A 227,839-nucleotide genomic window follows, 5' to 3' on the forward strand; every position below is an offset into this window, starting at 1 on the left:
ACCTTCACTATTTCGTCAACAGTCGCTTCGATGTTCTCCTTAACGACCGAAAGTTGCCCGTTCACAACTGTCAAGGTCGAATCAAAGTCCAAAGAGACTCCGCTGATGTCACGCGTCAACGGGGCTGTCAAAGGCTCTTTGACAACTGCCAACTTACCATTACTCACCTCCAATGAATCATCAAAATTCAATTTAAGCCCTTCATCGTCTCTTGACAAGGGTTCTTGAAGATCTTCTAGATCCGTTGGGGGAAAGTTAACAGTCAAACCTTCGTCGCTCACTGAAAGGGTCTGATCGTGGAACAAATTGAGACCGTTTTCATTTACTCCAAGAGGCAGGTTTGTTACAAGGGAAACAGTTCTGCTTTCATCGTTCCTTTCGAGCGGAAATTCCATGTTGTAAGGGATTACTTCAACAGATGCAATTCCGTTGGTCTTGTAAATAATAGCATCTTCGCTGTCAACAAGGTCGTTGATTTTTAATTCACCATTTTGGTTGTAGAGCGTCTTCACCTCGGCTGAATGAAATCCGGAGAGTTTTGTGTCTCCACTAAGGGCTTTCATATTTCCGGAAACATACGGGCTGTTCAACAGCGTATCGTTTAAATTTCGCAAACCGCTCGAATTTCTGCTGTTTAATCCAGACATTCTGTTATATTCAATGCATTACAAAATAAGATGTTGAACATTATTGGAGGCGTCATTTATTTTTTCACTTTTTTTTCCAACCGAAAATTCGTGTTCTCCGCAAGGTGACAACATGTAAAAGTTGTATAACTAATTTCACTTTGTCACCCGTCGGAGAACGACGAATGTTTTTTTAATTAAAGCATTATATAAGGACTTAATCGCAATTCAAGATATCGAACTCTTCGAATGATAGCAACGCTTCTGCTATCTTACCAAGTAACAATCCATTTGTGTCCCATGTGTACCGTTTCTTATTCTTACGTTTCTCTTTCGTTTTAACAATAATTGGTGCACAAAAATAAGCATTGATGATCTTTGCGTATAGGTCCATTCTGTACGTTTTCGGTCGGTGAAACATTTTAAAAGATCTTTGTATGTCTCCAAAAGGTGAGTTACAGACATGCTCTGGTCTGATTTCCCCTTCGATTGTTAGATTATTGTCCTTGTAAAACTTGTGGACTATTGGGGCGCATTTTATGTCGTGATACAGTTCTTGACCTCGTTCTAACCTGCCAAAGTTATTTACTGCGTAGACGGTATCCCTGTACGTGTCCCAGTAGATTTCAACAAGGTTTTCAGTAACCACACTTCTAAATAGATTTCTGAATCTGAATTTTTTAACTTGAAGAATCTGATCGACATCTGCTTGGAGGGCTTCGATCAATCTTTCAAGTCTCTCACACTCTTCTCCTGAGATATCCTTAATGTTATGCCATGAGAACATATTGAATCGACTGTCGAAACAGGCGCTTATTAAATGACGTGCATCCTTTTCCAATGCAAAGCATGTTTTGCTGCATAGTTTGATGTTACATAGATCTGCATACAATTTGAACAGATCCTGTGCCGATTTGTGATGTTTATCCGCGAAACTCTCTGAATCCATATGCGCGGCTAAGGTACGAAATCCATCGGATTGTGAAACAATCAGTCGATCCTGCTTTACTGCCTTCATGAAAGGTTCCGTAAACAGAATCCATATCTCATTCGAAAGTGGCCTCCGAATTCTTGCCAGTAATTGGAAAAAGTCCCGGTACGATATACAAGCCGGATTGAAAATGCCAAAAACCCGGTCAAACGGGCGCATCCCTTCTTTTACATCATAATTCACGCCCACCGCTAAAGCAGCGTTTCCAACCACCACTCGCACAGCCGGATTTCCCCATACCTCCTCAATATTTCTCAGATTCTCCTTGTCTTTTTTGCGATCCGCGTGGATACCAATTATTTCTGTTCCACGTTTCCATTTGTATTTTGCCATTAGCGTCGAAACAATGTTTTCCACCCCATCAAATGCGGAATGAACCTTTCGGGAACCTTTTGCTCCCGATGCGATAAAGATCTTTTCCCCTTTATCCAGACTGTTGAACATTTTCGCATAAAGATCTTCTATTTCTTTGCAATACTTGATCTCTCGTTGCGGAGGAGGAACACTCGATCCAATAATGAAACTTTCACCTCCAATGTCTCGAATCAAATCGGTTGTCGCTCTAGTAAGAAACCCGTCCATCCAAATTACCTTCTTTGCTGACGCCAACAGGCGCATGAAATTCTTCCAATGTTGAGATGGGTTACCATGGCATTTTGCATCGTCCGCAAAACTTCGCAATAACGTTTCGCACTCATCAATGACAATTATATCGTAAACTCCCCTTGCTAAGTAGATCGACTGAATGGAACATACGAGATAGGGATGATGCACTGGATTTTGTTTCTCATCGGGTCTGTAATCCAGATAATATTTCCATTGGGTGATGCCTGTTTTTTCCATTCTTCCTCTTTGTTCATTTGTCAACGCAATTCTACATGTTGTCCAAAGCGCTGTCAATTCTTTGTCCCCCTCCAATAATTCTTTGAGATAATCAATGGTACTTCCACTTTTGTTACCGCCGAGCGAAACATGCAATACAATGTGTTTATAATTGTCACCCAAGTGAAGATCCGCTGAGGATAACCATCTTGAGTCAATGCGATGATTGAACTCTTTGTTTATCGCATTTTCCATTACTTTGTATGGCGTCGACTTTAGAATGTTTCCGTTATAAACAGCAACCAAACACGCTTTCATGAAGTTCTCCGAAATGGGCTTCGACTGTACATCCACCCGATTCCAAAAGTCTATATATTTTGCTTTGCGTTGCGGAGTGCTATCCTTTTTCGAATTCCACTCCCAAAACGACGCAAAGGTGATACCTGCCATCTTACACCAACGACCGATCTCACTGCATAACCAGTTGGACAATTCAAACGTATCCCCACGTTTAGGGTTTGGCATGTGCGCTAGAAAATGCAGCGGATCCCCTCTATAGATATCTAGGGTTTCCGGAGGTTCCAAGTTCATTCTCGGTATTTGACCCGGATAGTAGCGACCTTTTCTCGCTTGTACCGAGCCCTCGTCATTTTCTCGTGTTCTCTTCCGGAGCGCTGGAGCCCCGGTCGATAGAAAGTTTTGAAGTTCGGAAACATTCTTTACGTGGATGCTGTCCTTTGGAATACCATGCATGATCGTGTGATCCAAAATGTTATCAGAACCTTCTATTATCTCCTGGACTCGTCCGTCACCTTTGGATTGGTTTACATATTTCATCAAGCCGTTCGCTCTGTAGATATTCATGTCAAATCCAAGTTCCTTATACATGGCACAAAACTGCTTAATCGGGTCAAGTTCGCCCACATTCAGAACGTGGTAGTTATTCACAACAATGTGATATGAGAATTTCAGAGTATCGCCCTTTTCCCCCACACTTCCCGAAATATTCATGGAAGCATTCGGAAGAATCGATCGAATCCTTTTTTTTACCTTCTTAATAGGATCATTCCAAAGATTTCCCGTATAATCAATATCAAACATTAGTTTCATCATTCTATCAGGATGCATAACTTCAAATAGTCCTTTGTCATCTTTCAGCAAATCCTCCAGTTTAGAGCATTCTACGATCGCATATTGGCAGTACTTTTTCTTCACCATCTCACCTTCCTTTTTTCCCTTTGCTTCATAATCTCAAACATGGGCAACGAGGCATTGCTCAGGCCCACATCTCTCCATCAACGTTTCCATAACCTTTTTCGCTGTGTTCCTATTGGTGTAGAATGATAGACCATACTTATTGATTTTGGTGTAATTTGCAATATCCATTGTGTGTGAATTGGATGTTTAACAGATACATAATTTTTCTGCTTAAATAAACTTTACCTGTCTACATCCATTCGACAATCAAATATCATTTCTGACGTTCTCCATCTCAATCGAATAGTTACTGTCGTAATAGTTTCAATTTCAAGGATCGAGTTGTTCTCCGATTGGTGACAAAGTGAAATAAGTTATACGACTTTTACACGTTGTCACCAATCGGAGAACAAGAATGTTCAGTTTGGAAAAAAACGGAAAAATAAATGACGCCTCCCTACACCGCACCATTAGATTTTCGGTTTGGCTGTCAATACGACTATATGGAGTCCAAATGGGAGGCGTCATTTATTTTTCCTTTTTTTTCCAACGAGAAACGTGTGAGAAGCATTGTTCTCCGCAAGGTGACAAAGTGTAAAAGTCGTATAACTTATTTCACTTTGTCACCAATCGGAGAACGATTGGGGCTCGCGGTTAAATGGCGTAAAACACTTTATCTCACAACAATAAATGGACGAATTCTACAGAAAACACAATATAAACGAAGAGGAGGTTTCGGCCGAACTTTTCAAGAAGGAGATAATGGATGAGATTCTTGAAAAATTTGATAAAGGTGAATTGACATACAAAGGGAAAGGGGGTGTAGAATTACAAGTGACTTCTTCTAAACAAGCGTACGCAATGGCATGTACGATATCAGATAAAAGGTGGAAAAGGAGGAAGAACAATCAAGAATCAGTGGGGAGTTACTTTCGGAAGATTGCTTAGTCGCTATCAGCATCCAACTTGAAATCGACCGGTTCCTTTTTCTTCAAATAACATTCATAACAATACGGTCGGTGTTTGATGAACGGAATCGTGGTTGTGCAATTATCCATTTTACACTTACGAGTTCCCAGCGGATATATGATTTGACCTGCGGGGTTTCTTTTCGGATAGTACGGACGCATCGTTTCTTTGCTTTTCATTGCAATTAGACCATCAGAAACGTATCTATTTAAGTTGCATTTTAGCAATCCCGTTTATGACAACTTGAAACGCGTTATGTCACTGAATGTAAATCCATAAATTCAGTCAATTCTGACCTTTTTGACAGGTCGAGTGGGCATTTGTTGCGTTTTTGTAGGGCGTTTTCGGATGCTTACAGTAGGTTCAACATCCGCGACGGTAAATGTTGGAGGTATCGCATAATCGATTCTTTCCTTTCCGCGTAGATTTGCGATAGGACGCAAGAATGAGGCTTTTTCTTGTTTCTTAACACGGGAAGCCACTGGATCAACAATGGTCTCAACTCCAACATTTGCTTGAACTATTCGATGCATTCTAGATCGTTCCAAAACTTTTGGATCTATTAATTGAATTTCGTCTGCATCATCAATCTTTCGTCGCTTTGATGACGGTTCCTTTCTTAGAGAAACCTCCGCTTTTCGTTTAACAGCGGGATTAATGGCTAACTCATCAGTGCGAGCACCGATTCGGGCTTGGGGTCTTGGTGATGGGATTGTGTTATCTTTAGCGAGTGCGGACAATCTCCGTCTTGCTGCGCCATCATCGTGTACCTCAATGTTAATTCCATCAGAAAATCCTACCAATTCCTGCTTGTTAAGTGTGGATTGCAATAGTGAGTCTTCTAATCTGTTCTTTATTCTTCGTTTGGTCGGATCAAAACGACGATCTTTCCTCACATTTCCAATAGGCGTCTTTCCAGGGGTTCGAACGAGATTACTCGTAACTTGTGTTTTTGATAAGAGTTCCTCAACCTTATTCGGGTCGCTGATGGTGGTCAAAGCGATTTCTGGTTTGTTTTCTGCTCTTTCATTCCCAATATTGATCTCCGGAGGTATGTTATTTTCAATTTTAACTTCATCTTTTCCGATCATATTAGGAAACGATCCGGGCATCATTGGCTCTTGATAATCAAGAGAATTGCTTACAACAGGTGCTTTAAGAACAGATGAACTTCCGGTTTTGACTTGGGCTGCTCCAGTAAGGTTATCAACAACGATCTCTTTTTCGTGCGTGATTATAACTGGGTGGACACGTTGACCGGACACATTCTTTGGCAAATCTGGGACTTCATGTAGGTTAGCCGGTGCTTCAAACATCAAGCCGGTTTGCGCAGTTGTTTGCGCATCATAGTTATACACCCTACCTTCCGTGTCGGGGACGGGAAGGCCACTCGTCGATGTGCTTGTCCCAATTGTGACGGTCTTGTTTCGCCGAGATGGTGTGATGCTATCCAGATAGCGTTCTTTAGCGCGATAGTCCTTCTCGGCTTTGATATATTCTAGACCATCTTTGTATGCTTGGGTATAGTGCTGTTTTGCAGATAACCGGAGGATTTCGGCGCTGGAAACACGCTCTTCATAAACTGGTTTGACATAATGTGTTTTGGTTGCAAGATCTTTGTCGTGGATGTTTCTATTCCAAGAATAAATGACATCTGGCCTTCCATTCTCATCTAGATTATTATAGTCAAGGGCTCGTCCGATTTGGTGACGCTGGAGATTCGGGATTCCTTTTGACCTGTTGATCCCTTGGAATTCCAGCACGTTTGCTTTATAGAATGCCATTTACCTAAAGGCATCAAATTTAATTCTGTGCCTATGTACAATAACAGACATGGCAAATTTCTTGAACAATCTGAAAAAAAAAGCGAATACTTTTATAACCAATGCTCCAAGTTATTATCACAAGGCGCGTTCATTTGCAAACAACGCTGTGAAGGTGGGACATAAAAGCGCAAAATTCATCACAAATGTTAACAATGCTGTGCAAGAATCTCCACTCTTCAACGAGAAGATCAAAGAAACTTCGCGTCGAGTGGATTCCACTGCAACAAAGGGGATTCACAGACTCGATGAGATTAATAGACAAGGTCAGGATTTCTTAGACAAAGTACAAGGTGGGACGATCGAATGAAGTGTTAGGGGATGTGCTTTAGGATGTACTCGATTGTAGGTACGTTCATAGCGTTTCCAAGTAATCGCTTTCTACTTTTATCAGGGACAAATGCGGTGTATCCCACGGGAAACCCTTGTAACTTCTCGCGTTCCGAGCAGGTCAAAAGCCTGAATACTCCATTTGCAGCGATAGCCAATTCATAACACTCGGTCGCTATGATGGTGTTACTTTTTCCATCGTCCCGAAATTTCACTGTTTGCTCCACCGTGTCCTTGTTGAACGCGGCAATGAGATCTGGGGGAGGAGGTTGTTTGAAGCATTTCCAATGGAGCGACTTTCCGGAATGATTGGGTTCTACTATACTGTCAATTGTCGGCGAAGGCACATCCAAAGGTTCCGGAACAAAGAAATTTGTCCAGTATAAACGGATTCGATTTTGTGCACAAAACGACGCGGCATTGAGTTTTTGCACCGTCGTAGACAAAAGTCCTTTCGAGATCTCCGCAATGCTTGCTGAATCCATAGGAACGTTTTCCATAATCACATATTGGGGTTGACAGTCGTTGCGGATTCTGACGAATTGTGTATACAAATCCGCCCGAGGATCGGTGAATTTAGTTTTTCCCGGATTGGCAAGCGAAAAAGGTTGACACGGAGGACCTCCGATTAACAGGTCAAAATCCGGTATGGTATTTGTTTTGATTTTGGTGATGTCTCCAAAGTTTTTATGTCGAGGATGATGCTCAACATAAACTTTTAAAGCGTCTTTATCTGTCTCGCAAAAGCCAACGCAAATGGCTTCGGGAAAGATTTTTCTTAATGCCATTTCGGCACCACCGATTCCAGCAAAGGCAGAAAAGTACCGCAATGGTCTTTTCTCGGAAATCTCCAGAATCCTTGGTATGCGCGTATTTAATCCGGGAATAAATCCATGGGTTCGAAAGACCTCGATGAATTTATCTGTATGTGGATAATCTGCATCCGAGTCAATATACACGATCGTGCGTGAATAGACATCGTTCGAGATATGTGAATTCTTTGCCGAAAATCGCATGTCGTCCATTCGAACCTTTGCAGCGGCCGTTTTATCCCACGGGACTTTTCTCGTAAGGTGGCAACAAAGTCCCCGTGCGAGGGCGAACCTGCACCATTTCCGGTATGGACAATTCGGAATGATTGCAATGATCCGTTTGATGTTTCCCTTTTTCATTTCCAACATTGTCTTTTCCCAAAAGTCGTTATGGAGGTAAGGTCTTTTCGCAGAAGTTTTCGGACCATGTTGTAGAGCGTCGATTGCAGCACCAGGTGCATTAAGATAAACCCAATTGCTTTTTGTCCAATCAGACAACGTCAAAGCGTTGACAAATGTTCCGTCGACTTGTTCACCGTATACGGTTTTTGCAATGATCTTTGACTCGGGATTCCAGCACGGATCAAGATCAATTTCGCCACAAAATTTGGTGATCAGATTCACCAGATATTGGGGCGTAATATACTCGTTTTCGGATCTTCCAAATCCAGTAGATATCGGAATATTCGGTCGTTTGGTAGTCTCCGAATCATCTTCGTCTGAGGTGTCTTGAGTAACCTCTTTTCGCTTTCTTAATCGGGAACTCCAATCTACTTCGTTCGTATCCCTTTCATTTTCGATCACATCTTCAATCTCTGTATCTTCATCTATCTCTTCATCTATCTCTGTGCGAGTGGTATCGTCCAACTGGAGACCGGGTTCGCCCGAAAGGTCAATGGCGGAATCGGGTGGTAGGTCTTCAAATATTTCATCCATTTTGACCGCAATGACCATTTGACGAGAGCCAAAGTATTGAACCGCCTTTCTCCATATCTCAACATGAGTCAAATTTCGCTCTTTGTGAAGTTTATCCAACATGAGATAAAGCCCGATAGCGCAGGGCATTTTGTCCCGACCGAGTGTTTTCCCCATTTGAATAATAATTCGTCCGGCGCGGGAAAAGTTGTAACCGGCCGCTCTCGAAAGTTTCCATCTCGCTTTCAAATAATCGTCCGCTGCAGGATACGAAACCTTGTATAATTTCGCATCCAGTATGTGATGCAAAGCAATGCAGGTCTTGAGAAACCCGTCTCCGACATCAGGATTGATAATGAAATAAGTTGGGTCGATGTTTGCTTCATGAATGGCGAGAGCCATTTTGTTGAAGAGTTTTTATGTTTGGACATTCTTGTGGAAATCGGTGGTTCCAAAGGAATGTAGTTGGCGATATTACGTAAACGCGCTTTGACAGGGGGGAGGCGTCATTTATTTTTCCGTCTTTTTCCAAACTGAACATTCTTGTTCTCCGATTGGTGACAACGTGTAAAAGTCGTATAACTTATTTCACGTTGTCACCAATCGGAGAACAACCAGGTGCCATTTGAATCGTTGAAACAAGTCGGGATTTGCTTGATAGAGATGGAGGTTATGCTAATTATACCACACTGACTACATCCCCGATCGCGAGTGTGACATTTTCAAAGTAAGTGCTGAGAAGTCTGCATCGTTGACTAGGTGCGGGCGACGCATGTACGGTGTGTACTCGAAGTATGGAGTCGGTTCCGGTGAATGACAAAGCAGCACCGCTGCCTTCGGATTTGTCTTCAAAACCGTAAGAAAACGAGAAATTTGCGGTATCATAGTCTTTGAATGAGATGTCCATATCAGCAAGTTGCTCAAAGTCGTTGTTGCTCAGTTGGGAAACAAGAAGCGTTTGACGATCATAAGGCCCGTGAGTAAAACCAGTTAGACCGCTTGGAATTGTCGCATTTGGTCCTAATTGGAGCCGCCATTCTCTTAGATTTTGAGACGAGAATGATTGTGACTTGTCCTTAGTTTGATCTGCAAGCACATCATCGTCTATAAATGACATTTCCAATCCGATAAGGGATCTAACGCCTGACATATGTAGGTTGAACGTATTTCTCAAGCCGCCGCTTGCGGCATTTTCTGTTTGAGTGGCGCGGACATAATCATAGTAGATACTTTTACCATCAGCGATTGCTCTTGTAGCATTAACAACTATAGATGGAGGTGGGGTAACGTACGGAATCAAACAGCGGATGTTGCTGATTTGAAGTTCATCAACTACTCCAGCACTTGTAAAAACCGTATTGGGATCCGCAAGTACCAACTCGATGGTCATGGCCTGATTCGGAAGTGCCCACACGGGCAAAAATTGATCGTTAGTTGGGTGAAAAAATCCCAACCATGGGTGCATGCTAACGCTGGCTGTAGCAGTTCCGCTGAACATATCAGTGGAACCATAACCGGTCAGATTTCCAAGTAGTTGTTTATGGCCTTTACTCATATTTCTGTATGCTGTACAAGGTACGCAGGATAATTCGGGATCTGAACAACTGTTTCGTTACCTGCTTTGACTGTGAGCGATTGTATGATAGATTCGATACCAAGTTTAGTATTAACGATTCCAGACCCAGATACAGGACTGTTATTCTTCAAAGCCGTGACGTCCATCGAAAGAATCAACTTTTGTAAAATGAACGAGACAGAATTGGAATCGCATTGGATTCTAATAGGTGTCAACTGACGCGTTTTCGTAGAATACACATTTTGACCCGAAGGCGAAAAAGTTGCAACCCCTTCGCCACGAGGATCGCTGTACGGGCGGGAGAAAGTTTTCGTAGCAAACAGCCAGTTGTTAGGTACAGACATGTTTACTAATAAGTACAAAAAAAAAACTAGCCATAAATTCCACCGTAATAATCGTAGCCATCATCGTCGTCGTAGTCGGTGTCAAACTCAACATATTCAGTTTCTTGACTTGGTTTTGACCGAATTGCAGTCGGTTCATTAGGTGGAACTTTGATTGAACGTGCCCGTTTAGCGGTTTGTAATGTTTGCGGCTTTAATTTAGCCTTTTCCTCTTTTGCCAATTTCTTTGCGAGTTTCTCCTTTTCAAGAAGTTTTTTCGCTTCTTGGATCTTTCTATCTTCGTTTTCCTTTTTCTTCATAGCGGACAATTCTTGCAAGTTTTTTTTCCGTGTGGCGACGGCTTTCTTTAAAGCCGCTTCCTGTGCGGGTGTTCTTTGTTTTTTAGGTTTTAACTCTGGCTTTGGTGAAGGTGGTCGAATCTCCGGTATTGAATCTTGTACAGATTCTTGTACCGTTTCAGTATTGGCAGGAGAATCGGCAGAGGCACTCGAATGATTTGGATCTTCGCTCATTTAACACGAGTTTTTATAAAGAAAACAAAATATTTAAGAGGAACATAGGTGCGGTCAGAGATCGTCTACATCGTCTAGAATGGCGAATCTGACACTTAAAGGAGAATTCAATGATACTTCTGTTCCGGTAAGGGAATTGATAAGATGAAACTCGACTTGAGATATGGTCTGTCCAACGGGAAGAAACTCGCCTGAATTTTCATATTGTACAATGTCCCCAAAACTATCAGGTACGATACTGCAACAGATTGATTGAGCGCTGTCGTTATAATCTAACAAGATACTGGGTGCCTTTGCATTGAATGTTGGAAGTCAAAATGACAGGATATGAACCGCTTAAATTGACTAGGATTCTTCATCTCGTGAGAGGAACCGAATCCAATATCAGCTCGACGGGACATTCCCATAAGAATATAGGCTGTTGACCCACGATTGCCAGGAAAGTATCTTGAAAGAAACAGAGTTGCTATTTACCGTTAACTTGCGTCTAACACCATCGAATGTAGCAGAGTATACATTAGAGCCAGCCGCGCTATTCATAGCGGTGGAAACAGCGTTTGGGAAGTCAACGATCGAGTAATTACCATTTGGGATCTTTGCGTACAAGATGGTATCCGAACCTTGTTGGGCAAATGCAATAGTGTCATTCACGTTACTTTCAACCAGGTCCCAATCTTGAAGGAAAGAGACGCTCAGTATTTTGAAAGCCTCAATCCGTCTAGGTTGGATGTTGTATGTACGTTGGGAGACACTAGAGTATAAAATTTCTGAATACATTTAGTAATAAGGTAAGAGAATTAATGTCTTACAAACCGAAACCGATCTTCCCAAAGAAAAACGAGGTTCGAAACAAAATCATTCCGATCGACATTCAGGCTCCTCCCATATGTAGTACACTTATCGCACCGCGCAAAAGTGGGAAATCCGCTCTTGTATGTGGATTGATCGAAGACGTTTATGCAAAAGTGTTTGACAGAGTGATAATAATGTCAGATACAGTCTTGTACGATAAGAGTATAAAACAATTGGCACAGAGCACTAAGCACAGGAACATCTTTTTCACAGACGAAGTGAATAATACAATGATAGCCGAGATTCTGGAAGATCAAAAGTTGCTGGCGGAAAGTGGGAAATCTTTGCTGTTGTATATTGACGACGCTGGAGACAATGCTCAAGGGAAGGAGTTAAACAAAGAGTTATCTAAACTTTATACGAAAGGACGACACTTTCTCTGCTCCACCATGGTGTGCATCCAGTCCGTGAGCGGTCAACTGACTCGAAAGATGAAGAACAACACAACAGAGTTCATAATCTTTAAAAATAATTCGGAGGATATGGAATCTTTGGCGAAATTATTGACAAGTGCGTTTAAAACAAAAAAGAAGTTCTATCGTATCTTACGGAAAGCACAAGGAGCCGTATTCGTTTGCATATGTGAATTTGGCAGCGGATGATGCGCGAACGATGTACCGGTATTGCGACAAAGACGGGTTTCACGACTTTTTTTAAATTGTTGGTTTTTGAATAGAAATGTTCTATATACCAGAAATTGTAACAAAGGAAACGTATGACACCGTATTAGCAGCGCTTTCGCAAGATCGCCTTTGGTTAGACGTTAACGAAAACTCCAGAAAAGAAATACTCGAATCCTTACAGAAGGAAATGGCAGAAGCATTGGTACAGAAGATTTTAGACGACCAGGTAAAACCAAAAGTCACTAGGCGGAAAAAGACCGCTTGAAGATTTCCGTCCCGAATATGACGAAAAACTATTCTACGAGTTGAGCAACAAAGACTTCCGCGCGACCAAACTCCTGAGCCATTTTATTATTTTGGGTTGTGCATTTTCAGGCTTTTTCGAATCTTTGCCTATATAGCATGACCTCTTTACTGAGCGCTCATGCCCGAGAAAAAGATTCAGGTGTTTTATCAATTTTTACCGAACAATGACAAAAATGACCAGAAACTGATTAAATTTCTGGTCAATAAGCAAAGATCAATGACTCCGCCGTTAACCCCGGAGCAAGAAGGGAAACTGAAAGCATTATTCTATGAAGGACGAAACTTCTATGGACGCGATCGTCTATATTTCATGTTGCGGAAAGATCCGCAAAATAACATATCTCGAAGACAAGTAATGAACTGGCTATCGAGACAACCGATAGCACAGAAATTCAGGAGACCCGTTCGAGCGACTGGTGTACGTGCAATAGTTTCTACCTCATTAGGATCATTTCAATGTGATACAATGGATATGTCAAGCGATTCTTACAGAGGGTTTAGTGCGGTTTTCAGTATGATTGACACATTTTCAAGAAAACTCTACGGAAAAGCGATAAAGGGAAGACAGCAGCGGAATGCACAAGGGCACTACGCGAGATTATAAGGGAGAATCCCAATATGACATTCACGCGTTTAGTAAGTGACAATGGGGGCGAATTTGCAAACGTGTTTGACCAGTACTTAGAAAGTATCAATGTTCCACATTTTACAACACGTCCACATCAGCCATGGTCGAATGGAATAATCGAGCGATCTAATGCATCTGTTCGTAAACAGATCTCCATATTCATGGAAACAACAGGGAACAAGGACTGGGTAACGGCACTGCCCGGATTGATAGATTCGTTGAATTCCACTTTCAATTCAACTACGCGCAAATCACCGGATGAAATAGAGGAATCTGCTCCAGATTCTGCGACTCATTCAGAAGCGGGTGGTAATATTTTGCGTCGTGCGGCAAAAAGTGTGAATGTTCGTGGAGCAACAACTTTGAAGGTTGGAGAAACGGTGAGAAAGGTGTTTCCATATTCTGGAACAAACATTAAGAAACCAAGCAGGACAGGATACTTTGCACCGGAACTATACACAATCGCAGGTGTGGTGGCATCACCATATGAAAATCAATTACCATCCTACAAACTTAAAAGTCAAGATGGGACGATCGAGAAAGGACTTTTTGCAAGATCGCAATTATTGCTTGTACCTACACCTGACCAGCGTATCGAACGCCCACGGACTGTAGAGAATCTTGAACCACCGGATGATGGACAGGGTGAAGAGGACGAGGAAGAGGAAGCGATTCAACCCCCTCCCAGGCGGTCGGGGAGATTAAACAAAGACGTAGAATATGAAGTGGAATATATTGCAGATAAACGAACAAGAAAAGTAGGCAAAAGGACTATAGTCGAATATTTAGTAAAATATCGTAATTATCCATTAAGTCAATCGACATGGGAGCCAAGATCTAATATCAATGCTCCGGGTCTCCTGCGGGAGTTTGAGAGGAACCGGCGGTAGGTTTCGGAACAGCATCACTGCAGTAGTTCAGATTTTCCTCCTCATTGTGGTGGCAATTGTCTGCTAGGAAAATGGAAGAGGCTCGCGAGATACCATTTTTACGGAGATGGGTGATCTGTACCTTGCGACAAAGACGAATCCCATGTTTTTGACCGCATGCCTTTTCCATAATCGCTTGAATGTGCTCTCGAAATGTATCCATCTTGAACTCCTTGCCTTTTGCATCCAGGAAGATCAGATTCCCTTCTTTGCGGAACTTTTGAATAAATCGAAGTAAAATGTCACAGACGTATTTAGGATCCACATCCACAATATCGCTGTGCGGCGGAGCGGTAAAGAACTGCAAATACGACCCGTTCAGATCTTTATCCTCGACTCCGTCAATTTTCGCAAGTTTTCTTTTCTTGATGCGATCAGCCTTTCGATCATTCCATAAGATTGACGCATTTCCTTCCTTTTTCGGGTCCCTTTGATCAAAGATGAAAATATTGTCTTTATTCCAATCTACGCCATCCCGATTGAATATTTTCAAGTTTGCAAAGTTCGCGCGAACATTGTAAAAATAACAAACGAAAAGCCCAATGATTCCATCTTGCAAGGACTGAATCTGGTAAAGACTCGGAGTGTTCATATCGAAGATTTCCATAAGATTATCTTCATAATACTTCTTCATTGCCTTCATAACGGATTGCCAGTCTTCAATCCAAATTTCGGGTTGAATTCCTTGACGTCTCCTCGCATTATATTCGTTGTTCAATCTGTGAGATTCGTCCGCCAAAGGCTTTCTCGTCTTATCGAATAACTCGGGGCTTATATTCAATCTTTCATATCCCGCGTTTTTGAAGATCCGGTGGACTTTACCTATGGCATCGGACATGGATTTATTCGAGATCCCGTTCGGAGTGCGAGCAGAGATTTTGGATTTATTGATCAGACTTTTAACTTCATTCAAAGCGGATAATCGTTCAATCGAGTCAAATACTCCATGTTGCTGAAATCGTTTAACTTCTCTAGAAGTATTCGCAAAATCAGCCTTATTACGATCCAGAAATTGAGACAAATCGGCGGTTTTCAATAGAAATTCGGACATCTTTAATAGGTTTCCTTTTGAAATAAGGAAAGAATAAATTTAGGAACCTATAGTGCGGTCGCTTTTATGTAAATTAAGTTAATATCGATAATGAAAATCCGATGATGTCAGGAGTTATTATCGAGTGTAAGTTGTTATCGGATTTGGTCCTGGTCCCGCACCAAGATTTGTTTCGAGATGGATGACCGCTGCTCATGTGGTATCATTTCTTGACAGTTATCTCGAATGCAAGTTGTTATCGGATTTGGTTCCGGCACTAATATTTGTTTCGAGATGGATGACCGCTAATCATGTGTTCTATCGAGAAGACCGGATTTCCTTGGCATTGCCTTTCCTTATGCAAGAAAGAGATCGGGATTTTGCCGTCTATAAATAGAGTCGCATGGAAAGAGGAATGTCGCATTGGAAGTTCCATTTAGAGTGCAATTCCTTTTATATCACACAACACAAACGCAAAACATGCCTCGGACACCCAAACAGAAAAACAAGCGTCCAAACTGCAGATCTAAAAACCCGGTTGATAAACGCCAGTATCACATCAACGCAATACGTTACAATATCTCGCAAAGGCTATTTTCAAAAAGGACTCAGAAGTTTTATCTCGGCGAGGATAGATGCAAACTCCGCTACGTCTTCTCAAAGGTCGCTTATCATGTGGATGGATTGAAGGAATTCACAAAATTCTGCATCTATCCAGTTAAATGCAATGATAGCATGCGTGAAGAAGGTTGCCAGTGTATGGGATTTGTACGCATCTTGATCCTTCAAGTCAAACAGTTTTTGGAAATTGCCAACATTGACAACGATGAGACAGTGCAGGAAGAGTTGCTCCGGTGGCGGGAAGAGATAGAAGACATTTGCTCTCATCTGAACTCTGATGAGTAATCCGTTAGATCTTGTAAATAGTGTTTTGAATAAGATATGGTCTTCATTGGATTGATGAAGGTGCGGGTGGGGAGGCGTCATTTAATTTCCCTCTTTTTTCCAAGAGGAACGGAGAGAAACGTGTGAGAGCATTGTTGTTCTCCGAAAGGTGACAACGTGTAAAAGTCGTATGACTTATTTCACTTTGTCACCTTGCGGAGAACAACTGGGTAGAATGTGACTGTAGCAGAAACGAAAGAGTGAATGGAGGGGTGGGTGGGGAGGCGTCATTTATTTTCCCTCTTTTTTCCAAGAGGAACGGAGAGAAACGTGTGAGAAGCATTCTTGTTCTCCGAAAGGTGACAACGTGTAAAAGTCGTATAACTTATTTCACTTTGTCACCAATCGGAGAACAACTAGGTAGATTTGACGTTAACAAAAACGAATAAGTGAATGAAGAGGTGGATATAGAGGGACGATGTGAAGAAAGTGTCTACGGCTGTGGACGGAGGCGAAGGTTAAGTTAAAGAGGTTTGAGAGGAATGGCGGCGGTCATGAGCGGAATGGAGGGAACGCGTGACGGATTGACGGTTGACAGGACAGCGGCGGAATGACAGAAGATGACGCAATGTGACTCGAAATGAATGGAGAGAAGTCATGTGCCGTCACGTGATTCGATGTCGTGAAGGGAGATGTTTAAATGTTGAATAAGGTGATATGTGACAATTCTTTTACTATGGGATCCGGCAGAGCAGTTTCGAACTATGGGTCAGTCCATTCTCTACTATGGGAGTCTTCTTTTTTACTATAGGATCTGTCACAGTCCACCCTATGGTATATACCATAGGGTGGACTGTGACATGCAGTAACGCACGCGAATCAAACATTGCAAACACAACTCCGATCTCAGGAAGAGCAACTTGGAAGAATGACAACAGCCACAATGTCTACGTTCAAGAGAATGTTAGAATCGGTAGGTTTTAAAAATGTTCCTTCGACAATGACGCCGGACGAGATGGAACGACTTCTCAGCCAAGTGCAAAGCGTCACACCTATCGCATTAAGTGAAGTAGGAGCGATGCAGCGATTGATAGAAACTTTAAGAAAGGAAAAGATTACGGAAAACAAAGATGTAGGGACACAATATTCTCTTGGAGATGTGCCACGGGTTGCTAGACCACGCCCACCACCCATAATTACGAATTTCTCACCAACAATAAGTTATCCATCTGCCAGTTCAGCAGTCACTCAAAGCGACATTTTCCCGAATAGGAGTCCAAAATCTACCCTTTCAACTGGAACGGTAGGACCCCCTATGGATCTCTCCACACCAATTGAACAGTTTGTTACCACCGAACCGATTACTCAAGTTATTTCCCCAAATGAGGATTCTGCAACACCAACACAGAGAGATATCTTCACCGATTCCCCAGCAGTGAGGGCTCCAGAAAATACACCCATTGCGCCAATAAGGAAAAAGAAAAGTACACGAACAAGTTTACCTCCCGAGAGATTATCTTATGAACACGGCTGGGAACAATCTTCAAAACGGGCACGAAAAGTATAAGATAAAAAGATCATAATTGTATAGAAGATTATAATTGTAATATTTGAGAATCATAGGATTCTGAAATGTACAAAAGCGCATAAGTTTTAAACGATCTTCTTCCCGGCTCGTCGAGAAAGGATAAATGGAAGCAGTTGTGGAGGGATTACACCTTTTTTCGGTTTTCCGGATTTAGTTCTAGCAGGGATGCGAACTGGTTTCAAAACCTTTTGTTTTCTCGGCATTGGTTTCTACTATATGATTAGAAGATTTTTATACGATATCGACGGTTGCCCCCACAAGGATGGTGCGTTGTGAATAGACGGTTGTTTGCAATGAAACGGCGGTACTCGGGGAGGGTAAATTATGTGTCGTAATTAGATGTACGTTTCCGGAGCCTCCGAGTAGGTTCAAAGCGCTACTGGAATCTTCATCTGCGCTTTGCCACGAATAACGCATCACAAACTGTTTGTTGTAAAAGTTATCGAGGTCCAGGTCTTCAGAGGCGTATGATGTGTTGTCGTTCATGGAGAGGTTGCCTATCATAACCGTATCTTCTACCTGGAAATCTTCGGTTAAAGGTAATCTATATTGTCCTATCTGGTAACGCCATGACTTTAAGTTGGCTGTATCATAAATCAAACTTTTGTCCCCTGATGTAGTGGCGTATTTATCATCAGATCGAAATCTGTGCGTTAAACCGACGATCCGACCGTTTGTGAGTGGGAGGATGAAGTTGTTCTGTGACGCACCACTACATACATTGGAGAGTTGTTGAACACCTACTACATCCATTTCGAGATACTTCCCTGCCCAAATTCCGGACCACAATGCGGACATATAAGCGGCACTCGGGGTCACAAGTTGTGCTACATAACGAAGATTTGAAACTTCAAAGTATACTCCGGAACCTACATTGGTGAAGGCCTGCTGCGGTGTGTTTAAAGTGAATGTTAATTCCACCGATTGATTCGGCAAAATCGCTAGTGGAATCGGGTTTCCGTTCAAATTTCTCATGGACCCTGCTAACAAATGGTGTTTGAATGTGAAAGTTCCGTTGGGATTTTTGAACGCATCCGGGTTACCTGCTCCTTCGTTATATTTTAGGTATTTTCGTTTCTCTGCCTCCACAAACTGGAGAGTGTCTGCAACAAAACTTGGCATATCTTCAATTTCGTCAACAACTTTTCCGCCAAACTTCACATTCATCGTTCGGAAGCAAGCCATTGCACCAATTTCAGAAATCTGCGCATCCGTGACGGGGCTGCCATCAGCGTTTTTCACAGTAATTGTTCCCCATAGATACGAACGTTGAGGTCTCAAAAAGGAACTATTGGAATCAATTACGATTTTTATAGCATTTCCAGGTGATTTTGAACTAAACGTCTCCTTGATTGGGCGATAAATCGCAATATTTTCGCTGAGAGCGTCTGAATGCATCGAAAATTGTCTAGAACTATAGATCCAGTTTGAAGGAACAACGGGATTTGTTGACATTATTTTAAGTTATAATGGTTTAACATATCTCTTAGAAAAAAATAATCAATGTCCATCAACGTCCGCCAAAGATTCCCATATACGGATCATCATCTGCTTCGGGAGGATCAAATTCTACAAACGTGTTTTCCTCCACAGAGTCGTCTTTGTACGCAGCAGGTTGAAGCGCGTTAGGCATTCGATTGATTTTCGCTATACGCTCTTGTCGCTTTTGTTCAGCAATTTTCTTTTTTTCCGCTTCATATTTCTCAATTATCTTTCTTGCTTCGTCCTGTTTAGATTCTTTTGCCCTTTTCTCTTGCTCCTTTTTCTGTTCTGTATCTGCTTTCTCTTTGAGTTCCTTCATCTTCTTCAAGTTCTCGGTACGTTTCTCTTGCGCTCGACGCATCGCTTCGATCTGTTTTTCAGATCGCGGCTTTTTGACCTTCACCTTTTCAATAACAGCCTCGGTGATCGGGTCGTCAACAATTGGTTTTTCTTCCTGTACAGAAGGGTTTTCAGTAGATGCGCTTTCGTTTTCTGACATTTTGTTCAATGTTTTACTGTACAGAAGAGAAAAAAAATTCGTTATACAACGAGGTCAATAGGGTCATCATAGATTCCCAAATGAATTGTTATTGGAGCGGATGTTCTCACAACTTGCAACGATGCACTATCTACAATTTGGATATCAATTTGATTGAGTGTAAGATCTTCGGCTCGATGAAAGTTGTCACTCGGGTTGACCCATGTCAAGATATCTCCATACGAATCAGGATTTATCGCTGCTAGACAATTGATGTCCGAGTCAATACCAGCCGGATAAAGAATCGCTCCATTTGTCTGTAGAGTCCTTGAAGTTATTAGAATTGGTTGTGACGCGGATAGATTGAGTGTGTTTGGAAATGTTATACTTGATCCATATCCGGTTTCATTCACCTTATCGATACCAAGGTGCAGAAAAGCGCTTGAACCACGGGACCCTCCAAGGATCTTGAACGTTTTACTTCCAGAAGTTGAAACAGTCAGTCTTCGAGTCACTCCATCGTAAGACACACTGTACGGTTGAGACCCCGCTGCAGTCATTGCGCTTCCAAGAGCACTCAAAATGTTTGTTGAGTCGTACGTCCCTTCGGGCAAAGTCGCTTTTCTTAAAGTCGTAGATCCTGACTCGGCAAAAACAACCGCGTTGTTAAAATCGGATGTCGCACTCCATGACTGCAGTAGAGATACCGAAATAAGTCTCCATGCGTAACACGGGACGGTATTTTGAAGACGAAATGTACAATTATTCATATCTGGTAACGTACCAGAATTGAGGATAATCTCTCGAAACATCGATTTCTTATCTTTTGTATAATGTAAAGAGATTAATTTTACGAGTGCGCTAAATATGAGAATTGCTAAACCAAAAATTCCTTCCGAATATCAGATACACATAAAGGACAAGACGCCCGATGACTATCCGAAGAAATTCTTCACTTTGACTCTAGTCGGGAGTTCAAGAGCAGGGAAGACCACCTGTATTATCAATCTCATCCAGAATTGTGCAAAAGCGTATGAAAATGTTGTGGTTTTCTCTCCAAGCGCTGACTCGCCGGAATGGACAAGTTTGAAGAAATGCGATAACGTGTACATGTCCAGCATAGTATCGAATCACGTACTGAACAACCTTTTCGAGAAGCAGAAACTACTTTATAAACAAGATAAATCCAAAAATCATATGCTGTTAATTTTGGATGATTTTGGTATCCTTGCGAAAGAAAACGGCCCCGGTATTGGAAAGGAACCTAAAGAACCCGAACTGATATCGAGCGGTATAAGACAGATGTTAGACTTACTGTACTCCAGGGCGAGACATAATGGGATGTCGGTTCTCTGTTCTCTTCATGACACGAAACAACTCACACCGTTACAAAGAGTGAATTCCACCCATTGGATTTTGTACAGATTGAACCAAAAGCAATACGAAAAGATTGCGGGTGAGATTCGCTGTCATTTGTCCGAGTCGGAGTTTGTAAATTTAGCAGAGAAATACACTGTCAATCCTTACCACGCGCTATATGTTGATTTAAAGTCAGAGACAAACGAAGGAGTCTTTAAACAATTACAACCAGAAACGCATTAAAGAAAAAATTGTGGACTTAAAGTATAAGATGTTTGATAACATTTTCTATTTGCCAAATTCGCTAACCAAAGAATCGTTTGACAAACTTCTAGAAGAACTATCACAGGATAGGCTTTGGTTAGACATGCCGGAGGACGTAAGGACGAGAACTTTACAGCAATGTAAGGAAGAAATAGTTGTGAATATCGTTCAGTCGCATTTGGACAAGCAAGTTCCAGTTAAAACTCCAAGAAGAAAAAAGGCCGCCTGAAGATTTCCCAGTTTTTTCGTCCCAAATATGACGTAAAACTATTTTCCTGCAAGTTAAGCAACAAAGACATCTTCCGCGCGACCAAACTCCTGAACAATTAGTGCCATTTTACTATTTGGGTTGTGCTTTTTCAGGTTGATTCGGGCTTTACCTATACAGTTTGACTTCTTAATTGACTGCATCAAGCCCAAGAAACAGGCCCAGGTGTTTTTATCAATTTCACCCAAAAATGACAAAAATTGACCATAACATTAATTTGTGGTCAATTGATAAACAAAGATGGACTCCGACAACACAGGAACCTCCTCTCTCAGATATGAGCCCATCACTCCGGAGGATCTCCGGAACCTCACCAAGTTTTACTATCAGAATCAAAACTTTCTAGGACGAGACAAATTGTGGTATGCGTATAGAAAAGCATTTCCAAATAGCAGGATTTCACAAAGAACTCTTCTCAACGATTTTCTGAAGAAGCAAGAGATTTGGCAGAGATCTACAAAAGTTATGGGATCCCGAGGCTCGATAAAACCGATTTTGGCCGGAAAAGAAGGAAATTACCAGATCGATTGTATAAATTTGACATCGATAGCATACAATGGATATAAGTATTCGGTCAACGCTTCAGACATCCTCACTAAAAAGGTGTATAGTATGGCGATGAAGTCACAAGATCAAGCCACTGTTGTCAAGTTTCTAGGAACAATGAAACGGGATGGCGCTGTGCTAGTAAGTTTTACATCCGATGTAGGTACGGAATTTCAAGGTCAGGTGCAAGAGTGGGCCGACTCGAATAACGTGGAGTGGAAGTTCGGACAACCCGGTGTCCCCCAAGGACAAGGACAGATTGAATCCGTTAACAAAAATATAAAAAATCTGATCTATTCCTCGATACGTTTCGGAAAACGGGATTGGCCAAATTATCTTCAAAAACTCATAGATAATTTAAACAACACGAAAACGTATGCGACAGGGAAGGCTTCAAACGAAATCTTACAAGATGAACATGAAGCCATTTTCGATCGCATACGGAACAAGAAATTGAAAGGGGTGAAATCAACAGTTTTGAACGAATTTAAAGTGGGAGATGTTGTAAGAAAGATAATACCGTTACCAAGTGGTATTAAAAGGCGCGCAAAAGTTGGATATTTCTCGTCACAAACTTATAAAATTGCAGGGAAAGTGCAAAGTAACTATGCAGGTTATGTTTCATCGTATAAATTAAACAGAATGGATGGAACAAGACTTCCTGGTTTAACATCTGCTAACGACCTTCGGCTAGTTCCATCAGGAACCGTCAACGTACCGAACATCGCTTCCCAGCCAGATCCCAATGAAAACGATGAATGCGAAATCGATTCAATCCTTGATAGTAGAGTAGTACGTAGAGGCAACAGAAGGATAAAGCAGTACAAGGTTCTATGGAGTGGTTATGATGCGTCCCAATCAACTTGGGAAGATGAAGGGAATCTCGAAAATGCACGGGAGGCCATAGCCCAGTATGAAGAGCAAAATGGATAATAGGTTTTCAAAACTTGTCATCTAGATTTAAATCGTCATTAAGATCGTCGATATCCATCGCATCATCATTAGATGAGCCTTCGTTCTCCCTGTGAAGGTTATAATACACTTGTCGTGTTGCATAGGAATGACCATGCTTTTTCGCAAACTCTTTTTGGACCCGAGGATCTCCGTTATCCAATTTGATCGAGTCAATGACTACAATTTTTCAAAGTTCATTGACTCCAAGTTCTTCTCCGATATGTTGTTTACAAGCGATCTTCATAGCCCTTCCAAAACCTCCGCCTTCATAGGGTTTACTTGCGTTGCGCGCTTTTTCAAACAATTTACTTTGACCTTTAGCCTTACGAATATCAACCAGATTATCAATGTGCCTTTTGACAATGTCATCGATAATTGTAATAAGAACATCGGTGTCTCCCTTATTTTTATTACATGCTTTTATCAGAAAGGTATGGGTTTCCGTATCAAATGTGACATTATCCGCTTCGGAAATGAGCATAAACTTTGCTTCGCCAATGTCCGCTCTTCGAATGACATCTGAACCGACAAAACAAGCCGCTGCTATGAGCAACCCATACTTATATGGGTCTTTAACGGCCTTTTCTTTACGTTCATCCAATTTCTCGTAAAGAGCATTGATTAAAGCGTCCTTTTCGATGAAGCGGTTCGTTTCATATTCTTTATCCATTACGAGATCCCGGGCTTGTATCTCTTTGCAACGATCGCCGTTGATCTTGAGATAGAAATGTCCCATTTCGTCAATATGCGTAAGTTTGTCCATTGTGCACGCATCTAGGAATCGTTTCTTTGCAGTTTCACCATAGAGGCTAGACGAAAGCCAATCATACAATCCTATTTTTTCCTCGTTTGTCATAATTTTGAACAGAGCGGACAACACCTTTGTACAATTCGCTCCATCGTCTTTAGGGTAATTTTTTTTCAAGATTTTCATGACATCGGTTGGAGATGATAGGACATTCGGATCAAGAATCCCGTATGCTTCAAGTCCATTACAAGCCGACAGATATACCTTTCGGCTACTCGGAGCCAATCCTATCTTTCCATTCTTTTGTTGGACGGTATCGGCATATCGGTTGATAAGTTTCTTTGCTATTTCAATATTCATTGCTGTGTCGTTCTTTGGTTGTGCATAAACCATTACTCGTTTTTACTCTTTAAATAAGAAATTTAATAACATTGGTAATATCGATATTAAACGCATGTTTACGTCATCGCGCGCGAATACTTACAGGTGGAACTCCGATTTCATCAGGATTCAAGAAAACACCCACCCCCAAACAAAACTTTAATCAGTACAGAACCACCCCCACTTCCCCGAGTATGATCATGCAGAATCGCCCACACCTGCGCCGTCTATTCAGCCGAAACCACCCCCGCGGCAAGGTTACTAAAATTAAGCATTCACCCACATGCGGAGTGAGTAAAAATGGTACAGAAACAAATCACCCCCTAGAGGGGGTGATTTGACTCTTCTCGAAACAAAATACGGGGGGTGTTTCCATTCCATAACTGAGCAATGCAAGCGGGGGTGTTTTCTACCTCCCGTTTTCCAATGCCCGCGGGGGCGTTTCCTGTCGGTTACCACCCGGGTACTGTTTCTACATGTTGATATCATTTACTTTACAGTTAGGTGAGGTTGCGGATGTTGTTCTTTCCCGTTTGCGGAAAGGAAAACTGCCACGAAAAAATATATAAGGGTAAAAAAATGTTTGTTTCCCCTCAAAAAATTTCAAACAGTTCCTCACTCTTAACAACTATTGCACACAACCGCTTTCGCCATAACTTTCAACAAACGCACGTTCTCAACATGCAAAAACGCCAAAACACCATGGAATTGGCTCCGAAGCGCATCAAAATAGCCAAACGTACCGTCCAAAGGGCTGAACCGGGCTCTTTGGATGTGATCAATAACGAAGTGAATCGCAATGAAGACCATATCGATCTCTCAGTTGCGTTGGACTTGGACAATATATTCGATATCGATCCTATGAATTTGAGCATCGAGCCATTGGATTCTCATTCGACTCAAAACACTCCGACGATCAACAAGCCCGATCTCGTTGGCTTGCAGATGGATGTCAATCAAAATGAAAACGTCATGATTGACAACCAAACCGATGTCAATAACGATCATCCCCAGGAACGTCTGGAAGATGTGCCTGACCGAATCCTTCCGGGCACTCAAACGGTTATAATTGACGACATTCAGATCGATAACCCCAAGGAACTTGCAGAAAATATGCAGACGGAAGAAGTTCCGGGTTTGAACATTGAAGACATCAAACCTGAAGCAATTACTGTTACCAGCACCGCAGTTGTTGTTCATAAAGAAAATCCGGATTCTTCGAATCATGATATATCCTTGTGTGATTGTAGAGGATGTACCAAATGTCGATTATACGCGAATTTCGCTTACGCTTTGAGAGTATACAAGGAGCCGAAATCCGGGGATCAATGGATAACCCATGCTGCGGACTTCTTCGAATTTGATTATGGACATCTCATCCGCTTGGGCGACAAAAAGGGCTTCTTGCGATGTAATCCCTCGACGCGAACGAATATATGCTTGAACAAAATCGCCTTCACAGCCTACGTCGCCCAAGAATTGTTCGATATGTTCAATGCGGTCGATCAGAATGCAACCCCGGGAGCGAAGAACGAGATTACCCAAAAATGCAAGAAAGTGGTTGACATCCTATACGGCCGGATGCAGTTAAAGAAGGCTGAGGATCCAGTACCTCCTGTAGACAATAGCCATCTGATCGCTTTCAGAAACGGCTATGTCTACGACCGAAATATTGGTGAATCTCGAAAGCGCATTGATGAGGATGGTGAAATTGAAACGTTCAACTACGATCTTGTCGAGTGGGATACCGAGAAATATCCCACACAGCGGTACTTGTGGGATGCCATATGCAAAATATGGCCTGAGAATTCCGATCGCTATTATGCGCTCACCAGTCTCAGTACATTCTTGGGAAGCAGACGCGGTATCCGTGAATTGCTTATATTTCACGGGGAAAGTTCCAATGGCAAAAGTTTGATTGGAGGATTGATGAAACTTATAACATGTCATCGCTTTCTGGGAGCAACCGCGCAGACGTTACAAAGGAAACCTGGGAACGGAAATGAACCATCTGAGATTCACTGGAAAATGGGCCAAAAATCAACACTCGTCACTTGGTTTTCTGAAGGGGATGAGAAAGATTTATATTACGGTTCAGCAATCAAAATCGCTGTCGGAGGCGATTCTACTTCTGTCCGGAGGGGTCATAACAAATGTGAGCAGGTTACGGTAGAGGGATTGGTGATTCTCGCTACGAATCATTACCCTTATTTGGATTGCGGACTGTATGATAAGGATCACAAGGACATCACAGCCAAATTGGTGGTGATACCTTGCAAATCGACGTTCGTCGATGCAGATGAACATTTTGACCCGAGTCAAAATATATATTTGAAGGACTTCGAACTCGACCGTCTCATCCAAAACGCAAGTCCGGACTTGGCGAGTGCCATGATGGCACTAATGATTTCGTTTCACAACGATCATCTGCTAGAGAAAGAATATCCGATACTGAGAAAACCCGCATCAGTGGTTTCAGCGACTGAGGAATTAATCACGAGAGTACACCCGTATCGCACGTTCCTGAAGGAAATGTGTGTCATTGAAGAAGGCGCGAAAATGTCGCAATGCGTGGCAATTCAAACTCTACGAACATGGATGAAGGAGCATCCGGTATGGTACAAATCCGTACCTCGGACCCAGGATTTCAAGGGTTTTCTGCTACACGCATACGATAAGACAGTTACTTTCGGCCAAAACATACGAATAAACGGAGTACAGACAACCGGATATCACGGGGTCAGATTGAAGAACGAGGATAATGATGGAGGTTATAATAAGTTTCTGTTTGGCAGTATCGACATCCTTGCGAGAGGCATTGAAGAGTAGTTCCAGATATTTGCGTTACAATTGTAAATAAGTAAATAGTTCCTTGTACATATCAATTTGAATAAATTTCAAAGAAACAATGCGTCCTTGGTATCCAAAGCGGTCTCCTTCGGGCAAAATTATTAACCCGAAAGGAACTCGACAATGCAAGACCGCTGAATGCCAATCAGAACCTATTCCCTACATCAAAAATCGGCTATACTGCTACGATTGTTGGGTCAAGTCAAAGGAACCTAAAGGCTTCAAGATAGAATTCGATTTGGATTGATCCAGATCATCTGATTTCGAACTCAAAGGCTCCTTCAATGTCCTTTTGATGGTGATGTGTCTCCGCGTCCTGCATGATTCTACATTACCCAAAATTCGCGCAACAGTGGATGCGGCAATATCTAGTTTTCTAGCAAGATCACGGACGCTCCGGCCTGTGACAGTCTTGATTTCTCCATCCTCAAAGAGTGATGCAATATAGTTGTAAGGAATGTACATCTTTGTAGCAATAACGATGCTTCTTTATTGGTACATATATGTTTATTTTTGTTACTTGCGTTTAAATGCCATTTAAACTTCTAAGTGTATTCTTAGTAAAGCACCATGTCTTCCAAATTTGCTGCTCACGTTGAATCCAAACCTATCAGAGACATCTACCATTTCAAGGAATCTTACTTCGGAGGTGTTCCCGAGTTCAATTGGACACTCGAAGAATACGAAAAGAAACATATGGAACACAAGTGGCTTACCGAAAACTTTACAAAATTGGGCGCCAATGACAAGATCAAATTGTTTGTCGATTTCGATATGAGATTTGAGGAAGAATCCGATCTGCCCTCTGAAGAAGTTGAGACTGAAATCCGTAAAGGTGTTGATAAAGTATTTACCTCCTTGTATTTAAATGAGGATATTACTTTTCATTCTGCATTCCGTACAATGGGATACGCTCCTAAGCACACCAAGGACAAAAATGGTAAATACGTCGAAACCGGTGGTGGATATAAAGTCTCTTATCGCCTATGGGCAGATGGTATGTATACGACCCGGAATGAAATGAAGAAGAAACTCAAGAAATTCATCCCAGATTTGTCCGACTTCCCGGATGTTGTTCGAGACTACAATTTCAAGGATGGAGTTTTTGATCTTTCTGTCTATGACAACAATCGGTCCATGGTGATGGTGGACAAAGTCAAAAATCGTTGGGATAACCGACTTCTCATCAAAAGCGAACCAGATGCACCAATCTCTTCATATATCATTCAATATGTAGAGGCGGACTGGACCCCGGTTGAATGGACAATTCAATCTGATAGTAGAAAGCGTCCTGCCAATGATGAATTTGTCCTGGTTCCGGACTCGGACCTTGAAGACCAACCGCAACCAAAGAAGAAAAAGGCAAAATATCCTATTGACAACGATGCTAATACGGAGGTAATCAGCACTATTTACGATTCAGTTACCAAACTCTGTGGAAAAACGGAATATTTGGAAAGAGATTTTGGGGCCGTACAAAAATATGAGGATGCGATTGTGGTATTTTTGAGAACCACATACTGCATGTTGCACCATGCAGAACACGATGTCTCCGTTCCCAAAATATTTTTCATAGTGGATCGAAAGAAATTCACGTTCAAATGTCAGCACTGTGAACGCTCAAAAACCTATGGTCATAAAAGCAAAAAGATCTTGGACTTGTTCCCGCCGCCCATTACTGAACCCGCAAAAACGAGTGAAGAAAAGGATACTGTTGTAACTTGTGAAGATTTGGAAGGTCTAACAGGTTGGGAGAAGTTTGATTTCCGCCGAATTTTGAATATTAGCCACAAGAATACCGCCGAATGGTTCATTGAAGAGCGAGGTGAGACTTTATTGAAACATTCAAGCGGCTTGATGTTTGTTCTAGGCAAAGATAATATCTGGCGAAAGTATGAGGGCAGGGTCCGAAATAGCGACTTGAATCTTCAGATTGCAGACACGTTGATTAGCAGTTTTGAGAAACTACTAGATGATTTTGACTCACAAAGAAGTGATCACGGTAAGTATCTGAAACTGCGATGGATTTACGAAAAGTTTCGAATGCTGATCGAGGAGACTACGTACTCCATCAATGTAGCACAGAACGTGGAACGGCTCTGTACCGCGAACGACACTTGCATCGAACTTTTTCTTTCAAAACCTCACCTATTTGCTTTTAACGATAAAGTGTACGACCTGATTGAAGGAGAGGCAAGATCCATCAAATGGGATGATTACATACTATTCACATGTGGTTACAACTATCCGACGACGCGAAGCCCTGAGATGCGTGAGAAGATTGAAAACTTTTACCAATCTATATTCCGAACTGAAGAATTGATGACTTACCGACTTTGCAATGTTGCGAGGTGTCTCTACGGAGAACTAGTTGAGGAAATCTTCACGATCCTCAAGGGGCCGGGTCGGAACGGAAAGGGTGTGGAAGGTACTCTCCTTGCTGTTACGTTTGGAAATTACTTCTATACCTTGGACAAGAAAAACTTTACCCGGGAGCAGCAAGATGTTGACAAAGCAAACTCGCAACTATACAATTGCTTCGGAAAGAGGTATTTGATGACAAGCGAAACAAATAAGAATGATCGATTTTTATCCGAAATGTTCAAGAAAGTGTCTGGGAATGATAAGATAACAGTGAGAACACTTAACGGTAAACCCATCAGTTTTCCGATCACTGGGCAAACCAATGTTCAGACAAATGAAGACCCGGTCTTTGATAAAATAGACCTCGCATTGTGCAATCGGGTGCGAATGCAAGAGTTTCCATACAGTTTCACTCTCAATGGCTCTGAACCGATCAAGGAAGAGGGAGATGGAATTCAGGAGGAACAACTTCAAAAAGAAGGTGATATGAAATTGAAAGGATACTTCAAAACAAATGCATGCCGGGACGAGTTCATTTTGCTTCTCATTGGCATATTCCGCAAACGTTTTGTGAAGGAAGATAAAACCCTCAATATGAGCATTGAAGTCCCTGCAGAGGTACGAGCCTTCACCCAAAAGAACTTAGCGAACAGTTTGGCAGCAGCGAAATGGTTGAAGTTCCACTACGATATCACAGGAAGCGATGATGACCGGGTGACCAGATCTGATTTATACAAGGAGTATTCCGTTACGGTTCTCGATCAATCAAGGCGCGTCGGAAAGCAGCAATTCTTCAAAGAACTAACAACCATTCAAATCAAGGAACGAAAAATAAGAGGGAACATATGGTTCCTCGGACTGAAAAAGGCGACCAGAGAAGGAGAGATGTATATAGAATAAGCGGGGGGCATTTTGAGAAGTGGGGCAAAGTGAAAATGCCCCCCTAGAGGAATGTAGAGAAGTGGAAAGAAAAGAGAGAGTGAGGACGGGATAATAGATGTAGGGGGGCATTTTGGCAGTTTCAAAACCTATGAGAGAATATATAAAAAGTATTTGAGAAGCAATAATGAGAAAAGAAGTGTGATTTGTGTGGGAGAGGGTGGGTTTGAAAATTGCCTTTTTGCCCCCCTACATGAAATATGGTATGGGCGAATAGATAGGAAGGGTAGTTTGGCTAGACGCATGTAGGGGGGCATTTTGTTTTGCCCCCCTTTTTCAAAAATGCCCCCGCAGACGGGAAAAAGATACAGGGGGGCCATTTTGGCAGTTTCTAAACCTATGAGAGGATATATGAAAAGTTTTGAAAAGAAGAATGAGAAAAGGATGTCTCTTTTTGGTGGTGAGAGTTGGTTCGAAAATTGCCTTTTTGCCCCCCTACATGGAACACGGAATGGGGAAGTATAGAAAGGTTGGTTGGACTCGACGCATGTAGGGGGGAATTTTGACTTTGCCCCCTTTCCCAAATTGCGGAAGGATGGTTAATGGCTGAAAGGCTTGTGCGGTTAATGCATAACACCAAAGGTGTAGGGTACATTGTTAATACATTACACCATACACCCGCCAGTACGGTTAATGCATTACACTTTCAGCAGCCGTTACGGTTAATGCACAGTGTTGAGTGGAGTCAGTACGGTTAATGCACAGTGCAATTGTATAGTGGATCAGTGCATAGCATAAACCATTGGTTTATGCTATGCACTGATCCACACGCCGAACTCAATCTGGTGCTGGAGCAGGCAGGGGTAGGGACGACCGAAACTACTCCTGCCTTGCTCCTGGAGGAGTCTGCGTTGTTTGCGGGGCTTGGACGTCCGCTGCGTGGCGAACAGACATTGTGAACAACGTCAAGACAGCCAGGGCGGCCTGCAATAAGTGTGGGCGCGCGCAGGCATATCTGGACGCCATCGCTGCCCTCCCGGGCAAACCCGTCGTCCCCTCAACCACCCTCCCCGCACCCGCCCCAGCCACCACGCACCTCACCCACCAGCCCCCCGTCTCCGCCCACCATCCCCCCGTCTCCACCATCCCAACCCCCATCACCACCGCCCAGCCCCCCGTCTCTGCTGCCGCTCCCCCTGTCTCCGCCCCCCAGCCGCCCGTCGCCGCTGCCGCTCCCACCGCCCCTATCCCCAACCCCCTTGCATTCACCAGCCTCCTCAACCCCGCCCCAATCCCCAACCCCATCCCAATCTCCGCCCTTCTCAACCCTGCCCCCATCCCCACCTGCCCCACCCGCGCTGCCGCCATAGCAGGGGTCGCAGCCGCAGCAGCAGCAGCAGCAGCGCCCACCCCGACGACCGGTGACGAGGAGGAGGGGTATGACGAGATGGCGCAGGAGGAGCTGGCCGCGATTGAAGAGGAGGAGGGGCACTGGAGGGCGTTGGGAAAGCTAGTGAGGGAGACGTGCGGTTCAACAATACGCCAGGCGATGAAGGCCCACACCACGCCCCTCTTTGACGCACACCGAGCGCGCCTGGCCGCTGCAAAGCAGAAGGCCGAGGAAGTGCAGGCTTTTACCCCCGCCTCCGACGACGCCGATGATGATGACGAGGAGTATACGTCGGTGGAGAGCAGCCTCCCACACTCGTAGTCCGTGTCGTCATACGGATCTACATCTGGTGGCAACAAGACAGCGGGCTCCGAGTTGTGGGAGGAGGAGGATTATGCATTTGCGTGAGGGTGAGTTCATCATTGTCTCCGAGACAACTGTCTCCGCCATCTCCACTGCTCCTGACACACGCTCTCTCATAGAGCAAATCGCGAGGCTGCCCCTATTCCGGGCTGTCTCCATCGATCGCGGGAGTTGAGAGCGGAACGTTCCATGAGATCGGAATGCAGAGCAACTACGACGGCGACGGCGACGGCGACTGAATTTCATCTGCAGTCTGAGAGGGAGTGTTTATAAACAACCCATTTCAGCAGGAATAAAACGAAAAGGACCGTGAGGCAGAGGAAAAATGGTCGTGGCTCGAGCTGTTTGAGAGTGGGTAAGGTTGCTTTCTGTTGCGATACATAGTACGTACGGTAGTTGTGCTGTTCAGTTAACACCCACAAAGCGCCGAGCGCGACAGTAGTTACCACACCGCGCCTAGCGCAACAGGGGTCATAGTCTGAACAAGAAGTTGTCTGGGAATGGGAATTGAACTCGCTACCTGCACGTCTGCAGGGAGAGCAAGATTCAACTGTGCCAAAGCGCCAGTGTTATCAGAGTGCAATTACAGTAGGTGGCCAAAAGAGCGCGTTCCATCACGTGGGTTTCATCACGTGAGCGTTGCGCAGGCTTTAATAAGTCTGATGACTGATCCATGCACCCCTCAGCTCCCGAGACCCGTAAAATTCCCAGTATCGCCTGCAATCTATCCCTCTCAATACGTCGGCCCTCACAACACATTCTCGACAGCGCTATCGCTAGAACTACCCTCCAAAGTTCACCCGAAGTAGACTTTGAAGCGAACTTCTCTGAAGTCTCTTGTACGTGGGCCAGCGTATCGTGTGGTTTGAGAACACCAACCTTTCCCCCACCCAAGCCCTTTCCTTTCTTTTCTCCCCACGGACAACCAAAAAGCACAAGCAATAACGCCGTGCTCAAATCTGTTGGCGTTTTCGCTCGGTATATTATACGCCTTACTAAACGATCGGCAGCTGGAGATTTCGCTTCTGCTGCATCCGCAAGGGTATGGTACTTGCGGGTTGGAATGTATTCAAAGGGAATGTTAACGGCACCCACCCCGAGATTGTTGTCCGTACCCATACCTCGACGTCTATATATGAACGGCCGACATGACATGGAATGGTCAAAGTTATGTACGCTTTAGGGAGACAGCCCAAAGAGGTGTGCGAGCAAAGCAAGCGCAAGGAGCGAGTCTATAACGTCTCCTTGAGGTAGTGCTGAGGAAGCGAGAGATATCTCGGCGAGCAAAGCGAGCGCTCCCGGTTAATCTATAGATGAACGGCCGACATGTCGCTCGAGGAGGATGACCCGACAGCTCATGGAGGTGGGCGAGCAAAGGGAGCGCATCTAATACCGCACCGTCTTGCAGCTAGCAAAAGCGAGCGCTCCGTGCTAGTCTTCTTCAAAGGACAGGTGCTGCTGTATTTATTGGTAGAGAAGATCATATTGCAGAACCCAGAGTGGCCCCAGCTTCTGAACTACCTGCCGTATTTGCCGCTAACCTACGCTTGTTTACATCTATGAGCACCTCCAGCGCTTCAATCTTTTCCGTAATCTCGGCCGTCTCTTCAAAGAGACTTCTCAGTTCTACTTCTAGATCTGCATACTGTTCGCGTTGTAGTTTCAACGCTTCCTCGTGCTCCTGTACCAGTTCATCCTGACGCTGTAGAGCAGACAGCATTAGGGGGATTCATCAGCAAGTGCAAAGCGACCGGCAATTCTAGGATCGTTACCTTTGCAGCTGGAGTGGTAGCCGCCTTATGCTGTGTAAGCAGGGATAAAGTTTCCTTCTCCACTATCGATTTGTACTTTTCCTGCTATTGAAATGAATGAAAATGATAAGCTCGCAAAAACGCTTCCTCGGCCATCCGAATCTATCGCCAGTCTTAGCTTACGTCTCGTTCTATTTTCTCGAGCAGCTCGCGAAGGACAACGTCATGTAGGGAATATTCAGTCATCCATTTTAGCACCGTGGACCAACCTTCCTTATGCCGTAAGAGATGTCGTTGTCGATCGGATTGCTGTGTCCCTGGCGGACTCTCTACGCATTTGTGTGCGAGGCGCAGAAGAAACTGTGTGTCTTCCTCCTCTAAATTCTCGCGAAGTCTGGAGGGGCAGGTGGGTTAAAGCGAACAGATACCCGCTATCCCATCCGAGAGCAAGCGTACCGGTCGTTTTCCTTCTCAATGAGCTGATTCCAAAGTGTCTGCTTCACCAGAGTCGATCGCAAGTCATCCGCTTGCTGCTCACTACCAATCTCGCACAGTAGCGTTTGAATCTTTGTGCGAAGATAGGCTTTCTCGGCTTTCTGACTGATATGCGCCGCTATGACCAGATCATACTCCCTCTGGTTCCATAAAGTAAGTCGATAGTAGAACGTCTGGGCCGCGTATAGACTGCAATTTTCTTCTGCACCTTGATCTCCCTGAGCAGAGGTGCGAATGTGACTGTGTATTCGTTGATTGTGGTTTCAAACACATTCTGTAAACTCTCCACACGCAAAGGGTCTAAAGCTTCAGCGGCCGTGCCATATTGCTTCAGCGTAGCGAGCTTCTACACCCCAGGAGCGTCAAACTTGTACACGGTTACCTCAGCTCCTGAGTGATTGCGCACTTACCTGCGCGATATCTGCTTTTGACTGGTTGAACAATCCTTCATAGTGCGGATGCCGTATTCGGAAACAAGAACTACTTGACTGGACTCTTGTCATGTCTTTTGTCCCCATAAGCACACTCTAATTGTGGTCAACGAGGTGACGCTGAAGATGGGCAGGAGATGGAGCTTGGACGGGGGATCTTCCAAGGTTCATTGGGCGCTGGAACTTGATTCTGCATTGAGACCATGATTTTCGACAATCAACCGCGCGCTGTCGAATTCTTGTATAATATATAATGCTAGCGGAATGCCGTTCAATACGAATATAGGAAGCTCAAATTCACAATCTGTGTCGTATCAAGAATCTAAGAAAGAACCACTCTCAAATGCCTTCTACAACCAACACACCAATCACCATCGCTACTTCACCAGCCAAGTCGGCGATCTCGGAGAAGTTTCCATGGGAGGGCCGCAACTCGCTTGGGGTAAGCCACTTGCACAATACAAGGATACGTAAGGGAAACACAATAACGGACAGCAAGATTGACTCACTTTTGAACTTGCGCTAGTATATGAACGATAAGCCGACAGATAAATGGCGCAAATATATTGGCAGGGAGGAACGCAAGCAGCTTAGGAAGTACGAATCCAGGTGGAAAATCCCTGACTCGCACGCTGTACATATACACTGACAATGACATTCATCCAGAGGCACAGATCTCCTGACAACGTCCACCGCACTTGTGTCCGATTCATCGCAGTGGGCTACTAGCATCGCTGTGGTGGAGGTATGTGTGTCCCTAGGGCCGTGATGGCCGGCAGAGTGAAGTAGGAGAGAACTCATCTTAGCTTGGCTGTACGATCAACAGGAATCTTCCTTCATAGCAGTCGGATCTGCTTCGGAGACACTGTTCATACTAGAAAATGTTGACAAGCGTACACAGGATCTAACGGTACGCTCCCTTTCTCACCCACTAATCGGTCGTTTCCTTCACCGTTCCTGCGGACCCTCGCTGACGCCAGTGATTTGCAGCTTCGATCAGCCATCACCGTTCCAGATGCTGTGTACTCTCTTGCCATCTCGGGCACCAAGCTCCTGACTGGCGGACACAATGGCCGCGTGCAGGTGTTCAATCTGGACCAGTTCGTGCTGGACACGAAGAATAAGGGTGTCGATCATGTGGATGAGCTCAGAGTTATCCCAGCTGATCTAGTAGGTGCGAAGGGTGTTTCGGAGTGCCTTCCATAAGGGTTAATGTGTTCTCTTACGACGTCAGAAGCTAAAGGCACGGGATTAACAAGGCCCACTAACTCTTCTGATCTTGACAGAGAGCGCCTATCGCGCCGCCCCAAAGAATGGCGGGCAGCCTTCGAGTAAACGTAGTGGACTTCGAGAGGCTAGAGGGTGGAGACGAGCCTGCAGCGAGTCCTACATTTTTGGCAACCGTTGGGAAGCATCTTTATATTGGAGACCTTCAAACCGGCAAAACAACCGCATCCGAAGCTGTACGTAGACTGCGTTGCGTAAGTCGTTCCTTCATGGTCGCCGCAAGCTGAAAAAACCCTCACATTTGCCAGGTTGGCATGGACACCCTTCTCTCCGCCTCATTCACGCCACATCCCGGCGTGCGCCTAATCGCTGCGGCCGGAGTAGACCGGTCCATCAATATCCTGGACAGCAGGCAAATAGGCAGCGGGTCCGCCTCGAATGTAAGCCCTGAGGATACGCCTGGCCAAATGATGAATGTATACTCAATTCTACGACGACAGATTTGGAAAGTGCCCGAAGCGCATGGCCTTGCTGTGAATGAAGTCAAATTCAACCCGTTGATCCCGTACTGGCTCGCTAGTGTCGGTGAGTCCAGGCCCCCTTAGCTGCAAGCTGCAAGCTGCAGAGCGCTGGAATAGGGGTTGACCAGAATGATTCTGAGGGCAGGCGAGGACTCGGTGGTGAAACTGTGGGATATGCGTTTCCTGCACTACCCAGTTGGAAGGATAGATGCTCACTATCATAGCATCCGCTCGGTAAGACAGATAGTACACCGGGGATGTGGAGTATAGTAGAGTTTCGCTGAGTCGACTCCCATCAGCTTGCTTGGTCACCATCCCGCGCCGAACTCCTCACCACAGTCTCAAGCGACCGCTCCTGGCGCGCCTGGTCCTTCAACGCCTCACTTGCCACCACCCGCGAAACATGCCCTTCATCAGCCTTCATCGACAGTCCCGGAACGGAATGGGGCACCTCGCCACATACTGAAATGTCAGATCGCGCGGTCGTTGGGGCTTATTTGGTGGCCGAGTGCACGGATTATACGAGCCCGCCGATCAAAGTCGTGGCTGGGAGGGATCGGAATGATGCGTTCTATAGTGTTACGGGTACCGGACAGGTATGCTGTCATGTGGTGAGCGGGGATGTTTTCGAGATTGTCAATCCGCACAGGTGGGTGTAGGCGCTTCCGGTTCTTCTCTATCTGAATGCCTCACTGATATCCCGGACAGGTTCACTTCCGCACAAAATTCCACGGCCTTTTCCATCGAGCAATCCGTCCAAACCCGCGATTTAGCCACTGCGTACACCGACATTATCGCGCACTGCAGAGCCGCCCGTGCCGAAAACAAGTTGCTCGCCTCCCACGAGGTGGACCTAATCAAATTATGCACCTCAACACCGCCAGTCGGCGCAGAGGAGTGGAACTTACCCAAGTTGGAGATGGTGGAGCGTGTGGCTGACCGAGAGGCTGTGGAGAACATCCGGGAGGAGCTTCGGAGATGGACATATTGGCTGCCTCCCGGATTCGGTGGGCATCTGAGAGATGTTGGAATGGTAAGAGATCTTTCCGAATGCGTCCCGTCTTGAACAAGATATCCGGCATCGACGAATCAACTGCAGATAAGGAAGAAACTACAGCAAGAGTTCGATATCATGGTCGTTCGGTGCGATCTCGTTGGAAAAGCGTTGGAAGGGGATGGTGATGCCATTCTAAAGGAGGAAACAGCGTTTTCCCGAGGATTGGAGGTTGATCCGCTGTACATCAATGGGGCGACGCTCAGAGTAAGCCCGCATTTGCAACACTTCTCCTTTAGGTGCATCCTTCGAATCCTCTGACCCCACCTTTGCTAGGTCTTATCTCAAGCAATCATTCAGCACGACTACACCAAAGCTCTCACCTTCGGTCTGAAACTCGCCCAAACCGTCGAAGACACGCCTGGGCGCACGCTTGCAGATTGCACCGAAGCCTTCGGCGTTCTGCTATTCCCGACCGTTTTTGACAAGTCAAAATGGCAGCCGACCTTCGATTATCAGCCGCTAGGAGCAGATAAACCCGCCGCTGATCTACTCGCGACCCAGAGCGGGAGAGATGTGAACGATGCTGCAAAGTACGCACGCTATGCGACTGTGGCGGCGGAGTACGCTGCATTGCTGCAGCGGAGGGATAAGGAGGTTTTAGGGCTTGCTGAAGCGGTCTCGCCGTCACTGGCAGACCATTCCGGGGATGAAAACGACGGACGCTCTACCGTAGACGGAACCCTTCCGCCTAGTCAGCAAGCAGCGGACGACATGAAGAACCAGGCGTTGAGGACCCTCATCGCGAACGGCGGAAATGTGCTTTCGATGTTGCGGTTGCAAATGTACATGTACAACCCACACCCCAATCCAGTCCAATCGCATCATCAAAGACTCACGAAGGATCTACTTCTCTCTGCAATATAGTAAACTCACAAAAATCATGGCATCCCCACCGGCGGACACTTTCTACAACGACATCCTTCGTGTTTTCGACAATATGAACACGGAGGAGATGCAGGAAAGCGGTAGCACGCAGAAACGGCCTTTCGTAGAACGCACGATCTCGTCGTACGCGATTGTCCTTTACCTCGATGCCTTGTTGCATCATAATCGGTTTGAGGACTATTGGGGAACGTGCTTCGAGCTGGTTAATGTGAGTTCTATTAGAGTCTGAGAATCCAGGAGAGGCGCTGCTTTTTATTTCTCGGAGAGATCCGCTGACCATGGATCCCGTCTTCAAACCAGCAATACGCATCATACGCACTCCCCACAACCCTGTTAGCCCACGCCTTGAAAATCGCCACGCCCGACTTCAATGCTCAAATCGGGCTCATCTACGAAGCAGCAACGCACAAGCTGGCCCAAGCACTCGATACCAGCGGGAGCAATCGCGCGCTCGACTCGGTTCTCCTTCAAGCCATCGACAAAATCAAAGAAGGCATGGTGCTTGTGGTTAGCTGTGGGGTCTGTTTGGGGAGGTTGGGTTCGGGGAGTGCGGGCGGACAGAGGGAGAGCGTGGAGAAAATTAGAGGGGATCTGTTTTTGAGATGGCTGGGGTAGGTTCAATTTTGCGTCGGAGTCATTGGTGCTGGGGGTAACCGTGATACATATATCGCAGGACACTGCAATCATCCCTTCTTCGGGCATTGGATCTGGTCGACACAACGATGGGCGCCGGTAGCATGAGGTGCGTAGTTTTGCAGATAGCATGAATAGCAGAGGTCGATTACAGTGCTTAACATCGACACGAAACAGAGAAGCGGCGCAGAAAATCCAAGCCTCCATACGGGATTCGCTACAACCGGCCAGCAGTGGCGGACGTGCACGAGCAGCGCAGACTGCTCTGGCCATTGGAAAAGACGCCAAAGACAATCCCAACCCCGTCGTCAAGTTCATAGCTGAGATCAACAGCGTGATTGAACAGCTTGGCAAAGTCGGTAGGACGGAAGTCGCTGGGCCGGCGGCTGCGGGGAGTATTGCTGGCACTCTGCCTAAGCCAGCCGCTTCGATTCGAGAGTCGTTGGATACTTGAAACAGAGTTTTCATTCCTCAGATAGTGAGACCTGCAGTCGCCAGTGCTCAGGGCTTGTGGGCGTTTTTTCAAATGGTATGAGGAGCCCTCTTACCAGCCGAGGTGTACAAAAGGAATGCGAAATATCAGTGTCTGAATGATGGGGTCCGGATTTGGCTTCTCCCCAAAATCTTGTAGTTCAAAGAATTATCTCTCGCAGGGCAAACAAATATTCTGATTTGCCCACCTACTAGTGCCTGCTCTCCACAAAATACCGCGATAGCCAACTCCGCCCCCAACCACTACCCTCAACGTAAACAACCCATTCGCCGACACTTTTCCAACATCAATCAAGCACAACTATTCTTCATAACAAGACGGTTTCTGCGTTTGACAACGTTCGGAATGGATATGCGGAGAGAAGGTATGTTACCACTTTGCATTGTTATCTGGTCAGAACGTGCGCATACCAACCGTCGATTGATTCATGAAAGCCGTACCAAAAACAATCAAAGCACAACTTTCGGAACGAGCAGGTATGTAGAAATTTCGCAACTATTCCTGGTCAAAACGCCCGCATACCAAATGGTGCTTCAAATGCTACTGTACTTCTTCACCGTTTTGCCGCGCCAGCTAATGTCCATACCTTTCTCCCCCTATGCCACATCAGGAACCAAACCGACAAGCATGTGCAAACAGGATTTGCATCTCTCCGCGATTTTCAAGCCCGGCTTTGAGGCATATGTCGAGCAATGCCCCGGTCCGTGGCAGATATCGGACCAGCCCGGCTTCGAGGCATATGTCGAGCTTGTGTCGAGCAATGCCCCGGTCCGTGGCAGACATCGGAGCAGCGGGGCGTTGTAGTAGTGCGCTTCGAACTGCGCTTCTGCCGGCCACCACCACATTTACTCGAGGCATATGTCGAGCATGCCCCGGTCCGTGGCAGATATCGGACCAGCCCGGCGTCGAGGCATATGTTGAGCGTGTTCCGTTGCAGTTGAGAGTTCCCCGCTCTACCGGAAATCAGCGTTTAGCCGTGCGTCGATATATCGAGCAGCCCTGCATCGAGGCATATGTCGAGCAGCCCTTTCTAGAGGCATATGTCTAGTAGCAGCCGTGCATCGAGGCATATGTCGAGCAGCCGTGCGTCGAGGCATATGTCGAGCAGCCGTCCTTCGAGGCATATGTCGAAGACGCTGATGGTAGCGCGGGGTGGAACTGTCAAGAAATATGAATTGAGGTAGGCGTTGAGTGTTATGTGGGCAGATCGTTGAGGTGTAACAATCTCAAAGTTCTTCTTTCAGATTCTCTGAATCCACATAGCTTGCTTGGTAATGTAAGAACACCCCGCTCACCTCAGGATCGTATTCAGAGGCTTTGTTCTGAATGACACAGGTTAATCTGTCGCACATGTAGAAAGCCGAAAATGTAGTTCACAAACGACAAACAAGTGGCACGCACTTTGCGCGACCGTCAAGGGATTGTCGATAGAAACTACGTCCGAGCGGTACGTGGTGTCCCCCCGTTCGAAGTTCGAGGACAAACAAACTCACAATTTCTTTCCGTCAGGCGTCCAACCCCTCAAATGGCATTTGGGACACCTCACCAAAGTACACACTCCAAGCATCTAGCTTGGGCAGAACTCTCCCCGGTACCCCACACGCAAAATCATAGATAGGTTGAGTGACTTTTTGGGACCCCATTCAGGCCTGGGCTAGGCGGAACTATTATAATAATGTGTGTGCAAAACTTAATCTGGTGGGTGCATGGGGCAGGAGGTGATGATAGATATTGGCGTAATGTTCCACCATCACCGAGAGCCTTCAGCTGCTGGCAAGGGAGGGGTATTGTTTGCGAGCTCAAGGAGCTAGAGACTTAAACCAACCCAACCTAGAACGATGGGAACATTGTGATCCCTCTCCCACCCATCTCAGTTCGTTTCCCGTAGGAGCTCGGTATATGTCCTTGCCGTACGGGACCCTGCGGCATCATTCCGGGTCCACTGCTGCGAAGAAATCACTTCAGAAGGAAATCAAAACCGGAATGCGATTGAAGGCGGAGGTCGCAGCCGTGCTCATCTCAGCGCTCACTTTTCTCGCCAACTTCGTTGCATCTCATCCCAGCGCCACGTAGGACTTCCTGGCCAATCGTAATAGATACACTTACACGTATCACAGGCAATCCAGCTGTCTGGAGACGCTGGCAAAGCCCTCGACACACTTACAAATAGAAGCAGATTTCTGGACGATCTTCAACCTCAGAGCCTTCGGTGAAGTAGGATGTCGCAACTAATTTCGAAGAGAACCGCCTTCCGCGGAATCTACGCCCTTGAGTTTTTGGCTACTCGAAGAGCAGCGTCTGCCGCTCCAGCGTTCTGTCACTGCCACCGCCCTCTTACGAGATCGATTCACATAACACCCATTGCGAAGGATGATCAGGTACGGACGTTTCTTGTCCGCTGTAGACCGTTCGTTCAACTTTGAGACTGACCGTCCTTGCGTTATAGCCGATAGTTGGAAGCCCGCCGGTCCCGTTGGAGCCCGTCTCAGCATTTCCCAACAGTCCACCACCGGCACCTATCAAAGGAACTTTATGGTTTGACAACGTCTTCCCGCGACGTAAGTACCATGAGCGCCTCTGAGCACAAAACCTACAATGCAGCTCACTCCTTCGCATAGATTACGTCAAGTATGACATCCGCTGGCCGTGGCTAGCGAGCTACAGCAAGCGGATCGTTGAAACCGCAAAGGAGCGATTCATCCCGAAGAATCTGCCCGCTGATTTTGAGTACCTGGGCGCAACCCCGAATATGAAGGAGGGAGGGCTTTTTGTCCATTTCAAATACAACGGCGAGTCTGCACAGGAGGTCGTTGACCGGGTCAATAAGTACATGGAAGAGCAGCATCTGAGGTCCTGGGTCAATCTCAACAAAATCCGAGCCTACTACGTGAAGGGCGAGCCGTGGGTAGACGATATGGTTGGCCGGCTTCCTTCGAGACAGCTTCGTGTCGAGTTCGCTGGGCCAGATGTTTCTGTGGAGAAGCTCTACCGAGACTTCCGACCGTATGGGAGAATCAACAACATCACCCTCCTACCACCGAATGTGAAGGATCTTCCGCGATACGCTGTCGTCGAGTTCATTCGCGTGCGGTCGGCTACGAGCGCAAGGAACTGTTTGAACGGCGAGCTCATTGATGGGACTCGCATCAGCATCAACTACGAGGGCCAGAAGCAGACATTTGCCAAAGTATGGAACTGGATGACTTCCCATCCTCGCATCGTCATACCACTTCTGCTCGCTATGTTCGCAGGGCTATCTTACGCCGTCTTTGACCCAATTCGCGTGTTCTTTATCGAGAACCAGTTGACCGGAAGGTTCAGTCTGAAGGCATACAAGGGCGCCGCTGAGGAATGGTGGTACTCCACAGCGTCTAGTGTCTTCGGACGCAAGTTGCACGATTCTACAGTGGCACAGGAAACGTGGACTGAGCGACAGGAAGATTTTGCACGGTTGCAGCACCACTTGAAGCAGACACCAGACACGCTGGTGCTGGTTAGTGGACCAAAGGGCTCTGGGAAGAGCGCTCTCGTTAAGAAGGTGCTTGAGCATGCGAAGTATAAGATCGTCATTCACTGCGATGAGCTTGCAGGGCAGCCCAATCATATCATGCTCAAGCGGCTGGCGAGCCAAATCAACTTCAAGCCAATGTTCAATGGGTAAGGCCTTCATCGCTTTGGGTTGTGTGTTTGCGTTGTTACATCGACCTGACCGCGTTTGTCTGCAGACTTGTACAGATGTCCTCGCTTCTCGACGCGATGATCACTGGTAAGGCCACAAGACCACAGCAAGTTCGTGATCGCCGACTTGAACGCTAAGACGCATTTTCTTTCACAGCTACGACAGGAGCGAAAGCAGGTCTGTCCACCACCGACGAGGGCCAAATAAAGCAAATGTTCGAACTGCTCTCCGCTGCTGTGGCGCGCGTGGCGGAGGAGCAGAGAGAGACCAGGAAGAAGGCTTTGTTGAAACAAGCTCGACATGCTGAGAAAGGCACAGGGCCCGATGCCGTCGCGGCGGATGCGAAGACGGACAAGATTTTGGAGGATATTGAGTACCCCGTTGTGGTGGTGGAAGGTTTTTTGGCCAGCGAGGTCTCTAAGAGCTCGGTGATCTATGACATGATTCTGGAGGTATGTCATGCGGCGATCTGGAAAGTCTCTCTCCTCGTTTGCTCAACCACATCTTCTCAAATCATAGTGGGGTGCTTCCGCCGCTGAGAACCATTTAGTATGTGTGCGACGAGGGACGACAAGAGGTGTGAATTCATCTCCTGGAAGCCACCACTAACACTCACACGCTTAGGCCCACGTTGTCTACATATCGGACAACCCCATTGCCCTGAAGACCATCAGCAAAGGTAAGTCCTTTTGTTCTGCTGTCTGACATTTGACGCCCATCCATTCATCCGGCGTTCACGATAGCTCTCCCGAATAAAACCATCGAGCTGTATGCCCTCTCGGACGCAACCCCGGAAAACGCTCTCGCACTTGTAAAGAAACGCCTTGAGGAACCCGTGGATGACAACCAGCTGCGCGAGTTCGTTAATGGGCTTGGCGGTCGTTTGACGGATTTGGAGATGCTGATTCAGAAGATTCGTGCGGGGATGACTATCGATGGTATGCGAAAGGCCTTTAGTGGTTAAACCTGACGATTTGGTTTCACTCAATCTCGATATTCCTCAGATGCATACAAAGAGATCGTCTTCCGCGCCGTCAACGAAGTCCGCAAGGTCGGCCTTGGCGAAGACGCCACCACAACCGACACGTCCCACAAGATCCGTTGGTCACCCGTCCAGTTCTGGAAAGTCGTACAAATCCTCAGCAAAGCCGAAGAAGTCTCCTACGACGGCCTCCGCTTCAACGCACACTTCAAAGGCGACGAAGGGCCCATCCAGGCCATGGAACGCGCCGGCTTGATCGGCATTACCTATGATAACGGTCGGCCTTACGGCATTCGCGCCAGTCGACCCGTGTTCCGCACCGCGTTCCAGCATATGCTTATGGACCAGCGTCTGTCAGCTACCATGGGCATCCTGACGACAAAGCAGCAGATGGCGGACGAGGAAGCCAATATTAAGGGCATCACGGCGGAGATGAACACGTTAGATGCGCTGTCGAATAACGGTACTGTGAAGCGGCCTGTGAAGGAACGGTTGGATGATTTGAGGAAAGGGTTTGAGGGGAGTTTGGACAGGCTGCGGAGGCTGGGAGCGGAGCAAGGAGAGTACAAGAAAGTTATCAGTTTGCCGGAGTGAGACCGACGTGCTGCCGGAGGACCCCTATTTGCTTTGAGCGGAAGCCTGTTGCTGCCGGGATCCACATGGTTGTGGTACCCGATCAATTTCAAGCAATCTCATTAACATGGTGATTCCTCACCTTAGCAAGTTCAAATTTTGGTGTTTCGTGTTCACAAATTTTATCTCATAATGATAGCTAGTTCCTTCTAGTGCTATGTTCGACGTATCCAGAATCGAATCACTCCTTACACGGTCCACGACCTTAAATGCAGCGCAAAAGATCTCATTTATATACAGCTACTACGAAGAAAATCTACATCTTGAAATACAACGAAACCTCAGGACGCATTTGGAGAAATATGTACACAACTGCACAAAAGCAATAGAGATGTCAGGGTATATCGGAAGGGTGACAGGGGACTGAGAAAACTTATGTACAAGGGAGGAGTCCCAACGAAGTAAATGATACAGAATAGCCTGACCATTCCTAAGACACAAAATGTGAGCAAAGGGCACGGCACTTTTCAAGGCGTTCCTGGGTTGCGTCGACTTCATAGATCCGCCGTTGCTATTTCGTAAAAGAAGACGGGAGAAGCGGGAGATTAGGTTCGAGCAAAGCACTTCACTTGTAGCTTTGCTGGCATTTACCTCTTCAACACCAAGGAACGTCTCTAAAATCCCTTCCAAGTTGAGCACCTCCATGTAGAGCTCCAACACCTTGCATCCGAGCATAGCAACCTGACCATCGCCGAGTTCCCGAGCCGATTCGCCCACTACATGTCGATACGACAAGTACTCTTTGATGAGCACATTCATCGCGTCAACATGTTGCTGCCGATCCACAATGAAGGCTAGGAGGTACGCCGGTTCGTCCTGTTGGATCTGAAGCAGTTGTTCAGACAACGTGTGCAGGTCGCTATCGATGGGCGGCGGTGTGTATGCCGAGGGACCGGTGAACAGCTCTTCCACGAGGGCAATGATCTCGGCCATCGCATCCGGAGGGGTGGGTCCGGAGCCCTCGGGGTCCTGGAGACAATCGGTGGCAAAGTCAATCCAGTCCTGAACGAGCTGCATGGAAAGCTCGAATGACGCCGGGAAGATTCGGAACAGTTCCACACCATCTTCTAGAGAGATCGGCTTTTCTAATGTAAGCGCGACTTGGTTTGGAGCTTTTTGCGCCTCGACATTCTGTGGTGATAGCGAGCTCATCGGCGATGGTGGTCGGAAATCATCATTGGCAGTGAAGGATGCTTCCTGTGGTTGCGCGCGTGAGTCCTGAGCGGTGATTTGGTCCTTTAGCCCTTCAGGTAGATATGGTACGGTCAATCCCATAAATGCTGCAAAGGAAATGAGTCTCCAGTTTTTGAAACGAGAAAAGTCGGCTTTTCGGAATGCACTCACATAAGAAAAGATCTGGTTTGAACTCTCGATCCAGACTCCAAGTAACAACACCCTCGGACAACTTCTTGCCCTGGTTGGACTCCGGCTCGGGTGTCCCCAACAACTCGGCAAGCAACTCGATGTAAGCGGCGCTCTCCGTCGGTTCAGCGGCTGTGATCGTCACTGTGATCAAAACCGTGGCGCCTGTTCCGCTCTCCTCCGGTTCCACTTTCTCAAGAAAAACGCGGTTCGTTTCAACCTCCAAGGCATTGGCAAGATCTTCACACAGCCAATGCCCAAACTCTGGATCTTGCACTAGCTCCTGGTATTGCCTTTTCAGACGGAAAGTCAAGAAAGGTGTTGCCCCGGCGTGCATGAGAAGTCTTTTGGCAGGGGTAACAGTCGTTTGTTTCGGAATGTCCTGTTTGCCTGACGCGGAATCTGGGATCTTGGACTTCGACCTGGCGGATGTCATACCAAATATGTGCTGGGGAAGGTTATCGTCCAGCCCAGTAGTCCCACCCAAGATTCCATTGACAAAAATCGACGATAGAGAAACATCTCGTGTGAGCACTGGTCGTTCGGGATGATGGAAGACTTCGCCCGCTGAGGCTTCAGGGTATTCCTTGCCCTCCTGCTTGGTCATATTTTCCTGTGAGAACGAGTTTTCTAGGTTGCCCACCTCGTCAAGGTTCGAGTCGTCAGAGGTTGTGACGGTGTGGGAATCGATAGCCAGACTTTTTTGGCCATATTCAGCCTCGTGCTCGTCATCTCGACCAAAGAAAGCATCCAGGTCGTCCAGCGTATTGAGCAAGTTTCCATCTAAGTCGTCGATCTCCCATCCGGTGAACAAGGTTCCGGTAGAACTTGTTGTCTTGTCCGTACCGAGCGGAGGCGCTTTCCAGTCCCTCGAAGTACCTCCGACAAGGACGTTGCTTGTGGGACGAAGGCTTGAGAAGTGACTCGCTGTGTCATTTTCAGCGCCTGATCTGCCGACCGTGGAATGCTGTCTTCCGCTCTCCCGTGCCCCACCGCATGTAGAAGCGACGCCTGTCATATTATAGCGGGCAATTTTTGCGAAGGCAGCAAAATCCTTGACCCACCATCCGCTATGTTCGCCGGCTTCACCTCTGGGTGTTGACCCTGGTGCCAAAAGCTCCGGACCGTTTCCAGCTTCTCGAGCAATCTTGTAGATACTCTTTCCGCCGAACACTAGTCTGAGATTTGCTTCCCCTGAAGGTATACTCCCACTCAAGATTTCGTCCAGAACTTCTAGCGCTTCAGAAGCCAGTTCGGTATGTAAGATGCTCAACAGTGGAGCAATGAAATCTTCGTCCATTTCCGTCATGGCCACCGGAGGCATGCTTCCCGTCCTCGTTAAGATGTCCCTTGAGGGTATAGCAGACAGAAGCCCTTTGATGATTGAAAGAACAGCTGCTTTCGTTGACAAGCGGGGATTGGAGAGCAGCCCCATCAGAAACTGCCACACCTCGCCTTCCCTCTGCGGAAAGTATTCTTCCTGGATCAGTGATATCAGTTGCTTAAGGAAATCCTCCCGAGTGCGGATCTTCCTTTTGGCAAATGAGGACAGCAGTCGCGAGAGTGCGTCGTGCTCACTCAAGTCGGCCAGCGTCTGCGCTGTCCTCATCCATTCTCTCCGCGACCCTTCTGCGTCTTTATCGGCACCGCGAGTTCCCTCAAAGCATTGTAACCAGCGCGGAAGGTTTGCGAGCATAGCAAAGAGAAGTCTTCCGCCAGCGCTATCCACCAGGGTACTGTTCGTCAAAGAAGCTAATGTGTTGATCACGCGGAGACAATCATCATCGGTTGACGACGAAGACAGCCCCCTCAAGAGGAGCGGCTGAAGGCCCGTGAATTGGCCCTTCCATTTTGTAGGCAAGTTTATAAGGAGGATGTTCCTGCAACTGGGTTCTTCGACACCTAGTTTCGCTAGGATTTTCTCGAGCAGCGCAAGTCCTTCGGCGTATTCCCATTCGTGTGGCGAATGGAGGCATGCGACCGCTGCCCAGAACAGCTGTGGAAAGAGTATGAGCCGAGACCCGTCCAGGCTGTTGACCATGGAGTTGAGCGTCATCACTATCTCTAGAGCAAATCCTTGAATCTCCAAAGTAGGATCTGCGAGTGTGTTTGCCAATCTCTGGAGCAGCTCCCCCAACATGCGCTGACTGAAGGCAGGCATCAGCGTTCGGAATATTTGCAGTGAACGGCAGGCCGCGTGCCGCACTGGGCAGGTTGTGCCCCACATGAGAGCGGTCTCGCCCCAACTCTGAGCGATGTTTGGATCGACGACGAAGAAGAGCTCCAGAACGTCCATTACAAGAGCGCCTAACTGATGCTGAGATTCGATGTCCTGTTCCTTCGGTGTGATGTCTTCAAACGCCCATAGTCGTTTCCCCTCCTTTAGACTCAGCGCGGCGTGCACAGTGTCGATATGCTTGCCTGCAACGTCTCGTGGAATAGTGGATTGGATGATGTTTATAAGGAGCAGTCGATTCTGCTCGCAAATTAGCGTAATGAAATGATCCAGTTGAACGAAAATGACATGTAGAAGAAGCGGAAGATGGGCCCGTAATGCTGAGCCCAGCTCGACCGCCAAATCGACGAGTAGCACGCATGCGAGTTGACCTTTCGAAAATGCGGGTCTCTTGGGCATATCTACCAAAACTTGTTCCAGGTTGGCTTCATGATACGTCGCATTCGGCTGAAGTCCCTCCCCGATCATCTCAGGCTTCACACGTCCCCGATTGTCGGGAGCAAGCCCGGACTCCTCCAATCCGGTTGGGATCATACTCTTGGGGTTGATTCTCCCAATCAAGGCGTCAACCAAATGGGAGCAAACCACGGTTCGAGCGAGGTAGACAATCACCTTCTTGGCATGTGTTACGAACTTGGGGTTCCGTTTCTGAACCCCGATATCGAGCAGGAAATCGATGATCATATTTGTGTGCTGACTCAAGGTATTGGAGTTGCTCCTATCCTGAGATGGAGGTGCAAAGCCTTCCAGGCCGCCTTGCTTTCCGGCATTTCCCGTTGGTTCGACTAGCTGCATCCAGATATTCTCCAATTCCGCGACATGCTCATCACCGTACTTGACGGTCAGGTAGAAAAGATTCATCAAAACTGTGTGCGATGGGGAGCCAATCCGTACTTTCTGAGATGAGTCCGAGGGATCCGGGCCATCAGCGGAGAGCTGCACGTTGCGCACCCAAGGTACCATCAACACGAGGATATCATGCACTCCTTGGGGATACCCTGAATTGACGCCGTTGCCCATTGCGACGATTTCCAAGGTGTAAACCATTTCCGAGAGCATCTTCAAGAAACTCGCCTTAGAGCAGAGTACACGGGATTACAAAAGGAAAACTGTCATTACCTCGTGAGTCATATCTGCCCTTTCATTGGCCAATCTCGCGGATATCATTGCTTGTGCATATTTATATACAATCGGTAGTTGACTTGCAATAGCAGCAGCTTCGTATGTCGCGTGTTCTTCGTCGATCAATGCCATAGCCGCCATCATAGCAGCTTCGTCATCAAGGCGTTCGTGCATATCGCCTTGATCTATCTCACGGTCGAGCATGTGAGCGTCGAGATCCGCGAGTCGCGATGGAGGTCCGAAGAAATCCTTGGCGAGGGATATTACAGCACTGTATTTGGACTTATCCGTCATTGGATCTTCCCAGAATCTCGCTTCTATCGCACGTAACAGCCTGATGGCTCCTCTTCGAATATGCAGATTTGGATCACCCGCTTTGTAGAGAGAGAGCGCACACATGCGAGCCGGAGAGCACGGGTATCCGTCCTCGCGGGTGAAAATGTCTACTAGCGCCATAAAGTATCCCATCGTCACGTTGCTGTCAACATCTCCTACGTAGCATTGCTTGACCACGTCGATGAGGAGTTGCTCGCTACGGCGATTGTGGGTGAGCAATGCCTCGAGAGCTGCTCTCGCGATGACGTGGAACTTTTCATCCGGTGAAGCGAAGATGGAGTTGATCCACGTAACCAGGGCTCCAAAATCAAATGATTGAGAGGGATCCCGAGGGTTCACGACCGGTCCTTTGCACAATGCTGCCATAGCCTTCAAAGATGCGGTTTCCAAGGCTTTCCGTTGCTCTTCCATCGTTGAAGTCAGCGCTCCCCGTTCTCGAATGTCTTTGACTTGATCAAGAACGGACAACATCATCTTCGCTTCTCTATCGCGCGTGCGAGCACTGAACTGCCCGTAACCACACCACTTTTCGAACAGCCGGAAGAGGCCTAAACGAAGGTCGAAGGGAATGTGGCGCTCTAAGCTCTCTTCACCGAGATCCGGCGAACCTGCTTCGTTGCTATCCGAGTCCCCGACCGCGGCGACAAGGTAGTCGTACAAGCGCTCGATAAAACCACTGAAGTAGTACCGAAGCATCTGGTGATCCCATTCGTATTGAACTTCATTGTCCGAGAGAAACCTGGCCAGTTCGCGCACATATGTCATCATGTTCGCCATGAAGTTGGCGTTCCGCCTATGTTGAACGTATCCAACAAAGTCTGCTAGGAGCGACATGACATGCGTGAGCTCCATTCGTAGGCGTTCAGATCGTTTCGCTTGAGCACTGTGAGCGAGAGCTTGGCTGGATCCCGGCTTTCTGGTCGATTCCTTGATATCCCCACGCATAACTGCCGCACGCGTTCGTAAATCATCTACTACTGATCGCATCAGAGGCTGAACGTCTTCCAAGAACGTATGATAACTCTGACTGTTGATGGATGAGAGCGCAGAAACGGCAGCTTTACGTATCGATGCCTTCTCACTGTGAAGCAATGGGAAGACCATTTGCAGAAGATCATGGGCGGAACTGATTGTGTGCAGCATAAGTTCTCTGGCTGATTTATTCGCGGTTGGGTCAGGCCGTGATCGATCGGATTGATGAGCTTTGGTGTGATTGTACGTCGTGGATGAAGCATCGGTGGTCATACTTCCATATATCTCGATGCATGCGCAAGCGTAGACCATGTAGACCCGCCACTGATCTACCATTTCGTCAGTCAGCGGAATGACGGAAGCGGAAGCGGTCTTGTGCGTATTAGCGTTGCCACGATCATTTCCCCACTTGACGGTACCCGGTATCGTGGTTGTGCCTTTCCCACCAGTTGTATTGGAGGCTTCAGAGGCCGCTATGATGCTCGACTGAAGAGCAGAAAGCCGTGCGCAAATGTCGCGCAAGCACATTTGCAAGGTTCTAGGGTTGGCGTACTGGAAGCACCACTTGATGAGATCTGGGAAGCACCGAGCCCATATGACCGTGTCTTGCTGACTTTCCGATCCGATAACTTGGATCAATGTAATCCCTTGTGCAGGCCTGCAGGCCTGCTGCTGCGATTTCTGATGTTCACTGCGTGTCGAGAACGCGAGGACGGGATCGAGAAGGAACCGACGAACCAAGTCCGGCCCGCATTTTTCCAGGATGTCACGGATGCGGGTTTGATGAGATCTCATATCGGGATGGTGCAGTTTGCGGTGGAGCGTGTACCAGCGACGTAAATCGTGACGGGATTGTCGGCGTAAGGTCTCCCGGCGCACTTCATCTTTAGAAAGCCCAGCAAATGATGCATCTAGCCCATGTGGATCTGTGCCCTTCATCGCACTTTCAAGGTCTACAGCCATCTGAAGGATGACTAGCGCCTGCCGCCGCACGGCAGGAATCTGGGAACAGAGTAGCAGCAGGCCACGGCTCTCAACTTCCTCAACTACCCAATCCACTTCCATCGCGTCCCATGTCTTCAATGACTTCTTGATGTCTTGTAGCCACGTCTCGAGCAAGCTAATGTAATTTGCCGCAAAGGCATGGGTTGCGCCTTGCGTCCCATCGAAGGGGAGGTTGGTAAAGATGTCGAGAACCCGGTCGTTAAGCAGCGATGTTCCTGTATCAGCCGCGATGCGAACAATGTCCCTCATGAGAGGATGTTCCTCCCCGAAATGCCAATACTTAGGAGCGGGGTGTCCTTTTCCTAATGCAATCGAGCTGATTCTTTGCAGTGCGTCGCCAGCCGAGCGCCGCACACCGTCGTCAGAATGAAGTACATAGCGACTGAGCATGTCGACTAGTGCCACCGCGCTTATGCCAGACGGAACAATTCTGGGCAAACAATCGATATAGGTGTGCATTAGGTCATACAATAGCTGACGGTCTTTGGATACGACATCCAGTACGCTGCTTCTCCCATCCTTCTCAGTTCCACCGCCTGAGCCGTTACTGTTGGCCGTATCGGAAACACTTCCACGACGCAGGCCAGCAGCTGCGGACCCGAGAGCGTTCATGGTCGCAAGCATCAGTCCAGTTTCCGTCAGCATAGACCAGCCACACGTATTGTCGAGTGATGACGCAACTTTGCCCAGAGCATCATTGAATCGTTCTATCGAATCCTTCATACTCGTCCCCATTCGATTCAGCACGCTCTCGGACAGAAGCTCGCGGATGTTGCTTTGCCGCGAGTCGGAGGTTCCTCTTTCGCGCATTTTCACCAATTCAGCTATACCGACGTATTCGGGATTTGGCGTTGCCTCCCAACGCGGAAACGGTGGACTTGGCAGATTGATCTTCCCTTCAACAACAACTTTGCCGCCCCCTAAGCTTCCGTTGACAGCTGAGACGGTTCCTGCGGTGAGGCCAGAGCTATCTTTATGACCTCCTCCAAGTGCATCCTCCATGTCGGCCAGCAACAAGAGGAATGCCCTGAGCGCGATGATGAGCCTTTCCGGATTTGTCAAGGTTTCGCCAAGGGGTACCGTCGACATTGAAGACGACGACCCCAGTGTTGATAGAATTGTATTGCCGGACCACTCATCTGAGGATGACACGGTAATCCCATTGACAGAACTTCCGTAGTCTTTCACACCGGTCAAGACACTGGAGGTGCTGATCAGGGAAGCCGAAGATCCGGACGTTCCGCCTCCAGAAACGGAGACTGTGGGTGCATGATGTTCAATGCCTAGCAGGTTGGTAAGCAAGTTGTCGATGCCGTACTCGGGGAAGCGCACGCACACATAATACACATATTGCGTGAGCGATTGCCAGTTCGTATCCGGTGGCAGAACACTACGTCGCGACGAGGGGAACAGAACACGTGTGACAAAGTCTATCCGTCGGTGCATGTTGCTCGTCGATGTCTCACTGCAGCGGAATAAATAGACCCAGGCCAGCCGGACCAGCGAGCATAAGGCAATGACGCGGAGTTGTTTGTCACGGAGGTGCTTCAGACATAGGTCCGTAAAATCCCCCCAATGTTTATGAAAGAAGTCCTTCCGAGAAACGCTCAGGAGCGTGCTGATCAGTGGAAGAGCAGCGGCTAAGTGTCGTGGTTTCCCAAGCATTTTGTTAGCTTTGGGAAAAATCAACTCGACGGTTTTCATCCATGCCGGCAGATTGACCTCAGCGGTTGCGACAGCCGCAATTGGCTCGAGCAGCTGAACAAAGACCTCTGCGTACGCGTGTTTGATCCGCGTGGTGTGCGCATTCTGAAAGAGCTCCGCGCTGGTCTGCAAAAAGTCGGCCGTATCTTCCAGTGCATCCATGGGAAATATCTTCAGTTTCAGGAAACGCATCGATCGAATGATCAAATCCAGCTTTCCCTCCTTGAGTGCCACGGTCTTTGACAGCTCATTGATAAAGCGGCCACTGACACTAGCGAACCGGATGCTCGATAATGATCCAACAAGCTCCGCAAAAAGATCGATGTTCGCCTGGCGGTTAACGGACCGAACCGTCATATCTGGATCGGCGTTCCGGAGCTGACCGAACACCATGTCCTCCAGTTTCTCTTCGAGATCGTCCGGCAAGGTCTCTCGCGTCAAGCGTTGTATGATGGCGATGAGCACCCGACATAGAATAAAGTTTGACACCAGCGACTTCCGTTCTTTCACAATGTGCTCCAGATCTTTCCCTTTTAGGTTTGGGACGTTGGGCACATTCCGGCTTCCCTCGCTGTTGGCGTTCTCGCTCTTCGACTTTCGCCAGACCATGATACTGTCGATCATCAGCTTCGGACAGTGTTTCGAAACAGATCCTACAGATTCCAAGAGGGCATCGAATGCAGGGTCTGCCCCAGCACAGAAAGGATTGAACAGATCCACCTCACGGTCCTGCATCAGATGTAACATCAGCGAATACTCACACGACACGAAACGCATATGCGTTATCACGCACCAGAGGTTGAGTGTAAATGAGCGTATTCACTTTCAACTCAGCAGCCCGCACAAAGCGACCGAATACATTTTGCAGGACAATTTGTGCAGGATTCTTCTTACTTTGGACGTTCCTCGAGTTTGCGGTGCTTACGCTCGGCCTTCGTTTCGGAGCCTGGGATAATGACATCTCGAGTGGCATTGAAGCATCCCCAATTCGCCCTTCCGGAACGACGCCCGCTAGTCTCTGCGGTTCATAATCGAGTTCCCCACCTGCGGAGCTCATAACCACAGACAGCGGAGCAGTCGGTCTAGTTCTGTCCCGTTCTTCTCCACCCCTCTCCAAGGTCTACGAAGCGCCTTTCGGGTGGCTATGGTCCTCCGCTGGGTTTTTGCTGATAGGCCTTTCTGCTCGCGTTCGTGATATCTGACCCAAGAGTGGGTCAACACTTTCGCCGAGTTCCTTCCTGCCCAGATGCCTTCCGGAAGTCAGCGAGGAAGGAGACTTCTCGCGTCGAATCGATACTTAAAATTCCCGGGCGACACCGCTTTCACTGATCTTCTAAGTGACTGGGAATCGTCGCAACCTGCGCGCATGTCATAGCGCGCCGACGAGACTTTCTGGATTGACAGAACACAACCAGCAAGACCAGCTCGAACGGCAGAAAGTGGAGCCAACGGTCCAGCAAACATCGACAAGATGAACAGACGACACGGTTCGCAAAGTGTTATGAGAGGTATGATTATGATCATACATATATTGAACAGTGTAATTCAAAAGACAAATAAAGAAGAATGGAACAGACGATGAAGTCTACTAAACTGGACCATTGGCTTCGCTGGCAAGCCAGTTACCACAACAGGAACCACCACGGGAAGGCTGTCCAGAAGGCTCCCACGAAAAAGCACTGCGTACTCGCCCGTAAGCTTCCAACAGTGCCCGTTGCGTACTCGCCCGTATGTAAGCTTCTCAACAGCCGCCACTACTGCCGTACTCGTCCGTAAGCTTCCAAACAGTGGTGACCCGATCGTCGATATCTTGGAAATTGCCACTGCGTACTCGCCCGGTAATCTTCCAACAATCATCCCCTGCGTACTCGCCCGTAAGCTTCCAGCTCTGCCGTAGTCGCCCGTAAGCTTCCAAACAACAGTGGTCTTCCGGATATCGTCGCTGAATTAGCCACCATGAAGGAAAAGTGAGAGGGGCATGCGGCCCGAGGGTTCTCTTTCATACACCGCCCAGCGAGCGAGTTGCAGCCGTTGCGGACCGTTGCAGAGCCGCTTGAGAAGCTTGAGACCAGCGTTTCCCCAGGGCCAGGGCAATCACGCGTTCCATGATGTGTAACCCAGTCATGAAGCGTCATAACAGCTTCGTTCGCGTGCTTTTGAAGTTTAAACGCTTTACTGGCCCCTACCGCAATCTCCGTTGCGCGAGACCAAGGTTGAAGACTTAAACATCGTTGAGCTCAGCACTCGTTATAGGAGCGCTTGCACTGGCCGGTGGACAACCGCTAATACATTTCCTATGTCTCTTCAGTTCCGACGTCCTTGAGGCAGTGGCGTGCACACTGCACAGGACACACGCATACTCATTGCGGCTGCAGCATGGGTTCCGGGTGATAGTATCTATGTACACGTTTCTGAAGCTGTTCTGCACTCGATGAACATTGCTCAGCCCTGAGCCCAACTGCAAAGGGCGAGCGGTCAGTTTCCAGTTGGCTCAGCGTCGGTTACCATGATAGTCCTGATTGCCGATGTGCGGAAACCGCGTAACTTCGGGACAGCATTCAAATTGCGTCGCGAGTCCATCCTACGCTGGGCGGTGGTTAGTGACAGGCCGTTCAGCTGTCGCTCCGTTCATCTGTCCGCCGCAGGCTTGGTCGTCGATGTACTCTGGGCGGCTTACATACGTACACGATATGCCCCCTCGCATATACAGGCGCGGCGGATTCCGTTGATTATGTCGGATGTAATTCATGATGCTGTTTGCGCCGTGATGGATACGGGGCTACGGGATGGAGTACCCTTTGCTGCACGCTCTTGATGAGATGTAAAAGGCTGCGAGCGAGCATGAATGTTTGCGTCCCTAAGATCCCCGTTGTTGGAGAGGGTCACGCCGTAACAGCCTGTTGGGCGAACAGACGAGGGCGTAAAATAAATAGTACAAGGGATTTCATGAACAGTTTGACGGAGAACGCCAAAAGATGACCTTCAGAACCCTCGTCCTCTGTTCTTTTGGCCGAATCAGGTCACTCCAATGAAGACAAATGTAAAGCCAAAAAACTAAAAGGAGATCGGTGGTATGCAAACATTACGCCTGCTGGAAGGAAAAGGAGAAAAAGGGAAGATGACCCCAGCACCGCTCAGCACTCAACATTGACCGTTCCTTTCGCTTTTCGTGGGCAACTACAGTATCTATCCCACATCGTTCACAGCCCGTCGATATGCATATGGATGTGCAGCAGCGCATGGATGGTGATTGTGCATGTGGTATGGGTCTCTGGGTCTGCGCTCCTGTCTGGATCTCTGGACGAGCTGGACGAAGCATCGGACGCATCCGTCACACTTCCCGTAACAGCCCGTAACAGAGAGATTGCAAGGTCGGTTGAGTATCAGAAAGACGGTAAGTTGCGCTCGCTTGCTCTCTCACTTGCCAGGAATCCTCCCGTCTCAGGCGTATTTACGTAGAAGGGTGGCATCGGTCTACCCCCTCGGCTTTTCAACCTTGAACTCACAACACCTACACAGCAATCGCACCTCAACTCCGAGAAAAAGTCAGAGGCGGAACCCCAATTGAGTCAATGAAATCGCACGTCGGGAGCAGACTATCAATACACTTTTCACCCGACTCCCGTACAGCAACGACGCACAGTCCCTCATGCTCGACGGCAGTTGTCCAAGCATTTAATCGTCAGCCTAGGCGCACAATATCAGACAGAGATCACGAGGTGCGTTATTCTTTGTAGCCCCTTGGAAATATCTGTGAATCAGCAGGAACATCGCGGCGGCGGATATCGTATGGTGATGTCACGACGGCTTGAGCGGTCGCAACTGTAACCTGCCAGATCACGACCAAGAGTCTCGGATCGACAGTGCTTTGGCCTTGAGAAACAAAGTCCAAACTTGGACAACGATGTACGATATGCAGATTGCTTGTTCTGATTATTATTAAATACGACGAGGAGAAATGTATTCGGTGAAGAGAGCGTGCGGGAACGTGGAGTAGTGATCGATTGAGGGCCTCCGTCGAAGTTTTTGATGAGGGGAATATGAGGAACTAGTGCTTGAGGTTGGCAATGACGGCGTCCGTGAATGCGCTGTTGGTGGCCTTTCCTCCCAAGTCCCCCGTGCGTGCCTATAGAATTTACGTGTGTTATGAGATGGTTCGCGGAGGCGCACAAGCGGCTTCTCGGTGCATCACAAGTCAACTTACGTTTCCGTCCGCGATGGTTTTCAGCACAGCCCGTTGAATGTTGTCGGCGTGGCTCTCCATCTTCATATGCCTCAACATCATGACACCAGACAGAAGCAAAGCGGTCGGGTTGGCAAGATCCTTCCCAGCAATGTCGGGAGCGGTACCGTGGACAGATTCGAAGATACTGGCCTTTTGGCCAATGTTACCGGAGGGTGTCAGGCCGAGTCCTCCAATGAGACCGGCTCCCAGGTCAGACAAGATGTCTCCGTACAAGTTGGGCATGACCATGACGGTCTCGTTCCATCCCTTTGTAGGGTCTTGCACGATCTGCAGGCACACACGGTCGAGAAGCATGTCGTCAAGCTTGATGTCTGGGTAGTCCTTGGCGACTTCCTGGGCAGCAGACAAAAAGAGACCGTCGGACAGTTTCCTACGCGCACATGCGGTTAGCATGGGTGTCGAATGTTAGGGTATGTTGCTTAAGTTCAAACCTACTGGATGTTAGCCTTGTGAACAACAGTAACGCGATTGCGGCCGATAGCGCGAGCGTACTCGAAAGCGTAGGTGATACAACGCTTGCAGGCGTCCTCGGTGATCAGCTTGATGGATTGGACAACACCGTCCACAACGACGTGCTCAATTCCAGAGTACTCTCCCTCAGTGTTTTCACGGATAAGAACGGTATCAACATTGTCGAAGGGGGTTTTGTAACCGACAATAGACTTGCAAGGGCGGACGTTGGCGTAAAGATCGAAAGTCCTGGATGGAACGAGTTGGACGTAAGTCGCTGCGTCAGCATGAGGACGTTGACTATGGTGCCCACCTACGAAGAGTCAAGTTCATAGAGACGTGACCCTTTCCAATAGGGGTCTCAAGAGGACCCTTCAGCGCGACCTTGTTCTTGTTAATAGAGATAAGCGAGTCCTCAGGTATGGTGGTCTTTCCATCCTTCAGAATCGGATACACATCAACAGTTTCCCACACGACAGGTACCTAAACAAAGCCGTGGTGCTGAATAAGAGAGGGACCATAGGGAAGGCACTGGCATTCATTTGTTGCAAGGTACTCACACCGTCAGCTTCAAAGATCTTCACGACGGACTTGGAAATCTCGGGACCGATTCCATCCCCTGGGATCATAGTGACGATGCGCTTCCCCTCCTGTATTCGAGGAATTGTCAGCTCCAGCCCTCCCGCAGCCTGAAACCATGCCGGTTGCGGCGGAACTTACCTCATTGTATACTCCCTCGCCAGCGGTGGCGAATCCACGGCGGGCGAGCGGTGTCGCCTGCAATGGGACATCTTGGTGAGAAAAAACGAGCCCCTTCCTGCCACAGGGCGGTTTTCTTCGGACAATAAACAGAGTACGGTACCTGACGAGCAGCACGAGCGACGGCGTTTCTGAACATGGCTGTTTGTGTGGTGCTGAGGTGCTGAGGGAAGATTGTAGCTAACCGGCAGTTTGAAGGGCTTTAGTTCAGTTTCCGACGACCAACCTGAGGATCTTTGGGCGTCGCCTGGCAAACGCTTGTGGCGCAAGGAATCAAGGAATCAAAAAGAGGAGGGAAAATTGATGCCGACGCGCGTCCCTATCGCTCGACTTCCTTTGCACGCGCGTCGAAGGAAATGGACGGGAACAAAATATTCTCCATTTGCATGATATCGACACGCCATAGCAGATGTTAATCGTTTCCGCGTGGACACGAACCAAGTCTATACCCCAGCCTGAATGAGCTGAAAAGCTCGTCTGGACTGGTCGCCCCCTTCCGCATACGGACTGCCCAACCCCTTGAAATACGCCGTCGTTCCTTGCTCCTACAATTGTTGCAGCACAAGCGCCCCTCCATCGCCGACACCCGCCAGAAGGTTGACTCCAGCATGGATGTCAATGGAGTTGAATGGAAGCGGATGTCTTCGAGACTAGAACAGGGAAGAAGATCAGTAACAGGCATCCCACGCGTCCCTTGCCATAGCTCACGCAGCCATTCTGTTTACCTGATACCGGAGAACATCTGCCCTGTCGTTTGTTATCGAATTGGCATCTATGCCATCTGGACTCCATCGGGCCAAGCTAGGTGACAGATAGCTGATAAGAACTCCCGTCGGCGGCCTAAGGCGACAGGAAACCATACCATATGCTACCATCTTCTCCACAGCTGACGATCTCTCCAGGTGAATCGGGGTGGAACTTCACACCCCAGACTGAGGTAGCGCACTTTCTGTCAACCATTTGCTCAAACGAAACATCAGGACCGCCTTGACGAACTCTTACCATCTTGCCCGTTGTGCATCCTCAGAGTCTCCACAGCTGCTTCATCCATCTTTCGTAGATCCCAGACGCCTACCAGACCGGTGGTATCACCCGTTGCAATCTTGTCATGCTGTGTCAAGAGTCGGATAACCGTCGGGTGTGAGGCATAGCTAGGGAAGGACGATGACAGGGGGCACACCCACCAAAACAGGATGCACATCCAGACAGTTTATCGATAGAGACGGATTATGTTGGCTAGCACGGAGGGAGGCGTTGAGTTGTAGCGCATAATGAAAGCGGATGTTATCACAGCTGTCGTACTCTGTAAGTTGTCTGCCAGGCCCATCCTCCCTGATGTCGTATAATGTTATCCGTCCTGCTGAACTCGAAGTCACCTGAGACAACGCAGCCGCGTTAACCTAAGATCTTTTGCGAAGAAGCGCAGTGCGCGATAACGAGTTCTGGAAGTATCAACATACTAATTCGTGTGCTCCTTTCCATTGCAACCCCGTGATCTCGCTTGTCTCCCTGCCAATGTCTTGCTTCGCATATCCATCAATGTTCACCAAAGCAATCTGTCCCTTGGAGCCGACTTTCGAATCAACGCATCAGCAAAGACAATTTCATATGCCGCAAACAGAAACACGTCGCACTCACCGCAAGCGATATCAGCGTCCCTAAAAGCAACCTTCGTCACCCCAACCCCCTTCTCGAATGGTGCCAGCGCAATTACATCCTGTACCCCCTCTTCGCGTAACTTGATCGCCCTCAGCTCCGTTCGCCCTCCTACAAAGAGCAATTCGGGCCCAGCCCAACACAGGGCCTCAGATACTTCCGGTAACGCGACGGCGTAGGTGATCTTGGCCTCGATGGTGTCGGCATTCGTGGTTGTTTCCGAGAAAGCGTCTGGGTTTTGGATTTCGTGGATTACGAGTGTGGGCTTTTCGGTGTGAAGGGTTGCTAGATGGATGGTTTCGGGGTTCGGTGAGAAGCAGGTCACGACTGGATTGGAGTGGGGAAAGAAGTGACTGTGGGATGTGAGAAGAACAGTAAGAAATTTGACTGTAGGTTCGGAAACAATACTGGTGACTTCACTCGGCCAGCATACCCGCACAAGCGGCGCCTACCAATAATCGAAGTTTGTGCTTCCTGTGCCGTTCATCTTGAGGGTGTTTCGAGTCTGATTTCCGCGGAACGTTGGAAGGTGTTGAGCTTCAAATTGAGCCAGACCCAAAAAGCCCAAAACTGTCATTTTCCGGCTGATCTCTGACGCCCACGTCTCAACACATTCTCAAGACATGGCACTCCGCTTTCCGCACAAGGTCCTCCACAGAACCCCTTAAACGGGCCTCATATCTCCCACCCACACCTTCTCCTCTGTCAAAGTTGTCGAGAGCCCCTCCACCGTACTGCTATCGCTTTCACATACGGTGTACCACTTTGGAGGTGTGCCCGCTCCAACCACCACCTCGAGAACAACTCGTCATCCCGCTCAGCAGCTGAGGGGTGAATCTTATTACTGTTAAACCTACATGAGAACGTCCTGGGCAAGACGAAGTCATTGGAGTCTCCGCTAAACATCTGCCAAGTTGAATGCCAGCTCAAGCTGAGCCCTCGATCCTCCGAAGGACTCTCGATCGCCTCTGGGCGCCATTGGCAAAAAGACCTTCGATCCACGAACAACATATCGGCGATGAAGACCCGGAGGGAAGCGGTGACGAGCTCTCAGAGGGCGACCTCGAATCAGGTCCTTCGCAAAGCGCTCCGCTTCTAAGCGACTACAAAGGCAACTCTCGATACGACCTCGATTCTCAACCCCATGCCCGAGCGCCACGGCGAACGATTACCGCTGAAGGAGTAGCAATCATAATATACCCTTATCGCACAGGACCGCCTGCGTTCTCTCTCGATTTGCCGCCAAGTTTGGACGACGCCGCTTTCCCGTCAACACTGTACCGCTCGCATGTAGCGGAACTGAATGTTCTCTACAGGAATGTTCATACCGAGAGGCAACGGCAGTGGAAAATACTGTGGGGTCTAAATATGGCCATTGGGGTGCTGTGTCTGTTCAGCGCATTGTGGACATTGTTCAAGCAGCGACGATATACCCTTTCGCTTTTATGGTCTCTCACATTTTTGGCCTTGATCTTGTTTTACCCAACGCTGGCGCGTTGGTGGTTCGCAGATCTGTCCGACGCATTCGAGGTATGTCTTCTGAGCGATCCCTCGCAAAGGAGGTTCCGGAATACTCACCTCAGGATCCTTCTTTACGCGCGCGAGTAGACACAGATTACGCGAAGCCTCTTCGAATGGAACACTCGGGCACCTAAGAATGTCAGATTCCGCATAATAGGCACCGCCGCCATCGCCAGTCATCCTCGCTACGGTCGGCGAGATTCGCATTCAGCACACTCTGACAACTTCCACTACCACGCCAGCACTACGAGGCGCAATATCCCTTCATACAGAAGGAGGAACGTCGACACTTCGACTTTGGAGCTGACACGGGATGATGAGGATGAGGGTGCTCGGTTAATTGTCGAGTTGCTTGATCCGGGAAGAGTTGACGGCGAGAGGGATATGTCCTTCGAACGTGGGGAGGTGCTCATAACACCCGATGGCGACGGCATGATGTTGGCGGTCAAGGTCGTGCCTAGAGCCGCGCGGTTACAAGGCGGGTGACAAACTGTTGATGTGGAGTTTTTTGGGTTTGGGATTTCTCTGCGGGTTCTTCCGCATTTGTAAATAGCGTTTTGGTTGTCTCTCCTTTTGCGTGCGCAATATATTGGTGCGCTCCATTTGCCGAGTTTTGGTCAAAACCTACATGCTTCATGTTCCGGGGTTGCACGCGAGGAAGGTTTCTTACTGTAAACGTGCTTCGCGAAGGAGGCCCCTGGGAGGCCCTCCTCAGTTACGGCAGGTGAGAGTCACACAGCCACTTTTGTTCCCCCTACGCCGCGTGAGCCTCAAACAACCGCGCCATTAGTTAATTATGCGAGCGATTCGGCAGCGTCCGTTTGACGACTTAGCTCTGCATTCGTTGTGGTATCCGGTGGTAGCATAGCAGCTTAGCAGTGCGGAACAGCATCTCGCGTTGGGCTTAGGTGGTGCTTTTGAACGACGGCGAGGATTTTTTTGAAACGCACTGGGAAGTCGATTGGACCCGAATTTCGACTCCCGCCGAGGAAAGGACCGCAGCAAAGATGCCAGCCCCTCCATCACCTGCAGACCAGCGGATAGTCTCCCTGTTTGAGCACACAACGCTGGACGTTGACGTAGACGACGAACACGTAAGGAAACGATGCTCTCCCCGTTTGGACTTATTTCCCACCCAATGTTTGCGTCTAATAATACCATTTTCTTGTCTTCTCCACATAGAGTGTTTTCGAGTTCATGTCGGCTGCAGAAACGTCCCGGGAAGTTGCAATCCGGTTCCTGTCCTGCGTTGGGTACGAGGTGGACGCGGCTGTGGGTCGGTATCAGAGGTACCAGGTAGGGATAGGGACTTCAACCTTACTTCTTTGCGCGCAAAGAAGCTAACATCCTCGATGTCTAGGCATTAGCGAAACAGAACAGCCTCAAACCCGTCCCTGATCCGACAGCCCTGTTGGTACATTACCTTAACGTGCCATTGTTCTCGTTACCCGGGACGTCGGATAAGAATGGCTCGACTCTGATTATCTTCAATGCGAGATACTGGGTTGCTGATGCTGCTGGGACGAGGAGGATGCTGAAGGTGGGATTTTGATGCAACTCCATTGCTGGAGTATTGGCTGACAAGTTGCATTGTTGAGTTCCGTAGCTTCTTCAATACATATGTCATAAAGCGTCGGCCAGGTGGGTACACCCGACCCGCTCAGACTTCTCGAGCGTTGGACGCCATACTGAACCACTTCAACAGCGCACAAACAAGACAAAACGGGATCACACTCATCTCCAATCTCGACAAACTCGATGGACGGTCTCAGGTGGTGGAGGTGCACCGATGGCTCATGCAGATGTTGGAGGTATGTGTTGGAAGCCAAACTTCATCACCATCCCGGAACACGGTTACTCATTCATTTACGTGTATAGTACTATATGCCCGTACATCTCAACCGCGTACTGGTATGGCAAGCTCCATACTGGAATCAAATGTTTCCGTACGCGTGGCAGCCGGGGGCATGTCCGGATGGGCCTTTGAGCGCCGAGGTGAGATGAGGTTTGTGCAGTGGAACGTGATGTATCGATATTTACGTGTTTGCCATGCATCTAGATGGTGACTTGCAAAGACCTGACGACATATGTGGATGCCTCACAATTACCGAAAGAGCTTGGAGGGGACCTTTCCTTCAAGTACAAGGAATGGGTGGCAGATCAGCTGGTAAGGCCTGACATAAATCGACAATGAAAAAGGCAAGCGCTCTGAAAGCCTCCATCTACCCTCCTCAGCGCCTAGAACAATGTGCCCACGACGTATTGGTAGATGTGGATCTCGGAGGCTCCAACGCCGTTCCTTCCTCAAATACCGACGACCTCACCGCTTCCATCACATCCTCAACCACCATGTCCTCCGTAGTCGCATCAGAACAACCCTCCGTACGATCAAGCGCACCCTCCTCCCCAGCAGCAACTGACTCGCAAAGCCTCAAATCCAGCAGCACAGGAACACTAAAAGGATTATTCGCGCAGTCCCCACTATCCTCCTTCCTCCGCGAAAAGTCGTCTGACTACTTTGGACACAAGCAACCTGCGCCGCACATGGATGTCAAGACGGGAGATCGGTATCTGAATGCGAAGAATAATGGGAAATCGGGCGGCGCGCTGTTTCCCGTAACGCCGCCGCTTACGGCTTCGACGCCGACGTTGTCGGATACGGACGAGCCGGTCATTGATATGATTGAGCCGAATGATGATTTAGCTTGAGGGGAAAGGATGCGAGCGTACATCGGTCAAGCTCCTTCCGGAAGGCGAGAAGTTTTTTCTACAGTACATATGACTCATTTTTGGCAGTAACTTAGGCGTTGTATATCCAGCATTTATCTGATTCATGAAAACACGTATGCAAAACTCGAATCCAAAACACATTTCTACAATCCGTGGTTTGATTCGACGAATCTATTGATACTCGGAGCGATGGGCCTTTTGGACTGAGTAATGGACGGAGATATTAGGTTCGAGCGATGATGGGACGGTTTTCGCTGAACCTCAGGTTCCTGATGCGTCAGTGACCTCGGTTGTTATTACTCGTTACACGTCAAGCGCCAACATGCTCGCCTTCCTCTCCAACACTCCGGCAGACCCGGGCACACTCAAGATATGTCCCCTTGCGACGATATTTTCCGTATGGTATCATCCCGTGCGAAGTGTGCGCCGGTTGTGTGATGGACGTGGCTACGTCTTCCGAATGGGCTCCAGTAAGGTTCTCGGAGGCAACTGCCACGCCGAATGACAGTGGTGCTCAAAAGATGCTATTTCCGGGTCTCGCCGTTTTGGAGAATGCCTTTGAGCGTAGTATCAGATCCCTAATTCAGCTACACCGTATCTTCGGGGATTCCAAGAAGGAGGGTTCAGAGATACACTCCGCCGTCGTCATCTGGCCCCACTCCATTGTTCTGCTCCCCGGCGTTTTCATTCTCACGAGACTCGCTACCATCGACCACCTCATCAGCGCGTCCCGCTGACCCCGTCGCTCGCGCTTCCACTTCGGTTGAGACCCCGCCTTCTGGGTTTCCCGTCGCGGGTACTGCGGTCTCTACCACCGTCGTGTTTGCTAAGTGTCCAAGCTCCTGTCGACATGGCCCTCCGCTCTTGGCGCCTGGTGTCCCTAGAAGTTCTGCACGTTGTTGTTCCAACGCCGCAATCTGCCGGATACGGCGGGATATCACGCCTGTGTTTTCTTCGATTGCCTGCGCAGAGTTCAACCACTTAAGTACTGCGAACACGGAGTAAACGGCCGCACGAGTGGAGACGTACCTCAATGAAGTCCGGGTCTGTGGGATCAGCCATCCTCAGCTCCCTATTGCTTTCCAGGAGTACCTCCACAGACCGCCTCAGGCGGGTGATTTCCTCTAGTAGCACATCCGCATTTGAGTAGTCGAAGGCAGCAGCGGGCGGAGCAGTCGTATGTGCGTGGGAGTGTGGGCTTGAGAGATAGACGCCCGGCAAGACTTCAGTTTCGCCTGGATATGAGCCTGTTGTTTTTGGCGAGAGTGGGACGGTCATGTCTTCCGTTGTCTTTTGCTCTTGCTCTTTGCTTTGGAGGACTGGGCTTTGGGCAGCAGCTTTGGGCAGAGTTGTTTCGACGCGTTACGCGGTTCCATCGTCTTGCCGCTCGGGTCCAAAAATCTTCCACCATCAGGACCTCTTTGTGGCAGCTCTCCTCCCATCTTTCCAGTCCATGAAAAAGTCCAGCACACGTCGTCCATGCCGCCTACCCGATCTCCATCCCAACTCCCCGCCCAAAAAACAACCTAACCACAACTCAACCCAAAAATGGCAGACTACAACGACTTCGAAAGTTTTCGGTAAACCCCATCCCCACTCTCTCCCAACCCCAAACCCCATCTCATCAGATCCTTTCTCAACCTTCACATTAGAGCAACAATGACCCGCGAAGAAATCAGTGAGTGGTTCCAACGCCGCTTCAACCGCCCCATGGAAGCATACGACGTGTACAAGGTCGCAAAGGAGTTTTACCAGCTGGGCGCGTATTCGAGGGCGTTGGTTTGTTTGCAGATTTATGTGAGTTGGCGGATTTGGGGGAATGTATTGCCCTCTCCTCTCTTTCGAGAGGAATTTGATTGCTGATATATGCCAAATGGTAGATTACACTCCCTGGCGCAACCACACCAGGCCGACATCTCCTCGCATACTGTCTCCTCCATCTTGGCGAGACCGAGCGATCGTTACGGGAGTTCAAGAAATGCGTTAAAGGTAAGGATTCTCAATATCACATCCTTGCTTTGTGATTTTAGTGCGTATCTCACGACCCATCCCTTTCTAGAGGGCTATCATGACGATTGGCAGCTCGTTGTAGAACTCACCATTGAACTCGAGCTTGCGCGCCGTGCTGCTGCGGCACGGGAGCGGGAAGCTGGGCTGGGTGGTGGATTAGGAGTTCCGGCTACAACTCACTTTAGTGGCAGGGCACAGGCGTTTGGCATATATGGGGCGTAGGAATTTGATGCTCGATGGACAAGTGCTGATGCACAGTGTACAGTACATAGATCGAAGTGTGACTGCGTCCACGCCGTCTCCCAGGGTGATGTCACAAGATACTGTCAATCCACGCGTTCTCAGGTTCTCTCCCCCCCCCCCCCCCCCCCACCAGAAGGCCGCGTACGGGTTAACCGATCCTCCTGCTCCTCCTCGAACTTGGACAATAACCAATGGCATCGCTCTTGAATAACGATATCAACACCCTCATTACGCTGCCCCCAAGCGTTTTCGAGCAAATTGCCAAACACCTCTCTCCCACCGATTTGGTACATCTGCGGCAGACATGCCATGCACTTTCCTTTGACGAGATTGCCCCTACAGCGGCATATCATCTCGCTCACCTCCATTTCATTCCTCAAGCCGGACTCTTATTTTGTCTCGCCACGGGCCTGTTCACCGTTGCACCCATTGACGTGCACACTCAGATTGTGCGGTATAGCGTAGCTGCGGGCGGAATCGATTCCAGACGTCGCGCACTCGGCTTATATTGGAGTTTGTTCGCAGTCGCGCGGGTAGGCTTGCCGGCTCTCGACACAGCCAGGCGCTACAAGGATGTTTATTATGCCTTGAAAAGCGGAATCCTCTACTCGCCGCCGTCGAACAGGTGGATTGAGGTTTTGGCAAACGGTGACCGACCCGTTTGTCTCACGACACCGGACAAATACCCTAGCATGGACGTCTTGAAGGCGTTCGGGACAAGGCGGTTGGCCGTGGCTCAAAGCCTGGTGCGGGCCATTCAGTCAATTCCAGGGCTGGATCTCGACATATCCAAATTCAAGACGTACGCCCTGATGGTGGGCGAGGCCTGTTTTGTTGGCGACGAGGATCTGGTGCAACTCTTTCTGGAGACATTCGGACGGCCAACCCGAGGGCCAAAGGTAGCTATGGAATCGGCTGAGTTTCCGGATCCAAATTTCAGACCCGCAATCCTTGCGTTGCTGGAACAATTCAACGTTCCAGCCGTCTTTACGCGGTGGTCTTGAGAATGGTACCGTCACCCTGATCCATCCATATTGCATTGAACGCTCTCCTAGATCTGTTCGTTTCGCGGCTGTAGTCTGCTCGTATACCCAGTTAAGACATCTTTCAGTGTTTCTACTTTCGTCTGTATTTTGTAGAGCATTATGTAGCGTCTACGGTGAAATTGTCTGCATGCAACATCATACATGGCGTCTAGGTTGTCTTCTTCAGGCGTATCTACCTACGCCAGGTCTCCATATCTGTGATATAGCTGGAAGAATCGCAGGTCGTCTGCGGAGCCCGCTTGAAAGTCTGGACGGCGAGGTCGAAACGACCATCGTGGGTAGGACGACCCTCTTGGTCTCCTTCGTCTTGCACCTCAATGGCATAGCCTGTCGTCTGTAGCATCGTCGGTAAGCCGACGACTCCAGCCTCTATGTATATTGTCAAAAATAAATGACAAATCAGAAAGTCCTTACTCTCTTCAGATGCATGCCGTAGACATGTCGGGAAGCTGGTAAGTACCTAAAGAACAGTGTCAAATGGCTTCATTTGTCGTTGTCACCTCGATGATATCAGAGCCTCGTTTTCCGGGCTCGCGAACGTCCACCTCCATGGGCGGAGTGCGAGTGCCAAGTGTGTCCCGACTTACGTTCCGATGCTTGCTCACTTGGTGATGCTAACGACGCTACCCGGCACGCCGAGAACCCGGGACACATGTAGCAGCTATGCGCTTCCATCCACATCCGCCGGAAACGGTACCGATATGCGTTTTGCCGGCTGAAAATTCCGTCAGAAAGACGCCTGGCTACTCCGTTCACAATGTGCCTGCGGAATAGTGATAATAATGGCGGCGCGACCATTAATTGGATGGAAATAGTAGGTCACTGGTCGATCGTCGAGTTTGCCGTTACTCGTAAAAGCTTAGATTGCGCCCAGTTGTGACGGCTTCACTCTCCTTGTCAATAACCAGTCAAAACTCTGTCAATTGGAGCTCCATGAAAACTCTACCACAAGGAAAACCTTGTTGAGCGCGGTCATATCTGATGTATGTTACGGATGCGGCGGGTGTATCGTAATGACTGAGAAAGAGACGACGCATCGGAATCGTCGGATACGCACGTTATCAAAGGGAATATTGAATGTGAACTGGCGCACAGTTCTTTCAATCGCAATGCAGATGTAGATGCGATTGCAAACATTGCTGAACGGAATAGAGGTCGCCGAAGCCCATGGAACGGCAGTTGGACTGCAGCCTGGTCTGACATGCGTGGTAGTGCTGCCTCCGCTTCTGGGTGCTCTTCTCATCGTGCAGCCCTCCTTCCACTCTGTTTCGTGATATCATATTTGCAATATGTGAAATACAGGGGAATATGCTAAAGAACTAGGATGTGCACCCGTGGACTTGCCGGTAAGCCGACTCCAATACATCCAGACGGGTAGTTGCAACCACAGTAGCTACCAGTAAAAGGTAGACCGAAACGGAAAGGGGGCGTTGCGCACAGGCTTGAGTCGTAGGTTTTCCCACGGTGCACCTAAGCGACGATGTGCATACAGCAAGGTACTATAGCAGCTGCACCCCATCTACTTCCTTGCCCTCTTCTTGGGGCTCGCAGCTTGAGGCTCAACCTCCTCCTCGTCGTCGGCCTTAGCGGCACGGGTAGTGCGCGTACGTTTCGCCGGGGCAGTCTTCGCCGGAGCAGGCTTGTCTTTCGCTGCCGCGCCGCGTTTAGCTTTGGGCTTCGCTTCTTCCTCAGGCTCGGAGCCGGCGTCGCCGTGGTCTTCCTCCTCAGTAGCCTTCTTGCCTCGAGGTGCAGCTTTGGCCTTTGGAGCGGCCGCCTTGCGAGTTGCCTTTTCTTTCGGTTTGGGTTTCTCCGCCTCCTCCTCTTCCTCGACTTCGCTTTCGGCTTCTTTGAGGGTAGCCGCTTTCTTCGGGGCGGCAGCTTTCTTGCCCGCGGAAGATTTGCGGGACGTGACAGGCATTTCGTTCTTTTCCACATCATCTGTCACATCTTCACCGTTTTCTTCCTTCGGGGCGGCTTTGGCCTTCTTTGCCGCCGCCGCCGTCTTTCGTGGAGCAGCCTTGGCTTTTCCTTTTCCTTTGGGCTTCTCGTCTTCTTCTGTTTCGTCTCCGGCTGCCTCTTCTTCGTCGCTTCCAGCTTTAGCTCCTTTCTTCTTGGGCGCAGCTTTCGCTTTCGAGGATGTGGACTTTGCCGCAGGTTTTTTGCTTTCGGCTTTGGCGGTGGTACCATTTTCCTCATCGCTCGCATCTCCCTTCGCTTCCTTAGGTGGCTAAAGAGAGCAAAGAGAAGATCAATGAGCCACCCGTGCACAGTCAGGTGCGATGCCAAACAACAGCCTTCGCGAACAGAAGATTTGCGTATATACCATCTCGCCGGCCTCCCATGCACTTCGGACCATCTCCTGATCTTCTTCGGTTAACGAGTCGAAACCATTCAAGGCTTCCACATCATCGACTTTGGCTTTGAGATTTTGCAAAACTTTCGTAGTAACACAACCCCTATTGGGTGATACGTCGTAGACAAAAAGGTTAGTTGCTACCCCGATTTCTGCCGGTTGTAGATAAGTCCCATACCAGTGTCTGAAGGTGTTCATGGGTGTCCCGTTCTTCGCTTCGAACGACGTTCCTACACGAAGCTCCCCTTTCTGCAATAGTACTGCTATTAGATATCTTCAGACGTGGGGCCACTCCTTGGAAAACATTTCAAGTTACTTTGATGGTGGGTTCGGTGCAGGACTTGCCTGCCTTGCACTTTGCCCTTCCTGAAGACGCATACTGTAGAAACGGCGCGCGAGTTAGAAACGGCCTCTTGGGAACAGCACGGCCGGTCTCGCACGTAGCCAGAGCTGCCGAAACGCCGTCCACTGCCACTCACCTCGATAAGGTATTCCGTGTTGTCGGCCATGCTCCGAGATAGGCCCCGAGGTAGCGATGTGAACGAAGGTTTCAGGTCTACTACGTATCCAAGTGAGTGTGCGGTCCTCCACAGTCAAGTCACGCAAAGCCCAGAGTCCCCACCAGATTATCCCACGAGGGACTGACTGTTGGGGGTGACGCGTCTCTCCAACAGCCTTCTCCCACTGCACCACAAGGTGGTCGGTCGGCCACAGCGCAGAAGGACGTATCACAGAATTGTATCGTGTGCAGCACCGAAGGACGTGGGTCTTCCACTAGACTTCCCCGTTTCCCATGTGGAAGTGAAATTCCGAAGGCAAAGCCAAATCCCGAGGAGAATGCCATATCGCACAGACTACGACCCACCACAACCTTCGCACGTCGGCGGCCGGGTTCCGCCATTCTTCTCGGTACATACTCTGAAGGCGTATGGCCTCTCACTTGCAACCCAGGATAAACGTGTATCGTTCGCGGTTCTGTTTGTGACAGTGTTACTTGGCTACCTCGCCACAGTCGCCGTCTTCAACATATTGAGGGGAACACTTATGGCCGCTTGGAGGGGGGTTAAAATCGCTCTGATTGTCACTTGTGCGCTGTATGTCTTCATTCAGTATGAGAGCTGGAAAAGCGGCAGGAACCGTGGAACGCGAGGATGAAGCGGCCTACGAACATTGTCTGAGGACACCGAACGACTGCATGTCCCGTCAAGGGGTCCAGCTCTCATCATGGAAGAAGAATTTGGAGCAGTCAGCCCATCAACGTAGGAGGGCTCAGTGAATCCGCGGGCCCGATGCCGCTCGCTCCTAGAAAGGTAGCAAAGTGAAGGGTCCATGGAAGCATGAGAGCACATCTTGCAAGCAGGAACACGGGTATATTATCCAGGGCTGGCTCGATCGGCTGCTGAGATTACGACCGCATATAAATACCTTATAGAACCTCCATTTTTGTCAGGACGTTAGATGGAAGGATGTGGATTTGTTTGCGGAAGGCCGGGGTGTCATAGATTGTATAGAATTCAAAATTATATGTAAAGGTTACAAGTTCATCAACACAGCCCCTCCTGCGGGACCGTTTCCCATCCCCGAAAAGTCTAATCAATTGAGCCGCCGGGCTGAATCTAAAGATATATGGAACGAAAGCCCAATTTAGTAGGTGCGGTGCTATTCGCCACGGAACGGCGAAACAGTGGGAAAACAGAGGATTAAGCAAAGAGGATTAAGCAAAGAGAAGTCAACTCACAGTCGCAGGTATCTTCCTGCTCTCCTACCGGTCTCGACCATCACTGCCGCCGGTGGGAGAGCAGGAAGAGGCAGTAGTGGAAGTCTGTTGGCAACAACGGCCACTAAAGCATGGAACAAAATGACATCGTGATAAGTGATTCCTCAAGGAAGGGTGGGACGCTTTTGAGCCTCGAGGTATATACAGTACGTCGGTCAAGAAGGAGAGCCAACATTGCCCCCATCTACCATGAACGACAGCGTCTTGCTCTCTGCGGTTTGCACGCCTTGAACAACGCGCTACAGGGCCAGTATTTCACCCAAACCACCATGACGGCTTTTGCTCAGGAATTGGACGCGGCGGAGGCGTCCCTTACAGGCACTGTTCCTGCCGATCCCAGCCACAACTGGGCTGCTCAGGGAGATTTTTCCGTGCAAGTCTTGGACCGTGCGGTGAGGTCTCTTGGCTTGCAGATGAACCGCTGGCAGCATCAGAGTGGGACGGACCCTGTCCACGACTCGGGTGCGATAGTAGTACATTCAAGGGCCCATTGGATGGCATTCAGGAGGATCAATGGGTCGTGGTTCAATCTCGATTCCCTGCTACCGCAGCCAGTTAGTATGACTAATGGCGATTTGGTAAGTGGAATGATGCCGTTCCCTCCCGTTGGACAGGCTCCTCATCTCCTTCTCTGTTCCAGAGCGCATACCTTGCTCAACTGGTTGCTCCACCCGCCACTTACAACATATACACTATCAGCGCGGGTACCGTGGCCTTACCTCCTTCACCCGCTGACAATGTTGCTGTTGCTGGTCCGATTGCCGCGGGTCCGAGTACCGCAGGTCCCAGTACTGCTGGTCCGAGTACGGCTGGTCCGAGTGGTGCCGGCAGAGGATCTCGCGGCGCCGTTAGAGCTAGAGGATCTCGCGGGGCTGGTCGAGGAGCTCGCGGCGCAAGAGGATCGCGCGGTGCTGGTTGAGGAGCTTGCCCGTATTACATGTACAGCAACACAACACAACACGACATAGGCGCGGCGCGAAAGTGTACGCTGTTGGTTTGCCGCCTTTCCCCTGGCCTGATTGGCTTAGGAACGTCGCCGTGGCGGCTTTGACTTCGACACTGGTGGCTTTGACTTCGACACTGTCATGGTGATTTGCCTGGGGAATGGAGTGTACGTGAGTTAGTTGGGGGCAAAGTACGGTAGGTAGGTCGTCACGGGGGCATGGGAGCGGGTTTTCGAGGTAGAATGGCAAACGAATCGCGAGACTGCCTCTATTGGCTGCCTCAAGCGATCGCGAGTTGATAGCGCTGTGGACGAGTGTCGCTGCATCTAATTCTCACCATGGTGTTGCGGACCGTCCCGTTCCTTCCAAGTAGATGCGCGGCGTGGAGGTATGCCCGAGGTTACCTGAGCGCAAGAGAGAGAGAGAGAGAGAGAGAGAGAGAGAGAGAGAGAGAGAGAGAGAGAGAGAGAGAGAGAGAGAGAGAGAGAGAGAGAGAGAGAGAGAGACAGAGAGAGAGAGAGTGAGTGAGTGGGTGAGTGAGTGGGTGAGTAGGGATCGGGGGCGAGAATGGCGCTCCCATTGTACCTTGAAGAGGACGGTTATGATTGCAGCGGCATGTCGACACCGGCTCGCCTGCTTTTCGTTCGAAAGGACCCTGAAGAAAAAGTCCACTTTGGAAAGTCACGCCTGCATCTCCTGCATGGTACGTACCCCGCAGTCTGCCCCGCAATGCAAAGCTGGAGGGACTGTACCAAACAACCCTCTAACCTCTAACTGACCTATACCTTACTTTATCAGCCAACTACTATACCCCCCGGCGTCAACCTACAAAGCCGCTGCCCATGCCTGCCGATGTTCACCTTCGCTGTATGGTGCCGCCGTACAGCCAGATGCTTCTCGATCGCTCCCGCCCGTGACATTACGGTCAGTCCACTCGAACATTATCTCCAACCACATTCCATAACTCCAACTTCGATACCCGGCTCTCTGCCAGCAACGATACCCCGCGAACCCGGCCTATATACTCTATTGCTCTTGCAAGCCCATACCGCGTACCTCAGCAAGGCAATGTCGTTCTTCAGTAAACGAACGCACACGAGGAGCAACCCCGACGTGAGGCTCCTCTCGATCGTAACGGGAATCTACGCGGATAACAACGGGCCGGACGAAGCGGTCCGGTTTTTGGAAACTTTCAGCGGCAGAAGCGGCACGCGGCCCGACACACACTGCTACAACCAGATCTTAGCCCACTGCGCGCGGACAAAGAACGTAGCAGCATTCCATGGAGTGGTGCAGCGCATGCATCACGCCGGCATGAACCCGAATGTATTCACGTACCTACACACGATGCAGATTTATGTCGAGACCGGGGACGGCGCGAAAGCAATGGAGGTGTGGGATCAAGCGAGGCGGATGGGATTGACGCCGCGGCGGCAGATGGACCGGTTGCTTGTGTCGGCGTACTTCTTGGAAGGGGATGTGAAGGGCGCAAGGAGGGTGTTGCGGGAGGCTGCCCCATCTCAGCGGATGTACACGGTGGTGATACAGGGGCTTTTGCGCTCTGGACTGGATGAGGAGGCGTTCGAGGTCTATGATCAGATGATCGAACACGGATTCGAGCCCAACGCGGTCACGTACACGATGCTGATGGATATCTACGCCAAACGCGGCGATGAGGACATGGTCACAAAGTACTTTGACGAGATGGTCACCAGCGGACACCAGCCCGACGCCCATACCTACGGCGTGCTGATATGGACGGCGTTAAGGGTGCAGAGGTCGTATGATGTCGTTCTCCAACATCTCCGCGCGATGCATGCAGCCGACATTCCCCTCAACAAAGTCATCATGGCCACCATCATCGACGGCCTCTGCAGGCTGGGAATGACCGACGAAGCCCATACCCTCCTCCACGCAATGGACCCCCACCTCAAATCCCCCTTGGCAACCACATCCTACATCCACGCAACCCTCAAATCCTACCACCTCACACCTACCGAAATCCGCCACCTCATTTCCACCCTCCCGGACACACCCACAACCCTACAAATGGACGTCGTAACCTATACAGTCCTCATCACCGCCCACACCCGAACCCGTCAACACCTCCCCTTTGCAACCGTCCTCCTCAACGAAATGCTCGCACGGAACATTCAGCCGGACGCAGCAATATTCAACGCCCTCATCGCCGCCCACGCACGGCACGGCACCACCGAATCCACCCTCGCCGTGCTTACGCAGATGGAAGAATACGCCGTCCGACCCACCGTGGAGACGTTCACGACCCTCGTGTGGATGTACAACCGCAACGCCTGGTCTACACCCACCGATCTCACCAACCTCGACACGGCACTCACCAACATCCGCACCTGCCTAACCTCCCACTCCCCGCGCGTCTCACCCGACCTCCGCCTCTTCACGACCCTCGCCCGCGCCTACGCCCGCCGCAAAGACGGCCCCACCCTCCGGCGGCTCATCGGTGAGATGACACATCTGGGGATAGAGGCGGATGAGGGGATGTGGAGGTTGTTGCTTGTGGCGTGTGAGGGGGATGAGGGGGCTGTGGGGAGTGTGGCGCGGGAGATGGTGGGGAGGGGGGTGAGGATTGGGGAAGGGGGCTTGCGAGTGTTGGGGAAGTGGGGGATGAGGGTTAGGATGGTTGAGGGGGTTGTGAGGGTGGTGGGGAGGGATGGGGGGGTTGTGGGGGGTGGTTGATGGCGAAGAGTGGAGTACGATTTAGGTCCGTTCTGGATACCGAGACTCGATTGTGGACATTTGCATCATCGCCTGGTGGAGTACGACCTGGTTTTCAAGATACTCGGCTGTGGACGTTATCGCGGGAATGCATTCACACATTCATCAGCGGGTCACGCCGGATCGTGCCTCAACCCTCACGTCACACTCGAAAACCCCATTTCGTACCCAGTAAGTCTATTGGATTATCGCATTGGCGGATCGCACTTTCTGAGCAACCAAACCCCTAATCAATGATCTCTCGTTTCACCAGTCGCCCAACCGGGATCCGAGTCGGTATAAGACCACGCCCCCAGATGTCCTGTAGATAGACCGCGCCTCAGATCCCCTCCACCCCCCGAATCCGCAACCATGGCGTCCCCGTTCATCTCCCGCCCCCCGACATCGGCCGCTTCCCATCACCCCCAGTCGAACACAAACCACCGACCGAGCGATGGCGAGATACATCCCCCGCCTCCTGCGATATCCGTATATGTGCATGTATAATGTATATGGCCTGGCGAAACGCGGTGGGAAAGTGAGATTGGGTTGTTGGGAGTTTCGGCAGGAACTGGGGGGTTTTTTGTGAAGTGGGAAAGCTGGGATTTTGGCAGATCTGCGGGGATGATCAGGCTTGAGTGGGATCTCGAGGTTGGGGAGCTGGGGATTTTGCAAAAGTCAAAGACAGCAAACATGTCTCTTCTCTACCCAGTTCGGAACGTCCACACTCAAACGTTCGAACGTCTCGATGCCCAAAAACGTGGTTATATTCTCGATCTATGTACATTCCGGAAAACGGTGAGAGAGCTGTATCTCCTGCTGCTGTATCTACTGTATCTCAGCCCCTAATACAGGTGATACCTAAACCTGCGGGTAGACGCCGTAACTACCCTCATCAAGCGGTTCCAAAAACCCCGTCGCTGGTCGGGTAATCTGTCTACGAACGTGTGCATAGGCTGCTGCCTATTATCGTCTCCTCCCCTGAATTTGGCAGTGTGTTGCGTTGAGCGGGTATTTGCGTCTATCGACGTTTTGTCTGCCGGCCGCTTCGACCGAGGAGGCGAGAACTGGCCGCGGGGAAATCTGGCAGAGACGCGAGTCCTAGCTCCGGTTGAAGAGCGAGGATTGCTTCCCGAAGTCGTCGGCAGCCCGCCAGATGCACAACCGGTGCTTCGACCGGTCGTCGATGGAGGAAGTCTTGATTCGCACCCGGCGGTGCCGAACCCCTTTCCGCGTGCGGAGGGCCCCTTCCTTATCGGATTCGGGTGAATGAAGCGGTCGTTTCCCTCTGCGGATGTCCGTCCGTCGCGGGATTCCTGTTCGACGATCGCCAGATTCCTGGCCAACAGCATCATGTGAAGGTCCGGTGAATTTTCTTCTCGGTCCTCGCGTCAGATCGACCAAGTTCGGGTCCGCCCTTCATCTTCCGCTCACCCCGCTGACGCCATCCCAGAGCTTTACCCGTCTCAGAGAGTACCAGCAAGCATTGCGCCCGTTCGGAACAGGGATCTGCCAGCCACCACAACCCCGCGCGCCGTCCTCTTTGTTTGCCATCCAAAGGTGCTTTGGAAACGCTGGGAGTGTTCAGCGCCGATTGGACGCACCGCGGCGAAAGCTTTAGGGAAGAGGATCATCGATGCCGCATTCGCTCATCGCTGGATCTTTGTCGACTCGGGAGTTTCTAACAACACCAGAATAACCACCCATCCAAGCTACTCAGCAAATGCACGGTGCTGGTCTTCACGCGCAATCAAGCCCCCGCCTCCCGGACCCTCCGTGCTGAACGCCGTGGAAGAAGATGGGTCAGTTGATAGGTTGAAGCCCTAATGCGAGGCATCATCGGCACCATCATCAAGACCAACATGCCGAAGCGGAAGCGAACGCTCGTCCCACCCCTGGTGCTGGGCCAGCTTACCTATTCCCGTGAGTCTTTGCTGTCTTGAATTCGCCTTTTATCTTGCGTTGAACAACGGTTTCTAGGCTACTGGCAAGACATCCCACCCGCCCAATATGATCCAATCACGTATGCCAGGTTTAGAATCGGAACAGAACCGTACAAAGTTCACACGGAGCGATCAATTGTACAAAGCTTTAAGAGAAACGTGGGAATATTGTCTCGTGGACTGGGAGCCTTTTCCCATCGGAAAAGTGCGGAGAAAATCCTCAACAAATCCAACTTAAGTAGAAATCCTTTCTGGTCCGGCTGTCACCTGTTTTTCTGGAACGAAACACCCTCCACCCCACATGCAGGCCACTCGGGCTCATGCAGGTCCCCGTGCTGGCCACTCGGGCACGCGGGGACCATTGGGAATAGTGGGCAGGACCTGCCTAGTGAGTCTCCGCGGAGTCTCACGGTCCTGTTTAGGGTCCTTCATGCATGTTATCAGTCTGGCTCCAGGCCCAGGAACTGCGTGGGCCACTCGGGCTCATGTAGGTCCCTGTGCTGGCCCTCAGGCACGCAGGGATCACCGGTTCTGTTCAAAGGCCAGGAAGCATGACAGATTGCGTGCACGGAGGTCGTTCCTTCTTTTATACATCGTGCTAACCCGCTAGTCTCTTGTTAAAGGCAAGCGATTACTTCGGCGCTTTGTCTACATGGCTTGGGAGCCCGGAAGCAACTACATTGCAAACACTAGCGAAAGTGCAATCATCCGCCGAGCTGATCTCGGCAAAGGTAATAGCAGCTTCAGCATTTTCAATTTTCATGCGCATGTATTTTAACACGTCGCGATCAGACTGCCGAAACACATAGTGCCCTGGTTGCATAGCAAACATGGACCGGCTGTCTGGAAACAATGCAGAGCGAGGTAGGTGCTTGTACAGACACCCAGTCTTTTCATACGGGCCGAAATAACCTACTCCTGCTGCCGCATAGGATGAGGAAGAGCAACCCCCGTTTCCAAAGAAGCAACGGCAATTAACTCCACTTTCCTCAAGCTCCGATGAACATGAGCCTTTCTTTGACGTGACTCCATTGACTGACCTTCGGCCCAGCGCTGTTAGTGATTTGCGTCAAAGTCAACATATTGAGTCGCCCGACAACTGCCACCAAACTTCACATGCACCGTACATTGATCAGTTATGGAAACTCGCTGAAATTCTGGGAACAAATCACAACTTTTACCAGCGACAACGGGGCCGACATGCCTTAGCAAAACTGGATTGGAGCTGCGTACCGGAAGAATTGTACAAACAGGCGGGACTTCCCGAATTGCCAACCGAAGAAAGGCCTGCGAAGCTCCTACCAATGATAGACCTCAACACGGTTTCGCACATTCTCAACGAGAACTCAACAACGGCGCCAATCATCCCGGTACTGGTCGGGTTGCCAGTTGTAGGGAGGAGTCTGTTAGCTCGTCTGATTCCTGGCCTGTACCGCGCCCACTATTACATCGATTCCCTGACAATAATCTCAATAGTTTCAACAATGGTCACGTATTGCCCAACGCCGGCGAGAGGACCTGGAGCCAGGCCGTCGGAAGCACAAGTCCGCCAATTTTGGGCGAAAATCTTTGGCAAGGCCGTTTCATGTCATACAGCAACGGTCAAGTTAGTGATGGAATTCCAACATCAGCTGCCTGGACATTCCGGGGAAGGCTCCGCCAGGGGGGACATTGCGTTAATTGCATCTGGCTACGACGGTGCCTTCTTCGCGGGATTGATTGCGGAAGTGCAAGTCAACGGGACCGAACGCCACAAAGACAGTGTCGTGGTCGTTTCCGAGGCCGTATTCGAACTACCCGTGCCAAAGGTCTCGTATCATACTCGACCCGGTACTTCCCGCGCTGCGTGAAGCCGGGCACTCTCTTCCAGTGGCGCGACTGGAAGAGAGTGGCGCGACTGCGGGCGAGTATGATACGAGACCTTGGCACGAGTAGGACGCATACTAGCAAACGCGCGGGGGATAACAACTTCCGAAGTCAACAGCATCAAACTGTATGTCGTGCTCATTAATGGCTTACATGTGACGTTCTCCACCATACGCCCTATCTATAATGAAGCCGACCGGAGCCTTATCTATCTACAAGACGCCGCGGTACGCACATTCGAGCTCGGACCAGCAGCGGAAAGGATCCAAGATGCTCTGGATCTGATTGTCTTCCTGCGCACTACAATTATACCCAACAATGATCTTAGAAAGCGGCTTGTATCGCGGGAAGGTGCAGCGTATAATGCAGAGCTCATTTCTGCTTTGCCGCAACTTCCGGTCCAAGTCGCGGCTTCACGTACAGCTTCCGCAGTGTTCACTCCAGTGAAGAAATGTGGTTAAGCCATATGTATAAATGTTATAAATGTATTTATGTACAATGAAGTAAATTGCGAAGCCAATTTGAGAAAATGTGCCCTAGCTACCTTGCAACCATCAACCAAATTCTCTCGCGCGTGCTTCCATTCCACACCAATACACCCTGAATTCTCCCCGGCCGAGAATTCTTCGTACCGGTACTGCGTGAGATGAGTGTCCTTGGGGAGCGCCAAGATGTAATCACACTTCTTTGGACCAGGATCCGATTTGCAGGTGCTGCTGAGCGTTTCCGAGTTCCGCACAGGAGCCAAGGCACTAGGCCGTTACATGTTCCTTATACTGTATGTCCCAGTCAAATCCTTCCCTTTCTGCCTTCCCTTCACACTTCTCACTGATACCGGATCTTCCACCTTTTAGTCCGGCCTGTCCTACCGTAGCCATGAGGCCCCATGAGGCCCCATGAGTGGTTGACGTACTTCTCTCGGTGTTCGTTTTCAGTCAGTAGTGTTGCGTCGCCTATTATCCCCTCCCCTCCTCTCATATTTGTCGTCATGTAGTCGAGTTTGGGAATTGTTCATACCTCGTAGATTTGATCCTACTTTTACTCCACCTGCTTCACCCTTCGACTCGGTTTGAGAAATGTTTATGGCTCAAGAAAAAAGACACATAGAACAGACAGAGAATCAACAGATTGTAGAAACCTCTAAACCTGTCTGTTCGGCTTCACGCTCTGTCGAGGTCAGTCTTGTCGACCATGTCAGATTCGAGACACTCGAGAATATGAGCCACTTAGACCCAACTTCGTGTGAGCACGGGTCGCACCGTCCCATTTTCGATTTTGCACGATCGCTACTGTCGAGGAGGGAGTCTCGCCGTTATGGTAGTAGATATAGAAGCTATGGGGTTTTGGCCTATGGGTATGCGTAAATGATCCCAGGTTTACCGTTGATGTGGAAGGGCTGGCAATCCTCCAATTAGCTCAGCGTGAACGTCGAAACGAGACCCGCCACTACTTTCTGGAGCTGTTTTCCATCTGCGCGACATACACCTGAAGGCTCCTCAGGATACCGGAAGCAGGGCTTCCTAGCAACGTTTAACTGACACTCGCCAGGATTTTTTGATGTGCGACCTGGACCATGCGACACCTGAGTTAAGCACGGCTTACTGGCCATTGATAGCTTCGAAAACCAGGCAGTCGAATAGCACGTCGATTCACCCACCATGTATCGACCGCACTCACAATCGACGGCCCAGCTCTACCACGTAAGTCACTGGACTGATGCATGGACACCGCCATCTTATTGGATCTTCTGGTACATGGCCGCTGAATGGCGCCCATCGTTGATGTGGTTCGTCGGAGAGACGATCCGGCGTCGGACACCCTCGCTTTCATCTTCGATGTGCGACGGCGGCCGATTGACGGCATCTGTTCGCAGTGTGGGATTGCAGCTCGAATCTGTTGCACCGGTGATCGTATTCAGTGCAGGCAAAAAGGATGTATTCGGCCTCAATTTCAAAATATGTACATAAAATGCGCTCGCAAAACAGATATCAAGCCAAGACGCCGCCCCTTTCGCAACCCACATCTACATCTTACTCTTCACACCCCCAACCCCACTCCCCGCGCTCCCCCACTCATCCCGATGCATGGGGTCCTCCTCGGTAACCAATTTCGGGTGCTGATTGTTCTGCACCGCCTGCCTCCCCGTCGCCGCAGCGGCCTCGTCGGCGGATTTGGGAACGATGCCGCCGTCGATTTCGGTGCGGCCTTTGAGTTTGGTGAGGTCGGCGGCGGTGGTGGAGGACGGGGATGACGAGGGAGAGTGGGTTGCAGGCTCGGCGCCCGCGGCGTTGGGGCGGGAGGCGAAGGTGTCTGGAGTCGGTTTTGTGGGGGATGGGCTGCGAGGAATTGCGGGGATAGATTAGATGAGAATGCAAACCCCCCTTTTCTCCAACTGGCATGCCCAACTTGCGCAAAAGCTGGGGCCCCACTACACCTCACCTTTTGGCGCTCGGCTTGCCACTCTTGTCGAAATCCGTGGACGCGTCCTTGTCCAGCCCGCCGAACGTCTGCTTCCAGGTGGGTTTCGGAGTAGGCATGGCTTGTGTATTCGTGATCTACGCGTGGTTTGGATGCTTGCTGGTGGTGGATCGAGGTCGGATTGACAAAGATCGTGTTTCTTTTGGCCAAACGGTGATATCCCGGTCCCTCTGAGTGGTCTCGGGGGTATTTATGCAGTCCACTGGAGTCCAGGAATGAGCACCTTCCCCCGGCATCAGCCCCCGATGGTGAAAACAAAGACCTGCACTTGCTTGTTTTTCCCTGCGATCTGCAGGTGATGTCACCAGCGACGCACGGCCATTGGGGGCATTTTGCGGATCATCTGCCGAATTTGGAATTGACGCCAAATATCGACAGCGCGTCTCCAAACATCGACAGCGCGTCTCCAAATATCGACAGCGCGTCTCCAAAGCTTCAAGGTCGACGTTCAAACTTTCTTGCAGCTCAATGAGGATTGAGAACGGCGATGGGCGACACAACACGGGGAAATTTTGCCTACCGCAAGAGCTTTGGTTGGGTTGTGAGGAGGGGTGGCTGGATGATTTCCGACGCCCCGATATGTGTCGAGGCGTTCATATTGCCCTGCCGCCACGCGTCCTCTGCACCCAGTGACAGCTGCTTCACTCGAAAGGCGGGACGTTCGCCATGTGGAGGCAACGGAGAGCGGTAACCGGATGCGTCAATATTACATGTTATGATTTTCACGGGAGCATGCATTGCCGGGCCTGGAGGATAGAGGAGTTCTGCAAAGCCGAGGGGATGTAGTCCGCACCAGGCGATCGCCCAGGCGGGTAGGGTGAATGGAAAGGACATGGTCGCCAAGCTCGATGAATTTGTGGACGATCTGGCCGGAACCAGTAATTCATCTGGGATTGCTGTTGGTAGCCCACGGAACCATTTCTCACAGGAAGACTGTTCGCATTCGGAGCGGGGGAGGTGTATGCTCCATTGCTACCTCTCCTCATCCATTGAACTCATGAACTACGTTCCTCGTCCAGAGCATACAGTGATTTCAGTCTCCATCACGCGCACTTGTGAACATTGACATTGAGAGCAACAATTTTCATTAAGATAAATAAATAATAAATATAGTAAATAAAAATACAAAAACACAAACACAACGCCACTCGCGCCCCTAGTACCGCCCCTAGTACTGTACATCGGTATAGGAGAGCGATGTTGGGCATGCGCGTAATGTTCTCAACAATTCACCGTGGTACTCGCGTTCAAAAGCGCACGCTCGGAGCCCCAGGGCACGGCCCCGCAGGGACACCGGTCATCGCTTCGGCGGCAGTCGGCGGGCCAAACACAGGCAGCCCCACCCCCTGATTATGGGAAATGAGAGGAAACAGATGCAGTTAGCAGAAATCCTTGTGATTCGAAGAGCATGAGGATCTGAACAGTGATTCAACTTACCGGAAAGCCAACACCCGCAAAAAACGCCGCCCGGGCATCGAGCACGGCGGCGGCTGGTGCAGCCGCACCTGCGTACTGTTGCCGGGGCTGCTGGTGAGGAGGGGTGGTGGTGTCGGTGGTGGTGGGGATGGTGGTGTGGGGGTGTGCGGGGGTGGAAAGAGGAGGAGCGATCGCTGGCGCCCATCCCCCTTCTGGATGAGGAGGAGGAGGGTCCGGCGGCGGAGGAGGCGGCGGAGGAGGAGGACGACGAGGACGAGGAGGCGGAGGGACCGGCGGCGGCGGAGGAGGACGACTACGACAATGAGGGACCGGCGGCGGCTTTGAGGTTTGCATTTGGGCCGTCATTGCCGCGAGGCGTCGCTCAAGCTTGCGCGCCCTCTCCGCAGCGCGTAGGACCTGGCGCTTGCTCAGCTCCCTTTTCGCGACGCGCCCGTCGCGATTGGCGGCTTGGGAGTCCGTGGGCAAGCCGGCATCCGAGTACCTTGGCCCCGCGTACGACTTTGACCGCCGGTCTTTCTTGGCCACGGTGGGTGAGTGTGCGGTGAGTGGGCGGAGGTTTGGGTGGAGAGGGTTGGGTGGATGGTGGGGGTGTACCCACCGAGTCTCCAACCATACGCTGGTGTGTACCCACCCCAAAACGAGCCCAGCCGTTCCCCACGAAAGCAACCAAACGTTCACAATCTGCCACTTCAGCTCCCCTCTCCACAGCGCCTGTGGCAAGGCCAGCAGCTGAACATCCACCTTCTTCCCCGCCTCCAATGACGCCGAAAGCAGGCGGACCATGGTGAGAAACCCGACGGATCCCCACATGGACTCCCCGATGGGGACGTATAGACGCATAAGCGTGTACACCATGGCTGCAAGGTGAACAGATCCTTGCCATTCCACAAAACGCAATGCGTGGAAAGGATTTATCCGCCAGCCCCAACCCCACATATGACCCATCTGACGCTGAAGAAAGAGGTTGGTGGTGAATTTTCAGAGCCGTCAGAGGTACTACGAAAACTGAGGAACAACATACCAGCGCTCCCCTCACACCTCCCGCTTTCGCACCCCCCCCCCCCCCCCCCCACCACCCCCACCAATCGTCTCCCAACCGACTTTCCAGCCAAACCGAAAAGTCCGCGCATCCCAAAATGCATCGAGTATGTGTTTTCCTTCCCTTTCCCGACTTTGATAGTCCCCAGCGCCATCCGTCCCTCTTCGATCTCCTATTCGCTGTCATTATTGATTTGGTGATGTCTTCCTGTGGTGAGGAATGTGAATGAGACCTTCTGACCGGCCGATATGAATAGTGCGGGGGGTTGAGAAGCGGGTGCGCGTGACGAGACGGCGCAAGTCGGCGGGGTCGGGGCCGCTGGATGAGGAGGCGTGGGTGGGCAGTTGTGACGAGAGTATGGAGGCGATCTCCGTTGGGGGGCGGCAGACGCCCCAGTGCCTTGGCCGCGAATCCTTGCGTGTCAAAGTCGGGCGTCGCGGTGCGCTTCACCTCCTCCGCGTTCGACTCGATTAGTGCGTTTTCCATCTCGGCGTCAATGTCGATGGCAGAGACACCAGCTCCGACACCGACATCCATGTATCCGGCCTTGCTGGCACCAGCAATGTTTCCACAGCTCGCGAGACCGCTGGAGCATTGCTTGTTGACCGCGGAGAGGGCAACAGATTCTGGGTCTCCGGCATCGAGCGCACCCATACGCGACGTGGTCACAGCGGCTCCGACACCGACATCGATGTATCCGGCCGTGATGGCACCAGAAATGTTTCCGAGACCGCTGGAGCATTGCGTGCTGAGCGCGGAGAGGGCATCAGATTCTGGGTATCTGGCGTGGAGCGTACCCATAGGCGACGTGGCTAAACCGTTCTTTGGCTTCGCCGGTGTTAGGTTGTCGTGTCCGTAGTTGTACTGCCCTTCGTTGACGCTCTCGCTGATCTTCTCATCGTTGCAATTGCCGTCGAATGGAGCCGTGGCGTGCTTGCAAGGGGGGAGGCTGTGGTGGTGCGGGGCGGGGAGTTGCTGTGGATGATGTTGGGACGGGTGGTGTCGATGCTGTTGCCTCTTCGACTCCTTCATGAAGGCCGCGAACATCGATGCTGTTGCCTCTTTGACTCCTTCATGAAGGCGGCGAACAAGAGGAACCGTTCGGTATCTTCTTTGAAGCTGATGGCAAGCCACTGTGAATCTGTCGGAGTAGGAGGGATAGCTTTTCTCGACCTATTGGTATCGTGCCGCATATCCGGGAATGCGGCGGCAGCTACGTGTGGAGATGTCGGTTCGTATGCGGCGCGCGAGATCAGGCATCATCGTTTCGTGCGACACTTCAGATAGATACGGCGGTCTATGTTGGTTTGGCGGCATGTACATCATCGCTTGTGGATGCTGGTGTGGTGCGGGCATTGAGTACTGTGGTGTAGGATCTGGCATGCCGGGGGTCCGGGATCACAGCAACCATATGAACCGTTTCCTGATGTGCTATATGATCTTGGTAATTGTATGCAGGAGGGGCCATTCCTCGAGGTATTTCGGACGCGAAATTTGCCACTGGACCCAGCGGAGCAGGATGCACAAATTCCTTTGGCCGGTCAGGTTGAATATCGTGTCATGGCAACGGATGTTGGTGGTGATGCTGTTGATGCTGGTGCTGATGCTGGGGATCGTGGAGACTGATATGCTGTGATGGGTTCGGATGCAGTGTTAGTCCTAGGGACGCTAGTGTCGCACTCAGAGGCGTCAGCTCGGGGATGACGGCCAGGGTATCGTGGGATGAGAGCGTGGTAGGGTGGCCGGCGAGGTTTGCGGCGAAGTTTCCGTCATCGCCGTCGTTGTCCGTCTCGGCGTACTCAAAGTTGGGTGGCATCTTGTATGATGCAGAGGAACTGAGATGAAGCGAATGCACGAAGCTCGGAGGTATGGAATGAGTCTGGAAGCTAGTGTTAGGTGTCGAAGTACTAAGATCGTACAGCGAGCGTACGGTAGAGCTCACCCTAGCCCTAGCCCAAAGCGACCCGCATCACCCGGTAGAAGACCTTGCTTGCTCATCGGTCCTTGGTAAACCTGGACTGCACTTAAGAAACATATGATGAACTCAGATGAACTCGGGAGTTGTGTTCGATGAGCTTGCTTGATCACTCTTAACGAGTACATATTCAGCTTAGACCATGTCCAGCACTGTGTTGAGAGCGTTCACATCCTGTTCGGTCTAAGGCTACGTCATGTATATCGCTGATACGCCCTCGTCCAGGCTATATCAGGGATGGAAGCCGGTATGAGTAGGGGTCGAAAGTCACAACGAGAGAACGTCAAAGAAAGATGTACCTGCGGATCAAGACGAAAAAGGTTGAACACAGCTTCCGTCTTCATCTGCAACTCCATGAGATTTGTTTCCAGAGTGCGCTGGGTTTCCTGCTGTTCTGAAAGATCCGTCGTATGCTGCTGGCCTGAGACTTCTTCACCCTGTTCCAGAGCTACGATACAAGACCTGGTATTGGCGAGATCCACCGTTTGCCGGCTGAGCGTGGATTGCTGATCAAGCAGTTTGGACCTAAGACCCAGATGGGTGAAGTTAGAAAGCAGAGTCACATCACGCAGGCGGAGGTGGTGCGTGATGTGGCTCTGCTCCTTAACTTCGCCGATCTGGATCTTGTTGCTAGCTATGCCATTCTCGAGGGTTTGAACAGTTTCTTCGAGATGTTGCGCCCGTACACCGTTTGTACCATGTACCGTCCGTGTCCTTGGATCTGGAAGAAGAATCCAGTAAGAAAATGGAAGGACGATGATGACAACGAACCGACGATGGTGAGACTAACAGTCAGTTTTCGAAACGCATCCAGCAATTGCGAGTGCCACGTGAATCTCATCCTGGTAAAACTCATCCAGGGCGGGATCTGGGATATGGATGTCAGCCCATGTATTACGAAAGTTGAAGACGATGCATGATACATCATACCTGCATGTTCGTAATCCACAATGAAAGGGGACGGGGACGGGGACAGGGTTGAGGAGGGCGTTGATGGGGATGGCGGGGGCGGGGACAGCGGGGACAGCGGCGACAGCGGGGACAGCGGGGACAGCAGGGCAGTAGTAATCCACTGAAACGTACCGAAATGACCGCTCCTTCTTGATGTCTCGACAGAACCAGAGGTCACGCTTGTTTAGATCAATGCTGACGATGTTTGGAGCATCCCTTAGTTGACCGAACAGATGACTGGATTCGAGATTTGCGCAGCGGGATAGCCGAAAACAGCCGCATTCCACGGCGCTCATAGAGGCGTGAGAGCTCACAATAGGCACCTGTGACGAGGCAGGTGCGGACCATGATTAGACAAAAGAGGAAGCCGCGGGGGGGGGGGGGGGGGTAAATATACAGGACATAACTCACCTAAATATGGCATTGCGTCCACCGCAAGGCTGTACGCAAGCGGTTCATCCTGCGGAGGAAACAGAGCCCATAACTCGTCGAGGACGGTCCGCTCAAGTCGTGTGAGGCGCGCAAACTCTTCTTCGGTTGGAAACTCTTCAAACGTCGCATACTTTGCAAATTGACGGACACGCTGATAATACTGTCGCCGCTGCCCTCGGTTGGCTCTGGCTCTACGGAGATGCAGTTCGACTTGCTTCAAACCAATCCTGTCGTTGACGTCCCTGTCCGTCACGGCGGCTAGCTGCGCGCCCCAGTTAACCGAATCCACGGTCATATGGTTTTCAAGACGTCGCAGTGGCTCGTCGTCGGAGTGTAGGCCCGGCCGTTTGGAGCTAAAGCCTTAGCTTCAGGAGAGCTACAGTATTTTCACCCGACTCGGTGCGCTGGCGTTTGCAGCTAGGGCCTTGATGATGAGGTGGCCTGTCTTCCGTTGCCGCGGTGTTCTTTCCAGCTTCCTTAGACTTCCATAACCTTGTAGTTGGGCTGGCCCTGAATGAAAGCCCACCACAACGTCAGAGGGGTTCGACGATGCAGCAGCCATCCCTCAGCCATCCCTCAAGTTGGAAAAAGGCAACGGTTGAAGCAGGGTCTCCTTCAATAGTAGCGAACGACCCCTAACCCCAACCCTTCCCCTCGTCATGTGGCGATTGACGTACTGGAACGCTGGAAACCCACTGGGCGATATCCTTTGATTTGCGGACCTGCTGAGCGTACATACCAGCTCGATGTCCCCCAGGACACATCGTCAATGTCAGGATCGTACTGTAAGCTCGAATCTCGTCGTGCGTTGGAGGCGTTGGAACCGCGTCCGCGCCTGCCCCGCTTGCTGCGGCAGACTCGTCATTTCCGACAGGTTGGAGCGGGCTCCCTCGGGTGGTTGAATCTCCAGATGCGGATGGCCTCATTGGGACTTCATGACGACCATTGTTGTTGCCACCCGTTAGAGCAGACGGTGAGGGCACTGAGGGATAATCAACAGGTCGAGGTCGCGGCAGGCACCTTGACGGGTCGCTAAGGAATTTGTAGTAGTGCCGGAGTCTGTGGTGTCGCTTGCAGCAGGTGACTCACGGGCTATTCCACAACGGGGCGGAATGAGCGCGTGCGCTGTTCCACTCTTCCACTCCGGGAACATTCCGTCCCACCTGCAGGTTCACAGTCCGCACTGTTGCCCGCTGGGCCAGAGACGATGACGGTGCACAAGTAGGACCAGTGCCTAGACTGGTACTTAACCAGGTGCCAGACGCCAGTGGATCCACCTCCTCCAGTCCACCCCCCTATTCCGCAGCTGGTGCCCGTCCCCCACCCACTTTGAAGCAACATGACCATTACAGACACTCGTCCAACTGTTCCCGCCGCTGGCAACCGCAACCCTCTCGGCGCCGGCGGTCTCTTCTCGCTGCTTACCGTATCGTGGCTCAGCCCACTCGTTAACCTCGGCTTTGAGCGTCCTCTCGAGCTGGAAGATGTCCCGCCGCTCGGTCGAGGTCTGCAGGCCGGCCCTCTCGCTTCGAAATTGGACGTCTACTGGGACGAGTTGGCCCGTTCTCAGGGTAGCAGCAGCAGAGGCACACACAAACCGCCGAGCTTGTTGTGGCATATTGCCAAGGTTGCGGGAGGTGCATGGATGCTGTCAGGTGTCGGCGTCACTCTCGCCGTGGCTTGTGAGCTAGCAAGTGCTGTCATTCTGCAGCAGCTTGTTATGGTCCTTGCTCCCCACGGCTCGGACACGTTCGTGTGGATCGACTCGGCTGCGACTCTCGCCGTGACCCTGTTCTTGCTGCAACTGGTGCGCTCAGCGGCACGCTCGCTGAAGTCTTCCTTTGATATAGTGGTTCGACTGAACTGCCAGTCTCTGCTGACGGTACGCCATTATTGAATCATTCGATGAGACATTCCGATCAGTTTCCTAACATCCGTCATCTCCACAGGGCGTTATCTACGAAAAAGCCCTCCGATTACACTGCTCCGAAACGCAAGAGTACTCCGAGGGCCGCGTCATGAACATGATCAGCGCGGATGTGAAGGACATCTTTGCCTCGGCTTCCGATCTGCATCTCGTCTGGCTCACTCCGGCTCAACTTGTGGCGACGCTGATCTTGCTGAATCGCTTGATTGGATGGTCTATGTGGGTCGGTATTGGATGCATGTTGGTCCTCATGACCATCTTGATGGCGTTCGCTCCGGTTTACGAAAGATTTTGTGAACTCTTTCTCGAGCATGAAGATACCCGCCTCAATAAGATCCGCGAAATGCTTTTGGGTAAGAGCGTGGGCAACGGGGTCCTCACCAGAGAGTCGCTGGCCGTACAGGCCAACTCATGGCTTCCCGTCCGCTTACAGGTATCCGCATGGTGAAACTCCGCGCCATGGAATCAATCTTCGCCAATGAAATCAACAGCATGCGTGACAAACAAATCGACGCCCTAAAAAGCAAAGTCGGCGTCAACACCTTCGCTTGGACATTAACAGCGCTCATCACAATCATCATGCCAGTCACGTCATTTCTAGCGTTCGCTTCTCGATCGGATGGGACGTTCTCCGCAAGCATCATCTTCCCCGCGCTGGCGCTCTTCAGCGCCCTCGCTGAGCCGTTGAACTTTTACCCGGGGATGTTGACGGATGTTTGGAAACTGCGGGTGTCGTGGGCCCGTGTCGCTGGGTTTTTGCGTGCGCGTGAGGTTGATCCTGTTCGCAAATCGGTGGACAGCGAGAATCCGTATGATGTTGAGGTCGTCAATGGTACATTCACTTGGGCGGCGGCGGCAGCGGATTCCGGAGAACCATCCGAAACGGATCCGTTGCTATCATCTGAAGCCCGTCCTGCTCCCATCTTGAAGGGCGTCGACGTCTCCATACCCTCTGGAGCACTGATGATGGTTGTTGGAGCAGTCGGCTCAGGAAAATCGTCGTTCCTCTCTGCGTTGCTGGGCCATATGGTTCAGATATCTGGCGAGGTGAGCTCGCAAACTGGTTTTTTGGGCGCGCCCACTCGTACCAACGCTTACATAGGATGTTACATCTTACAGACAAAGATGAACGGCTCGACCGCTTACGCGCCTCAACAGCCGTGGATTACTACAGGGACAATCAAAGACAACATCGTTTTCAACGCAGCCATCAACGACGCAAAGCTCAAACAAGTCATCGAGGCTTGCTGTCTGGAGAGTGATTTAGGGCAGATGCGAGCCGGATTGGAGACCAGTATTGGAGAATTGGGCGTGAATCTGTCAGGCGGGCAGAAGGCCAGGGTGGCTTTGGCTAGGGCTGGGTATGCGGATGCTGGTATGAGTCGTGGTTTCCCGAAAAAGTTTCAGTGTGGCTGCCCTACTGATCTGAACCTCCAACAGATATCATACTCCTGGATGATCCGCTCGGCTCGCTCGACCCGGTCGTCAGTCGGGACGTTTTTGCGAAATGCATCCAAGGGGTACTTGCTGGCAAAACTCGAATCCTCGTTACCCACCAGCTCCATCTCCTCCAACATGCGGATCATATTATTGTCTTGAAGGAGAACAGTATTGCGGAGCAGGGCACGTACACGGACCTCATGGCAGCAAACGGCACTCTTTCCGCCCTTGTGAAAGATCATCAAGTGGACGACGCCGCACCAGCTTCTTGCGCACCCGAGATCTTCAACGCTGAAGACGTCCCGGAAGCTTCCGCGGAAGGAGACGACGACTTCCAAAAAACCGAATCCCGAATCCGTGGCCGCATCAGCAAAGCCCATCTAATGGCGTACATCCGGTCCATCGGCGGCTGGAAGATGGTCAGCGTGATTCTGATGTCGGTGTCTGTGAAACAGGCGGCGTCTGTTATGGCTGCTGTTTGGCTCGCGTGGTGGTCTGAGAAGCATTTTGCGGATTTCACACAGGGTGATTATTTTGAGGTTTATGGAGGGTTGGCGGCTGGGCAAGCTGTTTCTATCAGTACGTATCAGTTTCGGCTTCTGTTTCAATCGTTTGCCCGGTTCCGAGGATTTATCCCCCTTACTTCCTACAGGTCTCTTCCTCGTCGTGGTCTACTACGCCGGGTTCCGCGGCAGCAAATACTTCCACCCGGCCGCCCTCCAAAACATCCTCAGGTCGCCCCTCTCCTTCTTCGAACGCGAACCCATCGGCCGTATCATGAACCGCTTCTCGGGCGACCTCGACACTATCGACGATGACCTACCGTCCGAGCTACACCTCTTCCTCACCAACCTCTTTGACCTCCTCGGCACGTTCGCCATCCTCACCTGGGTATCCTATTGGATCGTCGTCATCGCGGTTCCCATTGTCGCGTGCTACTGGCACCTCCAGCGGAGGTATCGCCCCGTCGCGCGTGAAATCCGCCGTATGATGGCCATCCAACGCTCTCCACTCTTCGCCTACATCTCCGAATCCCTCGCGGGCGTGAACGTGATCCGCGCATTCTGCCGCGAAAAGGATTTCATCGCGACGCAGAGACGGCATTTGGACGCGAGTTTGGAGGTGAATGTGATTCGTGCGGCGTGTACGGTGTGGTTGGAGTTTCGCTCGGAGTTTCTGGCGTCGTTTGTGACGTTGGGGATGGCGCTTGTCGGGGTGTTGTCGGAGGCGGCGGCGGGGTTTGTGGCGCTGGCGTTAGTTTATACGGTGGCGTTGAATACTAGTGTGCAGGCGTTCGTCAAGTAGGTATCTCTCATTCCTCCTTTGAAGCTCTGGTACCGTTCTCACACAGCTTACTCCCATCAGGTCAAGCGTAGATCTCGAAGCAGCCCTCGCGGCCGTCGAACGTCTCTCCGAATACGCCACCGATCTGATCCCCGAACCACCTGCCAACCTACCCACCGATCCCACATCAACCGAGTGGCCCACCGAGGGCAAGATCGTCGTAACGGACCTCAAAATTGCATACCCCAGCAATCCCGACGCACCTGTTCTCAAAGGTCTCACCCTCATCATCAACCCAGGCGAGCATATCGCAGTGGTTGGACGTACAGGATCCGGCAAGTCGACATTCATGAGCGCCTTGTTCAGGGTCGTTGAATACACCTCTGGTTCAGTGACCATCGACGGCCGCGATGCCAGCACTCTCGGTTTGAATGTCCTACGTTCAAGTATCCAGATAATACCCCAGGACCCGGTTCTGTTCGAGGGTACCATCCGCTCCAACCTCCTGCTCGGGCATGCAAACTGGACCCATCATGCGTCCATCACCGATGCCGACATCTGGTCCGCAATCCGGCGCGTCGGGCTCGGCAAAATGGTCGAAGACCTCCCCGACAAGCTCGACCACGCCGTCGAATCCGGCGGTCGGAGTCTGTCATTCGGTCAACGGCAGCTGATTTGTCTTGCGCGAGCGTTGCTTGAACGGCCGAAGATCTTGGTGCTGGATGAGGCGACGGCGAGTTTGGATGCAGAGGCGGATGCGATGGTGCAGGATGTTATTGCAAGGGAGATGAAGGGAGTTACGGTTATTTCTGTTGCGCATCGACGTGAGTTTTCTTTTGTGTTGGCGAGCCCCATGTCGATGTACTTACTCGCCCCATTTCCCTTTCGTTCAGTGCACACGATCGCAGGCTTCGACCGGGTCCTCGTCCTTGACGATGGTGAAATTGTCGAATCAGGAACTCCCACGGAATTGCTGAGAAATTCGGAAACTCATTTCAACCGTCTTGCATCCGCCATGGGCATGGCGAACCGTGAGGCGTTGGTGAGGGCTGCACAGGCGTAATGCGTGAGCAGGACTTGCGTCTTTTTGCGATCTGCAGTCATAGTGAAAGTCGGTGGCGTTCATCATCGTGCTGGAAGGTTGATTCGCGTTTGACATTGATATATTTATCGGACCCCGTAGAGTACATAGATCATATAGATGTAGAGAACCTTAGATCTGGTCGTAGACTGTTTCGCATGTTCATACGACCTTGAGATTCGTTGTCATTTCGAAACAAATGGAAGAGTGAACCGTCTATACGCAGTATGTGCATGTTCGCAGATATGTCACATAGGGACTTTTATCCCAAATCCGACTCGTCGAAACCCGACTCGAGCGTCACAATTCTGATACGGTCCATCAAACGTCCAATTCTTCCTCCGATGCAGGCGCTAGCGCTGCCGTTTTCAGAGGCGATTCTGCGCGAGACGCCATCGACCGCGCTTTGGATGTTGCACCCCTCCCTCTCGCAAGATCCAGCTTTCTCACCCACTCCTCAAGCGCCCTCTGGCTTTCCATTTGCACTCGCAGTCGTTCACCGCCCGGCAGTTGCAGCAGCAAACTGTTGTCGGTCGTATCCGCTTCCACGCTAACGCTGTCGATGACGTAGAATCGTCCCTCTTTGGTGTCGATGTCGGTGAAGTCGATGTAGTTCTGGACCACTGATATCTGAACAGCTCGCCAGACGAGCGCAGCATCGGGTTTTACGGGGAGGTATTTGATTTTCTGGTAGATGCTTTGCGATTTTTGAGATTTCTACGGAAGAGTTTGAAGACCGACCAGATGAGATGATTGCTTTTTTGATGATGGCATATGTCGACAGAAGCCTATCCATACTCACCAAAGCAATCGCCTTGATTTTCGCTTCCATGGCGTCCTCGATCTCGCCTCCAAGACCGTAGAGCAGCCAAACCTTGTAACCAAGGAATGATGCGGTCATAGCAGCCGCAACGACAAACGTCACTGCGGTTCGCAGCGCGAATTGCGCGATCCCGTTCATCATGTTTGGAAGTAGAATGCCGGCGGACAGGATTCCCGTGATGCCCATGTTTGCAGCGTTCACCAGCAGCAGCCTATCTTCGAGTGCAGGAACAGGCCAGCCCACTTTGATGGTCTCGTAGGCGAGCTTGCACGCCGTCAGCAGGATTGTCCCCGTGATGATCATCAGGCAAGTTATGAAGCCGATCTGCTTCTTTTCGGTTCCCCAGCAGATCCAGAAGCGATCTTGCGATGCGTATGTCAGTTGGGGAGTCGGCGCCTCCACGACTCTCCATAGGGCAACCAGAATCTACATCGGAAGGAGACATAATGTTATGCGACGTGATGAAAAGATGAGTCCAGCGTCCGCCTGCTGCATTGGATACGTACGACGAAAAGAACTAGTGTTGCGGCAAGTGCACTCGCTGTTACTTTCTTGAAAGCCATAGAGAAGTCCGTCCCTAAGGCCATCTTATTCTTTCGTCGGGTATAATGTCCCCATGATTTGAGCATAAGACATCTGCGCGGCAGAATGGGTGAGCAACACCAACGCGGTTTAGCGGTACCTTCGAAATTAAATGCGAACTTACGAGGATGTCAGCCCGAAGGAGCAGGGAAGCATCCATATCTGCACCCGGCATGATAACGCAGTTGGCTCTACGGTGTCGGTGATCGGCAGTGCGAAGAGGCAAATGAGGCCGAGGGCTAGAACCCTGTGAACGATCAAGATACCTCGGATTAGTCATTGGCTATCCGGCCGGCAGATTCACGAGCAATCGACTCACATATTCAAGTTCCGCGTGGTGCCCTGAATCGCCTGTCCATTGCGCTTCATGAACAGCAGTCCCGCAAGCGCCAACACCGTCAGCATACAGATACCAGAGATCACGATGACCACCATAGATCCAGCGCTCGTGATTTTGGTGTTGGCCAATGCACCTTCGAGAACTTGTACACCCATCGTTTCCGGTGACGTTAACGTCTGTTGCAGCTTTGCAGACGCCACCTTCAGCTGCCGGTAGTCGAGGAATGCTCCACTTTGCGCATCCATTAGAGAGAATTTCATGTACACAGTGTCCGCGCCATCTCGTCGAGCTAGGTTCGCATGCCCAGAGGTCCAAAAATTGCGATAGATGACATTGTACGTGTTATTGTAGACCTCCTTGATTTTGTTGACCATACGATCGCGTCCGTCCACGGAGTAATCGAAAACGTCGGATGAACCCGTAAAGATCGGGGTCTGAGAGTCAAAGGAAAAGGTGAGACTGTCGTTCTCGCTTTTTCTCATTTGGCAAGCGATGCCCTCGTAGGCGGTATCGGTGCATGTGCAGTTCCCGTCCGATACGCACACGCCGGCCGTGGATGAACAACCTAACGAGCATTGGGGAGATCGACATTCAAGTTCGGGGGTGCCTGACGCAGCTAGCAGTTTGCGAGGCGGATCGCAGCGGGAGATGGTGAGCGACCGGAGTAAAGGGGAGAACTCGGAAATGTCGGTTCCGGAATCGTCGACCAATTTGATCCGGTAGGTTCCCGGACTCCCGAACACTCGTACATCTACAGATTCGGAAGCTGGTCAACCTCAGATCCGTATGAACGCGCAGAGCAAATCGAACTCACTTTCGAAGGTCAATTTCCCATTATCGACAACACCCATGGTCGGACCATACAGGGTAGCCACCCTCGAGATTACCTCATCCCCGTCCATATCAACCAACGCGATCTTCACAACCGCCGCAGTCTCCTGCTCGAACCCAATGAACTGCCCATAGGCGTCATATGTCGATATCCCGAAGATTGGGAGAGTGTCTCCCGGTAAAAGGATCACGTCATCCCAGTTCCCAGACGGGACGAACGTAGCGGATGCAGTTCCCCGGTCGGGTAGCAGCGGCGCCGAGTTATCTGCATATGTCACAGAGATGAAATCTAAGGATTTGCGGGCTCCGGTGTACCATGCGCCGCCGTACTGGAGCGCCGTGTTTTCGGTGAAGGAGACGTTTTGAACCACGAGGTTCGGCTGGCTGGTGAAGCGCTCGATGAAGAGGGCGCCGCCGTTGTTTGCAGTGTTGTTTGTGAATGTGCTGAACGGGGAAATGAATGAGTGATGCGAGAGAGCCTTGGGGGATCTGGGACCCGTCTGCTTACCTGTTAACAATGGTGATGCTGCACCGTCCAGCGTTGACGTTGCCGTAAATCGCCCCCCCTCGACCTGCGGCTGTGTTAGAATTGAACGCGGAGTTTGTGAAGCTTGCCGTGCCGTCGCAGTCACTGAGGATTGCACCGTCGTTTGACGTCCAGTTCTCTACGAAGGCGAGGGTTGAGTAGATCTTCAGCACATAGGCGTCCGGGACGCATCGTGAAACACCCACCGACGAACGTGCACTTATCAACGCTGAAACTGCTGCCTGAGCCCAGCTCTAGGAGCGATGCGCCCCTGCAGTGCTGGAACGAGGATGCTTCCAATTGGAGAGTGGATAAGGAACCAGAGAAGATCGTGTTCGCTAGCCCCTCGAAAGTGACCCCTTGGATCAACGTAGTCGGCCAATCCTGATCGGTTTCTGACCGTTCTAATCTGAATAGCGGTTCGCCGGATGAAAGACCTAGCGAAAACCAAAATTAGCATTTGCATGGCATTTCAATCATATGGCCTGCGAAAAGTGCGTTACTTACGGGCGAGAATCGTGTCTGTAATCGTCAGATCACCCATCTCGAAAACATGGAAGCAATGCGCTGCACATCTTTGATCTTCCGAGAGCATGTCAGTCAGAAAGAGGTTTGCAAAATCCGTATCCCGAATTCACACAAGAACCAACCATCGATCGTCACAGAATCCAGAACAGCCTTCGACGTGCCATTCAATTGCAAGATGGCTGTCGTCACGTTGATATGAAGATCAGTTGTGATCTTCGAATTGGTTAAAATGAGCACTCCCTTTGACGTTATTGCGAACAAATATGGCATCGCAGGGCTTCCCGGGAGCACCGCCTGGTTATCTACGTAGCATTGCATCAGCGACGGGTCGTCATGCAGCCACCCTTCGTCACCGAACTTACTGGTCATTAGCGCGTCGTCGATCGTGAGCGTTCCGAGCACGTTCGTTTGCCCGACATTTCCTACGGACGTGATGAACGGAATGCCACCCGAATAGTCGTTCATGCTTGCCAACGTACCAGATGAAACGAAGTTTGATATCTCGACCGTCGCCAAACTTCCAATGAATATCAAGTCCGTCGGTACGGGTAGGATCGCATCCATGAAGTTTGAATACACCGGTTGAGCGCCAGGGAAGTTTACCGTACTATCTGACATGTTGGGGGCATGAGATGAGCGCTGGTTTCCACTAGCGAGAAGCAATCAGTTTAGAGAAGGCTCCTACCGACGATGGATAAGCCATTGATGATATTCGTGCCGCGCCTTATGTCTAGCACACGCCCGCTCCAGCCTAATTGTACGATGATCAGCACCAGGGAAACAGCAGACGGATCAGTTCCATCGTCGTTTGAGTACCTTTGATTGTCACCGCTGACAAGGATCCCCCTTCCGATGACTGCATGCTCAGCACAGAACTGCACCAATGCTTGGGGTTCGACAAATCGTTCTTTTCGATGTGCACATTGGTCAGGGTTGTCTGACCGGATCCGGCTGTTTGCTGACGGTGGGACGTAGATTAGATACACAAGATGCGTAGGATGACTTCCGGAAGAACGATCCACTCACAGTGATCACCGAAGCACCCTCCAGACATAGGCTAAGAGTCGGCAGGCAGGGTCAGCTCAACATTTCGGTCGCCGCGGTCCGTGAATCGACAGCAAACGTGGCCTTACGGATCTAAATGGCCAGTTAAACCGGGTTGGGGAAGAGAGACCCTAAAACCCTATCACATGATATACAACTCACTTATGATGACAATATTTGTCAAATCGGTGGATACGGTTCCGGATCGCGCTTGAAAGATGGAGGGGCCTAGGATAGGTTAGGACTTGCGAATCCAATGCTGCCTAATGTGAGGTGCATCGGCTTGGGCGTACCTTTAAAGTATAGATCGCTAATGAATACCATAGCGTTCGGGAGGGTTGGGTAGTAAAAGACGCCTGCGAGGTGCATGCATTTCAAGTTAGATCAACCCGGCAGATTCATCCGTAGGTTGGCACCTAGCTTACCTTGCAAAACTTTGCAGCCAGTGTACGTGACGGTATCTGACAAATACACGAACCAGTCCAAATACACGAACCAGTCCAGTTCGAGTTTAAGGGACAGAACATCGACCATGCTGTCGAAGTCGGGTTGGGGGCCCCCTGCGTCGTGTATTTAGAATTTTTGAATTATAGGAATCGTAAGATGGCTTCCACTTCCATGTCATGCTGTGATATACCAGCGAAAGTGACATTGTCAAACGTCAGAGACACCTCCAACTCGGGGTTGCTGAACATAAATAAGAAGGTGGAGGGATCGGAGGATTGCTCAGGCAGCCCGAAAACGACGTTCGAGAATGCAATGGAAGGATCGTCGCCAATGATCGACATTTGAACCACGGAACCCTCTACCAAAGGGCCGCGCACGATCTTCGGCCCGCCGAGCACATTCCAAGACTCTTCCGTTCCTTGAATCGCCAAATTGACGGACAAACCATACTCGGCTTGATTCAAAGGATAGTCTCCGGGGGAGATGAGGTGAATTCGTTTGTGGCCTCCATTGGGGCCGAGCAGAGCTTGATTTATGGCATCGTCCAGCGTCCCCCAAGGGTTTGATTGCGTTCCATTCCCGCGAGACTCAGGTGCATTGCGGTCCACGTAGATGTCGATGTCGCCTCGAACTACAGGTAGAAGCGACACGCACAGAAGCGCAACCAACGTAACACACAAACTTCTGCGTTGCATGTCGAGGTGTCTAGAAAACTCAGTAAGGCGGCTAGTTTGAGGTTTGTACTTGTATGTCCAAGACGGCATCCAGGGTTTGCTCCCTTGCAATCGGCAGACGGATTATGGGAGGGAAAGGTACAGGGCAGGGAGCTTATCTTCCTGGACTTCTGTTTTCAACATAGTTCAAAGCTCCGACAATGCCTTGCGTCGGCCATTGTTTCGATGACTTGAAAGCATCGACAGAAATCGACAGCGCGTTTGTGGAATGTTCCATGTCTCCCAAATGGGAACCGTAAACGAATTACAGAACGGCTTACTTGAATGTACTCCGTCCTCCCCAGCAGAGCTCGCTCGGCCCGCATAGTTCTCGATGACCGCGTCTAAAAGGCAAATGGGAAATATGTTAAGCGTACGACTGCAGAGGCACCAGGATTCGTTTTGGACTGCCTTTTTACTTACCCCGGATTCGTTTTGGACTGCCTTTTTACTTACCCCGAATTGTTTGGGACTGCCTTTTTACTTACCCCCTGACAATTCCACCTCCATCTGCCAGACAAAGCGACACTTTACAATGTACAACGGCACTACAGCGCTGAGTGTGCTTTGCGTTCTATACCTGCTTGCATGCCCGGTTCTTGGTGAGTGCATATTGGATGTGCCGGCGATCCGGGTTGACACTAATCGACGTCCCAATGGCATCCGCAGGGATTGACGTGAACCTTCTGGTGGATGGGACCCTGTCGGCGGATGCGCCGCCCTCGTTTATGAGCATCGGAAACGGTAAGAGTCGGCCCCGCCACCGCATAAGAGTTGAGACTACCTGTCATTGACATTTGCATCCTGACAGCTTGGGAGTACGCAATAGCTCAGGCGAAAGCGCAACAACCAACAAATCCGACCATCACATTAACCTTCCGTCCGGGCTCCTACCAGATCCCACTAAACAGTACATCAGCCGAGAGACAGTTTGGAAATTGCACGCTCAGACATGTGGCCGAAACGCCGGGAACCGTGAGTCTGATTGCGCCGTTCCGCCAAGCGCGCCAGGACGCTATATCGACGATCACCAGCCTGAGCGAATCGAAGTGGGGCAAAAACACTACGTTGGAGTTCACTGGCCTCACGGTATCCGTCCCGGATACGAAGCTCTTTGCGTTCAAGCTTGAAGGCCTTAATGCCCGTTTGAACATCACAGACTGTACCTTCATTGGTAACGTAGACGCTGGAACGCAATTTCATGCGAACGTCAACTTCTGCAATAATTGCGGCGCTTACATTCGAGATCGAACACTCTGCAGGAGGCGGGAACTACTCGCGAGCCTATTTTCGTGTTGGATCACCAGACATCGCTCGTCAGGCTAGTCTGATTGTGACTCGATCCGTCTTCCGGAGTAAGTCACGCGATACAGGTTCCCCTCCAATTTCGAGATCGATCATCACTGACTAATGAGGAATCAGACATTCAGCAGGACATCGCAGTATACGGTTATACAAGCGTTACTGTGAAGGGAGGCGGGACCGACACCGGCTACAGATGGTTTAATACGCTTTTCAGGGCGGAGGCTGGAAACGTAACCATTGAAGATTGGACAGTCACCGGAAATGGCGACTCGGCGGCACCCCTAGTGTCTGTTCTGCAACACAATCAGACGCCAGGAAGGAGGGAGGCAGCTTTCTGGTATTCTGGATTAATTATGAGGAATGTGCTCATCAAAGGAACGAATTTCGGAGGGCCCGCCTTTCGGTTTGAAGCAGGCTACATTCGTCTGTTCAATGTAACTATCAGCGATTGTACCACGTTCGGCGGGATTGTCGGCACCACCCGCCTCTTGCAAAGATCCCTCATGCGGATTTATGCTGACACGAAGGTCACCATTGACGGAATGCGTGTCACAAGTAAGAAGGGAGGAGAGGTTCCAAATAAGTTCATTCTGAAAAAGACTCTCTCTCTGCCAGACACTAGCTTGGAGACCGGGGTCGACTTTTGGCAATCAATGATATCGATGGCCATGACGAATTCATACTTTGGAGGTAGTTTTGCGGCATCGCCGGGACATCAGTGGGCGCGATCTAGACACCCGCACTTCGATCTTACAGGGAATACGTTCCAAAGATGCTTCGACACCACGGAGAACACCCGGATCAACCTGACCGGGGTCACGTTTGGTGAGCGGCGATTGTCCCTATTGCTCGTCTATTGCGCATGACATTAATCCCTTCCAATCCCGTCTCTCCCATGTGGCAGAACGAAACAACTGCAACTTCATGCTAATGTCCAACACGACCACACACATCGAGAATTCAGCGTTTATAGGTGCGCGACCGATAAGAGTCCCGGTGCATAGCCTCGTCATCCTGCGTCTGACTCTCAGGAATGAATTGTACAGACAACACATACGCAACCGGATCGCCCTTCTTTGATATATCGGCATCGGAATTCGTCGCCACGAACAGCACTTTCACCGGTGCGTAATACGGTCCTGCTTCCCTGTTCCTTGATCACCAAGCACATGCTCAACAGATTTGTATCATCCCAGGCAACCAAATCGGACGTAACTCCATGTTTTCTGTCAAGGAGCGCTCTTCACTGATACTCGCCGGGTCCGATATCGCCAACACCTACGCATTTCGGAGCGTGCTGTCCACAGACGCCTCGAGTGCTGTCGAGATCAAGTCCACGATCTTTCGTCGAAATGTCGCAGACCTCCGCGATTTGGTGAGCCTCAACTATGCTGGGAACATCAATGTCTCGGACAGCTCCTTCCTCGGTGAGTATCCCGGCCTCTCATTCCAGCCGTTGTGATCCTTAGGCTGATGGCTTCTGCTACCCCAGGAAACAAGGCACTGAGTGGAAACCTGATCAGAGTAGCAGCCGGTACAGGCCTAACGCTCAAGCGCTCCACATTTACCGCCAACGCCGGCTCCATCTCCATCGACGCTAGCGGCACCTTACGAATCCGAGATAGCACATTGGAGAGCAACGGCCCGGCCCCGATCCTCTATTCCGAAGGCAGTCTAACCATCTCCGGCTCTACATTAACGAACAACTCGAGTCCCAACGGCGGAGCGATTTTGCATGTGCCCAAGAAGCAGAACGAGTACCTGATGGTTGATAGCACGGCTTTCGTCTCGAATGCGGCGGACGGCGATGGCGGGGCAATATATGTTGACGCGAGTGATTTTGATCCGTTGGTGTATAGCAATGTCACGTTTACGAACAACACGGCGAAGAGAGGAGGAGCAGTGTTCCAGTTGCAGAGCCAGTGGGCTAATGTCGGGTTCAACACGTCCGCGGGTTTGCGGATGACGAATAATGTCGCTGCGTGGCAAGGTACTTCCGTGCGACCCACGTGGAAGTTCTCGGGGACATGAATCGAGGTCAAGATTGACGTCGAGACGCACGGATTTGGAACTTACGCTTTGCTCATCTCCCACGCAGGGAACGATCTGGCAACAGGAATCGCGTCCCTCGTTGTGGTCAACAAAACATCCTTCTCAAGCTTATCAGGCGCCTACCTGGACGACATCACTGTACGCGCTTTAGACGGTGAGTGTCTTCCGACCCATCCAATACGCACCACCTCGGAATAACCGAACCATTTCACCAGCCTACGGCAACACCTTCCGCTCCCCCCGTTCCGCCATGCTCAAAATCGCCCTCACCCTCAACGGCACCGGCACCCTTGTCGGCTCCACATCCGGTTTCATCCTCACGGGCGAGGCTACTTTCAGCCGTCTGCAGCTGTACGCACCGGTTGGAAGCCAGACGCTGCACGTGAAGCCCACAAGCGCGTCGTACGATCCGGAGCTGTACCACGCGGCCGTGACGCTGAATACGCTGCCGTGCGCGACGAAGGGGATGGAGGAGAAGGTGGTGGAGGCGAGTCCGTGGGCGGCGTGTGTGCTGTCGGTGTGTGCGGGCGGGTGTTTGTCGGATTATGGGTATTGTCGGGATAACTTCTGCATATGCACGGCGGCGGATCGTGAAGGTTGGTTCAGCGTCGTGAGCTTTGAGACCTGAGTCCGCAACGTCCTCGGACTGATGGCCACTGCCTGACCAACCCCAATAGGGATCAACTGTGGCCTCAAAAAAGGCAGCCGCGACGCCGTCAGCCTAACCCTCCCCTCCACCTGGGTCCCCAACGCCGTAAACCGAGACAAACTCCTATCCTCCATCACAGCCAGCCTGAACGGGACAGCTACGGCCGAGTTCCGCTCCTACACCAGCACCCAATCCGCCAACAGCACGATTCAACGACGCGGCACATCCACTAATGTCTTTACATTCGCCCTGCTTGATACGCGCGGGCAGTATATCGAGAGCAAAGCGCTGGCGACGTACGGTGCCGCTACCGTCAATGCGCTTCCGGGAGTTGTGAGTGGGAGCGTGAGCGTGAACACGGTGGAGTCACCCAAGGTCGTAGTGGCGAGCAGGGATGCTGTCAGTATCGTCTTCATGGTACTTGCGGCGGTATCCATCGCCACGTCAGTTGCGATTTCTGTGTTCTTGGTGGTGTATCGTGATGATAAGGCGTAAGTTCTGGGTAGTGTGACCACTCAATCGTCTTCACATACTCATGATCTCTTCCTCCCTGCAGAGTCAAAGCGTCGTCAATCCTTTTCAGCCAACAGATCATCTTTGGCGTCACGCTTGGCTACGCTCTGATTTTTCTCGATATCGGCGAGCCAACGAAGGCGACCTGCATTTCACAAGTATGGGTTGGCGGGCTTGCTTTTACACTCGCTGTCGGGTGAGTGTTGGTAGCCGAAGGGCGGTGCCATTTTCCAAAATCATTGGTTGATCATGGGTGTGCAATCTGGGGCGTTATCAGAAACCTCATCGGCAAAAACTGGCGCATCTACAAGATCTTCACGACGACGGGCAAGTCTAAGGCGGTGAAGGACAAAGATGTACTGATCCTCGTCATGGGAATCATGCTTTTGGAAATCGTAAGCTAGGATGCTTACTCTCACGCGCGATGTCGTTCCGAAAACCTGCTGACAGGTCTTCATTTGCATAGGCCATCGACGCGATATGGACAGGACTAGCCCCACTCGAGCCAGTACGTGCTCACTCCCATTCTCCAGCCTCAACATCGTTTCTCAACACTAACATCCCACCGCAACCAGGTGCTAAAATCTAACGACTCAAGCCGATTCTACATGTGCGACTCCGATGCGGCGGCAAACTCGGCCATGACGATTATTGCGCTGACCTACAAAGTGATTCTTTTGCTCATCGTCTGCGGGCTGGCGTTTCTGACGCGAGGCGTGGATGTGCTGTATAGCGAGAGCAAGGCCATTGGGGTGTCTTCATGTAAGTGTGATGTCCGGTTCTCGATCCTCATTTATCCCTGCTTGACGGATCTCCTCACCCCTTTCTACAGATACGATGCTCCTATCCGGCCTAATCATCATCCCCCTCGTCTTCCTCCCCCAAACAACCTCCAAATCCTCCTTCTACCTCAAATCAACCGGTATCCTCATCTCAGGCCTCGTAACAACCTTCTCCCTCTTCTGGCCCAAACTCTGGCTCGCCGTCTTCACCGACATGACTACACGGAGCATTTCCCGAACGTCCAAGCGGCGCGGGAGCAGGAAAGCGCGATCGCAGACGGGCGGCGGGCAGAGAGGGTCGATTATCTCGGGGGAGAGCGCGCGGTCCGGCAGCACCACGCAGTACCAGGGGCAGCCGACGGAGGAGGATACGAGGGTTGTGCAGACGCCGGCGGACTGCTCGTTGTATGTGAGGAGTGGGCTTGTGGGGAGGTTTCAGGCGGGCGAGATTTGGATGGATATCGAGACGAATATTATTTTCGTTTGGCGGGTGTCAAAGGAGGGGGTAAGTGGCTATGGATGCTTCCTTGTTTTGGAGGAACGAATCAACCACATCTCATCTCATCCACTCTTCTCTTCTCTTCAGACGCGGGGAGATATCCCAACTTCAGGCGTATCCTTCCGCCTACAACATCTGAAACTCTGCAGCTGGGACCAATCCGACAACTTCCTGCTACTCCAAGCCGGCGAAAACAGCTTACAGCTGACGTTCGCCAAGAGTGGGGTACTGCGTTCGTACGTGGCCGAGATTCAGGCGCGGATTGGTGAGTTTGAACTTTCGCAAGTGGGGATAGTGACGGCCAAAGCTGACCCAAAGATTTCATTTGCGTTTTGAAGCCAAGGCGGGCGGCACAGGTACGGTGACAGCCTCTCAGCGACCCATGAGTTTCATCCAAGGAATGATGACCACCCGGGGCGGGTAGGGATTGAAGTCTTTATGTACTGTACATATGCAGGTCCGAGTCTACAATGGAGGACCGATTTGGGCTGTTTTGACGGACGACCGTGAAGTCGGGTGCCCTGATATACAGTATTCGTTCTGCCCAGCTGTTGCGAGCAGTCGTCGTCCCGGGGGGGAGGGGGGGTGGGGGGGGGGGGGGGGGGGGAAGATGTCGGGGCAGGGTTAAGCCTATTAAGCAGGTTGAAGCCGGTTGATAAGCCAGCTCGGAAGAAGGCAACCCTAACCGCCCGCGTCGCAAAAACGACCGACTTCCTGGCTCGTCGCAACCTTCGATCCCACCCACATCACACCCAACCCCCGGACGCAATGTCATTCATCCTCCCCCTAACCTCCGGCCTGCTCGCTGGAACTGTCATATACCACCTGTTCCAAAGCAGGATCCGCAACGACTCCACTTATGCCGCGCAGGCCTTTGCAGAGATGCGGAGGGAACTTGAGCTTGTTTTGCCACCTGGGATTAGGGATGAGGTAGGGATTTGAGGGGATGGGAGTGGGAGTGGGGGGCGAGGAGGGGTGGGGATGGGGGGACGAGCGCTAGCGAGGGGATGCTTGACGGCCCAGCTTCAGCGTGGAAAATGCGGCGAGTGGTATTAACAATGGCTGCAAGTCCGAGCGTCAGCGAGCAAATGCGCAAGAATGCTTGAGGTTGCGAGTCCGGAGGAACGAGGGGGAGAAGCAGCACGAGCGACCATGAGAGCATACTGCGGCGAGCGATAGTGAGGCACAGGAGATGCTTGAGGCCAACCGATAGGGAGGGACTGCGCCGGAGGCATAGGAATGCTCTCGCTTCATCTTCGCCCCGACTCCTTGTCGCGAGCGAGTCTAAAGTCGTTTGCTTCCACCCTTCTCAATTCATTTCATTCACCGTCACCATCCCTTTTCTCGCTCTCCCTGTCGTAGTCCGCGATAACCCCACCATCCACCCTCCTCTCCCCCCAACAAGAGACTCTCACCCCCTACAGCCACTTCTACCGCACGCCATCCGACAGCGTCTCCCTCTTGGGCTTCAGAGTGCCTACGTCGTCCGCATGGAGGAGGAAGAGCGAGGAAATGAAGAGTAATTGGAATCGGAGTGTGAAGGGGGTTGCGGAGTGGGTTTCGGGGCCTTATTAGGGGGTGGGATTGTCAAGTTTAGGAGTGGGTATGGGATGAGGGAGGGATGAAAGTAGTGGAAGTGGAGAGTTGCGTATGGGGGGGAGAGCAAAGCGGCAAGCGATTACGGCGGTGGGACGTTGTGGCGCATCGTTCACCATGGTTCACCTCGATTGGACATCCGCGGCGCCCCGGCCACCCTTTTTCGGCTTCGCACGTCCCTCTTCCGGTCATGTACGCCTTTGCATGTATATACACAATGGCATCGGGGCATCGAGTCCCGCCCTTTTCATTGAACCATTGTAAATCATAGTAGATGTCTCGCTAGGTACCTTTCCTTCAACCTGAGAATGAGATGTAGTGAAACGGACCTATTAAGAGCAGCTGTCAAAAAGCGAACTCCACCAACGCAAACTGAACACCACCAACGCTTGCAAACCAAACACCACCACAACTGTCTTTATTGTAACTCACAAGGGAAGGAAGTGAAAGGGAGGTTATCCGAGTTGATAACGAGAGCTGTTATCTATGTATATGTACTGTATATGCCACGGATGGGCACGTAGTGCGGGAACAAGCGAGTCAACTGAAAGATGCGACAAGGAACGAGAAATTCGACAGCTCGTCCCGCTTCCACGAGCTCTTACACGCGCGCGGTCTCACCCCACGCCGTGCTGGACGCTCAGCGCTCACATCCGGAAGGCCGGGATCTCTTGAGGGGGCCATATCGCGCTGCAGTAGCCAGGGGCTAGGACATTGCTTCTCCAAGTATGGGTCACGAATACTTGACTAACGGACAGCACGAAATGCAACAGTCCCGTCGTTTCTGCACAAGCCGTCAACAATCTCCTATTCCCGCATCCAACCCCGAACCACGCTTATATCTCCTTCCTATCCTCTTCGCCCTCCACCTCTTTATCAACACCACTTCTTCGCTCAAGGTACACCCCGTCATTAAACTTCAAAACCTCATTCCCCCAACTCGTCCACCCCGGCAAAAGATTCCGCGCAAACAGTTCCAGCTTGCGTGCGGTCGCGGGGATGTAGGGTGTCAGCACGTCTGGTTGGATGATGGAAGACGGGGGATGTTAGGATCCATTCTTGATGGGTGGGTGGGAAGCAGTGTGGGAGAAGGTGAGCGTACCGTCTAGGAATGGTTTGCGGGAGTGGTATTTGCTGGGGACGGAGCAGATTGCGCGGCGGGCGGGGATGTCGATTGTGGGCTCCTCCTCCGGGTCGCCCGGTTTGCGGCCGATGATGAGCTGTAGTGAATTTCCGGAAGCGGGGGCGGATGTTAGCTACAACGATGTTTCAACCAATCCGGTGAGCGTACGTCGAGCCTTGGGGACAGGACACACTTACCACTTCATACGGCTTCCGGTGTAGGCTTTTCACACCAAAGGAGTAACGAAAAATCGTCCCAGTTAATACCCACGCATCCCAACCCATCACCCACACAACCCAGTCACCCCCCCAACCTCACCTCCCCAACTCCAAAACCCACTCCCCGCCCCTCGTCACCTTCACCCAATACCACTCCGCCTCCACTCCAACCCCCCACGCCGGAAACAGCTTCTCCCGCACAAATGTTTGGTATTTGGGTTTATTGGTCACCCACACTGCGATCAGGGCGCCGGGGGCCAGGAGGGAGGGGAGGGGGAGGGTGAAGAGGGTGTAGATGTCGAGGGGGGTGTAGTGGGCGGATCTGGGGAACAGGTGGGAGCGGATGGGGGGATGGTTAGGTGGGGGTGATGTGGGAAGAAAAGGAAGGGACTGGGGTTTACCTGCGAACGCTCTTATTGGGCCATGCTGTAGAAGGACGGGATGGGAAAAAGAAAGGTGGGTGTCAAGGAGGATTTTCCGACTTTGTATCATAACAAGCACGGAATGATTCAATACTGAACGTACGTGGATCCATAACAATACAATCAAACTGCCCCACTAACATCCAGAAACGAAACACACACATATTATTATCCATATCCCCCAAAAAACCCCCCAAAAAGATACAATCCCCAAACATACATGTCCCCAACACCCGCCCACACCTCCCCAGATCCGACATACACATCACAGCCCCCCGCGGCACGACATATGTATGTCCAAACACTTCGAGCATGTACGTCCCTCCAGATGCGTTGCGGAGGATGGTGTTGAAGAGTTTGCTGGCGTCGTCCTGAATGTCTGTCATTGTCCGGGGGGTGTTAGCGGGGAATCGTGGGAGTGGGTCGATGCACGAGTTCTCCAATCGGGTACCGGAGAATGAAAGTTCCTCCACGTCGCTGTCGAAATCACATCCCAAGCTTGCCAGGTCGCCGAACTTGACGAGATGTAGGTCCTGGAATCCATCTCCCGCGTCCCTGCTCGTATCCTCAGATATCCCTTTGGTCCCAAGTGCCGATGTGGGGCCGCTCAACGCCTGCACAAGGGCTTTGCGGGCTTCTTCCAACCAGGCGAGGAGGTGTGGGTCGACGGTGTCCATTTGGGCGGGGTTTGGGTTCCGTTTGCGTTTTCGTGTGTTGGGGGGTGCGACGACGGGCGGTCCGGTATCCTCGTCCTCGTTTGGTGGTTCGTGGGCCGCGTCCTGGAAGTTCTCACCCGCATCGCCCATCCTACTCTCCCCGTCCCGTATCCCCATCCCCGCTCCACCCGTTGTTCCGTCCCCATCCATCTGCCCATCCCGTCTCGCGTCCATCCCCACCTCCCCACCCAACGCCTCCCCAGCCCCTCGCTTAACATACGGCTCCATGACAGCAAACGCCGAAGCCGGCCACGCCCATCCGTCGCCTAGATCGTAGAGGTGTGGGTGAAGTGTCCAGCCGTAGTCTGTCGGAGGGGAGGCCATTTCTGGGAAAAGCAAGGGGGTTTGATGTGCGTGTTGTCGACAGAGAACGGTGTCTTGCTGAACGATCGATGTCGATTCACGTTTGGCGGAGGTTGAGCATCGCGAGAGAGAGAATCCGCATGTTGCCAACCGAATGACGGCACTGGAGAACACGCCTTCCGTCGCGGCTTGGCAAAACTCGCGAGGACGCCTCCCATCGTCGCGGCCAGAAGGTCGAGCGACGAGGACCCTGATGACTTGTCCACACATCAACCCGCCAGGAAAAGACCCTGAGCGGGGGTTTCTCAGAGGCTGATCCCCTATTAGAGTGTGCGGCCCTAGGGATCCCCTGCATCGTCGGTCATAGCACTGCAAGAAGCATCTTGCGTAGGTAGCTGCGGGTCATTGAGGGATCGGAGGAAAGATGTGCGCGCAGTGATTATGATTGAAGAGCGCAGCCGGAGGATATGGGCTCTCAGGGCTATGGATCTCCGGCGTCACTACGTAGCTCTACCGTGCCCTAAGAAGTCCGAGGGGCCTCCGCGGCTGACGCACCCGTGACACGGTCTTACGTAAGCCACCCACGACAAGAAGAAAGTATAAGAGAACCCATCGTGTCGAAACGATTTTGTCGCCGGGGCTATGTGATCGGGCGGTGTTGTGGTTGAAAGGCTTGGGGTTGGGGATGTTGGACTCGTTGGGGAGACTAAGTAGCCGCCGGGGATGCTCTCGGTCGCTTCGCTGGGATTTGTCTGCCGAGTCTTTCTCGCAAGCCGGTGATCCCCCGAGCACGCATCGGGAACATCGTTGCCGACGAATTGAGGCAACGGCGGTACGATCGCGCGAAGAGAAGCTGAAAATAACGAGAATTACGGCAGTTAGGGTTTGAGCGCAATTGTCCGGCTTTATGGGACCTCTTTGCAGGGAGTTGTCGCAAATTGGCGTGATTGCATGTTTCTATCAGTGCTGCTCGCGACGCTTCAGGCTGTAGGAAACACACTCTGACGGTTGCGACGGCACATATCCCATTGCAGGTAAGACAGCGGCAGGTCTTGCAGTACCAAACGGCCTCGCGACAGGCGATGAAGTCAGAACCCCGCGCCTGGACACCATTTCGGTTGCCGTAGTGGAGAAAAAACAGAATTTGTACACGATGAGAGCTCGAAGAGATCGCCGAATGTTCCCAAAGCCCAATCCGTGCGTTTACTTGCAATCTCCTTGAGCTTAATGCTTCGTGTATGTTTAGAAACGGACCTCGCGTACATTGCCATTGCAGCAAGGGCGCTTTGGTGACCTTCATCGGCCTACTTACGTCTTCCCATGGTCGAAATATTCTTTGCTCATCTGCGTCTTGCCAAAAGAGATAAGCAGCAAGAACCGCCTTTCCGCGACCGAGACCGCATATCTATCGTCCACGCCGCCGATGCATGCGCAAGCCGGTCATCGCAGCATCGTCGCGTTGTAATAGCGGCCACGCATCCTAAAACCCGCCGGTCGCACCTTATTCTGGTCTGCTTATTCACGAAGGTTTTTAAGTTTACAGAGTGGGTGCTTATAGATTTCATACGCGCACGGATGCCAGGGCACAATCCGCCGATCGTAAACGGGTTAGAGATGGGACGCGAATCAATGCCTCAGGTCCCTTGGTATGAATCTCTCCATAGTTTCCGCGCCTGAATCGGTGCCATTGAGGGCTTAAAACCTTGATAGCTTATTCGAAGGACGGACGCTTGGATGTGGCCCCCTTCCCGTTACGGAGCTTCTGTCCCAAAGCGGAAAGCTGAACAGGACGTTCTGGCATTAATTTGCACTTCAACGCCAATCAAACTGACTATTGTTCACATTAGCACGTTGAGTTTGGAGAGGTGCTAGGGTTTTGCGGGATCCTTGCGTGCACAGGGCATCAATGACCGTCGCGCGAGCTGAAAGCAGTTACATTGTCCCCAAGCTGAAGCTCCTACTTCTCAGCTTATCCGCTCACAAAGCGACACAATGACAGTCTTTTTCGGCACGGAAGTGACATTTTCAGCTTCTCAGCCATCCACCTCACAAACCGATTTTCCGCTGACCAGCTCACAAACTGACACAATGACTCTCAGGCACGGAGTCGAACTTTCTAGCTTCTCAGCTGGACACCTCACAAACCGACTTTCCTTAGCTCACAAACCGACACAACGCAACATGCAACACTTTCCCGGCATGGAATGGAAGTTCTCAGCTTTTCGGACCCAGCACGGAATCGAAGTTCTCAGCTTTGCAGCACAAATCCGCACGATGGATCCTTCTTCAGATCGGAATCGAAGCTTCCAGCTTTCAGCTGTATTTCAGCGCGGAATCGAGGCATTCCTGTTCAGCCCTCACAAGCCAACCGATTGAGATCCTTTTTCAGCAAGGAATCGGAAAATTCGCAGCAATATATTCGAAAGCTAAGCACGCTTTAAGATTCTGATTCTGTATGTGGATGTGGGCTGTAGGAATGGTGCATGGAAGCTCGGATGCCAATCGAGGCGGTAACCGTTGACGACAGGATGTCCGGTGCCAACAAGTAGCTTCCAAACTCGTGCTCTGATGGGCCAACAGGGGAAAGGCTCGTGCCGGGATGCCACGGGGTGGGCTCTCGGAGGCATGATAGGAACCTATTCTCCATTGTATCAATTGCCTGAATCTGCGGTGACACCGTTATTTCGAGGCGGGAAGCGGGCTTCCCCGTTTACACCTTTCTGTAGCAACCGCATAGAGGCATCTCGCCTCGTGCCATGCCCTGAGGGTGTCTGAATCCGGTATCTCATACAGAATGAGTAGGTTCAGCTATGTCAAATATTAGCAAAGTCTCTTGCCACCCAGAGACACCTTAGGCTGCCGCGCCAGAACGGTGAATCAATTTGCCTTCCCGTGGATTCCAGTGGAAAGTTGGAAGCGCGATTGTTTAGACTTTTAGACTCTGCGCGCGGTTTGGATATTAAATTCTTTATTACGTAGGGGAGATTAATCACGGAATGTTCCACAATCTTGATGATTCGCGCCGTAAAAAATGGATTTTGAAGATCAGCCGTCCGCCGTCCATTGAACTCCATTCTGGCCCACTCTGCCGGCCTAGTGCATGTATACAGGGTAAGCGGTAAAAACGTGATGCGAGGGAGAATCCGCTACATAGACGCATCGGTCGTGGCCCGGATGCGGGCTTCAAGGACCAGGAATGTATCACTGGGAAGTCATTGCGTGGCGCAAGAACAGATTTCTCACCAATTTGAATCCAGGCAGTCGTTTTCCGCTTCCGTTTAGACCCATCGCCCACCCGTCATATAGCTTCTGCGTACCGAACGATAGAAGCGGTATGGTTCTCCTGGATCGAAGGCGGCTCCAAAATAGCTGCCCTTCGGCCGCTTAGTGGGCGGGATGTCGCGAAAGGTAAGGAAACGCGTGGTCGGCTCCATAACGTAAGCACGCCTCTCGCCCGCCGCCTTCCCTAGACGCATTGTGGAGAATGCCCACCACATATCCATGGTCTTGCGCCGCGGAAAACCACCGCCGCGTCAGAGATGACAGAGATCAAGCTGTTAATGCACGTTGACTCCTGGTGCATAAAAGGTGCGATTCCATATGACTGCGTGTCGTATGGCAGCGAAAACCGCAAATGTTTTATGATTAGCACTTGCCGCGTTAGGCCCTGAACATCACCGCTCCTTATCATGCTCCCAGCGTCCAATGCTCACTGTCGATCGGATTCGTGTTGTGCATCAAAGTCAATACAGCGTTGTTCAAGACTATTGCGTCAATTGGGACGTCCAATGGATGATCCGAGCTTATGTTGCGAGCGTTGTCTAATCGCACGACTGCAAACTCTATGCACAGGTTAAATGTGCAGAGGCGGTATCTCCGCGAGGTCACAGGTGCAAGGTCGGAGGCGTTACTTGTCAAAACCTTGGCATGGGTAAGGGAGACTAAGGCTGCAACCCCGCAGTAGAAGCGCAAGAGTGTAGCCTTGCAAAAGCACATCTAACAAAGGCATCTTCCACTTGACCAGACGGATAACAGAAGACGGGTCTTGCAAGCGCATGGCGAGATCCGTGAGCCTTGCCGTGGTAGAGACGCCGGACATGTACATATATGGTCAGCGGGAAAGCCGCATGAATGAAACGGTTGCAATTGCGGATGACAACATTGCGAGGACATGACGAGAATGCGGTTCAGCAGTTCCGGATTAACGTCAGCAGTTCCGGATTAACGTTGAGCGCCCCTCATCGAAAGCGGGTCCGTCGTTATCTACAAATCCGACATGCGGTAGTGAGCCTTATCCGTCCGACGGCGCGAATGGATCACGGAAGGCTGCTTCATAGATGCGCACGTATTTCACACGATACCGTTTGCAGCGATTGTAACCGCCTGTATTCATTCAGGTAGACACAGTGGGATACCCAACACGCAGAGATAGTATGGGGATGTTCACGATATAAATACCCTCTACAGGCCTACGAAATACCTCCTAAAATACTTGGAACGGCGATGAAGGCTCACAGCTAAACTCCCGCCAGACACCGTCCCACATACAGACCCAATCCACTGACATATGTTCGGGCGTCGCATGTAACCCTGGAGCAAATACCTAAAATCTCCAAGACCATTGACACTTCACCGCAGAAGCGCGAGTCCTTGAGCGACGCCACTGGGTTCACAACCTTCTTGCATGTGTGCACGCTGCGACGTAGGCGTACGGATTAGGGGTCGTAGGTTATCGGCGAAACCACGTACATACGTAGCTTTGAATATGCGCGCTGGCTCGCACGTCTCAGATCATTCGAGATTAGCCGGCATGTTAGACGACCGGTGATGGGTTACTACTGGTAGACCGTACGTTCGCTCACCGCTCCAGAGGTGTGTGTCGCATAACCTACGGGGATCTGTTCCACCCTGAATATTGGTTCGAAGTTCAGACTCGACGCAGATTTGCACAGGTTGCATGCAAATGTCATATGCCGTCCATATGACCCAACTGGGCCATTCTCGCCATACGTCACATCCAGCAGCAAATCCCTCTCGACCATGAACGCCGCGATGCCCATCACCACAGGCCGTCTCAACGAAACCGACGCTTGTGCTTGACAATGACGTATTGAGTGTGCGATATGGGCGCCCCACATCCCCTCGCATACGTGAACAGGGCGGACGCCAATTTGCAAAGAAAACGGTACTACGCAAGACCTTGCCTACAACAATCCCGGATCGAAGGCGATGGCGGAGTTGGGAGGCCTTTGCACCGTGGAGCTATCGCGACGTACGTGGAAGCAGATTTGGGATTGAAGACATGTCCCGTTAACGTGTGATGTTTCATGTGATGGCGTTGTTGGGTGTAGGAGGCGAGCGATCTGCGTGTGACGGGACAGGTATGCACATTTGGGAAGTGGCCAGCACCTCGCAACCCACCGCCGCATCAGATGCGAGCAGCAGGGTCGGTCGTTCTCCGAAGGGCCATCGATCATCTTCCCTCCCTTGACACCCAACGGCAGTCATTCGCCGGCGGCGAACATGTTACGCGGGAGGATGGTATAGTTGTGCCATCAAAATATGCACGCTCTCTGCAGCGCCGCACAAGATCGAAGGAGGGGTTTGTGTGCTACTCGCCGATTTGGATGACCAATGCTCCATCTAGATTTAATCAGCACCGTCCAGGTACGCAGCCCTTCAAACGAGGCTTATGTTTCACGCATGTCCTCTTCCGCAGTTTGTTGGTGGAGCCATTGAAGGATTTCCGGCACGTTTGCGTGGATGCGGCCCAATCGGATTTGCTTTGGGGTATATCCTTCCTTTCGATGTGTGAACAGCCACTGAACAACTGCTAGATCCCCCTTCTCAATCGCGGCGTCCATGGCGTCTTTCGTGCATCCCTCCTTTCTATGGAAATGCAGGAACTTGACCACGTTGAGGTGACCCCCTGCAGCCGCTTTATCCATGGCTCGCGTGGTACAGCCTTCAGCTCTGTGGAAATGCAAGAATTTCACCACTTCAAGGTGACCTGAGCCAGCAGCCAAATCCATGGCCAATGCTGTACAGCCCTCCTTGCGATGCGTGTGGAGCCATTCGACTACTTCGAGGTGACCGTTTGCAGCCGCCCAATTCATCGCATATGTCGTACATTCGTTGCCATGGGTGTGGAGCCACTTAAGAACTGATAGGTGACCAGACCTAGCTGCCCAGTCCATCGCCCGGTACGTGCACCCTTCCGAACGGTTATCGTGAAGCCATTCAATCACCGAAAGGTGGCCATTGTCAGAAGCATAGTTCATTGCTTGTTCACTGCAACCTTCCAATCTGTTTTCGTGAAGCCATTGCGCTACCGCCAGATGCCCGTTTCCGGCCGCATGGTTCAATGCTTCCCGCGTGCACCCTTCCAATCTGTTTTCGTGAAGCCATATCACCACGTTAAGGTGTCCCTGTGCAGCTGCCCAGTCCATCGCGTCTGCACTGGCCATCCCTTCCGGCCCGTGGTCATGAAGCCAACGGACTATGGCGAGGCGACCAGCGGCGGCTGCCTTATCCAGTGCCACGTAGGGATCTGCTTCGAAGTTAGGCCCGCACGAGGGCACAAGGTGACGTTGAGTGACAACCCGCCTCAGTTCGTTCGGGTACTTGGTGTGGATCCATTGCGCGATATCGAGATGGTCGTTGTCCAGAGCGACTTCGATAGCGCTGGCTTCTACACACCCGGAGATACTGTACTTGCACAGCCAACGCAACGCTTCTAGGTTGTTCGATCCCCATAAGTTCGGGCAGGCATAAGCTGGGGAAGAGAGGAGCTTCCTTTTGACTGCCTCTCTCTTGAAAGCGATTGCATAGTGCACCGGAAGATATGAGAGGATATGATCGAATATTTCGACGGGAAATCGTGGAAAGTTGGGAATGCCGCCGGTGGGTTGGCCTTTATCGGACAGCAAACGTCTACTACAGGCCTGTTGATATGGCTGGGGTGGATGCATTTCGGTGGATCGGTGGCTTCAATGGCACTGCTTTGTGTGAACCAGATACAGCGACAATCAGGGAGAGGTCTTCTGTTGCAAACGACATTCCGGACATTCCTCGCACAAGGTCATACCTGGTGGGGCGTGCCCGCCTATGGGGTGTTTCTGAGCCACTGTGGACTGTGCTTGGGACCAACGGAGGTGCTGTGGAGAGGCGGTCGTTGCTGACCTTGCCAGGTTGAAGTCTGGGTTGCAGTCGCAATTCCCAGCCCACACCCAACTGGAGAACACCCTCCGCGAAGCCCGACAGGCGGCTCCATGTCTGGCTCCAAAGTCCGCGAACAAGTAATTGGTCCTCTGATTTTGGAAGAGTTTAGGTGACAGTGTTCTGACTTTTGGATACAGAGGGTCCGTATTTCGATTAAAGCGTTTGGAGGAGGTGGGAGAGTTCTTGATAAAATGTATGTATGGGTGGGTAGGGTAGGTTGGTGTGAACAATAAGTATAGATATAGAGTTGAATAAATTGTATAATGTATCACTTTTCTTCCCATATATCCCCCTGTACAAGCCGTGCTCTCTGACTCTGACTACATGGTAAAGCAGTAAGACGCAACTGTAGGCAAGGTCTTTCTTTGAAAATGTGGTCTCGCATTTGACTTTTGTAACTTTTGGCGGTGGACATTGACGATTCTAGAGGCTGAAAGAGGTGTTCTGCGAAGCTCCATTCGACGGGAATACGGAGATTTACGGATTCGAAGGAATTCAAAGTGGGGATAGAGTCGCTGTTGGCGATGTTCGAAAGAGCATTGGGACATCATCAAGGCTTTGCGCGAATAATGCAAGTAAAGAACGGCGGTGAACCGATGAAGGATGACTGAGATGAAGGAGCCGAACGGCAAGAAGCCCCTCGTTTACGTTCCACCCATGCGAAGTCGATGCCTTTGCCGCCTCGCTCATCCATCACCCATCCAACTAGATTTTGTGAAGCTCCATCCGATATGAATACCGAGAAGGAATAAGGCGTGGAGAAAGGGTCGCTGTGGGCCACATTTGAGACGGCGTTTGGATCTCACCACGGCTCCCAACGGATCAAAGCGCGCGAGGGACGCCGATAACGTATTGTTGAGACGAAGGAGGCGGATGCGAGGAAGCCGCTGCTGGTCTTCTTCAACCCATACGACTATGAGGAGTTTGCGGCGGCAAACCATCAGCTGTCAAAGAAGATGCTCCTTGGCATTGCGACACGTGGAAGACGGACGAGAAATCTGCTGCACCAACTGCAATGCAGATTACCGTCCAGACTGACGTACTGTAGTCCGCATACGACGAGCGTTACTCTCCTGCCATCGCGTCTGGAGGTATCAAGCCTTCTGTCGTCATCGTCCATCTCAATGCATGCAACACCTATGAACGCGTCCCCATCGCCGACATCTTTATATTTGCATGTTTGGACCACCGACATTGGCCGTTCGACATTCCTACATACACCATATTCTTCCAACACATTGCCACGTTGCGTTGTCGTCTGAGCCAACGCCCAATTGGATTTGCGTTGTTCCCATATCTCCCATATTTCAGTTTTCAAGCCGTTTTTCATAAAGACCGCACGACGCAGAGCGTTTAAAACCCAGTAAGTACGTAGTAGAGTTCAAAGTAGTTTTATTAAGAGATAGTATTATGATATAGAGTACAAGACAGAGATAGATTACAAGAGAGATATATACAAGTCTTCCCCGTCCCACCCGTCCCACCCAGCCCATTACTTGTCTCCCGAAGGAGCCACCGAGTGTCACGGTCGCTTTGCGTTGATTTGCACATTCCAGGTTCATAACGCCCATTACGCGGGCTATTTAACGTGTGTCTTCCATCACGGAGCGTTTTCTGTGGTAGCCCAGCACCGGCCCTTTAACGTACGCATGCCTACCAGCACGAGGCGTTTAATGTGGTTGCCCAGCACCGGCCCTTTAACGTACCCATGCTCCCAGCACGATTGTCTCCCGAAAGAGCCACCGAGTATACCGGTTGCTTCACGAGGGCCTTTTAACGTGGGTGCCCAGCACGTCAGGATGGATGTCGACCATAGGCTAAGACTAGTAGTATTGGCAACCCAGTAGTAGTAGTCGGCAGTAGGCCAGAGACTAGTAGTACGTGAGCGACCAATAGATACGTAGTCGAGAAGAGTAGTAGTCGAGAAGAGGTAGTAGTCGAGAAGAGGTAGTAGTAGTGAAGAGGTAGTAGTAGTGAAGAGGTAGTAGTAGAGGAGATTGTTGTGTGCGGAACTGATGCGGAAAAAGTGGAGGGGAGGGCGAACCGAGGTCCTCCTTTTATAGACTTCGGGCTCACTAGGACGCACCTCGTCCGCCCGCAACGGCTCTCTCTCTGGTCGCTACTGCTCTCTCTGGAAACGAGGTCCCGAGGAAGAACTCATTCTCAAAAGGTGGCACAGTATAGGACTGCGCCCGCAATCCAGTGTCTTTTGCATGACTCGCCAGGAATTGCGTGCTCGCATTTCAAATGCGCCGATGATTCATGGGCCTAGAGCGCTCCACGGTGGTCTATGACTGGCGACGAAGGTCTGGGCCTGGGTGTTTCTTGGTATGCGTTGTGGGATGCACAATGTGTGCAAGGGGGAAAACGCGTGCAAAGGGGGTTGCGACGCGAGATGACATGTCGACGCGCTCTTGGCACGGGCCGTGAGCGCACGAGGACTAGGGATAGGCCCGTGGAGTGCCGTGCCTGGATGACCTGGGCCTTTGACGAGGAATGGTACGACTGTGACGACGACAGGGGGAGGCGGTGACGACGACGCATAGGTGGTGGTGGGCGCACGTGGAATGGCGACGAAGTCCAGTTCAGTTCGAGGATGACTGACGACGAGCGAGGAGGTGTTGTCCGGGTGGTGCGACGAGGAGGTCGGTCGGTAGCGTATGGGGATGGGGATGGGGATGGGGATGGGGATGGGGATGGGTATGGGTATGGGTATGGGTATGGTAATGTCGTTTCGTTGGTGAATGCTTTCGGCCTATTTTTTCTCTCCTCCCTTTGTATCCATCGGCGTAGTTGAGCTTGTAGCCCAGAGCCTCGTTTATAGTAGCTTAGCGCAGGTGTGAGGTATGGGCTAAAGTCTCGAGTCGTATATATAGCGTGTTGATATGGGCCAGGGTTACGACGGACTGGTGGTTGATATGCACAGAGACGACAAGTCCAATCGCCTGTGAATATGGAGACGTTTGTGCATGGCGAGTGGGTGGGAGACTGAAGACCAGTTCTTTGACGAACTTGAGGACGCCTCGATCGAAGTGATCATCCGCCAGCTGGAGCAATCTCGGCCGCCCATCCACTCCAACGGGGTACCCAAAGGTAGTCTGGAAGCCATCATTCGCCAACAGCCGCAGCTGATGAGTAGGTGCGTAGTGAGTGGCTTTGAGAGCGTCAACTCTACGCCCTCACCTATTGATCTTATCTGACATTGTCCTTTCCAAACACCTCCATGGACCGGAACATTCCCTCCTTCGACAACCATGACCGTTCTCGACGACCAATGATTGGCGAAGTGGATGGCAAAACCCGTATTCACGCCGAACGGTGTGTGCAGCTTGGATCTGTCGGACTGGAGATAGTTTTTTATGTATCATGCACAAGTAGTTATAGATCATCACTGATGAGATAGGTTAGAAAATTGGGGTTGTATGTGGATACGTGTAGGCTCACAATGACAACAAACATGCATGGACCGAATTGTAAGATCTATCGGTGAACTACGCTATGCAGTATCTACGTGGAGATGTGCGTCCAACAAGGTTTCAACTGGATGGTTCGTGCTTGTTCTACGGCATGATAGGACGAGGTAGTGGGAAGGAAGGAAACTACAATGAAGTGCATATTGCCCTCGCCCACCGGATGTCGTTGACGCGGCAGAGCAATACCGAAGACGGCTGCATTCAACTTCAGGAGGTGTGCGTCTCTTCTCCAAGCCCGTGTATTTCCGGGGTTTGGCATTATTGAGTACCGAATACCCACATCCAATCCGGAAACACTGTGAGATCCCCATCAAAGCCAACAAACTCCTCACTCAACGCCATCAGAGAGGGCGGATATGGGTTCGGACGCCACAGGCGCAAAAGGGATGTCAGCACCCGCCACAGCCGCACCGAATAACAGTGATCGCAACCTCGTGCGTTCCCGCAACCGTGTCAGCTAGCTTTGCGTTGAACGTACCCGCCGAAGATTAGAGTTGAAGCGTGGTGGTAGATCTTCGGCAGATCTTTCGACGGCTTTCGCTTCTCTTGCGGCAATTTCTTCCCGGCCTCTCTTCTGACCCGTGCCGAGCATACGTAGCCCGTGATGACCGTCTCCCCCCGACGGTTATCGAACAGGGCTGCGTATGCTTCCGCGTACGGGGAGGTGCCAGTCCTTATCAAGGATACCTCGAATTACGCACAGGTAGCGGCCAAAACTTAGGTTCAACGCGCTTCAGAAATTGACAGCGCTGGGCGACTGGCCAGACTCGCCGGCCCCCCGTCAACCACCTTTCTGTGAGGTGATGGCCGGTGACTTTCTGCTCTCTTGGAAGCCATCAGGAAAGACTTCATCGCGCGTTGAACCTGTACATGTAAGTTTTGGCCGCTACCTGTACATATATGTAGGCTGCAATGCCTCTAGGAAGTCAAGAGCCTCGGTGCACAGCGGCACAAACACGTCGATCTTCTCCGAATCCTTGGCTTTCCGCTTGAAATGGAGCTCGGAGCCTCGGCTTTCCGGCAGATTCGAAGCACGGACTGAGAGCATGATAAAATGTCTAAGTTGGTATTCTTCGACCCTGGCACACATTTCGAAGGGGTTCGAAGTCTTACATGCCGAGGTCTTCGCAAGTGTGAGCATCCCAAGCAGGGTATCGTCAATGTTCAGCACCAACGGCAACAAACGCATACTGCGCGTCAACGAGACCCCAAACAGATGAGCGTCAGTGTGCTCGCTCTGCAGACCTCGCCTTACGCATCTTTCGCGTAGTGCAGGCCTCTTTCCCTCCAAACTGTCGTTCAGAGTCTCGATGCGGAACCCGCTTACCTGCCGAAGCAAGGGGACGGGTCGCAAGAAAGCCCGCGGCCCCAATGAGCATCGATTGTATGCTTGGAGGGACACGCCTCCTTGGGGCACATGTCCACATACCGGCAAAGCCGCTCGCTGCAAGAGAGTGAGGAACAAGACGTTAACACCATCTCAAAACGGAACGTTGCAATGCGAGTACCCCACTTTGGCTTCGTCCTTGGACATTGGCGACGGTTTCGCGGCACGACAGCAACGTCAAAATCCACACGCCAAATGAGCTAAAAGGTTCACGTCGAGGCAACTAAACACTTCACAATGCGCTCCGCCATAAAGTTGAGGGCCGATAGCAAGAAATGGTACAACGCCCGTACAAAACGCCGGTATGTTGCCTTTCGTTGACGCACAAAGTCACCTCTTGCTCTGAAACCTCGTGCATACATATAAGCGCCTCGCAAAAAGAGAAAAGGAGCCGAAGGCGTGCCCGTTTGCGACCGTGAGTACGCGAAAGGTGCTGCGGCGATGAACTTTCTGGTCTTGAATGTGTTGAAAAACCTATCCGCCTTTGGCCACAACTCTTACAACTCTTTGGCCGTGTAGAGCGCGCTGTCACGGTAAGCATGCATCAATGGAAGAGTCCGACTGCCAATTCCGAAAAGACATTGATTGGCTTCTGCGCAAACCCGGTGTTGGGGCCTCGGCGGCATGGTACATCGTGGCGATTGAGCCCGTAGACTTTCCCGAGATGTGGAATATTACCGCCTCAAATGGGGTCGATGTTTGTGCTCCCGGCCCGCTTGCTGCCCGGGGGTTTACTCATCGACGTTATGGCTCGGACGGGTACTCGCATGTAGCAACGGCCACGTCGGGCCTGTTTTCGGCAGCGCTGTGTTTGTATATCTGGATCAGGCTCTGTTGGGAGATGATGCATTTGCGAGACGAAGAAGCAACCATGACCTTTCAATAAATTCCCTCTCCCCCTCCTCTGTCGACTTTGTTGGTATCTCCTTAGCTCCAATAAGATGGAGCGAATTGCAATACATGAATTGAAAGACGACGGCTCCTCCGGGGCAATCTTGACCCGTCCGTTCAAATTGAGGAGCACTGCCATGGGAAATGAGGGCCATACTTCGGGTGTAGGGCCGGATGAGCGCTTCCTGCTCGACAGTAATGATTGAAATCCATCTCAATCGCTCCTGCAAAATATCACGGCGCTCCAAAACTGCTCTTCCACCTGCCGTCGGTATCCTGCTTTGTATATTAACTCGAACATTTGAGCACGCGGCGTTTTGTCCTGCGTTCGGAATGGTCGGAGGCATGATCATGGACTTTTTTTTTATCTTTCTGTTCCTCAATCACTGCGTAGCTTGAGCGGAAGTCAGATGTGGTGTTTTAGCAGCGAAGCTAATCCGTAGACTGGCCAAAATTTGACAGGACCATGAAGGTGACTTGGCGACAAAAAATACAATCCATCGGAGCCTTTACCTCCGACTCAACGACACGTCCAAAACCACACCAGCGCAACATCAAGATCCAGCACGCAAAACGATACTGCAAACAGCTTTTAATTCTTGTTTGATATCACACGCGAGAGTTACTATTTTCTTATACGAGTACAGCGAGCGCTGGAACGGGAAGAGGAGCAATGGATCGCACGAACATACCTAGGGAGCCGACGCAGGGCTGCGATGGCCGAAGTTTTGGGAGATACGGTAGCGCATCTCGACATTTGGGATGCAGAGTCACGTAAGCACTTATCCAACTTAAAAAAAAGGAGTCCGGCAGAGCGTGCTGCAACTGTCGTTGGTGATGTCCTGAGGGAAACGAGAACGTGAGCACCGATGATTGACGCAAGCCGCCGAGACTCGAAGGCGCTCAGCCGCATTCGCATCCAATCCAGTTCCCTTTGCGAGTTGGAATTTTCCTGGCGAGGAACGTGAAGCGCGACAGGAGAAAGCGGTGATCAGCACCGCATCGACCGCGAATCGGACTATCACCCGCCTCGATGCCGAGCGCTCGTCTGTACTTCCCTTGAACCGAATTCGCGTTTCAGGCTGTTGAAAACTGGCGTCCATCTACAGAGAGCCGCCGTAGGCGGGGAGATTGCTATGGCTGCAAAGCCCCTGCAATGCCGTTATGCTTACTAGTGCACGGTGCCTGGAAGCCAGTGGACAGTCTCTGCCTTAGAGGAATGTCAGGAGGGGTTAGGGTTAACCCTTTCATTAACCCTAACCCCACATGGAGCTAGAGATTGCAATTCATCAGCGGCAGGCAGATCCCAAAGGCACTCACAGCATTACCGGTTCAAGCGTGAGATGGTTGCATGTAGTTCAGCTGACTATCCCCAGCTGGTCAAAGAAAAAATTTCTCACGTATGGGGAAGATGTTGGTCTTTGAAGTGGTGAAGGCAGTAAGAAGGGAACGAAAGCAACGGCGCAGAGGCCGGTGAAGAAGAGTCACTGTCAGTCAGATGCGGCACGCGTCGCGGCCGTTGGTCATATGAGCCCTGCGCGTTTCCCCCGTACGGGACACCATGCGACGAGCGCTAGGGCTCTGTCTGCTTTGCAGCCATAAAAAATATGCGAATGCGAGCGCTTGCTGCACCCGTTGGGCACTGGTCTCTGATGTCGGTAAGAAAGGAAAAGAAGAGTGGAAACCAGAACCACTTCAGGTGTGCATCGATACGGTCGGCCGCCTCCAACGCGTCGACGCACCTATATATATAGACGTGATTGATCTTTGGCCTCGCCTTGATTCATGTACTATCCAACGCCGCTAAAGACTTTATGCGAATGCGGAGCAGAGTGGATCCTCCAGGCTTCTTAGCGCGTGCCGAAGGACTGAAGAGTGCTGCGACGAGGATACCTCAGGAAGAGAGATGCAGTGTAAGAATGGAGGGACAAGGAGATGCGCGTTGAAAGGTTCGCATACGTACCGCCGCAAGTTGTAACAAGAAAAGGTGTTATGAAAAAATTTAGGGAGCTTCCACGCTGGCTGTACAAGTACATCCAGTTGGTAACCTCCGCACGTCGGCCCCCGGCAACGCACGTTTACGGTCAGAGCTGCAATCTTGTCCCAGCCCGTACGGACAAGACCACCTCCAGCACCCAGTTGCAGGAATCAAAAAGGACCCACGACCGGAATGCTGGGTACCCCGGGCTCCATAGCCTTCCCATTGTGCCGAACCAGGACGCAAGATATTGGGCCTCCACTGTAGTATACTCTATATGTGGGCTGAAACGGAAAGACATTAGCGAGACGTGCTTCACCTGTTGATATATGACCCTCACGCGTTCACTCACCATTCGGATCAGCAGCCTCCGCTGGTGACTCTACTTCGTCCTCGCTCTCCCTACCCGAAAGGTAATTTTCTGACTTGCCCAGGTCGTCCGCCCACTTGAGCACGGAAGGCGGCGACCCGACTCGACCTCCTTGAACCCATTCATCGTAGTCTTCGAAGAACCAGTCGTGGAGGAGGAGCAGAGATGTCTGAGGCAATTTGGTATCCCAGAAATTTCCTTTCGTAGTCGCGACGACCCTCTGGAGTGGTAGTCAATTGGGCAGAGGAACATTAGACATCCATACCCATCTCCAGGCAACGGAAGTTGGAAACTTGGGGTCGTCTAACCCATATGTGGTCCAACTGGGAGCTCGGCCACACTTCTGTCTTATCGTCGAGGATTATCGGGTGTGGAATGCAACTGAGGTGAACAAAATACGGAGGTAATACTCCCAGAATGTCCTTCTGAGGAGGCCTCATACCCATCTCTTTCGCGAGCGCACAATCAGGGTACAGTTTGACGTATTCCCCGAGGAAGTGTTGGAAGTGGCAGGATATCATTCTGCCTTTGATAACTTCTTGACCACAACACTCATTCAGGAGTTTCACCACAGCTGCAGCGTACGGGCTACTTCCGGCAGTGCAAATAGAGATCTCGTAGTCCTTTGACACCTCCTTGACGAACTTGAGAGTGCCAGAACCAAGTAACACAAGCTTGCTTCCAAAGACCTGCCCCCGAATATCTCTGAGTTCAATCTCATGGGTTCTGCCCTTGAGATCCGTTTGTGCAAGGACTGCAAAAGGAGACTGTGAGCAACAGTGATTGCAGCACTTCAGGAATAAACCATGATTTTTACGCTCTACCTGATCCTTGCTGCCTTGCTGCCGATGGCGCGCAGCAAGGTGTTGTTGATATCCAAGATCAACGTCGACACCTTGGATATCGACGGCGAGGCCTCCTCAGAAGGACATTCTGGGAGTATTACCTCCGTATTTTGTTCACCCCAGTTGCATTCCACACCCGATAATCCTCGACGATAACAGACGACAAGGAGCCTGATGTGCACATATATCGGCCAACTCTCGACAGTCCCGAGCCTTCGCATTTCGACATCCACCAAAGTAGTCCGCATACGGATTAAACCCAGTGATCCGAAAGCCTGACGACCCTGGCTTACATTCCTGCGCTATATCTGGTAGGGCGACGAGGCCGTAGACGGAGATGCTATTTCTACGTGGTGGGATAACAGGTGTTCAGAGGGCTGGAAGTGATCTGCGGTATTCGGCAAAATCGACAATAGGCTCGGGAGCTGCGAACGCTACAGAGTGCTCATGTAAGTCGTCGTCGTCGCCTTATTTATCATCCTCTTCTTGATCATCGTCGCCTTATTCGATATCGTCGTCGACTCTTCACTCATGTCCTCATCAGCTTTCTCCAAACCCGAGCTATTAACTCGCGTGGCTGAGTACTCTTCGTTCTTCATCGTCCGCAACTCCTTCTTCGTCACATCCGGTTGCTAACCGACCCGTGTTCTCGTCCTCTTAGGGATCAGGACTAGGGAATCATAGGCTTGCCGGGAGGATTCCCCAAGTCACAACGAGCTATTGCTACTTGTTCAGGTCGGTTCTCTCTTCTTAGTCGTCCTCAACTCTAGATACATCCCTCGAATGCTTGCCATAACCGAGGTGTTCTCGTTCACTTAGGGATCAAGACTCGGAAACAATGGCTTGCCGGGGGAGTCCCCAAGCCAACGAGCTATTAGTACTTTACGCAGGTCGGTTCTCTCTTCTTCGCTCCATCCCTCGTATGACTGTCGTTCAACCAACTATGTTCTCTTTCACTTAGGGATCAGGACTCGGGATCATTGGCTTTACCGGGAGATTCCCCAAGCCACCGAGCTATTACCAATCCACTCAGGTGGGTTCCTCTCTCCTTCGTCATCCTCCTCTCCTCCTATCCTGTGACTGCTGCTAACGTTCTCTTTGGCTACCTCCCCAGCATTGCGGTGCTGGTGGTCATATGGTTGCAGTCATAAAGCGCCTTCACTAGTCGTAATATTATGAAGTAAATACAAAACATTACGGTCTATGATAATTGCTTGTTCCATTGGCTGTTCTTATCGGCGCAGTTGAGGATTGGATGTCATATTGGCCATGCCGTATGTCAGATCGCACGCATCAACAACGGGGATGGTCGTTCTCGTTGGGGATGCGGTCGGTCGACTTTCGTACGTCGACCACATCATTGCTCTGCGCCGGTGAAACGCATCCAGTAGGTGGCAGGCGGAGAATCTTCCCAACATTGGCCATGTGAACGCAAGGAGGATCTGAGGACCAGCTCCCTTTGGACATGCGGCAAAGAGACATGGGCCCCTTTCATTTTTTCGCTGTCGGGCCGACCTCTGTGCCCCTCTCGTTGCTATGCTCAGTTTCCGGGATATCTTAACCGTTGGTGGGGGGTGAAAGGGTCCATACTATGCAGCCGAAAGTCGCAATGCCGGTTAAATGCCGGTCTCGCGTTCTCCAGCGGAAAGAGGCGGAAACCTTCATTCCAATTCCAACTTGCCAACACCCGAGACGAAGCACGAAAGGGAACGACAGGCTTCTCTTTGCTGGAGCGACATATACCCATATATCCTATCGTCATCCATAGTGCAGTACAGCCAGAGAGATCAGCGGTTCCGCCGTCCAGTCTCAGCTTTCAGTACCAGCAGCCTGCCATTGCCGGCGCAACGTTGCGAACCGACAAGCACTAAAGCAACCCAAGATTCTGGAGACACCCTCGTCGAGGTTGCGTACAGCCGCCACAGTACCTACGGCGTTCACAACTGCCTTGTCACGGCTACCCACGGAGGAGGCATCCCATTGCCAAAGCATGCCGGCCGCGGCAAGCACCCATGAAAACGACCGCAGACCGGACCCACGGCCGACAGATCCCGAAGTCGAAGGACAGCCGCCACAGCCTGCCAAACCGAAAGAAACAAGGATGTGGAAAGCGTTGCTGGAACGGGAGCGGGAGCGACGGAAGGCGCGGAGAGAACAGCCGAAGGAGAATTGGGATGAGATTTGCTTTGTTGCTGTCAAACAGGTTCGTAAAAACCCACCGTGGAAAACTGCTGGAGTGTGTTGGCTCACTGTCACTCATACTAGACGGACGAACGACGAAAGCGGAACCTGCCACCTTACACGAAACTCGTATGTTTCCAGCGTCGAACAGACACGACGGAACAGGGAGGGGTATCGCAGACGGCGCATCGGGTGCATATGCTTGTATCGCAGGATCTAGCAGAGTCCGCGCAGCATCTTGAGGGAATGTCGCAGATGATGGAGGAGGTGTCGGATACTGCCGTTGAGAGCAAGGTTGAGGTTAAGGAAGCCCAGAAGTCTTTGCTCAAAGCCAAAGAGCCTCCTAAGTTGACGAGTTGAGTCCCTTGTCCTCTTCGTGCCCCTTCAATCCAGCATATTCTGACTATCATTGGTCAACCTCACAGCAATAGAATACCTAAAACGCATCTACCGCCCCAACATCGAGCTCTATACCAACTACGGCAAAAGCTGGGAGAACGGCAATTCGCGTCGGCTATTGGAAAGCTACATTGGGAGCGTGTGGAAAGGCGACCCGGTGCGATTGGCGTCGCAATGCGTGGTGAAGTGGAAGGAGTGGATAGCCCAGTTGCAGAAATAGGTCGTGTGACGGGGAGGGATCGGGGGTTGGGGGGGGGGGGGGTGTCTGCGACATTCGTGCGTTGTATATATTGGGCATGGTCCCATCTTTTTTGGTGGTCTTGTAAATGGTTTTCTGAGCCTGTCCTTGTTCTGGAGAGTAGACTGAAAACCTTGAGGCCTGGTTTCGCTTCTGTAGCGACAGCACGACCAGCTTCCTTGTCGCGAGTTGGGCAATCTGAGCTTCGCGTCCATCTCGCCCGAAGGGGCTGATCGAATCGGACCTGGCCGTGTAGCTTCCGGTGATGATCACAATGCGGGGACGCTACCCGTTGCCCCGTGCGTCAAAACACCCAGGCGTCGCCAATGTTGGCGGCGAGGTCTAACGTATCTGGGACAGTATGGTGCCGAGCAACATGCCCGACGCGCGCATCTGGTTTCGGGGTCGCATCAATGAAACGAGTGACCCGACGATAGATTCGGTAAACTCTTGTATTGTCATGTACGGGTCACAAACAGCATCATAGAATACAAGTCAGCGATGCATACGTAGCACAAAAAGGTCCATATCATGTAAGCCATATCACAAACGCAAGGTGTGCGAAGTTGCTGTCTACATCATCACAACAACAGCAGCGACAACCCCCAAAGCCCACACAGCACGCGAGACCCTAACCCCACCCGCAGCAGCACTCTCCCCATCCCCAAACTCTGCCCTCTCCAGCACCTCGCTCCTACGTGCCTTAGCACCCGCACCCTTCAAATCCGGCAAAACAACATGATCAATCACATGCACGACTCCGCCCTTGACGAGGATATCCGCCTTCGTGACCTTGCCCGGCGGCAATTTGAAGCTCCTGGTACCGGCGCCGGAGACGCTGACGACGTTCTTGGAGACGGAGACGGTGAGGTCGGCGCCCTTGAGCGCGGAGGCGACGGTGACGGGCTTGCCGTCGGTAGGGAGGTCGGTGGAGAAATATTCGTGGTGGGGCGCGATGTGGAATTTGAGGATGGAGGCGAGGAGGGCGGGGGTGATGGCGACGTTTTGGGATTTGGCGAAGGTGGTGATGCGGTCGAAGGCGCGGTTGGTTGGGGCGAAGCTGGCGGATGGGAAAAAGAGGGGGGGTGAGATTGTGAATGGACTGCTCCCGTTAACTCGGGAGGAGTGGGAAACAGCGTAGATCAGACAGGTACAGCAGGTACATACAGAGTGAACTTGGTAAGCCCCGCGGCATCCTTTGCAAGCCCCGCGGTCTGCACGGCCTTGATCAACGAAGTCAACCCAGCGTCCTTCGCAACATCCGCCAAAGCCCGTGGCGGAGTCAACACCGTGTCAACCACATGCACGACCCCTTTGGCTACGGTAACCGACTCAGTCACTTTAGCCTGCCCGCCGTCAAACTTGACCGTGACGTCTTTCCCCTTGACATTCACCTGCACGGCATCGTCGTTCAGCGCGGTCTGCGGGAACGATTTCGCAGGCGCCTTGCTGGGGTCAAAGGCAACCCCCGGGAGGAAATGGTACTTGAGCACATCGAGCAACCATTCGGGGTCAGCGGTCACATTGGCGTACAGGTCCGGGTACTTTTTCTGAAACTTCTCCAACGCGGTGTTGGAGGGTGCGAAGAAGGTGAATTCGCCGGCTTGGGCGAGCAGCTGCTCCGCTTGCGGTTTGAGGTCCTGGAAGAGGGCTTCGAGGGCGGAGAGAGCGCCGGATTGTTTGAGCGAGTTTTCGACTTGGGTGATCAGACTGTTGAGGTCTTGGGCGGTGGTTGGGTGGAGGAGGGTGAAGAGGGTGGCGAGGAGGAGGGTGAGGTGGGCGAACAATTTCATTTTGAATGGTGTCTTAGATAGAATGGTCCCGGAAGACGGATGGTATGAAGATGTTGAATCTCAGATCAGATCATAGAATGTGTCTTTCAAATGCGTTGCGGGAACTGGAGATTCTCGCTTCTCCCCAAAACATGCCTCTCATTTTATAGCCGGACCGGGCGCCCTGATTCCATGCGGAACATCGCACCTCGATTCACAGGCTGTATCCTGCCCGCTCAGGGTCCTAACGCACGTTTTTTTCCTTGGCACCCAATACCCACTCAAATTGCGCACATTCTCCCATCCCACTGAGTCATTGTAAACGCCGCAAAAGAAGGCGTTCACGTAGCCTCACGAGACCAACCACTTAACTCTGACTGAACCATATCCGAGCGCATAAGACAGCCGACGAACCAGACGAAATTGAACCCTCCAGGAAAGAAGCAAGATGGCGCAAGCCACGACTCCCTGGCGCGAAATGGTGTCATTTTCGGGACCACCATACCGGAAGGGATGGGTGTCATCCGCGATGGTTGAGCCTAACTGGAAGTGCATATGTCGGGATTGCTGATGTAATCATGGGAACGCGCTGTCGAGTTCTCGCCCGAGCGTTTGAGCGATAAAGCCCCCCTCACAGTATTCAGCCGCCGGTCAACCTTAGCTGCTTTAAAGTGTAGTCTCCCTGGACGGCCGCAATTTGCGCCGACGAAAGGATCGGACGACAGAGATCAGGTGTTTCCCTCGCTCCTTTCGGGAATTCCGCTTTTCCCGCTCCCGCCGGCGGAACGGGTGTGTCAATGCTGGCCGTTTGCGGCAGGGACCTGATGGAGGACCGAGGTGAAGCCCTTTGGATCGGGACCGTGAAGCACAGAGTCATTAGCCTTCGTCTGTGCAGCATTCGTGTCCTTGCGCCTTGGGATGACTGGATAATTTCTGAAGGCTGGGGAGTTGCCAAGGAACAGTTGATGAGTCAATGACTGCTGCTTCTAGTGGAAACGGTCAGGCAGATGTCATTTGGTAGACATAGGGGCTGCAACTTAGAATGCTGCTTTGTGGATGTTACGCTGGTTGCGTTATGTGCGCACTTACAATGCATCTGGGACGTCAACACCGAGTTGACTGCCCAACTCCATTGATCTTATTGGTAGAGACGAGGAGTACATATACAGCAAAGGGGTGTCAATCTTTGAATCCATTTAGGACTAGGACATACCGATACTCCCCATCGTGCCTATGGCACTCCAAATGATCAGGTGCAATGCGACAGCTTTTCATTTGATGAGAGGCCTGACTGATCCATCGGGCAAGGCGCCGAAGTACTTACAGTCATTTACCTCCAACATCCTGAACCAACAATCTCGCAACTGCATACCCAGGAAATCTACTCCACTCCACTCAGCCTCATCCATCAACCCCCCGCGCTGGGTTCGTTGGTCTTTCGGTCGTCCAGATTTGCCATGTCCCGCAACGCTTCCTCCTCCAACCGAAACGTCGTGCTATCATCGACGATTCTGGCCCCGACCCTCTTCGTATAAAACTCCGCGGCCTTTACATTCCTGGCTCAAACCCCCAAAGGTGAGACACACAATCCTCCCAGCAAAACGATCAATGCTCCCAGAACCTACCCCCTGAAAGCGCCCCACTCCATCCTCCCACAGCCCCTCTCCACGCACACCTTCGCCAACTCCCTCAAGATCGCCGTTCCAACGCCGCGCCCCCGGTACTCCTCCGCGACAATCAGATCCTCCAAAAAGAAACACGGCCCCACCGCCGTCGAGAAGCTGAAGAAATAGATGGCTAATGCGACTTCATGCCCGTTGAGGACGGCGAAGATGGCGGACGCGTACGGGTGCGGGGTGAAGAGCGTGGTGAGCAGTTTGGATTCGGTCGCATGGCACTTTGTGGGGGCGCCTTCGTAGGCGGCGTGGAGTTTGATGAAGGCGAGGATGAGGGGGACGTCTTGGGGGAGGGCTTTGCGGATGTGGATGGGTGTTGTGGTGGCGGACATGGCTTGGGAAGAGTCGAAAGCAACGGATAAGTGCCGGAACAGAGCATCGGCAGAGCGTCACCCACAGGCCACTGGAGAACACGCCTCGGTCCAGCCTGTCTGCAATTCATTTTGACAGCGTCGCTCGTTTCATCTCAGTCATTTTGCATTGCATCACGCACCGAGAGGGAACTCCATCTCTCAGCGCCGGACACCTCTGAATATATACGATATGTACAACCACCTCTCAGTGATGAAACGTCCGTCCAGTCCAGCAACATGTCCACAAAAATTCGGCATGAAACAAGTCTGCATTTCACGACGATACAGGGCTCTCCACCTTGTCTCCCATCGCCGCTGCCATACCACCGCCCTCCCTCCCCACCTCCCTCTCAGCTTCCCTCCGCCGTGTCGTAGTCCCCACCTTCCCCACATCCATCCCCTGTATATACCACTCAATGTAAGCCCTATTACTGCTCAAATTCTCCATAAACCCCTTCTCCATCCACTCGCTCACATGCGCGACCGCCTGTCCAATCTGCCTTCCTTGCAACCCCGGATGATGTTTCTTGACGAGGTCGCCGATCGAGACCTCTTTCTTCTTTTGGGGGGTGGGAGTGTCGGTGTTGAGGCCTGTGATGTGGATTTGGGTAATGTGGCCGGTGAGTGTGAACGGTTCGGAGAGGGGGTCCCAGTGGGCGATGAGGTTGCTATCGGCTGCTTTGCCGCCGGTGCGGACGTGGAGAGTGATGTGTGGGGTATCGTTTTCAGAGAGTTTGAGGGTCGGGTCGTGCGCGTGCTCGACTTTCACGGCGGTGACCTTATCGGGGAGGGTGCCGTGTGCTATGACACGAACTGTGACGGGTGCGCCTAGACCGCCTAATGGGTCGACGAGGTGGGGTTTAGCGGGCCCGAGGTTGATTGTGACGTGGTGGTATTTGGTGACGGCGTCCGAGTGTGGTGGCGGGAATGCGGTGGTGAGTTTCGTGACGCTGGATGGGTCGAGGAGGATGGCGGTGTATTTGATTTGGTCGACGAGTTCGAGCATTGTGCGGAAGAGGGAGGCGCTTGTTCGGCGTTGGAGTTTGCAGAAGGGGGTTGGGGAGGAGGTGGAGGCTCGTGTCGTGAGGGGTTGTTTGTCTTCTCTGTTTGCAACGTTGTCATCGCTGCAATCCGTCAAGGAGGCCTGGCTCGCGCAGCTGCTCGTCCGTGACATCGACCCATCACAGTCACCTTCACCACCTCGACCACCCCGCTGCTGTTTATGCGCATCCTCCTCCCTCCGTTTCGCCGCCAAAATCCGGCCATTGCATATCGCCACCAACTCCTTCACCAGCTCCTTCTCACTGTCCTCCGGCATATATTTCGCCGACTTGTTCGTATGCACAACATGATGCACCGCGAAAGACCGCAGCTTCCCCTTCGTACTCAGACTCCTCAACCGGTTCGCAAACAGATCTAGATGCCGTTTGCGATCATCGTAGATCTCGACATGTGTGATGCTCGGGAACGCCGTGAAAAGGCTGTCCAGCACGGCCAGTTTGAAATCCAGCGTTGTTGCATGGTACAGTGGTGCTTTCGCGGGGTCGTGCCCTTCGCGGAAGAAGAACAGATCGAATTCCAGTGGCGGGTGATGCACCTGACATATGCGTTTGATCCGCTCTCCAAACCGGTCGTGTCTCCGTCCAGTTAACAAAACACATAGGGTGTCCTCGTCCCGTCGCGCGATACCCGCAAAGACGGCGGCCACCGTCTCAGAATGGTACCAGCTTGCATCTGGGATATCGGGAACGTAGGGCGGCTGCATCGTTCGCGGGTCCTGGAACCAGCCGCAGTCGCCTATCAGGGCGCCGCGAAGTTGGTCGGACCAGAGATCGGGGTTGGGCATCGGGGAGCGGAAGAGGGTCGAGTCGAAATCGAAGATGAGGAGGCGGCTTGGAGGTTTGCGTCGTCGGTGGGGTGGTTGGTGCTGGGCGGTGGATGGAGTTGGGAGCGATCCTTCACTGGCTCCGTTTGGGGTTCCGTCGGCGGTGGTTGCTGCATTGGTCGTATCGGTCGGGGCTTGCACCATCCCGTGTTGGAGGTCACCATCCCCATAGACCGTCTTCGCGAGGTCTGCATGACCGTGAGAGCAGTTTAGAGTGCTTCCCGGGTATTGACGACAAAGGAGCGCTCCCGCACATACGAACGTACCGTTTATTGCGCTCTCGTAAAGGAACCGCTCAGCAGCCGACATCTTTTTGCGCGTGGAACTGTATAGGATTCTGGACGAGGGAAAGGGAAGGGAATGGATGGATGCAGCAGGGCAGCTCAGCGCGCGCGTGTTCCGTCATCCGCAGAGCAACATTCGACAGCTGCTGTTACTGTACCTTCGCAACTCCCTCGCATTCGGATGAGACTAGCCTTCGGAGGCGTGCATGGAAGACGATGGTTAGGCGCACGTCTGTGTCTACGGCGGAAGAGACGTATCGAAGGTCTATCTGGGAGGAAACGGATGCACGCATCGCCCAGAACAACGCCGTTTGGCCAGGGACTAAGGCGGCACGGTGAGGGATCGGATATCACTAGTAATGAAGGGGCTTGCGCGTACATGCGACAGTTCTGCGAGATTGCGTCTCGGGACGAGCTGTAGCCTGTCTGTCGCTTATCAGGACCAAGCCCCTTAGCCGACCTCGCCATGACGGCCCGGGGCATATCAGCCTTTTATGAAGTAGTGCCACTATCCACCAGTATATTATTGATAACAAGTTATGAGGAATTCCCGCGAAGCATCTCCCGAGTCGACTCAAACCGCCAAAAACCGTACGCAATGTAGTCCAAGTCAGGCCAACTCCACCAACCGGCCTACATCCGAGCCAGTCCTAACAAGTTTCCGATGCTGACCACTCCATTCTACTGCTGCCCTATCGTCAGATTCCCGGACCCCTGCTCGACAGCCGCATCGCGTGCGGGACCCGTGATGATGACCCGCCGTCCATTCGAGATTGAACGGTCCTGGCGAGTCCGAGAAGGGCGTCTGCTCTTGGTGTGTTATCCAATGAGCCTCGTCCTCAGCGTCTTCATTAACGTCAGCGTCCGCGTCACCCTCCGTATCGTCCTCAAATTGTTCCTCTTCATCATTATCGACATCACCTTGAGATGGATTCGAACGTGGTGCATGGGCGTGCTCGACGACTTTTGGTAGCTGCTTCCGGACCTTCTTGTAATGCGTTCCGCATGTTGTAGTGCAATTTCCGCATCGCTTCGAACTTGTCGTGTCTTGCCCTCTCTGCAATCCGGGGCTGAAGCGCATTCATACAGGGATATCGTTATCCAACAACACCCACGTTCAGCGATCATCCCCTGCTCCGGTCCATCGCCCCACTCATCCACCGGCACCCTTCTCGTCCCGACATCCGGGTGTGCCCCATTCCCCCCCCCCCCCCCCCCCCCCCCCCCCCCCACGCGCTCGGCCTTCCCCCTCTCCCTCCCACAAACCCAAGAGCGTCTGTCAGCCCCACCAGTGCTATAGCAGCCGTATTCCGAAGCACCATATCCCAGGGAGAGTCCTAGCGTATGTAAGGCGTTTTGGGCTCGGTGATCTTCATCGTGGTGGATTTGGCGTTTCCGTTAGTTGAAGGTTTGTTTCGTCCCGTCTTATGCATCTTATGCTGGAAGACCTCCTGCATGTAACGTTGGCAGAACAGGAAAGGAGGGGAAAGGATCGAAAGACGCGGCGCTTTGTCACTCACTTCTCGTTCGAGAGAATTGGCCGCCACGATTGCCTCCATTGGGCCTCCATTTCCCAGTGGTGCCCATCCACGTTGCAGGCGGTCTCACTCAGTCATACGGCCGGTGAACAGGCACTCAAACGGTACCTGTAGTGTCACATACCGTCGTCTGGAGTGCACCGCTCCGGTTTGCAAACAGGCATGTCTTCAGACAACCTGGAAAGTCTGAGGCGAGGCTTACTTGACCTCAACGGGGCAATTGAAGTCAGGCGTCAGGACATAAACACCAAAGCGCTCGCCGAAGACGTCCTGGAGGCTATCGGCTCGCTTGACAAACCGGACTTTGGTGAGACATCCTTGTCGACTTGTGGTCAAATGTGCTGCAGAAATTGAACGCTACTTCAGCCCTAGCGAGCGCTTACATCTTCGACTCGGAGAATGGTTTGTTGACCTACCTCCGATCATCTCGAGGCCGGAAGGAGCATGAGGATGCGCAGGCGGTGCTCCTCAATGCGTTGGAGCGCTTCATGTCGGCTTCGCCTGCTTCGTGCCGACCGTATACAGCGGAGATACAGGTATGCGGCTTCTTCCGCCAAATCTTGTTGCAGGAAGGCGCTGATGTGGTGGCGATCAACAGACGGACTGCATCAATGCATTCGATTCCGCGAAAGCTGCTAGAACGAAGGATGCCTCGTTGATGCCACTGAATGCGTTGATCGTTCCGACGATCGGAGCGGGGGATGCAGAGAAGTTGCAGGTCAAACGGATTATTTCCTTGTAAGTTGGTGGATGGGGAAACGCTCTTGTCCCAAGTCGATACTCAAAAACTCGTCGTTAGCTTCTTCGATGTATATGTCAGACAGCAGAGTAAGCTGGGTGCCTTAGTGAAAGGATCTATCCTGAAGCTCCTAGCCGCCGCATGTCGCCACCACTGGAATGTAGTGGAGGGAAATCTTCCAAAACAGATGGACAGAATGCTTCAACAAGCCATTTCAACCCTATTTGGCAAAGACCCGAACCTGTCCTACGTAGAAAGCGCCCTCAGGGCACTCGACGAGTTCATGTTTGTATACACCGACGTTGACCTCACCGCCGTCTTCACAATCATCAAAAACATCTTGGGCCTATTGGTAAATACTTCCTCACATCCTTCCGGCGTACTCGTGTCCTCACCTAGACCCACATATATAGAGCTCAGCCGATACCTTCTCCCGCTACGGCGTCTTCACTGCCACCATGCAGATAATAATAGATCATGCGACCTCTTTCAAATCGTTGTTGTACAATCGCGCTATGGACGTGTGGAATGATCTGAGGGCTGCGTGTACGAACAGAAACTCGGATGTGTCGAGGTTGGGGTACCGCGCAATGGATTCGTTTCTGGGTGCTGTTGCGTTGGTGCTGAGGGAAGATGAGGGGGATGAGGCTAAGCGGTTGTTTTGGGTTCGTCGGCGCACCTGCACCTTGAGTGGGGTTCATGTCGAACATTTGTTGATGATACTTCGTTATAGTGGTTTATGACTCGCTTCGGCGAGTTGATCGGCCAGGAGCTGACATACAAGGACACATCATTGGCTGTCCGTGCGTATGGATACTTTGCAGCACCTTGCCGACGTCACGGAACGGCTGAAGATCTCAGAGGCATCCTCGACACCCTGATGAAGAAGAGTGCCGCGTTGCTTACCGCAAAGTATGCAGCACGGATGCGACTTATGGAGTTCGTTGCGACTTGAGCTAAACTCGTTTTGTTCGCGGAAGTCCGACACAGAACCGAGACGAGAGTGTGCACGTCCCCTCGTTCCTAGAAGCGTACTCGTACATGGCCGAGCAACATGCGGAAGCGGACAAGAAATTTTACCTCGCTATCGGTAGGCCAAATGCTGCATCGATTGACTGGTTTGGCACATTGAGCTGACGCACATATCGCTAGCTGACTTGAGCAAGAGCATGCTGTTGCGGTATCCGTCCATGAGTTCGGCGTATCAAGGCCTTAGCGTGGCTGCACTGCGGAAATTGTTGTTGATCTTAAACAGGCAGGGTCCTGGGGGGCGGAATGTGTGGTCGACGACAGGTATGCGTGCTTCTGAACGAGCTTGTTGAGTAGTGGGGATTTCTGACCCTTTGGCACTTGCAGCCTACGATGCCCTCCTCCTAACTTGCTCAACCCCCAACTCCGACACCAACATGGAGTCCACCCGCTTCGCTTTCGATGACTACATGAACTTCTGGATCCACCTCTTCCGCAGCCCCAGTGCCGAATCCCACATCGACCCTGCCGAAAAACAAAACCTCAACCGCATGCTCTACGACGAAACGGTCACCGCCATGCTCCAAATGGCCGAAAACCTTAACCTCAACATTATCGAACCCGAATCCGAGCCCACGGACGCATCTGAGTTGGCCGTGGTGGTGACGTACGCGAATCCTGCGGATATAGCCATTCTGAGCAACCTGACCCGTTTCGCCGACCGCTTCCTCACCGACGTCCAGTCCCGCAACTTTGCGGCATGGCTATATGTCGTAGGCGACCGGTTGATCGAGCTCTCCCTCCGGAACCCGATGATCACCAGCATATACAACCTCCTCAGCGTCGTGCTCAAATTAGCCGCCTCGCTAGATTTCTTCAAAGACGTGCTGAAACCCGAAACCCTTGGCGCGCGCGAAGGGATGGACGAGGAAACGTTACCCACAGCAAACTCTAGCCAGAAATCGGCGCACCTCCTCTTCAGCAGCTACATCAAAACGGTCGCGGTCCGCTCAGAAGGGTTCAAAGACGACTTACTCGCGAGTTCCCTCCGCTTACTGCTTTCATGTCCCACCGATCTCGTCTCCGTGCGCGCGTTAACCGAACCCCTCCGCACTGCATTTCGGTTAGGACTCTCCTACCAACCCCTCGCGGAGGCGGCGATCACGGCGTTGGAGCGGTGGGTGAATGATATACCTACCGCGGTGCTCAGGACGGCGTATCCGAAGATTTTGCCGGCGTTGGCGGATTATCTGCTTTTGGATGTGGAGCAGACGGCGAGGTTGGAGAAGAAGAAGGTGAAGATGAATAGGGGGATTTTCCATATGAAGGGGGTTGCGGCTAGTAGGATGCGGATTGCTGCGATTATGAGTGAGGTACCGTAAACTTATCGAAGTAACATCTTGATCACGATATGTGTTCTGATATGGGTGAGGATAGACGGAAGACGCTTCCGCCCAATCCTGCGCCATCCGCCTCCGCGTCATAACCCTCCTCGGCAACATCGGCACCTCCAACCGTCTCATGCTCGCCGGGTTCCGCGAAAACCAGCAGATCCTCGCCTGGGACACCGAAAAACGGCTGGCATTCGATGTCCCCTTTGCGGAAATGAGCTGCAGGATTTATTTGGACGATATGTTGCCAAGAGTGATTGAGTTGGCGGAGAATTCGCCGGATAGGAAGACGAAGGTGGCTGCGACGGAGCTGTTGCATGCGTTGGTGTTGCTGATGATTGGACGGAGCGCGAAGCAGTTGAGTGGGACGGGGGAGACGGAGGTTAAGCAGGTGAGTATCACATTTTCTTACCATAGGATGTGATGTAATATTCACGTCGATCCACCCCCCACAGAGCCCATTCCACAAACTTTACAGCAAAGTCTTCCCCGCGCTCCTCCGACTAGCCATCGACTTGGACACTGTAACGCGCGAGTTGTTCCGACCGCTGGTGTTTCAGATCATCCACTGGCTCACTCGGAACGCGCGGGCGGAAAACCCGGAGACTATGGCGATGTTGAATGTTTGTTTGGAGGCTGTCAGCGGGACCAATGGGGCTGTAAGCGTTCTTGTGGATATGTCTCGGTGTGAGGTGTGGGCGGTTTTTGATGGAAGGGTTTTGACAGCTGCGGGATTTTGCGGGTGAATGTATTCGCGAGTTTTTGATCTGGTCTATCAAGCATACGCCACCAGCGGTAAGTCACTCGACGGGCAGAGAGTAGTCGGGATTGAGTATGTAGCTCAACCGTCTTTTGGTTGGGGGTCAGTCCAGAGGCCAGGATCTGGACGAAGACCAAGACCACGAAACCAAGACAGTAAATACAAAGTCCCTCCTGAGGCGCCTATTCCGCCTGCTCTCCCACAGCAGCTCGCAGAAAAGGCTGGGCGCGGCTATCGCGTTCAACCGCATCTACCGCGTCCTGCGGTATGTATGCACAATCCTCCCGCTTCCGCTTGACCTTCACTAACATCTCGATCCCAGAGAAGACGACGCCCTAATGAGCGAATTCCTCTTCCTGACCCTCTACAACCTCCTCGGCGCCCTCCGGCTCGCCGACCAAGACCCCCCCGCCTCCGGCGTCCATCGCGAGATCAAGAACGCCATCGGACACTGCGTGAAGATCCTCAAAGCCAAAAAGGACGTGTTCAATCGCGTGTATAAGAAACGGCGCGAGTTTCCGGGGCTCAGAAGGCAGGATCTGGATGGTCTGCTGGATTGGATCTTTTTGGAGATTGGGAAGCCGGAGTTGGATTATGCGCAGATGATGAAGGGGTTGTTTATGGAGATTGTGCCGTTGGTGTCTAGTAAGTGCCGTGTAGGGGTGACCGCTCATGGGAGTGTTATCACCAATACTGATGTGGATTTAGGTCCTAAGTCATGGGTCGGGAAACGCATCAAAGCGGATTCGAACTACGTGCCCAACATCCTCAACAACAACCTCCAGAATGTACCGAGGGGATTGAGATTGTCTGAGCGTCGGGCCAAAAAATGGGTCGGACGCCTGATTAGTTCGCTCGAGGGCTACACGTTCTTGCTGGATACTCGAATCCTTGACGGGACTTCCATTCTTAGCAACAACCGCGTCCTGCTGTCGGCAATAACCTTCTTCGTGGAAAACTACGCCCTTCGAAGCGAGGAACCTGATCTAGACCCTCAAGCTCGGCTACAAGCCGACGAGCTCCGTTCTTTCGCGACCGTTCGCGTGTTTGGCATACTGGAGGCATTGTTGCAGAGCGGCACCGAAATCCCTGACAGCGTCGGCCTATGGACCCCGCATTTCTTCCGTCTCGTAGCTTTAGTGATCTTCAAACCAGCCGCCGCGGGATTTGCACCCGAAAGCGAGGACGTTAAGAGGAATCTACCTTTGCGGATGGTGTCTCTGCTTCGACTCATTCCCACATCGACGCTCCGCTTCGACTGCATCAGAGATGTGTACCTTGCGGACGACTGCGACATTTCGAGTCTAGATCTCACGGACGGCCGAAATCGGCTCGCAATCAGTCAGAGCGTTATTGGGTTGCAGCAGATTCAGAAAGCCGGGTTGTTTGCGAAGTTTATGGAGAGTACTGATGTCGATGTTTACAACCAGCTGTTTGATGCGACCAGGCAAATGAGGAAGAATACTAGTCCTGGAACCACTATCATTGTCGGCAATATGGTTGAGATTTGTTTGGAGAGTGAGACACACCGGGAACGCTGTTTTCGAGAGCTGCTGGTGGGTTTTGGGTGCAATATTTGCTTGTTTTCACATCTGATGCGCTCGTTACCAGGGTTTGGAAAGCAGAAGCAAGTACGAGAACGGCATCGCGTTCTATCAGCAATACGGGAACCATGTGCGTAAGAAGGTGCCACAGACGTATGCCCGTTGATCTTTTACTCACTGGTTCGGTCATGTAGATCAACCCGTGGATCGCGCGAAATCTTGGAGCTTCGATCCCGACATTGGAAAAATACCTCCACCATCCACTCGTCAGCGACATACTGCGCTGGGTCTCCAACTACCTGTTGGTCAATCGTAGCGCGAAGGATACTTGTCACAAGATCTTCATCGACCAGGTAAGGTTTCCTTGCGTATCTGCGAACACACCGAAACGTACGCGCTAACGATTGGGAAACAGCTCGTCGGGAACGATGGTTTCGTACGGAAAATGAGTGAAGTGTTTGACCCAAGTGATCTGCTCCAATTGTGGCATATGATTGTTCGGCTGGATCCTGGCATCGTTGCGAGAACGCAAGGCACACGATTTTGCAGGATCTTCACACAAGTCTATGTTTCATTCCTCAACTCTTCGAACCCACGGCCTTTCTTGAATGATGCGTTTGCATTGCTTTCGGTTTTCTTGACACCGGAGAATGCTGAAGAGGTGAGAATCAGATCGCACCACTCTCATCTTTCGGGAGGTGGCATATTAAACCCTGTGTCACAGGTCGAGAACAGGCTAAGCAAAATCGTAAACGACCATTTCCCGCTTTCTCCGGGCGACATGAAAGAGGGCTCGTCGCAACAAGTCGACTACGCGCAGAGCATGGCCACATTACTGGACGGTCTTGGAACCCTCAACACGATTGTGATCGCAAAAGTTTTGATCATGCATATTTGCATACATCCGAATCACCCCTTTGCTGAGCAGTTAGGGGAGCGACTTGCGAATGCCGGGCGCCGATGCCCGCCGAAGGACGTCGGGAATCTGCTTGCATTGTTGTGGAGGTGAGCAGCGAAAACTCTGTCGATACATCCGCCTTCATGCGGAAGCTAATGCTTCGGGCTAGTTATTTCGGTGATGCCACTATTCCCGCGGACTTCCGGAAGAACGTCGTGCGCTATGCCTTACTACCGCTCTTGCGAGCCTCGTCCCCTGACTTCGTCGCGAAAACGTTCGAGCAAGAAATTAACAATATCATGACTATCCTAAAACAGACATTGTCTCCAAAGCCCTTGGATCTACTGATGAGCAAAACCGCGGGCTTCGAACTACTCACCACATGCTACCAGCACAGCGACGTTAGCGCGCTGCACAGCGCCGAAGGCATTGTCATGCGTGCCTTCATCAAAAAGTTCCCGGACACCCCGAATGCCGATAAACCCAACGCCCTGTCTGTTGCAATCATCCGGCAGGCCGAGGATGCGCAGAAAGAGCGCATTCCGGACATTCCCAATGCGCGCCAGTTGGGTCTAGAATTCCATCAGGCGGCTTTCAACGCCTGCTGCGCGGTCTTTGCTGCAACGCAAACGAAAAACCTCGAGTTCTTTTTGGTGAAGAAGATCTTTCAGCGGGATGCACCTCATTGGAGCAACATCGTGGACATGGAGGTAGATTGACTGAACAAGTTGATGCGAAGTGTGGTTGAGAGCTCTGACATGTCCATCCTCAATAGGAGAATGTTGAAGACGTGCTTCAGTTTGAGATCCAAAACGACGCAAACGCAGCGGAGCAATCTACTGGCAGATATGTATCAACGCAGTTCCTTGCAGAGAGCAGTTTGAGTCAGGTAAATTCAAATAGCTCTATCTGCGCCTCCATTCGCTAATGCAAAAATCGTTTCAGACCACGAGCTTGAGCATACCAGACGGAGCCTTCACTCAGGAAGCACAAGAGAATGGGTTGGAGAACAGAGCTCTCAACCACGCTGCAAGGGCAGATCGTGCACGATACGTAAGTGCGGCACACTGTGGTAGGTATGGCTTGACGAACCCCCAAATGACCTCCGATCCTTAGATATACGGTCATAACCCATGTACGGGAACAGTTGTGGAACTGATCTCGAAGGTGTCAGGCACGGTACAAGATGGTGCGAGTATGCCAGGTTGGATGACCGAGCTATTGGAGAGAATGCAAATGAAGGGTAAGACCTTGGTGGGAAGGATACTTTTTTGCTGTGGTGGTCCGTAACAGGTGACTTTCACCAGGCACACCGCTAAACCTTCGGGTGTACATTGCGGCGATCGTTTTGAACCGAAAGGAGCTGTTCAGTGCTTATGCGGAGCAGTGGTGGAGGCCGGTCGCCGAAGTGATCCAGGATTATCCATACTCCAACGGCATTGGCCCCATGATCCAGGTTAGCCCCATGAGTCTTTGTTCAATCTGGGAATACCGATGTAATTCTTCATAGAGTCTTTGCAACGAGCTTCTTCTTTGGGGCGGGCACCTGAGGCATGGCAAGACCACGACGGCGCACTTTTCCCCGCCAGACAAGTCGCAGTCTCGTGCAGTCATCTACGGCATGATGGTAATTGCACCCCAGTGTTCTTCGCGCATATCGTTGTTGACTGGACGTTCCGCTGCAGCGAGCATTGGTTGGGGGTGCAATCAGGCCAAAGTCGATGGCCGAAGTGAAGCGCAATATGAGTATCATATCAGCATTCGTTGAGATGTGGAAGCATCTGATGACCCCTACAACGGTATGTCCATTCCATTTATCGTTCTCGTTACCGTGCAAATTTGACATCTTGCATCTAGGAGGAGATACTAAACTGCATAAGTGACGGCGAAAAGAAGATCAATGAGAAAGACAAGAAGGAACTCCTCGCTGGCATTCTGCTGACTTCCGTCTTCATTCTGAACGATATCAATCCATTCGATGTTGGAGGATTAGGCAATCGGAGTATGTCAGAGATGCAATTCTGGAAGATCTTCTTGTCGCTGCTCGACCACAAGCGGCGCGACGTATATGCCTCTGCCGCGGAGGTCTTTGGACGATGGTTGGCTCTCGTTCAAAAGCAAAACCTGGATCTGTATGAACTGCTTCAGACGGAATTGCAGCAGCGGGTGAGTCCTGGCGAGAAAGTATCTTTTTATTTGAACGACCGAGTTGATTCGCTGCATGCAGATATCCTCCCTGAACGGGATCAAAGGAACCGCCGTCGATCAAGATCGCTTCATTCAGACTTTAGCCAGCCTGAGCACCGGTTACCCAGAGATTGTCAAAGGATCTTCCAGGGACCTGCTGTACATCTTTCCTCGCCTGAGTGGAAAGCTGCGCGCCCGATGCCTATATGCAATCTCATCATGTGGTCCGCAAATCGAGAACATCTTTGAAGACCTTCGCGCAAAGAATCTCAAAGACCTGATCGCGCAAAGGGACGAGGAGACTCAACGGCTCATTTTGGTCATTTTGTACAACCTTGTGCCTTCCTTGACGGTGGATCAGATATCCTACTTCCTTCCGACCATGCTGAGGACCTTCAACAGTAGCTCCTCCGAGCTATGCAGAACGGCGTATTTTAGTCTGTTGGTGCGCATCTACGATCGGTTGGAAGATAACGACAACCTGAGGAACAAAGTCAGACTGGCCATCCTCGAAGGCTTGGTTGACCCCCTCGAGGAGATCCGAAGCGGCGTCGGCACTTTTTTGAATCAAGATGGGCAATTAGGAAACAAAGACATATATCAGCGCACGCAATTGCTACTGGGAATGTACGACCCTCAAATCGAGAGTTCGTTCTTGCATTTTGTCACTTCATTCCTGTTGGACGCAACCAAGGAAACTCCGCAGTATACTGCAAAGCTGGTAAGCACTTTTCGGCACACCGACATAATCCTGGTTGCAAACCCTCATCCATCATCAGTTCGACAGCGGGCTACCGGATGCGAAGTTTGTGGATGCTCACATCGACGTCTCTTGGACCCCCGCCGGCTCAATGCAGCCAATCTTCGCTGCTACACAAAACGGCAATGCTTCGCTCGCCACTGGCACTCCCGCATCTCAGTTTGTTCGTGCCACTCAACAGGCGCAGTGGACATTGACCCAGGACATGAACCCAACCCAAGCCCGAGATGCATTCTCAGTCGTCGAGTCTGAGGTTTCGCTCGCGCTGGGGAGTCTTCAGGACACGTCCTCAGGGGCGTCTCTAGGAGGTCGTTCCCGAAGGACGGAGGTTGACGTCCGTCGACATTACGCTAACCAGTCGGAACGACAGAGGCGAATCAAGCTCCAAACTCAAATGTTGCAGAAAGCGGCGCGAGCAAAGACCGTTACGCTTTCCCGAAAGTATCGAATCGGAGAGCTTCCTGACATCGAGATCGGACACAAAGAAGTCCTCGCCCCTCTTCAACATTTGGTCACTAGGGATGCCGAAGTCGCGCAACATGCGTTCAGCGCGCTTCTCACGGCCATAGTTGATAATGTTGGCGTAGGGCATGGAAAGGTATGAAATAGAGTTTGGCCAGTGGAGCTAGTGTACCGTCGTTCTGATATGATGTTCTGTTTGTAGAGGCAGCGAGAGAGCGATTCCTTCCGCACTGCCATCGAGGAGGGATTGTCACGCATCATCTCAACTTCGACAAACTTTCACCCTCCAATGCTTGCTGCGGCATTGAGGTCAATGTATTCAATGTCTTCAACGAATTTCGATCCCGTGGCCTTGTCGCGTGCTAGCGAACAGAGTTCCAATACGCAACTGGGCGTTTCCCTACTGGAGCAAGCACTTCTGGCTGGGAAAGCCCCTGCGACGAAACGGCGGCGCACTGATGACGATGTGGGTCCGGGCATCAACAAGCAGCTCTGGCTCCGGCTGGCGTTCCTGTACAAGTCGATTGCATACTTCAATGTGTATCGAAGCATTGTGGAGCATCGAATCTCGACTTCGCCGTTTGTGAAGGAAGCGATCGCGGCCGAAACCATGAAACAGTACGACAACGCTCTCCAGAAGTACAAAGAATCACTGAGTGGAGAGCGTCAGGACCGAGTTGACCAGTACGAGCGGGACATTTGCCACCGCGGCCACGGGGAATGCTTGGAAAATCTCGGCCTATGGGAGGCTCTTGCGGAGCATGTGATGGAACATGTTGATAATCAGACTCAGAACCTGTGGAAGTCGGAGAATGTCGACCCGTACCTGGAGCAGTTTTTCAAAGCTTATCTGCGCTTGCGAGATGGAATAGTTGACGAATCTGGGATCTTTATTCCATGGGAAGGAACGAGCCCGTTGATGTCCTTGGTAAATGTCGGATTGAACGATGCAACCAAAAAGTAAGGGCAAGCACAATTTCTCAGCCGTTTTGGTGATTCATGCCATTGATACCTCTCCCCCCTTTAGAGAGCTACTCGAGAACAAGTTTCCGGAAGGTAGGCGTGGTCTCGGACAAACCTGGTCAATGCTTATGACTTACGCAACGTTGGGTGTCTCTAGAACTGTGTCTGTTGATGCTCTCCTCTGGTGACCTGCAACGGGCTCGTCACTACAGTCAGCGCGCAATCGACGGCATCCTGGCCTCCTTCACAAGCCTACACCCGCTCGCATCCGAAGCTCGCCAGATGCGGCTCTCATCCCTGCAGATCATCGTGGAAGTTAAAGCGTTTGTGGATTTGTTGGAGTCTCGCGGAAACACTGACTTCGGCGTGAAGGTCGGGAAGTTCTTGGCGTCATGGGACTCCCGCAGTCTCTCGCCCTTGCAGGATCCCATGCCGTTGTGGCTTGATGTGGTGCTGTCGCGAGAGCAGATACTCGAGCAGTTCGGCAGGCTGGACCTCATGGATGTTGATCAAGCGGCTCTCCAACCCGTTCTCACTAAATTGCATAAGGGGATCAGGAAAGCGGCTACCAAGCAACACAACTTCGTGGTTGCGGAGCGGTATACAACCGCGTCTGAGGACTTTGATCCGGAGGTATCCCTTGCGACCTTGAAGCTGGCGTACAAGCGTTTGATATACTTGGACGATGTGGCGAAAGCGGAGCTTGCATCTCGCACAGTCGCGAGCTTCTCGTATTACTCGGTAAGCAATGTGCTGACATCGCTTGTTGGAGATCAAAATGCTGATGGCGGCGCTCGCAGGCTAGGATCGCATCCCTCGACACGACATTGCGAGCCAAATACATGTTCCTGCAAGGCCGTCTGTTCGACGAAATCTTTAAGGGATTGATCGCGAGTGAAGACTTCAGTTCGACCCTGCAAGGCAACAAATACATGCGCAAAGCTCTCAAATCTGCAGGAGGTGGTCGCTCGCCCAACGCATCTGGATTACTCGCTTTCGCCATCGAAGAATCACTGAAGTATTTGACCGAAGGTGTGACACTTGCACCGAGCAATAAGCGGCGGATGTATCTCGCTACGCACTGCGATTCCATGGTTCGATTGAAGGAGGATTCTCCGGATTCGGTGAGTTGGACAGAACATCGAGAGGCCATCTAAAGCCTTCTAGCATCTAACTTGGTCACGTTTGCCAGCCGTGCGATTTCGATCTAGCCCGATACGCTGTCATAGCCACCGAACACACACTCGCAGCGATGCAAGACGTTTACGCGCCCGCCATCGAGATTTTCCCCCGCCTCTTGCAGCTCCTCCACACCTACGACGGCGTCGGAAATACCTTCCTCCAGCTAGCAACAAACGCACCCGCCTGGACATTCCTCCGCTGGCTTCCCCAGATAACAGCTCTCCTCGACAAACCCGCCGCCACCGCCCTATTCCCGCTCATGCACAAGATCGCCGCCGAATATCCCACCGCGGTCTATTTCCCGCTCTCCATCTCTAGCGAGCAGTATGTCCTCGACGACCCCAACCGGTCCAACAACGGGAAAGAGGTCGCGGCGTTGAAGGAGGTTATCCATTCGCCGCTGCTGGACAAGTTGAAGATGGAGTTGAGGAGACTGACGGAGCCGGTGCACACGTTCAAGGATTGGATTCAGGAGACGCAGCCGTTGCTTATGACCAACCCGAAGGACTCGAAAGCGATTTTGGAGCTGTTTGAGGACATGAAGGCGTATTGTTTGAACACGGACCCGCACGTGGCTGGATCGATTGGGATGGCGTTCGCGACGAAGTACTCGGCAAAGATCTTCCAGTTTTGCGGTATGTCCACTATTTCCAATGGCGGTTTTGTTGTGGAGAGCGATGTGTTTATCTGACGCGGGGCACATTTGGTGCAGGCAAGGACGGCAGAAAGCTTTTGACGCTGTCCAGCAAGGATTGGCGAGAATTCAATGACTACTGTAGGAATAATATCTTCAAAGAATCGTTGCCCACGGGCATGATGCCGTTGAAGAACTATTCGCCGTGGCTTGCAGCGTTCAATGCCAAGGATTTCGAAGAGGTATGGCCGGGATTCTCGCTGCCATGTGCTCACAATGCATTCTATGCTAACAAGGTTTTGTCGCAGGATCTCGAGATTCCCGGCCAATACACAGAGTCGAAGAAACCTATTCCCGAAAACCTCGTCACGATCTCCAGTTTCCAATCGGAGGTTTTGGTTATGGCATCCATCAGACGGCCGAAACGTTTGACTATAGTGGGATCCGATGAGAAGAACCAGCATTGGCTGATTAAGGTAGGATCTTTTATCGGAAGGGAAATACGACGCACCGTGGCTCACTGTTCATCATATAGGGAGGCGAAGATCTCCGACTCGATCAGCGTGTGCAGGAAATGTTCTCCGTCATGAACAACATCATGGCGAACGATTCTGGGTGCCAAGATTTGCAGCTCCGCACTTACAAAGTATGAACCGATTGCGCTCCCTCATGCCTTCAATGGCTGACTAAACCGTCCATCGCCAGGTGGTCCCAATGTCAAGAAACCTCGGCATCCTCGAATGGGTCGACAACACCAAACCCCTCCTGGAAGTGATGCGCTCCGTCCCCGGCTTCAAAGAAGCGTTTGCCAACGCGCTCAAAAAGCATGACGAGTTCGTTCAAGCGCATGGGGGGAACAAGAAGAGTCTCCCTGAACGTGAGTCTCATCGACTCCCATCGACTCCCACCTCACAATGCAACTCACCCACCATCCAACGTTGTACTCCTAGAACACTGCAACATGTTTAAAACCGCCTCCGCGCGGAAAACCGAAGAGCACCTCGACAGCGTGACCCCGCGCGAACCGTACCTGAAGAGGTGGATGCAGAAATTGGCGGCGAGCCCGGAGGCGTTTTTGACGATCCGGGGGACGTTTGCGAGGAGTTTGGCGACGTTGAATATTTGTTCTTACTTGCTTGGTAAGTGTAGTGAGGGGTGGGATGAATATGTTTGGGGAGCGGACGGGGGGTGGGTAAAGGACGGTCGCTGAAATGAGGGTACTGTCGGAAGGGATTGGAGATCGGCATGGAGAGAATTTCTTGATTGATATGAGCAGGTATTTTCTTGTGCATTAAAGTCCATCGTCATGCGCCATATGGGAGAGCCTAACCACCACATCCGCCCTTTCCCGTATCCCAGCGGTCAGATCATAGGCATCGATTTCGGTCACGCTTTCGGGTACGTACCATCCTCCATCCACTACCTTCTCCCCCAGCACATTTGCAAGATTAAAACCCATATTTACATCTGTGATCTTCCGCCACGCACACACAGCTCAGCAACCGAAGTCCTTCCCATCCCCGAACTCGTCCCCTTCCGCCTCACAAAGCAGATGGCGCTCGTGCTCGAACCGCTCGGCGTGCCCGTGTTGTTGCAGGACACGATGATCAACGTCATGTCTGGTGCGTATATACGCGTTCGCGGTCAATATCTTTGCATCATGGCCGAGTCTCGTTCATCTAATCCCATCACGTTTTCAATGCATCACATAGCAATGCGCTCCAAAAAAGAAGTCCTGTTGAATGTGCTCAACATCTTCATCAAGGAGCCGTTGATGGAGTGGAGGACGTTTGCGCTTAAGCAGGCTGCGAGACAAGGTAATTGCACCCTCCCTACCTCCCATCTCCCCTGCATCTCCGGGGTTTGGAATGCAAGTGAGGGGGCGGATGATTTACGCGATGGGTTTAGGTAAAGGAACGTCGCTGTCGACGACACCCGCGGAGGGCAGCAGCAGCTTGAACGCCCCGGAATGGTATCCGCAGCAGAAGCTGGATATCGCGCGGTGAGTTACCCCAGATCGATGCCGGTGTTAGAGCGGAAGAGGATTTGAATCGAATTGATTTTTTTTCGTTTGTTCCCAGACGTAAATTGAACGGGGAACATCCAAGTCGTAAGTCCCCTTCGTCACGTCCCCCCGTCCCATCCACCCCCACCTAACCACCCCGCACCACCTCCCCATCCCCAGACCTAACCGCGCTAGAACTGCAATACGGCCATTCCAAAGAACCGTGGTTCTCCGCCGCCCGCGACATTGTCCTGGGCAAAGACGCGACGCACGGCAAGCGGTACGCGGTGGGACCCGTGTGCAAGGATGTGCGCGAGCAGGTGGAGTGTACCGTTGAGCAGGCGATGGATGCGAATGTGTTGGGGAGGGCTTATAGGGGATGGGCTGCTTGGGCTTGAGGGGCGGGCAGGGTGTATACCGCCGGGTGGGTAGGGAGGGGTGTAGGCTGGGGTGTAGGGGAGGTCTTTCTTCTGAGGAGCGGCGTATAGACGTATTCATGTCATGTCATGTGCTGAGATACCCTATGTGAAGAAATCATATCGGAATCTACGTCCATGTACAAAAAATGAGTCACAGCGACGAAGAAGCGACCAGAGCGACCACCTCGTATCGACACTTCCTTCTGGAGAACGCAGGAGGAGGACATGTAGCACCAGATCACCAAAGTGAAAAGCCGGCATCGTATTCACCAGCCCATACACTATTACACTATCCAAGAAAAACACACTACGCCCCAGCGAAAAACCGACACCAGAAATGCGGGAGGAAGGAGAGGGAAAGTGAGGGGGGGGGTGAACAGAGGTGAACGCTACCGCAAATCTACGTCAAAAAATATACAACCAAACCCAACCGAAAATATACACCTCCGCACGCTCGAAAAACATGCCGTGAACAGAGGGGTTGAAGGGATAAGTGTCAAAAAAAAAGGGGGGGGGGGGGGGGGGGGAGGGCGGGTTCTATATACACAGTGTGGGGGGGATACGATCATGGCTCCCATCGTCGGCCCGGGGGGCAAGGTAGCGTATCACTCGGGGGGCTGAAAGTACACGCGGAACATATCCTCGTTCCTCAGCCTGCTGTCCGCGACGACATAGTAGACGTGCATCAGCAGGGCGGGGAAGCGGGAGGTGAAGTAGGCGACGAAGCCGGCGGGGAGGGTGCCAAGGGAGTGTTGGACGTCCGGGGGGAGGTCCTGGTAGTGGTGTTTCTACGAAAAAAAAAAAGTCAGACATCGCTACCGGGGGGGGGGGGGGGGGGGGGGGGATATACAATCGCCCCGTTACCTTATTCCGCACGACCCTCAGCAGATCCCTCACAACCGCGCCATCGTACTTCCGGTACTTGCCCAGATTGTCCAGCAACGCGCGGTCGATGCGTCGGTACCAGTCCTGCCCGACGACCTTATGGGCGCCGCGCTCGAGCATCTTCAGCAGCGGGCTCGGCGGGTCCCTGGGCTCGATCTCCAACCTGTCACTCGCGTCCGCCAGGAAGTTCAGTCGTTTCGTTGGGGGCCAGAAGAACGGGTGGATGAGGACGTGTGACGTCGTTGGTCGCTTTAGCGGGTCTTTTGCGATCATGCGGCGGATGAGATCTTTTGCTTCGATGGCGGATTCGGGGAGGGTGTCGATCTTGTCGAGGCGGTGGTTGCCTTTGAGGATGTTGATTTCGCGCGCGAACTTGTCGCCGAAGGGGTGCGAGCCCGCGGTGAGCACGTAGTGGAAGACGCAGCCGAGGGAGAAGATGTCGATCGATTTGGTGATCCTCACCGCCGGGTTGGGTTCTACTCCACCACCGTTCCCGGTTGAATCGGAGGATGAGGAGGAGGAGGAGAACGAGGATGTGGTGGTGGTGGTGTTGCTGGCGTCAACGGGGATCGGGAACGAGTTCTGCGCCAGGATGCATTCGGGAGCGCGCCACCCGACCGTCCCGCCCGCAGTGTGGTGGGTATGGTGGAACGAGGACTGGTCATCCCCTAACCGCTTGCCAAGTCCGAAATCCGATATGAGCACACGCGGGTGAGCCCCCGTTTTCGAGTCCTTATGTGCTCCCACCAGGATATTCTATCATTGAAGCATGGCTAGAGATCAGCATCCCACACCCCCCAAGGGTATCACAGCACTCCGAACCGGATATATCCACAAACCTGCGGCTTGATATCCCTATGCACAATCTTCAACTCATGCAGATGATGCAACCCCCTCGCAATCTGGAACAGCACCGACGCCGGCTTGAGCCGCATCCGCAGCGCCGAGATCAGCGCGTCGTTCGGTTTCTCAATCACGTCCGCCAGGGACGCCGGGCAGAGCTCGAGAGCTATGTACATGAAGCCTTTTGCTTTTTCCTGTGATATCAACACATAACCCATCAATGAGTATACGAGAGATCACAAAGGGCAGAGAAAAAGGATGCATAACAAAACATACCCGATAAAAGTACCGCACGACATTCGGATGATCATCGCTCTCCTGCAACATCCTCACTTCATGATCCGCAACCTCATAGAAATCCAACAACAGCCGCTTCACCGCCACATCCCTGCCTTGGAAGGTTCCTTTGTACACCACCGTGCCGTGGGAGCCGTAACCCAGGACTTCGTCGCCGACGGTGAGGCTGGAGAGGGAGGTGTGGCCGAGGGTTGAGGGGAGGGATGATGTGGATGTGGCGGTGGGGGTGGGGGAGAGGGCGTCGGAGGTATCTGGGGTGGTGGGGAGTTTGACCTTTTTGGAGGGTTTCTTCTTCTTGGGTTTGGACGTGGGTGTGACGGGGGGTGATGCGCCCCGTTCGGCGGCGCTGTCCGGGTCGTCGGACGTTTCCCCGCTTTTGATTTGGCGGACCTCCACCATCGCTTCCGACGGTCCACCCACGTCAACCGGCGTATAACTCGACCCCGCAGCGGTCGAGAAGACTCTACGCACGTAGTTCCTTCCCCATTTAGCGACACACGCCGCGAGCACCGCGACCGCAAACCCCACCCGCATCGCAACCCATGCCCACCCCCTGCCCCCGCCCATCTCCAGGCCCCGCACCCACCCCACAAATCCGCGCGTCTCATACTCCACTAACGTATGCGTCCCCACCAAACACCGCGCAAGCATATCCTCGCTCGGGTTATTTGCTCTCGCGCAGTAATCAGCCCCCGCGGCGGGTAGGGAGGGGACGACGGAGGATGAAGCAGCAGCGATGTTGGGAAAGTTCTTTTCGGACATGATGTAGAAGCTGCCGTTGTGGTGGCCGACGTAGGCGTCTTGTTTTGTGAGGGCGGAGAGGGAGGGGGCTGTGGGAGGGGAGGCGGAGGGGTAGGCTTTGGCGAGGTGGAAACTGGGGGTTGTTGTGGAGGATTCTTGACCGATGTGGAAGGCGGCGACGGCGGGGCTGTCGAATTGGAGGCGGAGGGGATAGTCTGTGATGTGGTCCGAGGGAGAGTGAGTTGAACTCGCTGTGCATGATGTAGGCGCGTAATGGGTGCATACCTGTTCCTTGTCCATGTACAGTCAACCAGCCATCCGCCTCGGCAGTGATCGAGACGTCTTTTCGACCCGCCGGGCCAGACGTCTCGGAAGGTGGGGTTGCCAGATCACCCAGTACGAGATCTGGTGCGGTGGGCGCCGAGAACTCGCCGTAGGTGATGTTCAACCTGGATATGTGTGAATGGAGATGAGGACATGAGGCTGCTGGGTTGGCGGCAGAAGGCGACAACATACCTCAATTTCGTATTCTTCTTATCCCACATGCTCAATACGTATTCTAGAAGGAAGTGAGATCCGTCGTCAGATGCCATGGACTCACACCACCTCCGGAACCCCCACTCTCAAGTCAAATGATACTCACGCGTCCGCCCGATATACAAGTACGACGTTTCCGCCGGCCCAGGTAACCTCGCAGGCCCCTCCTCAGCGCCATCCCCACCAAAAGTGCGAAGCACATCGCCAGTCAAGGGGCTCACGGCGAGGAGTCGGTTCACTTTTTTGCCCGTGAAGACGTAGTCCCCGAACATGAAGGGGTGGTTGTCGTCTACGATCTTCTTGATGGGGAGTGGGAGTTTCCTTATAGCCTTCCCCGGCTCATAATAGTACAAATCCCCGTTGCCGGTCGGTTCGGGGATATACAATCCCCTAGGCATATCCTCGTCTCCATCGAGATTCCCACCCACAAACGGGGCGACATCCGCGTTCCCTCCATCCCCATCCCTTGCGACGACATCGGGCACGGTCGTCCCAAACCCGTCCTCGTCGTTTCCGTTCATTCTATCCTCAGCCGCAACATCCCTAACATCCACCAGCGGGCCCCAAGTATCCCCTTTAGTCCACAACACTGTTCCCGTTGGTTTATGCACGGCATGAAGCGAGCCGTCGACGGTGGTGACGATAAGGATATCTGTTGGGTGGATGTTTTCCTTGGGGAGGTCGGGGTCTGGCGGGAGGAGGGCGAGGTGGGAGAGGTCTTGACGGGTGTAGCCTGGGGCGGAGTTGGAGAGGTGTGGGAGGAAGGCGAGGAAGAGGAGGAGGAGGAGGGAGGTTAGGGCGGAGGTTAGGGAGTGCATTGCAAGGGGTGGGTGGGGGTTGTCGGTTGGTTGTGGGTGAAAGAAGGTGTGCAAATGGTGTGCGGGCGGGTGTTCCTTTTCAGTCTTTTCAGTCGTTTTCTTTTTTTCTGAGGGTTCAGTGGTAGCGGCGGGGGGCACGGTGGCCACAGCGTACTGTAGGTGGTGGTGACTCTCCGTATGTAGTGTATGCGGTGGTGGGTAGAGGCCTCTAGTCTCTGAGGAAGAAGTGTGTTTGGGGGACGGGGTGTGATAGATGGCCCCCTCAGATGACAGGCCGCTCTCAGTGCGCTCTCCTTCCTCTCTTGCTTGCTATCCCTCTATCCCTCTACCACTCTCGCTCACCACAACCACCAGGCAGCCGTCCGCTCAAACCAAACCCCTCCCGTGGCTATGGAACCGAACACCGCAGCATGCACTGCTCACGTACGTACCTTCCGCCGCCGCCAGAGACCCCCTGTTCGAGATTCACGCCGCCATGCTACGTACCAAACTTCACACCCGACGAGAGACGCCACCTGAACATCGTTCTTTGCTCATACAAGGACCGCCCGGAGGCAGGCGGCAGACCTCTCTTCCACAGCTTACAGTGCGGCCTTCTCTCCGATACTCGTCTCTGGCAGGCACATCGTCTCTGCCAAAAATTATGGATATTGCAAGGCGAGACGCAGACAGCGAGCTAGAGGCCATGCCTGCAACGTTCATGATAGCGTTCCTGCACTGTTTGGACTTTGCACCTGGACTACCAACCGGAGGACGCACATCCGCGGAAACGGCAGCGGCGGCAGCAGGCAGTGCCGGCGATATCGGACTCGGATTCCAAATGGACGCCGGAAACGTTGCTGCAGAATGTCAACGCCGTTTTCGGGTCGGTCTCTCTTGACGCTTTTGTTCCACACCAACCTCTTTTCCACAAGCAACATCCTTTTCCTCTTGTTGTGATTATTGGCACGGGCTCCTCAAAACGCATTCCGACCCATGACCCGCACCCTTACGAACGGGCCCAGGCATTCCGACCACGGAGACGACGGGCGATGTCATCCTATGGCAACGGATTCCAAACTCAAAGCACTTTCGTATGGGTGTCCTATAAGTTGGAGATTCCGGAGCAGAGGGAGGCGTTTGTGGGGTTGTTGCATAGCATCGCGTCGTTTTTGGAGGATCGTCCGCCGGCGTAAGCGTAGACTGAGGGCTGATGAAATGCGGTATAGGCTTGATGGACGACACGGAAGTAGTTGAGCATCCCTTTCCTCTTGTGTGTCGTCTATCAAGGATATCTCGAACATCGCAAGTCCCGGTCTGTACCTCTCAAGATCAACATATCGTCTAGGTTTTGGAGACGAAGTGTCATGGACGGGTGTGTGTTTCACTACGGGATAGATGCAAGTGCGAAAAACGGAGGAGCCCGCATACCCTCGATCCATTCGAATCCTTGTGTCATGTTCCATGTCATCGCAATATATTTGTTAGCTTGGCCCATCCTTCAGTTGCAGGAGAAAGAGGTGAACGGCGGCTCCTGATGTAGTTTAAAGCGCTGGCACGTGACGTGCGTTCCTTTGTGTGCCCGGCTGGTTGCCCTTTCCGCACGTTCGCAAAGCAACCGACCGACATCTTGCAAACCCAGCAACCCCCCCAGGCGAATCAGCGCATTACGAGTGATCACCAACACCCAACAATGCTGTCCTCACTCACAGCCCTCCGCCTCCGCCCACCATTCCCAGCCTCCCCACCCCCATCCCTCCTCTTCCGCCCCTTCCTCCGCCCCGCCTCAGCCAACACTTTCACAACCCTCTCAACACCCATGCGGTCAACGACCCTCCGTCCACTACCACACATACAACCACTACCACAACCACACCAGGGGTGGAGTATGAACGGGACGCTACTGCAGCAGACACGGGGAAGCAAGCATCCGTCGTATGGGGGCAAGAAATTGCCGGGGTATATTCTGCCAAAGTTGAGGGAGAGGACGAGTGGGTTGAAGCAGAAGCTGAAGGTGGGTTATTGTCCCGGCGTGTGTGGGGGCTAAGGGGTTGGACTTGAGAGTGAGGAAAGGATGGGTGGGGACTGGAACAAATCCGAGGTCGAGGGCGGACGATGCCCGAACAGCGATCGAATCTATGGGACCGCTGAGGGCTTTCCTTGCGACCGCAGAACGAACTCTGTGCGGTTGTGTGATTCTGGCATTTGGACCTTGCGACCCGCTTTCGCTTCCATCTCCCATTCGCATTTACCAATTTACCGACTCTTCCCTGATTTCTCTACGCTCAATAGATGAAATGGTTCAGAATGAAAATCGGCAAAACGGGCCAGCGGCCGAGACGTCCGCGCTACGGGCGGGACGATTTCATCCTTAGCAAGATGAATTTGTAGGGAACGGCGGGAGGAGTGGTTGCGCTTCATATATATATCTGGGGATTTGGTTATGGAATAGATAGGATGTTGGGGATGAGACGGTGAGGATGTGCGGGAATGTTGTTGGGCAATGCTGACCATTCGGTGGTGGGCTGGGGCCGGCCGGACGGGATTTTTGCGATGACTTTTCGAGAACTCGGCATGCTGAGGATGCGACCCCAGCTAATGCCGACAGGTATAGAGACGCACCGCCGCCCACGTGGCCTGGGAATTCGATATATGTCTGTATCTCACGCCAGCGTGTGTTGGAGTTTGATTGGGACGAATGTACGGTTGTACACAAATTCGGATGGATCATGGCCGAGTAGGAGGTGGTTTGGATGAATAATGACACGAGATTTGCCCAAAATGAACGGAAGAAAGCAGCTCTTTCCTGTTACATCTGAAGCATCCGATGCAGAGCATTCCTCCCGCATATCGTCATCGCGAACCCCGCACCATACACCATCTAACACCCAATATGGCCTCCGTCGACCGGCGATGCTTCTTCGTCTCTGAGAATACAAACAAGGATGAACCCCATATTCCCAAACGGTCGAAATGCCCCTATATCTACATGGAGTACTCCATCGGTCACTGTGTGTACACACAAAGGCTTGACCGCCAGACCCCAGACATCTGAACCTTCTTCGGCCGGCGTAGGGACGGCAGTCTACTCCATTCCTCTGGAGATGAAAAGCCAAAGGGGGCGGTTTCGATCGCAGAAGATGCTGTCAATAATGCTGTCATTCACGCTCCGCTCCGTTCTTTCCGCTCTCCTTTTTCCTCGCAACCCCTCAGGCACAAAAAGCATAACACTTGGAAACTCAGCGACTCACACTGCACATCCCAACCTTGCTTGGTCACTTCCGTTAGTACAGGTGTTCCAAGCAGTACCCGGGCCACGCCATTCCCGTATGGCCGCAGGCAGGAAAGTCCGCTCGCTTCAAAGAGCTTAACCGTCATCAGCTGGAGCTTTCAGAGAACCGAGCTGCCCCCAAACCGCCACCGCCTCCAAAACCTGAAACGCACCGTTTCCTGTGAGGGTGGTGGGATTGCGCTTGCCGTAGCGGAGTTGTGGTGCTAAGTTGAAGGAGGTTTGGGGTTATTCGTGGGAGGAGGTGTGGGGCATCTTGGGGCTCATCTGGGCTGTGGAGAATTATTGTGTGAGGTTTGACGACGCTTGAGGGAGGTCAAAATGGTAGGTTCTTTGCGATATTGACGGGACTACGCAAGGGGCTTGCCCCGAGTCCCACCAACAACCGATACTCATTTCAGCCCTACATATTCACAGGCCACAACGGCACCGACCATGAACCCGCACCAGCAACGCACTCGCCGCCAGCTCCCGGGCATCATCCGTCGGCAAAAGCTCAAAGCCATGATGCCCAGTTTCGCCCATCCCCCAATTCACCCAGCTCCAACCGGCACCACCGCCCAGTCCAAAAAACTCCCCTCCCTCCCCACCCTCATTCCTACCCGGCCCGACCCGACGGCTCCCGCGACAATCGTGTGGGACCGTATCGCCGATACACTCGTCCCGAAGTACTTTGAGCGGAACCTCGAGCGCATCGCGGCCATTTTCGAGCGGTTGGCGGTCGTGCATCAGGGCGGGCTGCCGTTATCTGACCTCGGGCCCGTTGCTGAGTTTCTGGGGACCGTTTGCGATCGGTTGATCGGTGACGGTGATGCCGGCCATGCGAATGAAGCCCTCAAAACCCGACAGAAAGCCCTAACAGTCCTCCGCGACCCACTCCATTCCTACCTCCGGATCCTGCACAAACCCTTCCACCCCCGCAGCAACTCCAAACCCCTGCCAATCCTCACGCGCGACCTCCGGCTCTTCACACGGGTGATCGGCCGCCTGATCTACATGCGCGAGGCACACATCACCGACGCGGCCGTCGCCGTGCTGTTCAAGTTGGCCGGCGGGCCCAAGATCCAGACCCCCATTGCTACGTGCAGGATTGTGGCGATGCCGTGGCTTTTGGAGGATGTGGGAGGTGGGGGCGTGGAGAGCGTGGATGGGTGGAGGGCGGCGGAGGTGTTGAGGGGGAGGAGGGAGGGGGAGGAAAGAGCAGGGAGGGAGTTGTTGGCGATGTTGGCGGAGTGGTATGTGCATTTCTCGCATGATGTCCACTGGACTTCCTCACCCCGCCCGCTGCACGACTTTACTGATTCCTCGTTTCTATCGGCAGCGATGTGGCGGAAAATTTGACGAAGGCGCTCCGGCCGGATTCAGCGACAGAGTCGATCGTTACGTCCTATCAAGTCGACGCATTGCGCGCGTTACGCCGCTTATCCACCTGCGAGGCATGCGTTGAGCGGATGCTTGGAGGTAGGTGGTTCACCACTCAGCATGCTATATCAAACATGCTTATCTGCGCGAAAACTAATCACGCAACTGTTGGTATTCAAGCCGGAACATTCGAACTCCTCATCTCCACAACCCACTTCACATCCCACTCCTCCTCAACGTGCGCCATCATCGTCGAAATACTGTGGAACGCGCTAGAGACGCATCACGGGACACGGGTTGCCGACGTTCTTTCCACCGAGGTAAACGCGTCCACTCAAATCATCTCGCCTAGTCACGCCGTCTGATATCCACTTTCAGGCCGCCATCCAAACCCTCAACACAACCCTCCAAAACCCCCACCCGCCCGACCTCCTAACCGACCTCCTGATAATCACCTCCCAAACGCTCGACCTGGCCCCCTCGACCTCCACGTGGGTGCAGCAGGGCGTGCTGGATACACTATGGCGGCTGCTGATTAGGGAAAACCCCATGGGGACTGGGAAAGGCGAGGAAGAGCCCGGGATGTGGTTTATTGCGCAGAAGGAGATGTTTGCGTTGCTGGAGAGGTTTTTGGGCGGGGGACGCGGGGTGTTGGGGAGGTTTTTGGAGGTAAGCTATTTTTGGGTGGGTTTGTGGGGGTGGCGAAGGGGGGTGTTGATGAATGTTGATTTTTTTTTTTTGGTTTAGGATGGATTATTGGATTTTGTTTTGGACCATCTTTCTTTCACCGACCTCCCGCCTTCGATCGGGTGTTGGTCCTTGCGGCATCTCAAGGGGCTTCAGATGCAGGTAAGACAAACGTACATCCCCCCACCGTCCCCCCACTCCCCTCACAAAACCCGTAACATCCATTTTCGTTTCCCCAGGCCCTCACAATCCTCCAACACATCCTCACCTCCACCCTCCGTCCCTTCCACGCCCACCCGACACTGCACACCACCCTCCTCTCGTTCCTCGCGCAGGCCCTCGAGCAAGACCCACCGACGCGATGCCCCCACGACAACGGCGGCAACGCGACGTCGGAGTATGTGGGTCTGGTCCCGGGCGTGCTGCGGACGCTGGTGCTGATGTGCGAGAGCGAGGGGAGGAATTGCGGGGTGTTGGGCGAGAAGGGTATTTTTGAGATATTGCTTGGTAAGTTGAGGGTGGTGGTGTTCCGTTCGTGTCATTAAGGCCACATAGCACCGAGCTGACCATCATCGACCTTCGTTTTTGCAAAAATAATAATAAGATATCCTGAACCATACACCCGCACTTCCGCACCCCACCCGCACCACCACCCTCACCCTCCTCACCACGCTCCTCACGCCCCTCCCAAACCGCCACATCTTCGCCTCCCACCCCCACGCCATCCCCACCCTCTTCACCCACCTCCCCCTCACCCCCCTCGGGGCCCTAACGACTCTCTGGGCCTCCCTCCCACCCTCCCTGAACGCCATCCTCGCGCACGACGGGATTCAGAAGGTGCTGGACACGCTGGTGTGTGTGGGTGATTGGGAACGGTTAGGGGCCGGGTTGGGGTTCTTGTGTGACGTGTGCGAGGTGGAGGGGTGCAGACGTGTTGTGAGGATGTGGCGGGATGGGGAGGGGAGGGGGGTTGTGGGGTGGCTTGTGGGGCTTTGGAGGGGGGTCGAGGGGGAGTTGGGGGGTGAGTAGAAGATGTGCTTTTTGGGGTTTTGTGTGTTTGGCGGGGGGGGGGGGGGGGGGGTTGGGATCAAAACGATTGTTTCCCAACCAAAAAAAAAAAAAAACTCACTATCTCTCCGTCCCCTTCCTACCCCCAAAAAAAAGTGCCACAGGGCCCGCAAGGCTCGCTCGTGATCTCCACCCTCCCTCCCAGCCCGGGCACGACCACCCCGCTGATCCGCAACCCGCTCACCGGCACGCGCACCGTCAAACCGCTCGCGCACCAGCACCACGAGCCGGCGCTCCAGGACGATTTCACGGAGGAGTTGGAGGAGGTCGGGTGGAATCTGCGGGCGAAAGTCTGGGCGTTGGTGCAGTATCTCGGTCCCCCGGGTCTGGATGCGAATGGGACTCATCGGGAGGGTGCGGAGGATCCCGACGCGGACGGCGCCGAAGACCTGACCCCCGAAGACAAAGTCAAACTCGTCCTGGTAAGCCCTTTGCGTCGTTTCATAAACCCCCCCTTTGCTCACCCCTCCGGTAACAGATCAACAGCTACCCGACCTTCAAGCACCACCTCCTCCTGCGCACGCTGCACACCTCGCTCTACAAATCCAACATCGCCCCCACGGCCCCCGACCGCGCCGTCCTGGCAGCCTCCGAGCGCATCCTGCTCTCCAAGATCCACGCCATCCACGCCGAGCAGCAGCGGATCATCGCAAAGCATGTCGAGAGGGTGCAGAGGGAGGAAAGGGAGTTTTGGGGGATGGTGAAGGGGGCGGTGGGGCTGATGGGTGTGCAGGAGGGGTGTAGGCCGAGGTTGAGGATGGAGGAGAAGTTGGGGAGGGAGTGGAGGGCTGTTAGGGCGGGGAGGGTTAGGATTGGGAGAGAGGGAGGAGGTGTCGGGGAACGGAGTGTGTTGGAGAGGGGCGATGCGAGGGAGGGGAGTCGGGTTTTGGTGGGATTGGAGTAGCGAAAAGTCTTTTTGGGGAGCGGACCATGGGACACTGTTTTTTTGGGGAACGTACTGTACTGTGATATGGAGCTTTTTGGGGATGTTACATTACCAGTAATGATAGGAACACAAGTTGCCCATGACCATACTCTATGCGTCTATTCTGTCTACGCCCCTACTTCCCTCCCCTTCTCCCAACACTATAAATACTTTGCATCGAGAGTCTACGCTACTTCCCACTCTCACAACCCCTCGTCAAACGTACAGACCGGCAGCCTATAAACCGGCAAACTCCAATACGCCCTCTTGATCCCCTTCCACGTCTCATCGCCCAACTCATCCACCTGCACCTCCCTAAACTCGCACCTCAGCCCCATATCCCTCAAATCCGCCTCCGCCAGCGCACACGCCACGTCGTGGAAGAACGGGTTGGTCCCCGCCAGCCCGTTGAAGAACGAATAGACGCCGGATTGGGCGAGGAGGTTGGGCACGTGCTCGTGGAACTCTTTGAGGTCGTCGTAGTACTCGCCGAAGGTGTCGAAGAAGATGCCGTCAAAGGGTTCAGGCATGGCGTAGAGTTGGGGGAGGGCGTCTTGCCAGCGGGAGAAGATGACGGTGACGTTGGGGCGGGTGGTCCAGCCCTCCGCGACCATGTGGGCGTAGACATCGGGATGCGCTTCGATGATGACGTGGTGGGATGGGGAGAGGGTTTGGAGGTCGGTGTCGATGAGACCGAGGCCGAAGCCGACGTTGAGGACCCGTTTGCCGGGGGTTGGGGCGATGACGGCGGCGTGAAGGGTCATGAGGGGGGCTTCCCAGCCCATCATGACGGCATTGGCGTCGGAGTCGAGGAGACGCCCGGAGGAGAAGGTGAGCCGGCGGGAGAGGTAGCTGGCGTTGGAGGGGTGCGCCGAGGCGGGTTTGACCGTCGCTGTTGCGCTGGTTTCTGTTGGTTCTGCCGTCTCCTCGTCAACTGGCGTCTCCTCCGTCTTATCGTCGTCCTCTTCATTTTCATCGTCATCATCATCACCTATGAGAAAAGAGAACGAATAAGTGATTGCGTGTTGGTTGGTTGGTTGGTTGGTCGAACGATACCCTGCTCGCTACGCTCGCGAAAAGGACTTTGGGCGGCGGTGGGCGGGAGCGTATCTCGCTTTGCTCGCTAAGGACAGCAGTGAGGGGAGTATTGTGCCCCTCCGGCGCATTGTGGCTCGCCTGCCTCAAGCGACCCTGCACCTCGCTCCGCTTGCCGTAGTCCGCAAACCAGGCTCGTTCTCACACCGTACGCTCTCGCCCACATCGTTCTCTCGCACTGCCACTCACCATAAGCGTCGGTACTCCCCTTCCCCAACGCCATCAACACCAACTCCGTCCTAACCCCCTCACAAACCAACGCCTCATAAACCTCGTCCCACCCTGCCTCCTTTGCATACTCGCCCACACTAACCCCCCTCGCATCAATCGCATTCCACGGCGCCCCTTTCAACAACATCCATTGCACAGCTGCCAAGTTCCCCTTTCGGGCAGCAATGTGCAGCGGGGTGGGTTGGTTTTCGGGGTCGGTAGGGTCGGTGCTTGTGTGGAGGAGGGTTGTTGGGGAGAGGACGGTTGGGAGGACGGGAGTGGGGTCAGTTGTTGGGGTTAGGGAGTGCAGGTAGGTGAAGAGGGCGGTAACTGCTGCTGGTGAGTCTGCTTCTTCTTCTTCTCGCGGTGCCGGCTGGGAAGGGTCTGCGGTGGTCATTATGGGCGAGCGCTGGGTGGGTGGGTGGGTGGATGCAACGATGCCTTCTGTGTGTGCGCCGTTCCAGGTCTGATTGTGGTTTGATTCTCGTCTGATTGTGGTCTGATGCCAAGCGGTTCAGAACGACGCCGTTCCCAGCCTTTCCTCGCAGCCGGTCAAAGCCCAAAGACACCACCGGCTTGCCGGACAGGGAGGGCCATCGAGGCCATTGTTCATACATACAATATACACACACTCTCCCTCACGTAGAGCTGGAAGAGGGAGCGGCGCTTGACGCTTCGCCATCGCCCCTAAAGGAAAAAGTCAAAATGGAGGAGTTCAAGGTTGAGCCTTCAAAAGAAGTAAATAAGAAGGAAACTTACGCCCCAGTGGAAGACCCACACGGGGGCGAAGTAGAGTACCACTACGATGGCGGCCACGGGTTTGCGGACGGGATCAGAGACGACGACTACGGTTTCAACTGCGGTTACGGGATGGGCTGGCAACCCGAGGACTCGGTCGGAACCACCACTGACAAAAAGCCGACGAGCACACCCTTCAAATGCCCGGGTACATATTCCGAGGAGCACGAATACGGAGACGACATCCCCATCGTCGAACCCCACATGGTATCCGCCTCAGTCGAGTCGCCAGTGGAAGCCGTAACCCGCACATCCAATATCCCCACTCTGGCGCCCTTCAGCGAGTCCTTTCACGACAAAATTCTGATGTATAAGGTGCCTGGCTTGCTCGGAACGGCGACGGGGCTATCCACAATACCCCATCACCCAGCTCTGATATCACTCCGCGGTCGCCTGTATCGCCGTGTTCTAGGCACGCCTACTCACATCCAATAGCGTTGATCTCCCTTTTTCAGCAGCAACTTGCGGTCGTGCCAGGCATAATGCCGCAGGGAGACGCGTCCGGACAAAGTGAAGTGGTTTCGACACATCCCGCTCTAAGCCCGTCCTGACTCCTGCGAATGTTCGGTCGGATTGAGAACTCTCTTGTTACAGGATGCATGCCTCCGAGTTCCCTGTTTTCCGCTTTCCAGGAATAGGAAAATGCAGCAGGCTGTTTGACGGGAGTCATCGTGCGTGACATGTTGTATGCGCAGTCCGGGCATAAACTCCGCTTCCATGTCAAAAAGGCCATCCGGGACGAATGTTCCGAATCTCGGATGCAGGACACCTGTTCGCGAAGGGCCTGTCCCACCAAGTCCAAGCCCAGTCCGGGCAGGAACGATCCGGCGCGTTCCCATCGGCCTTTTCTCCAGCCCTATCCAGCCCTACACGTGAAGCGTATGAGTTGATATGCTAGCCTATGCAAGATGCGCGTATGTACCTGGTTTGCCGATCCCGCTCGACTGAAAGGTCCCGCGGCTTGTAAAGCAATTGCTTGTGGACCATGGGAAAGGGACTGGTCTGGTCAGGATGGTGGCACTGACGAACAATCATCTATGCTGTGATGACCCTTCCCGCAATATTGGAGAAACGTTCTGATAATCGACAGAACAGCGATGATCCTCACGTCTTCCTCCTCAAAGAACGTCCATTAACGCGGTGTGATGGCAGTGATTCAATAGTGGGGCCAGGTATGCTCCTCCTGACCTTTGCTTCGAATTAATGACCGTCGCTGTCTACCGGTCTCCCCCAAAACTGTTCTTCGCGGATATCTGGGAGAGTGTTTCACACACTCCGTGTCGTTCTCGACGAACCCGAACCGTCCCCGTTGCACGCTCACCGCAAGCGGTCCGTCGCACCCATGTACTCTTGCTGCGGGTAGTGGTCGGTGATGGTACCCGGCAGAGATCCAGATGTACAGACCCAGATTTCCCCGGTACTCCCAGCGAGATTCCCGCCGCGCAATCCAGCAAGTAGACACCCCGCCTCAGAACTCCAAGACAGAGCCGAGACATCCATCAACTCCTGCCAATAGTCACCAGCGCGGTCACCAACTCCCCTCTCGAAGGCGTCGAAGGTGGGGACAAATGTGGAAGGGAGCGCCAGCACGGCGAGTGCTTGAGGTTGATCAGCGAATGCCACGAAGGACGTGATTGGGGCACGCGAACCTGGTGTTGCCACGTCCGGAAACACGCGAAGCTGGCTTGCGTTCACGGTTCGGTGCACGGGCTGAGCCGAGGACTGGCCAACAGGAGGTATCGAGACCGTCCAAGAACGAGACGGCTACGCGCGAGAGTCCTTGAGGTATTGTGCGACTTGGCCCGATGACCGACGAGGCCGTAGACAGAGATGGGTTCAGGCAGTCGATAGCGGGAAGCCGCAGCAATAACACGCGAAAACAGGAAGCGAGTGGGCGGCTGCTTTGGAGACGCGTCGGATACACCGAAAAGTTCCTCGCGTGGACGAGAGGCGAAGGCAATCGGTCGGGGACGAGCTCCGGAACGACGTTTGGCCGAACGCGAGAAGCTGCGTGCGAGATGGGATGAGAGACCGACTGTAGGAACTGGGTACTTGATTGACGATAGCGCGCCAGGATGAGGGGCGAAGCGCGAAATACATGTTGGAAAACCGTGAGTAGTGGTGGTTTGGATTGCAACGTGAGAGACTTGAAAGGTGGCCCAAGCTGCAACTTCAGAAGAAGACAGAGCGCAATGCGCAGGAAAGGTCAACATAAACACTGAAGAAATGCGACGAAACCGTGAAAAAGTGATAAGACGCCCTGGCACAATGAGCATACCAGGCACGACAAAACAAAAAAAAGGAATAAATGCCATAGACACATAAAAGTCAATTGAAAGGTATGCTTCGACGCTGGTTGTCTGCAAGTCCGTGTCCTTGTTCGGGAAGGACAACGCTGTGGCGACGACAACCAAAAAAAAGCGGATTAAATGCCTGTGAAGAATAGGACACATAAAAGGCCATTGAAATGTATGCTTCGACGCTGGTTGTCTGCAAGTCCGTGTCCTTGTTCGGGACGGACAACAACCAAAAAAAAGTGGATAAAATGCCTGTGAGAATGATACATAAAAGGCAATTGAAAGGTATGCTTCAAGGCCGGTTGTCTGCAAGTCGGTGTCTTTGTTCGGAAAGGACAACGCTACAACCAAAAAAAAAGCGAATTAATGCAAATCGTCTTTGTTCGGATGCTCCTTCAACGACAACCAAAAAAAAGCGGATTAAATGCCTTTGCAGAATGGACATAAAATCGTCTTTGTTCGGGAAGGACAACGCTACTGCAACGACAACCAAAAAAAATGGCGGATTAAATGCCTGTAAAGAATCCGGTTGTCTGCAAGTCCGTGTCCTTGTTCGGGAGTTTACAAGGACAAGCAAAAAAAAAGTGGATTAAATTCCGGTAAAGAATGGATTCAAAGGGTGATCAAAATGTACATTGCCAGCCATTCTTCCTCCGCGAGAACGATGCTGGTGCAACGAGCGGGTCGAAGCAGGGGGGATTTGTATGACTGCAGTGGAAAGATCGACGTCGGTCGAAACGCGTTGGGTGCTTAGTCATGACGCGTAACTAATTCAACACTCGTGCTAAGGCAAACCAACAAATTGCATACGGAAGAGTGAATAATGAGTGCTCCTAGTACTGATCGGCATGAGATTGGTAGCCCGATGCAGTTCATTGTTGTCTCTCGTGTGATTGATGTCAAGGATCGCCTTACGTTTGTGCCTGTTCTTGTTGGTGAAAGTGGGGCAAACCCGATACGTTTTCCAGTTCTGCATCCCCGTACCAGACGGGACTATGTGTGTGTGTGAGAAACGGCCTTTAAGAGCGGCACAGCATAAGTTCCAAAGTCCTCAAGGACACCCAACACCGAGCAGCAACTCAACCGAGCAGCAACTCATAAATGTCCTCATGGTAGGCAATAAAAGTCGCTCAAAATACATAATCAAAATAAACACAATCGAAAAGACTAAATTACAGAACAGAGGCAAGGGAAGCTACAGCTGACAACACTGATATTTACCCTCCCTCCCAAACATCCCCACTACTTGAATCGCACAGGCCATGAATAGCCATCCCCCCCTCACGCAAACTGATCCTCCAACTCCGCTTCATTACTAGCAGCCACGCCCTGGCCAACAGCTCCCAGCCCCGACTCCTCCAACCCGCTAAAGTTCAAGAAATGACTCGGCCGATGCACCTCGTGGTAAAACTCCTTGGGTGTGTCGATCGTGACTGTGTACTTCATGTCAGTGCGATGTTTCGCGCCCATGAAGTTGTAATTCCACACGCCGTCGCCTTCGGGGACCATGAAGAATCCGAGGAAGCGGTCCGAGAGGATGATCTGCACGCGTTCGTAGTGGGACGGCAGGTACCCCTGTGGGTTGACGCCCATGTCTTTGTTGTTGCGGCCCCACTCGAAGCCGGCGGGGGTGAGCTTGTAACCCGCCAGTGAGCAGGATCCGGGCGTGAAGGAGCAGGTCATGATGATAGTCTTGTCGCCGTCCCAGTAGCCTTTGTTGTCCGCCATGATCTTGGCGTGCATCGTCACGTCGAGCGGGCTGAGTTGGGGTAACTCGTTCGGCTGCGTGTGGATCCACCCGAGGGGCTCGTAGTCTTTCAGGTACTCGTGCTCAGGCAGCATGTGCGGCAAATGCACTTGCTGGTGAGTACCCCATTGCGGAACGAGGACGATGGCGCGGATCTCCTTGACTTGCTGGTTGCCAGGTGCGGTAACACCGTACATGAACCCAGCTATCTGCGTTCTCAGATCGGAGACGCAGATGAACCGCTTGAACACATTCTTGGGCAGAATGTACGTGTATCCCGTCTCACGGATCTCGTCCGTATTGACATAGATCTGGTTCGTCCTGAGATGCAAGTTCGTCGACGCAATGGCACGCACACGCCATTCGGTCTTTGAGGAGAAGGTCTGCGTCTCGTAGTTCGACGTGGTGGTGACAATCATCTCGTCACCGTGGATGTTTTGCGTTTTGGTCGTGACCGCCGTCAACTGCGTCGAATCCTGCGTCTGCTTCTCAATCTCCGCAATCTGCTGCCGTTGCAACGACGGAGCAGAGATCTCCATTCCCAAGATGATGTCCCTCACTTCGGAAGTCGTCAGGGACGCGACGTTGACATTGTTCTTCTTGCCGTAGTCAGCAAGGATCAAGTCCTTCAGCTGCACTTCGACCTTGATCCACTCCTCATCGGTGAGCGTGGGCCAGATGTGATGCGGCTCCGTAACGATAGACTTGTCAGGTCGAAGAATGATTTTCGTCTTTTCGTTGTTCACATGCAACGCACGGAGGATCAGGATAAGACGCGAGAAAGCCGTGTAACTCGAGATGGTCCGTAGCCAGTCGTCGTACAGGTTGAACAGAACCATTTGTGGTTCCGTGGCCTTCAAGATCAGATCTCCGAACTTCTCGATCTTCAGACAGGCCTGGAAAGGCATCTGCAGCTCGGATCCCTTGATCACAATGTTGGGGAAGTCGAGCTACACGAACAAGGACAACACAAATGAGTGGATGCACTTTCACCAAGACACCGATACTTAAAAGGCTTACCAAGTGAACTTCCAACGGATCCAACATCCCTTTCCTCGTAACAATAATTTGCTTCGGCTGCTCTTCAACAGGCAGCGATCGAATCAAGGCCGCGACTTCTTCAGCCGTCTTCCATTTCGCCAACTGTCCCAAACGCTTCTGCCCAGCCCAGACGGAGGTGTGAATGATCTTCAAGAACAGTTGTCCCGTCCGTGGGTTGAAGATGAAAATGGCACCGTTGATGGGTTTGGTGGTCTGGGGGAAGAGAGCACAGGTTCAGGACGCCCGTTCCTTTCCCCTCAAACACAATGAAAGTCATATCACAACTCACCAAATTCCCTTCAAACGTCTTGTGAATAGTCACACGGTAAACATTGGTATCGTCCACAAACCAGATAATCTGATTCGAGAACAGCTCCCCATAGTTCTGCGACGACAGGTACGGCTCCGTCGGCTCTGACGAGTACAGCTGCAATCCTTTACGGATACGCTCGCGGAGGACGTAGAGGGCCGGATTGGCCTTCATGATCTTGGCCATCGCCTGCTGCACGAGCGGCTTCATGCCAGGGAACCAGTTTCCATAGGCGCTGTGCAGGGAGTAGGCGAGGTCGATGCCGATCATGACTCCCGTAGGCGAGGGGTAGATGGACATGTTATCCGTGGTGTACTATAAACGAGTCCAACTATGAGTTTACTGTCTTGGTAACAAGGGTGGGCCCACCGCGAGATCAACTTACATCCAAGAACTTGGCCCTCGTGTATCGCTCAATATCGTGCGAGTCAAAGTCACCCCACCGCAGCTGGACATCCACCCAGTACTTCTGCGTCGTAGCCCCATCGAACGAGTCCTTCGTATCGTTCAGAAGCGACGGCTTGGACACGTTCCACTTGTACGCGGCAAACAGCAAGATATCCTACAACCCCGAAAATGAGCCAAAAAATTCCCGCACATTTGCTATCACCCTGAAAAGTACGTACCGCGCACGAACTATTCATCTTATAAGATTTCCGAGGGTGGATAGTCTCCTTCTGCACCGTCTCAATCTCCAACGCCTCCAACTCCTGGTCAAACACCTGACAAAGATCCATGACGACGCTCTCGTGGATCTTTTGCCACAAATGGGCTCGGAAGATCTGAATCAGGGAGATCTTTAAGGTCGGGATCTTTCCGTGCATGAAGATACCCGTCAAGTCGAGTTGCACTTGGAAACCGACGTAGACGTTGGCCCTAAATGCAAGGAAAATGTAAGCGCGAGACCTCGAGTGTAGTGATCTGTGGAGGTGTATATTCCTCACCTGTTGATGGTAGGCGACCACCACAGCGTGAAACGACGATTGGGAATCTGGTTCAGACCGGATCTTTGGGCATTCGTCAGCTTCTTGTACTTCATGGATTCCTCGAATCCTAAACCGCAACATAAGATCAGCTCTTCATGCGTCGAGTAATTAACATACGGCATGCCAAAACCTACCGGAAGCCTTCTCCCAGAAAAGACCTTCCCAGGTAGGGAAGTAAGTCCCCTTGAACAGCGTGTGTTCCAAAATACCTTCCACACCACCAAGCGCCTGGATCATATCCGTGCGGTAGTTGTTCAAGTTCCACAGCTTTCCGTCATGCTTGGCGTGTGTCCACCTGGAACGAAGAAAAGCCCCAGTCAATAACAACCTCGATGAAATCGCCATCCGATGTTTCTGAACCACTCACCAGAACGGGTTATTCTTCAAAACCTGAAACTGCTTGAAATCCGTCCTCACCCTCCACCCCTTATCATACGCAAGCGTATGCCTATCCTTTTGGAACAGCGTATTGATCCTGGGTATACCCCTATCCCACGAATCCTCCAAATCCTCCAAAGTCAGACGTCGATTCTGCGCGTTAGCTTCCTGCCGCTTGAGCGCGTACTCGGCCCACACGCGCTGCGAGTCGATGAACTCGGATTCCCAGGGCTGGATGTAGCGGTACAAGTTGGGGATGGTCTGGTCTTCCTCGTGGGACATCCCGGAGCGGAAATGGGTGATGCCGGTTTCGGTTTGTTTGGACCAGCGGAGGTCCGATTGCGGGATTAGGACGTGGCCCATGGAGAGCATGCCGAGGCCTCCGAGTTCCTTCGGGGTATAGAATACCACGGGGGGGAACCTACTCGGCATCTTCGAATTCAGCCCAATCTTAATCCTCGTCTGAATCTTATTCTCCGCCTTGACGAGCAGATCCAACAACTCCCTCGTATGCACAACCGCTTCTCGGTAATACGTCATCAACCCCACAAGCGCCGTATTCCACTTATTCACAATCTTCGTAAACGTCGTGCTTCCACTCGCCATCAAGATCTGCCTGACTCGGTTATGGAACTTTTGCAAGCTCTCCTCGTCGACCCGCAGGAACGCTTGCGCGGTGCGTTCCTTGGTGCTCTCGTTGATCAGGTTCCACACACCCTCGTTCAAGGTGAACTCTTCATGGCTGGACCTCAATTTGGGGAGGATGCGGACCTCGAATCCAGACATGCTGAACAGTAGGTTGGGGTTATCGCGCGAGTACACGGATACGAAACTCTCCTCCCACTCGATGGTGGTGAGGGACCGCGGGAGCCGATTCTTGATATCCCAGAACACCGCTCGTCCGAGATTAACATCATGCTTCATGAGACGCATACGGCAATCACGAGGCCAGCATTTCTTGTTATTGTACCCTACGATGTTTTCGTTGTTCGGGTCGGGGTGTTCGGTGAGGTACCGCTGAATCAGATCGCGGGACTCGTCGGCGGTGAAACGGAAGAGGATGTGGATGCGGTCGATGTAGCGTGAGTAGAGGCGGATCGGGTGGCGGACTTCGGTGGAGACGTCTCGGAATTGGAGGAAGTCGTTGGGGATCGCTGGTGGACCCGCCATCTCGCTCGCACGGTGCAGACCGAGGATAAGCAGATCCAGGATCAATCCATAGTACTGGAAAATGAATGAACCGAATTGCAGACCACGAATGAGACCGTAGGCATTGACGTGGTTCATATCCTTGTAGGTCATGGCAATGTTGTTCTTCGCCGTCATGTAATCCGCAATGTTGTGATCCACAATCAACCGCAACAGCCTGTTCAACAACGTCAAATCGATCTTCTCGTACACCTTGCTCAGCTTCGTCTCCATCATCACATTGCACTCCCCATCGCTCGTCTCCCAGACATCCGTCAGGTTGTTGATGCCCTGGCACCACTTGTACACGAGCAGCGGTGGCGGCTCAGAGTCACCGGGCTTGATCCACGCCGGGAACAAATGGCGTTTGTCGGCCTCGTACCACAGATATTGATCAAGATAGGCATCCGTGATCTTCTCGAGGGGTTCGACATCGTAGACCGGGATGAGGTGGCTGTAGAGATCCATGAACTCGATGCCGACTTCCTTGAACGCGCGCTGGGTGAGGAGTAATCGTTTGATTCTCGACAAACATTCCTGTAGACGGAAAAAGAAAACCAATCAGTACAACGTCATGTAATGCCGATGCAAAAAAAAAGGTCGGGGATTACATGAGGATTATCGTAAGCTTGTTCCACAAGACCCAATTCCTCTCGCTGAGACTGGTTCAATCGTCCCTTAACAGAGTAAGCTTCCTTCAATCGCTCCAGTGCGAGAATGAGCAACTTCGTGTCATGTTTGTACGAAAGCGGCGGGAAAGGGATGGGCGAAAACTTCCTCGACTCAAGCCAGTGAACTGTTGGAAAAACATATGTTAAGATGATGACAAATTGACACCTCCATAAATCCCCCCGAAAGAAATCTTACCAGTCGTAGTATAAATCGCAACAGCCTCCTCCGCCGTGATATACGGCCCATCCTTCAAATAATTATGCTGCCGTTCCTGCTCGCTCTTCAACCACAACCGCGTAAGCCGTCCCAGGTTCTTCTTGCATACTGTCTTGTCGACCGTGGCGCCACGACGGATTCGCTCGCGGTTGTAGTGGGAGACGCTGGTCCACCAGTCCGCTTTGGATTTGACGTAGCGGAGAATCATGTTTTCGATGGGGGTCGGGAGGCCGGGGACTTTCCAGGGGATGTTGGCTTTCCAGCACCTATGTGGAAAATTAAGTCAGTTAACGATGCAGTGATCTGGCCTCATCGAAAGCCTACAGGAAGCATATATGTAACATACCTCCAAGCTTCACTCAAATGCTGCAAAATAGTCCTTGACTTATTGGCCTTAATCCCCTCGGGCATCATATCCAAAATATCGTGCATAACCGCCGCCCTCAATTCCAGATCATAATGCGATTCCACCCTTTGTTTCGTGACGGTTTTGGCAATGCCCTTCGACTGACGGCCCTCGAAATGACGGGCTAGCAGGTTCCCGAGCCATCGCTCGAGGAGGGGTACGATACCGCGCATGAAGAAGAGCCACACGCGCCAGCCGGGCGCCCAAATACCGCAGCCGGGGCCTTTGCCGACAGGGCCGGTGTTGAAGCGGTGGTAGATCAAGTGTTTGAGATCTTTACACCTATTTGATAGAAGGCAATTGGATTAGAGACGTGACGGAATAGTTTAAGCAGTGCGTACACCACTCACATTCGGATCTGTCTCATCAGACGGTACTTGTAACGGTACATCCCCGTCAACTGCCCAACATGCGCAAAGATATACTGCAGCCCATCCGCGAGCTGGAACGCATCCACATTCCCCAGGCGGTATTGCACATGCGAGTCGACAACCAACTTCGTCAACCTCAAGATCTCACGCATCAAATGGAACGCGTTTCCGAAGCGCGACTTTTTCCGTTCCTTGGTCGTGAGCGTCTTGACGGGCTTCAAGTTGAAGTTGTAATCCAGGTGCAGGTAGTTGAGGTTCTTACGGTGGATGAGGAGGTTGAGCATGTTGTAGCCCTGGCGACAGACTTGCAGACCGGCCTCGACCCAGTCCAGTTCGGTGGACTGGAAGAATTTGGTCGCTTTCAGTTGGCGGAAGAGGTACTTCTTGGTCATCGCTTTCGGCGGGCGGTGCTTCAATGCGTTCAGGACGTAGCATTTCAGCAGCTTTTGGTAGGACACTCGGACCTTGACGGGTTGGCCGGCGGGAACATGCTCGAGGTACCAGTTCTTCACCAACGGGATGTCGATCGCACGACGAGTGCGTCCGCTTCGCTTGTCGAAGGGATGAGGAGCCCAGTAGAGCGCGATGGCGTTCGCTGTGTTGTCTGTGTACAGCGGGCGCCTTTCCAAGAACGGGGTCACGCTTTCGGGAAGGCTAAAGCTTTCGTCCTCATCGGCGTCTCCGAAAAGCTCGTCCTCGTGCGAGACCTTTGCGTTGGATTGAAGGTTGCGGGAGGAGATGGGGTTGATGATCGGATCGAAGTAGAACGCGGGCAGGTCAGGGTCTTCTGAACGAACATAGACCACGGTAGGGTAGTGGTACCATGACACATGGACTGATCGAGGGCGGGAGTTGTACAAGAATGGGAACGCGACCTTGTATTCGGTACGAATGGGCTGACGGATGATGATCTTGTGGATGTCGTTGAATTCGTTCCAGTCCTCATCTGCTGCATCCATGTCCCTGAACAGCGGCTCGAACTTGGGTCCGCCAGGGATGGCCATGTTCAGTGCCTTTGACGTAAAGAAAGCGTTCAGATCGAACAGGTAGAAGTAGTTCTGGTCCACGAGATCAGACAGAAGCTGATGCGCCAATCTGTACAGTGTCGACATGATAGGCAGGTTGAGGTGCCACTTCCTATAGCTGCTGCCGTTCACGAACTTTGTGCCCAGGAGTGGCTTGTGGTCGTAGAACCAGTCGTAAACGGGAGCATCTTCCTCTTCATCCAGATCCATCTGGATGGCTTCCAGCGGCTCGACATCGATGATGTTGTCCCCGTAATCCAATGGCGGCTCTTCATCGTCAAATGGCGGAAACCTCATACGCTTAAAGTGACGACGATCCCTCTTTTCCCTCCTCATCATAATCCACATCGTTCCCCACTGCGCTACATACACGGGTTCTATGACCCAAGGCACTTCGTTGACGAACGTAATCGCTCCAGTGACGTGGTACAGTACGTTTACTTCGCGGACCTGCTCCCACGGCATAGGCATGTTTTCCAAGAGCTTCAGTACAGCGTGCGGAACGTATTTCAGAGCCCCAAGGTAGATCCGTTTGTCGTGTCGAAACTTTTTGCTAGACATGTCACCGTGATCTTTGATGATCTTTCGAATGTGCTCTGGGGGCATGTTTTCCTTTTGAGGCTCCACAAACCCAAACTTCCGCTTTTCGCCATAACGCTTAGCATTCATCTGAGCCCATTTTTTCGCCTTTTCCTGCAGCTTCTCTTCCGACAGCTCCGGCGATGGACCTGAAGCTACGTACGATGGTGGTGGACGTGCAGCGCCATAATGCGCCCCGAAGGGGGTGGGCGGCGGAGGGGCAGCCATCTCCGTTAGCCTGCTGTAATGACGACAACGTACGACAAGAGGTGAGTGCCCAAAGTGCAAGATCAAGTTTCCAAAAGTACCTGAGATGTACTTGTCGTCGTATCTTTACCTGATAGCAGAGGACTTTGTAAGATTTGAAACTCAGCCGATGATGCTGTTGATGTCGTAGATCAAGAACAAACCAAAGGAAGTCCGAAAGGCCAACGGGCACTCCCAAGAAGGGGATCGAATCGCTTGTATGACAGGCTCCAGTTCCCAAGCACAACAGCGGGTATGCACACGGGTGTGTTGGGTGTTGAGACGAGCGTGGGAATGTTTCAGGACTGGGCAAGCGTCGACGTCGGATGTCGAGTGGCCCTTGCGAAGGCTGCTACGAATTGCGAGAGGGACAGCGTTTGGATGCGGGAAATCACGCATAATGCACTGTGGTTTACCCATTTCACGCCAAGCCACCCTGCGCCACCCATGCGCCACGTCCCAACCGGGGCTTCCACTTTCACTCCAACAAAGGGAAAGCAGTTTGTCGTTTTGCAGACCAACGGCGACGACCAACAGGCGAATATCCCAACGACACCCCCCACTCATTCGCACCACAAAGAAGCTGCAGCCATGAGGTTAGATCCAAAGCAACTACGCTACATGTCAAACGACGAGTTCCGTGTCCTCACTGCAGTCGAAATGGGCTCCCGCAACCACGAAGTAGTCCCCACCCAGCTCATTTCCCATATCGCAAAACTCAAGTCCGGCGGTGTCACAAAAATCCTCGGCGAGCTCGCCAGGACAAACCTGGTCGCTAGGATCCAGAACGCAAAGTACGACGGGTACCGCCTGACGTATGGAGGATATGACTACCTTGCATTGCGGACAATGTCAAAAAGGGGGTCGATTTACTCGGTGGGCAACCAAATTGGTGTCGGGAAGGAGTCGGATATCTACATTGTGGCCGACGAGGAGGGCAACCAACGGGTGTTGAAGCTGCACCGATTGGGACGAACGTCGTTCCGGAACATCAAGGAAAAACGTGACTACCTGAAGAACAGGAACGCCGGTTCCTGGCTGTACCTCTCCCGCCTCTCAGCCATGAAGGAGTACGCTTTCATGAAGGTTCTCCACGAGAATGGATACCCTGTACCTGAACCCTTCGACCAAAGCCGTCACACGGTCGTCATGGGTCTAGTCGACGCTTTCCCTTTATGCCAGATCCAGGAGGTCGAGAATCCCGGCAAACTCTACTCCAAATTAATGGACCTGATCGTCCGCCTAGCCTGCGCCGGACTGATCCACGGCGACTTCAACGAGTTCAACATCATGATCAAAGACGACGGCGAGCCCATCTTGATTGATTTCCCGCAGATGGTATCCACGTCGCATCGGAATGCCGAGATGTACTTCAACAGAGACGTGGACTGTATCCGGACCTTCTTCAAGAAGCGGTTCCATTATGAGAGCAAGCTGTATCCCAAGTTTGGCAGAGACGCGGAGCGCGAGTTCTCGCTTGACGTGCAGGTCGCGGCGAGCGGGTTTACGAAGAAGCAGCAGAATGAGTTTGAGAAGGTAGGGGGCGGGAACGGATGTGTTGCAGAGTTCATCCAGCATGGTCATTAACCTGCGAAATGTTTTGGATCACAGTTGCAAGAGGCTATTGGCGATCGCTCCGACTCGGAAAGCGATTACGACGAAGAGATGGTTGAGGAAACGGATGACGAGGAGGACGCCGAGGAGGAGGTAGAAGATGTGGAACGTGAGGAGACCGCTGAGCCTGCAACAAACGCGGATGCCGCAGAGCAACAAGACGAGGCGGACGAGCCATCACCGCTCGAAAACCTCGCGGACGACCTTCAATCGGCCACGCTCAACCCCACCGAGCGCGACATCGCTATCTCCTCCCATGACGACTCGGACGCCAGCGACGCGCATTCCGCCTCCTCCCTCTCCGACACCGAATCCTCCCACCCCAACAACCGCTCCCACCGCCCCTTCCGCGACACCTCCTCGCACCTCCGCTCCAGCTCCACAACCTCCCACGCAACCTCCACCTCACGCGTCGACACCGACGAGGTCAAGAAACGCGTCACCTCCAACCTGAGACGGCAGCATAATGGTGTCGGGAAGGGGATGAAGGGGCGGAATAGCACGAAGGGGCGCGCGGGGAGGGATGTGAGGAGTCAGGTTAAGCAGGGGGGGAAGGGGTTCTTTGATTAGTATGTGGATTGGCGTTGCATGTTTGGGTCTTGCTCGCAGGCTTCGTCTAGGCGATTTTGTATATACACTATCAAATAACTCCCTTCTTCTCGTTAGTTGTAGCGTTCAGTAATTTATCATCCGCATTCTCCACATTTCGACCATGATGTCCTCCTGTGTTCGAGGCAACCTATGACGATCCTCGCACTTCTCTGAATCTACAATGCGTTTCTATATACCCAATCGGGATGTTGTGGCCGCCACTGGCAAGCCAGCTACGCCTTCTCGCCAACCCCACTCCCCTCCCCGCCAACCCCCCTCGCGACGCCCGTCCCCAACATCCCCCACATCGCCTCCCTACTCGCCACATCCCCACTCACCACCTCATCCCCGTCCCCCTCCGCAAACTCCAACCCAACCTCCTTCCCCAACCGCCCCACCTCCTCCCTCCCCACCTCCTCCAACACCCGCCTCGCAACCCTCGCCGCCCCGCCCTCGTTCCTCACCCGACTGCTCTCAATGACCGCCTCGACGCGGCCGAGTTTCCGCATCTGCGAGCCGAGCCCGGCGCGCACGGGCGGGACCAGGGCGGGGTACTTCTTTGCGTACAGCTTCCACAGCGTGTCGGCCATGCGGCGTTCCAGGAGGGTTTGTTTGGCGTCTGCTGCCGTGCTCCTGGTGGCGGACCCCGAGATGCGGGCGCGGGCACACGCGGGGACGAGGGACAGCACATTGCGCAAGGTCTTTGCGTCCATGGTGAGGGTGGGTGGCGGGCGGGCGAGGATGGTCACGACCTCGTCGAACATCCCGCAGCGCATCAGGGCCTCGAGGCGGGAGGTGTAATTGTTCGTGTCAAACGGGAACGCGAGTTTCTTCAGCTGTTTCCATGTGGTGTCGAGCGGGGTCAGTTGGGCGGACCACCCGAGGGCGTCGAGGATGAGGGAGACGGTGCGGTGGTCGACGCCCCAGTGTTGGGAGGTGTAGGCGTCGCGGAGGGCGGGGGGGAGGCTGGGGTCGAAGTTCTCGCGGGCGGATTTGGGGTCGGCGGGGGATACGAGCATTTTGGTGAACAGATCCAGCGCGTTCTGCCATTCGCCGGCGTACCCGTAGCCGTCGATGAAGATGTTGAAGGTGTGGTTGTTGGCTCTGTACTCGACGGCCGCGGGGCGCGGGGGTGGGACCCGTTCCTCCGCGGCTGCTGGGATTGCGACGACGGTGGTGCGGCGGTTAGCCTCAGCCGCCCATACCCCGCGTCGCATCTCGCCATACACGCGCTCCATGTCCTCCGCTCTTCCTTGTTTGGCGTACCAGTCCAGCACGGCGTTCATGAGGTTCGCGTTTGTGCCCGCGTCATGGGCCTCGAAGCGCGCGCGTTGCACCCACGGGATGGCCTCGGCGAACTCACGGGCGCTGGTGTACACCGCGATGATGTTGGCGAAGAGGTAGCCGTCGAGGACAGTCAGATGCGCCGTGATTTTGTTGATCAGTCGTTTGACGGCGTCCATGTCGCCCGTCTGTTCGGCGACCGCGCGGAGGAGCGGGGAGGCGAGACCGGTGTTTACCAGATCTTTTGCGGGGAGAGTTGCAAGGGCTTCGTCGACGTATTCTTCGGCCAAGTCCAGCTTGTTTTCTTCGACGAGGGCGAGGACGACGGAGCGGTAGGCGTGGTATCCGACGAGCGGGGTGTGCCGTCTGTTCTCGAGGCGTTTCATGTCATTGAAGACGCGCAGGACGCTATCACTGCCGCGGCCGTGGTGAGAGTAGACCCGCATCATGGTGGTGAAGACGGTCTGCGTCGCGTCGGGGCGTTTCGATAACTCTTCATACACCCGTTCCACTTCCTCGTGGCGCCCGAGCCTCCACAGCGGACCCGCCATAATCGTAAACGTGACCTCACCATACGATTTTATCTCCTTGACCGTCTCCCACATCCGCAACGCCTCCTCCGTCCTCCCCGCCCGGACATGCTCCGTCAGCTCGATATTCGCGCTCACCATATCCGGTACAACGCCCTTCGTCTCCATCTTGCTCCTAAAGTACTCATACTGATCCAGCATGCCCTCGCGCAACAATCCCTGGCACACGATATTGAACACGTATTGGTTGGGCTCAATCCCCTTCCGCGCCATCCGCTGCAGCACGCCGTTGATATCGTCCCATTTCTTCTGCTTGACCAGCCGCTCGATGATGAGGATGTACACGTACGTGTCCGCCTGGTGGCCGTCTAAGTGTAGGTTTTGTAGGATCGCGTGAGCCTCCATATCGAACCCGTTGCGAATTGCGTACTCGAGGATGGGTGTGACCTTCCGTAGGGAGGGTTTGTCTTTGAGTTCGCGGAGGCGGTTGTAGAGGTGCATAACGCGGGGGAGGTCTTTGCGGACTAAGCCCTGTTCGATGAGGTCCCAGAACATTTCCTTGGTGACGGGGCGGTCGGTGGGACTTTTCGAGAGGTGGTAGGGGAAGGATTGGAGAAGGAGGTCCATGTAGGCGTTGGCCTCGTGGTAGTCGTCGAGGGCGAGGAGTTGGCGCACAAGCATCTGGCTGAGGATGCGTTGCGGGAAGACTTGTTTGCTGACGAAGAGCTGGGCGAGTTCGAGGGCGGCTGCGGGTTGCTCTTCCCGGATGAAGCGCTCGAAGAGGAGGGTGAGGACGCGCTGTTGTTTGAGGAGGATCTGCACACGGACGGATTGGGGGCGGTCCTTGAACCACTGCTTGAGTTCGGTGATATCGCCTTGTCGACAATTCAGCCAGAAGCGCAGCGGATCCAAATTCTCATTCCCTTCCAGTCCCCGTTTCGCCGCGTCCTTCAACAACGTGGCCAAGGCGTGATGATTATCTGCAGCGATGAACCGCTCGCCTAGATGTGCGACCGTTTCCCAATCGGGCTCGAAACCTTCCACCTCCATGCGCTGCAGGAACAACGCGGCGCTTTCGTAGTTCCGCAAACTGAGTATGGGAACCTTAGCCAGTATATTGTAGTGCCTCGCAGAAACCTTCCCGTCGCCCATGACTGAAGAATACTGCACGAGGAGTTGGCGCATCGCCTTCTCCACATGCGTCTCAAGTTCCGCCAGATCCGTGGCGTTGTAATCCTCCGCCGTCACCGAGTCGTAGTGCCGATGCCATGTGTTGAGCAAGATATCAATGGTCTTATCGAAAAATGCGGGCTGCCACATGAGCCGGTTCCGATCATCGGCCAGGTACCGTTCGAAGAACCTAGCGACCTCGCCCGACTTTTTCTGCTTGATCAGGCCCCAGAAGATATGCACAAACATTGTCGGGCTGAACTGGGCCCGCGCGTTGTCCAATTTCGCAAGCGTGCGGTCGACATCCGCCACCGATTTCCGCTCGTCGTACGTCGTCCGCAGGAGGGTGACGAGATCCTTCATGAGGACAGGGGCGCCCATCTCAAGCTTCCAATCAAAGACGGCGGTGACCCGCGGTCCAGCGACGTGCGGGGGGCCGTACGAAACCAGCCGCATGGCTTCCCGCCACAGGCTATGGTCTATAAACAGTCGAAATCTTCCCTCCTTGGCTCTGTTCACGAGTTTCCACAGCTGGTTGAACACTTCCTCTGGGCTGCCTGTTCTGCCGGCGTTGTCGGGTTCTAGCAGCCTGCGGAATTCCGCCATTTCCTCTTTTGCGGTAGCCTTATCGTTCGCGTAGTTGATAGCCGGAACCCGGCTGCGTCCAGACTTTGAGGGGGCATACAGGGGGATGGTAGGAAGTGGTTCTGCGAATGATAGAAACTCTTTCACAAAGTTGGTCGTCTTATGGGCTGAGGTGCTTTTGAACGTCCTTGCGCCGGATGCCCTGGGGATACGAAGGCAGCCCGGTTTCGTCCCGTGACTGATAGTGCTATTCGTGCAGAGGCTCCGCGAGAGCTGGTCAGCGCATACGGTCAGCAGAACCGCCCCAGAGTGAATGGCAGTTCTCCGTCCCGCGGCGTTGCAGACGTTCGCATGCCTCACGGTTTTGGTGCTAGGGGGAGCTCGACACTCCATGCTGGCCACCTTTGCTGAAAAGTTTCTTTTCATAAAGAATCCGGATGAGATAGTGGTATGAAGCCGGACGCGGCGACACTAGGCTTGGGTGGACAGTCTATGGTACAGTATGTATGTATGTACACTGTCCATATGGTACAGCACAAGGGACAAGGGAGGGGAGTGATCTCCGTGGGCGGAAAAGGTTCTCTCCAGGTTGGGCCGTTGCAAGTGGGAAGAGTGGGAGGCCAACGCGTTGAACTCTTCGCTCGCAGAACGACGACTGCCACCACAGGGCCCAGCACAGGGCCATACCCCTACGAAGCCTACGTACCGTACGAACACCCTGCTCAACAGGCCTCATCCTCCTCTCTGCCCTCTCTGCCTGCCTGCCCGCCTGCCCCCCCCCCGCCGGTCCGGTCCGCTACATATCTCGGCCACCTGGCCCAGATCACTCGGGCGTTCCACCGACCACACCGACACACCACAATAAAACAGCAACACCGCATTGTCCGCTCAATCCAACCCACCACATAAGACTCCTGCAATATGTCACCAACACCACCACCCCAACACGCCACCGACCCGTCCGCTCCCACCTTAATCTACCCCGCCAACTGGACCCCTCGCTCCTCCAAACGTCTCGCACACCACCTCCCCGACCCCTCTCTCGCCCTACGGCGCGCAACCGACACAGCGCAGCGGCACGGGTACGGCTTCTGGCAATATACGAGCGCCGCGCGGATGGGCGGGTGGATGATTTGGATGGTCGTTGCGGGAGTCATGATAGCGAACTGGGTGTTGGGGTGGGAGGGGAGGGGGTGGGAGTGGGTTTTGGGGTCGAAGGGCGGTGTGGGGATTGGGATGGAGGGGGATAGGAGGTCGTACGTTGTTAAGGCGGGGTATTGAGGAGGAGGGAGGGACTATTTACGTTGGGGGAATCACCGACTCGATTGACCGCCTTGAACGGAACCAGCGTCATTCCAGATGACTGACAGCAGCTTGGGACATAGTCTGGAAGTACTACTGGCTGGAGGCTGAAAATACCCACATAGTTATGTCTCTCGGTTCACACATACGACGGGCCGGAAAGAACTCGCACAATTACTCCATGTACTGTACATATATCAATCGGAGAAACATGCTTGCTTCAGAGCTGGATCTTCCCTCAGAGGCAAGAGGTGGAACCCCCTGCCAATGCCATTTGCGTTTGCTCTGGAGTGCACTGCTTCGAAGATATGGAGACGAGGGTCCCGGAATTTGGATGCAGGGAAGAGAAGTGGCGATCTACTGCACCCTTCACTTTCATTACACCGAAAGCGGCCCTTTAAGACAAAACCATCTGTCTGGCACTTCAGTTGAAACCCATTTTCGCTGTGGAGCCACAACCCAAGCACCGGGACGTTTGCAGAGAAAGAGATGCCAGTCTCTGCAATGTGCAAAGATCCTAAGTTAAATGACCAAAAATGTGTTACGCCGATTGTGCGCAATCCCAAACTGCGACCATTCCATCTCACCGCCCCCAGCCCACAGCCCACGCCCACTCTTGACCACCATCACATCCGCCTCTCCACCCTACTTCAACCAAAGCTTCAACCGAAAGGCATCCACCCCATTCAAATAATATCTCTCCATCCGCTTATCCCTCACAAACCCCAGGTTCTGGTACAGCGCCAGCGCGCCCTTATTCGTCTCCTCGGTCTCCAACACCACCTCGTCGGCTTCTTCGGCCTGCATTGCTGCTACTGCTTTTTCGACGAGTGCTGAACCTGCGGGACATAAATCGGGGGGGGGGGGGGGGGGGGGGATGAGTGGTTGGGAGGTGGGGAGGTGGAGATGGGATGGGGGAGGGAACATTACCGATGCCGAGCTTGCGGTGGGATTTGGAGACGGCGAGCATGGCGATGTACCCGCGACGTCTGTCGTGATGGGTGTCAAGTTTGCAGACTACCACGCCCACTACTTTCTTCCCCGCCTCCTCACCCGGGCCTTCGCCCACGGTCGTCGTCCTGTCTCCCCCATGATCTAACCCCTTGTTATCCCCGTCATCGACGACCAGGAAACAAAGCTGGGGCCAGTTGTGGATGAAGTAGCGGTAGGTGTAGATGGAGTAAGGTTCCGAGAGGTCGTTTTGGATGAGGGCGACTATGGGGGGGAGCTGGAGCTCTGACTCGTAGGGGATGTAGTGGAGCATTGTTGTTGGCTGGGAGGGAGGGAGGTGCTGCTGGCTCTGCGGCCGTGAAGTCGATGCCCTCCGACGAGAACGAGACGAGAACGAGAGAACTCAGCGCGAACTCGAACTTTCCCTTTGTAATTGCGAGCGCCCAAAAGAACCCCCATCCTCCTCCGGAAAAGCGGCAAAGCACACACACACACCCAAACACCACCCCGCACAAAAGCCGTCGGAAATGGGGAAGAAGCCAGGCAAGGCCATAAACCCCGCCGACGTACGTCTCTATCGCTTTCCACCGCTCCAACCTCCTCGTTGTCAAAGCTAACCTTGCCATTCCTGCAATTCACAGGCTCACCGCAAGGCGCAGCGGAAGAAGGAGTTGAAGAAGGTGTGTGAGGGGCAGGGAGAAAGCCGCGGTACATAGTCTCTCTCCAATGAAGCTGATGTCTTTGTATCGCAGAATAAAGAAGATCGGAAGAAGGTCCGTCTCTATGCTACGGCGCAAAAGGATACCAAGAAGATCTTCGAGGAGTTGCAGGCGTTGCAACGTGCAGGTACGAACATCAGCACTTCGAGTCCTCATTGATGCAAAATCTCACATCGCTCTTGTTTCCACACAGAACGCCTCGACCAAACCCAACACCGCAAAAAACAACAGCTCGCCGAGAAGTTAAAGAAGATCAACGAGTCCCGCAAAGAGCTCGGTCTCGCCCCCATCGACCCCAACGCACCACCGGTATCGCAGCCGAAACCAAAAGTCGATGATGTGGAGATGAAATGGTATCACCCGACGTTTAATCCGCATGGACCGAAGAAACCGGCGGGGTGGAAGGAGGAGAGTAGTAGTGGGAGTGGGAGTGAGAGTAGTGAGGAGAGTGAGGAGGAGAGTAGTGAGGAGGGGGGGAGTGAGGGTAAGGGATATCGTTTTTGAGGGGGGTGGGTGTAGTTATGGGAGGTGGAACTGACGGTCATATTGGAAACACAGCTGAAGACGCACCAACGCCAAAACGAGAGCGCGATGACGCATCACCATCAAAAACGGACGCAGAGCCAGCCCTGAAATTCTCCGATCTGGCCTATATACCCCTCCCCTCCTCGCCAGCCGGGAAGAATGCCGAGGCGCAGATCTACCATACGCTGGAGCTTCCGGAGATCCGGAATAAGGCTGATTATATGCCGACGGAGGCTGGTGGTGGTGCGCAGAATGCGGTGAGACCGCCGTTACCGCAGCATCCGGTGATGATGCCCCCACCGCATATGCAGCAGGGGTTTGGAGCGTACCCGCCGCCGCCGCCACCGTTCAGGCCTGGGATGCCGATGCCATGTGAGTTTCATCGTATCTCCAAGTATTCACTTGGTTAACAGTTCACTCAACACCTTGTCTCATTCATCAACAGCCCACTTCGCCCCACCCCACCCCTTTCCCCCACCCTTCCCACACAACCTACCCCCCGGGCCCCCACCAGGGGGTCCACCACCCTTCCGCCCACCCTTCCCCTACGGCATGGCCCCACCACCCCACTTTGCCCGCCCACCACCACCACCACCGTTCGGCTTCCAAGGCAGACCCATGCCGCCATACCCATACCCGATGCCGCCACCGCAGTTCGGTGCACCGCCACCACATCTCTCAGCGCCGCCTGCTCCCCCGTCTCATGAAGCTGGACACCCATCACCAACACAACAACCCCAACCCCAACAACCGAAAGTCATAGCAGCAGCACCCAAACTCCGCGACCTGCACGCCGAATCCGTGAAACTAGTGCCTACAGCCCTCCGTCGCAAAAAACCCGCTCCAAGCTCAAAGGCACGACTTGCCGCCACCCCGGGGTCAGCTACCTCACAATCACAATCACAACAACCGTCGGTGATACAGCCGAGCGCGGTCAAGAAACCCCGCGTGAACGCCGCGCCGGACGTCGAGAACCCCGATACCATGTCCGGGATCAGCTACACCGCGTTCCCGACCCCAGCCACGACTGTGGGCACGGGGAAGGTGCTGCCGACCTTGCAGGCTGTGACGGCGGCGAAGAAGAAGGACGGGGGTGAGAAGACGAAGGGCAAGACGGCGAATGATGAGTATGAGGAGTTTATGCGGAGCATGGAGGATTTGTTGTGAGCGGGGAGACGGGAGGGTGGGAGAGGCAGTGTAGGACCCATATCGATGCGCGTAGGGTAGGCGTAGTATCTTGTAGCGAGTATGGGTGGTATCATGTTTGGGCCTATTGGGCGTCCCCTCAAAGCTGCATTTTTCGTGCCAAAGATGGAGTGGTTCGGGTCTACCCTTAGTGACATGGATTCTTGACTGTGAGGAGTGGGCAGCGCGAGACTCCTTGCTGCTGATCAGGACTGCACGCCTTCCATCTGTCTGCGTCCCCGAATGTTAGCACATCCTACTGCACCAGCCGCGCTCCCAAGAACGCACAGCGGTGCCAGTCTAGTAGCATCCCGTCCAACCCAAACCCCGTCGCACTCCTGCAGAGACTCTCTTCCATCCACTCCTTCCCCTCCTCAAATGCCTCCCTGGGCCCACTCATCCCCCACACGATTTGTAGAAAAATGGGATATATTTGGTTATTTCGATATTTGTCCCTCACAGGGGAGTCGAGTGTTGCTCTATGTGACCGTGGAAGTGTCTATTCCTCGGCCTCGGGTTTCTAAAACGAAATCGAAATGAGTTGGGGTCCATATGAGAAGATGAGGACGGGGAATGCCACTTACGGGGTTTCCTGCGGGGAAGTAGAACAGGTTGTTGTCTCCCCAGGGGTTGGCCTGATGAGATATGGAGCAAGATCATCATGTCAGTAGGAAAGTCGACAGGTTGTGTTTCGTTCAGCGAGGCGATGGACTGATGAACGTGAGACAGTGCTCGCTCCGCTCGCGACATGGAGATATGGGCGATGCGCGGAATATGACCGATTTTGTTTCGCTGTCGCTCACAGTTGAAGACAGGGGCTTGCTTTGCTCGCCTTGAAAGCACGGTTGTTCGCTGCCGCTCAAAAGTGTTGCTCCTTCGACGCGGCGCTCGCTGCGCTCGCCGCGGAACACCAGCATCGCTCCCTGACGCTCGCGGCCAATCCACTCGCCAACACCACCACAAGAACAACCCTCGCTACGCTCGGTCACCACCCTGGCTATCGCTCGATAACCATCACTCGCTCCACTCTCGGTGCCCCAACATACATTCTTCCGCTTGCGCAAGTAAGGAATAGCCTTCCATTCCAGCGGGTGTTCCTTGATATGGGCAATGTGTTTGATTTCCTTAGGACCGGTGAAGTAAGCGACACCGGCGAGGGCGGGGAAGACGAGGAAGATGTTGATCTTCAACCATGAGGAGGTGGCGTCTAGGGGAACCAGGGCGAATTTTTGTCAGCGAGGGTGGAATTTCGTAGGGCGGTTATGCAATCCTGTCTGTAATTCGCGATTCGGGATTCCCAGGCACACATTGTTTGCTGCTTTCACCACCCAGTTCCAACTTCCTGCCACTAAATATCCATCATAACCAGACGTTCCCCTCAGTGCCCTCAGACGCATACCTTTAGCGTGGTGCCTAGCGTCGTGGTTCTCCTTGAGCATGACGGATTCGAGAGGGGGCAAGGAGGATTTGGCGGGTGTGGCTGAGGCTGTGGTGGCCATTGACCTGCGCTGGACTGCGCGGCGAGCGAGGACGAGACCCGAGCGGGAGTTCATTGTGCGCTGTGTTATTGCAAGAGTGCTGGGTTGTGTATTGGATTTGTTGTTGGGAGTTTGCGGGAAGGGAAACGAATGAGGTTTGCGTTTGCGTCGTCTGTCTGTCTGTCCTCAACCTGGTCCTAAAGGGTCTGTGAGGGACGCAGGAGGGTGCGCGATTAAGCGGGAGCGCTCCTTCGCACGCACCTCCCCCTTGTGGCAAGTCGACGGTGCGAGGCTCTGGCGCGCACCCACGGGTCCAAGGCCAGTCATGTGACTCTGGGCGGTTTTAAATGGACGACCGCCCGGAGCAACCCGACAACCACCACCACCAAGGACGACGACGAACGACGCTTGCATCTGGTGGGTTCGCACGGAACTAGAAGACACTCTCCCGTCACAACACTCTGCAGTCATGTTCTTCACAAGGAACGTCGTCAAGGCTGCGGCCCCTATCGCCCAGGTAAGGAGAAGACCGCCCCTCAAGCAACTAAGATTCCACCACCAACTCGCTATCGAAGAAACGACGGAGGCGGTGCACATTTGACAAATCCCAGCGGGAAACTAATGCGATCTTTTTCCCAACGGGACAATCAGCTCAGCCGGACCTACGCCACGGCTGCCACCGCCAAAGCCGTCCCCGTCCCAATAGCCCTCCACGGCATCGAAGGCCGTTACGCAACCGCCCTCTACACAGCCGCAATTAAGAAGAACTCGCTCGAAAAGGTGGAGAACGACCTCAAGACTGTCGGCCAGGTCCTCTCCACCCAACAAAAGTTCAAGACCGCCCTCGAGGACCCCCTTGTCAACAAGAAGGACAAGAAGGCTCTGGTGAACAGTGGGCTTGGGGCGGCCAAGTTCAACGAGATTACAAAGAACTTTTTCGATGTCCTGGCTGAGAATGGAAGGCTCGACCAGACTACGAAAGTCTTGGCCGCGTTTCAGCAACTCATGGCTGCTCACAGGCGTGAGGTGTCGGTGACCGTTATCTCTGCTAAGGTGGGTGACAGAGAGAGCGAGGACGAACGCAGTGGGTGTGAGCGAAGCAAGTTTTGGTTCGGTCGCGAGCAAGGCGAGCCACATTGCGCCAAAAGCGCAATACTCCCCTAAGCACGGCTCTAAGCGAGCCTCAGCGAGCGAAGCGAGCACCACATTGCGTCAATAAGGCGCAAGATTCCCCTGACCCACGCATTGTTCCAACCAACCCAATGAACCTTCGCTCATTTATTCAACCATATGTGACCACTCCTGAACTTCCCTACAGACCCTCGACTCGAAGACCTCTTCCACCCTCGAAGGCATCCTCTTGAGGAGCAACCTGATCGAGAAGGGCTCCAAGGTTGTCGTCAACAACAAGGTGCGTATGCGTATTCCCTCCTCTGCCGAACTCAGTTAATCAATCGCACACCCTAACCACGAAATCGTTCTTGTGTTTAGGTCGACTCGAACATCCTCGGCGGCCTCATCATCGATTTCGGAGACAAAACCATTGACCTCTCTGTTGCGTCCAAGATCAACAAGCTTAACAGGTTGTTGACTGAGGCTATCTAGATACACGCATGCGAGGGATTGCCTTGGGACACATGGAAATGCATGAGTGATGAATATATACCGTATCATAAGGATGTGATGAGGGAGTTGTTGGGAGGGGTTTGTGTTGTTGGGGGGTTTGCTCGGGTCTGAAATCGGGGGACCTTGGTGATGGGGATGTCTGGTCGACAGTTTTTATGTTCGTGTACCTGAGGTGGGGGTGCGCGGACATAGCAGGACTGCACACGGCGGGTCGTTCAGGTCGCGTACCCGTCTTTGTCGCCAGGTCTGCCGAGCACAGGTATCATCGTCGATGCTTTCGCAGCACCTTGCTGATCGGACGGGCCAGATCTCGCAACCACCATGACCGTCCCTCATTCACATTCAAAAAAAAAAACCATCCCCAAAATCCAATATATGTACAAATCCCAATTCTACCCTCCAAACACCCCCACCAGACTAAACCAACCCCTCCCTCCTCCCCCTCTCGTACAAACTCAACGCCACAAACGCCTTCATATCCCTCGTAGCCCTCCACAGCTCGCTCAACCTCACCAGCCGCACGGTGATCCGCTCCCCTGAGGCTCTCAACCCGCCCTCGCGGCCTTCCAAACGTGTGATGTCATCGCGGGAGAGGGTTTTGCGAGCTAGGTAGATCTTGATGAACTCGTCGGAGCCGCCGGGTGAGGGGAAGATTCCCGCGGTGCGGAGGTCGTCGGCGTCGGATATGTGGTTTCCCGAGTTCGAGGTGTACGGCAACGCGGAGAGATCGACCAACTCGTCTTCATGGATACGGATCCCGCACTCTTCCTCGAGCTCACGCGCGGCGGTGCCCGCGAACTTGTTGTCTCCGTCCAGCATCCCCGCGGGAAGTTCGGCGAAGGAGAGGGAGGCGATCGGGATGCGCGGTTGGAGGACGAGGACCACTCTTTCCTCATCCTCCTCGGTAGTCTTGTCATCGCTATTATTGTTTTTGTCTGAGCCCTCAGGCCGCACGAGAACCAAGATGGCAACAGCCCCACCGCGCGCGAAGACTATCCCGGGTATCTTGGCCTCCTTCTTCCAGCCATCATCAGCATTGGCGGCAGGAGGATGCGCGTCATCACCGTCTTTCCAAACCACATCGGCCCGGAACTTGACAAACCCAATCTTCCCGCTGCCGAACGTGTCCACGTCTGTGACTTCCACCCCGCGGACATGGACGTGATCGCCTACATGCGCATTCGTGGTTGCATCGCCCCGTGATGGCGAAGACGATCGGCGGTGTGATGACTCGGGATCCCCGGCTAGCTCACGCGACATCGCGGCCGTCCATGCCTGGAACGGCTGGAATTGTTGCACGGCTTCGAGATCGATGTGGGTGGCGGTGGGGAGGCGGGTTAGGGGTACTTGTTTGTTGTTGAGGGTGATTGTGTGGTGTGATGGGGACATGGCGTGGCGGTGGAGATTGAGAGGGCGAAGGTGGAGATGCAGACGGAGGGCGTGCCGGTGGGTGAGACGGAGTTGCTCGCTGGACAGTCTGTGCATAAGATAGTACGGGCGATGTGGGTTGCGTTTGGGGGAGAGAGTGATGAAGCTGGGCGGCTTCAGCGGTTTCTGCCCCTTTTGAAGTAGGGCAAGGGGACGCGTACCGTCGAACGCTATCAGCGCCAGGTGCTAAAAACCACCTCACCGTATGTAAAAAACATGAAGCCCTCGGCTCCCTGAACTGTCGTCCATTTGGATGCCCATAATGGCTCGAAACCAATTGAAGGCAGGGCGGCTCAAAGGGGATATGGCTATAGAGAACATCGAGCGAACACCACCGGGGCATCACAAAGTTAATCATACAATCTTCTTTTCGCCTTCACCCACCGCAGAGGCAGAGGACAGCCATGACGAGACGAGATACGTACGTGGCGAGCCACTCTTGCAGCTCCAACAGCACCAGTTTGCGAATCGTATCCTGCATGATAGGGATGAACTTCTCTGCGCACAGGGACCCCCGGAACGTCGTAGGACCGAAAAACTTGGATGTAGCAGAGGTAATACTCACGCGTGCTCTGCGCAAACGTATACTGCATCACCGGCCGCAGATGCGTCGTCTGCAGTTCTTCCAGCATCTAAACCGGAATCATCCAACAAAGCCGGGTCGTCAGCGCTCCATTCAACAAAGGAACCGCACCCATTGATCCACACGCACCTTCAAAGCCGTGCGGTGATAATTGTGTGCTAATCGTTTATATGCTTGACGAGTTCGGGGCTTGCCGTACGTTCAAATCAAATCGAGCAAACTGTCCGCGGCACCATTCCATTGTTCGGTGGTGCGAACTACATCACCTTCGGTTTGTCTAATTTGGACACAAGCTTGTTGATGATAACCTCCCTGGCCACAGCTCATTTTCTCGGTGACTGTAAGAGTTCCCAAACACTTGGCGAAACCTTTTGTGTGCCTAAACGTGCTCCAATGCCTTCTTCCTAGCTCTTTTTCCTGACATGGAGAGTCAAGCTTCTAAGTAAGTATGCTATCAGTTATCCGCTTACAAGATCTCTCTTGCATGATGTCGCTGTTGATGGAGGCTTTTTCAATCTCCTCTGCCAAAGCATTTCTTTGCCAGTGTACATGTCCACTCCCTTCTCAGCATGAGCTGGTCCGCATCATGAATCAATCTTCCTGCTGAGGTACTGTACATGTGCGAAAAACATAAAGTATCCGTTATATCTGTGAGGCTTTCCGACACAGCGACAATATCCAGGACATCTACCAGTGTGTTGAGTTACACTGACTCTGCGCTGTTCTTCGGGTCGGACATGCCACTCGGTGCATCGCGCTGTGAGCGCATTGAGCTCGGAAAATGAGGCTGCTCCAATAGCTTCTCTTATTCGGCGCTTGCCCAAAAAGTACTGCATGTCGGATTGACAACCCGTCAAACGCGGTGTCGAATTTTCCGTTCTCCAAACCCCGACGCAAACAAGAACCTAGAATTCAAGCAATTCGTCCCAGATGGACCCGGCGTTGTTCCCAGAATTACCTGCTATCGCAGAAAAGCATCACGTATATACCTACCACGGGAAATGCGGTTACATCAATGGCTTCACATCTGGGTGTGGCTAATCCTGTCGACGGACGCAACGCCAGCGCTAGCGCCAGCCGGACGGAGATCTGACCGATTGGAACTAGACGTACGGGAGGAGTCCGAGGATGGCAAACCATTCAGGTGGGTTTGGCAAACACATGCACGCACAATCACCTCGGCAGAGATCTAATCCACACCGGACTCCTCCCAGGATCCCCGTAACCTCCCCCGGCATGCGCGCCCACATGTCCAACCTGCAACGCATACAACCCCGCAGTATCGACACCGAAGGGATGACTGAGCTGGAGCGGCGGCAGACTGTTAGTGAGGGCCTCATTGGGCACCGGGACCCGATTTTGGCGTTCTTTGGGAATGTGACGTTTGGGACGGCGAGGGCGGGGATGGGGGAGCAGGTTTTTAGCACGCTGGTTAGTGTTGTGCGGGAACATGTAGGATGAGTCAAAAGCGCGGGTTTGAACGGCTCAAATTTTCGAGCATAAATTGCTATCCGATACTCATTCTTCGAAAACATCCCCCCCCAGTTCGACACAGGCTCCTACCAACTCTGGATCCGCTCCACAAAATGCACCACCCCCACCTGCGCGAACCTCCCCAAATTCAACGGCTCCCGCTCCTCCACCTACATCCCCTCGACCTCCCCAGCCCCCTCCATCTCCTACGCCGACGGCACAAAAGTCAGCGGTCTTTACGCCACGGACACCATCACCGTCGCGGGCCTCTCGGTCCCTGCCCTCTCGCTTATGGAAGTTACGGAGACGAATGATCCCACGGGGGCGGTGTTGGATGGGATCATGGGGATGGCATATCCCACAGGTTCCGGGCGTCGCACGTTCTTCCAAGAGCTTCTGGCGTCCAAACGGGTGGCGTCACCGACGGTGGGGTATCACATCGACGCGACGGGGTATGGGGGCGCGATGGTGTTTGGGGGCGTGGATAGGGCGCAGTTTGACGAGGAGGAGGTGATGTGGGTGCCGAGTTTTGGGTTTGCGCCGGATGGGAGTGGGACGGCGCCTTTTATCTTTTTTCAGGGGTTGACGGTGGGTGCGAGTTATCGGTGGGGGGCTGCGGGGGAGAGGGTGAGTGATGCGAAGTGGGGGCAGAATTTTCTGTCCGTTTTTGATACGGTGAGTGAGTGTAGAAGAGCCGTTTTACAAGTCAGGCAAAACTGGGGGAGCTTACCGAATATGAATTTGCAGGGGACGTCTTTCGCCATCCTCCCGAAATCGGTAGCTGATGGCATCCATCTGAATATGACCGGGGTATTCCCAATACAACAAGGTACGCACTTCCACTCACAACCCACATCTCCCAGTCCGCATATTCCTCAACATCTCACCCCCTCCCAGACGCAAGCACAACAGTCTACGTAACCCTCTCCACGACCACTCTCGGCAACGTCACACTCTTCTTCGTCGGCCCCACCGGTACCCCCGTCCCCCTCACCGTAACCCCCGCCGAATATATGCTCCCCTACACCTCCTCAAACGGCTTGCAGGGCTACCAATCCATCTTCGTTGGCAGCGACGCCGTGCGTACATCGTTGGGACCCAACGTCCCCGTTGTGGCGGCAATACTGGGGAATGGGCTGTTGAGGAGGTTTTATACGATATTTGATTGGGAGAATAATCGGACGGGGTTTGCTGTTGCGGAGAGGAGGGTGGGTGTTGTGGGGGTGTTGGGAACGGTGGCGTTAAATGGGGGGAAGGCGGTGGACGGGAAGAGTCCGTTTGAGAAGTGGTGGCCGACGGGGGCTTCTTCGGCGGCTTCGTTGGTGGGCGGAGGGTGGTGGGTGAGGGTGGGCTTGGCATTGGGGCCGACGTTAGGTCTGGTTGTGATGCCTGCCGCGATGGATTCTCTTTGTTCTTTTTGGTATGCTTTCTTTTGAAGTATGAGACTCTAGAACGCTGAACCTGTACATATTGACAGTACACGCCATGTATATGCTGATGTTTCACAATAAGGGGATGATACATCTACGTGCACCGATTGACAAAAAGTCATCTCCTACGGATGCAGTACGACTAACCTCACCCAAAACTCACAATACGCCGACCTGTTCTCCGTAATCCCTCCCCACAATCAAGCGTCCTTCACACGAACAACTCGCATATTACTCTTCCCCGTCCGGATCACACATACGACCCCTTCAATGAGATCCTTCTCCGAAACCACAGCATTTGCTAGCGGCGTCTTAGGGTCGACCTGCCGTTGGTTAAGGTATAGACCACCCGACGAGTGAAGCTTACGTCCTGCGGCTATCATACGTAACGACCATCAGTAAAGAAATCCTTGATTGCGAGAAAAAAGTCAGGCACACGTACATCTAGACTGGACGGCCCCAGCAAGCAAAGCGACACTGACGATATCCGCTCCGACCACCTTATCTCTCGGCACCGACACCATTCTCGAGTCGCCTTCGAAGGCGTCAATGATGTTTGCGGAAGAAGTATCTGTCAGGCTTTCGTCAAACATGACCGAGCTCATTGTTGATGCTTTTTGGCATGCGACCTCTGTTCAACGAATAGGACGTAAGAAGCAGAGCACGTCGACGTTCGGTACATCAGCGAGTTCTCACCTCCATGAACCATCTCGGTGACTTCGGCCGCCAGTAGCCGCTGGGGAACGTGTCGGCCAGGCTTTTCCGCATGCCGCGTCATAGCGTCGGCGATCTTGTCGCGGGGCAGGAGGGTGAAGTAGTTCAGGTACTTTTCTACCTCCGAGTCGGGGGTGCGTCGAAAAAACTACACGGTTACATATCGAATAGCGTAAGATAAGACCTCGACGCAATACTTGTGAATAGGCGAGCAACTCCTACCTGGTAAAACTCATACGGGGAAACTAATTCCGGATCCAGCCATATGGCGTTCCCTTCTGATTTTCCAAACTTTTCCCCTTTGGCGTTGGTAACCAGCGGGAGGGTCAACCCATATGCATGCGGTTCGGCTTCTTGCCCCTCCTCAGCAGCGTTCGCTCCCGCTGGTGCTGCTACCCCAGCTTTCTTGCGAATCAGCTCCATCCCCGCCATGATGTTACCCCACTGATCACTTCCACCGATCTGGATACGACAATCCCTCGTCTTTTGCAGGTGATAGAAATCGTAGCCTTGCAGTAGCTGGTACGAGAACTCGGTGAAGCTGATCCCTTCTGAACTGTCGAGCCTCCTTTGCACGCTTTCCCGGGAGAGCATTATCGAGACGCGTGCCAATCTTCCTGCATCGCCGAGGAAGTCTAACAACGTCATGTCCTTCAGCCACTCCAAGTTGTTGAGGATGGCTATTGGCGGGATATCGCTTTCGGGAACCGTATTTGCCCGCCGCTTCGTCATGTATCGGTGGGCATTTTTGAACACAGCTCGTAGTTGCGCATCGATTCCCTTAATGTTCGCATTCAGAGTTTTCGCGTCTAACGCATTTCGCTCGACGCTTTTTCCACTCGGATCGCCTATACATCCCGTTGCCCCTCCTATCTGGCATCAATCACCCTTAGCTGGTAGTACCTAAAACAACGAAACATGGAGGCGTTCATACCAGTGCTATCGGTTGATGCCCTTGAGCCTGAAAGTGGAGCAGTGCCACTATCATCAGGAGGTTGCCTACGTGGAGGCTCGTGGCTGTTGGGTCAAAACCGGTGTAGACGGTTGCGCGCGTCTGTTTTAGGTAACTGGACAAGGTTGGACTGGGCACGACGAAGGTGGTAAGCTTTGGCTACTGAAGAGTGTCCCCTCTCCCTCGTGTGCCACTGTCGCAGCCGGGCTCGCAATACTCACTCACTTTGAAACTGCGTTGAGCAAGCCACGTCCCTTCAGCGCCTCGACTGGAGTTTGCAGGGCATCATCACGGCACTTTGTTGTGATGTGGAAGGACCGTCTGTCGGAGCATAGTAGAGACCTCCTCTGACCAAGCGCAAGGCGCCGTGCAGTCGCCACCACCGCCGTTAGTGAGCGCATGTCTCGTCTGGATAAGCCTCAGTTTTCTGCACACGAGTTCCTAGTCCGGTTGCCCTCAGATGTTGCGTTCGCGAGAAAGAAGTTGCCATGACGATGCGACGCGCGTTTCCCCCTCGCCCTTCCTCCGTTCTCTCGAAATCGTCCACGTTCCAACAGCTTCTTCGTTCGCAGGGCAAACCCATAACACACGAACTAACACCCCGTTTCGGCTAGACTCGCGCGCCTCTCCTCGGTCGCTATCGTCGAATACCAACAATGGTTCGCACTGGCCACCTATCACCTACGCTGGTCGGCAGATTCCTGCCGGCAAAGTCATCGGCGTTTTGCGTCCAGCCTCGCTTTTTGAAGCAGGTCCGCACGTTACACACAAACTCAATCACCAATAGCAACAGGGCTGAGCGACGGTCGGACCGGAGGTCTTCTGCACCGGACTGTCGCACTAGCTTCTGCAAGCAGCAGGTTAGTTCTTCTCTCCTTCCCGTGGCTCAATGAAACGGCAATTGGCTTACCAGTGCGTCAACTTCTAGACACGGTCGTTTCACTCTACTCGTGAGTTCGCGCAGAGAACTTGCCTCGATTGTGACGAGGGATTCTGCTGCTGACGCTCACCCTCTCTTCCTCATCTAGACGTACCGCGGAAGGCGAAAAGGGATGCGTATAAAGTCCTGGGGGTGGAAAAGAACGCGACTGCGAGCGATATCAAGAAGGCGTATTACAAGGTATGGCACCTTTTCATGGACTGCGCGCAAACCATAGAACTGCGGCTGAACTCTTTATCATTCCTTTTAGCTTGCTCGGGACTTCCATCCAGATACGAGCAAGGACCCCAGTGCAAAGGAGAAGTTCATCGAAGTGCAGGAGGCGTACGATGTAGGCTCCATTGTCCAAAATTCGTCGTGCCGGATTCCGTTTACTGATACGAGCGCTCGGTTTTCCCCATCCAGATATTATCTGACGACTCGAAACGTGCAAACTATGACAACTTCGGGCATGCAGCGTTCACTGGAGAACAAGGGCCGACGGGGGCTGGGGGTTTCGGCGGCGGGTTCGGTGGCGGCTTCAATGGTTTTGCAGGGTTTGGGGCAGGCGGTGGAAATCCATTCGGGGCTGGTGGTATCGGCCCAGAAATCTTTGAGCAGCTCTTCGGAGCTGGGTTCGGAGGGCCGAGATCTGGCGCGGCAGGCGGTCGGAGTGGATTCGATGCAGTAGCCCGACCCATCAATGTGAACATGCAAGTACCGTTCATGGATGCCGCCAAAGGATCGAAGAGATCTATCACGTTCGAGGCCATCCAGAAGTGTAAGCCGTGCTCCGGAAGCGGGTTGAAACCGGGCGAAAAGTTAAAACGATGCTCGGTTTGCGGTGGAAATGGCCAGGTGGGTTTTTATCGACAATGTCCACATCCCGACGGGAACACAGGCTTACCTTTCGGTTGAAACTTTATAGATATCCTATGTGCGAGGCGGTTACCACATGTCGACCATGTGCGACGCATGTGGCGGCGCAGGATCCCGCATACCGCCAGAGTCAAAGTGCAACACCTGCGATGGGATTGGAAGAGTGAAGGGCAGGCGAACAGTGGAGATCCAGATCCCGCCAGGAAGTTTTGATGGACTGGAACTACGACTGCAAGGGCAAGGGAATGCGCCTCTCGAAGGCGACGGACGGGATGGCGATCTGTTCGTGCGTCTGAAGGTTGGTATCTCCCATAGGAGCCTTTGATTCCCCTTCTGCTTTTACTGACGGCTGTTGTTCTAGGTCCAAGAGCATCACTTGTTCAAGCGAGATGGGCCGAATATCAAAGTAGAGGCCGAAGTACCTCTCGAGAAAGCCTTATTGGGAGGCTCAATACGCATTCCCACTATCGACGGCGAGGTCGAACTCACCATTCCACCAGGAACACAACCCATGGAGCAGAAACGCCTGAAGCAGCGCGGGGTAGCCAAACTCGACGGCCGCCCCGGCGATCGCGGGGACCAATACGTGACATTACGGGTCAAGCTCCCCAAGCACTTGACCGCGGAGCAGAGGAAGCTGCTGGAGCAAGCCTTTGGCGCCCGGTCGGACAAGGCATCATCCTCTCAGGCAAGTAGCCCCGGGAAACAGACGTCGACTACTACTGCAGAGGCTGACGCGAATGCCGACGATGCTGCTGCCTCTCCTGCCAGTAAGAAGGGGCGCAACAACTCCCCGAAGAACCGTGATAGTGCCGGTGCGGAGGAGGAGGGGAAGGATCATAAGGGGTTCTTCCGCGCTGCTTTGGATAAGCTAAAGAAGGGCGTGCATGCTGACAAGGCGGATGCGGCGGCGGATGATGCCGCGAAGGGGCAGAAGAAGGCTGGTGCTGGGGAGTCGTCGTAACCTGCGAAGCACAGCACCCCTTGAGATGCGACATCATTCACATCAATCAACGCGTAGGGATTGATGTTGGGTCGACGTGACCCCCCCCTGCGCTCTTTATTTCCTGTCTATAGTTCATCAGCGACAGCATAGCGAGAATACCATCGATAGAGCTACCTTCACTTGTGGAAGAACGAATACATATGTGCATAATCTTAACCTTCATTCATACCTCACGTCGTTAGAAGAAGTTACAAATCCCATCCACATGCTTTCTTGCGGGAAAAACTGTGGTGACTCAACTGCGACGCGCGGTGCATACTATCATGACCTCAGTTTCCCTCCAGATTTCTCGTCCGGAAATTATCACTCTCGCAGGGACCGTATTTTGTGCACAGAGAAGTGCGAATCGCCGTCTTCAAAGATCAAGAACAGACACAAGAAACAAGTTTGGCATCTTTGGGCCTGCAGGGTAGTATGACGGCACGGGAGCGTGGTACGTATCCCACAAGCCATTCCACATGTGACGCGATCTCCAAGTAGTGTGGGAACTATGAAGTCCGCAAACTGACCTGCGAAAACCCCGTTTTCCCACGTCTCATCCATCACAGAAGGCAAGAAACGCAAAACCCTCGACACGACCCAATCCACGCTCGACAGCTTCGCTTCCCGCAGCAGCAGCACCCTCAATCCAAACCACAACGGGGGCGGAAGCGGCAGTGGGAAGAAACTGAAACTGGGACATAACCAGCAGCAAAAGGGGAATTTAACCATAACCGCAAAAGACGGCGCGGCGCAGATGGATAAAGGGAAGGGGAAGGAACCGGCGTACTGCGTTGCTGCGGATGGGGGTGGTGCCGCTGCCGGGGCTACGGGGACTCGGCCGGGGCTGGCGAAGCGGGATGCGCCGAAGAAGTTGGTGATCAAGGCGTTTAAAGGTGTGTGGGGTTTTCATCATCACGCGCGAGTAGACGAGTGACTGATCAATGTATTTCTTGTAATGTACAGTCAAACCAAAACTCCCCGAAAACTACGTCGCAAACACCTGGTCACGTCTCGAACAAGCCGTGCGCGCCATCCACTCCCAGCAGTCAATTCCGGATAGTCTGGAGGAACTGTATCAGGCGTGTGAGAATCTGTGTTATCATAAGAAGGCGGATGAGCTGTATGGGAATCTGAGGGCGTTGTGTGATGGGCATGCTCAGGCGGAGTTGAGGAGGATCGGGGAGAGGTGGGCGTTATGAGAGGGGGATTGATTTTGATTATGTGGGATGACAGCTTACGCCAAATGGGATCTACAGCACAAGTTCGACTGCGTCTATCTTACACGTTGTGAACGACTCGTGGGTCACGTACTGTCGGCAGATGGTAAGAGCCTGCCATTCAGGTGTTGAACCTGCACATGCTGGAAACGGACTGACCGCTCGGGGTATCACTCTAGATCTTGATTCGAAGCATATTTCTCTATCTGGATCGCACATATGTCCTGCACACCTCTGGCTTACGGTCGCTGTGGGATATGGCCTTAGAACTGTACCGGCAAAGGATATTAGACGACTCGCATCCGTTGAAATCACGCTTGGTACACGCTCTTTTAGCGGAGATTGAGCGAGAGAGGTATGCTATATTCCAATGCTGGTAGTCATCCCGCGTACTTCGCCTCAACATGTACGACAGAAATGGGGAACAAATCGACCGCAACCTCCTCCGTTCCCTCCTCCGTATGTTCATGGACCTCTCGATCTACTACTCAAGCTTCGACACCGTGTTCCGAGATGCCAGTGAAAAATACTACCAGCGCGAAGGAGGGCGGCTGGTATCGGAACTCGAGGACCAGCCGGCAGGCGGACCCGCTGTGGGGCGGTACTTGCAGCATGTAGGAGCAAGATTGGCGCAGGAGGTGGAGCGGTGTACGGCGGGCGTGGGATATCTCGATTTGGGAAGCCGGAAGGGGCTTTTGGCGATTGTGGAGAATATGCTGGTTCGGAAACATGTGAAGGCGTTGTTGGATAACGGTTTGTTGCAGTTGCGGACGTGTCTTGGTCGTGTTGCGGGAAGTGACCGGTACGGCATTCTCATGTTCTAATGGATTTCAGGGCTGGACGAATTGATGGACTCATCAAGTATAAAAGAGTTGGGCCAGCTGTATAGTCTGTTCTCCCGTGTTGGAGCGTTGGACCAGCTGCGGACGGCTTTCGTCTCCTATCTGAGGGTACTGTCACAATCGCCCCCAGAGTTCAACTCCTGCATAGAGCCATGCAAAAGCTAACCGTCAATACCAACCATACCCAGAAAACCGGCCAAAAAATCGTCACATCTCAAGACGAAGTCAACATGGTCGACGACCTCCTCGCCTTCCGCGACCGCGTAATCGACATCATCAAAGAATCCTTTGCGTCCAGCGACACGATGCACAACGCCATGAAGGAGGCGTTTGAATTCTTCATCAACCAGCGGCAGAACAGGCCTGCTGAGCTGGTTGCTAAATGGATCGACGCTAAGCTGAAGACGAGCAAGGGCGTGACGGATGAGGATTTGGAGGCGCAGTTGGATAAGTCGCTTTTGTTGTTTAGATACATCCAAGGTATGGAGAGCTATATGTGAGGTGGGGAAGTATGTCCGCTGTGGCTCGGATGCTGATGACGTACGGACTGCTCGCAGGAAAGGATATCTTCGAGGCGTTTTACAAGAAGGACCTTGCAAAACGTCTCCTTTTGCAAAAGAGTACCAGCGTGGACGCTGAGAAGAGTATGCTCAGCAAGCTCAAAATCGGTAAGTTTCCTTCATGTCTCCTTAGTATTTTCTCATCCGGCACCGTCCCCTAACCGCGTGTTGTCTGAAGAATGCGGTCCGGGTTTCACATCGAAGCTCGAAGGAATGTTCAAAGACATCGAAATATCAAAGGACTACATGACGAGCTTCCGGGAGGTACTTTGAATCGACTAGCCATAAGCCCTTACGTGCCACTTATGCCACCTTATAACGCTACAGTCAGCAAAGTATACCACCCAACTGGGCAACATTGATTTCTCGGTCAACGTCCTGACACATGGGTACTGGCCAACATATACGCCTGTGCCATGCCTTGTTCCTCCGGAGGTACATAATGGTTCGCTTGGGGGTGCTAAGGCGGACGGATGACTCACTGGGATGGGGACATCATCAGATAGAGCAATGTCAGAAAGTGTTCTTGGAGTTCTACGAGAGCAAGCATAAGGGACGACGGTTAACGTGGCAGAGTCTGCTGGGATCTGGGATTTTGCGATGCGAGTTCAAGAAGGTAGGGACGCGAACTGCATGAAGGGGGAGGAAATAAGGGAAGAAACATTTGGCATACGTCCCATTCTGACACCGACGACAGGGCAAGAAGGAGTTATCGGTCTCTCTCTTTCAAGCAATGGTTATCCTACTCTTCAACGACTACGAACGTCTCACCTATGCCGACATCGTCAAGCTAACCGGCCTCGACGACAAAGAAGTCACCCGAACCCTCCAATCCCTCAGCCTCGGCAAACTCCGCATCCTGAACATCGACCAAAGCGCCTCGTCCCCCACATCCGCCGCCTCGCCGCGCACCCCCACAAAAGCCAAAACAAAAGACCTGCACTCCGACGACGCCTTCACGGTCAACGACAACTTTGACAACCCGCTGTACCGCATCAAGATCAACCAGATTCAGATGAAGGAGACGGTCGAGGAGAGGGATAAGACGGAGGAGGGCGTGTTTCAGGATAGGCAGTATAGTGTGGATGCGGCGGTGGTGAGGATTATGAAAAGTAGGAAGAGGTTGAAGCATAGTCAGTTGATTGCGGAGCTGGGGAGTGCTTTGAAGTTTACTGCTAAGGTGAGTGCGGTTTGTCCGAATGGCCTCTCGTAACCTACCTGACTGACCAACAACGCGCTCCCAGCCGGCGGACCTGAAAAAACGCATAGAGAGCCTGATTGACCGGGAATACCTGGAACGAGACGCCAAGGATTCCGATGTATATGTGTACCTGGCGTGAGAAATGCTGTTCGCGTTGAACCTGCTCCCCTTCGCCGCACTAGTGTACCTAGCTAGCTCGCCTAGATGTTTTCCGTATACCATCCCGGTTTTTGTTTTCATGGGGCGCCACAGGCACGTTTTTTGTGCTTCCTTTCATATGGAATATAATACTGGTGCCTTTGGAGGGTTGTATATACCCTAGCATATTTGAGCATCCTTGCAAGAGACCTGAGTATATTTGATGTATGCATGCTTTCATTGGGATTCTGGGGCCGAATCGGGGAAGCAAGCCACACAACAAAAGTTGTCCGATATGAACGTGGCCGTTAGTCAGTGCATCGCCGCGTCGGGAAGTAGTCAACGCATCTAGAGACACCCAAGTTCTTCTCAGACAGGGTGGTGCCTGTGATGGACCGGGTCATAGTCGTGACCACCACGACATTCACCGTGTCCCTCCCACAGCGCAAGGTCTCCTGCGTCGGCCACACAGCGCCAGACGCACGCGGGGGGCTACATGCTTCCCCCTACTCGTTCTTGAAACCAGTCGAGGCTGCTGATGAGACGCCCGGACGCATGGTCGGATCAGACGCCGGCGAGCATGCCGCGGCTGTACATACATAGCATCCAGCACTGCCGTCATCATAGGGGCTTGCGTACCCTCCGCGTACAGTACATGCCTCCGTGCTCAGTGAGGCAAGTCCGCATCCGATGTTCCACCACATCACCGATATACAATTGCTGCCTTCGTTGAAGACGCTCTCGGTAGGCCGCGAGCCGGTGACGACAGGCGCGTAGTCTGTGTCCGACCAGTCGTTGCTGGGATCTTCGAAGCTGCGATCGAATACGGTCTGCACGGGGTCTTTGTGTACAAGAAAGTCGGCCTCGGGAGTCGGGGAAGCACGCCCCCATTCTGCTGTGTGGAAGAGACGTTCCAAATTCGCAGTAAAGCCGAAAAAAGAAGATTAATCTTAAGGAGCAACGACGTGCCGATCACGTGAGCAGACGATAACGCAGTCCATGTCCGAAAAAGTCAAGTCGTGGAGCAGCATCTCATCTCGGGTGTGACTCTGGCATAAAGAGCGAGGGAGTTGAGCTTCCTCCTCCTCCTCCTTCCCTCCTCCTCCTTTCTGGTTTAGCCTCCGTCAGAACTGCGCCAGAGGTCCTTTCACATCGCGTTTTCTCTTTAGCCGACCTTGGATCATGGATACATTTTGCAGAGAAAACCATGCAGGCGACAGAGGCGACGCCAGCCGATGGCTTGGAATGAAGAGGACGAATTAATTTCACCCGGAGCCTGAGGCGAGCGAGAGTCGGATGGGCGCCAACCGACGGTTCCGATGGCGCCAACAACTGCAACCAAAAGCCAAGAAGAGCCGGCGGGGGCGCCACTCCCCATGGTTTCCCCTCTTTCGGCCAGGGATATCATCATCTGGCAGTGGCAACGTATGATGATCGTTGGTGATAGAACGGGATCCAGACGCATTATCCGTGGATTGAGAGGGCGCTGTCATTTTATGCGCACGACTTGCAAATCAGAGCGGCGCCGGAAAGGCAAGCCTCGGGGTCCAGGAAACTCACACTTGCTCGAAGTGTGGAAAAGCGCTTTTGACATCTCACCCGGGCACACACCATACACCTTGTCCATTCCCCTTTGTCTCCACAGCATACAGTCTTTACAGCCATGGCCAACTACCAGGACGGCGCTTCGTTCTATGACGGTGGCGCTCGGCAACAGCAGCAACAACAGCAACCTCCGCCAATGCCTCGTAGCGCATTGAAGAACGGCACGGGCAAAACTCGGCAGAAGGACCCATACCTGCCCAACATCCAAACCAGCCAGTTCGACCGCCGCCAGGACCAGCACCCCCAGCAGGGTTACAACGGGTCCCAACAGCAACAGCAGGAGCAGCCGTATAGCGGCTCGCAGGGTTATGGCAGCTCGCAGCCTTACAGCGGCTCACAGCAGCCGTATAGCAGTGCGCAACCATACAGCGGTTCGCAACCTTTCAGCGGCTCACAGCAGCAGCAGCCGTACAGCAGCAGCCCGCAGCCTTATGGCGGGCCACAGGCTTACGGCGGTCTTGGCGGCTCGAACGCCAATGGCGCCGGTGGTGGCCGTGCCAAGTCGGGAATTGACAACCTCCTCAACGACCTAATGGGCGAGCTGGACGACGTACCAGACCCCGCCATGGAGCACGAACGAGGGGCAGGCCATACAGCCCCGTCTCCCGCCCCAGCACCAGCACCAGCACGAGCCCCGGCATCCCAGTTGGAAGCCCCGCCGCGCCGCCGGCCCCCATGTGCCGGCTGCGGGCAGGAGATCGCACGGTCCCGGGATGCGTACCGGATCGAAGCGCTGGGGAAAGTATACCATATCCGCTGCTTCAGGTGCACGGTGTGTGAGGGCGACTTTGACGAGTCGCGGCCGTTTGTGCCGCATGATGGACAGGCGTACTGTGAGGAGGATTATCAGAGAGTGTTGGAGACGAGGTGTGCTGGATGGTAGGTTTTCGAGACGAAAAAATGCTCCTGGTTGTTGACGTGCGAAGGTGACTGATCGGCACCCGTCATTTGGTGGGAAATAGCAATAAGAGCATCTCTGGGAAGCCTGTCTACGCACTCGGAAAGCCATGGCATCAGGAACACCTGAAATGTTGCGCTTGCCGCAAACCCGTCCGAGGCAAAGTGTTCGAGAGCGAAGGCAGGGTGAGTGATAAACTACGACCGTTTTTGTGGGGACTTCGGGAGTGGTAACTCATCTCACCCCACACCAGATATACTGCGAAGAAGACTACCAAGCCCTCGTCGCCGAAACCTGCCGCGGCTGCGGCACGCCCGTGCAAGGCGAGACGATCAACGCGCTCAACTCGACCTACCACAAGGAATGTTTCGTGTGCACGACGTGCCGACAACCCTTCCAGGGCCGGCGCTTCTACGTGTTTGACAACGACCCCGTGTGTCTGCTGCATTACCATGAGCGTAATAACTCCCTTTGTGGGGGGTGTCAAACTGGAATCGAAGGTAAGAAACTCGTATAGGTTGCATGCACGTCAGCGGTGATGCCTCACCCACTCCCGTTATATCATCACACACAGGCCCCTGCGCAGATATACCCGAACTGGGCAAACGCTTCCACCAAGAATGCTGGTGCTGCGCCCTCTGCCAGGCCTCGCTCATGGACAGCTACTACTCCTTTGAGGGCCGCGCTTACTGCGAGAAGGATATCGCCAAGGTCTACCGCGCGGAAACCCCGGGGCAGAGGGCTAATAAGCGGCAGACGCTGCTTTTGAATCTCTAGGGATGCAGAAGGGGTTGCACCATAGACAGGCCGGGCGGGGTGGATGCACGAACTGGATTGGGCGTTGAGATTGCGTACCGGTCGATGGGACTTTCGGCTGTGGCCCCGGACAAATTATCCCGGGCTCGCGGCACCACAGACTCCAAAACGAACCATGAGATCAGGACGTGTTCCAGAAACTTTTCTTATAGATATTTCCCTTCACATAGTCACAGTAAACCATTACACTAGATAGACAGACAATAGCTTACTCAAACCGGACACCTTTTTCTCTCAAATGGAGTAGTAACGTAGTACAGTATATATGCAATGACAATATGATAGAGGTTTCGATATGCAAACTGCGGAGCGCGATGTGAGCTACGTTCAAATATTCATATTTACAGGACGGATGGTGGGTCATGAACAACAGCTGTCGTGGGGAACGCTCTCTGTAAGGTTTGCTACTGTAGGTACATCCATCCGTCCGTCCCATCCCTATGTCAAACTGCACCCCATTCGCCACCAGCCAGCTAGTCAACACGTCCCCGCCTTCGATGAACCGCACCCATCGCCCCCGTGGCAACCTCCCCCCACTGATCCGTTGAATCCAATCCCCATCGTCTGCTTGCCGTTCACCGCATGTTGTCCATGAAATCGTATCCGCGAAGGATCAGCAAGAGGGGCCCGGTTGGATGCGTTTCTCGCACATTTGCGGTAATATGCTTCTCTCCCATGAGCGGAACAGTTCTCGCGTGGTTGTGTCGTCTCGCGAGACGGGCGTTATCCCTATGCGTGTCGTAATCACTCCCCTCCCCACCTTTCCGCGCGCAACAATGACTCCCTCGCAGTCATCCACCCTCCATTATATATACATACATCCCTCGTCCCACTTCCATCACGCCTCCATCTCCTAATGCAACCGCTTCTCGACATTGACCCCCGACTCCTCATACTCCTGCTTCGAGATCCACAGCTGGTGGAATGTGCCGAGGGAGGCGAGGATGGAGCCGCCGATCCAGGGGCTGAAGCGGCGTTCGGTTGTTTGACCGGCTGCTTGGATTTTGGTTTTGAACTGTACGGGAACCAAGAGCGGATGATTAGCTCTACGTACATATGGAGTCACACCACACTCGGGTAGGACGCTCTAATCAACTCCGCTGATACATACCCCAGGCGCCGCAATCAACAGCTCGGAGTGCACACGGTCCGCAAAGCCCGGCAGCAGGGTATTCGCGCCCGTGAGCACGACATTGGGGTACAGCAGCGTCCGTAGGTCCGGATCGCACATGTTGATGCTGTTCTGTATCAGGCGGGTCACGCTGATCGGTTCTAGGTTGGCTGCTTCTGGGGGTTGTGATGGGTCCTGTTTGCGATGAGATTGGTAGTAAGCGTGGGCAACATATTGCAACGGGCCCAGTGAAACGAGTTGAATACGGTACCGGCAACACGTATTTTGGAGAGAACATGGATTCGGTGATCTTGAAGCGCTCAATGCCGAAGATGTTGTTGTAGCCGTCGGGGAACTCGTAGTTCTTGACAGGCCGTTGTAACAATGCTCTGGGGATACGAAGTTGCAAGGTGGTTAAGTACGTACTATCAAACTTATTCGTGCAGCGCAGTGTACATTAAATGACATGAGGACTTACGTTTCATCGAATTGGAACTCGGACACGTGGCATACTGTTTCCTTGAACTCGTCGATTGCGCGCTAGAGCACGGTAGGGGATTGTCAGCTTACGTGATTCGGGAAGTCCCCTTTCCCCCGCGGGCGCTGAATCCTAACCTCAACAGCCAAGCGATGGTACGACGGACGCGTGTTTGGTCGTTCCCTCAAGTCATACTTGGCGGGCTGCCCGGCATCGACGGCTTGTTTGTTGGCGACCAAGTACTGTGGGGTGACTTTGATGCCCAGTTGGTCGAGGTATAGGAGAGCCTGATCGGAGATGAAGTTGCCTGCAAAAGGCTGCTTTTGTATGGCTGCGGATATTCAACGGTCGGTTAGTCAACCATTGCTCGGTGTGCATTATGGGGAGGGGAGAAGGTTGGTGGTTTCTACGAACCTTTTTTCAGAACGTATCCATCGACGACCGGCACAGCGCTTGTCATCGCACCGCCCGAATCCAATACCAACGCCGTCGACCTCCCAGCCGCGAATCTATCCACCGGTGAAAAACCCCAGTCAACATCTCGCCACAAGCACATCGCTAAAACCTGCATCAAAACACATACGCAGCCAGGACAGCATTCCTCGCAAGGTAGAAGCAAGGCACGTTATATTTTTCGAAAGCCAGCTCGATCAGCTTTTCCCTCGATTCCCGCGGATTCCATGATGGCTCGCTGAGAAGTAATGGGTGTTCGCTGGAGTCCACTCTCAGGCGCGAAAATGCGTGATCCCACAGCGCTTCATATGTCTCCCAGTCTTCCACTAAACGTGACCGCTGGCGTGAGCGGCCATAGAAATGTACATACGTCCAAGCAAGGTCTGCCGTCCATCTCACGTACCGACACCCTCCTTGAGCGGATTCTTCAACTCCACGTTGGGCTGCCAGGGATACAGCTCCGTCTCGCCCACAAAGCGCTTTGGCTTCAACTTTTTCCCTTTCGGCTTTGCAGAGTCCTCGCCCTCTGCTTTGACCTCCGACCCATCCTCCCCTACCATCCCGCCCGTCGTCGCGTTATTCGACTCGTCGGTGTCCATTGGCGCCGCGCCCGTGTCGTCGGGGTATCCAACCCATGACGGGTATACTGCTTTCGGAGTGTCTTCGCCCGCGTATCCGACTTTGCTGGTCGAGGAGCCGATGTCGAAGACTAGGGCTGAGACTTCGTCTGCGAAAGGAAGGGCATTTTGCTTTAGCCGTAGATCACCTCGGGGATCGACGCGATGGTGGTGGCACGACAGACAAGTAACTGCGCCCACGTACCTCCCCCGTAAGTAGCTGTTGTCATTGCGACGAAGGATTTGTATTCACGCTGCCCCAGGTTCACAGAGGCTAGGATGCAGGGTTGTTGCAGAGCCTGTGCACCGAGAAGTGCAACCTCGAGGGGGGGCATTTATTGTCGCGGCACGTGAGCGCAGCCTCGCATTAAAGTGCTTTCGGACATGCGGTCTCCTCATCCATAAGCTCCCATCTTTGTCCTGGAAACTCCTTCCAGACGCAGCAGAAGATTGATAGATACCTCCGTAGCCCTTCAATATGGTGAACATCATCTTCAAATGGCTTGTCCCTATTCTTGGAGTAAACTGAACCCTTTTCGTCAAATAGACACAACCCAGGCGCTCGAATCGGCGACACGTGGTATGTGGCGGCGCGATACTGCACAAGATGCAGAGTAAGAGTCCATGAAACAAAACCTGGGAAATCTCACGCGATGGTGACCGAACTAGCAGGAGGACCACGAGGAAGAAGAGGAGGAGGAGACACAGGATGTTCCCGAGGCTCAACAACAGAATCAGCCTTCGCAGTCGGTGCCGGCTGCGTTGAGATATGTGCAGACGAATATGTCGGAGGAGGTAAATCATCGACCCGCCGGCTTTTATCCCTTCACCCTGAGGGTCTGACCATTCATGTAGGATGTAAATCGAATGGTGAAAGACCTCGTACGGCTCGCATTAGCGATGGAGCAGCGGCGGCAGCCGTTGAAGAGGGAGGATATCACCAAGCGAGGTGAGACATCATTTCACCTTGTCCTACATATGGCGCCCGGGATCGGCTGACGAGACATCTGGTGATTATGCTAGTACTGAAAGACCATCCCCGAGCATTCAACGTGGTGTTTGAGCGCGCGCAGGAGCGGTTACGGAGCACATTTGGGATGGAGATGGCGGAGCTGACGACGAGGGACAAGCGGCAGACCGCTACTCAGGCTGCGCGGAGAGGTGAGAGAGGGAGAGAAGCAGGGCTTTTAGGAGGAGATTCCCGTAGCAGCATCCCGTGCTGAAGACACCGCCCATTTACGAATGTGCAGCGGCCACAGCGACCCAAACAGCCAAAAGCACATCGACCAGGAGCTACGTCCTCCGCTCCACTCTCACACCACAAGAACGCGCGGCCGTCGTCGATTGGGGCGATGAGGAGTTCGTCATGGTACTTCTGTGCATCATACTGGGAATCATTCTCGTGAATGGAAAGCGGATCGAAGAAGGTAGCAGAACAACATACGTGTCATGCTTGTCTGAGAAGTAAGCTCACAAACCCTATCTTCCTCCCACCAGGCGACCTAACAACCTACCTAAAACGCCTCGGTCTCAACCTCACCTCCCCCCGCCCACACCGCACCCTCGGCCTCATCTCCGACCACATAACGACCTTCACAAAACACGCCTACCTCGACAAAGTCAAAACCCCCGGCGTCGACGCGGACGTGGTCGAGTACTCCTGGGGCCCGCGGGCGAAGGTCGAGTGCAGTGAAAGGGATATGGTCGCGTTTGTGGTGGGGGTGTATCCGGATCTGACGGTGGAGGTGAGGGAACGGTTGGAGAGGGATGTGGGGCGGTTGGCGGGGTTGGAGAGGGAGGAGGAGGAGGGGGAGGAGGTTGGGGCGACCGGGGTGGGGGCGTAGAGAGGTCGAGATTTAATACTTGCGACGGACGGGAGGGTGGCGTAGACGACAGATGCCGGCTCATGTATGACGCCCGGAGGGTTGCTTGGACGTACCCCCATGGGCGTAGCACACCTCACGACAGCTTCATTCGCAATTCGAAGAAGGTCACTGCATATGCATTATATACCGAACGACCCCCGCTTTCCCACTACATACAGAGTAGGACCACATCTCCTTACATACAGTGTACATAATACATACAAAATGCATCTCCCTGCGCTATGCAATACCTCTCCGTCATCCCCTGGTGCTATGCGTGAATAAATATAAAGATCGGGGGACAAAAAAGGCTATATACGGGGCCTAGCTACTATCCCATCTGACAAAGACGCAAGCCTCCGTCTACCTCCTCCCTTGAGACCCCCTCCCCATCCAACTCTGGGTCTTCCCCCCTCTATCCCTCGCATCCCCACTCCGCCTCTTCGGTCCACTCGGCCCACTCCTCTCCGCAACATACCCGTCATCCCCACCCCCGCCCCCGCCAAAGAACGAGTTATCATCGTCCCTATACCTGCGCTGCTGGAAGGGCTGGCGGGCGGGTTGGGGGTACGCGTCGAACCCGCCGCGGACGGGCGGCTCGGAGAGGCCGAGGACGCCGGAGGTGAAGTCGTCGATGGCTTGCCTTTGCGTGGCGGGGTTGAGGCGGAGGAGTTGGGAGTTTTGTCGTACTGTAAAAAAACACAGAGGGGAAGATCAGACATGTTCGAATGAAACGTGAAATGGGGGGGGGGGGCACATGAAGCGGAATACGTACAGTGTCCAATATAAGCAGAATAGCACTCCCTGACTAACCCCGGCTCAGCCCTCTTCTGCGCGACGCGGATCTTTGCTAATATCTCGTCATCGACATCCGCATCCTTCATGTCCACGTTCAGCTTGATCGGGACCTCGTCCTTCAACGCGTTCAGGAAGCCGCGTTCGTAGGCGGAGAGGATGAGGAGACCTTCACCTGTTGCGCCTGCACGACCTGTTCGGCCAATACGGTGGATGTACGAGTCGATGGATCCCGGGGCGCCCATCTGGATGACCAGCGTGACGCCGGGATAGTCGACACCCCGCGCCGAGACGTCCGACGTGAACAGAACGCTGGACGTGGCCCGACGGAACTTGTGAGCGACTTTACTGCGCTGGTTTTGGTCGAGTTTGGAGTGCAGTTCGAGGACATCCATCCGCCGGAGCTCGTTGAAGGCGCGGGCGAGGTAGGCAACGATACGGGTGGTCGGGAAGAAGACGATGATTTTGGCGGTCGGGTTGGCGTCGAGGTGCTTGCGGATCACGTCGTACAGGACCGGCAGTTGCTGCGAGTACGGTACAATGCTGTAAGTTTGTTTGACGGTGACATGCGTGGGGACGTCGTTTTCGGGGACGGTGTCGACGTAATCGTAGGAGGGTTTGAGGACGTATCGCGCGGTGGCTTTGATTTGCTTGGAGAGGGTGGCGGAGAACATGAAGGTTTGGCGGGTGCTAGGGAGGAAGGCGGCGATTTTCTCGATCTCGTCTTTGAAACCCATTTCGAGGAGCTGGTCGGCTTCGTCGAAGATGAGGGTCTCTATTCCCATGAGCTTCTCGCGGAGGTGCGCGGAGCCTTGCAGGAGGTCGAGGAGCCGGCCGGGGGTCGCGACGAGGAAATCGACGCGGCTTTGCTCGAGACCGTCGAGTTGGCGGAGCCGCTTCTCGCCTCCGACGGCGTGTTTCACGCGGTAGTTGTGGGGCCGCAGCAGCTTCTCGGCTTCGGCGGTGATCTGGAAGGCGAGCTCACGGGTTGGGGAGATGCACAGCACGGTGATCCTGTCACCCTTGAACCTCTGCCCTTCCTTGCGCGCGATGGCGGATTCCAGGGCAGCGATCAAGAACGCTAGCGTCTTCCCGGTCCCCGTCTTGGCCCGCACGAGCAGGTCCTTGTCCGTGGGTAGCAGCTTCAACACGGCTTCCTGGACGGGAGAAGCGTGTTTGAATTTAAAATTGTGCTTCATCGCTGCCAGCGTGGGTTCGCTCAGCGCCAAGGAGTCGAACGTCGCATTGGCGTTCTCTGGGATGTCCTCCTGGGCCTCCTCTTCGAACACAAGCTCCTCGTCGTCCTCGAAAATCGGCCGACTGCTCTGCTTTTGGGCCGCAGCCACCCGCGACTCCAAATCCTCCAGATCTACGGCCTTGTCCCCTCTACGGTTGATAGAGTCCAAAACCTCGTCTTCCAAGTCCTGCAGAGCTGGTGTCGACTGCAGTGAGCGAGCTCCGACGCTGAAGTTCCGCAACAAAATGCCATGACGACCAGCGTTGCTGCAAGCCTTTGAGAGGTGAGCAGAGGAAGCTCGCACTGGAGCTACTGAGAGGGAGCGAGCTCCGAGTCTAGCGGAAAGGAAAAGCTTAACGGAAAGGACGCCCCTGAGGGACCTTTGCGAGGCCAGCGCCGTGAAAGTCTTCATGGCGAGCGGGAAACCTTGGGATAACTGGCCTAGAGCCGTGGTTCCCTTTCGAGATAAAGAAGGGCGGAGAGAGACGACCGAGCAAGCGTACTCAGACTATAGTGCTTCTATGTCTACGTTACGTAGTAAGGTCTTCTCCTGCCTATCGGTGAAAGTTGTGCTAGTGGTCCTTGAAGCTCAGTCAGTGAGTGCAGGGGGAGAAAAAGCCCGATCGACGGGGCACGCGAAGAGCCCCATTCCGCACATCGCTCGAAGGAAGGCAGCAGCGCGTCGCACGTGACGGGACATTCCAAATCTTCCCCCCGACTGGCGACAGACTGGCTTCACACCCAATCATGCTTTTTCAAATCAATGTACACTATGATGAGAGCATTGTATGTATTATGGGAGCATACATGCATGCAGCAGCAACTCCAACCTGCCCACACTCTATTTATCATCTATCGTCTACCCAACCAATGGCCCAACATCGTATTAACGTCCTCCACGCTGGTCCAGGGTCCCTATTCAAAATTTCAAAAGTCGCCCCCTTTACCTGCAGCCAGCTGATCGGCTGGATCTTTGACATGGACGTCTCCAAAGGAAGTGATTTGATCTCCCTCAATCCACAGGCAGGGCGAGGCAACAACGACCCCACATCCACCGTCGGTTGAGGGACTGCCAGCACCGCACCAGCGATGTTATGGACGATGCGCCCATACCATAAGCTTACCTACTGACAGCCACCAATGTCAACCGCCAATGTCAATGTCAATGTCAGTGTCAATGTCAGTGTCAATGTCAATGTCAATGCCACTCCCCCTCTCTCCTCTCATTTCGCCAATCCTCCCGCAATATCGCCACTCCTCCTCTCTCCTCTCATTTCTCCAATCCCTCCTTGGCTTCTCCACACCCCCCACTACTTCCCCATAGCCAGCAGCTGTAGCAATGCTCTCTACGCTCGCCACGCACGCTCTAGGAGCATAGCTGGCGCCCCCCCAGTCCCCTCTTGTTGCTGTTGTTCTCTGGCCTGCTGGGTTGCCTATCTATAGATAGCCGGCCTCTCTTCGTCCATTCCCTTCCTCCCCAGCAGATCAACACCGGTTCTTCTCATCTCCTGTTCTTGTTATGGACGACGCGCCCATACCATAAGCTTACCTACTGACAGCCGCCAATGTCAACCGCCAAATGTCAAACGCCAATGTCAATGTCAATGTCAGTGTCAATGTCAATGTCAATGCCACTCCCCCTCTCTCCTCTCATTTCGCCAATCCTCTTGCAATATCGCCACTCCTCCTCTCTCCTCTCATTTCGCCAATCCCCCCTCGGCTTCTCCACACCCCCCACTACTTCCCCATAGCCAGCAGCTGTAGCAATGCTCTCTACGCTCGCCACGCACGCTCTAGGAGCATAGCTGGCGCCCCCCCAGTCCCCTCTTGTTGTTGTTGTTCTCTGATCTGCTGGGTTGCCTATCTATAAATAGCCGGCCTCTCTTCGTCCATTCCCTTCCTCCCCAGCAGATCAACACCAGTTCTTCTCATCTCCTGTTCTAGTCCTTGTTTCTTGTTTCGCCAATACAATCTCTTGTCGCCTATCACACTTGCCCTGTCTTCTCTACTTCGCTTCCGCCCCCGTCGTTGAGATCATAACAGTTTGATCTGCTCCAACACTGCGAAGTTCAGAACCTGTCCAGCCCTGCATCCGACAAACCTTTTTCGCCATGTCCCAACCCGAATCCGTACCTTTCACCGCCAAGCAATGGAACGATATGTGCCAAGCCATCGCCGCCTTGCAAAGCCAAAACGCCAACTTGCAGGCCAACCGAGCGCAAGCCCAAGCCGACGCACAAGCTGCCCAGAGCATCGCCGCCCAGGTTCAAGCCGATACGTACACCCGTCCCCAAGTCGCCAACCCTGCTCTGGAGCCAAGAATCAGCTCGCCCGAGAAGTTTGATGGTACCCGCAGCAAATTCCGTGGGTGGTTGAACAACATCCGGTTGATGTTTGCTCTCCAGCCCGACCGCTACCCCAGCGACATCATCAAGATCCAAACTATTGGCACCTACCTCACCGGCACTGCGCAAGCCTGGATGGCGCCCCTAGTCGAACGCCAAGATCACAGCCTTCAGGCCTTCAATAGTTTTATCAGTCAGATGCAATCGGTCTTCGGAGACAGCGACAGGGTCCGCACCTCTGAAAACAAGCTCCAGAACCTTCGCCAAACCCGTGCAGCCACCTAGTACATCGCCGAGTTCCGCCAGCTACAATGCAATGTCTCCTGGAATGACCAGGCCCTGATTGCTACCTTCTGCCGTGGCCTCAAAGAGGACGTCAAGGATCTGATGCTCACAATGCCTCCTGCTGCCACCATTGATACGGTGATGGAGCAGGCGATCCAGTGCCATAACCAACTGTTTGAGCGCCGCCTGGAGCGAAACAGAAGCCGCCAGACCTTCCCGGTTTCCCATACCTCGTTTACTACTACCACCACTGTCGACCACAGCGAGCCTATGCAGATTGACGCCACTCGTCCCCGCGGCGCTCTGAGCCCCCAGGAACGCCAACACCGCATTTCCAACAACCTCTGCCTCTACTGCGGTGGCGCAGGGCACATTGCAAAGGCCTGCCCAGCCAAGAACAGGACCACCACCCGTGCCGCCAACGTCGACATCAAAGAACCCTCCACCGAACAGGGTTTTCCCAAAGTCCAGCCGCAGTAAAGCCCCGGCGACTGGACAACACACACCGCCCCAGGCCTCCTAACCTCGCAGCTCCTGCAACGGGAGAGGCCACCCCCCTGGTTCCCGACTCCGTTATAGCCGACACAACCCTCCTAGCCGCTGCCCATGTCGAAAACTCCGTAATTAACCCCCGCGCCATGCTTGCGCTGGGTCCCGTCGAACCCTTCAACTACCCCGTTACCATCATGGTATCATCCAGCCGCGCCCCGATACCTACCTCAGCCATGATCGACAACGGTGCCCTGTCCTGCTTCATCGACAGAGACTTTGCCCGCAAACACCGCATCCCCCTAGTCCCGCATCAGCGTCCCCTGACGATCGAACTCGTTGACGGTCAACCCAGCTCTGCTGGCCCAATCACCCATCACACCCAACCAGTAGGCATGTGGGTCGACGACCACTTCGAAGAACTCGTCTTCCATGTCACCAAATCACCCCATGCTCCAATCCTCCTTGGTCTCCCCTGGCTCCGCCTCCACGACATTAACCTTGACTTCAAGAACCTTTCGGTCGGTTTCCGTTGCGACTGTCAGTACCATGAATTCGCGAATTGGGACAACTCTCCAGCACCCCCGAGCCCAGCACCCGCCAGAACCCCCGAGCCCTTGATCCGCATCCCCCAGGATGAAGTCCCCGTCGACGAAACATGGTCGATTCCAGTACCCAAGGTATCTCGCTCCAGCACCCCAGAACCGGCTCCCACGCCGCTCCGAGTCTCGTTCATCTCCGCCCCAGCCTTCCGGGTCGCAGCAAGGCATGACCAGGTCTTTGTCGCCTACGCCAACCCTGCGAAACCCGATCTCCCGGCCTCGCCTAGCCCCAGTAACCCCCCGACACCCGAGAAAGACATCAAAGACTTCCTGCCCCCCGAGTATCAAGACTTCGCCGACGTTTTCGAAAAGAGAAATGCTGACACTCTCCCCGAGCACCGGCCCTACGACTGTCCAATCGATCTGGAAGAAGGCAAGCAGCCACCTTTCGGCCCGATCTACAGCCTCAGCGAACCAGAAATGAAGGCACTCTGCGAATACCTCGAAGAAAACCTCGCCAAAGGATTCATCAAACCCTCAAAGTCCCCTGCCGGTGCGCCAGTCTTATTCGTGAAGAAAAAGGACGGTTCTCTCCGCCTCTGCGTCGATTATCGAGGCCTGAACAGCATCACGGTGAAGAATCGCTACCCCCTGCCCCTGATCAACGGTATCATGGATCGTTTGCGCGGCGCCCGCCGTCTCACCAAGATCGACCTCCGCGGCGCTTATAACCTCTTACGCATGCGCCCGGGCGATGAATGGAAGACCGCCTTCCGCTGCCGCTACGGCCTATTCGAATACAATGTCATGCCCTTTGGACTCAGCAATGCTCCTGGCGTCTTCCAGTACCTGATGAACGACATCTTCTGCGACATTCTCGATGTGTTTGTTGTCGTCTACCTCGACGATATCCTGATATTCTCCAAGAACCCCGAAGATCACCCCAAACATGTCCGCGAAGTCTTGTCCCGCCTCCGACAGCATGGGTTGTACGCCAAACCAGAGAAGTGCGAATTCAACCGCGAATCCGTTGAGTTCCTAGGCTTCATCATCTCCGAGAAAGGCATCCAGATGGACCCCAAGAAGATCGCTGCCATCACGGATTGGGAACCTCCCAAGACTGTCAAAGGCGTCCAGCGGTTCCTCGGCTTTGCCAACTTCTATCGCCGATTCATCCAAGGTTATTCCAAGATCGCTACCCCGCTCACAGCCCTGACCCGGAAAGACATCCCGTACGCCTGGACACCCGCCGCAAACACCGCCTTCGACAACCTGAAGAAAGCATTCACCACCGCCCCCATCCTTGCTCACCCTGACCCAGAGAAGCCCTTCGTCGTCGAAACTGACACCTCCAACTTCGCTCTTGGCGCAGTTCTCCTCCAACCTGACCAGGACAATCAGCTCCACCCCGTGGCCTTCCACTCTCGCAAATTCACGGCCGAAGAGATCAACTACGAGATCTACGACAAGGAACTTCTGGCCATCCAAGACTCCTTTGCCCAGTGGCGACACCATCTCATTGGCGCCCGTCACAAGATCACCGTTTACTCCGACCATCAAAACCTTCAGTACTTCATGACCACCCGCAACCTGAACCGCCGCCAAGCCCGCTGGTCGATATTCTTCTCGGATTTTGACTTTGTCATTACCTATCGCCCCGGTTCCCAGCAGCACCAAGCCGATGCCCTCTCCCGACGCTCCAAACATGAGCTAAAAAGGGGGAAGAAGCGTTCCGCTCCCAGGCAACCACAATTTTGACTCCCGAACGCCTTCGACTCGCCGCGGCCTACCTCACACCCATGGATACCACGCTGCTTGACAAGATTAAGGCCGCCCAGGCCTCTGATCCCCTTGCTAAGACCATTCGCAAACAGCTCAAGATACCCCTCGCCCAACGAACTGAGGAAACCCAAGATCGTATCAAGCGGTTCTCAGATGAAGATGGGATCCTGCTGCACGATAACCTGGTCTATGTCCCCACCAACGAGCTCCGAGCTGAAGTCTGCCACAACATGCACGATACACCCCTAGCCGGCCACTTTGGGATGTCCAAGACGCTCAAACTCGCCTCCCACAACTACTGGTGGCCCAGCCAGTGGCGCTTCGTCAAGGCCTACGTCAAGTCCTGCGATACCTGTAGCCAAGCGAAATCCAGTCGACACAAACCTTACGGGCTACTCCAGCCCAACAGTATCCCTACCCGCCCTTGGGGATCTTGGTCCCTGGACTTTATCACCGGTCTGCCTCCCGTGGACGGGTACGACTCCATCCTGAACGTCAACTGTCGCCTCACCAAGATGGCCCACTTCATCGCCTGCAGCAAGTCAGAATCCGCCGAATCCACCGCCGACCTAGTCTTCCACAACGTCATCCGTCTCCACGGCCTCCCCGACGACGTCATCTCTGACCGAGGACCCCAGTTTAAGTCCCGGTTCTGGCGTCGACTTCTCGAACTCCTTGGGGCAAAAGCCAACCTCTCCTCGGCCTTCCACCCCCAGAGCGATGGCCAGACGGAACGCACCAACCAGATCCTGGAGCAGTATCTCCGATGCTTTTGCAACCACCAACAGGACAACTGGAAACAGCTTCTGTCGTCCGCCGAGTTCGCCTACAACAACACCCACCAGTCTGCCTCCCAGATCACCCCATTCTACGCCAACGAAGGTCTCCACCCCCGCTTCAGTTTCGCTGCCTCCGCTACCTCCGAATCCGTCAACCCCGCCGTCGAAGCCCACGCTAAACAAATCAAGGAAGTCCATGAACAGCTCGCCCTTGAGCTCAAGGAAGCCCAAGATCGAATGAAGCGCTATGCCGACGCTAAACGAATTCCTGGACCGGACTTCAACGGAAAATAAGCCTGGCGACCAAGTCTGGCTCCTCCGCAAAAACCTCCAGACGACCCGGCCCTCTCCAAAACTTGACAATCGCAAGATTGGGCCGTTCCCCATCGTTGAAAAGATCAACCTGTTGCCTACCGCCTCAAGCTCCCGGCTACCTACAAAATCCACGATGTCTTCCATGTCTCGCTCCTTGAACCGCGCTTCACCATCCCCGAACGACACGAACCCAAACCCGCGCCTCCAGAGACTGTTGAGGGTCAAGAAGAGTGGGTTGTCAAAGCCATCCTTGACTCTCGCATCCATCGTCGTCGCCTTCAGTACTTGGTCAAATGGCAGGGCTGGCCTGACTCCGAGAACACCTGGGTGCCCGTGGAACACCTCACCCATACCGACGCACTCCTCCAGGACTTCCACAGCGCGTACCCCAACAAGCCTTCCTCTGTCCCCGTAGCACCTCCTCTGGGGCCACACCAAACTCGACGCCGCCGCCGCCGCCGCTAGAGAGAGGGGTGATGTTATGGACGACGCGCCCATACCATAAGCTTACCTACTGACAGCCGCCAATGTCAACCGCCAAATGTCAAACGCCAATGTCAATGTCAATGTCAGTGTCAATGTCAGTGTCAATGTCAATGTCAATGCCACTCCCCCTCTCTCCTCTCATTTCGCCAATCCTCTTGCAATATCGCCACTCCTCCTCTCTCCTCTCATTTCGCCAATCCCCCCTTGGCTTCTCCACACCCCCCACTACTTCCCCATAGCCAGCAGCTGTAGCAATGCTCTCTACGCTCGCCACGCACGCTCTAGGAGCATAGCTGGCGCCCCCCCAGTCCCCTCTTGTTGCTGTTGTTCTCTGGCCTGCTGGGTTGCCTATCTATAAATAGCCGGCCTCTCTTCGTCCATTCCCTTCCTCCCCAGCAGATCAACACCAGTTCTTCTCATCTCCTGTTCTTGTTATGGACGATGCGCCCAGACCATAAGCTTACCTACTGACAGCCACCAATGTCAACCGCCAATGTCAATGTCAATGTCAGTGTCAATGTCAGTGTCAATGTCAATGTCAATGCCACTCCCCCTCTCTCCTCTCATTTCGCCAATCCTCCCGCAATATCGCCACTCCTCCTCTCTCCTCTCATTTCTCCAATCCCCCCTCGGCTTCTCCACACCCCCCACTACTTCTCCATAGCCAGCAGCTGTAGCAATGCTCTCTACGCTCGCCACGCACGCTCTAGGAGCATAGCTGGCGCCCCCCCAGTCCCCTCTTGTTGTTGTTGTTCTCTGATCTGCTGGGTTGCCTATCTATAAATAGCCGGCCTCTCTTCGTCCATTCCCTTCCTCCCCAGCAGATCAACACCAGTTCTTCTCATCTCCTGTTCTAGTCCTTGTTTCTTGTTTCGCCAATACAATCTCTTGTCGCCTATCACACTCGCCCTGTCTTCTCTACTTCGCTTCCGCCCCCGTCGTCGAGATCATAACAGTTCTAGTCCTTGTTTCTTGTTTCGCCAATACAATCTCTTGTCGCAAATCACTCTCGCCTTGTCTTCTCTACTTCGCTTCCGCCTCAGTCCTCGAGATCATAACCGTTTGATCTGCTCCAACACTGCGAAGTTCAGAACCCGTCCAGCCCTGCATCTGCCACACCTTTTCGCCATGTCCCAATCCGAATCCGTACCTTTCACCGCCAAGCAATGGAATGATATGTGCCAAGCCATTGCCGCCTTGCAAAGCCAAAACGCCAACTTGCAGGCCAACCTAGCCCAAGCCCAAGCCGACGCACAAGCTGCCCAGAACATTGCTCCCAGGTCCAAGCCAATGCGTTCACCCGTCCTCAAGTCACCAACCCTGCTCCCAGAGCTCTGGAGCCAAGAATCAGCTTGCCTGAGAAGTTTGATGGTACCCGCAGCAAATTCCGTGGGTGGTTGAACAACATCCGGTTGATGTTTGCTTTCCAGCCCGACCGCTACCCCAGCGACATCATCAAGATCCAAACAATTGGCACCTACCTCACCGGCACTGCGCAAGCCTGGATGGCGCCCCTAGTCAAACGCCAAGATCACAGCCTTCAGAACTTCTATAGTTTTATCGGTCAGATGCAATCTGTCTTCGGAGACAGCGACAGTGTCCGCACCTCCGAGAACAAGCTCCAGAACCTTCGCCAAACCCGTGCAGCCACCTAGTACATCGCCGAGTTCCGCCAGCTACAATGCAATGTCTCCTGGAATGACCAGGCCCTGATTGCTACCTTCTGCCGTGGCCTCAAAGAGGACGTCAAGGATCTGATGCTCACAATGCCTCCTGCTGCCACCATTGATACGGTGATGGAGCAGGCGATCCAGTGCCATAACCAACTGTTTGAGCGCCGCCTGGAGCGAAACAGAAGCCGCCAGACCTTCCCGGTTTCCCATACCTCGTTTACTACTACCACCACTGTCGACCACAGCGAGCCTATGCAGATTGACGCCACTCGTCCCCGCGGCGCTCTGAGCCCCCAGGAACGCCAACACCGCATTTCCAACAACCTCTGCCTCTACTGCGGTGGCGCAGGGCACATTGCAAAGGCCTGCCCAGCCAAGAACAGGACCACCACCCGTGCCGCCAACGTCGACATCAAAGAACCCTCCACCGAACAGGGTTTTCCCAAAGTCCAGCCGCAGTAAAGCCCCAGCGACTGGACAACACACACCGCCCCAGGCCTCCTAACCTCGCAGCTCCTGCAACGGGAGAGGCCACCCCCCTGGTTCCCGACTCCGTTATAGCCGACACAACCCTCCTAGCCGCTGCCCATGTCGAAAACTCCGTAATTAACCCCCGCGCCATGTTTGCGCTGGGTCCCGTCGAACCCTTCAACTACCCCGTTACCATCATGGTATCATCCAGCCGCGCCCCGATACCTACCTCAGCCATGATCGACATCGGTGCCCTGTCCTGCTTCATCGACAGAGACTTTGCCCGCAAACACCGCATCTCCCTAGTCCCGCATCAGCGTCCACTGACGATCGAACTCGTTGACAGTCAACCCAGCTCTGCTGGGCCAATCACCCATCACACCCAACCAGTAGGCATGTGGGTCGACGACCACTTCGAAGACCTCGTCTTCCATGTCACCAAATCACCCCATGCTCCAATCCTCCTCGGTCTCCCCTGGCTCCGCCTCCACGACATTAACCTTGACTTCAAGAACCTTTCGGTTGGTTTCCGTTGCGACTGTCAGTACCATGAATTCGCGAATTGGGACAACTTTCCAGCACCCCCGAGCCCAGCACCCGCCAGAACCCCCGAGCCCTTGATCCGCATCCCCCAGGATGAAGTCCCCGTCGACAAAACATGGTCGATTCCAGTACCCAAGGTATCTCGCTCCAGCACCCCAGAACCGGCTCCCACGCCGCTCCAAGTCTTGTTCATCTCCGCCCCAGCCTTCCGGGTCGCAGCAAGGCATGACCAGTTCTTTGTCGCCTACGCCAACCCTGCGAAACCCGAGCTCCCAGCCTCGCCTAGCCCCAGTACCCCCCCGACACCCGAGAAAGACATCAAAGACTTCCTGCCCCCCGAGTATCAAGACTTCGCCGACGTTTTCGAAAAGAGAAATGCTGACACTCTCCCCAAGCACCGGCACTACGACTGTCCAATCGATCTGGAAGAAGGCAAGCAGCCACCTTTCGGCCCGATCTACAGCCTCAGCGAACCAGAAATGAAGGCACTCTGCGAATACCTTGAAGAAAACCTCGCCAAAGGATTCATCAAACCCTCAAAGTCCCCTGCCGGGGCGCCAGTCTTATTCCTGAAGAGAAAGGATGGTTCTCTCCGCCTCTGCGTCGATTATCGAGGCCTGAACAGCATCACGGTGAAGAATCACTACCCCCTGCCCCTGATCAACGGTATCATGGATCGTTTGCGCGGCGCCCGCCGTCTCACCAAGATCGACCTCCGCGGCGCTTATAACCTCTTACGCATGCGCCCGGGCGATGAATGGAAGACCGCCTTCCGCTGCCGCTACGGCCTATTCGAATACAATGTCATGCCCTTTGGACTCAGCAATGCTCCTGGCGTCTTCCAGTACCTGATGAACGACATCTTCTGCGACATTCTCGATGTGTTTGTTGTCGTCTACCTCAACGATATCCTGATATTCTCCAAGAACCCCAAAGATCACCCCAAACATGTCCGCGAAGTCTTGTCCCGCCTCCGACAGCATGGGTTGTACGCCAAACCAGAGAAGTGCAAATTCAACCGCGAATCCGTTGAGTTCCTAGGCTTCATCATCTCCGAGAAAGGCATCCAGATGGACCCCAAGAAGATCGCTGCCATCACGGATTGGGAACCTCCCAAGACTGTCAAAGGCGTCCAGCGGTTCCTCGGCTTTGCCAACTTCTATCGCCGATTCATCCAAGGTTATTCCAAGATCGCTACCCCGCTCACAGCCCTGACCCGGAAAGACATCCCGTACGCCTGGACACCCGCCGCAAACACCGCCTTCGACAACCTGAAGAAAGCATTCACCACCGCCCCCATCCTTGCTCACCCTGACCCAGAGAAGCCCTTCGTCGTCGAAACTGACACCTCCAACTTCGCTCTTGGCGCAGTTCTCCTCCAACCTGACCAGGACAATCAGCTCCACCCCGTGGCCTTCCACTCTCGCAAATTCACGGCCGAAGAGATCAACTACGAGATCTACGACAAGGAACTTCTGGCCATCCAAGACTCCTTTGCCCAGTGGCGACACCATCTCATTGGCGCCCGTCACAAGATCACCGTTTACTCCGACCATCAAAACCTTCAGTACTTCATGACCACCCGCAACCTGAACCGCCGCCAAGCCCGCTGGTCGATATTCTTCTCGGATTTTGACTTTGTCATTACCTATCGCCCCGGTTCCCAGCAGCACCAAGCCGATGCCCTCTCCCGACGCTCCAAACATGAGCTAAAAAAGGGGGAAGAAGCGTTCCGCTCCCAGGCAACCACAATTTTGACTCCCGAACGCCTTCGACTCGCCGCGGCCTACCTCACACCCATGGATACCACGCTGCTTGACAAGATTAAGGCCGCCCAGGCCTCTGATCCCCTTGCTAAGACCATTCGCAAACAGCTCAAGATACCCCTCGCCCAACGAACTGAGGAAACCCAAGATCGTATCAAGCGGTTCTCAGATGAAGATGGGATCCTGCTGCACGATAACCTGGTCTATGTCCCCACCAACGAGCTCCGAGCTGAAGTCTGCCACAACATGCACGATACACCCCTAGCCGGCCACTTTGGGATGTCCAAGACGCTCAAACTCGCCTCCCACAACTACTGGTGGCCCAGCCAGTGGCGCTTCGTCAAGGCCTACGTCAAGTCCTGCGATACCTGTAGCCAAGCGAAATCCAGTCGACACAAACCATACGGCCTACTCCAGCCCAACAGTATCCCTACCCGCCCTTGAGGATCTTGGTCCCTGGACTTTATCACCGGTCTGCCTCCCGTGGACGGGTACGACTCCATCCTGAACGTCAACTGTCGCCTCACCAAGATGGCCCACTTCATCGCCTGCAGCAAGTCAGAATCCGCCGAATCCACCGCCGACCTAGTCTTCCACAACAGTCATCCGTCTCCACGGCCTCCCCGACGACGTCATCTCTGACCGAGGACCCCAGTTTAAGTCCCGGTTCTGGCGTCGACTTCTCGAACTCCTTGGGGCAAAAGCCAACCTCTCCTCGGCCTTCCACCCCCAGAGCGATGGCCAGACGGAACGCACCAACCAGATCCTGGAGCAGTATCTCCGATGCTTTTGCAACCACCAACAGGACAACTGGAAACAGCTTCTGTCGTCCGCCGAGTTCGCCTACAACAACACCCACCAGTCCGCCTCCCAGACCACCCCCTTCTACGCCAACAAGGGTCTCCACCCCCGCTTCAGTTTCGCGGCCTCTGCTACCTCCGAATCCGTCAACCCCGCCGCTGAAGCCCGCGCTAAACAAATCAGGGAAGTCCATGAACAGCTCGCCCTCGAGCTCAAGGAAGCCCAAGATCAAATGAAGCGCTACGCCGACGCTAAACGAATTCCTGGACCGGACTTCAAGCCTGGCGACCACGTCTGGCTCCTCCGCAAAAACCTCCAGACAACCCGGCCCTCTCAGAAACTCGACCATCGCAAGATTGGGCCATTCCCCATCGTTGAAAAAATCAATCCCGTCGCCTACCGGCTCAAGCTCCCGCCTACGTACAAAATCCACGATGTCTTCCATGTCTCGCTCCTCGAACCCCGCTTCACCATCCCCGAACGACACGAACCCGAACCCGCGCCCCCAGAGACCGTTGAGGGTCAAGAAGAGTGGGTTGTCGAAGCCATCCTTGACTCTCGCATCCATTGTCGTCGCCTTCAGTACTTGGTCAAATGGCAGGGCTGGCCTGACTCCGAGAACACCTGGGTGCCCGTGGAACACCTCACCCATACCGACGCACTCCTCCAGGACTTCCACAGCGCGTACCCCAACAAGCCTTCCTCTGTCCCCGTAGCACCTCCTCTGGGGCCACACCAAACTCGACGCCGCCGCCGCCGCCGCTAGAGAGAGGGGTGATGTTATGGACGACGCGCCCATACCATAAGCTTACCTACTGACAGCCGCCAATGTCAACCGCCAAATGTCAAACGCCAATGTCAATGTCAATGTCAGTGTCAATGTCAGTGTCAATGTCAATGTCAATGCCACTCCCCCTCTCTCCTCTCATTTCGCCAATCCTCTTGCAATATCGCCACTCCTCCTCTCTCCTCTCATTTCGCCAATCCCCCCTTGGCTTCTCCACACCCCCCACTACTTCCCCATAGCCAGCAGCTGTAGCAATGCTCTCTACGCTCGCCACGCACGCTCTAGGAGCATAGCTGGCGCCCCCCCAGTCCCCTCTTGTTGCTGTTGTTCTCTGGCCTGCTGGGTTGCCTATCTATAAATAGCCGGCCTCTCTTCGTCCATTCCCTTCCTCCCCAGCAGATCAACACCAGTTCTTCTCATCTCCTGTTCTTGTTATGGACGATGCGCCCAGACCATAAGCTTACCTACTGACAGCCACCAATGTCAACCGCCAATGTCAATGTCAATGTCAGTGTCAATGTCAGTGTCAATGTCAATGTCAATGCCACTCCCCCTCTCTCCTCTCATTTCGCCAATCCTCCCGCAATATCGCCACTCCTCCTCTCTCCTCTCATTTCTCCAATCCCCCCTCGGCTTCTCCACACCCCCCACTACTTCTCCATAGCCAGCAGCTGTAGCAATGCTCTCTACGCTCGCCACGCACGCTCTAGGAGCATAGCTGGCGCCCCCCCAGTCCCCTCTTGTTGTTGTTGTTCTCTGATCTGCTGGGTTGCCTATCTATAAATAGCCGGCCTCTCTTCGTCCATTCCCTTCCTCCCCAGCAGATCAACACCAGTTCTTCTCATCTCCTGTTCTAGTCCTTGTTTCTTGTTTCGCCAATACAATCTCTTGTCGCCTATCACACTCGCCCTGTCTTCTCTACTTCGCTTCCGCCCCCGTCGTCGAGATCATAACAGTTCTAGTCCTTGTTTCTTGTTTCGCCAATACAATCTCTTGTCGCAAATCACTCTCGCCTTGTCTTCTCTACTTCGCTTCCGCCTCAGTCCTCGAGATCATAACCGTTTGATCTGCTCCAACACTGCGAAGTTCAGAACCCGTCCAGCCCTGCATCTGCCACACCTTTTCGCCATGTCCCAATCCGAATCCGTACCTTTCACCGCCAAGCAATGGAATGATATGTGCCAAGCCATTGCCGCCTTGCAAAGCCAAAACGCCAACTTGCAGGCCAACCTAGCCCAAGCCCAAGCCGACGCACAAGCTGCCCAGAACATTGCTCCCAGGTCCAAGCCAATGCGTTCACCCGTCCTCAAGTCACCAACCCTGCTCCCAGAGCTCTGGAGCCAAGAATCAGCTTGCCTGAGAAGTTTGATGGTACCCGCAGCAAATTCCGTGGGTGGTTGAACAACATCCGGTTGATGTTTGCTTTCCAGCCCGACCGCTACCCCAGCGACATCATCAAGATCCAAACAATTGGCACCTACCTCACCGGCACTGCGCAAGCCTGGATGGCGCCCCTAGTCAAACGCCAAGATCACAGCCTTCAGAACTTCTATAGTTTTATCGGTCAGATGCAATCTGTCTTCGGAGACAGCGACAGTGTCCGCACCTCCGAGAACAAGCTCCAGAACCTTCGCCAAACCCGTGCAGCCACCTAGTACATCGCCGAGTTCCGCCA

General features: G+C 52.7%; 62 protein-coding genes across 62 annotated transcripts; 30 read left to right on the forward strand and 32 right to left on the reverse strand.

Moving 5' to 3' along the window:
- Positions 1 to 843: 843 nt before the first annotated feature.
- On the reverse strand, positions 844 to 3,450 carry EV422DRAFT_506768 (uncharacterized protein; the record flags this gene model as incomplete). The annotated part of the gene is made up of 1 exon (XM_053068592.1): positions 844 to 3,450. One exon carries the CDS (start codon positions 3,448 to 3,450, stop codon positions 844 to 846), a length of 2,607 nt encoding a protein of 868 aa, XP_052925253.1.
- Positions 3,451 to 4,580: 1,130 nt separating this feature from the next.
- EV422DRAFT_506769 (uncharacterized protein) lies at positions 4,581 to 6,440 on the reverse strand (the record flags this gene model as incomplete). The annotated part of the gene is made up of 3 exons (XM_053068593.1): positions 4,581 to 4,625; positions 4,902 to 6,342; positions 6,394 to 6,440. The coding sequence occupies 3 exons, from the start codon at positions 6,438 to 6,440 to the stop codon at positions 4,581 to 4,583; spliced, it is 1,533 nt and encodes a 510-aa protein (XP_052925254.1).
- A 302-nt stretch (positions 6,441 to 6,742) lies between these two features.
- Positions 6,743 to 8,887, reverse strand: EV422DRAFT_506770 (S-adenosyl-L-methionine-dependent methyltransferase; the record flags this gene model as incomplete). The annotated part of the gene is made up of 1 exon (XM_053068594.1): positions 6,743 to 8,887. The coding sequence occupies one exon, from the start codon at positions 8,885 to 8,887 to the stop codon at positions 6,743 to 6,745; it is 2,145 nt and encodes a 714-aa protein (XP_052925255.1).
- A 16,032-nt stretch (positions 8,888 to 24,919) lies between these two features.
- EV422DRAFT_506771 (uncharacterized protein) lies at positions 24,920 to 27,067 on the forward strand (the record flags this gene model as incomplete). The annotated part of the gene is made up of 1 exon (XM_053068595.1): positions 24,920 to 27,067. One exon carries the CDS (start codon positions 24,920 to 24,922, stop codon positions 27,065 to 27,067), a length of 2,148 nt encoding a protein of 715 aa, XP_052925256.1.
- A 591-nt stretch (positions 27,068 to 27,658) lies between these two features.
- EV422DRAFT_506772 (uncharacterized protein) lies at positions 27,659 to 30,352 on the forward strand (the record flags this gene model as incomplete). Its single annotated transcript, XM_053068596.1, has 3 exons — positions 27,659 to 28,913; positions 28,959 to 29,090; positions 29,169 to 30,352. The coding sequence occupies 3 exons, from the start codon at positions 27,659 to 27,661 to the stop codon at positions 30,350 to 30,352; spliced, it is 2,571 nt and encodes an 856-aa protein (XP_052925257.1).
- Positions 30,353 to 30,933: 581 nt separating this feature from the next.
- On the forward strand, positions 30,934 to 32,323 carry EV422DRAFT_596752 (uncharacterized protein; the record flags this gene model as incomplete). Its single annotated transcript, XM_053073611.1, has 5 exons — positions 30,934 to 31,075; positions 31,118 to 31,261; positions 31,282 to 32,041; positions 32,086 to 32,131; positions 32,204 to 32,323. 5 exons carry the CDS (start codon positions 30,934 to 30,936, stop codon positions 32,321 to 32,323), a joined length of 1,212 nt encoding a protein of 403 aa, XP_052925258.1.
- A 1,280-nt stretch (positions 32,324 to 33,603) lies between these two features.
- EV422DRAFT_74670 (uncharacterized protein) lies at positions 33,604 to 34,933 on the reverse strand. The gene is made up of 5 exons (XM_053074363.1): positions 34,741 to 34,933; positions 34,539 to 34,676; positions 34,292 to 34,470; positions 33,857 to 34,229; positions 33,604 to 33,786 (listed from the first exon to the last, which is right to left on the reverse strand). Exons 1-4 carry the CDS (start codon positions 34,846 to 34,848, stop codon positions 34,010 to 34,012), a joined length of 645 nt encoding a protein of 214 aa, XP_052925259.1. The 5' UTR covers positions 34,849 to 34,933; the 3' UTR covers positions 33,604 to 33,786; positions 33,857 to 34,009.
- A 117-nt stretch (positions 34,934 to 35,050) lies between these two features.
- On the forward strand, positions 35,051 to 39,763 carry EV422DRAFT_531240 (uncharacterized protein). The gene is made up of 17 exons (XM_053070454.1): positions 35,051 to 35,203; positions 35,288 to 35,358; positions 35,428 to 35,506; positions 35,588 to 35,671; positions 35,752 to 35,931; positions 36,048 to 36,224; positions 36,297 to 36,428; positions 36,489 to 36,573; positions 36,655 to 36,743; positions 36,809 to 37,158; positions 37,218 to 37,542; positions 37,609 to 37,770; positions 37,840 to 38,348; positions 38,431 to 38,659; positions 38,752 to 39,062; positions 39,125 to 39,193; positions 39,262 to 39,763. Exons 1-17 carry the CDS (start codon positions 35,105 to 35,107, stop codon positions 39,536 to 39,538), a joined length of 3,228 nt encoding a protein of 1,075 aa, XP_052925260.1. The 5' UTR covers positions 35,051 to 35,104; the 3' UTR covers positions 39,539 to 39,763.
- A 2,033-nt stretch (positions 39,764 to 41,796) lies between these two features.
- EV422DRAFT_596755 (RNA12 protein-domain-containing protein) lies at positions 41,797 to 45,310 on the forward strand (the record flags this gene model as incomplete). The annotated part of the gene is made up of 9 exons (XM_053073612.1): positions 41,797 to 41,955; positions 42,024 to 42,135; positions 42,196 to 43,234; positions 43,303 to 43,343; positions 43,413 to 43,708; positions 43,776 to 43,805; positions 43,881 to 43,935; positions 44,000 to 44,194; positions 44,261 to 45,310. The coding sequence occupies 9 exons, from the start codon at positions 41,797 to 41,799 to the stop codon at positions 44,830 to 44,832; spliced, it is 2,499 nt and encodes an 832-aa protein (XP_052925261.1). The 3' UTR covers positions 44,833 to 45,310.
- On the reverse strand, positions 45,081 to 55,112 carry EV422DRAFT_620443 (cell morphogenesis N-terminal-domain-containing protein). The gene is made up of 5 exons (XM_053074097.1): positions 54,402 to 55,112; positions 49,589 to 54,337; positions 46,216 to 49,528; positions 45,463 to 46,151; positions 45,081 to 45,382 (listed from the first exon to the last, which is right to left on the reverse strand). Exons 1-5 carry the CDS (start codon positions 54,663 to 54,665, stop codon positions 45,302 to 45,304), a joined length of 9,096 nt encoding a protein of 3,031 aa, XP_052925262.1. The 5' UTR covers positions 54,666 to 55,112; the 3' UTR covers positions 45,081 to 45,301.
- A 1,618-nt stretch (positions 55,113 to 56,730) lies between these two features.
- On the forward strand, positions 56,731 to 57,160 carry EV422DRAFT_531256 (uncharacterized protein). The gene has a single exon (XM_053070455.1). The coding sequence runs from the start codon at positions 56,834 to 56,836 to the stop codon at positions 57,065 to 57,067; it is 234 nt and encodes a 77-aa protein (XP_052925263.1). The 5' UTR covers positions 56,731 to 56,833; the 3' UTR covers positions 57,068 to 57,160.
- A 71-nt stretch (positions 57,161 to 57,231) lies between these two features.
- On the reverse strand, positions 57,232 to 59,361 carry EV422DRAFT_531258 (uncharacterized protein). Its single transcript, XM_053070456.1, has 7 exons — positions 59,167 to 59,361; positions 59,025 to 59,081; positions 58,865 to 58,954; positions 58,618 to 58,787; positions 58,290 to 58,553; positions 57,813 to 58,224; positions 57,232 to 57,734 (listed from the first exon to the last, which is right to left on the reverse strand). Exons 1-7 carry the CDS (start codon positions 59,200 to 59,202, stop codon positions 57,657 to 57,659), a joined length of 1,107 nt encoding a protein of 368 aa, XP_052925264.1. The 5' UTR covers positions 59,203 to 59,361; the 3' UTR covers positions 57,232 to 57,656.
- Positions 59,362 to 61,320, reverse strand: EV422DRAFT_531263 (WD40-repeat-containing domain protein). The gene is made up of 9 exons (XM_053070457.1): positions 61,172 to 61,320; positions 60,702 to 61,072; positions 60,524 to 60,636; positions 60,366 to 60,439; positions 60,248 to 60,299; positions 60,066 to 60,174; positions 59,926 to 59,995; positions 59,789 to 59,864; positions 59,362 to 59,713 (listed from the first exon to the last, which is right to left on the reverse strand). Exons 1-9 carry the CDS (start codon positions 61,294 to 61,296, stop codon positions 59,609 to 59,611), a joined length of 1,095 nt encoding a protein of 364 aa, XP_052925265.1. The 5' UTR covers positions 61,297 to 61,320; the 3' UTR covers positions 59,362 to 59,608.
- EV422DRAFT_578839 (uncharacterized protein) lies at positions 61,321 to 62,883 on the forward strand. The gene is made up of 2 exons (XM_053073296.1): positions 61,321 to 62,249; positions 62,328 to 62,883. Exons 1-2 carry the CDS (start codon positions 61,638 to 61,640, stop codon positions 62,724 to 62,726), a joined length of 1,011 nt encoding a protein of 336 aa, XP_052925266.1. The 5' UTR covers positions 61,321 to 61,637; the 3' UTR covers positions 62,727 to 62,883.
- Positions 62,884 to 63,008: 125 nt separating this feature from the next.
- EV422DRAFT_578840 (uncharacterized protein) lies at positions 63,009 to 64,949 on the forward strand (the record flags this gene model as incomplete). Its single annotated transcript, XM_053073297.1, has 8 exons — positions 63,009 to 63,334; positions 63,423 to 63,536; positions 63,601 to 63,780; positions 63,847 to 63,881; positions 63,946 to 64,051; positions 64,119 to 64,235; positions 64,300 to 64,407; positions 64,440 to 64,949. Exons 1-8 carry the CDS (start codon positions 63,248 to 63,250, stop codon positions 64,947 to 64,949), a joined length of 1,257 nt encoding a protein of 418 aa, XP_052925267.1. The 5' UTR covers positions 63,009 to 63,247.
- A 1,680-nt stretch (positions 64,950 to 66,629) lies between these two features.
- Positions 66,630 to 67,202, forward strand: EV422DRAFT_567974 (uncharacterized protein; the record flags this gene model as incomplete). Its single annotated transcript, XM_053072598.1, has 3 exons — positions 66,630 to 66,767; positions 66,851 to 66,959; positions 67,030 to 67,202. 3 exons carry the CDS (start codon positions 66,630 to 66,632, stop codon positions 67,200 to 67,202), a joined length of 420 nt encoding a protein of 139 aa, XP_052925268.1.
- A 212-nt stretch (positions 67,203 to 67,414) lies between these two features.
- On the forward strand, positions 67,415 to 68,227 carry EV422DRAFT_567975 (uncharacterized protein; the record flags this gene model as incomplete). Its single annotated transcript, XM_053072599.1, has 1 exon — positions 67,415 to 68,227. The coding sequence occupies one exon, from the start codon at positions 67,415 to 67,417 to the stop codon at positions 68,225 to 68,227; it is 813 nt and encodes a 270-aa protein (XP_052925269.1).
- Positions 68,228 to 69,650: 1,423 nt separating this feature from the next.
- Positions 69,651 to 71,403, reverse strand: EV422DRAFT_75386 (uncharacterized protein). The gene is made up of 6 exons (XM_053074365.1): positions 71,245 to 71,403; positions 71,102 to 71,181; positions 70,939 to 71,001; positions 70,801 to 70,871; positions 70,593 to 70,725; positions 69,651 to 70,496 (listed from the first exon to the last, which is right to left on the reverse strand). The coding sequence occupies exons 2-6, from the start codon at positions 71,129 to 71,131 to the stop codon at positions 69,789 to 69,791; spliced, it is 1,005 nt and encodes a 334-aa protein (XP_052925270.1). The 5' UTR covers positions 71,132 to 71,181; positions 71,245 to 71,403; the 3' UTR covers positions 69,651 to 69,788.
- Positions 71,404 to 72,470: 1,067 nt separating this feature from the next.
- On the forward strand, positions 72,471 to 73,367 carry EV422DRAFT_496733 (Josephin-domain-containing protein; the record flags this gene model as incomplete). The annotated part of the gene is made up of 1 exon (XM_053067897.1): positions 72,471 to 73,367. One exon carries the CDS (start codon positions 72,471 to 72,473, stop codon positions 73,365 to 73,367), a length of 897 nt encoding a protein of 298 aa, XP_052925271.1.
- Positions 73,368 to 74,152: 785 nt separating this feature from the next.
- EV422DRAFT_75294 (uncharacterized protein) lies at positions 74,153 to 76,650 on the forward strand. Its single transcript, XM_053074364.1, has 4 exons — positions 74,153 to 74,267; positions 74,338 to 75,874; positions 76,054 to 76,268; positions 76,351 to 76,650. Exons 2-4 carry the CDS (start codon positions 74,412 to 74,414, stop codon positions 76,377 to 76,379), a joined length of 1,707 nt encoding a protein of 568 aa, XP_052925272.1. The 5' UTR covers positions 74,153 to 74,267; positions 74,338 to 74,411; the 3' UTR covers positions 76,380 to 76,650.
- A 1,017-nt stretch (positions 76,651 to 77,667) lies between these two features.
- Positions 77,668 to 78,979, forward strand: EV422DRAFT_75546 (uncharacterized protein). The gene is made up of 3 exons (XM_053074367.1): positions 77,668 to 77,999; positions 78,057 to 78,750; positions 78,812 to 78,979. Exons 1-2 carry the CDS (start codon positions 77,903 to 77,905, stop codon positions 78,572 to 78,574), a joined length of 615 nt encoding a protein of 204 aa, XP_052925273.1. The 5' UTR covers positions 77,668 to 77,902; the 3' UTR covers positions 78,575 to 78,750; positions 78,812 to 78,979.
- Positions 78,693 to 80,302, forward strand: EV422DRAFT_75507 (uncharacterized protein). Its single transcript, XM_053074366.1, has 3 exons — positions 78,693 to 78,750; positions 78,812 to 78,883; positions 78,952 to 80,302. Exons 2-3 carry the CDS (start codon positions 78,872 to 78,874, stop codon positions 79,867 to 79,869), a joined length of 930 nt encoding a protein of 309 aa, XP_052925274.1. The 5' UTR covers positions 78,693 to 78,750; positions 78,812 to 78,871; the 3' UTR covers positions 79,870 to 80,302.
- Positions 80,303 to 83,435: 3,133 nt separating this feature from the next.
- Positions 83,436 to 84,844, reverse strand: EV422DRAFT_531299 (uncharacterized protein). Its single transcript, XM_053070458.1, has 3 exons — positions 84,822 to 84,844; positions 83,801 to 84,751; positions 83,436 to 83,709 (listed from the first exon to the last, which is right to left on the reverse strand). Exons 2-3 carry the CDS (start codon positions 84,743 to 84,745, stop codon positions 83,611 to 83,613), a joined length of 1,044 nt encoding a protein of 347 aa, XP_052925275.1. The 5' UTR covers positions 84,746 to 84,751; positions 84,822 to 84,844; the 3' UTR covers positions 83,436 to 83,610.
- Positions 84,845 to 85,011: 167 nt separating this feature from the next.
- EV422DRAFT_567982 (uncharacterized protein) lies at positions 85,012 to 85,886 on the reverse strand (the record flags this gene model as incomplete). The annotated part of the gene is made up of 2 exons (XM_053072600.1): positions 85,012 to 85,157; positions 85,229 to 85,886. 2 exons carry the CDS (start codon positions 85,884 to 85,886, stop codon positions 85,012 to 85,014), a joined length of 804 nt encoding a protein of 267 aa, XP_052925276.1.
- A 1,063-nt stretch (positions 85,887 to 86,949) lies between these two features.
- EV422DRAFT_567984 (uncharacterized protein) lies at positions 86,950 to 88,492 on the reverse strand (the record flags this gene model as incomplete). The annotated part of the gene is made up of 6 exons (XM_053072601.1): positions 86,950 to 86,997; positions 87,114 to 87,535; positions 87,605 to 87,682; positions 87,745 to 87,886; positions 87,997 to 88,088; positions 88,177 to 88,492. 6 exons carry the CDS (start codon positions 88,490 to 88,492, stop codon positions 86,950 to 86,952), a joined length of 1,098 nt encoding a protein of 365 aa, XP_052925277.1.
- Positions 88,493 to 89,917: 1,425 nt separating this feature from the next.
- Positions 89,918 to 93,911, forward strand: EV422DRAFT_496968 (P-loop containing nucleoside triphosphate hydrolase protein; the record flags this gene model as incomplete). Its single annotated transcript, XM_053067914.1, has 9 exons — positions 89,918 to 90,079; positions 90,147 to 90,477; positions 90,558 to 90,904; positions 90,947 to 91,171; positions 91,244 to 91,499; positions 91,565 to 92,143; positions 92,217 to 92,865; positions 92,930 to 93,672; positions 93,742 to 93,911. The coding sequence occupies 9 exons, from the start codon at positions 89,918 to 89,920 to the stop codon at positions 93,909 to 93,911; spliced, it is 3,462 nt and encodes a 1,153-aa protein (XP_052925278.1).
- A 169-nt stretch (positions 93,912 to 94,080) lies between these two features.
- Positions 94,081 to 95,676, reverse strand: EV422DRAFT_75911 (uncharacterized protein). The gene is made up of 5 exons (XM_053074370.1): positions 95,654 to 95,676; positions 95,459 to 95,592; positions 95,259 to 95,388; positions 94,732 to 95,178; positions 94,081 to 94,646 (listed from the first exon to the last, which is right to left on the reverse strand). The coding sequence occupies exons 2-5, from the start codon at positions 95,488 to 95,490 to the stop codon at positions 94,251 to 94,253; spliced, it is 1,005 nt and encodes a 334-aa protein (XP_052925279.1). The 5' UTR covers positions 95,491 to 95,592; positions 95,654 to 95,676; the 3' UTR covers positions 94,081 to 94,250.
- Positions 95,677 to 96,822: 1,146 nt separating this feature from the next.
- Positions 96,823 to 99,853, reverse strand: EV422DRAFT_75807 (uncharacterized protein). Its single transcript, XM_053074369.1, has 14 exons — positions 99,241 to 99,853; positions 99,029 to 99,163; positions 98,897 to 98,959; positions 98,762 to 98,813; positions 98,586 to 98,616; positions 98,376 to 98,517; positions 98,245 to 98,310; positions 98,039 to 98,170; positions 97,922 to 97,981; positions 97,682 to 97,861; positions 97,539 to 97,613; positions 97,246 to 97,468; positions 97,014 to 97,170; positions 96,823 to 96,949 (listed from the first exon to the last, which is right to left on the reverse strand). The coding sequence occupies exons 1-13, from the start codon at positions 99,812 to 99,814 to the stop codon at positions 97,134 to 97,136; spliced, it is 1,770 nt and encodes a 589-aa protein (XP_052925280.1). The 5' UTR covers positions 99,815 to 99,853; the 3' UTR covers positions 96,823 to 96,949; positions 97,014 to 97,133.
- Positions 99,854 to 103,196: 3,343 nt separating this feature from the next.
- EV422DRAFT_75998 (7 transmembrane sweet-taste receptor of 3 GCPR-domain-containing protein) lies at positions 103,197 to 105,892 on the forward strand. Its single transcript, XM_053074372.1, has 8 exons — positions 103,197 to 103,258; positions 103,336 to 103,716; positions 103,798 to 104,260; positions 104,326 to 104,478; positions 104,560 to 104,677; positions 104,749 to 104,790; positions 104,858 to 105,569; positions 105,651 to 105,892. Exons 2-8 carry the CDS (start codon positions 103,371 to 103,373, stop codon positions 105,830 to 105,832), a joined length of 2,016 nt encoding a protein of 671 aa, XP_052925281.1. The 5' UTR covers positions 103,197 to 103,258; positions 103,336 to 103,370; the 3' UTR covers positions 105,833 to 105,892.
- A 1,644-nt stretch (positions 105,893 to 107,536) lies between these two features.
- Positions 107,537 to 110,412, reverse strand: EV422DRAFT_531382 (MT-A70-domain-containing protein). The gene is made up of 8 exons (XM_053070459.1): positions 109,374 to 110,412; positions 109,143 to 109,301; positions 109,026 to 109,058; positions 108,902 to 108,926; positions 108,601 to 108,822; positions 108,480 to 108,504; positions 108,262 to 108,379; positions 107,537 to 108,177 (listed from the first exon to the last, which is right to left on the reverse strand). The coding sequence occupies exons 1-8, from the start codon at positions 110,209 to 110,211 to the stop codon at positions 107,996 to 107,998; spliced, it is 1,602 nt and encodes a 533-aa protein (XP_052925282.1). The 5' UTR covers positions 110,212 to 110,412; the 3' UTR covers positions 107,537 to 107,995.
- A 3,133-nt stretch (positions 110,413 to 113,545) lies between these two features.
- Positions 113,546 to 114,105, reverse strand: EV422DRAFT_76300 (uncharacterized protein). Its single transcript, XM_053074375.1, has one exon. It carries the CDS (start codon positions 113,935 to 113,937, stop codon positions 113,629 to 113,631), a length of 309 nt encoding a protein of 102 aa, XP_052925283.1. The 5' UTR covers positions 113,938 to 114,105; the 3' UTR covers positions 113,546 to 113,628.
- Positions 114,106 to 115,540: 1,435 nt separating this feature from the next.
- On the reverse strand, positions 115,541 to 117,241 carry EV422DRAFT_76138 (ankyrin repeat-containing domain protein). The gene is made up of 2 exons (XM_053074374.1): positions 117,029 to 117,241; positions 115,541 to 116,939 (listed from the first exon to the last, which is right to left on the reverse strand). The coding sequence occupies exon 2, from the start codon at positions 116,910 to 116,912 to the stop codon at positions 115,632 to 115,634; it is 1,281 nt and encodes a 426-aa protein (XP_052925284.1). The 5' UTR covers positions 116,913 to 116,939; positions 117,029 to 117,241; the 3' UTR covers positions 115,541 to 115,631.
- A 4,965-nt stretch (positions 117,242 to 122,206) lies between these two features.
- On the forward strand, positions 122,207 to 122,941 carry EV422DRAFT_76327 (uncharacterized protein). Its single transcript, XM_053074376.1, has 2 exons — positions 122,207 to 122,437; positions 122,542 to 122,941. The coding sequence occupies exons 1-2, from the start codon at positions 122,298 to 122,300 to the stop codon at positions 122,906 to 122,908; spliced, it is 507 nt and encodes a 168-aa protein (XP_052925285.1). The 5' UTR covers positions 122,207 to 122,297; the 3' UTR covers positions 122,909 to 122,941.
- Positions 122,942 to 125,560: 2,619 nt separating this feature from the next.
- Positions 125,561 to 125,932, reverse strand: EV422DRAFT_488610 (uncharacterized protein; the record flags this gene model as incomplete). Its single annotated transcript, XM_053067428.1, has 1 exon — positions 125,561 to 125,932. A coding segment is annotated over one exon (372 nt), but the record flags the coding sequence as incomplete, so codon positions are not given.
- A 1,827-nt stretch (positions 125,933 to 127,759) lies between these two features.
- On the forward strand, positions 127,760 to 128,931 carry EV422DRAFT_531422 (uncharacterized protein). The gene is made up of 3 exons (XM_053070460.1): positions 127,760 to 128,309; positions 128,372 to 128,642; positions 128,713 to 128,931. The coding sequence occupies exons 1-3, from the start codon at positions 128,097 to 128,099 to the stop codon at positions 128,904 to 128,906; spliced, it is 678 nt and encodes a 225-aa protein (XP_052925287.1). The 5' UTR covers positions 127,760 to 128,096; the 3' UTR covers positions 128,907 to 128,931.
- Positions 128,932 to 129,497: 566 nt separating this feature from the next.
- On the reverse strand, positions 129,498 to 132,039 carry EV422DRAFT_567991 (FAS1 domain-containing protein; the record flags this gene model as incomplete). The annotated part of the gene is made up of 3 exons (XM_053072602.1): positions 129,498 to 129,984; positions 130,092 to 130,729; positions 132,031 to 132,039. The coding sequence occupies 3 exons, from the start codon at positions 132,037 to 132,039 to the stop codon at positions 129,498 to 129,500; spliced, it is 1,134 nt and encodes a 377-aa protein (XP_052925288.1).
- On the reverse strand, positions 131,831 to 132,851 carry EV422DRAFT_76732 (acyl-CoA N-acyltransferase). Its single transcript, XM_053074377.1, has 3 exons — positions 132,322 to 132,851; positions 132,021 to 132,252; positions 131,831 to 131,833 (listed from the first exon to the last, which is right to left on the reverse strand). Exons 1-2 carry the CDS (start codon positions 132,702 to 132,704, stop codon positions 132,105 to 132,107), a joined length of 531 nt encoding a protein of 176 aa, XP_052925289.1. The 5' UTR covers positions 132,705 to 132,851; the 3' UTR covers positions 131,831 to 131,833; positions 132,021 to 132,104.
- A 148-nt stretch (positions 132,852 to 132,999) lies between these two features.
- Positions 133,000 to 134,919, reverse strand: EV422DRAFT_567993 (uncharacterized protein; the record flags this gene model as incomplete). The annotated part of the gene is made up of 2 exons (XM_053072603.1): positions 133,000 to 134,798; positions 134,877 to 134,919. 2 exons carry the CDS (start codon positions 134,917 to 134,919, stop codon positions 133,000 to 133,002), a joined length of 1,842 nt encoding a protein of 613 aa, XP_052925290.1.
- A 1,456-nt stretch (positions 134,920 to 136,375) lies between these two features.
- EV422DRAFT_578857 (uncharacterized protein) lies at positions 136,376 to 151,350 on the forward strand. The gene is made up of 46 exons (XM_053073298.1): positions 136,376 to 136,739; positions 136,799 to 136,968; positions 137,031 to 137,170; positions 137,232 to 137,523; positions 137,585 to 137,836; positions 137,905 to 138,083; positions 138,152 to 138,261; positions 138,324 to 138,464; positions 138,528 to 139,513; positions 139,578 to 139,922; positions 139,987 to 140,190; positions 140,258 to 140,326; positions 140,399 to 140,556; positions 140,614 to 140,936; positions 141,000 to 141,847; positions 141,903 to 141,965; positions 142,030 to 142,188; positions 142,251 to 142,496; positions 142,560 to 142,840; positions 142,903 to 143,443; positions 143,509 to 143,622; positions 143,679 to 143,786; positions 143,850 to 143,976; positions 144,041 to 144,189; positions 144,244 to 144,360; positions 144,419 to 144,532; positions 144,591 to 144,899; positions 144,961 to 145,641; positions 145,700 to 146,278; positions 146,345 to 147,102; positions 147,170 to 147,198; positions 147,263 to 147,846; positions 147,906 to 148,229; positions 148,298 to 148,922; positions 149,000 to 149,163; positions 149,230 to 149,397; positions 149,457 to 149,567; positions 149,627 to 149,798; positions 149,872 to 150,060; positions 150,152 to 150,197; positions 150,281 to 150,319; positions 150,416 to 150,543; positions 150,634 to 150,738; positions 150,830 to 150,923; positions 151,003 to 151,031; positions 151,107 to 151,350. Exons 1-46 carry the CDS (start codon positions 136,595 to 136,597, stop codon positions 151,322 to 151,324), a joined length of 11,733 nt encoding a protein of 3,910 aa, XP_052925291.1. The 5' UTR covers positions 136,376 to 136,594; the 3' UTR covers positions 151,325 to 151,350.
- A 516-nt stretch (positions 151,351 to 151,866) lies between these two features.
- EV422DRAFT_531436 (kinase-like domain-containing protein) lies at positions 151,867 to 153,915 on the reverse strand. The gene is made up of 4 exons (XM_053070461.1): positions 153,350 to 153,915; positions 153,070 to 153,267; positions 152,210 to 152,986; positions 151,867 to 152,133 (listed from the first exon to the last, which is right to left on the reverse strand). The coding sequence occupies exons 1-4, from the start codon at positions 153,902 to 153,904 to the stop codon at positions 151,951 to 151,953; spliced, it is 1,713 nt and encodes a 570-aa protein (XP_052925292.1). The 5' UTR covers positions 153,905 to 153,915; the 3' UTR covers positions 151,867 to 151,950.
- A 624-nt stretch (positions 153,916 to 154,539) lies between these two features.
- EV422DRAFT_76968 (uncharacterized protein) lies at positions 154,540 to 155,592 on the reverse strand. Its single transcript, XM_053074378.1, has 2 exons — positions 154,628 to 155,592; positions 154,540 to 154,560 (listed from the first exon to the last, which is right to left on the reverse strand). Exon 1 carries the CDS (start codon positions 155,464 to 155,466, stop codon positions 154,735 to 154,737), a length of 732 nt encoding a protein of 243 aa, XP_052925293.1. The 5' UTR covers positions 155,467 to 155,592; the 3' UTR covers positions 154,540 to 154,560; positions 154,628 to 154,734.
- A 1,420-nt stretch (positions 155,593 to 157,012) lies between these two features.
- Positions 157,013 to 158,288, forward strand: EV422DRAFT_531441 (uncharacterized protein). The gene is made up of 2 exons (XM_053070462.1): positions 157,013 to 157,459; positions 157,738 to 158,288. Exons 1-2 carry the CDS (start codon positions 157,139 to 157,141, stop codon positions 157,834 to 157,836), a joined length of 420 nt encoding a protein of 139 aa, XP_052925294.1. The 5' UTR covers positions 157,013 to 157,138; the 3' UTR covers positions 157,837 to 158,288.
- Positions 158,289 to 159,922: 1,634 nt separating this feature from the next.
- On the forward strand, positions 159,923 to 162,867 carry EV422DRAFT_76996 (uncharacterized protein). The gene is made up of 10 exons (XM_053074379.1): positions 159,923 to 159,969; positions 160,056 to 160,195; positions 160,277 to 160,416; positions 160,598 to 160,722; positions 160,756 to 160,765; positions 160,844 to 160,945; positions 161,023 to 161,290; positions 161,388 to 161,804; positions 161,948 to 162,273; positions 162,330 to 162,867. Exons 1-10 carry the CDS (start codon positions 159,956 to 159,958, stop codon positions 162,753 to 162,755), a joined length of 1,968 nt encoding a protein of 655 aa, XP_052925295.1. The 5' UTR covers positions 159,923 to 159,955; the 3' UTR covers positions 162,756 to 162,867.
- A 112-nt stretch (positions 162,868 to 162,979) lies between these two features.
- On the reverse strand, positions 162,980 to 164,478 carry EV422DRAFT_496761 (S-adenosyl-L-methionine-dependent methyltransferase; the record flags this gene model as incomplete). Its single annotated transcript, XM_053067899.1, has 2 exons — positions 162,980 to 163,668; positions 164,076 to 164,478. The coding sequence occupies 2 exons, from the start codon at positions 164,476 to 164,478 to the stop codon at positions 162,980 to 162,982; spliced, it is 1,092 nt and encodes a 363-aa protein (XP_052925296.1).
- Positions 164,479 to 166,196: 1,718 nt separating this feature from the next.
- On the reverse strand, positions 166,197 to 167,092 carry EV422DRAFT_506802 (uncharacterized protein; the record flags this gene model as incomplete). The annotated part of the gene is made up of 2 exons (XM_053068597.1): positions 166,197 to 166,643; positions 166,694 to 167,092. 2 exons carry the CDS (start codon positions 167,090 to 167,092, stop codon positions 166,197 to 166,199), a joined length of 846 nt encoding a protein of 281 aa, XP_052925297.1.
- Positions 167,093 to 168,182: 1,090 nt separating this feature from the next.
- EV422DRAFT_531455 (NUC071 domain-containing protein) lies at positions 168,183 to 176,707 on the reverse strand. Its single transcript, XM_053070463.1, has 14 exons — positions 176,506 to 176,707; positions 176,404 to 176,432; positions 174,471 to 176,336; positions 174,061 to 174,402; positions 173,694 to 173,980; positions 173,438 to 173,622; positions 171,628 to 173,363; positions 171,395 to 171,555; positions 171,219 to 171,327; positions 170,901 to 171,150; positions 170,660 to 170,836; positions 170,254 to 170,589; positions 169,944 to 170,177; positions 168,183 to 169,873 (listed from the first exon to the last, which is right to left on the reverse strand). The coding sequence occupies exons 3-14, from the start codon at positions 176,321 to 176,323 to the stop codon at positions 168,458 to 168,460; spliced, it is 7,086 nt and encodes a 2,361-aa protein (XP_052925298.1). The 5' UTR covers positions 176,324 to 176,336; positions 176,404 to 176,432; positions 176,506 to 176,707; the 3' UTR covers positions 168,183 to 168,457.
- Positions 176,708 to 176,848: 141 nt separating this feature from the next.
- On the forward strand, positions 176,849 to 177,945 carry EV422DRAFT_77171 (RIO1 family-domain-containing protein). The gene has a single exon (XM_053074381.1). It carries the CDS (start codon positions 176,933 to 176,935, stop codon positions 177,926 to 177,928), a length of 996 nt encoding a protein of 331 aa, XP_052925299.1. The 5' UTR covers positions 176,849 to 176,932; the 3' UTR covers positions 177,929 to 177,945.
- An 834-nt stretch (positions 177,946 to 178,779) lies between these two features.
- EV422DRAFT_578864 (uncharacterized protein) lies at positions 178,780 to 182,703 on the reverse strand (the record flags this gene model as incomplete). The annotated part of the gene is made up of 1 exon (XM_053073299.1): positions 178,780 to 182,703. Exon 1 carries the CDS (start codon positions 182,539 to 182,541, stop codon positions 178,780 to 178,782), a length of 3,762 nt encoding a protein of 1,253 aa, XP_052925300.1. The 5' UTR covers positions 182,542 to 182,703.
- A 122-nt stretch (positions 182,704 to 182,825) lies between these two features.
- On the forward strand, positions 182,826 to 183,396 carry EV422DRAFT_596846 (uncharacterized protein; the record flags this gene model as incomplete). Its single annotated transcript, XM_053073613.1, has 1 exon — positions 182,826 to 183,396. A coding segment is annotated over one exon (540 nt), but the record flags the coding sequence as incomplete, so codon positions are not given.
- A 666-nt stretch (positions 183,397 to 184,062) lies between these two features.
- On the reverse strand, positions 184,063 to 184,681 carry EV422DRAFT_568003 (putative acyltransfersase; the record flags this gene model as incomplete). Its single annotated transcript, XM_053072604.1, has 2 exons — positions 184,063 to 184,256; positions 184,348 to 184,681. The coding sequence occupies 2 exons, from the start codon at positions 184,679 to 184,681 to the stop codon at positions 184,063 to 184,065; spliced, it is 528 nt and encodes a 175-aa protein (XP_052925302.1).
- Positions 184,682 to 184,788: 107 nt separating this feature from the next.
- On the forward strand, positions 184,789 to 186,910 carry EV422DRAFT_77186 (uncharacterized protein). The gene is made up of 6 exons (XM_053074382.1): positions 184,789 to 184,934; positions 185,010 to 185,048; positions 185,121 to 185,214; positions 185,281 to 185,571; positions 185,646 to 185,984; positions 186,058 to 186,910. The coding sequence occupies exons 1-6, from the start codon at positions 184,896 to 184,898 to the stop codon at positions 186,777 to 186,779; spliced, it is 1,524 nt and encodes a 507-aa protein (XP_052925303.1). The 5' UTR covers positions 184,789 to 184,895; the 3' UTR covers positions 186,780 to 186,910.
- A 386-nt stretch (positions 186,911 to 187,296) lies between these two features.
- Positions 187,297 to 188,437, reverse strand: EV422DRAFT_620474 (uncharacterized protein; the record flags this gene model as incomplete). The annotated part of the gene is made up of 4 exons (XM_053074098.1): positions 188,197 to 188,437; positions 187,844 to 188,004; positions 187,382 to 187,432; positions 187,297 to 187,317 (listed from the first exon to the last, which is right to left on the reverse strand). Exons 1-4 carry the CDS (start codon positions 188,348 to 188,350, stop codon positions 187,297 to 187,299), a joined length of 387 nt encoding a protein of 128 aa, XP_052925304.1. The 5' UTR covers positions 188,351 to 188,437.
- Positions 188,438 to 188,588: 151 nt separating this feature from the next.
- On the forward strand, positions 188,589 to 190,298 carry EV422DRAFT_531467 (F-type H+-transporting ATPase oligomycin sensitivity conferral protein). Its single transcript, XM_053070464.1, has 4 exons — positions 188,589 to 188,792; positions 188,927 to 189,328; positions 189,594 to 189,686; positions 189,767 to 190,298. The coding sequence occupies exons 1-4, from the start codon at positions 188,745 to 188,747 to the stop codon at positions 189,878 to 189,880; spliced, it is 657 nt and encodes a 218-aa protein (XP_052925305.1). The 5' UTR covers positions 188,589 to 188,744; the 3' UTR covers positions 189,881 to 190,298.
- On the reverse strand, positions 190,299 to 191,557 carry EV422DRAFT_531470 (uncharacterized protein). The gene has a single exon (XM_053070465.1). It carries the CDS (start codon positions 191,384 to 191,386, stop codon positions 190,319 to 190,321), a length of 1,068 nt encoding a protein of 355 aa, XP_052925306.1. The 5' UTR covers positions 191,387 to 191,557; the 3' UTR covers positions 190,299 to 190,318.
- A 1,253-nt stretch (positions 191,558 to 192,810) lies between these two features.
- EV422DRAFT_77364 (aspartic peptidase domain-containing protein) lies at positions 192,811 to 195,032 on the forward strand. The gene is made up of 5 exons (XM_053074384.1): positions 192,811 to 193,056; positions 193,127 to 193,343; positions 193,458 to 194,060; positions 194,133 to 194,214; positions 194,283 to 195,032. The coding sequence occupies exons 1-5, from the start codon at positions 192,914 to 192,916 to the stop codon at positions 194,819 to 194,821; spliced, it is 1,584 nt and encodes a 527-aa protein (XP_052925307.1). The 5' UTR covers positions 192,811 to 192,913; the 3' UTR covers positions 194,822 to 195,032.
- On the reverse strand, positions 194,700 to 197,009 carry EV422DRAFT_531475 (putative tyrosine-tRNA ligase). The gene is made up of 6 exons (XM_053070466.1): positions 196,707 to 197,009; positions 196,464 to 196,611; positions 195,752 to 196,402; positions 195,512 to 195,677; positions 195,258 to 195,446; positions 194,700 to 195,191 (listed from the first exon to the last, which is right to left on the reverse strand). The coding sequence occupies exons 1-6, from the start codon at positions 196,880 to 196,882 to the stop codon at positions 195,016 to 195,018; spliced, it is 1,506 nt and encodes a 501-aa protein (XP_052925308.1). The 5' UTR covers positions 196,883 to 197,009; the 3' UTR covers positions 194,700 to 195,015.
- EV422DRAFT_77333 (uncharacterized protein) lies at positions 196,977 to 199,542 on the forward strand. Its single transcript, XM_053074383.1, has 8 exons — positions 196,977 to 197,341; positions 197,410 to 197,431; positions 197,510 to 197,601; positions 197,672 to 197,752; positions 197,827 to 198,258; positions 198,329 to 198,577; positions 198,641 to 198,967; positions 199,051 to 199,542. Exons 1-8 carry the CDS (start codon positions 197,138 to 197,140, stop codon positions 199,051 to 199,053), a joined length of 1,410 nt encoding a protein of 469 aa, XP_052925309.1. The 5' UTR covers positions 196,977 to 197,137; the 3' UTR covers positions 199,054 to 199,542.
- A 153-nt stretch (positions 199,543 to 199,695) lies between these two features.
- Positions 199,696 to 203,421, forward strand: EV422DRAFT_531485 (ubiquitin-protein ligase, cullin 4). The gene is made up of 13 exons (XM_053070467.1): positions 199,696 to 200,160; positions 200,231 to 200,453; positions 200,524 to 200,590; positions 200,664 to 200,839; positions 200,900 to 201,237; positions 201,319 to 201,434; positions 201,515 to 201,806; positions 201,884 to 201,994; positions 202,065 to 202,150; positions 202,214 to 202,321; positions 202,389 to 202,502; positions 202,584 to 203,066; positions 203,131 to 203,421. The coding sequence occupies exons 1-13, from the start codon at positions 200,022 to 200,024 to the stop codon at positions 203,224 to 203,226; spliced, it is 2,349 nt and encodes a 782-aa protein (XP_052925310.1). The 5' UTR covers positions 199,696 to 200,021; the 3' UTR covers positions 203,227 to 203,421.
- A 1,974-nt stretch (positions 203,422 to 205,395) lies between these two features.
- On the forward strand, positions 205,396 to 206,505 carry EV422DRAFT_496891 (uncharacterized protein; the record flags this gene model as incomplete). The annotated part of the gene is made up of 4 exons (XM_053067908.1): positions 205,396 to 205,709; positions 205,793 to 205,913; positions 205,982 to 206,228; positions 206,303 to 206,505. 4 exons carry the CDS (start codon positions 205,396 to 205,398, stop codon positions 206,503 to 206,505), a joined length of 885 nt encoding a protein of 294 aa, XP_052925311.1.
- An 892-nt stretch (positions 206,506 to 207,397) lies between these two features.
- EV422DRAFT_568013 (actin family) lies at positions 207,398 to 209,433 on the reverse strand (the record flags this gene model as incomplete). The annotated part of the gene is made up of 9 exons (XM_053072605.1): positions 207,398 to 207,559; positions 207,656 to 207,850; positions 207,927 to 208,044; positions 208,134 to 208,195; positions 208,271 to 208,464; positions 208,548 to 208,642; positions 208,717 to 208,912; positions 208,990 to 209,313; positions 209,409 to 209,433. The coding sequence occupies 9 exons, from the start codon at positions 209,431 to 209,433 to the stop codon at positions 207,398 to 207,400; spliced, it is 1,371 nt and encodes a 456-aa protein (XP_052925312.1).
- A 248-nt stretch (positions 209,434 to 209,681) lies between these two features.
- EV422DRAFT_578874 (MAGE family-domain-containing protein) lies at positions 209,682 to 211,047 on the forward strand (the record flags this gene model as incomplete). The annotated part of the gene is made up of 7 exons (XM_053073300.1): positions 209,682 to 209,723; positions 209,751 to 209,783; positions 209,873 to 209,998; positions 210,059 to 210,152; positions 210,227 to 210,364; positions 210,454 to 210,630; positions 210,701 to 211,047. 7 exons carry the CDS (start codon positions 209,682 to 209,684, stop codon positions 211,045 to 211,047), a joined length of 957 nt encoding a protein of 318 aa, XP_052925313.1.
- On the reverse strand, positions 211,014 to 213,722 carry EV422DRAFT_578875 (P-loop containing nucleoside triphosphate hydrolase protein). The gene is made up of 2 exons (XM_053073301.1): positions 211,844 to 213,722; positions 211,014 to 211,757 (listed from the first exon to the last, which is right to left on the reverse strand). Exons 1-2 carry the CDS (start codon positions 213,510 to 213,512, stop codon positions 211,432 to 211,434), a joined length of 1,995 nt encoding a protein of 664 aa, XP_052925314.1. The 5' UTR covers positions 213,513 to 213,722; the 3' UTR covers positions 211,014 to 211,431.
- Between the last annotated feature and the right edge of the window lie 14,117 nt (positions 213,723 to 227,839).

This window comes from Fimicolochytrium jonesii (assembly GCF_025526975.1).
Source record: "Fimicolochytrium jonesii strain JEL569 chromosome Unknown EV422scaffold_13, whole genome shotgun sequence".
In the NCBI taxonomy this organism is placed as follows: domain Eukaryota; kingdom Fungi; phylum Chytridiomycota; class Chytridiomycetes; order Spizellomycetales; family Powellomycetaceae; genus Fimicolochytrium; species Fimicolochytrium jonesii.

Coding starts and splice junctions, on each gene's coding strand:
- EV422DRAFT_74670 (XM_053074363.1), bottom strand. CDS start 34,848: ATGGGGACAAAAGACATGACAAGAGTCCAGTCAAGTAGTTCTTGTTTC. Junction 34,677..34,740: donor CAAAAGCAGATATCGCGCAG/GTAAGTGCGCAA, acceptor CCTGGGGTGTAG/AAGCTCGCTACGCTGAAGCA. Junction 34,471..34,538: donor CTCTGCTCAGGGAGATCAAG/GTGCAGAAGAAA, acceptor TTATGGAACCAG/AGGGAGTATGATCTGGTCAT.
- EV422DRAFT_531240 (XM_053070454.1), top strand. CDS start 35,105: ATGCCTTCTACAACCAACACACCAATCACCATCGCTACTTCACCAGCC. Junction 39,063..39,124: donor CTGTTTTTGAGATGGCTGGG/GTAGGTTCAATT, acceptor CATATATCGCAG/GACACTGCAATCATCCCTTC. Junction 39,194..39,261: donor ATGGGCGCCGGTAGCATGAG/GTGCGTAGTTTT, acceptor GACACGAAACAG/AGAAGCGGCGCAGAAAATCC.
- EV422DRAFT_620443 (XM_053074097.1), bottom strand. CDS start 54,665: ATGAGCTCCGCAGGTGGGGAACTCGATTATGAACCGCAGAGACTAGCG. Junction 49,529..49,588: donor GGGCAGATATGACTCACGAG/GTAATGACAGTT, acceptor AGTTTCTTGAAG/ATGCTCTCGGAAATGGTTTA. Junction 46,152..46,215: donor CAAACCAGATCTTTTCTTAT/GTGAGTGCATTC, acceptor TTTCCTTTGCAG/CATTTATGGGATTGACCGTA.
- EV422DRAFT_531256 (XM_053070455.1), top strand. CDS start 56,834: ATGTGCAGCAGCGCATGGATGGTGATTGTGCATGTGGTATGGGTCTCT.
- EV422DRAFT_531258 (XM_053070456.1), bottom strand. CDS start 59,202: ATGTTCAGAAACGCCGTCGCTCGTGCTGCTCGTCAG. Junction 58,955..59,024: donor GCGAGGGAGTATACAATGAG/GTAAGTTCCGCC, acceptor CCTCGAATACAG/GAGGGGAAGCGCATCGTCAC. Junction 57,735..57,812: donor AAACCATCGCGGACGGAAAC/GTAAGTTGACTT, acceptor TAAATTCTATAG/GCACGCACGGGGGACTTGGG.
- EV422DRAFT_531263 (XM_053070457.1), bottom strand. CDS start 61,296: ATGACAGTTTTGGGCTTTTTGGGTCTGGCTCAATTTGAAGCTCAACAC. Junction 60,637..60,701: donor GGACGCTGATATCGCTTGCG/GTGAGTGCGACG, acceptor TTGATTCGAAAG/TCGGCTCCAAGGGACAGATT. Junction 59,714..59,788: donor CAGATGTTCTCCGGTATCAG/GTAAACAGAATG, acceptor TCCCTGTTCTAG/TCTCGAAGACATCCGCTTCC.
- EV422DRAFT_578839 (XM_053073296.1), top strand. CDS start 61,638: ATGCCAGCTCAAGCTGAGCCCTCGATCCTCCGAAGGACTCTCGATCGC. Junction 62,250..62,327: donor ATCTGTCCGACGCATTCGAG/GTATGTCTTCTG, acceptor GCGCGCGAGTAG/ACACAGATTACGCGAAGCCT.
- EV422DRAFT_75386 (XM_053074365.1), bottom strand. CDS start 71,131: ATGGCCGACAACACGGAATACCTTATCGAG. Junction 70,872..70,938: donor GCACCGAACCCACCATCAAA/GTAACTTGAAAT, acceptor GTACTATTGCAG/AAAGGGGAGCTTCGTGTAGG. Junction 70,726..70,800: donor ATGAACACCTTCAGACACTG/GTATGGGACTTA, acceptor ATCACCCAATAG/GGGTTGTGTTACTACGAAAG.
- EV422DRAFT_75294 (XM_053074364.1), top strand. CDS start 74,412: ATGTCGTTCTTCAGTAAACGAACGCACACGAGGAGCAACCCCGACGTG. Junction 75,875..76,053: donor GAGGGGATGTGGAGGTTGTT/GCTTGTGGCGTG, acceptor TTGTGGGGGGTG/GTTGATGGCGAAGAGTGGAG. Junction 76,269..76,350: donor AAAACCCCATTTCGTACCCA/GTAAGTCTATTG, acceptor TCGTTTCACCAG/TCGCCCAACCGGGATCCGAG.
- EV422DRAFT_75546 (XM_053074367.1), top strand. CDS start 77,903: ATGCGAGGCATCATCGGCACCATCATCAAGACCAACATGCCGAAGCGG. Junction 78,000..78,056: donor GGGCCAGCTTACCTATTCCC/GTGAGTCTTTGC, acceptor AACGGTTTCTAG/GCTACTGGCAAGACATCCCA.
- EV422DRAFT_531299 (XM_053070458.1), bottom strand. CDS start 84,745: ATGGGTCATATGTGGGGTTGGGGCTGGCGGATAAATCCTTTCCACGCA. Junction 83,710..83,800: donor TTGCGGGTGTTGGCTTTCCG/GTAAGTTGAATC, acceptor TCCCATAATCAG/GGGGTGGGGCTGCCTGTGTT.
- EV422DRAFT_75911 (XM_053074370.1), bottom strand. CDS start 95,490: ATGCTTCCCTGCTCCTTCGGGCTGACATCCTC. Junction 95,389..95,458: donor TCCTTCGGGCTGACATCCTC/GTAAGTTCGCAT, acceptor TCTGCCGCGCAG/ATGTCTTATGCTCAAATCAT. Junction 95,179..95,258: donor CAACACTAGTTCTTTTCGTC/GTACGTATCCAA, acceptor CTTCCGATGTAG/ATTCTGGTTGCCCTATGGAG.
- EV422DRAFT_75807 (XM_053074369.1), bottom strand. CDS start 99,814: ATGCCGTCTTGGACATACAAGTACAAACCTCAAACTAGCCGCCTTACT. Junction 98,171..98,244: donor CAATGGCTTATCCATCGTCG/GTAGGAGCCTTC, acceptor CCAACATGTCAG/ATAGTACGGTAAACTTCCCT. Junction 97,862..97,921: donor CGACGACGCGCTAATGACCA/GTAAGTTCGGTG, acceptor AATGCTACGTAG/ATAACCAGGCGGTGCTCCCG.
- EV422DRAFT_75998 (XM_053074372.1), top strand. CDS start 103,371: ATGCTCAAAATCGCCCTCACCCTCAACGGCACCGGCACCCTTGTCGGC. Junction 103,717..103,797: donor CACGGCGGCGGATCGTGAAG/GTTGGTTCAGCG, acceptor CAACCCCAATAG/GGATCAACTGTGGCCTCAAA. Junction 104,479..104,559: donor GCTTTTACACTCGCTGTCGG/GTGAGTGTTGGT, acceptor GGGCGTTATCAG/AAACCTCATCGGCAAAAACT.
- EV422DRAFT_531382 (XM_053070459.1), bottom strand. CDS start 110,211: ATGTGTGGACAAGTCATCAGGGTCCTCGTCGCTCGACCTTCTGGCCGC. Junction 109,302..109,373: donor GGAGGAACTTTCATTCTCCG/GTACCCGATTGG, acceptor GGACAATGACAG/ACATTCAGGACGACGCCAGC. Junction 108,927..109,025: donor TTGTATTGTTATGGATCCAC/GTACGTTCAGTA, acceptor GTCCTTCTACAG/CATGGCCCAATAAGAGCGTT.
- EV422DRAFT_76300 (XM_053074375.1), bottom strand. CDS start 113,937: ATGTGCTTTTGCAAGGCTACACTCTTGCGCTTCTACTGCGGGGTTGCA.
- EV422DRAFT_76138 (XM_053074374.1), bottom strand. CDS start 116,912: ATGCATCCACCCCAGCCATATCAACAGGCCTGTAGTAGACGTTTGCTG.
- EV422DRAFT_76327 (XM_053074376.1), top strand. CDS start 122,298: ATGGTACAACGCCCGTACAAAACGCCGGTATGTTGCCTTTCGTTGACG. Junction 122,438..122,541: donor AGGCGTGCCCGTTTGCGACC/GTGAGTACGCGA, acceptor TTGGCCGTGTAG/AGCGCGCTGTCACGGTAAGC.
- EV422DRAFT_531422 (XM_053070460.1), top strand. CDS start 128,097: ATGCCGGCCGCGGCAAGCACCCATGAAAACGACCGCAGACCGGACCCA. Junction 128,310..128,371: donor GCTTTGTTGCTGTCAAACAG/GTTCGTAAAAAC, acceptor CACTCATACTAG/ACGGACGAACGACGAAAGCG. Junction 128,643..128,712: donor AGAGCCTCCTAAGTTGACGA/GTTGAGTCCCTT, acceptor TCAACCTCACAG/CAATAGAATACCTAAAACGC.
- EV422DRAFT_76732 (XM_053074377.1), bottom strand. CDS start 132,704: ATGTCCGCCACCACAACACCCATCCACATCCGCAAAGCCCTCCCCCAA. Junction 132,253..132,321: donor GAGTGGGGCGCTTTCAGGGG/GTAGGTTCTGGG, acceptor GGTTTGAGCCAG/GAATGTAAAGGCCGCGGAGT.
- EV422DRAFT_578857 (XM_053073298.1), top strand. CDS start 136,595: ATGTCTTCAGACAACCTGGAAAGTCTGAGGCGAGGCTTACTTGACCTC. Junction 140,557..140,613: donor CGCATCTACCGCGTCCTGCG/GTATGTATGCAC, acceptor TCTCGATCCCAG/AGAAGACGACGCCCTAATGA. Junction 142,497..142,559: donor CACCGGAGAATGCTGAAGAG/GTGAGAATCAGA, acceptor CCTGTGTCACAG/GTCGAGAACAGGCTAAGCAA.
- EV422DRAFT_531436 (XM_053070461.1), bottom strand. CDS start 153,904: ATGCGGGTGGGGTTTGCGGTCGCGGTGCTCGCGGCGTGTGTCGCTAAA. Junction 153,268..153,349: donor TCGTGCGGTACTTTTATCGG/GTATGTTTTGTT, acceptor TTGATATCACAG/GAAAAAGCAAAAGGCTTCAT. Junction 152,987..153,069: donor ATAGGGATATCAAGCCGCAG/GTTTGTGGATAT, acceptor CTTCAATGATAG/AATATCCTGGTGGGAGCACA.
- EV422DRAFT_76968 (XM_053074378.1), bottom strand. CDS start 155,466: ATGCACTCCCTAACCTCCGCCCTAACCTCCCTCCTCCTCCTCCTCTTC.
- EV422DRAFT_531441 (XM_053070462.1), top strand. CDS start 157,139: ATGCTGTCCTCACTCACAGCCCTCCGCCTCCGCCCACCATTCCCAGCC. Junction 157,460..157,737: donor GGTTGAAGCAGAAGCTGAAG/GTGGGTTATTGT, acceptor TACGCTCAATAG/ATGAAATGGTTCAGAATGAA.
- EV422DRAFT_76996 (XM_053074379.1), top strand. Junction 160,196..160,276: donor CGTTGAGCGGATGCTTGGAG/GTAGGTGGTTCA, acceptor TTGGTATTCAAG/CCGGAACATTCGAACTCCTC. Junction 160,417..160,597: donor CCGACGTTCTTTCCACCGAG/GTAAACGCGTCC, acceptor ACGTGGGTGCAG/CAGGGCGTGCTGGATACACT.
- EV422DRAFT_531455 (XM_053070463.1), bottom strand. CDS start 176,323: ATGGCTGCCCCTCCGCCGCCCACCCCCTTCGGGGCGCATTATGGCGCT. Junction 174,403..174,470: donor CTGATGAGACAGATCCGAAT/GTGAGTGGTGTA, acceptor TCTATCAAATAG/GTGTAAAGATCTCAAACACT. Junction 170,178..170,253: donor AGACGTTTGAAGGGAATTTG/GTGAGTTGTGAT, acceptor CTCTTCCCCCAG/ACCACCAAACCCATCAACGG.
- EV422DRAFT_77171 (XM_053074381.1), top strand. CDS start 176,933: ATGAGGTTAGATCCAAAGCAACTACGCTACATGTCAAACGACGAGTTC.
- EV422DRAFT_77186 (XM_053074382.1), top strand. CDS start 184,896: ATGGGGAAGAAGCCAGGCAAGGCCATAAACCCCGCCGAC. Junction 184,935..185,009: donor AGGCCATAAACCCCGCCGAC/GTACGTCTCTAT, acceptor TGCAATTCACAG/GCTCACCGCAAGGCGCAGCG. Junction 185,215..185,280: donor GCAGGCGTTGCAACGTGCAG/GTACGAACATCA, acceptor GTTTCCACACAG/AACGCCTCGACCAAACCCAA.
- EV422DRAFT_531467 (XM_053070464.1), top strand. CDS start 188,745: ATGTTCTTCACAAGGAACGTCGTCAAGGCTGCGGCCCCTATCGCCCAG. Junction 188,793..188,926: donor CTGCGGCCCCTATCGCCCAG/GTAAGGAGAAGA, acceptor CGGGACAATCAG/CTCAGCCGGACCTACGCCAC. Junction 189,329..189,593: donor TGACCGTTATCTCTGCTAAG/GTGGGTGACAGA, acceptor ACTTCCCTACAG/ACCCTCGACTCGAAGACCTC.
- EV422DRAFT_531470 (XM_053070465.1), bottom strand. CDS start 191,386: ATGCACAGACTGTCCAGCGAGCAACTCCGTCTCACCCACCGGCACGCC.
- EV422DRAFT_77364 (XM_053074384.1), top strand. CDS start 192,914: ATGCGGTTACATCAATGGCTTCACATCTGGGTGTGGCTAATCCTGTCG. Junction 193,344..193,457: donor AGCAGGTTTTTAGCACGCTG/GTTAGTGTTGTG, acceptor ATCCCCCCCCAG/TTCGACACAGGCTCCTACCA. Junction 194,215..194,282: donor GGTATTCCCAATACAACAAG/GTACGCACTTCC, acceptor ACCCCCTCCCAG/ACGCAAGCACAACAGTCTAC.
- EV422DRAFT_531475 (XM_053070466.1), bottom strand. CDS start 196,882: ATGCGCTCACTAACGGCGGTGGTGGCGACTGCACGGCGCCTTGCGCTT. Junction 196,612..196,706: donor TTGCTCAACGCAGTTTCAAA/GTGAGTGAGTAT, acceptor CGTCGTGCCCAG/TCCAACCTTGTCCAGTTACC. Junction 195,447..195,511: donor CACCGAGATGGTTCATGGAG/GTGAGAACTCGC, acceptor TTCGTTGAACAG/AGGTCGCATGCCAAAAAGCA.
- EV422DRAFT_77333 (XM_053074383.1), top strand. CDS start 197,138: ATGGTTCGCACTGGCCACCTATCACCTACGCTGGTCGGCAGATTCCTG. Junction 197,342..197,409: donor CTAGCTTCTGCAAGCAGCAG/GTTAGTTCTTCT, acceptor GTCAACTTCTAG/ACACGGTCGTTTCACTCTAC. Junction 197,753..197,826: donor AAGTGCAGGAGGCGTACGAT/GTAGGCTCCATT, acceptor TTCCCCATCCAG/ATATTATCTGACGACTCGAA.
- EV422DRAFT_531485 (XM_053070467.1), top strand. CDS start 200,022: ATGGATAAAGGGAAGGGGAAGGAACCGGCGTACTGCGTTGCTGCGGAT. Junction 200,840..200,899: donor GCGGAGATTGAGCGAGAGAG/GTATGCTATATT, acceptor CATGTACGACAG/AAATGGGGAACAAATCGACC. Junction 201,435..201,514: donor CTTTCGTCTCCTATCTGAGG/GTACTGTCACAA, acceptor AACCATACCCAG/AAAACCGGCCAAAAAATCGT.
- EV422DRAFT_578875 (XM_053073301.1), bottom strand. CDS start 213,512: ATGAAGACTTTCACGGCGCTGGCCTCGCAAAGGTCCCTCAGGGGCGTC. Junction 211,758..211,843: donor TTCTGCTTATATTGGACACT/GTACGTATTCCG, acceptor GTTTTTTTACAG/TACGACAAAACTCCCAACTC.